We start from the raw sequence: 224609 nt of genomic DNA on the forward strand, positions 1-224609 counted from the left end.
CACTGATTATTGGATCAGAACTTGGCACATACCGTCCAGGTAAGTGCTGTATGGGACACATTTACTTGCTGTGGTGGTTAATGTTCATTATCAACTTGCTCGATGGGCTCTAGAATCACCATGGAAACAAATCTCTGGCCATACCAGCCAGGGATTATCTAGATTAAGCTAACTGAGGTAAGAAGACTCATTTTAACTGTGGGTGGCTCTGTTCCATGGATTGGGATCCTGAACTGAGTTAAAAGGAACAAGTGAGCCGAGCAGAAGCCGTGTCTGTTTCTTGACTCCAGACACAATGTGATGAGCCACCTCGTGCTTTTGCCGGCTACAATTTTCCTGCATCCTGCATCCTCACCTCCCCAGGACTAGCTGGGAATGGGCAGGTGTGCGAGGCTTTCCTGGTGTTTGGTGGTTCTTGGCAACTTCTCTAGGGCCTTGTGATGGACATGCTTCAGCAAGGGAGCAGGCTCCTAGACCAGGGAGCAATCCTGTCTTCTTGTTCCTGTTATAGCAGGTGAGTTACCATGGCAACAGGTAGGAAAGGCTGGCAGAATGGAAGACCCTAGAGAGAATTCGGTGATATCATTTCTGCTTATAACGTACTAAGCTGAACTGGGAAGTTGAATCTCTCCTGGCCATAGGAAGGCTGGTGTCACATACTCAGTGATTATGACATATATATGTGTGTGTGTGTGTGTGTGTGTGTGTGTGTGTGTGTGTGTGTGTGTGTGTGTGTGTGTGTGTGATCATGGCTACCAAAAACGAGAGTGGTCCTAGCCCAGCCTGCAACCCAGCTATCCATGTGCCCCCATCACTCCCACAGTTGTCCCCTGCTTTCATGTGGTTCATGCGACTCTGGTGTGCACAGAAGTGGCAGGCTTAGATACAGCATGTCAGCTCATTGTCTGCATTTTCAGCAAGCCATGGGAGAAACCAGACACATCCTGTGCTCCGGAGGCCACTCTGTCCTTGCCTTCAGTCATTGCTGGTTTGTGCACAGCATTGGCCAATTTGAAAGCATCCTCAGAAACTGACTCTTTTTTTTTTTTCATTCTGTTCACCATCCTCCCCAGGAAGTGGGAGATCCAGGGCTCAGATATCAGCTTGCTTGGGGCAGGCAGACAGACAGACAGACAGACAGACAGACAGACATGGGGCTCAGGATAGCCAAGCAGCCACCATATGCTTTACCACCTTAGAAATGTTCTGCCTTTCTTGGCAGAGCTGTTTGTTTAGATCACGTGTAAAACAGCAGAGCTGCAGTAAAATGAGGGCAGGCAGTCTTGGGGAGTATTCCCCACTTGTGTTCCATAAAGTACCGATAGCAGAAATTCCTGGTTTAGAAGCCACTCAGTAGAATACAAGACCAGAAGGGATGCCGAGTCTGTCTGCCCACCCATCTTCCCAATCTTCCTTCCTGTCTCCCTCCTGCCATTCCTTTCCCTGAGCTTGGCTCCCCCTATCACTGTGATTGGAGATGGTAACAAAGGCAGAAAGGGTACCAGACAGGCAGGCAAGCATCAGTGGGGACTGAGCCTAACACTTGAGTGACCACAGTAGCCAGGACAGGGGCAGAAGGAGAGCCTAAACCTTGCAGCCATCTCAGGGACACCTCAAGACATTCCAACCACCGAGCCTGTCCTTCAGCCATGCGGCCAGCCCATAAACTAAGGGCACACACTGGGGAAGACATAGCTTCATCCAGATCCCTCTTGTCAGCAGCAATGGTTTGTTGTTTTGTTTGCTTGTTTTTCAATGCTGAAAATCTAGGACTTGAACTCGGGGCCTTGCAATGCTGAGTGGGCGCTCCCGCTGTGCTACAGCTGCAGTTTCAGCTCTCATACAGATCAGAAGAAAACCCATAGGGAACAAAGATTTCCCCAAGGTCAATGTGACATTCTTGCAGATAGTACCAACTGCCATGTTTGCTTCTTTTCACAAAATGAAAGTACTGTATCTTTAAATGATACAAGTGTATGCTCTTATTATAGCAAACTCAAAAAGAGGCCCAGCTGTTCCTACCATCCCAAAATAGCACAATTGCTTCTAAGTGGATGTCCTTCCTATATTTTAACTCTTTTAGTCCATTTTTAGATATATTTCTCTGGTTGACATTTTACATGTATCAAGCAATATAACTTTTTAGGGATTTTTTTCCCATTATAATTTATTATAAATACTTTATGTATATAAATGGTGATCAATACTGTGTGACCTTGACCAATACTCCCACATTGATGATGATGGGGGTGGTGGTGAAGCAATAATGCTGGTAGTGATGGTGATGGTGTCATGGTGATGGTAATGATAATGGACATAATGATAGGATGCTGTTGATAGTGATAATGACAGTGGTGGTGATGATGGTGATGATGATGTTAGTGGTGATGATGATGATGGTGATGATGCTGTTGGTGATGATGATGATGGTGATGATGCTGTTGGTGATGATGATGGTGGTGATGATGGTGCTGGTAATGATGATGGTGATGACGCTGGGGATGATGATGGTGATGATGATGATGGTGATGATGCTGGTGGTGATGATGCTGGTGGTGATGATGGTGGTGGTGATGATGATGGTGATAATGGTGGTGATGATGGTGCTGGTAATGATGATGGTGATGACGCTGGTGATGATGATGATGGTGATGATGCTGTTGGTGATGATGCTGGTGGTGATGATGCTGGTGATAATGGTGGTGATGATGGTGCTGATAATGACAATGGTGATGATGGTGGTGATAATGATGGTGATGATGATGGTGGTGATGGTGATGATGGTGGTGATGATGATGGTGGTGATGATGATGATGGTGGTGATGATGATGGTGGTGATAATGGTGATAATGTCATGGTGATGGTAATGATAATGGACCTAGTGATAAGGATGGTGTTGATAGTGGATGGTGATGGTGCTGATGATGATGGTGATGATGATAGTGATACTGATGATAATGGTGGTGATAATTGATAAAAGATCATGTTAGAGGCAGATGGAACCTCAGTGTCTCAGGTTCCGCCTTTCTCAGGAACAGCTAGAATGCTCAGAGCAACGTCCATGTGCAAGGCTCTCAATCTCACCAGGGGTATGGAAAAGCATTTTCCACAGGGTGTTACAGTTAGCTCTTTTTAATGAGATTGCCAGTACCAGACAGCAGTATAAATTCAGATATTCCAAAGCTGGTGATGATACCACAGTGTTACAGTCCATTGGTTAAGCTGCTGTGCTAATGGCAGGAGACACAGGCAGATGCCCATGCCGTGTCAGTTCACAGCTGGAATGCAGGTCTGGCCACTGCTTTGTTGGTGGTCAGTGGTTCACCTCCTCTTCAGCAGTGACCAAGGCATCTATGGCTGCCTAGGCAGCTAATCCCAGAAGATCCAGCCACAAATTCTTCAGCGAGGAGAGGGGCCTATCCTTCCCTAAAATAAAAGATGAGTCCTAGGTAGTCATGGTGGAAGAATGGAGTGAGAGAGCATTTATTTCATGAATCAGGGACTTTACAGTCCTTGGGCAGTAAGAGGGGGTTTCAGGGGTGAATGTGTTTGATTCCGTGGGGCTAAGGGTACTAGGGGTATTTCATGTACATGAAATGGTACTGTCTTATCATGAGAAGGGGGAAAACAGTACTTAATAGTCCTATGAGTGGAGTAAGAACTCCAGGTATGGTTAAAGATCATTTGGTGAAAGCTAAGGTCTCATTAGCATAGGGTGGGGTATTTAAAGGCATCCCCAGGTGTTTGCTGAACAATTTTACAGGGAGAACAATGTTCCCCCTCCCATGGACTATGGGACATTCCACAGGTAGAAGATGTGAGGATTTGGGCTTCCCAGATCAGGAAGAGAAGAGAGAACCCTAATGACAAAAGATGTCTGTCGGTTTTTTTGCACCAAGTTGAGGGGCTATCCTGTAATGCCAGACTTCAACCTTAACCGAAGGGTCCCACAATGATGACATCATGTTGAAGCGACTTTTATAAAACTGTGTTTCTCTTAGCTTATTTCTTAACCCAGATATCACACAAATAATTGAGACTCTTTTATATTTGTTTGAAAATAAGCTTCACTGAGGCAGGCGGATCGCTGTGAGTTCGAGGTCAGCCTGGTCTACAAAGTGAGTCTGGGACAGCCAAGGCTACACAGAGAAACCCTGTCTCAAAAAACAAACAAACAAACAAACAAACAAACAAAAAGGCTTCACAACACAATCTTGAGCGTTTTGTATCTATTCCTGACCCTCTATGCTATTTTGTCTTACTCCCAACAGACATCTCAGCAATACTTGCACTTTGTAGCTTTCCTTGGCTCCAGGTCCTTCCTCCTGATCTTTCCTGCACCTCTCCCTGTGGCTGAATCTCCTATTTTCTCTCCTAACTCATCTCCCCACGGCTGACAGGGAATACACCCTATTATTTCCCCTTCTCATTGACTGGCTGTAAGCTGCTTTATTGACATATCAGAAGGACAATTGGGAGCAGAGTTCACACAACATTTAGACAGGAAATTCTCAGAACAAAGCTTTAAACCAGATATGGGGGGCACAAAAATCAGCATTTGAATTACACAATATGCGAACATCTCCCCGTTAGTCTAATAAAAGGCTCTTTCTCTTACAATAACAAGCCATATGTAATATAACAATTATGAAAATTACTAGGTAAGATTTATATTTGTATCTTTGGGCCCCCTTGGATAAAGTATTCTTCTATTAGGCTGGAGAGTTGGCTCAGAGGTTAAGAACACTGACTGCTCTTCCAGAGGTCCTGACTACAATTCCCAGCAATCACATGGTGGCTTATAACCATCTATAATGAGATCTGGTGCCCTCTTCTGATGGGTATGTACAAGTACAGACAGAAGACTGTATAATAAATAAATAAATAAAATTTTGAAAGTATTCCACTATCTATCAATTTATATCATCCTGAACAATTTAACTGTGAGATTATAACTGTCTAGTTTTCAACCCCATCAGAGACTTAAAAAAGAATAAATATTATTTAAATATATAGGAAGTGCAAGCAAGCAGCTTCTAAAAGTATAAAAATGACAAAGATATTTAGCTGCCTGGGCAATTCCTCAATTTTTTTCTATAGCATTGCAGCATTATCTTCAGCCTTCTGGCCCAGAATATTTGACAGACTTTTCTGTGAAGCAGGAATTATAAAGGGCTTGCCTACCCTGTCCTTGCAAAGCTTGACAGTTGACTCTCCTGCATCCAATTTATCCTGTTTGGACAGTACTCTGTCCATAATTGACACAAGGACATTTTTTCACCCAGTGGCTAGCTTGCCACATATGAAGGCTTTGATGCTCTTTTCAGTAGGACAAGGGTGCTGCTGGGAGCAGACCTGCCTCATCGTCAGAAAAGCCTTAAGTTATTAAAATCTTTAAATGCTATGTCCTGTAGATCTCTGAGGCTCTTGAAGACCATCTTCCTATCTGCCTTATCTGAACTGTTTGTTTCTAGATATTTTTTTTTTCTGTCAATCTAGGAAACATATTTTTGTAATTAACTAAACTTGTATCTAACATGACCATGAATTTGATTGTCTCACTGCTAATATAGACTTCTTATGCTTTTGGTTGTGAGCCTAGCCTTTAACAGCTGAGCCATCTCTCCAGCCCTAATATACTTTTCTTAATTATCCTAAACAGCTGGTAGTAGCAGCTTTCAAAGGGACTAGAATTTAACACTGCAGTTTTAAGAACTACATAGGTTAAAAAAAAAAGAACCACATAGGTACATTATCTTAGCATGTTGTGGCCAAACATGATCTTAAATCTGTCTCAATTTGGTCTAAAAAGCCGGATATTGGTAGTGCACACCTTTAATCCCTGCACTCAGGAGGCAGAGGCAGGCGGATCACTGTGAGTTTGAGGCCAGCCTGGTCTACAGAGTGAGTTCCAAGATAGCCAAGGCTACACAGAGAAAACCCTTTCTGGAAGAAAACAACAACAAAAAACTGGTCTAAAAGTAGATTCAATAATCTGCCCTTTTACTTATTCCCATAATCAACAACATTTAAAACAATAACAAGCATCTATCACCCATGGAATGACTAAAAGCCACCTACCACCACCTCGTGGGAATAGGGAGTAGTTTTCTTAAATTGCTTCCTGATGATTTGGGACATAGTTTTTCTTTTTGGGGCAGGGGCAAGAAAATTGGAATACTGTCCAGCCTTAAGAAATCTAGCTATAATTTTTGATGTCCAGTCTCTGCATGCTGATAAAGTTCAAAGCTTAACTGAAGTCCTGACTGGAACAGTCTGTGATGCTGGACGATCGAACTAGCTATTTTGAAATTGTCCCAGATGCAAATATTTGCGGAAACAGTTATTGAGGCCATTTGTGAGGTAAAAATCACCTGTACTACCTGTCATTTTTAGTGTCTGGTCCCCCTGCTCTACTTTATATATATATATATATATATAATTCCTTGAAGGTATATGTATGTATGTATGTATGTTTATATACACACATATACATATACCTTCAAAGGAATTATATATTTATATATTTTATATTAATATATGTATGGGCTGTGCACTGAGCACAGTTCAGATAAAGATGATCTTCTGTAAAACAAAATTTTACCTATGCCATTTAAAAGAATGGCATGATAAGTCCCACAGATTTTGTAGCCAAAGATTTACTGGCCATGTATAGCTGAAGTCCTGGCTGGAGGCATTTTCATGTCACGGTCTCAGAGCTATTTCCATGTAACGGGATCAGCAATATGTTACCTGCTTGCTCTTCAGTCATTGAACATACAATCATTATCATGGTGAAATGAAAGCAAGGGCGTATCTGTCTAATTATCCTCTTCTCCGCTCTTGGGCATCTGTTGTATTATGCCAAGCCACTACCTGCCTCCCACAAGAATGCCTCACATTTAAATAAACAAGCTGGTTGCCATGAGCAGTAAAAAAAGGCATATGTTTTTTTAAATAAACTTTATATAAACTCATTTTTAATTTTGGAGTTTAAGCATACCCGAGGCATCTCATGCCTGGGTTTTTATATTTGTTGGTGCTATTTTTATCTCGCCCCATTCTCCACATGGGATGAATGTTGTTGTTGTTGTCCTTTATAGCCTTTGTGTTTGGGGACTTAACTTAGGCTGGCATGTACTATGCCACATAGTCCCCTGTGTCTCTTTGTATCAGGCCTGACTGCCACTTGTCCCCCATGAAAATGTCTCATGTTTAAAGGGATAAACTGGCTGCCAGAGCAGTGTGACACCTCAGCACAGTCAGTATTCACAAGCTTATTGATGTGAAAGGCATGCAGCCTGCATGTTCGTTTCCCTAACTTTGTATCCTGACATTGAACGTACCTCTCAGGCCAAAATGCCCTTTGACATCAGTTCTCCCGTGGGAGCCCCACACTCTAAGGAGATTGGATGGTCTTTTTAGAGCAGTGTGACATCATTGTAACCCAAAACCTTCAGACAAAAATCTAGCAGAGAAACAAAACAAAAACCAAAAACAAAACCCTAAGCTTTGGGTCAGTTGTGTCGATTTAGGCTTCCACAAGTGAAGCATTGTTCGTCGTTTTTGCAATTTAGTTGTTGTTAAGGCGTATCGGCGGACCCTTCCCAGAAATAGCTGACTAGAATTGTGTAGCCGAGAGCTTTGAGCTCCATCTGCTATCAGCTTTCCATGCTCTATCAAAAAGAATTCTGCTTGGTTTTCTTGATTTCTCTCTTCTTGTGTGTGTGTGTGCGCGCGCAAGATCTTCAGGGGGGGCTTCCTCTGTCATATCTGATTTTTATCAGTTTTGATGGAACCTAAATTTCCCTTTTCCTGTGTGAACATACACAAAACGTCTACCCCAGCATAACACATGTCCTGTTCTCCATTCTGAGGTTAGGATGTCCTTGAAACAGACAGGCTGATCTAACTCAGCAGGTTTTTCTATAATCCAATGTCTCTCAGCAGCCATTGTTTTTTCTTCATTAGCATTCAAGAAGTTTAAAGTCAATAAAGTATTATGTAATCTATCTCTGGAGATTTTAGATACATTTCTGCATGTATATGGAATATGGAAGGTGCAAAAGTCAGCTAAAGAGAATTTTTCTGCTCTATGTTTGAGAGGTGAAAGGCATCCATCAACTTACAAATCTGTTTGAACTATAATATAAATCTCTATCCATGCTATATGAAAGGATGGCCTATCAGCTAGTACGAGGTCTTCCCTGGTCAAATCTAATCTTTGTAAGTTTTGTTGGTAACCATATTTTTTCATTCCTTGTAGATACATAAGCATAGCCATGTCCCTATCACAAAGCTATTGCAGATTTTCATTCTGATGTCACCATATCTTCACAGTATATTTGTTGACCTAGTTCCTCAGGTTTTTTTTTTTTTCTATAACCCAGTGTCTCTCAGCTGCTGTTGTCCCCTTTTTACTGTCTTTAAGACAACATAGAGCTAACAAAGCATTATTTAGTCTGTCCCTGGGGATCTTTACTCTTCCCTTTTGTTTAATAAGCATCTCCTTTAAAGTACAATCAGCTTTTTCTACAACTGCTTGTCCTGTAGGGTTGTGTGATATACCAGTAAAGCGCTTTATTTTATAATATGCAAAGAATTGTTTCACCTTACTGGAAACATGCCGGGGCATTATCAGTCTTCATATGTGCAGGTATTCCCATAATTGCCATTATTTCAAATAAATGTGTAATTACACAATCAGCCTTTTCAGAACTTAAAGCCATTGTGCATTGGAACCCTGCGTATGTATCAATGCTATGACGTATCTACCTTTGATTTTCAAATTCTGCATAATGAAACACATCCATCTGCCGCATTTCATTTCTTTTGTTACCCCTAGGGTCACTTACAGCAGGTAATGGAGCTTTGTTATACAGAGAACAGGTAGGACTTTTTTTTTTTTTTTAATATAATTATTTCTTTGGCTTGTTGCCAAACAATAGAGAATTTTTTTCTTTCAACTTTTACTGCTAACATGGTGTTTTTCATGAAAATTTGAGAGTTCTAACACATTTCCTGTTATTAGTTACTCAATTTTCTCATTTCCTTGTGCCAATGGACCTGGCAAACCTGTATGAGACTGGTATGAGCAATATACAATAGATAGTTTCTACTTCTGATGGCATGTTGTAATTGCATAAATAACCAAGTTAATTCTGAGTTATCAAAAATACATTCAGCAGTTTCTATATGCAAAACAACCCTCTCTGCATATTAAGAGTCAGAAATTATACTAAAAGATTCAGGAAAATCTAATAATTCCATAAAAATTTCATACAGTTCTGACTTTTGAGGTATATGGGATTTGGATTGCATTGCTCATTTTGTCTGACTTATAACCTGCCATTCCCATCTTGTTTGCATCAGTATAGAATGTAGGTACATCAGGAATTGGTGTTCCTTTTACAATAATTGGAAGAATCCAATTAGTTTTTAAAAATAAACTTTAAATGTTTTCTTTTAGTATCTTTACTATTAATTTCTCCCAGGTGATTACTATAAGCTCTATGTCAGTCTTCATTGATCACCACATGACAATCTCAGCATTAGTAAGAGGTATTACAGTTTCAGCCGGGTCTGTTCCTGACAGTTGACGTAGTCCTATTCTGCCTTTTATAATTAATTCAGAAACCTTTTCTATGCATGCCTTACAGTTTATTTTGTTTATGTGCTAAGAAAATCCATTCTAGGGGCTGGAGAGATGGCTCAGTGGTTAAGAGTACTGCCTACTCTTCCAAAGGACCCGGGTTCAATTCCCAGCACCCACATGGCAGCTCACAACTGTCTGTAACTCCAAGATCTGACACTCCCACAGGAATAGACATAAAATAAAATTAAATGAAAATAAATAAAAAAATAAGGTTAAAAAAAAAGAAAAAAAGAAAAAGAAAATCTATTCTATAATGCTATCTTCTCCTTACACAATGAGTCCAGGAGGAGAATTAGTTGAAGGCAAAATAATACAAAAATACGATCAAGTTTAGGATCAATTCGATCCTCGTATGCATCTTACAGTCTTTGTTTTACCATGGTTAACTCTTTTTCTGCTTCAGCTATTAGGTATCTGGGACTGTTTAAATCTGAATCTCCTTGTAATGTTTGAAACAAATTACTTAACTCATTAGTACTTAATCCAACTGTAGGCCTCAGCCTACAATGTCTCCCATTAGTTTTTGAAAATCATTAACACAACCGGTCTCTACAGATATGTACCTTTCATGGTCAAAAATTTTGTTAATCTATTTTACAACCCAAATAACTAATAGAATCTCCTCTCCATGTTTGTTTTCTGGAGCAATCTGTAGCCCCAGCATGGCAGAATTTTTTGTGGTTCCTTAAACATTTTCTCTAGAGTATCTTCATCAAAATCAGCCAACAAAATATGTCCCATGTAGTGATAAATGATAGATTGAGGAAACTGCCTATGAATTATTTTGAACTGTTGTTGCACAATATATTGGCATAAAGTTGAACTATATAAAATTCCCTGGAAGTGCTTTCCAGTGGTATGTCTTTATTGGACCACTATTGGATGCCTTAGTGATCTTAACAAAATGGGTCCTTCCTACTGTGTTCAGACTTGCTCACAGCTGGATCTCTCTCCAGCACCATGTTTCTCTGTGTTCACCGGTCTTAGGGGTTCTAATTCTGTGAAGAGACACCATGACTGTGGCAACTCTTACAAAGGAAAATATTTACTTGGGGCTGGCTTACATTTCAGATGTTTAGTCCATTACCATCATGGAACCATGACAGACATGGTGCTGGAGAAGGAGCTGAGAGTTCAAATCCAAATCTGTAGGCAACAGGAAGGGGTACTGGCTTGAGTTTCTGGGACCTTAAAGCCACCTCTACAATGACACACTCCCTCCAACAAGGCCACACCTACTCCAAGAAGGACACGCCTTCTAATATTGCCACTCCCTATGGACCTGTGGGGACCATTTTTATTCAAACCACCATAACACCTCTTAGCTTCCCACTGTCCCACCACAGCATGCTCTCTGTCACCACCAGTCTTCACATGTCCGATGTTCTTCCTCCTGTCACCCCTAGCCAGGCATCACTTTCAGAACTTAGCTGCAAAGTTGCTTTCTGAGGGAACTGTGACTTCAGTGCCAGGTCCCTCCTATGTCCCTCCTCTGCCAATGTAGTCCCCTTATCCCACTAACTTGTTTCCAGCCCCACCTGTAAGATCAGCATCTCATTCACCCTGCCTGTGCCATCACCTAGCACGGTTGGTACCAGTATCCTCAGGTTTAGTGAGCCTCAGGGAACACACAAATGGGCATTTGTGCTTGTGTTGCACCCTGCTCCTGAGACTTCTTCCTGATTCTGGTGTCTTCCGGTGCCAACGAGTCTGTAGTCAACAGCTTATCCTTTGGGCTTAGCTCAAAATCATAAACTTTTGTTTCTTAGGGGGCAAAGACCCAGGGGTGGAGTCATCCAGTTAAATGATGGCTCCTAGCAGAATTTTTAAAAAATGAATTCCAAAATTACAGTAGCAACATGGTAAGCTTTTTCTTTTTTAGCAAACGACTTCTTTTTCCCTTTAAAGTGTCTTCCTGGAGGAAGACACCCAAAGCTATTTTTTACCTAAAGGCTGTAAACCTCCTTGTTCTCAAAGGAGAGAGCCAGTGAGTGCAAGGAAGCTGTCTGCAGCCTCACCAGTGGGGGAGGCGAGAGGGGGCCCAGTGGGGCCCGAGCCCTTTCCTATTTCTAGGTCATTCAGAAAAAGTAAGCTTAAATTATGTTCCAAACTAAGACATGGTTTTGTGAGAGGAGCTAAGTATTATGGGAAATGTGAATGAACTGTGCTGTCTTTTCTATCAAAGGGTCAAATAAAAGGAGTTCCATCTTTACAGAAATTAGTACAAAGACGCCATCTGGCAGAAGTCCTCCCCTCTCTCCCGGAGTTAACATTTTTCTGGGATCAAAGTGTGTACTCCCTTACTCTTACTTTGTCTCTTATGCTGTTTCTTTGTCCCTCTGGGGCACCGTCCCCGCCCCCCTTCCTTTTTCCCCTGTGTTTCTTCAATAAATCTTATACCATAAAAAAAAAAAAAAAAGAAGTGTGCTCAAAGCTGCACCCAGCTAGAAAAAGCTACTCTGTGCTTTATCAATGGCACCGGTGAAACTGGACCAATCGCCTAAGAATGTGAGCTGAAGTCAGAACACAAGAGACGCAGCCTCTGTGGGACACCCTGCTGAGAGTGTTCACCTAGCTGCTTGACTGAGTGCAGCTAGGCACCCTTTCGCAGAAGTCATTGTCTTGAGACTCTGGACGCATTTCTAACAATGGTGAGCATCTTTTTTTTTTTTGTCCAAGATAGGGTCTCAGTACGTAGCTCTTGCTGTCCTAGAACTCACTATGTAGACCAGACTGGCCTTGAATTCAGAGATCTGCCTACCTCTGCCTCACCTCAGGGTGTGTGTCACCATGCCTGGCTGCAGGGGAACAGCTTTATAGTTCTAAGGAAACAGGAAGCAAAACTAAGGCACTGCAGGAGGTCAGGAAGAGGTCGGAGTGAGGTGGGCTTGGGAGTTGGGGTCTGCAAGCTTTCAAGCTTTCACACAGTCACAGATTCTAGTGTCTGTCTGATTTGCCGGCTAGGGACCACCAGAGGAAAGCAAGATTTCAGGATGCAACGGAGGATCTTTCCAGTAAGTGATGCGACCACCTCCCCAATAGAGGCTCCTCTGGTTGCTGAGCCCCTGGATGCAATGGAGAGGTGGATGGTGAGTCGGCGGCTCTGCCTCAGCAGCGTCCCCTATCGTCTGTGGTGGGTTAAGCTCGTACCTCTGAAGCCTCTGAGCTTGGGCAGGGCCTTAGGTCATTTGGCCATGTACTTGGAATTTGTATCAGAATTTTACCATTCTCTTTGCATTAGATCTTGGGTCTTCTCAGTCTCTGTGATCATAGGTTCCAGCCCATAAAATCTGTATCTCTTTATATCCCAGTTTTCTGAGGAACCCTCGCAGGTACAGAACCTTTCTTCAGACAAAATCCTACAGGTACCCTGTACATACATGTGTGGTCATTGCTACTCTAGCCGAAGCAGGCAGAAGGCCAAAGTGACCAGGAAACACTCCCCTGTCCTTGTCCTGATGGCACCTGCTCTTCCTCTGACTCCAGCTGTCCTTCTACAGTGTAGAGTCTACTCTTAAATCTTCCTCTGGAGGGACCAGATGCCTGGGGAGCAGGGTCTTCACACCCCATCCTGCCCACCTCAGGATGACTCTTTGGAGTCCTATCAAAGGCACTTGGAAGCTGATTTTGCTAAAACAGTGCTCCTCACCTGGGCCCAAGGGTGAATGCAGAGTGAAAGCTTGGCCTCTGTGCCTGCATTTTCCCCGCTGTCTCGTTTACTCTGGGTTACCTGCTTACCTCTTCATTTCGGCATGCCGATCACTTAAGTGGGGCCTAGGCAGAAACCAGTGATCCCAAACTTATCTCATCCTCCCTTTCCAGGCTGAAGTCACAGAGAGATCAGAACACCTGTCATATCTTCCTGTCTGCTTTCCACAGACTCTGCAGAGGGTACCAGAGTGAGGGCACAGGGTACCAAAGTGAGGGTGCAGGGTACTAGAGTGAGGACGCAGGGTACCAGAGTGAGGGCAGAGGGTACCAGAGTGAGGGCACAGGGTACCAGAGGGAGGGTTCAGGGTACCAGAGTGAGGGCAGAGGGTACCAGAGATTGAGAAGGGGCTGGTCTTGTTCTTTCACCATAACTGTCTTTCAAGAACTAACCAGGGTGTTGGAAGGACTCTTTAGTCCTTTGCAAGGACAGCAACCCCAGTGTCCTAAGGAACTCCCAGGAGGCCCAATCTCTCAAAGCTGCCTCCCCCGACATACAACATGGCCACCCCAAGAACCAATACATATATGGCTCATGCATATATGAACTCTTGGTGGGCAGACTACATCCAAACCACAGGAGCCTTAAATTTGAGGGAGTTGCACATGTAACCCCTGGGTCCAATGTACTCACAAGGGTCTCTAACAATGGGAAGATGACAAAGAGGAGGTCAGAGGAAGTGACCACAGAAGAAGTAAGGACCATGGGCTACTTGAGAAAGACAAACTTCTGAACATGGTCTCTGTCTGTCAAGGCATATGGGCTGCATCTAACAGGTGGACAGGTGAGGGACACAGCTTCTCCAAACCTCCATCCCACCCTTGGGTTAGACATCTGCACAACTGTAAGATTACAACGTGCTGTGTTCGCACTGCCCAGGCCTGTTTATTATTTATCTGCTATGTTAGGAACAGAACAGTAATGCACAGTGTGAAAGAGGGAATCAGGCTGGCCCTCTGGTTTTTCATTGCAGCACTAGAGCTAGAAGCTTAGCAAAATGTTCTGAGTTTTGGGGTTTTTTGTTTTGTTTTGTTTTTGTTTTTTTGTTTTTTGTTTTTTTCAACTTTACTGAGCTAAAATTTGCATTCTATCAAGCTCACCTGGTGAAAGTATGCACACAGTGGATTTGGCATATTCTAGAATATGCCACTGACACTGCTAACTTTAGATCATTTTTCTCATCTCGCCAAAGAAACCTCATTTGCTAGGGCTGCCATGACAAAATACCACAGGCGTGTGATTAAACAACAGCTGCCTATTTTTTCACAGTTCCGTAGGCTGGAAGTACAAATAAAGGTACTAGCAATGTTGTATGTGTCATAGGCTCATGTGCTTGAACACTTGGTCCAGAACTGGAAGATTGTGGAATCTTTAGGAGGTCTGGCTTGCAGAAGGAAGTGGGTCACTTGGGGTGGGCCTTGAGGTTCCATAGCTTCATCCTACTTCCTGTCCACTAGCTTGCAACAATGCAGAGACTGAGAGTGTCATCACCAGGCAGCGCCTGGAGCACAGAGCCACCACCTGCCTACCTGATGTCTTCACTGCTTATTTGGGAAAAAAATGCCTTGATTTATGACTTTCCTTTGTTTTACAACTCTAAATATTTATTTTTATTTTATGTGCATTGGTGTGTTCTGTCTGCATGTATGTCTGTGTGAGGGTGTTTGGGAGTGATCACATGGGTGCTGGGAATTGAAACCAGGTCCAGTGGAACCGAGGAACCACTGAGCCATCTCTCTCCAGCTCTGTTTTGCCACTCTTAAAGACTTAAAACTGAGCCAGGCATGGTGGTGCAGGCCTTTGATCCCAGCACTTAGGAGGCAGAGGCAGGTGGATCACGGTGAGTTTGAGGCCAGCCTGGTCTACAAAGCGAGTCTAGGACAGGTAAGACTACACAGAGAAACCCTGTCTCGAAAAACAAAAACAAAAAACAAAAACTTAAAATTGTTACTAGTTGGAGGAAGGTATTTAGGGTTACTAAATCTGTGTTCCTGAGCCATGGCCACTCATATTTGGTTCCAGAATAAACTCTTCCTTAGTCCTTTTGAGATGGCAGCTTTATTTTTGAGCTCTTTCTTTCTTTCTTTTTTTTTTTTTTTTTTTTTTTTGAGACAGGGTTTCTCAGTGTAGCCTTGGCTGTCCTGGACTCACTTTGTAGACCAGGCTGGCCTTGAACTCACAGCGATCCGCCTGCCTCTGCCTCCGGAGTGCTGGGATTAAAGGCATGGGCCACCACGCCTGGCTAGAAGAAGTATTTCTTATTCTCAGATTGCTCTCCTTTGGTGTGTCTTTTTGACTTGGGCTGGCAAGCTGGCTCAGGGGGTAAGATACTCAGTTTGCAGCCTCTAGCCCTTTGGGATCAGCTAATCTATGCACAAAGGCAGGGCCCTGTGGCCCAGCGACACCCTCCCCCCCCACAACCCTCCCTACTTCCCCCCCCCACCCCACCCCCAGCTCCCACACTGTTGCATTGGACACTAAGTTCCCAAAACATACTCTTTGGAAGGCAGGTTGAAACATGGTGACAGGCTCCTCCAGAGCTTCTGGCCAGTCTGTCCCAGGAATGTAGCTGGCTTTATCTTCTTAAATGTGGAAACCTTCAGGGAAGCTCCTGGAAGGATTGCAACAGCCACGAGTTTCAGTCTTTGCTCAAGGTCCACAGCTCCTGCAGGAGGTTCCGCCCCACCCCACAGGTCCAGCTTCCCTCAAGTGTCCCCTGTCTCAGTATCAGGTCCAGCTTCCCTCAAGTGTCCCCTGTCTCGGTATCTTCCCAAGCAGGGCTGCAAGACCCTGCCTGCTGTAGAAACCGCCCCGCCCCCACCCCCAAGCTGTGCAACGTGATCTTAAGGAGAATCACCTGTGGAGCTGAGGCACTGCCAGAGGAAGTCAAACTACAAAGCTTAGGCTAAACTGGGCTTGTGAAGGCAAAAATGGATCAAAGGTAATTTTTTTTTCTTGCAATACTGAGCATAGCACCCTTTGTCAGTCTTTGCTGCCAATGTCGGCCAAGCGCTTCCACAATAAACAGATAGGCATTCTGGGAAAGGGAAAAGGATCGTCCCCACATCAGGATTGTCCCCACAGTACTCAGTGAATTCATAACCTTAGCAGTTCAGGTCTTAAGGAGGTCTCTTCAGTCGTGTTCCCCGTCCCCACCTCCCCCACCAGAGTTCCATAAGCTGCACGAAGGGGTGCTGATCTTTGTTTAAACCAGCCCTAGCATGCCTGCAAAGGTGACATAATGTAACTCAAAACTCTGAATTTCTCACTCCATAGGTGGGAATCCTAAAGACTGCTAAGGCTGCTAAAGGCTGCTAAGGATTTGTTGAGGCATCAAGGTCAGTTGGAAGCCGACTTGGAAAGGGACTTTCCCACGTTCCTTGTCACCCACCTGTCCTTCCCTTCTCCCTACCAGCCAGTTATTTGAAAACTATGTCTATTTCGCAGAGCGGAATGAAAGCTTTAGTCCTTGGAAGTGGAATTTTGTGTTTTCTACTCTTCCCAATACAAAACGTTACAAAAAGTTAACATTTTTTTGAAACATGTGACCTCAAAAAGATTTCTTTTTGGAGGCCACCAGTCCTTGGACTTGAAAAAATGGTTTCTCCTCAGTGTCAGCGATTCCTAGGACACTTGAAGTGTGGCATGCAGAGGAAAGACAGCGTCTTTACAGCAGCCCCACCCACTGATACTTCCCTCCACGTCACAGGATGGCAACAACTTATTAGATCCCAGAAACAGCAGGGTAGTAGGCTCATGCCGGAAGAGCACCAATGCCTGGCAAAGTATGCACCAAGTGGGGCTAACCTTGTCTCTCCGGAGCTCACTTGGGATGCCTTCAGGGGCCCTGAGGCTTGAATATTTTCAGAACTCTTAGGATGAGGCAAGGCTCTTCTGTAACAAAGAGCCCAATCTGGGTCCAGGGAAGAAAGGAACAAATGAGAGTAGGAGGGCTATAACCTCAGGCAGCGCTAACAGTACTGCAGATTAAGCTGTCTTTCAGGTTGTGGTGCTCTGTGAATGCAATGGAAAGCCGGGACAGTAAGGCTCCAAGTGCCACCTGGCACCTTCTCCCTGTTCAGCCTTGCCTCACAAATCATGCTCTTAAGCCCCAAGCCTCTCTACCTTGCTCTGCCCTCTCCAGTGGGGATTCCGTGGAGTCTCCGTGCCACCCTGCCGCCTTGCTCCAGGTCTACAATCCTACAGGCCTTTAGCGGGGAAGCTCCGCCATGCTTCTCTCTACTAGCCCCTTCCTCAAAGCCTGTCCTTGTTCCCCCCCTGGGCCACCCCGACCACATCCACTGCTCTGTCCAGAGGCCTGGCCCGCAGCGCTAAATCTCGCCTCTGGATACCTTGCAGTTTAGCCCTGCCCCTCTGGGGCCTGGGCCACGCCCACTACCCCGCCTTCTAGACCCAAGACCTCGAGTTTTTCCCGCTGAAATCGGCCCGGGTGTTTCTCTTGGAGACAGGGTCTCACCACTGAGCCTTGACTGTTCTGGAACTCACTAAGTTAACCTGTTCCTCAAGGCCACCCTACCCACAAAGCTTCGCCCCGCCCCCTCCGGACCTGGGCCACACCCCGCCCCGCCCCCTCATGCTCCGCCCTCCTAGAGGCGCGGGCCGCCGAGCCCCGCGCCTTTTGTGTGCAGCTTCGCCGCCGCGCGCGCCCATTCCCTAAGCGGCCGCCGACCGAGGGGCGTCGGCGCGCGCGGTCCCCTCGGCGGGCGGAGGGCCCCTCCGCCCCGCGTGCACCCCGCACCCCATCCTCCGGCCGCCGCCCCGCGTCTCGGGCGGACACGCGCGCTCGCCCCCGCCCTCGAGACCCCGCCGCTCGCCCCCTCCCCCGGCCCGTCGGCGGGCGGGAGGCACGCGCACGCGCCGGCCCGGGCACGCGCGCCCGCCAAGATGGCAGGGGCCGGGGCCCAGCTGTCAGTCGCCGCCGCCGCCGCAGCGGTCGCGCTGCCCCGCAGCTAGCGGCCCGGACGCCCGCAGGAGAAGATGAGCCCCCGCCGCTGCCTGCAACCCAGCCAGACGCGGAGCCGCCGCGCCCGGGGCCGGCTGCCCCGCTAGCGCCCCGTCGCGCCGCGCCTTCATCCCCGGCCCCGTGCCCGCCTGGCAGCCACGATGAGGTGAGTCGCGGCCTCGATCGCGGCGAGGCCGAGAGCGCCCGGCGTGGGTTGAGGGATGCCCGAGCATCCAGGCGGTACCGGAGACCCCGGGCGGCGGCCCAAGCACCGGTAGAGGCGCAGGCCGCGGGGTCTGCGGGAGGCCGCGCCCGCCTTGCGGTGCCTTCCCGCTGCGCGCGCCGCAGCCGCAGCCGCGGTCCTCCTCACTTTGCCCTCTGTAGCTCTCCTCCATCAGGGCGCTCTCCTCTTCGCCTTTCTTTTCTGACCTGTCTCCTTTGCTTTTGCGAACCCGTAGAGTGTGTAACCCAAAAAGGTACTGCTGTTGGTTTGTCAGGGAGCCTTGTCAACACCCAGAAACTCGCGTGTCCTCTTCATTCGCTGCACCCACCCTTCCTCTACAGACTACCGGTAGCCTGAGTTCTAAGGTGGTGGTGGGGGCGCGAGTGGTGGCATATATATTTTTCCCCCCATGTGTGGTGTTATCTTCCAAACACATCTTCCTTAAATCCAATTGTAGATTCGTTTCACCTGTTTTGTGAACTGTATAATTCAAATAATGCACTATGTAATTATTGTGTCTGGCTTCTTTCATCAAAGGTATTTCTGAAGTTCATCCATCAGGCTTGCATGGTCGCCCTGCATAGTATAGATAGTCCACAATTTATGCTTTCTCCTATGTTAGTAAGTTCTGAGTTGTACTTCCTGAAGCATTCATTTCTATTGAGTATATATTATAGTTTTTTAAACATAAAAATATGCATATCTTCCGTTGTAGTGGATAAAGCTAAATTCCCAAATGTCATCAATTTATACCAGCAAGCATCAATAGCTCTTGTTTAAAATCCCTGACAACCTTTGGTATTGTCTGTCTGAAAATTTAGCCATGTGAGTATGAAGTGAAGTCAAGTCCATCAGAGTTCTAATTTGCAGTTTTTGGTTGGCTAATGAGGCTGATTGGTTTTTTTGTGTTTGTTTGGCATCCCTCTCTTTCTTTCTTTCTTTCTTTCTTTCTTTCTTTCTTTCTTTCTTTCTCTCTCTTTCTTCCTTCCTGCCTTCCTTTCTTTCTTTCTCTAGACAGGGTTTCTCTGTGTAGCCTTGGCTGTCCTGGACTTGCTTTGTAGACCAGGCTGGCCTCAGACTCACTGTGCTCCACCTGCCTCTGCCTCCCAAGGGCTGGGATTAAAGGCGGGCGCCACCACTGCCTGGTTTATTTGGCATCTTTTATAAAGTGTCTGTTAAATGCTGTCCAGTTTTCTTTGAGGGGTTAGTTGTCTTTCTCCTAGTTGGTAGGGTTTCTATTCCTAAGTGAAGAAGATAGCTAGCTTTTTACATCTTGTAGAAATCTTAAATGTTTTGTTTTTCACGTTAAATGATATTGTCCACCTGGAATTGGTTTTTGTGTAACATGCAAAAGGAATTACATTGCATTTTTACCTAGACTCATTTATTCCTCACTGTTTATCAAGATCACCTTTTCCCTCAAGTGCACTGCCACCTTTGTCATCTTCCAGTCTTCCTTTTGGAGTCATGCCTGTCTGAGGAACATCTTTTATTGTCTGTCTGTTGCAGTGTTGAGTATCAGAGCCAGGGTCTTGCATTGCATCTACTGAGCTTTTGATTGTTTGGTGTTTGCCTCCTTTAGGCATATGCATTCATATGTGCACACATGTTTGTGTGTGGGGGGCACACGAGGGCCTGGGCTTGGCATGGGGAGCTCTCCAGCTTCTTCCTGAGGCAAGGTGCCTCAATTGAACCCACAGCTGGAGTTGCAGGGAGGCTGCCACACCCACCCTACTTTTATATGGGTTGTATGGATGGGCCCTCCTTCATGCTCCCATGGCAAGGGATTACCCTTGGGACCATCTCCTCAGTCTTTTTTTTTTTTTTTTTTTTTGAGACAGGGTCTTGTTATGTAGCTCAGACTGGCCTGGAACTCACTATCTTCCTGTCTGCTGGGAGTGTATACCTCCAGGCCTGCTCCTTTTGATATTTATTCATAGGTTCTGCTGGCAACAGATTGTTAGATTTTGTTTGAAAATGTTTATCCTTCATTTTTCTTTTATAAAGAATTTTATTGAGATGAAACTCATATCACAAAACACCCATGAAAGCGTGCAGTTTATTGGTTTTTAGAATATCCACAGAGCTGTACAACCATTTCCACTAGAACCTTTGCCTTCATTTTAAGGAATCTTTTCATTGGTTAGTTTCAGAACTCAGGACCTCCACTGCTTAAGCCTTTTAAAGCGGTCTTGTAGTCTGATTTGATTGTTCCAGTAGAGAAATCACTAGTGTTGTTCCTTTGAGAGTAGGTCTTGCTTTGTCTGCTTCTTGTTTTTTGTTTTTTTGTGTTTTTTGTTTTTGTTTGTTTGTTTGTTTTGAGACAGGAGCTCATACCAGAGTCCAGGCTGCGTTCAACTTCATGGCTATGCTCAGTCTCTTGAGTGCTGGGGTTACAAGCCTGAGCCCCCACACCTGGCTTGTTGAGCGTTCTCTTTGCCTTTGGTTGTCAGTAATTTCTCGACCGCCCCCCCGGCCCCATTTTCTTCTTTTTGATGATGTCTAGCCCATACTGGCCTTGCACTTGAGATCTTCCTACCTCAGCCTCCTAAGTGCTGGGATGACAAGTGTGCAACACTGCTCAGTCTCAGTCTCTTGTGCGTTCTTATCTTTACAGTTGGTTCCTTATGGCTTCTGCTGCTGCTGCTGCTGCTGCTGCTGTTTCTCCTCCTCTTCCTCCTTTTTTTCTTTTTATTCCAGATAGGTGTTTCCCTATAGCCTTAGCTATCCTGGAACTTACTATGTAGACCAGGCTGTCCTTAAACTGCCGTGCTTCGTGAGTGCTGGTCTTATGGCTTCTTGAATCTGTGGATTTGTGTCTTTCATTCGCTTTTCACACACCTGCTGTTAGGGCTGCCTTTACCCATTTTTCTCTTACGTTTGCTTCTAGGACTGCAGTTATTTATGTGGACCATTTTATAGATATCTATTTCTCTTTCATTCTTTATCCTTTTTATTTGTCCCTCCGTTCTTCATTCTGGATATGTCTTCATTTTTATATGTCTTTTCTGCTTGATAGGAGAGGCTGTTGTTGAAACTACCCACTGTGTTTTTAAGTTCAGTCACTGCCGTCTTTCAATCACAGTCTGGCTGTCTTTTATAACTTCTAGTTATCTGCTCAGCTTTTCAGCCTTGTCTTTTATCTCTCTGAATGCACAGTTATCTTTGTCTGTGTTTGATACACAATGTCTGTGTTGAATCATTTCCAGGCCCCTTTTCTGCTGATCTTCATGTTGTTATTGCTCCTTGTGTGTCTACTTTTCTTCCTCCTCCTCCTCCTCCTCTTCCTCCTCCTCCACCACCACTTTTTTTTCTTTTAGAATGTGTGCTGGCTACAGAACTTTTTTTTTTAAGATTTATTTATTATTATGTATACAGTGTTCTGCCTGCAGAACGCCCGCATGCCAGTAGAGGGCACCAGATCTCAGTATAGATGGTTGTCTGCCACTATGTAGTTGCTGGGAATTGACCTCAGGACCTTTGGAAGAGCAGCCAGTGCTCTCAACCGCTGTGCTCTCAACCATCTCTCCATCCCCACAGAACTGTTTTTAAAAGTAATTTGAGGCAGAAGGTGATGTTTTTCTTTCCTAGAAGCAATTCACACTTGTTCTACTGTGGAGTCTCCTTGGTTCAGTTTCAGGGAATAAATATGTTTCTAAGCTGAGTTTCATCCCACAGGAGGGCCAGCCTGCTCTGTTCATCCATCTTCCCTAGAGTTTACTTATCACCAACACCTTAACATTCTTCCCAGGATCCCCCGATGCTTTTAAGGAGGAGTTCTATATTAGTTTGCTTCTCCATTGCTGTGATAGAACATTCTGATCAAAAGCAACGTATGGCTTCTTTGGCTTACAGATTAAAGTCCATTGTCAGGGAAGCCAAGGCAGGAACTTAAGCAGAGACCACTACTTACTGGCTTGCTTCCCATGCCTTCCTCAGGTGCCTTTTTTTTCTAAGATTTATTTATTTACTTTTATGTATATGAGTGTTCTATCTGCATGTCAGAAGGGGGCCTCAGATCCCAGTATAGATGGTTGTGAACCACCATGTGGTTGCTGGGAATTGAACTCAAGACCTCTGGAAGAGCAAACAGTGCTCTTAACCACTGAGCCATCTCTCCAGCCCTAGGTGCTTTCTAATACAGCCAGGACCACCTATCCAGAGGTGGCGCTGCCCACAGGGGGCTGGGCCCTTGCACATCAACCATTAATCAAGAAACCGCCCCCAGAGTCTTGCCTACAGGCCAGTTGAATGGAGGCGGTTCCTCATCAGAGGCTCCATCTGTCCAGGCGACCAGCTTATTAGTCTCTGACAAGCCCACTTAAGTGGCTCTAAGCAAGCATTTGTTGTCGTTTGTCTGGTGTTTGTGGTCTATTAACTAACAGATTTTTCTGGTTTACTTCGTCTACAGTTATCAGAAACAAAAGTTCTTTGTTTCTGTATTTCCCAGGGACACTTTGAGTCGAAATTCAATTCTGGGAATTTATGCTGTTGAGTAATGGCAACTGTGGAGAATTGTAACAGTTGTTTGCTTGTCCCAACTGCATCCAGTTATCTGTTAGTTTGTTAAATGCTCTTATATCATTTTTTAAAAAAAGCAACCAACCAAACAAACAACAAAAGAAAACACCCTGGGACTCTTTTAATATATAATCAATTTTTTATTTTTATTTTTTTATTTTTTTTTAAATATTTTAATTTTAATTTATGTGAGTTGGTGTGAGTGTGTCAGATCTTGGAGTTACTCACAGTTGTGAGCTGCCATGTGGGTGCTGGGAATTGAACCCCGGTCCTTTGGAAGAGCAGGCAGTGCTCTTAACCACTGAGCCATCTCTCCAGCCCCTATAATTAATTTTTTAAAATGACATTTCAGCTCAGAAGTGTAAGTCAGGGATGTAGGGTGATGGTGGTGCTTTCTGTTTCAAGCTTCTTTCTTCTGTGTAGTCAGTCTCCTTAGTGGTTGATAAAAAACCATCCTTTCATGGAGCCTTCTGGAGGAGAATCTGCAATGTTTGACCAGAAATAGTACAATTCTCAGCCCCAATCTTTGGATCCAGTAAGAAGGCAGACTGTAGAAATGTAAGTCTTTAAATTGACTTCCAAGAGGAGTTATTCACTCCTTAATTCTGTCTTCTATTCGCAATTCATTTTTAATATGCCTTTAAGTTTGTTTAACCGGATTCATTGTTGAGCATATTGGTAGCTGGGTATCTACAACATTTATATTTACTTGGACCTGAAGCTTCGGCTTTTGCAAATAGCAACTGAGACCAGAGGTCCTTATGTCTGTGGGCAACTGTTGATTTGATTTGGTTACTTTTAAGTATAGGACACCAAATCATCCCTCCTCCTCCTCCACCTCACAGTGATCAGCATTGAGGAGCCAGGCGGCGTTCACCTGGGGTCCCCAGGAGCCTGAGGCGGGGGGCGGGGGGGCGCCGGGGCGGGGTGGGGCGGTCATTTGAACAGAAAAATCTGAAGCTAGATTGGACAAGCGTAGTGAGACCCATTTCTCAAAAATAAAACAATCTTGGGCTGGAGAGATGGCTCAGTGGTTAAGAGCGCCACCTGCTCTTCCAGAGGTCCTGAGTTCAATTCCCAGCAACCACATGGTGGCTCACAACCATCTATAATGAGATCTGATGCCCTCTTCTGCAGATAAAGCACTCATATACAATAAATTAAAAAAGAAATCTAAAAAAAAGAAAAAGAAAGAAAGAAAAAAAGAAATAGGCTTTTGTGACCTCAGAGGTGTGGGGATTTATTTCCCCGACTGTGCAAGGGTAGATACTACCTGGGTGTCCTCCGCTTTTATTCAGTTCCTGTTTGGTTGGACTTAGCTTTTTGAGTCTTGCTATGTGACCAAGGCTGACATGGAGCCCTGTGTGTATCCTGCGGTCTTCAAGCTTGCAATCCTCCTGCCTCTACCTCCTTAGAATTCAGTTCTGATACTGTCCGTGCCAACTCCTACAGGCCAAGGACTAGGTCCTGAAGACTGCCCCGCAAACAGTCCCCATCCAGGAACTTACAGGGTTCTTTTTGTGCCCCCTACCCCCCCCCCCCCCCCCCAATCCTGATTACATACTTTAGTCATTTATCTACTGGGAACACTGTGTTCTGTGAACATTTTCCCAATCTACCTTTTATCTTTAAAATTTTAATATGTAGAAGTTTATTTATTTTTTAATTTATTTTTTGTCATCGAGTCATTTTCCATGTGGTTTCCTAACACGTTTACGCTTAGGATAGTTTTGTCTATAGAGATTTGCTTTGAACTTGGGTGGGGTTTTTGTTTTCTTCTGAATTCCTGGTCAGGCACTTGACTGAGTTGGTAATTTATGTGGCAGGGATATCAGCAATGACTGCAGTTTTCTGGGGACATGTGAGTAAATGTCTATACCCAAGAGGATAGCACTGACAGACCAAGAAGTGATTCCATCCGATTCCTGCTGGTTTATCAGGGGTCATGGTCAGGAGCGTGTGTGACTTGGGCAACTGCAGCATTTAATAGCCCACGCCAGCATGAGTGACTGACTCTGAAACCTGCATCCCTGCTGTTCTCTACCCAAGAGCCTGCTCATTGTCAGCAATTGTTTACTGCTTGTATAATATAACTTGGGTAGTGCCTTGTTCTGTCTTTCCCAGCCTCCTTAGTCACTTTGCCGAGTCTCAGGAACATCCTTCCAGGAGGATGTTTCAATTCAGAGGAAATGGCTATACTGTTTTCTAGATGGATGACAATGCCAGCAAGCCATTGCCAAAATTCGAAGGGATAGGACTGCAGCTGTAGTGTCTGAAGAAATGAGGCTCCTGTGGTCCTCAGAAAGCTTACTTGCCTCTGCCAGGGCCAGCTTTGTATGCGTAAGGCATGGCTAGTCCAGCATATGAGCAGGTCTGTGTGTGTGTCGGGGAAAATCTCACGTGACCTAGGGTGCTGTGCCCGTTGTGTCATGTAGATTGCTAATTATAGTAGAGCATAGTCTAAGGTGCACAGACACAGGCAGGCTTTATTCATTCATCATCACCAGCCTTCTCTTGTTAACATGGCCAGGCCAAGGACCCTTCTGAACCTACTGTTAGAGACTGAGGGTAGAGCACGCCTTTAATCCCAGCACTCAGGAGGCAGAGGCAGGCGGATCGCTGTGAGTTCAAGGCCAGCCTGGTCTATAAAGTGAGTCCAGGACAGCCAAGGCTACACAGAGAAACTCTGTCTCAAAAAACAAAACAAAACAGATGAGAGAGAGAGAGAGAGAGAGAGAGAGAGAGAGAGAGAGAGAGAGAAGAAAAGCATTTTTTTCCAGATGATTTGCCATCTTTAGTTTGAGCAGTAGCATTCTTTTATTAAACTAATGTCACTTCTGGGGACGTAGTTCAGCTTATGAGGCTCTGAGTTCCACCTTTAGCACTAAGAAATCAATCAAAAATCAAATCAATCAGTTAGTAGATCAATCAGAGATTCACAAAATTATTGTCACTGAGTTGTGCTGGCTTTGTTTGATTTAATCTGTATTTTTATCTTGTCCATATACTTTTATAGTCATAAGACATAAATTAACCAACACTGCTTCCTTTGGGATTTTCTTCTCTAAGGAGAATTTGTTCATGCAAGTTTGAGAAACCCTACGTTAATCGCTTCTCGGCCTTTCGGTTAAGATAAAGTGGAGAAGCCCTACAATAGTCCCTCAGCTTGATGAAGAGGCTCTGGAATTGTGAGTGGGTCTGAGTGCTGGGCTAAGATAGAAGCTTAGAACAGAGCACCCCTAGAAAATAAGCTTGCCCCCCCCACCTCTGAAACAGTTATAAGTAGAGGGCTCTCCCTCACAGTGTAAGGAAATCACCTCCAGAAGTCTTTTTCTAGTGGAAAGTTTTTCTTAACTTAAAAAAAAAATGTTTTCTTCTTTAAATGTAGTATGTGTTGAACGTGGAGAATCTGAGAACAGAGGTATAAAGAAGAAAACAAAGTCCGCACTGCAGCGGTGTGTGGTGGCCCGCACTTCCGGTCAGCGCTCAGGCTGCAGGAGGGCTGAGTTTAAGTCCAGTCTAGGCTACGTTTAAAACTTCACTTAAAAAATGTTAGCGGAGGATCTTTTTTCCTTTTAGGCATGACATTTGAATAAGACATTAAATAACTCTGAGATGAATATCTCTGTGCACCTCTGAGTATTTCCTCAAGATAATTAGCAGCTGGATTGCTGGAGTGCGAGGGGGTGGAGGGGGGAAGGTGGGGGCGGTCCTCCCACGCGCGCACACACACACACACGCGCACACACACACACGCGCGCACACACACACGCACGCACGTGTCTGCAATGCTCCCCCACCCCACAAGGCTCAGGGAACATCACAGAAATAATGTAAGAGCCAGCTGTTGGGGAGGTGTGCTTTGGAATTGTCTTCTGGGTACCGCAGGGCTGTTGGGCTCCCAAACTCAACACTTCTGGTGTCCTGCATAAGACCTGTAAAAATCTGGGCCCAACAACATTTCATCGTGGGACAGCAATGGTGGCTGGGGGAAGGAAGGGGGGGTCTTTCTTCATTGGTGTAGCTACAGATATGTTACCCAGGTAAATAGCCTCTCACCCATGCTCCTGCAGGCAGCCCTGTTTCATCTCTGCTTTACGTAGGCACAAAACACATAAAAGTCCGAGGGGACCCTGCTGTGGTTTCGGTGTTACGGTGGGAGAAGGAGGGGAAAATGAAGCTGAGTAATAGGGAGTTAGGAGGACTAAAATTCATTATATAAATGTATGAGTTAGTCAAATAATTTAAATGTTAAATCATAAAAAGGGCTGGGGTGGAGGAGTAAGGGGGAAAAGAAGGAGCCTAGGTTTAGAATGGTGTAGTTCCACCTGTCCGCCAGTGGGGGGAGCCCTGTTCCCAGTTCCTCTGTAGGTGTTAGCTGAGAAGGTAGAGTGCCCTTGTCTTTAGGGCTGTTCCAGTGAACTTAAGATTTTTGTTTAGCTGGAGAGATGGCTCAGAGGTTAAGAGCACTGTCTGCTCTCCCAGAGGTCCTGAGTTCAGTTCCCAGTAACCATATGGTGGCTCACAACCATCTACACTGAGATCTGCTGCCCTCTTCTGGCCTGCAGGAGTACATGCACATAGAACACGCACCTACATATAAATAAATCTTTTTAAAGATTTTTGTTTGTATTTATAAATTTGCATTTATAAATTTACATTTAATTTATCCACATATACTTTAAGCAGCCCTAGTGGTAGAGTTAGGCAGCCTTGGATTTTCCCTATTAGTTAACAGATATTGAACACAATTTAAGGTCTATGACCCTCCATTTGCAAATGACATATAAATATGGTAGCCCTACTTCCGAGACCTTTTTTTTTTTTTTTGACAGCAAATGAGAACGTATTAAAAGTTAATGGGGCTGGAGAGATGGGTCAGAGGTTAAGGGCACTGACTGCCCCTCTAGAGGTTCTGAGTTCAATTCCCAGCAACCACATGGTGCCTCACAACCATCTACAATGTGATCTGATATCCTTGTCTGGCCTGCAGGTGTACATGCAGGCAGAGCGCTATATACATAATAATAAATAAATATTAAAAAAGTTAATGGCTGTGATATTTATTCTGTTCCACCACAATTTCTTCTGTGAAGACAATAAGCCCTGAAAATGTAGAATGATTCTGAAGATATTCTGCCCCTTTATCAGGTCACAATATAATGTCCTCCATGTGTGGCAGTTGGGGAAGGGTAGAAACAGAAGTTGCTATTGGCTCCTCAATATCTATTAATTTACTTATTTATTTACCTCCTGTGCTGGGGATCAAGGCCAGGGTTTGTACGTGTTAGCTAAGCAGCCTGTCACTAAGCTGCATCTGCCGGTCTTGGTTTGTTGTAGCTGTGTAGCGTGGCCTGAAATTCACGCTCCTATCTTCCTGAGTGCTGGGATTATGGGTGTGTGCCACATGCCTGACAGATACTTCAGCTCTAAAAATGAGTCAGGGTCATGTTCTGTAAAAGTCACAAAAGGTAAAACAGGAGAGGGGTTGGGGATTTAGCTCAGTGGTAGAGTGCTTGCCTAGCAAGCGCAAGGCCCTAGGTTCGGTCCTCAGCCCTGGGGGGGGAGGGGGGAGACAAAATAACAAAAAGGTAAAACAGGAGCAGCTGTTTACAGGTAGAGGAGATAGTGGTAGCAGAAGTGCAGATCAAGAGAAATGCATATTGCAGCTGAGCACATTTAGCTTGAAAATTCACAAAACCCGTGGCAGCCAGACAAGTGGCAGAGCCGGTGTGTGCCTCTTATTCTTACTGTGAGATGTGCTTTTGTAGAGCTCTAAACACGTCCTTCACGTCTTCCAGAGACCATAGACAGCTGAGCTTATATTTGGGCGGCCTCTTCATACCTTGTTCTGTCTTTTGCCCTGTGATAGGTCTGCCCCCGAGCCAGGTCCATAAAGGGTCTGTCCCCACCGCCTTCTCCTGTTAGCATTCTGTGCCTTGCCTGCCACACTGCAGCTTCTGTTGGGGCGGCGGGTTCATTGCTCTAATCAGCCTCTCTCTGAAAGAATCTTAAGCAAGAAAAAACTCGATGAACTAAATCACACAGTTGATCAAAGTCTTGCCATTGTTACCTTGCTAATTTCTTAGTCTTCAAATCTGGAGTTGGGGGATTTAACTCAGTAGCATTCCTAACTTTGGTTCCCAGCAGCAGTAGCACCACCATCTCTTCAGATTTAAAAAAAAAAAAAATTTAAAGCTTATATGTACCTTACATCCGAAGTAGTACTTGTCCCATAGCCTGAATGAAGGACTCCTTGTTAGTTGCCTTTGGACTGTCGTGTGTTTTCTCTTATGTAAATGTTTTTAGTATGTAAGTTTGTCCTGAACACCATGGGCTTTACAAAGGCAGAAATCTTTTGAAGTCTGTTGGATACGTAGAGCCTACCACTATGCCTGGTACATGGTAGATGCTTTGTAAGCACTGGCACAGACACATACAGCTAAAGTGATGGCTTATCATGGCATCCTTCCAGTTTGGCTGGGAGACTCCTAATTATGATATTGCAGACAGGCACATCCATTGGTAGATGCTGGCACAGAGACGCAGGCTGTTTTTATTGTGCTCGGAGGATTAACGGATTGCTGGGTCGCAGTGTCTTTGTTGTCATACTGCTGCCATGAGGTTTTTGTTTGATGACATGGTGGATTTTCTCTATTATTTCCTTTGCAAGGACTGTAACAGTCAGTATCCCAGCTGCTCTTCAACTTTATTGTGTGTGGAAACCATTAGAAGCAAAGGAGGTGTGTGTGTGTGTGTGTGTATTTATCATTCCGCATGGAGATCCCAGGTCCCCGTCTCCAGGAAGAGGGAGGGAGGGAGGGATGCTCATGTCTTGGGATTTCAATCTTGTAGGAACAGTAACCAGATAGTTCCCATATACTCCTCCCTGCGCAGTCCCCTCTGTTACCATCTAGAGCATTAGTGTGAGGTTGCTATTGAAACATTGTTAGCTGAAGTCTGTTTATTCACATTTCCTTTGCTTTGTGTGCCTTTCTGTTCCATAGGCTCCTCTTGATAGTAAAGGTTTCTCTGGCTTTCATTTTTCTTTTTTTAAAGGTTTATTTTAAGAAACTTAGTTATGAGTTTATATGTGTCCGTTTTTTGTGCACACGTGTGTGAGTGCCTGTAGAGCCCAGAGGCGTAGGTTAACTGGAGTTACAGAAGAGTCTGAGCCATCTGACATGGATGCTCAGCTCCTCTGGAAGAGCACACTGTACTCTTAGCTACTGAGACGTCTCTTCAGCCCCTGACTTTTCCTGTCTTTCACCCACCTCGACTACTTTGGAGGACCACTGTGGGCTATATTAAACAATTCCCATCACTGGGTTTTGTCTGATATTTTCCTGGTGCTTAGCCTGGGAGGTGCAGAGGTGAAGTGCTGTCATCTGTTATACTGAGGGCAGATACTAGGCTATGTTGCTGACCTTGGTCACCTGCTGATGTCATATTCCTCACTTCTTCTCTGCTAGGTTCCTCTTTTCCCTCTGTGTTACTTTTCTTACAGTGGCCAAATACCTCACAGAAACAATGTAAGGAAAGAAAACTGTTGTTCAGAGTAGGGAAAACAAAACAAAGCAAGAAGATTGAGTGCAAAGGAGTGTCAGGCAGGGGCACCTGCCAGGGACAGGAAAGCTCTTCAGCTTTAGAGGGTGGCTGTCCCTGTGCACATGTGCAGAAGCTCATGGGATGGGAACATGTACAGAGGGGCTTTACCCCAAGCTGAGCAGGAAGCAGACAGAAAGGAAGAGGGTCCTAGGGACAAGGTACTGCCCCCAGGGACATGCCTGCAGTGACCTCCTTCCTGTTTGGCCTGACACACAGGCCCATGCAGCACATTTTACAGTCACACCACAACACACCCTTCATACTTACTGACTCATTCCACAGAAGCCATTGTGCACAACCTCTGTGGAAGCCGGGTATGCTACACTGAGCAGTGGTTTTGAAATGTTAGTGGTTATGTATTTATGTTAAGGGATATTAGAAAAACACCAGGTTATTTTGTCTGTAGTGTTTTGAGTGTGTTTTCTAAAAGGCTGGACCTGAGATCAAGGCTTATGTGGGACAAAAGTGGAGGGAGGTATTACTGTAGCTACGCAGAGTCCAAAAGGCCCTGATATCTGAGAAGAAAGGGAAGAACAAGCACGTTTTAGCTACTGCCCCATTGATCAGAGGTAACCCCAGCACACTAAGCACCTGAGCCTGGTGACAGTCATACCAAAGAGGCTGCCATGGTATCTTACCGGGGCCACAGCAGAGAGCCAGCAGTGTGGGCTTGTAAGCGCTTATTATTATTCTTACTAAATAAAAGGTAAATATATTTCATTTTCCAGTCCTTTCAGTTGTTGCTTCTCAATTTCCAATTGTAGCCAGTAAATTCTTTACACTCCTTGATCGAAGTCAGCTATTTTTTTGCATGTGTGTGTGTGTGTGCAAGTGTGTGTGATTTTATTCAGACATTCAAATCTCTGATCCATTTGGAATTTCACACCCGGCTTGAGAGATGGATTCAACTTTACCCTTTTCCACCTGGTTATTTAGCTACCCAAGTACTACTCCTTAGAAAGCCCATTTGCTCCCAGTGTGTGGAGTCCTGTTTGTTTGTTTGTTTGTTTGTTTTATCACACATAATCAATTGTACCTCTTTCTGGACTTTCCATTCTGTTTGCTGGTCTCTTTACAGGTGTTTATTTATTCCTGTGCTTATACTTGGATTTCAATTGAAGAAGCTTTGGGTTGGTTTGAACACTTTGTAGGGTTAGTACTGTCATTGCTCTGTTAAGAATCCAGGAACTGTTCAGCCCATGAGGCCAGATGTCTCATCTGGTCCTCGGTATACGCCGGAATCCCAAAGAAATGGGCTACAATGCTAGTGAAAAGGAATAGACTTGTCAGGCAGAGTGAAAGCAAGCTGGCAAAGAGATGGAGGAGCATCCTTCTTCTTTGTCTTTTATGTAGAAGGTGTGGCCCAGATTAAAGGTGTATCTACCCACGTCAAAAGATCTGGATTCAAAGTGTATCTTCCTACTTCAAAAAAAAAAAAAAAAAAAAAAAAAAATCAGGATTAAAAGTGTGCTGTCCCACTTCAAATGATTTAATTAAGAAAAAAATTCCTCACAAGTGTACCAAGCTACTTGGGTTTTAGTTAATTTCAGATGTGGTCAAGTTGACAATTAAGAACAGCCATCACAAGTCAACTCCTTGTCAACTTGACACACAGTCATATCTCCTTATGTCATACTTAATTTCCAAATGAAAACAATATCCAAATCCTAATTACACCTGTAGTGATTTGAGTAGGAATGGCTCATATATTTGAATGCTTGACCATTAGGAAGTGGCACCACTTGAGAGTGATAAGATGTGGCTTTGTTGGAGTAGCTGTGTCCTTCTTGGAGGAAGTGTGTCACTGGGGATGGGGTCTGAGGCAGAAGCAGGAGGATCTCCGAATTTGAGGCCAGTCTGGTCTATAAAGTGAGTTCCAGGACGGTCAGGGCTACACAGAGAAACCCTGTATAAAACAACAACAAAAAGCCCACCAAGCCAGGCCCGGTGGCTCCGACTTGCTACTGTCTTCAGACCCAGATGTGATACTCTTAGCTCCCATCTCTGCCAGAGCGCCACCATGCTCCTTGCATGAGGCTAATGGTCCAAACCTCTGAAGCTGTAAGCAGGCCTCAATTAAATGCTTTCACGTTATACGCATTGCTGTGGTCGTGGTGTCTCGTCCTAACAACAGAACACTAGCTGAGACTAACGTGACTTAACCATTCCAAGGACAATTGCAAATGCATTATCAATTTTATTCTTTCAGTATCTCAAACTTAAAATGATAGTTGCCGATATTCTCTTTAAAAATCAAGAAAAGAAAAGCACAAATACCTGGACAAATCAATCCTTAACAAAATATGACAGAAACACTCCTTGTTTCTGTAATTGGTTGTGTGGCCTAAGCTGGTGTTTATAACCACCTTCCTCTACTCCCGCTCTGTGTTTTCTCCTCCTTCCACAAACACTTCAAACAGGTGTTGGCACTTTCCCTAGAGGACAGGCCTTCATTCCCGAAGGGTCACTGCCCTTTGCCATCACACCGGGATTAGGCTGTTGTAGCTTTCTATTGACTTTAGTCACAGGACATGACAGCACCAAGAAATGCCTTAGAGTAGTGGTTCTCAACCTATACGTTGCAACCCTCTTGGGGGCGGGTATCAAATAACTATTTCACAGGGGTCGCCTAAGACCATTGGAAAACACAGGTGTTTACATTCTGATTCATAACAGTAGCAAAATTACAGTTACAAAGAAGCAATGAAAATAGTTTTACAGTTGGGGGGGCGGGGTCGCCACAGTGTGAAGAAGTGAAGAATGGAAAACTGAGAACCACTCACTGCCACAGTGGATCGCCTGCACTCTGGGCATACTGTTCGTTACCTCCTTTGTGGAGAGACAGTCTCGTTTCCCCTCGGTGATCTGGATTGATCACCCCTCCGAAAATGTTATTCCTTCCTTAGCCTGTTCGGGTAAAGGGCATCAGAAGCCCAAAGTGGCCAGTGGGAAATCTGAGCTTCCAATTTAATAGGATGTTTGTTGTGGCTCCTGGAAGGAGCACTCCCCACTCTGGAACTAAAACTTCTAGGCCAGCAGAACTTAAGGTTGCAGGAACAGGAAGCAAAAAAAAAAAAAAAAAAAAAAAATGTCATAGTGAGTCACTAGGGGTGATGGTGAGTAGAGCTATTCCCTTTTCCACCCTCGATTCCTGGACCCATGAGTCTTGGCTGTGGGAGAAATCATAGCATATATTGGATGCTGAATTCTGCCCCAGCCTTCCAGGCTGCTGCCACATAATTGATGATGTAACTGTGTCTTCAAAAGGCCATTCCATCTTTCTAACAGACCAGCTGATTCAGGATGGTGAGGCACATGGGAAGACTAGTGGATTCCATGATCATGGCCTGCTGTCTCACTTCTGTGGCTGTGAAGCAAGTTCCTTGGTCAGAAGAAATATAGTGTAGAATACCATAACGGTGGATAAGACATGTTGTAAGTCCACGGATAATAGTTTTGGCAGAAGCATGATGTGCAGGAAAGGCAAACAACTAGAATAAGCACTTGCTCCAGGAAGGACAAAGAGTTCTTCTTTCCACAGATGTGGCCCAGTGTAGTAAGCCTGCCACCGGGTCACTGTTCACCCTGGGGAACTCAGTGTTGATCTCTGCTGTTTGCAGATCTGGCACTCAGCAGCAGCTGTAGCCAGGTCAGCCCTGGTGAGTGGAAGTCATATGGCCCATACATAACCTCCATCTCTGCCATCACAGCCACTTGGTTTTATGGGCTTATTGAGCAGGACCAGAAGGGCTTGGAAAAGAGGTTGATTGTCCACAGAACAGGTCATCCTATCTGCTTGATTAATCCTCCTTTGCTGAAGTCACATTTTGATGAGCATTTATGTGAGACACAGGTATCTTCACACCCTTTACCCATTTGAAGAAATTTATCTACATATTTTTTCTCCAGATGTCTTTCTCATCAATTTCCCAATTGCTCATCTGCCCACTGTGAAGATTTCCCTCTGTTGTCCTGAAAGAGGCTGCAGCTGTACGCTTCTGCGGGGGGGGGGGGGCAGGGTGTTCCTGTATATCACACTCAAACAAACTTTTGACTCTGCACTCAGTGGGCCTGTGTCAATAAACTCAGCCTGATCCAGTTTTATGTTCCTTTTACCATTATCCCCCACCCTTAACAACACCTTTCCACATGTGTTTCCCAGACTTCTGCTTGAATGAGTTAGCAAACTCAAGCTCTTTATTAGTGTAGCGCACCTCCTCATGGACTACACTTTCTACCCCCCTCACCACCCCTGTCCTCAGAAGCCTGTTTAGCCTTCAGTTTGGTTATTGGTCTAGAGACAGCTATTTTGGAGCCCTGAGGGACTTCAGTGTTGTCTTGCCTGGCATCCCCTCCAGAGAAAGTCACTGCTGGTTTAGCAGACAATGAAGGATTAATTTTCTTAGGGGAAATAGGCAATGTTCCAGGGGGTGTAAGTACATCTTCTGCTGAGGGTGGAGAGACTGCTTCCTCAGGTGAGATAAACCCTTGAGAGTCCGAGGGGTCTAAGTCCTCACTTCAATAGGGTCCTCCCACTGGTTCCCACCCCCCACTTACAGGATCCAGTTCTTTACTAATTAGTGCCCTTACTTTAACCATCAGCATCCTCCAAGACCAGGACTTGAATTTTTGCTGTAATGCAAACAACTTTATAATGAAGGCTTTGGGTTGATTTTCTGCGACTTGAGCTCTGTGGCTCCTGGAGAGAAGATGATCTCCTAGGCTGTGCGTGCGCATGTGCGCATATGGAATTTATTCAGAATGGCATACAGGCTGTAGTCCAGCTAGTCCAACAATGGCTGTCTACAAACAGAAGTTTCAAGAATCCAGTAGTTGTTCAGTCCACAAGACTGATGTCTCAACTGGTCTCCAGTATACATAGAATCCCAAAGAAGTAGGCTCCAATGCTGGTGAAGGACTGGACTTGCCAGGCAGAGCAAAAGCAAGCAAACAAAGAGAGTAAGCTTCCCTCTTCCTTCTCCTTTATATAGGCTTCTAGCAGAAGGTGTGGCCCAGATTAAAGGTGTGTGTTCCCTCAAAAAAAATCTGGATTAAAAGTGAGTTTCCCCACTTCCAATGATTTAATTAAGAAAAAAGCCAAAAACCAAAACCAAAACAAAACAAAAACAAGAACAAAAACAAAACAAAACAAAACAAAAAAAACCCTAAGCTGGCACACGCCTTTAATTCCAGTACTTGGAAGGCAAAAGCAGGCAGATCTCTGTGAATTCAGGCTAGCCTGGTCTATAAAGTGAGTCCCGGACAGCTAGGGCTGTTACACAGGAAAACCCTGTCCCCAAACAACAACAACAACAACAGCAACAGCAACAACAACCAAGAAGAGGAGGAGGAGGAAAAGGAGGAGGAGGGGAGGGGGGAACATAGGGTGGGAGTGGGGGTGGGGGATCTCTTACAGGTGTGCCCAGCCACTTGGGTTTTAGTTCATTTCAGTTGTAGTCAAGTTGACAACCAAGAATGGCCGTCACAAAAACCAAACCAAGCAAGCAAGGAAGCATATTTACCAAACTACACAAGGGCGACTAAAGTAGTTAAGAACACTCGCTCCCTTGCAGATGACATGGGTTTGGTTCCCAGCACCCACATGGCAGCTCACAACTACTTGTAACTCTATTTCCTGGGGATCCATAGCTCTCTCTTAACTTTACTGGGCACCGAGCAGTTGTGTGCTGCACATACATACATGCAGGCAGAACACTCAAAATAAAATGAGTAAATATAGTTTTAAAAGTAACTTAAAAAGATCATACAAGGGTAGATTCATAAACTACCTTCACAAAGTTCAGCAGCTTTCTGTTCAAGTTACAACAGAGATACTTGAAAAGGCCCTCCCTGCTTCCAACCCCGAAGATCCCCCACCTTAGGTATTTAGTTAATCTGGGATTATGCACTCATTTGTTTGAAGTCTCCAGATACTTACATGCGCAACCAGAATTGACAACTACCGAGCTAGTCTGCTTATTTATCCAGCACTCCAGTCTTAGCCCTTATCATTGGAGCAGCTTGAATGTGGTAAGCGCTCAATAAATATGTGTTGAATGCTTCATCAGTCCCTCGACTTTCAGATATACAAGACTTCAGAGGCCGTTTGTTGACTGGCAAGTAGAGCAGTGAAGCCCAGGTTTCTTACCTTCAAGCTCTGTCTTTGGCTACCTCCTTTGTAAGCTTGCCTCCTTAGTTCTTCTGTTCAATGTTGCGCCTTCTACCCCAGTTCCTACTCCACACTGAAAAAGGAGGCATGAGCCATAGATGCTTACACAGATAACTGGCTGGACTGTTGTGACATCAGCCTCTGCTCTGTGTCAGCCCACCTCTAAGTCAAGGGAGAGCGGAGCAGGGGAGAAAGAGGCTAAGAACATGGGACTGAGATTCACTGTGTTTCTCTGCTGCTCTCAGGCTTTGAGCCTCTGAGTTCTGCTACTCAACTGTCATTCTCTTTCTGGTCTCCCCCCGCCCCCGGCCCCGGGGTTTCTCTGTGTAGCCGTGACTGTCCTGTACTCGCTTTTATAGGCCAGACTGGCCTTGAACTCACAGAGATCCGCCTGCCTCTGCCTCCCTGAGTGCTGGGATTACAGGTGTGCACCACCAGGCCTGGCTTCTTCTTCTGCTTTTAAAAGATTTATTTGGCACACATGTGTGTGCATGCGTGTGCTGGTCCCTGTGGAGGCCATAGGCACCAGATCCCTCTAGAGCTGGAGTTACAGGTGCTTGTGAGCAGCCCAGGGTGGGTACTGAAAACTGAACTGAGTCCTTGAGTCCTCTGCAAGAAGAGTAAAAACTACTGAGTCATCTCTCTAACTCTCTTCTTCCTTCCTTTCCCCATCTTTAATGGAGCTCTCCACCCCCCATTTCAGCAGTGAAGCAATCAGGTTTTTAGAATACTTGACATTTGGATTGTTTATTTTAATTAGGATTCTCATGGCTTTCTGTTAAGGTAATTCCAGGTCCATCTTCCCATAGCGAAGTTACTTTATCTACCTTTTTCTTTTCTTTTTTTTTTCTTTCCTCTTTCCTTTTTTTTTTTGGAGACAGGGTCTCCCTGTGTTAGCCTTGGCTGTCCTGGACTCGCTTTTTAGACTAGGCTAGCCTTGAATTCATAGCAATCCACCTGCCTCTGCCTCCTGAGTGCTGGGATTAAAGGCGTGCACCACCACCCCGGCAACCTTTGACTTGTATATAAGCTTCCCAGAAAAACTCCAAAAATGGTGGAGACCAAATAGGAAAAGCTATAATGAATTATAAAGGATTATGGAAGGAAATTCCCTCTAATTGTGTGTGTGTGTGTGTGTGTGTGTGTGTGTGTGTGTGTGTGTGTGTGTGTCCATGTCTCCTCTGACTCACTGTTTAGACTAGTCCAGTAATAACAAGGAAAGATTTATTTATTTATTTATTTATTTATTTATTTATTTATTTATTAAGTTTGAAGGCATAGGGGGAGGTACAAGGCAGAAAGGATTTGCCAGCCCAAGATTTAGAAAGATAGAAACCTTGGAATATTAGGGAGACTTTTGGCACCATTTGAGCCTTGGAAGCAGTTATCACTGAAAACTTGTTACCTGAGCTCAGAGCAAGAAAGGCAGACTAGGAAGATGAACACTGGCATCCTAGTGTGCCCAGGAGGAAAAATGCTTATAAATGCCCAATCCCCTAAGGACCCTACGTAAGGGTAAAAGTAAACCAGAAATAGGTTGTCCCAGAAATCAAGAGGAGAAAGACACCAGGAACAGGCATCTGGTCACTGGATCTGTGCATTCTAGAGAATAAATGTGCTACATCTTTGCTTGTTGACTGTGACAGTCTCCTTACAGAGGTAAGTGCAAGTGTTGTTTGTCCCTGGGAAGCACCTGTGAGCAAATGTGTCTGGTACCTCCCCTCAGGTGTGTGTTCATTGGAGGGGGTACTTTCCTTAATCCTATACCATGTACTCTTCAGGATGGGAAGAGAAGTGAGACTGAGAGTCATTTAGAGTCAGGAAAGCCCTAGGAAGTCAGTACTATGACTATGTGTTGTTTGCTTGTTTATTATTTATTTATTTGGGCTGTGTGTACATTCAGGGGTGTACTTTGCCTGGCCTGCATGTGGAAGTCAGAAGGCAACTTTCAGGAGTCAGCGCCATTTTCTACCTGTTGAAGCAGTGTCTCATTGTTTCTGTCGCTCTGCGTACTCCAGACTAGCCGACCTGCAATCTTCTGGGCACCACCGCTCTGGCTATTAACATGGGTTCCACGGAGTAGACTGAGGCGATCAGCCTTGTAGCTAGTGCTTTCACCCACTGAGCCAGCTTCCTGGACCAAACCTTTAAGTATGTGTGTGTACATGCCGAGGTATGGGTGTGGTGGTGAAAGGGCAGTTTTATGGAGTTAGGGCTCAGCTTCCGCCTTTATGGGGTTCCAATAATCAACCTCAGATTGTCACCCAGCTGAGCCATCTCACTAGCCTGCCTTGTGCTTTCTATGTTTGAGATAGTGTGTCTGGTGACTGTTTTCTGCAATGTAAACACACGACTAAAAGTGTTGTTAAATATTTTATGTAAATATAACTTCCAGAATGTTGGCTACGTGTAGTTTCCTTAGTTAAGCCTGTGATCAACATGTGATGAACACAGTTCTGAACATGTATAGACTTACTTCTTGCCGTTCCTTTAACAGTATGGCTTAACAGCTTTTCACACAGTATTTACATGGTATGAGGTATTGAAGGAGCCTAGAGGTGATTTTAAACACACAGGAGGATATGCAAATACAGCGCTGTTTTATTTTGTTATTGTTATTATTTTAATGTTGTTTATTTTTAATTTTAAAACTTTTATTCATGTATCTGTGTCTGTCCATGTCTACTGGTGTCAGTAGGGGCTGGAAGAAGGCATTGGATTCCCTGAAGCTGGATTTACAGGCAGTTGTGAGCTGCCAGACATGGGTGCTAGGACTTGAGTTAGCATTCCCTGGAAAAGCAACCACTGAGCCATCTCTCTAGCTCCTACAGTGCTCTTTTATAAAAGAGATTTGAGGAGGATGGCCACTCTGTTCTGATTCTGCCTGTTACAGTTTTTTTGATAGGCCTATCTGTCTCCCAGTTGTCTTCTCCATATCCCTGGGCAAATTTCATTGGGTCTAGCTACTTTTTTATTGTTTCGTTGTTCACTTTACATCCTGATTGTAGCCCCTCCCTCATTGCCTCTCGGTCCCACCCTCCCTCCCTCCCCTAGTCCTCAGAAAGGGGGATCCCTCCTCCCCTAACATCTGACCTCAGCCTATCAAGTCTCATCTGGACTTCTTCCTCTGTGGCCTGGCAAGGCTGCCCTGCAAGGGGGAAGTGATCAACGTGTGGGGACCAGAGTCCGGGTCAGAGGTAGCTCCTACTTGCCATATTACGGGGCGCACCAGGAGACTGTGCTTCCTACCTACTACATCTGAGCAGAGGGTCTAGGTCCTCTCCATGCATGGTCCTTGGTTGGTGCATTAATCTCTGCAGCATCCCCTTCCTCCACCTAGATTTGTTGGCTCCACTGGTCTCCTTGTGGAGTTCCTGACCCCTCCAGGTCCTTCTGTTCCCCAGCTCTTCCATAAGACTCCCTGCACTCCACCCTGAAGTTTGGCTGTGAGTGTCAGCATTTGCATTGGTCCCCTGTGGGGTGGAGTCTTCCAGAAGACCCTATGGTAGGCTCCCGTCCTGGTCTTTCTCTTCAACTGCTTCCAGTGTCTGTTTGTCCTCTTGAAGGGTCTAGCTACTTTATATGGCTTACCTCAAATTAGATTTTTCTGAAGGCCTGCCTTCCACTGAGCTCAGATTTGTTTAAGTCTTACCAGTTTAGGTTCTCAGCAAGTAGGGTGATGCACACCTCTGTAATACCTGAGGCAGAAAGGTAGTGAGCTCAAGGCCAGCCTGGGTTATGCACAGTTTGAGGCAAGCTTGGGTTTCAATAGACCAGTCTCAAAAAAATGAAAGCAAGCAAAGGAAGACAAGCAATTTAGATTCTCCAACTTTGTCTTGAACATAGGAAGAATCTGGGCCTGCCACACACAAAGTTTTATGAGCAAAATAGAATCATGACCCATGCTAGAGCTAGTTTGCCATAGATAAAAATCAGATGTGGGGCTGGAGAGACAGCTCAGAGGTAAAGAGCACTGATTGCTCTTCCAGAGGTCCCGAGTTCAATTCCCAGGAACCACATGGTGGCTCACAACCATCTATAATGTGATCTGATGCCCTCTTCTGGCCTGCTGGAGTAAATGTGTCCACTGGCACCACTATCTCCTGGCAGCTGAGATTGCCAATTGAGTAGCTCAGGGCTTTGTTGATAAACATTTCCTTTCCTGGACAGAAGGTACTTGCTGTCTTTGATCTGTGTCACTAAGAGGAGCTGTAAGCAACAGACTGACAGAGTCCCAATAGGACCAGCACTAAAAAGGACCAATTGGTCCCTTCGCAAGAGCAGGCAGTGATGTCTCTAAGTGTCGTCTGTGGGCGATGAGGCAGTGACTGCCATTCTCACAGATGGGTGATGACTCATCAGACACTTGCTTTCAGTAGGCTTATTCCTGGGTCTGTGAGTAGAAGACATAACCTTCTTTCTATACCTGCAGCTCAGTCCCTAAGAGTTAAAACCAGGTGCCTCAAGCCTGTCTCAAGCTAGCCTCACAGGCCCAACATTAGTGAACAGTTGTCTACAAGGGTGCCAGTGGGGGAGATACTTTTAACAAATACCAGGAAAAATATACCAGACAGCAGAATATCCGTGTAACCTTGGACTCTAAACCATATGCAGAGTGTAACTCAAAATAGATTAAAACCTAAATACAACATCTAAAAGTTTAAACTCTAAAGAGCTGGGGATATACTGAGTGACAGAAGCTGGCTCCACAGTGTAGTGAGCTCTATCTCTGCAGGTATAAAGCCCTTTTCACATGAGTCACACATTTCTCTCCCCTCTTAGGAACTGTGTTCTCATTATTTGGATAATGTCATTTGCAGCACTTTTGACATTGATGAATTTCAAGTGCAATATCAGGATCGAGCTTCATACACACTGAGCAAGTGTCTTCGTTTTATTTTTATTTTGTTGTTGTAGCCTTCTTCCACCACTTAAAGTTATGATGGTTTCAGTGTATGCAGTCATGCAAACATGACCACCATTGTGTCCTGCTGTTCTGTCGTCGGCCTGTGCTCACTAGCTGCCACTCCCTATTGTTAGCATAACCCAACCCTAAAACTTCTCATCTGCCTTCTGTCTATGCGTTCATCCACTCTGCAAGTGGATGTATAGGGGTTTTCTGAGTGGCCCTTTATATTTGTCACTGCGTTTCTAAGGTTCAGTTACGTTACCTCAGTTTCAGTGCTTCCTCCCTTTCCAGCCTACCAATGAGCATACATACTTTGCTGGTTTGTCTTTCGATTTTACAGCATAGAAACACTGGCTGCTCTTGCAGGGGACCTGGGTTTGATTTCCGGCACCCACATGATGTCTTGGCAACCACCTGTAACTCTAGTTCCAGGAGATCTATTTTGAATTTTGCTCTGTCTATGTTATTTATCATTATGTGTCTGTTAGTTTATCATACTTTTTTATCTCCATAAATATTATTTTGTGGCAAAACAACACAAGTTATTTTATTATAGGTTTTTTGTTTTTGTTTTTTTAATTTTTTATTATGTTCTTTAAATGTATACATTTATATTATTACACATGAGTAAAATGAACTTCATACAGCAGGAAGAACCATGTGACAATCAGGAGTTATATAAATGTTACATTCATAGTGATTTGGCTACTTGTATTTGGCAAATGTGAAGTAAACATCTTCCCTATCTTGTTGGGTCTAAATTTCTGAATGGAGATTAATACCTATCATATCTCATCTCTATTAACTTAAAACATCTGTCTTGATCTAAAAACATCTTAACCCCTAACCTACTAAGCTTAATTGAAAGACTAAACTATCTGGTCTTTAAACCCATCAGAGACTTGAGAAAGGATAAAACTTAAATACCTGAGTGAACCTGGAGTGCAGCTTAGCAGCTTCCAAAATAAAAAAATGACCAAGACAGTTTACTGCCTGAACAGTCACCCAAAACTCTCTATAACAATGGAGCATCATCTTCAGCCTTCTGCCCCAATATATCTGACAGACATATTTGTGAGGCAGGAACTATTGAGGACTTGCTTAGCCTGTCTTGGCAGAGTTTGGCTGTCGACTCTATACTTTTAACATTTATTTTATTTTTATTTATTTGTTATTACTATTATTATTTTTTTTTTTCGAGACAGGGTTTCTCTGTGTAGCCTTGACTGTCCTGGACACACTTTATAGACCAGGCTGGCCTTCCAAGTGCCGGGATTAAAGGCATGCTCCACCACCACCCAGCTTAACATTTAATTTTTAAAAATAGCATTTATTATAGTGTGTGTGTGTGCATACATGCTCATGCACCATAGTATACATATGGAGGTCAGAAAACAACGTTTGGGAATCTCTTCTCTCCACCATGTGAAGCCAGAGGATGGAACTCATGTTGTCAGGCTTGGAGGAGCCTTCAAATCAGCCCAGTTCTCCCCTTTATTGAAAACAGGTCCTCTTCTCACACAGTATATCCTGATTGCAGTTTCCCCTCCTGCTACTCCTCCCAGTTCCTCCCTACCGTCCCTCCCATCCAGATCCTCTCCCTTTCTCCATCTGTCAGAAAAGAACAGGCTTCTAAGAGATAGCAATAAAACATAACAAAATAAAATATAAGGTAAGATGAAAAAAATCACACTGAAGTTGAACAAGGAACCAACAGAAGGGAAAGAGCCCAAGAGAAGACCCAAGAATCAGAGACCCACTCGCTCGCATACTCAGGAGTCCCATAAAAACAGTAAACTAGCGGCTATAATGTATACACAGAGGACCTGGTGCAGACCCACGAAGGCCCGGTGCTTGCTGCTGCAGCTCTGAGTTCAGGTGAGCTTTGTTCAGTTGGTTTAGAAGACCTTGTTCTCCTGGTGCTGTCCATCCCCTCTGGCTCTTAAACACTTTCCACCTCCTCGCCTGCAGCATTCTCTGGGCTCTGAGGAGAGGGATTTGTTAGAGAAATCCCATCTAGAGCTGTGTGTTCGAAGGTCTCTCTTTGGGTAATGTCTGGCTGTGGGTCTCTGTATTTGTTCTTATTGGCTATGAGAGGAAGCTTCTCTGATAATGGCTGAATAAGGCACCGATCTATGAGCACAGTAGAATATCATTAGGAATCATTTTATCACTTTTTTTTTGTTTGCTTGTTTGATTGATTGAATGATTTTGTTTTTTAACACTGGTAGTATTTGGTTTTGCCTTAGATCTCTGGGCTATCTAGTCTTTGGTTCTTGGCCACTCAAGCAGTGTTGAGTATGGGTTCCATCTTGGAGTGGGCCTTAAGTCAAATCAGACATTGGTTGGTTACTCCTCCGAGCTTTGTGCCATCGTTATCCTAGCATACTTTACAGGCAGGACAGCATTGTAGATCAGAGGGTCTGTGGCTGGGTTGGTGTTGGCATTTCTCCTTTGGTAGCCTGCAGAGTAGTGCTTCCTGTGCCAAAGGAACAAGAACAGAGGGTGAGGGTTCTTTGTGGGCACCAGCTAGACCTCTCTGTGTTCAGGGAGTTGTGTGGGTGTTGTCTTTTAACAATGGGGCCCTACTGTCAGTCTGTGGAGAGCAAACTATTGTCTTGGTAACAGTCTGGGTTGAGGATTTCCACTGGATCCTTGAACTAACAACGGAATTAGATGTAACCCAGTCCTGGTAGTGGAAGCTTCATTTGGTAACAATAGATGGCCAGTTAGAACTCCATTTCCCTTATTTGGAGACTTTTAAAAAGAATTTATTGTATTTTATTCAGATGACATTCTGATTGTTATCCCTTCACTTGTATCGTCCCATTCCCACCCTCCCTCTTCTGCCCTATTCCCCTCCCCTAGACCTCTGACAGAAGGAGACTCTTCTCCCACCATATGACCACAGCCTATCAGGTCTCATCCAGATAGCCTGCTTCCCCTTCCTCTGTGTGCTGCTGCCGGGCCTCCTCACCAAAGGGAAGTGATCTTACAGGGCCACCAGAGTTCATGTCAAAGGCAGTCCCTGCCCTCCCCACAATCGTAGAGAATGAGCTGTCCATTGGCTGGTTTACTGCATGCATTGTCCTAGGTTGGTGCAACAGTCTGTGCAGGTCCCCCTAGGTCCAGATCTGCCGGCCTTGATGGTCTCCTTGTGGGGCTCCTGAACTCTCTGGGTCCTTCCATCGCCCCACTCTTCCATACCACTCTCACCTGCGGTCCAGCAGCAAGTCTCAGCATCTGTCCCCGCTGGGTGGAGTCTCTCAGAGGACATCTATATTGGGCTAATATCCACTTATAAGTGAGCATATACTGTATGTGTCTTTCTGGGTCTAGGTTACCTCAAGATGATCTTTTCTAGTTCCATCCATTTGCCTGCAAATGTCAAGATTTCCTTGTTTTAAATAGCTGGGTAGTATTCCATTGTGTAAATGTACCACAGCTTCTTTACCCATTTTTTTGGTTGAAGGACATCTAGGTTGTTTCCAGATTCTGGCTATTATGAATAAAGCTGCTATGAATATAATTGAGCAAATGTCCTTGTTGCATGGTGAAGCATCTTTTGGGTATATGCCCAGGAGTGGAATAGCTGGGTCTTGAAGTAACACTATTCCCAGTTTTCTGAGAAAGCGCCAGATTGATTTCCAAAGTGGTTGTATAAGTTTGCACTCCCACCAGCAACGGAGAAGTGTTCCTCTTTCTTCACATCTGCTCCAGCATGTGCTGTCACTTGAGTTTTTGAGCTTAGCCATTCTGACAGGTATAAGGTGGAATCTCAGTCATTTTGATTTGCATTTCCCTCATTTGGAGACTTCATTAGGATCAAGTTCGCATTTTCCAGGAAGTTTCTATTGCACTAGGTTTCCATACACCCCTCAGATGCCCTTCAATTCTAGCTGTCTCTTCCTTCATTCCTCCCCTCAGTCCTATCATCCCTCTCCCTCCCCACCTGATCCTCTTGTTCCTGCCCTCCCCTCCAGCCCGTTCTCCCATAAAACCTTTCCTATTTCCCCTTTCCAGGGAAATCCATGTTTCCTCCTAGTCCCTTTCTCTATACCTAACCTCCCTAGGTCTACAGATTGTAGCTTGATTATCATTTATTTAATGGCTAGTGTCCACATATAAATGAATATATACCATATTTATCTTCCTGGATCTAGGTTACCTCACTCAAGACGATTGTCTTTTTAGCAAAATTTTTTAACAGCTGAATAATAGTCCATTGCGCAAATGTGCCACGTTTTCTTTACCCATTCTTCTGTTGAGGGACATCCAGTTTTTGGCTATTATGACTAGAGCAGCAATAAACATGATTGAGCAAGTATCCTTGTGGTGGGATGAAGCATCCTTCAGGTATATGCCCAAGAGTGGTATAGCTGGATCTTGAGGTAGGTCAAGTCTCATCCTTCTGAGGAACTGCCACCTGATTTCCGTAGTGGATGTGCAAGTCTGCACTCCCTCCAGCAATGGAGGAATGTACTCTTTATTCTACATCCAGCATGTGCTGTCACTTGTGTTACTGATCTTAGTCATTCTGACAGGTATAAGATGGAATCTCAAAGTAATTTTGATTCGCATTTCCCTGATGGCTAAGAATGTTGAGCATTTCTTTAAGTGTTTCTCAGCTCTTTGAGTTTCCTGTATTGAGAATTTTCTGTTTAGGTTTGTACCCTGTGTTTTAATTGGGTTATTTGATTTTCTGATATCTAGTTTCTTGAATTCTTTATATATTTTGAGTATTAGTCTTCTATTGGATATGGAGCTGGTGAAAATCTTTTCCCATTATGTAGACTACTGCTTTGTCCTAATGACAGTGTCCTCTGCCTTTTTTCAGTTTCATGAGGTCCCATCTATTCATTGTTGATCTTACTGCCTGTGCTAACAATGTTCTGTTCAAAAGTCTTTTCCTGTGCCAATGAGTTCAAGGCTATTCCCCACTTTAATTGCGTTCAGTGTATCTGGTTTTATGTTGAGGTCTTCGATCCATTTGGAGTTGAGTTTTGTGCAGGGTGATAAATATGCATCTATTTTAATCAGCTCAAAATTTAAAAATATTTTTTAGATAGTGTTTCACCTCTCACAAGCTCTTGTTCCTGGCTTGCCTGGAACTGGCTCTGTAGACCAGGTTGGCCCCAAACTCACAGAGATCTGCCTGCTTCTACCTCATGAGTGATGGATGAAAGGCGTGTATCTACCAGCCCAGGATGACATTTTAGTTAAGGACTCTATAGGGCCTCATTCCCTGAGGATATCTGAACTACTCAGCACATCCTCACTGTTGGATGTTTGGGTTGTTTCCCATCTGTCAAGGTGTTTCATCTCCTTGTTAAATTTCAAGACATCGCTGTCTATTCTAGCTATAGGCTCTCTGTCAGATACACGATTTGCAGGACTGTCTAGCTGGCAGCTTGGTTTTTCTTCATGGTGTTTCAAAGAGTGTACATGTGTGCATTTGTATATACACATGTATCAGTTTTAGAGACAAGTTTTGTTGTGTAGCCTAGGCTGTCCTCAACCTTGAAGACTTGTCCAAGCCCTTTGCCCATTTTTTATTTTTGGTCTTGTTATTGTTAAGATGCAGGATTTTCTGATATATCCTGGGTAGTAAATATTGACCAGATAGGCAATCTGCAAATATTTCCTCTTCTTCTGTACATAGTCTTTTTGGTTTATTTCCATTGTGTACAGAAGTATTTTTAAATGTATTTATTTTTATGTGTGTGTGTGGGTTCACTATGAATTCACTGAGGCCAGAGGTTGACATTATCTGTCTTCCCATCACTCTTAATCTTATTTTTTGAGATGTGGTCTCTCATTGACCTGGAACTCGTGAATTTACCTAGAACAGCTGGCCAGCAAGCCCCAGGGTCCTCCTGTCTGCACTTCCCAGCACAGGGATTGCAGGTCATGCTCCCACACTTAGCTTTTTATGTCGATGCTGGGGATTTGAACTCAGCCTCATAATTGCCCAACCAACACTTTACCCATAGCTCACCAATCCCTGTGTGCAGAAATTTTAAAGTTTCAGGTATTCTTGTTTGCCTATTTCTACATTTGATTTTATAACAGAAATTATGCATATTCACTGTCCTGAAACTTTATGCTTTCTTTTGTTTTATAGTTTTAAGTCTTGATTTGATTTATTTTGAGTTTACTCATGTGTGGGTTTGAGGTTCAATTTTATTTTTTTTTGTAAGTGATGATCCAGTTTCCTTAGCACTATGTGTTGAAGACTGACCTTCCCCATGTAATTTTTTTTTTTCTGAGACAGTGTTTCTTTTGTAGTCTTGGCTGTCCTTGACTTGTTTTGTGGACCAGGCTGGCCTCAAACTCTCAGAGATCCACCTTTCTCTGCCTCCCGAGAGCTGGGGTTAAAGGGGTACACAACCATGCCTAGATCCCTGTGTAATCTTAAAGGCTTGATGAAGATCATTTGGCCATAGACACAAGGGTTTGCTCCAGGATTTTCTATACTGCTTTACTGTCTTATCTGTGTCTTTATGTTAGTGACGTACCACATTGGTGATTGTGTTGTGCGTTTTAAAATAAGAAGTGTGAGGCCTCCAACTTTGTTCTTTTTCAAGGCTCTTTTGGGTGTTCAGAGTTCCTTGAGATTTTATATGAATTTTAGGATTGTTTATTTTATGTTTCAGGTATGGTCTTCTCACTACAAAGCTCATATTAGATATATATATATAATCCAGACTACCCTTGAACACACTATTTCCTGCCTTATCTTCTCAAATTCTTGGATTATATGTGTTTGCCACCATGCCCAGAAAATTTCCTATTTCTAATTTTTTAAAGTGGCATTGGGACTTTGTTTTGTCTTAAGGCCGTGTTTCCCATTGGTGGCCCGGTTGGTGACAAACTCATTTGCTCATGTGATCCTCTTGCCTCATCTTCCCACATTGCTGGGATTATAGGTGAATGGCACCTGACAGAACTGGGATTTTGATAGGGAGAACATAAAACCTATAAGAAATATAGATGTATTTTAAGTGTAGGGAGAGTGGAGATCTGAGACTAAAGAAACATAAAAGGCCGTGATGATTCACAAGAGGAAAGACCGTAGGTCCTGGTCACCAGGAGAGTACCACAAGCTGCCGAATCTTTAGAGACAAGGGTCTCAGGCCTGGGCCAAAAGATGTTCACTGGCCAGTATTAAGCGCTAAGAGTTCTAGACGTCCTAGGCCTATAAGAAATTAACACTGTCTTAGGATCCCTCAGGCTTCCTGGAAAGCCAGTGCCAGCCACAAGCAAGGGTCGAGGAGCCCTGATTCCCTCGGCCCAGAAGACTTGTACCGCTCCAGGTCCCGATGCCTACAGGGTGCCTATTGTTGCTCCCACCTGCTTGCTGCCACTTCTCGCCGTTGCTGAGTGTTGAGAGAAAGATGGTGTCAAAGACCAGCACATGAAGAGCTCCTTGCCTGCCGCGGTGGACAAAAGGACTGGCTGCTTGTTTGACAATTGTGTCACTCTTCTCCACTTAGTTTTGTCAGTGTTTGTGGCATGCTTTTGAGAGGTCTGGCATGAGGTGTGCTCATATTTATTACTGTTGTGTCTCTTGGTGAGCTGATCCCCTTGTCACCGTGCAGTTTCCTTCCTCTGTGTCCTGGGATAGATTTGAGGTTCAAGAGCGTCTATTTGTATGGGCCATCTTTCTCTATCATTTCAGCCCAGTATGAATTTAGATCTAGAATGGCTCTTGCTGGATCACACTTTATCTACCAAGCATAACTTTTAATTGGAGAATTTAATCCTGTAAGAGTATTTATGTATCAGATTATAAGATCTAAAGTAGTTGCTATTACGTGATTATTTTCTTTTTGTCTCCCCTTCTCTTCCTGTGTTCTTGTTTTTTTTTTTTTTCCTGAGTGATGTGTTTTAATTTAATTCTCATTCTTTTTGTGCACATTATGTAGTTTTTTGGGTATGTGTTACCATTGCAACTGCATAATTGAACCCCTTTGTGCCCCAGTTTATTTCCCTCATTTCATATTACCTATGATACAAATTACTACTTTTTAATTGCATACTCACTAAAATAAACTTGTAGCTACTTTTTATTCATTTAAAAAATTGACACAAAAATTTAAAATGACATATTCACCTATTTTACAGTACTACAGAATCCCTCACCTGAGAAGCTTATGTATTCCTGAGGTTTGCGTTTCAGCTTACTGTCTGTTCAACTTGAAAGGCTGCCTTTAGTGTTTCTGCTGAACAGCTCTAGTGTCACCCTTGTTTATCTGGGACAGTCTTAGTTTCTTCACTTTTGAAAGACACATAGCGTTTTGCCTTATATCTTTCTCTTTATCACTTTCAATATGTCATCTTACCCTTCCAGCCTTCTTTTGACAATCTTACAGGAGCTGTTAGCTGCTGAGTGCTCTCTTGCTGCTTTCCTGAGTCCTTTGTTGCTTTTGACACTTTCACTATTGTGTAGCTTAGTGTAGGTTCCCTGGACTTAGTCCAGGATCCCATTTGTTGACCTTGTTGTATTTGTCTGTTTGTTTCCTCACATCTGTTAGCTTTATTTCTTCCACTGAGTTTTCTGCCCTTCTCTTGCTTCTTGTACTTCTGAGATCCCCATAGTGTGTTCGTTGTTCCATTTGATAATCCCCTGTAAGTCTCTCAAGGCCCTCTTTACTTCTTTACCTCCTCTCTTTGGAGACACGATCTCACTTTGTAACCCAGGTTGGCCTTGAACTTGTGCTCCTCCTGCCTCAGCCTCCCCAGTGCTGGGCTTATAGGCATGTGTCACTGTGCTCAACTTCTTTTCCCCTACTCCTGACTCAGTATTTTATTTTATTCTTTTTCAAGACAGGGTTTCTCTGTGTGGTTTGGCTGCCCTGGAACTTGCTCTGTAGACCAGGCTGGCCTCTGCCTCCCATAACATGAGTGTGGGATTAAAGATATCCACCACTCCACTTGGCTCCTGACTCAGTATTTCAGATGCCTTGGCATCGAGTTTGTTGGTTCCTTCTTCTCCCTGGTTAAGTCTGCTTTGGATCTGTATGGTGAAGCTTTGATTATTCCTGCATTCTCTCTGATGATACCCTGACTGTGCCTATTGCAGTTCTGACTGCTTTGATCTGTCACTGTGCTCTCTTTCAGTTCATGGAGTATCCTTATTATTCGGCATTTGGTATCCTTTGACACTTCATATACTCTCTTCCTATAGGGCTATTTCTGGAAATTTAACACGTTCCTTTGACTGAGCCATGTTCCCCCAGTTTTTGTAGTTGCCATATGCTTTATATTATCCTTTGTTGAGGCTTGAAAAAAAAAAAAAGCCTCCTTCCCCAGTCTTTACAGAATGGCTTTGCACAGAAAGGGACCTTACTAGTCTTCCTGGCTCGATTCTGGATGTTTCTCAAGGATTTTCTGGAGGTGGGTCTTTGGGCCTTGCACATCCTCCACAGGCTAAGGTTTACCTGTTTGAACTTAAGATCGCAGGCTCTACTCTAAAGTCAGCCCAGCTGCCTCTGGCTGTGGCAAGCCTTGGTGTGCCTCTGTGGTGCCACACGCTCAGAGTCTGTAGCAGCCACCCTTTTCTCAGTGGCCCCTAACCTTGGCCAGTGCCTGTCACAAGTTAGACCTCCCTCCCCTTAAAAGTGAGAGCACCAAATGTTAGTTCTGCTTCCCTCATTACTCCCCAGGGAGAAACTGAGAGTTGGGACTAGTTTCCTCAAAGTCCTGGGCTGATCTAGAGAAGGGCCATGGCTGTCAGGTGAGCTTCTGCCTCATGGAGGCTCAAGTGAGCCACGGAAACCTGAATCCGGATTCTAGGTTTCTCTCATAGCAGCTGGTCCATACTTTGTCTCCACAGGGATGGAGTCCAGGGCCTTCTGCTCACCACGACACTGATCATAAACTCTCTAATGCTCTCTGGTGAAGGAAGCGTGAGAAAGTGGTAAACTCTGAGCTCAAAAGCCCATCTCCATATTGGACCTGAGCTCTATTCCTCAATTCATATAAGTGATGATAACAATAGCTCATGTTTGAAGGCTTTGCATCATGGCGTTCTAATCATTACATCTCATTTGATCTCTGCCACAGTCGAAGAGATATGTGTTGTTAATGTACCTTCTTGTAGGGAAAGAGCCTCAGGCAAGAAGAGTGAAGACACTGGGGCAGTGTTTACTGGATGGATCCCAAGCTGATGGTCACTGCTAGTTAGATGTTCAGAGTTTTATAGAATTTTGCATATTCTACATATTTGGTATCACATTCATTCTTAAAATTTTTAAACATGTTGAAGTATTTTGCCTACATGTATGTCTATGCATTATGTGTATATGGTGCCCACAGAGGCCAGAAGAGGGCATCAGATCCCTACACAGGTTCTGGGATTAAACTCACACCCTCATGATTGTATGGCAAGCACTGTACTTACTGAGCTGTCTCCCCAGTCCTCTCCAAACTTATCTCTTGTGCAGACCAGTCCTAAAAGCATGTCATCATGTGCAGTCACAGCAGCAACCACTCTTCTGGCACAAACTTTCTTCATTAGCTTTCCAACCTTGTGACAAAAAGATCTGGAACATTCAACTTAGAAGAAAGGTGTGCTGGGGCTCAGTGTCAGAGGTTTCCTCCATGGCCATGTGGTTGCCTGCTGTGGTTCTGATGCACACACTTCAGTATGGCGGAAGCACGCGGTAGAGGAAGCTGCTCACCTAGTAGCCAGAAAACAAGAAACAGATAGAGGCTGGTGTCCTAATGTCCTGATGGCTGGCTTTCTTCCTCAAGGCTCCTTTTTCATTGCTGTGACAAAGTAGCTGAGTAGAAGCAACTTTAGGCAGGAAGGGTTTATTCTGGCTTATAGTTTGACGGCAGTGTCCCACCACGGAGGGGACAGCATGGTAGCAAATGAGGGGGTAGTCGGTCACGTTGCCTCTGTAGTCAGGAAGTAGAGAGTGAACAGTAAGTGGGACCAAGCTGTAGACCCTCAAGGCTTATACCACAGTGACCCCTTCCTCCAGCATTCTCCTAAAGGAAGCTTCCTAAAGGTTCCACAATCTTCCAAAAGTATACCACCAGCTTGGGACCAAATGGTCAAATACATGAGCCCGTAGTGTATGAGAGTGGGTGCATTCACACTCAGATCACAACTCCTAACGGTACCGCTGCTGCCTAAAAGCACAATGGGCTGGCAACCAAGCCTTCAGTAGAAGCCTTTGGGGGTCTGATCTTAACTTGGGAAGGTCTGAAGTCTAGCTTCCTCTTTGGCTTGTCTCACCTATTGAAGATCGAGCTTGTAGGTGATAGTGGTAAAGTGTTTCTTAATTGATCACATATTTGGTTTGCGTGTTTTTCATTTTCCTGGTTCTCCATCTATTCCTGGAAATGTTGTCCTGACAAATTTTAGTACATCAGGACAATACTGAAACAGCTCCCTTGTTCAGAAGGATAATCTCTTATTTGAAGACTGCGGACTTGATCCAATTTCATCTTCCTGTGAAACATCTTATGTCCACTAGTGTCTGCTTAACTCACCGGCTAAGTGATGCTCCATGTCTGACCCTGGAATAGAAAAGTGGAATGTGCCAAGTTCCTCCTCACAGAGCTTATGCTTTCTTGGCTTGTGGTACCAGCTGTAATCTTCATTTAAAAAAAAAAAAAAATATATATATATATATATATATGGAAGTGTTTTTGGCCTTTGTTCCATTATAGTCTAAGACCACATAAAATAGTTGAGTGGTAAGAAAGATTACCTCAGGGATGGAGAGATGGCTCAGTGGTTAAGAGCGCTGCCTGCTCTTCTAAAGGGCTTGAGTTCAATTCCCAGCAACCACATGGTGGCTCACAACCATCTGTAATGTGATTCTAGCCTACAGGTGAACATGCAGGAAGAACACTCAATACATAACAATAATGAATGTTAAAAAAAGAGAAAGATTACCTCTAATAATGCATAATTGAAACCATGCTGCTTTGTCCACTGCTGCAGCTGAGGCCAATGCTACCTTTTCTTTTCTCTTTAACATTTGTTTATTTGGGAGACTGCGAAGAAAGTACTTGTGTGTCATAGCACATATGTGGCAGTCAGAGGACAATTCACAGGAGGCAGCTCTTTCCTCCCACCCTGTGGTTCCCAGGGACTGAACTCAGGTTTTCTGGCTTGGCAGGAAGCACTTTATCCATTAGTCCATCTTGCCAGCCCCATCACCTTTTTGTTTGTTTTTGTTTTTTTAGAACATATTGATTATACACAGTGAGCATTATCACACTTCTGCATAGTGTGTTTTGAGCTGATTAATTTGTTACCCTTCCTTATCCCTCTCACTGCAGCTGCATAACCCAGTAAGTTACATTAGGATTGCTCATGGGAGCACAGGCACCTCTCAATGGCTATAGCATTGGAGAAAATGTCTTTTCTTCCTCTAGCAAAGTTAATTGCCTGTAGATACTCAGGAGGGATGGAGCCCGGAGGTGGGGGTGATGTCCAATTTATGGCTGATCATTAGGTTGTCACTTGTTCTCATCACACTGACCAGTTGTGAGCCTCTGTAGTTACCACTGCCCAACTGCAAAGAGAGCTGTCCAGCCAAACCTGACAACAGCTGTAATGCTCAGGCCTTTGGTCCATGGGATGCATGCCCGGGATGAGACATTCAAGTCTAGTGTCACTCTTCTACATGCAGGCTTAGTTTTTCCAGCACCACTTGTTAAAATCTTTGTCAAAATTTAGGTTGTGGTAGTTGTGTGGACTTACATTTAGGTCTTCTGTTCTATTCCACAGTGGTGTGTGTGTGTGTGTGTGTGTGTGTGTGTGTGTGTGTGTGTGTGTGTGTGTGTGTATACATGCACATGGAGTCTAGAGGTCGGTACTAGATATCTTCTTCCTTAGGGTTTCCATCAGCCTTACTTTTTGAGACACTATCACAGAACCTGGAGTTCACCAGTTCACCTAGACCGGTGGCCGGCAAGCCTCCAAGCTCTTCTTGTTTCCACCTCCTCAGTGCTGGGATTACAGGCATGCACAAATACCCCACCCCCCATCCCCACTCCGTCCTCATGCCTGTCCCAGCATCCCTGGATTTTTATGTTGATGCTGAAAAACCCCCAAAAAATAAAAAAATAAAAAAATGAGGTCTTTATTACTTGTGCCATAAGCACTTTACAGAGCCTTGTCTTCAGTTCCTCCTTCAAGCATTTGTTAAGTGAATTTTTAAAAAAATCTCACAGTGGCTATTTGACGGAAGAGTCTATTGTGGATGGGAATACAGAAACGCCTCACTTTTGAGCAGTAGTGAATTTTAAGATGTAATTATGTTTGCTTTTAGTAGAACATTTCCTTTTGGTGGCTTAATTTAGATTTCCTCAAAATAAAGCTATGGAGTCCCTTTAGTTTACACTTTTATTTTAAAGTTAAATATCACTGGAAGTCCAGTTGAACTGTGAAATGTGGAGGAGGATTTAGGGTTGCCACAGTTTCAGAAGGTTAATTCATTATCATGACAGGAAGCGTGGCTCTGAGAGCTCACATCTGATCTGTACATTGTGGGTAGAGAGAGTGTAAGACTGGGCCCGGCTGGCTTAGGCTTTCAATAAGTTCACCGCCAGTGACACGCCTTTTCTAACAAGGCCACACCTTTTAATCGTTCCTTAACGGTCCACCAACTGGGAATCAAATATTCAAAGTATGAGCCTATGGGGAGCCATTCTCATCAACTACCATAGGTTGTATGCATATTTCTTGGGATAAGCTGTAATATCTGGTGGGTTCTGGAGCTGCCTCCTCAGTTCCCCTCAACCAGCCCTATCAGACCTTATGCACTAGAGGCCTAGGGCCTGTACTAGACCAAGCTGCTTAACATAAGACAATTTGTGAGAGCTTTTTGTTTTGTTTTAATAAGTATTTCTTTTCGAGTGGTGTTTGAGTTTTGGCTGGTTTGATCAGGAAGAGGACTTGGCAGTCTTCTGATACATATGCAGTAACATGTGATTAGTGTGTGCCATGTGTTTCCTCGTCTTTACAGCATTCCACAAAGTATGTGCTGTCTTCCCCACTATAGCATGTGGAGGTTGAGGCTCACTTAGCCTTTAAGAATAAGCCTTGAGGTTTCTCAGTTGAGAGCACACGCTAGGATTCAGAGCCCCTCCTTCCTGTAACCACTGTAGAGGAAGGTGAAGCATTCCGAATTGGGGGACTAAGGAGAACTGGAAGTGGGGGTGCATGAAATACGGAGCCAAGTCAATGCTGAGACCATCATGCAGAGCATCCAGGTCAGCAGGTGTGAGAGGCAGGCTGGAGTTTAGGACAGTGAGGCTATGGAAGAAGCTGACCGCCTAGCTTGTAGAGCTGAGACTTTTCACTGGAAGATGCTGCAGAGCGGTGCAGAGGGATGGCTGGAGGGAGGGTAGGAGCAGGGTATTAATTAGAGCCAGGGGAGCCTAGAAAGAAGCAGGCATCTGAGGATACGCCCAAGTGCTTCTTACCATGCAGTCTTCTACTCATTGGAAACACCCCTGTCGGGCCATGGGACGCGATTGGTATTTTTAGACACGATGCTGGTTTCCATTTGTGTCTCCTGTTCTGTCTCAACACAGCACAGTAGTGAATGTTCGTATCCGTAAATGTCAGGACAGCTTTCTTGTTTTACTTGATTGGCACGTCAGACTCTGTTCATATGCTCAGTTCTCATTTTGTTTCACGTACATCATGGCTGTGTGCCCACAACCTAAAAATGTGAAAGGGAAAACAGTTGCCAAGTAAAACTGGTAGGACAACAGGATTTGAAAGGCTTCTCTTAGTCTCCTGTGGGATTGAGCAACATAGATCAGAAGTTTGCTTTCTCGGAAAATTGGTTATTTCACAGAAGAAAATATGCTGCTTCCAAAACTCAGGTGTTCGTGTTATCCTATGGTCACTTGTTTAGAATATTCTCATTTAGCTTTTAAAAATTATCAGGGACATAGAAAAAGTTGGGCTAATGTCTGCATGATACATAGCATTTCAAGTTTCTTTCTCTAGAGATGCCTTAAGCAGCCATTGGGGAAGCTGCAGCTCTGCCACAGCTGCAGGGGCTGGCTGCAGGAACTATTGCAGGACTATGCCTGTGGAAGGAAGAGGGCACTAGATTGACCAGTGCAGCCAGGGTCTATAGTATGGTGAGAGAGCCAGTGCTAACAGGACCTGCCAGAGGCTGGCTGTCTTCCAGGGATGTGTTTGGATAGCAGGCGACACCTCGCAGAAGGGCTCTAGGCTCCTTCGCCCTTTGTAAGAGCCTTTCTGTATTTATACAAGGCATTTGTCTTGTTTAGGGTTGCATGGAAGTGCTAATTTAAAGAATAAGTAGATGAAAAATTAATACGTGGTTATTTCTTCCTAGTACAAAGGAAAACTAAGTCCCAAAGTAGGAGTATGTGCTTTCTACGCCTTGAGCCTTTGACGGATGCCTCGGAGTGACCATTTGGGTCATTTAACGTTTCATGGTCACAGAAGTACTCTCATTCCAGAGAAGACTGGGCTGTTAGAAGCCTTGGCCACTCACTAGGTACTATTCCTCACACTTTGGAGTTAACATGAAGTAACCATGTGATGAAGGGTCTGCCTAGTCTGAGAGGCAGGCTCCTCTTCCCATTGGTCCCAACATCTTGTCAGCTCAAGTGTCTACCTGCGTTGCCCCTGAGCATATCTAAACAGTTTAAGCCTTTAGAGGTCTCTTGCCCTAAGTCTGGTAATCGTAACATTCAGGTCAACTACTTAGGAACATAAACAGGTCATGTATCCCAGCCCTGCAACATTATCACTTCCCTTGTTTCTGTGACCAAACAAAGACCTGCCAGGAGGCCACTTAAAGGAGAAGGAATTTATTTTGCTTCATGCTTGAAGGTATGTGGCAGAGAAGCAATGGGAGCAGGCAGCTCCATGGTAGTAGGGACCTGTGGTCGGGGCTCTAGCTTAGTAGAGCAGGAACCAGTGATGGGACGGGAAGCAGAGCCAGGCTGTAAATGTCAAGTTCCACCCTCATCAGCCCACTCTCTCCAGCTAGGCCCTGCCTCCAAAGGCTCTGCATCTCCCCAGAGCAGTGCCACCATCTGGGGGATCAAGCCTTCAAACCTGAGCAGACGAGTGCAGTTCACACCCAAACCACAACACACCTTTCTTAGAGCCATTAGCTGCTCCCCATCTACTGAACGAATCCTCTCTGGAAGGAGCTTGAACCAGACGGTTCATTGGTATTAAGACAGCAGTAGAGCATGTTAGTTAGACAAGCCAGTGTCCGAGCCATTGCTCCCAGAGATGCGGGAGAGCCATGTAGGATGCCATAATGTCACACAGTCCACAGCGAGAAGATAGCCACTAACTGTCCTCAGTACCTCAGAGGAAGCAGGTGCTTCTGCAGCCACAGGGCAGCTGATTGTGTACCTGGCCCAACCAGGACCAACCAAGAAAGGAGGAACCAAAAATGTCTGGCTGATTTTGGTGTTTGTGAAGTTTTAATAGAAGAATCAATACCTCATGACTCAGGATTTTTTACTCAGTCTTGGGGGTACAGGGTTAAAATAAGGTGGCATCAAAATCAGATTTGTGGAAATGCTCTGACAGATTTTTTCAGGGCAGAATGGGATAAGGAAGCCCGGTTACTGATGTGAGAGATACAGAAATGCTGAAGGCCAGAATTCAGGCAGTAGGTGTGAGAAGGGTTAGTCTCCAGAGCACAGTTAGCAACTGACTTAATTTGTAAAAATGTTGAATGACTCAAGTTTTTTTTTCCTCCCTTATTTTATAAAGATTTGCAATCTAAATGCTGAAGAATTTCCTTCATGGCAGGTTTCAGGAGGCAACCTTGGTACATTTGCCAAATCTCGCCAGCCTGAGCTTTACAGACGGGTAAACATTCTTCTTCCTTTTTGGCTGACATCTCACTTTTCTTCTGTTCTGAAAGGGTTACAGCAATTTTTGTACTTGAAGGGATTGACATCATGTACCCAGCAAATGAGCACTCAAACGAAGGAGTCCACTAATCCACGGGTCATGTTAGCCATGGCACTGTGGTGAGTGTGAGCCTGACTGTGGCACTGAGCAGCACGTGCACCTGTGCTAGTTTAGCTGCAGGGTAGCATACTGGATTTGGAAAAATTGTTCTGTGCTCTGGCTGTCCTTGAAAGGTAGCCTGGCTGTCACCTATATGATGCTCATTTATGACATGGGTTGTGTCTTTGTAGCAGCAACAGCCTTGGGAAGATGAGGTCATTAGATCACAGCAGCGCAAGGTCTCAATCCTCATTGCAGAAGCCCCACCCCACTCTATACAATTCATGGAGGTGGGTTGTGATACGTGATTTACCCAAGATCCTGGCCGCACCCTGGGTTCGACTTATTTCTCTAGACTAATCCAGCTCCCAGCCTGGAGTCTAAGCATTCACTGCATTAATCAGACTTGCTGGAATGATCACATGGTTTTCTAGCTGCCTCCCCTGTTAGCTGCCGCTTGTCAGCAGCTGGCGGAGCTGGAGGCTGCAGGGCCCCTGTCTGCAGAGAGCCTTTTACTTTAGAATATTGGGGGTGTGGAAACCTTGCCTCTTTTTTTTTCCTGCACTTTGCACCATCTGACTGACTAAATGGTTGTCCCCGGTACCAAAAAGGCTGTCATACAATCCAAGGAAATTGCCTCTGACTAGGTCATGTTTGCATTTGAAGAATTCAGGTATGTTATGGGTTTTCTCTTCGTCCGATGCTAGGTTTTTTGTTCTCGCTAGGTTTTTGCTGTGTAATGACTGCTTAGGCTCTGGCAGGTTCTGCACACAAAAAAGGCTTCTTGTCTGCATTTGGTGGGGTTTGTTGAGGTGGTGAGGGTCGGCAATGTTTACTGCATGGAAGTGCAGCATGGATAATTGGTTTGATCTTGTGAAAATTTGTGGAGGACCCCACCTCATGCATCCTGTGAGCTGCTCTTCTGGTGTAGAGTTATGAATACAGAACAGCAACTGTGTGTCCAGAATGAGTCTTTTGCTATCTTTTGTTTTCTTCCTTTGTCAAACTCGTGCAGCCTACTGCTGCTTTACCCAAAAAAAAAAAAAGAAGGAACTGTAGCGGCGAGGATGAAAAATTCTGCAAACGGATCTACATGGCTGGGTTGGATTTGGCTCTGGTTTCCTGTTATTAAAGCCGTGGCCAGGCTGCTTTCTGAGACGTGCCTTGACAGCGTTTGTTAGCAGGGTGCTTCTTTCCAGGGCTCTTCTGCTGTTGTCATCATTAATGTTCCAGATTAGATCCTTTGTGACTTCTTTCTTCTGTTCCTCTATCACTTCCCGGGGGGAAGCTCTCCCTGAGTCTGATGGTAGGAGAGGATGTGCCAACAGACATAGCTTCTAGGAAATGAGACTAAAGGAGGCAGAACAGGGCAGCCACATCATTCTGTGCCCGTTTTTATGGACAAGCATGTACGTCTGTGTCTGTGTCTGACTTCTGACAGCTCCTCCTTTTTCCAGTGGAATTTCTATGTGTCTTAGAACTGGGCATAAATGAATACCGTGTTGATTGGCAGAGGGTGACTGTCAGGACCTCAGCTTTACCTTCACAGGCCTTTTTTTTTTTTTTTTTTTTTTTTTTTTGTTCTTTCAAAATGTTACTGCAATCGACACCAAACCTGTAAGAGAAAAATCAGCCAACCAAGAGAGTAGATGGAGGATCATTAGATTTCCACATAGAAAAGTAAGCTGCGAAGAGTGTCTCCACCCTCTGCTCTGAGGGTCCAGGAAGTTATCCTTTGTTTCAGAGCATGTGTCTGCATCATTCTGAATGGAGTGGACTTGCAGAAAGGAAAGCCTTTCCATGCGGCCACGTGCCCTGATGACGTGAGTCCTGTGCCCTTACAGGGTGACCACACTCAGTGCTTTAGAATAGCTCCCTTAGAGACTTAGAGACCCATTTATTTAGTGTCTGGTGTGATGTAGTAGATGCAACTTTTGGAATGAATCAGGAATTCCGAGCTCTTGTCTTGGACTCAAGATTAGCTTTGCTTATCTTTGTTTTGGTGTAGTAAGAGGAGTCAACGTGACATGGGTGTGTGTAGCTAAGACTGAGGACCTGAGTTTGAACCCTGGGACCCACATGGCGGAAGGAGAGAACCGAATCCTGCAAGTTGTTCTCTGGCCTCCATATAATGCACACATACAAAGAAATGTAATAACGTTTTTCAGAGTTATGGAAGTTCTATAATTATGGAAAGCCCTTGTAATGGCTTGAATAAGCATGGCCCCTATAGACTCATATACTGGAATGCTTGGTCCCCTGTTTGGGAAGGAGTAGGAAGTGTAGCCTTGTTGGAAGAGGTGTGCCACTGGAGGTGAGCTTGGAGGCTTCAAAAGCCCACGCCATTCTCTTAGCTTGTGTCTCAAGATGTAATCTCTCAGCTACTGCTCATGTCTGCCCGATGCCAGGCTCCCCACCATGATGGTCATGAATTCACCCTCTGAAACTGTAAGCCCCCAATAAACTTTTTCTTCTTTCGTTGCCTTGTGTCTTATCACAACAATAGAAAAGTACTAAGACAGCTGCACTGTTGAGAAGCTCAGATTTTTTTTGTTGTTGTTGTTAGCATTTTCTCAAGATAGAGTCAGCCTTCAGTGCCTCTTTGAGCTGAGTTTAGAGTCCCATCAGGATTTGTGGTTAAGAAGGAAGTATATGGAGCAACGAAACTGTTCTCACTGTGGTAGGCTCTGACCCCAAAGCCAAGAAAGACCTGGTGGAAAGGAGTTAAGCTACCCAGATTAAGTGAGAAAATGGAGATGACATTATGAAAAGCAGACTAGAAATGGGCGTTAGGTATTCCCTGCCTCAGGATTCTGCCCACGTTGGTTGCAGTTAATCTTGCTGGGTACAGCTGCATGGTACTAGACAGTGATGAGCTTCAGTCAGGAGCTTGTGCACCTGTAACCAGGTGATAGTAGAGGGGCATCCTTTGGACTAGAGGGGACTGTAGTAGTTTAGTTTAGTTCAGGCTGGCTCTCAGCATTTTAGAGTCCCAGAGAGCTTACTGGAAATCCTGTGGCGTTCTAAATAAAAAATTTTTATAGAACTTGAGAATCAAAATTTTCTAATGAGTTTCCGGGTGATTTTGGTACTACAGGTTTAGGGAGCAGACTTTCAGATCCATTGAGTTAGGAAGAACAGACAGATTTGACTGTCCCAGAGAGGAGAACTTCAGGACAAAGGCAGGGAGGGGGACTGGCACAAAGAGCCCCAGGAGCAGAGAGGCAGCTGCAGTTCAGCCCTCCCTTGGTGTCTACAGGCTGTCAGTTTCAGAACTTCCCTCAGGACACCTTACATGAAACGGAGAAGTATGTGCACGTCACTTCTGTACATTCTCCTGAATGCCGTAAATCACCTTTAAGCTACTTATGGTGCCAACTACATGTAAATGTTGTGTAAGTAGTTACTATACTATATTGTCCAAAGAAGAATGCCAAGGAACCAGCCTGTTCGTGGTCTATACAGATGCAAACTCTCCCATCTTTTCCCCCTTTCTTTTATTCTCTGACTCCTCCCCCTCTCTCTACCCCCGTCCTTTCTTCCATCCTTCCTTCCATCCTTCCTTCCTTCTCTCTTTTTGTTTGTTTTCAAGTCAGGGTCTCATGGTGAACCCAGGTTGGCCTCCAACTTGCTATATAGCCAAGATGACCTTGAACTCTGATGTTTCTACTTTATTTCCCAAGTGCTTGGATTGTAGCCTTGTGCCATTGCACCCAGCTTCCCATATCTTTGGTGTGAGTTTGGTTGAATCCTCAGATAACCTGCTTTACACGCAGGTAGACCAGCCATGTGTGCTTATGAGGTTAAATTATGGCCAGGTGAGTTTGACATGCAGAGCTTCTGTAGAGATCCTGATGAACAGTGATTTGTAAGCCTGCTGCTGCTGCTGCTGCTGTTGCCTCTGTGGGCCTAGCAAGTGTCTAGATCTTTCTTAGTGTCAATTTTCTCAGCTGGAAACAGGATGACCTTATTTGTTGTTTTATTTTAGTTTTGTTTTTTGTTTTTCAAGACAGGATTTCTCTGCGTAGCCCTGGCTGGCCTGGACTTGCTTTGTAAACCAGGTTGGCCTTGAACTCACAGAGATCCTCCTGCCTCTGCCTGCTGCTTACTGGGATTACAGGTGTGTGCCACTGTTTCCTGGCTGACATACACCTGAGATGGAATAATATAAACTACAAATTATACCAGTCCTTTATACAGAAGATAAAGGAAGAAGAGGACCCTGGGTTGGCTCCATCAGATTGTCTACCTGTGCTTTTAGGTTTTATGGGTGAACATATTTCTCCATACACACCCCCAACACTGAGGGCACAAGGGCCACATTGATCTAAAAAAAGGAATCTAATTTTGATACAAAATGTTGGGCTTATTGGATTGTGCATTTCTTGAGAGCTTTGGTGAATCCTATCTGTCCTAAACTTTTTTTCTTTGGCACTTAACATTGCTTGACATACAGCAGGGCTATACTAAGCAATCAATACTATATATTTAACCAGGATTCTGAGAGGAGTAAAGAGCAAGCAAGCCATGTAGTTAACTTGATGCCCTCCTGAGATCTACACTGGACTATGTGCTTGACCAGAAGAACATGCAGAACAGCTGATTGCTGACCTGACAAAGCTATGAAGTATCTCAGCAAGCACCCTATGCACATAGGGAATTTATGGTTACCTGTGCCCTAGGCCTAGACTTACAAGATCCTAAGAGCTGGAGAGGACAGACATTTCCTGGTGTTTATAGAATTTTGCCCTCCATAGAAATATAATACCAGGCAAACTTCTGTAGTGGTAAACATGGGTCATTTGTGTTTGGCTGTTTTATTTTTGCTTTTCTATGATACTGGAATGTTTTTGCTGTAAAAGGGGAAAACAAAACATAATAGAGACCTAGGGAGCTAGCTTAGCAAAGTGTTTATTGAACACATGTAAGGACCTGAGTTTGAATCCCCAGAACCCAAGGAGACACAGGTGTGGTAGCACACACCTGTAATTCCAATGTTCCTACAGACAGTGGGACATGGATACAGGAGAATTTCCATAAACTTCACAGACCTCTCTTTTTCAGAATTCCTAGTACTTGATAATTTTGATTTATTTCCAGAAGGAATCCTGTACACCAATTCCAGGATATAAAATCCTGTTTGAATGTATCAGTAACATGGAAGTTACTGTTTTGAGTCTGTTTTGGTTTTGTTTTAAAACAAAACATAGAAAGATTGAGGTTCAAACTCCAGCTGACTTTTTTTTTCTTTGTTAATTCTGATTTATATCTAGTCTTGGGAAATGTTATAATTTTTTCCTACCCACTTGCTAGAATGTTGACATGAATTAAAATGAGTAGTATCAGATAAGATAGGAAGTTGGAAAGCCGGAAGCACCCGTGCAAGTGTCAAGGGCCGGAGCTGACCCCTCCCACGTTCAGGGCTGTTGGCAGGTGGTAAGTGGACCAGCACTTCAGTTGGCTGGCTTCACAGTGTTGGGGAATTATATCTTAGGTGATGTTAAGGTGGAAATAGGCTAAGTAGGGAAATGGAGGGAAAAGAAAGTCAACAGATGCTGTCAGTTACCTCTTACGTGGTAACGTCAATCCACATAGGATCTTATCGTTGGATGGAAGAGTATGGTTCAGATCTTGCCTCCAAAGTCTGGACCCATCATTCCATTTGCTTGCTAGACATCAATGCAGGAAGCCTAATAAGTACTTACATTTAGCTATGCTCACAACTCTTCTACTTTTTCCCAAACTTGTTCTTTCTAGAACAAGTCATCCACAGTCCAGCCAGTGCCCTTTTTCTTACTCTTCCATCTCATCCTGTCAGCTCTCTCTCAGAATATACCCAGCCAGCCACTCACTGCCATTGCTGTTCTAACTGCCCCCTGTCTTTACTGACTGTCCATTGCAGTCTTGTCTTTTCCAGGCTTCCTGTTTTGTTCCTGTAGTCTCACCCATTTTCCTTTTAGAAGTTTAAACTCAAGTCATGTGACTTTTGTACTCTTTTTGTACTCTTTTGTCACTGAGTGGGAGAGCCCAGACTTTCATGATGCCTTGCACATCTTGGCCAACTTGGCTCGGTAGTGCCCAGATTTCACCTCAGCAGCACTCTTGGCCTCTGCCACTCTAGCCACACTAACCATACCAGTCTTGTGGTGTTTAGGTCGGCACGCTCCTCTCTAGGATGCTGCCTGCACTCCATCTTCTCTCTCTTGCCCTTCACTCAAGTGAGGCCTCCACTGTGGGCCTTCCCCCTCTTTCCTCTTTGCCTTATTGTCACATAACACCATATATATAGTCTAGATGTTGATTTCATATGTCAGCCATTTGCCCACTGCTGTTTCCCTAGTACTTTGTATGTAATAGGTTCTAGTAAATGTGTTAAATGAATGAAGAAAACAAGAATACAATTTGAGAAAGGTTAGTAATTTGCATGAAGTTGCCCAGAAGTTGGAGTGAGGTCTGGTCAGTTTCATATTTTGTATGTCTGCAATAATGTCTTGTGAATCAACCTAGCCTTAGCAGTCAGCACAGTCTTTCAAAGACAGTTTCTGGGATCTCAGGATCAGTCATGGTACCTGTCACATACTCTATGGCTGTAGGAAGGACAGAGGAAGAGCAAAGAATCCCCTAGGATAGAGTGACTGACTCTTCCTGCTTCTCAGTGCTATGTCCACCTCTGCACAGGTATTGGAGCAGAGTGACCATGCCCTGATCGGTTTCTGTAGACATGGGTGTATGGAAACATGAATACTTCAAGTCAAGGGGTTATCTCAACACATATCATCACCATTCATGTAGGAGGTATTAGATATCTGCTGGCAGAATTTGAATTAAACCATCCCTAACTGTGAGGCTCACTCTTTGATTTCCTAGAGCCTTTTCAGGTTCACAACCATGTGGGTCTTTATAGATGACAGTAGGAACACCTGGTTGGAGGAAATCAGCACAGAGTAGGGAGTTAAGAGTGAGCAAAGGAGCTGAGAACAGAGAAACACAGATGATCTTCATGGATGCCACAGTTTTGTTAGTGTCTGACAAACCACAAGCAAAACAAACAAGTCAGCTTCCAAGACAGCAAAGCAGAACACACCAGTCAGCCTCCACATTACAAAGTGAGTGATGAGCTTCCTCAAGCAGAGCCAGTGCTGTGGGTCTGAAGCCCAGAGACTGACTTCAGTGCTTACAGGAACAACAGATGGTGAGACCCCAGGAAGTCATTCTCACCTTGCTACCTGTCTGGGGCTTTGGGGGTTATGTGTAGGAGGGCTCCTGTGTGTGAGGAAGCATTGCTTTGCTTGCATTCTGTGTTTGGGAATCAGTGAGTGCTTAACTGACCCAGATGCTACTTTTTAGTTTGGTTTGGTTTTTTTCCAAGACTAGGTTTCTTTGTGTAGCCTTGGCCGCCCTGGACTTACTTTGTAGATCAGACTGGCCTCACACTCACAGAGATCCACCTCCCTCTGCCTCTCCAAGTGCTGGGATTCCAGGTGTGCACCACCATGCCCAGCAGATGCTACTTCTTAAAACAACTCTGGTACTGGACCTCTCTGTGTAAGGTGCAGTAGTGGGGGACAGAACAAAACAGAACAGAAAGGTGATGTTGTTTGAGGCCCAGCATGTTCTAGAATACCGTGGCCCTTGGCAGTGACTTAGGAGAGTTTAGATATAGCTCCCATTGTGTGCAAACTCCAGGAGTAGCATTTTGGAGGAGAGAAGATAGGAGGTTCTTTCTGCTCTTAGAGTGACCACTTTGCCTGGCATTTCCTGAAAAGTTACTAAAGCATAGTTGAAAATGGCAAATATGAATATGTCTCCGGAGAACGGCAGCCCCTGAGGGGCAGGGAGCTCATGGAGCGAGCCCCTGGACCAGGAGCTGTGGGGTTGGCTGATGGGAATCCTGAGGAAGAATTCTGTGCTGTTGGTTGAGTGTAGGAGCGGACTGAGGAGCATGCAGTGTGTATGTGTGTGCACCCTCCCAGACTTTGGTCAAGAAAGCCTGAGGACAGACTTCTCATATTTTGTTGTGTGACTCTGTGGTGACTGATCTGTGCCCCGCAGAGGGCATCCTTTACCCCAGGGAAGTGATGTAAGTTCTCTGTGCTTTAATTTCCTTTACTTTGAATGGGGCTGTTACCTACTTTGAGAGTTATTGCGCCTAAATGAGACTTCTCATAGGGAGCCTCTGCCAAGGTGCCTGGGATTTAGAATTTACTCACTACACCAGTAAGTCTTCATTTACTGAAAGAATCAGGGCATTTTCTCAGACCCTTGCCCTGGATTTGAAATTCACTGGAGAGAGGGAAAAGGCCAACACATGGTACAGAACAGCACTTCTGATCTCTTCCAACCCACCAAGAGTTGAGATTTAGAATGCTAAAATTCAGTCCTTGGAAGATGATCCTGTTTGCAAATGAAGTCTTTATGGTCAAGTGAAACAAATATGGTGTAACTAATCACCCGAGAGCTGGGAACTTTGTTTGGCTGGCATGTAGACTCCCTACTCTGAGATTAAGTCCATTACTGTTGACAAATGAACTGTGGTATTTTCTGGCTAAGGTAACATGGCCAGAGACCAACACCAAGTGTTACCCTCCCCTGAGCCTCTGTATCATCTCTCATTATCTCCTGAACTTGATAATAAACAAATGCCCGTTGACCTGTTAGGGCTACCCCAGGTAGGTGACAAGGGGAGTCTGTTCCATTGAAGGGAGGTTAACCAAAGTGAGAATTCAGTGATGAGAACCGTTCCAGCAAATCGGGTTGTTGTGGCTTTGGTAGGATGTGTGGGTCTTCTCTTCACAGGCGCTTCAGGGAACTTTAAGGAGAGACTTTAACTTGAGAATCCTTGTACAGGTTCCCAATTGGGGTGGTGTGATTAAACACAGTCCACTCAAGCTCCTGAGAGACAGGAGAATTGCTGCAAGTTTGAGGCCAACAATAGATACTAAATAAGATTCCATCTCACAGACAGACCAGCATGGTACTTAGAATTCCTTTCCCTGGAGAGAGGACACATTCCTAGGCAAATACACCTAGGAGCAGTATATCTCCCCATGAGATAAGGACTCCGCCCCTAATTTCCCCTGTGTCTTCAAATGTGGGCACATTGGCGGCAGTTAATTCAGTTCTTGTTATCTGTACTGGGATCTTATGCCCTCTTCTGGCATGCAGATAGAACACTCATACATAAAATAAATAAATCTTTTAAAAAAAAAAATTCAGTTCTTGTTGACTGTTCTGAGCTTCTGGGCTAGGGCATCCTGGTGTGAGCAACGTGTGGCTCAGCTCATCCTTGCTCATAACTGGAAAGTTAAAGGCAGCTTCCTTCAAAGACAGCTGAGAATGGGGCGAATGGGTCCTGTTGCTTTGTGGACAGTCCTTCCCAAGTTACAGTGCAGAACTTTGTTCATTGCTGGCACAGCTTCTGGTTTTCTGCACATAAATCCCTTTGTGGTCTGTCTGCCCTTTCTCTTGAAGCTAAGCTGCAGAAATTTAGCTTCTGTGCTCCAGAAAACTGCTTGAACAGCGGCTTGCTGGTGTGCACTTGGAGTCCCAGCCCTGGGGAGGCGGAGACAGGATAGCAAGCTTGAGGCCAGCCTGGACGCTCGGCTGCCTAGGCAAGACCCATCTTAGAGGCTCGGCCAGGAGACCTGCTTTAGCTGTGGGTCTGGGCATGCTTCCTTGCTTCTTGTCTAAACCCTTGATGACGCCCTTTAGAGCACAGGCTGCTCTTCCTCACATGCTTTTCCAGCCTCTGTAGCCCCATGTGTTTCTCTTTCCTTCTGACGTTCCATACAACACTTAAGGGACCTAATCTGCAATCTACTATTTCATTTTTCTTAACTAGGCAGAGGGCGACCAGAAGACACAACACCAATGTGCTTGTGTTGCAGCACACTTGGACAGAGCTGGGGAGTGTTGGCTTCCCAGTACTTGAGTTCTAATTTTTCTTCTTTAATTTCCTGCCACGTGCCAGTCATTGTTATAGACCAGATTGAAAAAGGTAAGGAGAGGGGACATGTGCTGCCATTTGAGTATCTCATTTTTTAAAAGACTTGTTTATTTATTGTATATGAGTGAGTGCTTTATCTGCAGAAGAGGGGCATCAGATCACATCATAGGTGGTTGTGAGCCACCATGTGGTTGCTGGGAATTGAGCTCAGGACCTCTGGAAGAACAGGTGGCGCTCTTAACTGCTGAACCATCTCTCTAGCCCCAAATATCTCATTTTTTAAACAGGAAAGGCTTCGAGGAGTCTGATAAAGCTACTGAACTTAATAAGCAAGATCTGCATGTAGTTAAGCAGAATTTACCCGAGTACCAAGAGCAGGAAATGTGTAGTGATAGGTTTTCAAAGCTTCAGGAATCAACAAAATATTTGTTGACCTTAAACTCACTGTATAGCCAAGGCTAGCCTTGAAATCTTGACCCTCCTACCTCCACTCATGAGTGTTGAAACTAGAAGTTCAGACTCTCATCTGAAAGTTCTTATGTATTTAAATATAGTTCCTGATTCTTCTGTATTCAAACAGGTAACATAATGCAGGGGTGCCCTTCATCTGATTGTTCACAGTAGTCCATGAGTAGAAATCAGGGATTCTATTGTTGGTACAATGTGGTCACTTTATCTCCCAGGTACCTAAAGCTTAGACAGCTTAGATGACTTAGACTCTCACTGAGTTACTGTCAATGCCAGAATTTGAATTTGTCTTTTAATAGAAGCAACAACAACAAAAACCTGCTTAATTTTTAACTATTTCCATTAGCTGTCTCGTATTCTAATTTACACAACAGTGAAAAATCTGTCAGATATGACAACTGTCTTCATTTTGCATAACATTTTGTTGAATTAATGGACCCCACACAGTTACTGAACCTTGTCAGTGGTCAGTGTAACCTGTTCTCTCCTTTGTATTCATAAACATATTCACTCCTGTCCTCAAAAGAATCGACTGAGGAAGTTGCTGTTACAGTCACATCCATTTTATGAAAGAACTGAGGCACATACTGGTTAAAGGGCTTGTCTGGCATCAGACAGCTGGTGTTTGAACACAAGGCCATCTTGATTCCGGGGGCTGCCTTCGGCTGCTGTGACTCAGGTCTTTCTGGAGGCTTTTGGGGAAACAGTTCTGGTGGTCGGGTTGAGAGGAATTGTAAGTACCAGCTCATGGGGAAAGCACAGTATGCAGTGGCAGGACAGCTCTGAGAAGCCCTCAGAGGACAGACATTGTGCTTCCTAGGCTTTCTACATATGTCTTCTGAAGAAATCTCTTTGTTTAACAATTTGGAACTTATACCCAAGAGTACTGCTGTGGGAAAAGGAGACCCTTAGCATGGAGCATAAAAGAGCATTTAGGAGAGAGAGAGAAAGAGAGAGAGAGAGAGAGAGAGAGAGAGAGAGAGAGAGAGAGAGAAAGAGAGAGAGAGAGAGAGAGAGAGAGAGAGAGAGAGAGAGAGAGAAAGAGAGAGAGAGAATATGCTTAGATCAAAATGCCTAAGTGGAAGGAGTCCAAAGCATGTAAGATCAGATATCCCATCAGAATGTGGGTTCAGAGTTGCATTGTATAGAATTTGGAGCAAATCACTTATGCTTTTCCTGGGGTGCATACATCATTTAGACTACATTAAAAGTGCTTTATAAACAGAAAAGCTCAAGATCTTTTTCAAAATTGCTATTTTCCAAACTCACATCACTTCCAGCTCTGAGAGGAACAGTTAGAGTTGGGATACAGTTCAGTGGAAAAGGACTTGCCTAACCTTGAGGCCCCGGGTTTGATCCTGGCACCGAAGGCGTGCCGGGGAGGGGGCAGTTGAATGGAAAGATAGCGAATTCTGCTCTCTACCTCACCAGGTTCTCTAACTGGCATGTTAGAGCTGATTTTTTTTTTTTAAAGTAAGACTTTCTTTTAGTTTTTGTTTTTGCTTTTAAGACAGGGCCTCTCTATTAAGTAACTTTGGCTACTTAAGTGCTGTGGCTGTCCTAGAACTTGACATATACGTAGACCAGGCTGGGCTTCTTACAGAAATGTGCCTGCTCTACCTCCCAAGTACTGGAATCAAAGGTGTGTGCAACCACACCCAAGTTTGAATTTCTTTCTAGATAGTGTTCTGCTTTGTGTGGGGGTGAGGGATGGGAAGAGGAGATTAATGGAGTTCAATCAGAGACCATGGTTTCCTACTTCATTTTATTACACTTCCCCTTTGGATTTCTTTCTTTTTTATTTTTTAAAAAAGATTTACTTATTTATTTTTATGTATGAGTGCTCTATCTGCATGTATACCTGCATGCCAGAAGAGGGCATCAGATACCAGTATAGATGGTTGTGAGCCACCATGTGGTTGCTGAAAGTTGAACTCAGGACTTCTGGAAGAGCAGACAGTGCTGAGCCATCTTTCCAGCCCTCCCCCACTTGGATTTGTAAGTGAGTTTACTTTTTGTTTTTCTGACACATTTCTGGCAGAAAGTGTTTCTTTGGATAACTCCAAAATGTTAAATTTCATTCAGTAATGTACTGAGCTTTTTTTTTTTTTTTAATTTTATTCTACTCACTCCCTCAGATGTGACCATCTGGTTTTTTTTTTTGTTTGTTTGTTTTTTTTGTTTTTTTTTTTTTTGTTTTTTTTGCTATTTTTTTTTTAAAGGAATTTCTAGCTTATCGTCCTGTTGACGTAATCACTCTAAATGTTTCCATGATAAAATCTGGCTGTGTGAAGAACTACCCGGAAGGAAAAACCTGCTGCTCCTTTGCACCCAGAACGGTTTCTACTGACAGAGATATGTGAGCGTTTTAGTTGGGTCATTAAACCCTTTAGCCTTCTACACATGGACAGTGATGTGAATTTAGGGTCACTCCAATATATTAACGATTGCACAAACAACATTTTTTGTTTGTTTGTTTTGTTTTTGAGACAGGGTTTCTCTGTGTAGCCTTGCCTGTCCTCTACTCGCTGTGTAGACCAGGGTGGCCTGGAGCTCACAGAGATCTGCCTGTCTCTGAAACCCCGAGTACTGGGATTACAGGCGTGTGCTATGGTGCCTGGCCCAAACAACACTTTTTAGAATGGTACTGAAATAGGTATTTGTCTAGCAGCTGGTTTGGAGAGAAGGAAATGGGTTGTAAGAACCTGGTGTCCTTGGTCCTTAGTGATCCAAACTTATCCTGTGAGCCTCTAACCCTAATAGAGACGATCCATGACTCAGACCTGGCCAGGCAGAGGTTTATTCTTCTAATGTGGTAATTGGTTTATGGCCAGGTCTATCATGCACCATTCCCCCGTGGGACTCAAACTAGCACCATTAGAAGTGTGCCAGGCCCATTCACAAAAGACTACGAGCCCTGGAGCTGTCTTTCCTGCCTTGTGAAGCCCTCAAAGAGAGAAGAGGGAGTCAGTGATGGCCCTGGAAAGTGCAATGTCAGGGCAGCTTTGACTGCACCTTTCTAGGTTGTTACCCCCTAACTTAAGCCAGATTTATCCATGATTTTTTTTTTCTCCTGGCATTATATGAATGTCTTTTTCCCTCCCTTGTTAGAGTCAGTCATTTAAAATGTAGAGAATCTGTAGTAATGTGAAACTGGGAGAGAAATGAAAAGCAGAGTTGGAGTATTCTGACCTCTAGAGGGAGTAACAATGGCAACAACCTTCGAAGTTGTCATTCTGTCTAAGTGTTTAACAGAGGACTAGGGTACTCTGTGGTGTGAGTGTGGGCTAAATTGTGTTCCCTCAGACTCACAAGTTGGAGCCCTAGTCCCGATTGGACTGACTGTATTTGGGCTTTTAAGAACACAAGGATAATTGCTGTTGTAGCGATGGAGCCCTAGTCCAACATGACTGGAATCCCTGTGAAATGAGGAGAGCAACACAACAGTCATGAGCAGAGCAGATCCACAGAGAAGGTGGCTGCCTGCCTGCCAGGGAGAGGGGCGTTCAGAGAAAGTTGCCGTGTGGTGAGGTGAGGCTGCCCCCACAGCAGTATAAACGGCTACAGCACAGGGATTGTCACTCAGGACAAGAAAGACCTTTCTAGCACAAACCCTCACTCTGCTGGAGGCCTGCCTTCCCTTCCTGCTCCTCCAGGAAAAGGTAAGCGTCCTTCTCTCAACTGTAAGACTACTCCGCCCTCACCTTTGTTTCTGTGCTTACCACACCGTCTCAGCCCTCACTTCTAAATGATGAGCCGCTGCTAAGAGCTTGTCTTGTGATCCTGGGCTGGGATGATGTACAGCTTGTGTGTCAGGTCCCCAGGGGTGTTGTCCCAGGAAACACTGACTGGGTGAAGAGCCTCAGAACAGCAGGAGCAGTGCTCTACAGATTATGTTTTGAGGACAGCATTGACTTTTCACTTCCTTGAAGTAGAGGTGTCAGCATCTCCTGAGAGGCTTCCAGTGGGTGGGGGAAGTACTGTGTGCACTTTCCCAGGCACAATGTGTCGTAGATGAGTGTATTTCCTTCATTCAGTTAGATGCTAGTGTTACAGAAGAGTGTGCCTTCTGTACTCAGCCAAGATCTGTGTTTTTAAAATACCATTTAATGAACACCATTTTCAGTAAGTTAGAAATTGATGGCAGTTGAGGAAACAAACCTATGAAGGGCCAGAACCCGACCATGGTTGGCAGGCTGGTAGCAGAACAGGACTACACTTTTCTGCTGGCTCTGCTGTGGTGGTGGCTTCTTCCTTTGGCCTCCATCCTGGGTGGAATGCTGTAGACATGGCAGCAAGAAGAAACATCAGTAGCCAGTTCTGCCACTTAAAACAAAACAAAAAACTATACTTTGACCACACAGGGTAGTTTTCAGGTAAAAGGAAACCCCTAAAATCTCAGAAGTTACCATAATTACTAAGCATGGACAAAGCAAATGCAACAAGTTTGAGGCCACTGGATTTCCTGCGCCTGTCTGGGCAGAACTCTCATAACAGATCTGCTGGGCTGTAGATTCTCTGACCTGCAGCCAAAGAGCAGAAGCCAAGGGCTGAGCTGGCAGGTGAGATGGACCTCCACCTCCTCTCGGTTTTAGTAACATTGAGTCTCAGCTGCCAGAGTTCTTAGTCACAAGATTGCTGCCGTAGCCTCCCGAGCAAGATTGGCCCTGCTTCCACTGCGTTTACTCCTTGGGTACATTAATATCACCCCTCCACACCTCTCCTTCTGGCATGATCTCATTGTCTAACCCAGCTGGCCTAGAGCTCCAGATCTCTTGCCTCAGCCTCCTGAGTGCCAAAATGGCAAGTACCACCAACACTGTGGCCACAGACTAAGGGAGGAAGGGTTTGTTTCAGTTTATAGTGCCCACTGAGGAAGTCATGGCAGCAGGTGCTTAGGGCCGCTGGTCACATTGTATCCAGTCAGGAAGCAGAGTGTGAGAATGCTACTGCTCACTGGTTTCTCCTACTTATTCAAAGTCTAGGAACACCACCCAGGGAATGTGTCTTTCCACCATAATTAACCTCATTAAGGTAATCCCTCTGGCTTGGCCAGGACTTGTCTTCGAGATGATTCTAAATCTATCAAGTTAATGATATGAGCTAAGATAAGGTCAAGGCCTGAATAATTTTCTTTTTAATTAACTAGTTTATTTCTTTTTTATTATTTATTTATTTATTCGGGGGGGGGGTGCAAGCCATGACACACGTGGAAGTTAGAGGGCAATGTAGTAAAGTCAGTTCTCTTCTCTCACTACATGGATCCCAAAGACCAAGCTTAGATCATCAAGTTTGTTGGCAAGTGTCTTTATTGGTGGAGTCATCTCGCCATCGCTAAGCTGGTTTTGTTATTTGCTCAGTGATAAACTGCTTGCAATATTAGAACTCACACAGTGTAACACTAAGTCTTCAGAGACCCTTAAACTCTCAGTAGAGGCCATAGGTTGAGTGGGAAGCTGTCTGTAAAGGTCTAAGGTACATCCTAGGTATCCCCCTAAATTTTCATTCTCTCTCTTCTTTCCCTCCCTCCCATGTACGTGTGTGTTGGCTCTGTTTTTTAACAATTAAACTTTATTATACAACCCAACTAGCTTACACAAGAAGGAAAAAAGGTTAAAGGGACAAAAGAGTGAACCTTCCGGTATCCGTTCCACGGGACGGGTCCTTAGGTGTCTCTCTGGCCCGCGTGCTGGTCCAGCCTGTTCGCTGCTCCACACTCGCTCAAGCCCAGGCTGAACCTGTTGTTCTCTCCTCCTCACCTGCCTGAGTCACATGGGAAGGGCAGTCTCCTTCTCCCATTGAGGGTCAATTAGAAAAATAATAGCCCAGTTGGGGTTCCCAGGTCTGCTTTCTGAATTCTAGGCCCAGGATGGCTCCACTCAGTCTGTCACAAGGTATTCATGGGGTGCCCCAAGGGTAAAGCCCGCCAAGACTGCTTCCACCTGTGACAAAGCTTAATCTTTCCTGTGTGTGTGTGTGTGTGTGTGTGTGTGTGTGTGTGTGTGTGTTGCTCCAAAGAAGATATTTTGACTTCATAAGGATTAGAAGTTCAGTGGCAGGTCTGCTATTGTTTCCTTATGCATTTCCTCTGCATCCTTTTGAATGTACTTTTCCTCTCCCAGTACAGGTGGACTGGAGTCCTCAGGGAATGGGGCCGATTTCTGCAGAGAAAGGTATTGGGAAGGAAACAGAGGCATTAGCCAGGCCACCAAATAAGCATGAGACTCAAAAGGAAAGAGAACATTAGAATGGACATCAGAGCTTTCCAGAGTTTAGCCATGAGGCTGGCAGCTTTCCTAATATGGTAGAGGTTTCATTATTTTCTTAAAAATAAAACTTTGGATAAAATTAATAGCTCACATATATAATATAGATAAAAGAACTGGGTTTACTGAAATGATGGGTAAACCACAGGCAGGAAAATAACTGTGCAGTATGCCTGCATACACTGCCTCGTGAGGCCACACTTCTGCTCTGCTGCCTGTTCTCTCTGCTGTGTGTCTTGGTGTTCTCTGTGCCTTTCTGCCCTGTATCTTGGCTTTGGGATAACCTTGGCAAGCAGCTAAGTGTACAGTACATTACTAGTGCTCTGCTGCCTTACCGAGAATTCATTCTCTTGCTTTCTCTCTATCGTGCTCTTCGGTCATCATCTCCTCTTTTGAGCTCCTCCTCCTCCTGCTTCATCTCTGCTGTGTGGTTCCTCCTCCAATCTGCCTCTTCCTGTGGGCTCACAGCAGCCTCCAGTGGTCCGCCTTTACCCTGCCTTGATCAGTGTTAGGGCTGGCTCTGTTGTCACGGTTTTCTCTGTGTTTTTCCTTAAGCTTTGGAACCAAGAAATGGCTCCTTCTGCTCCTCAGAAAACCATCGTCTCGGCAGAACGTAAGATCTTCTGCAGGCCTCCTTGTCCTTTCACTTTTTTGTTCAACACTTCATTGCTTTGCTGCATGTGTTTTCAGTTTGTTTGGACCACAGATAACCTCAAGAGCTTTCAATGCATATAATACTGTAGGCGTAAGAGAATAGATGACATAGTGAGCATAATAATACATCAAATGTAGCGGCACCGTAAACCCATGGTGCTGTGGTAGCAGTCCATTGATATCTAGTATGCCACAGTATATAAAAATAGTTACATTGTGGCTGATATATATGACTGTTGTTAACAGAAAAGGCCTCACTTCTGTTTCCTTTAAAGTGTTCCCTTTAAACTCCATGCCTAGGAGGAACAACAGCTTTTCTATTAAAAGTGGAAAGCTCTGGAGCCTATGGGATGGCCCACCAGATTAAGGCACTTGCCACTGAGTTAGGTCCCTGGAACTTACATAGTGAATGGAGAAAACTGATTCCCAAAGGTTATCCTCTGACCTCTGTACTATGTACTGTGACCTCATGTACTATGGCATATGGACCTCGTGGTGCATCCTTAGAACACACAAGCCCCAGATGGGAAATACGTGTGGAATGGCAATAATTAATAGCATCATTAACAAAAATATCAAGTTAATTGTAATAGTGTGTATTTAAACTGTTGTGTTCAAAATATTATGATTTCAACATATAACCAGCAAGAAAATCACTGGTAAGTTACATTATTTTGCTTCTGTGCAAGTTTGGTATGGGTTTACACCAGTGTCACTTCTCAATTCAGTGTTGCCACATTTTCAGGACTCAGCAGTCACCTGTGACTGGAGGCTGATGCCTGATAAGCCTTAACCTAGTACATTGTTGCACACAGCAAAGGGACTTAAAAGTACCGGACAAACATGTCTGGTTACTGTAGGAAACCTTGCTGTGTGTTAACTTGGTCAGATGCTGGCAGTCTCAGGATATGTTGCTGTGGTGGGAACAGTGTGGAGCAATATCTCCCTCCTCTGGCTGGGGTGAGAAGGCTGCAGCAGCCGACAGCAAGTTCACATGCTCACTTGCTATTCCTTCCTTTTTGTTTTGTTTTGGTTTTGTTTTGTTTTGTTTTGTTTTCGATACAAGGTTTCTCTGTGTAGCCTTGGCTGTCCTAGACTTGCTTTATAGACTAGGCTGGCCTGGAATTCGTAGTGATCCGCCTACCTCTGCCTCCCAAGTGCTGGGATTAAAGGTGTGTGCCACCTGCCTGGCCTATTTTTAATGTTAATTAAAATATACTTACATCAGTTCTTCCTTATCTTTTCTCCCTTCAACTGCTCCCACCCACTCCAAATTCATGGTTCTTTTCCTTCATTATTGTTACATACATGAATGCTCAAAAACGTGCTCCTTCTGATAGGAAGGACTTCTTTGGGAGGTCAGGAGTCACTTTGAAAAATTAATGGTGGCTATAAACCAGTCCCATGGGGGAAAAAAATCACACTCTGAAAGCTAACAAAACATTGATTAACTCTGGATTTTATGGTCCCAAAGCCCCCCCCCCCCTGTTCTCTAACAGTGTAAAACAGTGTGTAGAGTGTGTACCGTAGGCATCAGCTAAGTTTGAGTGTTTATAGGAAATACTAGTGTGAGTGATTATCCTGTCATGTTTCTGATTATAGAGGGCCAGCACCCAGCAATAATGTTTTAATTGGCAGTCAGCATCCCACCTGACAACTATAAAGTGAGCTACGATAGCCCTTCCTGGTTACACTTGCCTTGCTGTATAATTAAGGGCAGGGCATTAAACAGGCCTAGGGCAGCAAGGTGCAGAGCTTGCCAAGATTTCCACAGGGTTCGGGCCTACAAGTGCTCTGGTTTTGGTATCCAGGCTTTTCACACTGTGGTTCCAGGCAGTTTTCTCTGCCAGCACCTCAGAGCTCTTGTTGCTCAGTTAACTAGTAGGTTACTGAAGCATATACCACATCAGACCATGCCCCACAGAAGCTTCTCCATGGATGCTGTGGGGACAGAGTAGGGAAGGAGGGAGTCGCCTAGGCATGGCAGGAAGGAGTTCACAGCCGTGTGCTGTGGAAAACTATAGGCTCCAAGTCAGTGGTTGTCAAGAAATGGGTAGAAGGAACAAATCCTCAGAATGCACTCTTTGAAAAACAGAACAAGGCTGGGCGGTGGTGGCGCACGCCTTTAATCCCAGCACTCGGGTGGCAAAGGCAGATAGATTGCTATGAGTTTGAGACCAGCCTGGTCTACAAAGCAGGCCCAGAACAACCAAGGCTACACAGAGAAACTCTGTCTCAAAAAAACCAAATAAATAAATAAATAAATAAATAAATAAACAGAACAACAACAACAACAAAAAAAAAACACTTTTAAGTTTGTAGCAATATTGAGGGGGGAATGGATATTTTCGTTTGGCAGATAAGAAAGCTTGTTGCTCTTGCAGAGAACTGGGGTTCATTCCCAGCATCAGGTGACAGACACATACACATAATTAACAATAAAATAATTTAAAACTTTTGAAGTAATAGGAACTATTTATTTAATAATTACATTTGTGTATAGGCAAAATGAGTGATATCTGATAAAAGAAATAAAGAGTGAGGAATTAGAAAGTTTTGTTAAGTTACACAAGAGAAGTGTCTGACTTCCACTTGTGGACTGTGTATCTGCAGCTTAAACCAGTGTTCAATACTCTTCTAACTGTCTTGTTGGTTCACTGAGATGGGTTAGTGGGTGGAGGTGCTCTCATGTAGGCCCAAGACCTAAATGTGCTCCCTGAGTCTCACAAAGTGGCAAGATAGAATCCACTTCTGAGAGCTATCTTCCAACTTCTGCATGCACGATGTAGCATGTATGTGACTGCATGCGCGCGCGCGCGCACACACACACATTTTAAAACTGCATCTGTTTCTAATATGTACAGAGTTTTGTTGTTGCTTCCTAAGTGAAGTAATATATCAACTATTTACATGACATTTGCATTAAGTTATTTATAAGTATTCTAGAGATGATTTAAAGTATATGGGAGTTTGTGTATTCTTTATATGCCAACAGTTTATCAGTTTATACAAGGAACTTGAACATCTGTGGATTTTGTTATTACTGGGTATTTAGAATACATCCATTACAGATCCTGAGGAAGGGTCAGTTATATATATATATATATAAAATAAAGATAGATTTTTAAGTAATCCAACAGCATCTAAAATTACTTTTTAGATCAATGGCCCAAATACACATAATGAAAGAGGTTAATTTTTTAAAATTTTAATAAAAAGGAAAAGTGAGGTTAAGTAATTAGAGCTCGTAGCTAGGTGAAGACCAAGACCTTGAAGACACCGAGGACCTGGGAAATGCTTGGAGAAGCTGGGTCTAGGTGCTGTCTAAAGGCAACCTCAAGTCTAGTAGCATTAATATCTTACAGGAGTGCAGTTGAGTGGCCATCCAGCGGAGCAAGGCTCAGCCAGCTTTCTATGTCTACTAGTATAGAAAGATTTGACTGGCATCTGTCAAAATCAAATATGTAAACCATGGGCTCCAGACCTGAATGATAGGAATAAACAATTTTTAAACAATATACTCAATAGAACCGTGGCTACTTGTTAGCTAAAATATATTATTTATATACTGAGGTAAAAGTCAGTGATGTTAAATCCTCTGAATAGGGCAATAACTGTCAGGTGGCTGCATGTTTCTGAGATACTGGAAGTCTTGTGGAATGCGATTCCACCCCTCACTGCAGGGTCACTGCAATGTCAGCCAGTGGTCGGCGTGATGAACACAGTGCGAGGGACTTCTGAGCACGTAGCTTTGTGATGGGGAAAGTGTAGCTCTGAGACCTTTGTACTGACAGCAGCTGTGTGCTGTCCAGTGTTCTCCGCGTGTGCTTCCATCACTGCTGAGCCCTCTGAGAACTGCTTCTTAAAAAGCCTACACATGAGCAAGTTGTTATTGGGACAGATGGTGGAGAGCATAATAACTGAACACTGTCTTGTTTGAGAGTCTTTCCTAATCACGGCCAGGTAGGAATAAGACAGGTGACTGAGGCGGGAAGGTCAACTTCAGAGAAGCCATGCTAAGAGTGCTCAGCCTCCTGCCTGACCCCTCATCCTCAAGATGAGGAGAGCAAGGTTTCCAAACAGAGCAGACCAGATTAAGCTGGCCCCGTCTCTAGATGCCACATCATTCCCTGCAGCTGCAGCTCCCCTTAGCCAGCTCAGCACGTCAGCACACCCCAGAGCAGAATCTCTGAAGCTACATTAAATTAACAACTTTGTTTGAAAAAGCAAACTTGAATGATTTTTTTCTATGTTTTTTATTTAATTAATTTATTCAGAATAAAACTCAATTGTTATCCCATCACTTGTATCCTCTCGTTCCTCCCTTCCGCTTTCATCCTATTCCCCTCCCCTAGGTCTATGACCGAGGGGACCTCTTCCCACACTATATGGTTATAGGCTATCAAGGCTCATCTTAGTAGCCTGCTTATTCTTTCTTTGAGAGCCACCAGAGAGAGGTGGTCAAATATGGGGCACCAGAGTTCATGTCAGAGTCAGTCCCCACTCTCCACATAACTGTGGAGAATGTCCTGTCCATTGGCTAGATCTGAGTAGGGGTTCAATATTTACTGCACATATTGTCCTTGCTTGGTGCAATAGTTTGAGCAGAACCCCTGGGCCCAGATCTGCCCGTCGTAATGTTCTTCTTGTAGGTTTCTAGGACCCTCTGGATCCTTCTATTTCCTCATTCTCCCATACTTCTCTCACCTAGAGTCCCAATAGGATGTCCTCTCATCTATCCCAGTTTCCTGGTAAATGAGGTCTTTCATGGGACATGCCCCTTGGGCTAGTGTCCAATTATAAGTGAGTATATACCACTTGAGTCTTTCTGCTTTCTGGGTTAACTCAGTCATTATGATCATTTCTAGTTCAATCCATTTGTCCACAAATTTCGGGAATTCCTTGTTTTTAATAGCTGAGTAGTATTCCATAGTGTAAATGTACCACAGTTTCTTTATCCATTCTTCAACTGAGGGACATTTAGGCTGTTTCCAGGTTCTGGCTATTATGAATAAGGCTACTATGAACATGGTTGAGCATATGTCCTTGTGTGGTGGAACATTTTCTGGGTATATTCCAAGGAATGGAATAGCTGGGTCTTGAGGAAACCCTATTCCCAGTTTTCTGAGAAAGCTCCAGATAGATTTCCAAAGTGGTTGTACAAGTTTGCATTCCCACCAGCAATGAAGGAGTGTTTCTCTTTCTCCACATCCTCGCTAGCATGTGGTGTCACTTGAATTTTTTATCTTAGCCATTCTGATATCAGAGTGTAAGATGGAATCTCAGAGTCATTTTGGTTTGCATTTCTCTGATGACTAAAGGTGTTGAACATTTCTTTAAGTGTTTCTCAGCCATTCCGATATTCCTCTCTTGAGAATTTTCTGTTTAGTTCTAAGCCCCATTTCTTAATTGGGTTATTGGGTTTGGTGGTGTTCAATTTCTTGCGTTTTTTGTATATTTTGGATATTAGACCTTTGTCAGATGTAGGGTTGGTGAAGATCTGTAGGCTGTCGCTTTGTTCTGTTGACAGTGTCTTCTGCCTTACAGAAGCTTCTCAGCCTCATGAGGTCCCATTTATTGATTGTTGGCTTTAAAGCCTGGGCTGTTGGTGTTCTGTTCAGGAAATTGTCTCCTGTGCCAATATGTTCCAGGCTCTTCCCCACTTTTTCTTCTAAGTGACTTAGTGTCTCTGGTTTTATGTTGAGGTCTTTAATCCACTTGGACTTGAGTTTGTGCATGGTGACAAATATGGGTCTAATTGCATTTTTCCACATGTAGACATCCAGTTAGACCATCACTATTTGTTGAAGATACTATCCTTTTTCCATTGAATAGATTTGGCTTCTTTGTCAAAAATCAAGTGACCATATGTGTGTGTATTCATTTCTGGGTCTTCTATTCCATTCTATTGTTCAACCAGCCTATTGCTGTGCCAGTACCATGCTGTTTTAATTACTGTTGCTCTATAGTATAGCTTGAGATCAGGAATGGAGATTCCTCCAGAGGATCTTTTATTGTATAGGATTGTTTTAGCTATTCTGGGTTTTTTGTTTTTCCATATGAACTTGAGAATTGATCTTTCAATGTCTTTAAAAAATTGTGTAGCTATTTTGATGGGGATTGCATTGAATCTGTAAATTGCTTTTGGTAAGATGGCCATTTTTACTATGTTAATTCTTCCAATCCATGAACAAGGGAAATCCTTCCATCTTCTGATGTCATCTTCAATCTCTTTCTTCAGAGATTTGAAATTGGTTTTTTTTTTTTTTTTTTTTTTTTTTTCAAACAAGTCCTTCACTTGCTTGGTTAGAGTAACTCCTAAATATTTTATATTGCTTGTGGCTAACGTGAAGGGTGTCGTTTTCCTAATTTCTTCCTCTGCATCATTGTCATTTGTATATAGGAAGGCTACTGACTTTTTTGAGTTAATTTTGTATCCAGCCAATTTGCTGAAGTTGTTTATCAGCTGTAGGAGTTCTCTGGTGGAATTTTGGGGGTCACTTATATACACAATCATATCATCTGCAAATAGGGATAATAATTTGACTTCCTCCTTTCCCATTTGGATCCCCTGATCTACTTTTGTTGTCTTATTGCTCTGGCTAGGACTTCAAGAACTATATTGAAGAGATATGGGGACAGAGGGCAGCCTTGTCTTTTCCCCAGTTTTAGAGGAATTTTCTTGAGTATCTCTCCATTTAATTTCATGTTGGCTATTGGCTTGCTGTATATAGCCTTTATTATGTTTAGGTATGTGCCTTGTATCCTTCATCTCTCCAAAACTTTAAACATGAATGGGTGTTGGATTTTGTCAAATGCTTGTTCTGCATCTAAGGAGATGATCATGTGGGGTTTTTTTCTTTCAGTTTGTTTATATGGTGGACTACATTGATGGATTTCCATATATTAAACCATCCCTGCATGCCTGAATGAGGCCTACCTGGTTCTTTTATTTGGGTTGCAAGTATTTTATTGAGTATTTTTTTGTCAATGTTCATAAGAGAAATTGATCTGAAATTCTCTGTTTTTGTTCAGTCTTTGTGGCCTCATAGAATGAATTTGGTAATGTTCCATCCATTTCTATCTTTTGGAGTACCTTGAAGAGTATAGGTATTAGCTCTTCTTTGAAGGTCTGGTAGAATTCTGTGCTGAAACCATCTGGCCCTGGGCTTTTTTTGGTTGGGAGACTATCAATGATTGCTCCTATTTCTATAGGAGAAATGGGACTATTTAATTTGTTTATCTGATCTAGATTCAATTTTGGCAAGTGGAATCGATCAAGAAAATTGTCCATTTCTCTTAGATTTTCAAATTTTGTGGCATATATGCCTTTAAAGTAGGATCTTATTATTCTTTGTATTTCTTCAGTGTCTGTTGTTATATCTCCCTTTTCATTTCTGATTTTGTTGATTTGGGTAGTGGCTCTCTGCCTTTTAGTTAGTTTGGCTAACGATTTGTCTATCTTGTTGATTTTCTCAAAGAACCAGCTCCTAGTTTTGTTGATTCTTTGAATTGTTCTCTTTGTTTCTAATTTATTGATTTTTATCCCTGAGTTTGATTATTTCCAGCCTTCTACTCCTCTAGAGTGTTTCTGCTTCTCCCCCCCGCCCAGGGCTTCCAGATGTGTTGTTAAGCTGCTTATGTGGGATGTTTCAAATTTCTTTATAAAGACACTTAGTGCTATGAATTTTCCTCTTAGCACCGCTTTCAATGTGTCCCACAAATTTGGGTATGTTGTTCCTTCATTTTCATTGAATTTCAAGAAGTCCTTAATTTCTTTCTTTATTTCTTCCCTGACCCAGGTGTCATTAAGTAGAGTTGTTTAGTTTCCATGTGTGTGTAGGCTTTTTGTTGTTGTTGAAGTCCAGCCTTACACGATGGTGATCTGATAGGATGCAAGGTATTATTTCAATCTTCTTGTATCTGTTGAAGCTTGCTTTGTTACCTACTATGTGATCAATTTTGGAGAAGGTTCCATGGGGTGCAGAGAAGAAGGTATACTCCTTTGTGTTTGGGTGAAAAGTTCTGTAAATATCTGTTAGATCCATTTGATTCGTGGTGTTAGTTAATCATGTTATTTCTTGGCTTAGTTTCTGTTTCAATGACTTCAGTGAAAGTGGGGTTTTGAAGTCTCCCACTATTACTGTGTGGGGATTGATGAGTGTTTTAAGCTTTGTTAATAGTTCTTTTACAAATGTGGGTTCCCTTGTATTTGGAGCATAGATATTCAGAATTGTGAGGTCATCTTGGTTGACTTTTACCTTTGATGAATATAAAATGTCCTCATCCCTTTTGATTAGTTTTGGTTGAAAGTCTATTTTATTAGATATTAAAATTGCTACACAAGCTTGCTTCTTGTGACCATTTCCTTGAAATATTTTTTTCCAGCCTTTTACCCTGAGGTAATGTCTGTCCTGGTGGGTGAGATGTGTTTCTTGAGTGCAGAAGAATGTTGTGTCTTGTTTATGCATCCATTCAGTTAGTCTGTGTCTTTTTACTGGAGAATTGAGACCATTGATGTTGAGAGATATTGATGACAAGTGACTGTTAAGACCCTCAATTTTTGATGTTGGTTACAATAGAGAGTTTGTGTGGTTGTGTTTTTGTGATGGTGTAGTTATCTATTTCCTGTGTAGTTTTGGTTGTGGCTTGTCCCTTTGGGGTGGAGTTTCCCTTCTAGTAACTGCTGTAAAGCTGGATTTGTGGAAAGGAACTGTTTGAATTTGTTTTCATCATGGAATATTTTGTTTTCTCTATCAATAGTTATTGATAGTTTTGCTGGGTATAGTAGTCGGCCTGGCATCTGTTGTCTCTTAGGGGTTGCAGGACCTCTGTCCAGGCCCTTCTGGCTTTTATGGTCTCTGCTGAGAAGTCGGGTATAATTCTGATAGGTTTGCCATTGTATGTTCCTTGGCCTTTTTTTCTTGCCGCTTTTAATATTTTTTCTTTGTTCTGTATATTTTGTGTTTTTATTATTATGTGGCGGGAAGATTTTCTTTTCTGGTCTATTCTATTTGGTGTTCTGTAGGCCTCTTCTATGTTTATAGGCATATCCTTTAAATTGGGGGATTTTTCTTCTATGATTTTGTTGAAGATATTTTCTGGGCCTTGGAGTTGGGTGTCTTCTCTTCCTCGATGCCTGTTATTCTCAGGTTTTGTCTTTTCATGGTGTCCTTGATTTCTTCAATATTTTGTGTCAGGAAAATTTCAGATTTAGCATATTCTTTGATGGTTGCTTCAAGTTCTACGATTGTATCTTCTAGTCCCAAGATTCGTTCCTCCATTTCTTTGATTCTGTTAAAGAAGCTCCCTTCTGTGTTGCTTACTTTCTTCTCTAAGGTCTCTCATTCCTGGTTTTCTTCTCTCAGTGTATTTATCACTGTTTCCATTTTCATCTTCAGATCTTGAAATGATTTATTGATTTACTTCACTGGTTGTTTGCATTTTCCTGAATTTTTCCAGTGCCTCTCTATTGGCCTCTTTTATGTCTTTCACCTGTTTGGCTGTATCTTCCTGCATTTGATTATGGATTTTATTCATTTCCTCCATTATCATCTTCATTACTAAGGATTTGAGGTCATTTTCTTGTATTTTGATTGTGTTTGAGTTCTCAGGGTTGCTTTCTTTGGGATAGCTGGGATCTGGAGATGCCGCGTTGTTTTGGTTTTTGTTGTTTGCATTCTTATGACGTCCTTTAGTCATATTGCTATCTCTGATGTTGGGTGGTAGTTTCTGGTCTCCTTCACTGGTCATTGAGAGAGGATAGTTGGTGACTGATTATAGGTCATGTGCTCTTGCCTGTGGGGATCAGGGAGTTCTGCTCCAGGAGACTTTGCTCTATTTTAAAATTACATGTATTTTCTATAAGTCTGGCTAGCAATCAATCAAGACACAGACACTTGTTATTATTTAAAATAGCCTTAGTTAACCTGGGGCAGGGCAGATATCAATATTCTGAACTAATTTCCATAGTAGGGCCTCAGGCATGGGATCTCTGTCTCAATCCCGTGCCATCCAAAGGAAGAGAGGATATAGGCTTATAGAATAAAAGGAAGATTGTTGAATCTACTAGCTTCAGAACTCTTATATTGGTATTGTAGATTGATAAAAATTTAAGACTATTTTGATTGATGAAATTTTAAGACTATTCAACTTTTGCTTCACATTGATAAAAACTTAAATTATATATTTTTTATTCATTTTTACCTTATGTGATATATATGTTGATAAAATATTATATATTGTATGTTAGGAGAAACTTAAAATCATTTTGTTCAATCTTTATTTATTATTCATGTGCCACTCATTCAAAAAGCTAATGTCTTATGAAAACTATTAATAACCTGTTCAAAAAGATAATAGATAAAAGTTGTTATTTAGTTATCTATAAATCTTACTAGATACTAATTTACTTGGTCATAGAACAGGTTTGTTTAGTTTCTTGTATATGTCTTCAAAGGAATAGATTGATAACTGTAAGAATAGATAGAGACTTGGTCTTCAAACTCTTCAGAGAACCACAAAATATGGCATTTAATGATGGAGGGCTTTCCTGACAGAGAGAAACATCCGCTCCTGGCCACATCTCCGCATACATCATTAAAGATAAAGACATCAAGAGACAAGGGTGACAAACTGATCACTGGACTGAGAAACTGCTCTTTTCTCTACTGCTGATGACAGACTGACTGTCCACTATGATCAACAGTGATGCTGGAAAGTTTACTGTCCAGCTTTACAGAGATTCAGTGGGCCAGACTGTCAAAATTCCTGCTTCACAATGCAGTTTGTTGGATGTTTTGGGCGGATAAGGCTGACGACTCATCGCCTCAACGATGGAGAGAATCCAGTGACTGTCCAAGCGGTCAGCTCTCCCTGTCCTATCCACACATGGAAGTTGCCTGCCAACACTTCCTTTCCATTAGATAGAATTTCCTTCTTGGGTCTCTGATGGGATTAAAGACTAGATAACCACAATGTTACTAGAAGCTTTAGTTTAAAAATTAAAAACACGCCGGGCTTGGCACATGCCTTTAATCCCAACACTAGAGAGACAGAGACAGACAGATCGCTGTGAGTTCGAGGCCAGCCTGGTCTACAAAGTGAGTCCAGGACAGCCAAGGCTAAACAGAGAGACCCTGACTCAAAAAACAAAACAACAACAACAAAAGAATTAAAAACACATTTCTAGATTGATAATTACAATTTCTAATAAACTTTAAACAATAAAAAAAAACCTCTCTTTGATAAAATAGTGAAATCCTTCTCCAAGGTTAACAAATATAAAAAGATTGGGTTATGTATTTGATACTTGATGATTCTGTATATATGTATATTTGTATATATGGTTCTTAATTTTTTCTTTTTTTTTTTTAAGAAAAGGGGCATGTGTGGGAAGGAGTGTAAGCTTTGTCCCAGGTGAAAGCAGTCTTGGCGGGCTTTGTCCCTTGGAAACACCACAGATACATTGTGATAGACTGGATGGAGCCATTCTGGGTCTGAAAGCCACTGGGGTGGGGGGGAGGGTGCGGGGGGGGGGGGGGGGGGACTCCAGCTTTGTTATTGTGTTTCTAATCAAACATCGATGCTGGGAGAGGGATCCTGACCCAGACTGGCCATTGCACACCCAAGAGAGATGCAAGTGGAGTAGAGAGGAGATAGCTACGGTTTTTGGAGCAGGATCACACGTGGATCAGATACCGGAAGGTTTATTCTTGTTTCCCTTTAACCCTCTTTCCCTCTTGTACAGGATAGTTGGGTTGTATAATAAAGTTTAATTGTTAAGAAACAGAGCCAACATTGCTCTACACCTTAAGCTCCTGACTGGGTCTGCAGAGGTAGGCTCCAGCCTGATTCCGTTCACGCTACCCGTCGGGTCAGGCCAGCCTCTTCCCAAGTGTGTGGGAGACCCTGCTGGGCCATGGGGACTGACCAGCCAGGTTTTAACTGACCAATTGTGCAGGCACGGACTGCTGTGTCGGGTAGATAGGTTCTCGCCTGGACCTGTTCAGACAGCAAGACTATGGTGGGTCTGTCCCACTGAGTTGTGGTCACAGTTTAGACCCCATCCAGACTCCTCAGGGTTGTCCATTCTCTCCCAAGAGCATGGGAGACCCCGCCGGGCCATGGGTACTAGCTGGGCCAGGCTTTATCTGCCCGATTGTCCAGGCCCGGACCGCTGTGGCCCATAGTCAGGTTCCTGCCGGGACAGACTAGATAGCAGACCAGTCTAGATCGTGCACCTTTGGCGGTTCGGTTCCACTGAGTTGTGGCCGCGGTTCAGACACCCTTCTAGACCCGTCAGGGCTGTCCAGCTTCTCCCAAGAGCGTGGGAGACCCTGCCGGGCCATGGGGACTGGCCGGGCTGGGCTTTATCTGCTCAAGTGTCCGTGCCTAGTACGCTGTATCTTGAATGATTAAAAAAAAAAAAAAAAGTCTCAGTGTTTTAGACAATGAATTCCCTGACACAGCGAGCATATTTCCTCTCAACCAGGCTAGGAAACTGTGCTCTACCAGCTGCCTTCCCTCCCTAGTAACAGTTTTGTTGCCCATACTGGAAGCAGTACCACTGACTTTAGGAAATGAGCATTTAAAGTAGAACAGACTCCTGTTTTTAGAGCAGTGGTCCCTCTCAGGAGAGAAGGGATGCCCCCAGCTGGCCTGAAGTTACTCAAGTGCGGCTACAAACACAGGTGTCAAGCCCCCACCCTCACCCAATGACCTCAACATCTTCTCTTCAGTTCATGGATCCCTTGAGTAGCCCTGACTCTGGTTTAAACAGTGTCTCCTGATTCCCTTCCACAGAGACTGCAGTCTTGCTGTGTTGAGACCCACTTAGAGCTAGTATAAGGGCCTATAATGTGGAGTTTATCCTGGAGTCCTGCCCTTCTTAGCACAGGGCAGGGACACACATTTCACTCTGGAAGGCTTCAGAAATTCAGAAGACTGGTCTTTGCCTGTCTGCCTTTACTGCCATGTGGTGGTATCAAAGTGATGGAATTAGACAAAGAGTGAAATGAGCCGTCGTACCTGTAAATCATCACCCTGCGAAGTCTTGTAGCCTCCTTCCGAAGGTGGCCAAAGGTGTTACAGCTAAGTCAGAAATGCACTGGCAGCTGCTTGCTTCTTTCCTTGACTCTTTCTTCTCCTCCATCCTTCTTTCTCTCTCTCTCTCTCTCTCTCTCTCTCTCTCTCTCTCTCTGTCCTAAGCTGCAGTGAGTCTTGGAGCCTCAGGCAAGCCCCTGCTTTCTCACTGACTGAGGTGCAGCCCCTTCCGCTGTTGTAACAAGCAGAAACACCTCAGCATTGCCAAATACCTCCTAGAGGGAAAACCACCTCTGTCCAACCTAGATGAGAACCATGTTTTATAGATTGTAGGGCCCATTTGATGAAGTTATTTTGAATATTAATAGAATGATATTTTCTAGAACCTAGTCCATAAGTCCTTCTGCGGCCTTCCTCTCTTCTGCTGTGCCCTTTTGCAGCCTTCTTTCTCACTGTTCTCAACTGAGAAAAGGACCCTGCTTATGCTGTCAGTCACCTCAGTCACCTCTCATTGTTCTGAACCCACAATTTATATCTGGTTGATTTGATTTATATCTGATTATATCTTAAGAGGCTGGACTACATTTTTTGCTTGTTTGTTGTTGTTTTGGTTTTGGTTTGGTTTTTCAAGACAGGGTTTCTCTGTGTAGCCCTGGTTGTCCTGGAACTCACTCTGTAGACCATGTTGGCCTTGAACTCAGAGATCTGCCTGCCTCTGCCTCCTTATTGCTGGGATTAAAGACATGTGCTGTCACCGCCCTGCTTAGCAATAGGATTTATTAGAATGACTTGCAAGCCATGGTCCAGCTAATCCAACAATGGCTATCTATGAACGGAAAGTCCAAGATTCCAGTAGTTGCTCCATCCATGAAGCTGGATGTCTCAGCTGGTCTTGAATAGATGCTGAATCCCAAAGATGCAGGCTCCCATGCCAGTGAAGGGGAGAGCAAGCAGGCAAAGAGCAACAGCTTCCTCCTTCTATGTCCTTACATAGAATTCCAGCAGAAGGTGGGGTCCAGATCAGATCTGGATTAAACATCTGGATTAGAAGTATATCTTGCCACTTCAAATTAAGCAGAAATCCCTAACAGGTGTGCCATTTGGGCTTTAGTTAGTTCCAGATGTGGGTAAGTTGGCAAACCAGAACAGCAGTCAGAACAAGGAAGCCTCTCACACACAGCAGCACCTCTCAGTTTGCAAAGCTCCTGTCATACTGCTGCCTTGACTGATCCTCGCTAGAGCTCTTGGTGGTAGAAAGGACGGAGATGAACATCTTACCTGAAGGTGACCACGGGTACAAAAAACCGGGGGGAGGAATGTAAGATACCTTTTCCTGAAGAGCTCTCTGAGACAGTGATCCAGAAAGACCAGCAACCCAGTGAAGAGGACAGTTTATCTCTGAAGGAGGTGCTTGCTGGTTTAAGAATTTGGACAAGGTAAACGTATGAGGCCTGGCTTCCAAATCAGTTTGCAGCCTCAATTTGACACCTTGGACACATCTCTTCCTTCACCTGACTTAAGTCTTATTTATGAGCCTGTAAGGGCAGAGACTGTCATCTTTTCAGTAGAATTGTTGAGCAAACTGTACACAATCAGAATGTAAGTCATTGAATCCAGTCTCTTCCCTAAAACAGAGGTACCCTGCAGTTAATTGCAGTCTTGATCACTACCACGAAATCCAAATAATTTTTTCCCATATAGCTTTACCCCGTGAAAGTAGGAAGTGTCCTATCCACGTCTGGACCCAAGTGCTAGCACAGTGCCTGATGCTAGCCACCTATCCAACTTTACTCCTTCAGGTTACATGTGACTTCGTTTCCAGTGACTTCTCTGCTATAGGTCCAGAGCTAGTGTTCATATTGCACGTCACGTTCACTTTCGACACCCAGGCTGCACAGCCGTACTTTCCTCCATCTTTACTCATTTCCGTTTCCACTATCTCAGCACCCTCTAAGAATATTTCTGGTCGCTAGCACCCTTCTTAAATTGTGACATCAAAACTAAGCACCCCATACATACATAAAATATACTGTGACTTGAATTTCAGTTCTACAGTTGTCTTGTTCTATGCTTTTTGAAAAGTGGCCATTAGTTCTTGTTGTCTGTTCATACTCAGACCTTAGGTAATAAGGAACGTCACTAAGCAAGAACAGTGGCCCACTCTTATGAGCTCAGCACCTGGGAGGCAGAAGCAGGAAGATCATGAGTTTGAGGCTAGCCTAAGCTACCTACAAAGCCCTTGACGTAAACATATAAATAATAAACACATTGAGACTAGAGAGATGGCTCAGCAGCTGTGTTTCCAGAGGACCCAAGCTCATTTCCAGAGTCCACGTGGTTGCTCACAGCCATCTGTAACTCCAGTTCCAGGAGATACAACGCCCTCTTCTAGCCTCCCCAGGCACCAGGCAATCATGTGCCAGACATACATGCAGGCAAAACACCCTTACACATCTTTTAAAATAATAAATATAAATAAACAAATAATAAACAATAACAATAAACAATAGTCTCACTAACTGTGACGTGCGAGCATTTCCCCTGAATCTGAAGGGGTTCTGTCCCACTGTCTCGCTGCCGCTGGGGATAGACGTACTCTGGGCTTTGTTCTTTTGCTGGTGGCTTGGTTTTCCATGGAGAGCTTTTATAATTTCCTCCTTGTCTTTGATGTCCTTAAACATTATAATCTGTGTGTATATGGATGCATGTGTGCACTTATCTCTGCCTAACTGTATTTGTGCTCTGCTCTGAGCTCTTACATCACTCTGGAAGTCTATATTATTCTGTCATGATTTATCCAAATATTTTATCTCTATTTTTCTTTCTTTCCAAGATGCCTTTTAGAGAGACATCAATGTTTCTGCTCTTGCTTTCTCTCTCTCGGCTCGTTTCCTTTCCTTGTCTTTGTCAGTTCTTTGACCCTACCTGGGTGTTTTGTTTCGTTGTTTTTCTACTCACTGCTCAGACTGCTGAGCCTCCTGAACTCTGAAAAGTTGGTTGGTTCCTGTTCCTTGTTGCTACTCCCCACTTACTGCTTTAAGTAACTTTCCTTCTCTCCAAAGGCATTTCTCATCTCCATTGCTTTTGAAAGGTCTGCTACTCATGGTCAAAGTCACTGCTCTGTTTCTTTTTAAGTCTTTCTTTCATGCTTGCATTCCTCAGAGATGTGACTCGCCCTGAGAGTTCATCATTATGTCCTTGGACATAACTGCTTATGTGCAGACGTGTTTAGCAGGAGCTTGGTTAGGGAGGACGTAACTGAGAGGGGCTGCCCTGAGAGGCGGTAGACCCAACCTTCATTTTCTATGTCTGTCCTTTTCTGTGTGGCTAGTGACTTGTGGACTTCTTGAGTCCCTGTTCTTCCAGCAGAAGACTAACTGAGATTCTGGACATGTGCCATATATCAAAAGCTGTATCAGAGCAAATGGTTACTAAAAAGTGACTGGAAGAAAGTAGTCCCTACCTAATGGGCAATGCTCTTGCAGAATTAGGTGGATAAGGATACTGTGCCCCTGCTGTTTCTCGGCATTTTGCTCAGTAAACACTTGTTGATGAGGTAAAGCGGGTAAGTTGAGTCTTGGAAGGCAAGCCCAATTTTGACTGCAGGTAGATGGAAGGTTATTTCAAGAAGGCACAGAGATCTGAGTGTCAGTTCATGGCTGTCCACATGTTTGCCAGTCGCTCAAAGAGGCTTCCTAAGTAAACTGACTTTGGAGTTAGCCCCTGGCTTGTTTTTTTTAACAAACTCCAAATTCTTTGGACTTTGGCAGTACCTCTTTCTGGTCAAGTGGATGTTTCTGTGCTGACACCCAGAGCCAGAGAGGCCTTGGCCTGTCTGCTGTAGGTGTTGGTTACCTCCCTCTTCATCGGTAAGTTCCTTTGTGGGCTCACCATTTACCCTAAGCCTGCTAGGTACCTTATGTACCCTAAGCTCTGTGCTGGTTCTGAGCTTGGCTCGTATCACATTACAAGCTGCTTCTTTAAACAGGACAGATTTCTTCTCATTAAACTGCTTCTTTGGTGCCGACATCCCCTATCCTATATTCCCAACATTTTTTTTTATTGTCTTGACATGATTGATTTGAGGCCTGTTAGGCATAAATTCTTGTTTGTATGTTTTGTATGTGGGAAGGGGGCACATGTGACACAGCATGTATATGGCGATCAGAGGATAACCTGCCAGAGTCGGCTCTCACCTTCCACTGGGATCGCCAGTTTGACGGTCAGCTCTTTTACCTGCTGACCACCTCAAGGCCTCACCCGTGGTTTTTTGTTTTTTTTTTTAAGATTTATTTATTTTATTTATTGCATATGAATGCTTTATCTGCAGAAGAGGGTATCAGATTACAGTACAGATGGCTGTGAGCCACCCTGTGGTTGTTGGAAATTGAACTCAGGACCTCTGGAAGAGCAGGCAGTGCTCCTAACCACTGAGCCATCTCTCCAGCCCCACCCATGGGTTTTTAATAAAGCCATTCCTTTCATTGAACAGATGAGGGAGGAAGCCAGAATCAGGGTAGGAGTGATAACCAGGGAGTCTTGCATAAAGCAAGGGCGGGCCAGAGTCTTTCTCTTCCCTGCTCCTTCTCATAATTCTGCTAAGCGTATTATTAAAGGATTGAGTTAAAAGACCTCCCGAAAGGTTCTCTATCTACCTGCTTACTGAAACCAGAAAAGACTGTAGCACCATGTGAAAGACAGGAAGTGGGGAAGGAAACTGAAAGGCACTTTCTCACAGTGATATTTACACATAGGCCAACATCTTCAGAAAGTGAAAAAAATAACCTTTGCAATTGTAATAACCATAGCTGATTCTGTTTCTGTCCTTGAAGTGATGATAATGACTTACTTTAAAAACAGCTGTAGCCAGGCATGGTGGTGCACGCCTTTAATCCCAGCACTCAGGAGGCAGAGGCAGGCGGATCACTATGAGTTTGAGGCCAGCCTGGTCTACAGAGGGAGTCCAGGATGGCCAGTGCTACACAGAGATACCCTGTCTTGAAAAACAACAAAACAACAACAACAAAACCAGCTGTAAAGTGAACAAAATCTACCAAAGGTACTAAAGCAAATAGGCAACCTAGGACTCTGATTCCTCAGAAGAAATACCATGATAAGCCCCACCGTGGCCGGAGCCAGCTGCCTCTGTTTGCTTGTCTGTTTTAGAGGGAAAGGTGGAGCCTAAGCTAAAGGGATCACAGGAAGCAGATCCTGGACTTAGCTACACAATTAGACTTAGTGAGAGCTTGAGGAGAAGGAAGCAAGTCCTCGCAGAGACAGCTGAGATCTGGGTACGGCTTCTTCGAGCTGCAGCCTCAGGGCTGCCTGTACATTAGAGCGCTCCAAGAAGCCCAGCTCTGGTTGCCCTCTGCAGAGCTGAGCAGGACAGGTGCTGCCAGAGGCCGTGCAGTGCTGCAGGATATGGAGCGGTCACTTCAGCCTGACTGAGGAGACCCGCTGTGGTTTGAATGTGAAATGTCTCTCACAGGCCAGTGTGTTTGAATCTGTGGTCCCCAGCTGACAGTCCGACCTGAGGGGCTTGTGGAAACTTTAGGAGGTGGAGCCTCAGCAGGGGAAGTGGGTCACTGGAGATGGGCCTTGAGGTTTTATCCCTGGTCCTACTTCCTGTCTGTCTTCTGCTTCTTGACTGCTGACACAGTGTGACCAGGCACCTAACACTTCTTCCTGCCACACTTTCCTGCCATAAAAGACTCTCTTCCTTTGCTTGTTCTCTTACCTGACAGGGTCTTACTCTGTAGAACAATCTGACCTTGAGCTCACATAGATCTACCTACCACTGCCTCCCAAGTACTGGTATTAAAGGTATGTGCCACCGTAGCTGGATGGATCCCTTCCTAGACGCTTAGCCGAAACAAACTATTGGGTTATTTTTCTCAGGTATTTTGTCACAGCAAAAAGACAAATAACCAACGTGAAAAACTAGAGCTCAGAAGTGGAGCCATTGCCGTGATAGACCTGACCATATTGCTTGTAGGCCTTAGGAACTGGTTTGTGGGAGGAAGAAAGCCCCAGAGTATTACAAACTGAACTCGATGGTGGAGCCCAGAAGACCAACAACTGAAAGAAGTGCAGGCCTGCACCATCGCTCCGTCCATAAAGTGGCCGCAAGTATAAGGACCTAAGTTAGTCAGATCTCTGGCACCCATGTAAAAGGCAGACTTGGCAGCATGCATCTGTAACCCCATTGCAGGGGTTGAGAAGGAGGCAAGATAGATCCCTGTAGCTCATTGACCAGCCATCTTAGCCAAGTGAGTTCCAGGTTCACTGAGGACTTTGTCTCATAACTAAGATGGCCTGCCTCACTAAGGTTTCAGAGCGGAACAAGGACTCTGCTAGAGCAATGCCTAGAGAAGTGTTTCCCTGGCCTCAGTCTTGAAAGACAGGACAACTTTGACCCAGGAAGATCAGGCTACATCTTCAGCTGGAGGTACAAGGTAGGATGGTGAAAGAACATGGAAGGCTCACACAAGGCGGCCCAGCCCACTGAAGCCAGGCCGTGTGTGGCAGGATCAGATTCTTTACAGGAAGGCCCTAAGAGGGCCTGTGTCAAAAGCTAAAGTGGAAAGTGATTGGAGAAGACACCCAGTATCAACTTCTGATCTACATGCACGTACACATACATGCATGCACACACACATGAACACAAGCACGCGTGCACACACACACACACACACACACACACACACACACACACACACACAAACCCTGAAAAACTTGCTGGGCTTGATGGTTCGTGTTATGAACCTGCTCTTAGACTTGAGGAGCAGGGGCAGGAAGAGCAGGGTCTCGAGCTCATTCTTAGCTTCACACAGAATTTGAGGCCAGCTTAAAATCAAGAGAAAACAAAACCAGATTTTGCCTTAGCCATGGGCAGGGGAAAAGGTCACTTTGGAAAAGATGTCAGAGTGGTACCTTGCATGCTTCAAAAATGAAGGAGGGAGCCATGAACCAAGGAGGATGGGTACCATGTAGGGGCGGGAAAGGGAGGACCTAATTCTTCAGCGGAGCCTCCAGAAAGAAGTGGAACACTTCCACCATCTTATTTTAACCTACTGAGATCTATGTTGAAAATCTGATCCATGTTGGACTTCTGGCCTACTGTTACCGTACAAGAGTATGAGATAATACATTTGTATTGCTGTAAGCCACTGAGTTTGTGGTGGTTTGTTATAGTAGTAGCAATAAAAAATATAGAGTAGAAAATGTTCTTAATAAAAAGCCCCAAAATGTATAAAATATCAGTAAAAAACTGAAGACAGAGAGAGACCTATCTACCCGTAAGTCATTTAGAGATTTGTAAGTCCTTTTTCTCAGCAGTTGGTGAATGTTTAGAGAAAGTAGTAAGGGCATAGAAGTTCTGCGCCTATACCCACCTTCACCTAACTGACATTGTAGAGAATACATTTCCTTTCTTGTGACCATGGTATGTTCATCAAACTGGCCTACATACTGGCCCGTAGAAGTCTCTGTATAGATAAAACAATTGCATTCATACCAGGAAACACAAAAGCCATACTAAAAGCACATGTTCTGACCACAGTAGAACTAATAGCAACAGAGTGAGAAGACACTATAGATTTTGAAGGAAAACAAATTTAATTAGCACACTTTCAAATATTCCACAGCTAAGAAAGAAAACTTCATAAGGAAAACTAGCAAATACTCTTAACGAGCTAAAAACAAAACCAGAAGTCACAACCTTGGTTTGCAGCTGACATCCTTAACAGGAAATGTAGATCTTTAATGCCTTTGAAAATGCATTTTCCACGTTCAAAGGGTGTTCATCTCTTCAGTTAGAACAAGCCCTTTATGTCCGTCACACACCCATCGTTGCAATACTAACATTTCAGTGCATCTACCTGCCAACAGATCCGTCTATCCCTGTGCCCTCAGTCCTTCTTTCATTCTTCGCAGGAGCTCACTGTGTGGCTCAGGCAGGCCTCACCCCTGTGAACTCCCTGAGTGCTGGCATTGCAGGTGTGCCACTGCACCGGGCTGTGGAACTGTAAAAGCCTTCTAAAGACAAGGCCTGCCCCTCCTTCTAATTCTTGGAAATGGAGGCCATGATCACTTAATAGGTTAAAAAAAAAAAAAAAAGTCAAGTTCCCCATGTTCCTGCAGTGTTCTTTCAGCTCTGAATTTTGACAGCGGTATCCCATAAGAAAGCTGTGTCTCCTAATAGAAACACAAATTCTACCCTAGTGTCCAGGTGTACACACAGGCCCCTGCTCTCCCACCCAGCCAGGACCTTCTGAGTCCAGCAGCCTTCTCCTAGGAGCCTATAGGAAGTCATCTGCATTGACCCTGCACTGTCAGTGGAAACCTGGGTCCAGATCCTGAGGCAGTTCTGACCTAGATCTGACAGTGGAGCCAGTAGTCACTGTGGAACCAGCACCACTGCCTGGTCCCCAGTTGTTGGCCAACTTTGTGGCTCTTACAGGTTGGTAGGTCTCAAGCCAAGGACAAAGGGTTAACAAAAGTGTCTATTACCACATCAATACAGACACTGTCCCCAGCCCCTCTCAGCATCACCAGTAACTGTTACAGAGTCATCCCCGCTGGTACTCTGCCCCCACCCTAGGCTTTCCATCCCAGGGGTTTGGCTGCCCTTTCTCCAGCTGCTCTTTCCTATATAATCTCAGCCATTTGACTACTGGTCCTCTTGGCTCCTGGCTCTTTCCTTTCCCTGTCCTCTCCTCACATGGCCCAATTCAGTTTGCTAGTCATGTTCACTCTGGACTCTTCCAGATGCCTCAATCTCTGCCTGTGCTTCCCCTTATACCTATAATAAAAATGTCAAACCCTTAGGAGCAGTGGTGTCCTCCTTTTATTTCTTTTTCTTTTTTTCTTTCTTTCTTTTTTTTTTTTTTTTTTTCTTTTTTTTTTTCTTTAGTCAAGAGGAAACTCAGGAGCTTGAGGTTGCCAGTCTCAGGCCTAAGCAGCAGATCTCAGCCACCCACATTGCTGGGGCCCTGTGCTGTTAGCTTCTTGTTTCTCTATTTTCTACCTAGGTTTCAGTTTTTCACTTCGGTTTGTTTCCCCTTTGTCTCTGGTTCAGCTTCCTTTTCCTGTTTGGTTTTAAGTAGAGTCTAAAATTGTAGCTGTCTTCTGAGGGTTTGTGGTCCTCTGATTCACATAACCTAGTGGAGTGCAGGACTCGCCTCCTCAGTGTTCCTATGCAGCCTTCATTCAGCCATGGCCCCAGGGTGAGTACTGGGACAGAATGGGATAAAGGGGTGTGAAGGAAGCAAGCAACCCAGGTTCTTACTGTGGAAGGTGCTGTCAAGGTCATCTCTGGTCCTCTTGGGTACCAGTCAGTGATGGAAACATCTCAGACCATAGGGCAAGGAACTTGTCAAAATTCTAGAGCAATTAATGACTTCAGTCAAGAAAGTTTACTCAGAACTGACCACCCACCTTGGAAGGTAGAGGGGATTCTGAACACTGAGGGGAGTATTTTTGACTCAGAGGTACTGGTGATGGGTCTAGGCTTTTTGCAGAATGGCTTGAGGGGGCTTGTGTGCTGTGCCTCTGGAGCAAGATGAGCCCTGAGTTTCTTTTACACTAGGAACTCCATGCACTATGTCCTGAGGAGACACTTGCCCACCTTCGACTGTTAGTCCCATAAACAATGTTGAGCATTGTTGAGTACCAGCTATCAGTAAACCATGTTATATTCTGAGTGTTCTTCCAAAAAGTGAGATGATTTGGACATGAGTGTTCCTTTCCCTGTAACTACATGAAAGGTTGTAAAAGGACCAAGTTTTATCCTCCAAGATTTGGGACATTTATTTGATTGAATTGTTTATAGCCTTGTGTCCTCACATAAAGTAATAATCCCACTTAATTTGTTTGAAAATGCTACTTTGCCAACTGTCTTTTTCCTTTCTTGGATGGATGAGGATGGTATGACAGCTTCTACCTGTGGCTGAGGATGCCAAGGTTTCTAAAGCCTATAGGACTTACCCAGGGCCCACCTGCCTCAGGGGCCAGGGGGGGGGGGGTGGGGGGTGGGGAAACCAGACCTGGAGCTTACTCAGAGTGCCTCATCTAGGCTCTTGAGACACATTTTACAGTGAGCTACTAGAGTGAATGAGACAGTGAGTACAGCCTGTGTGTGGGGTTCATTCTATGCTGAGCAGCTGCAGCTTAGCTAGGCCTGGGAAACACTGATCTGTTGCTTGAGTTTTGGTGACTTTATTCCTGCTCCTTTGCAGCCAGTTTTCTGTCATTTTAGTTTTTCTGTAGCTTCAAGAGATTTGTGCTTGGAGCGGTGAAGAAGAATGTTTTCCATTCAGAGGTACGATACTTTCAGTTGTAAATTATATTGCAAACGCTGAGGAAGCTTACTCTTGGTTGCTGGTGGTAGAAAACAGCACCCGAGGGAAATGAGGAGGAGGCACCGAGAGGCCTCTTAACCCTTAGACACTGGAGAAGTTGCAACTGGCAAGCATCCTGGGGACAGTGACTACTGCTCCAAGGCAGCAGAGCTTTTGGCCTTGACCTTTCCACTTGAACCAGAATAGCTGCTCTGTGCTCTTCATGCACCCCTTGACTTGTGCTGAGGAGAAGCACTTTGTATCGTATCATTTGCATGACAGATTTTGAAGTCCTGGTCTATCTCTGGAGACCGAGTTGGGCAAGACTTGTCTGCAGTGAGTTAGTAGCTAGGTTTTCTGTCTCCTTCCTCATCAATTTTGTGTGCACTTGTCTGAGCAAGCAGGCTCATGACCTGACACTGGTGACTGTCCATCTGAGATATGATAGCATCTAGAGTCCCCACTTACTCTGGCAACCAAGGTAGAGCTACAGAGGATTTCTTGTCACTAAGGCCACTTTTGGACCAGGAAATCTTTTCTGAGCACCTAATCAGAGACAAGGAGCTGAATTTTCTTGCACCCTTGTCGGCACACAGGATTCTGTCTCACAGAAGTCCTGATGAGAACAAATATATGGGGAGAGCTCCTCCCACCCCCAGCAACTGAGTCTCTGAAATAGATTGATGATGGAGTGATATGAAAATGGCATTTAAAAAAAAGCCAGGCATGGTGGTGCACGCCTGTAATCCCAGCACTTAGGAGGCAGAGACAGGCGGATTGATGTGAGTTTGAGGCCAGCCTGATCTACAAAGCGAGTCCAGGACAACCAAAGCTACTCAGAGAAGCCCTGTGCCAACGCCCCCCCTCCCCCAATCACAATATCCAGAGAAATACAAAGATTATATGTTCTTTCCATGGAGACAGTACATCTAGAAAAGGGAATGGCCCTCATCTGAGTGAGTAACTGGATGGGTGTATCTTCCATTGTCTTCCTCTCATGGCACTGTGGCATGTCCCTGTAGGGGTTACAGGGAGGGCTGTCATGACAATTGGATTCCTTCTAAGGTAGTCACTGTCAATGGACAAACAAGAGAATTAGGGAAGCTCATCTTAAACATCTGCTGGTCCCTGAAGGTAGACGTTGTCCACACACCAGGGTTGCAGACTAGGGGACAGCATTCCTAGGCTCCTTCACAAACATTATTCACAAATACGTTTCTATTTCATTGAGAAATAAACCAACAGAAGGATAAAGAACTGGATCGTAAGCACAGCTAGTGACAGTGGATCTAAGCCTGGAATGTGGGCCTCCTGGATGCTGTGCTGACCTCCAGCCTCAGACCTGTGGAGGAATAAGAGCTGTGAAAGAGTTATGCTGTATCAGACACTGCAACACAGTCGATGTATTGGAAAATGTGATGGCACATTTCCACAATCCCAGCACTTGGAAGGCTGAGGCAAGGAGGTTTCTATGAGTTTGAGACCAACCTGGTCCACAGAGTAAGCAATTTACTGAAATCTTGTCTCAAAAAACAAAACAAGCAGAACCCTAAGAACAGAAAAATGTAGGCAGGCAAGATGAGCGTCTGTGTTTGAAAAGTTGGCACTGTCGGAAGAAAGTGGCCATTAGAGGACTCTGAAGCACAGGAAGAGTTTCTTTCAAAGGGGCTATAGCAGGTGTCAGTCAGCCTGGGCTGCTGTAGTGGCTAGAGAGACAGTTTTACTAGGAGCAAGGGAAGGGCAGGCAACAGTTAAGAAATCACCAAAGAGAGCTAGAATGCCTGGAGCAATGGAGAGAGAATGGTGGGCCATCACCTTAGCATCCTTTCTAGAAACATTTTCCTTAAAACTTGAGTGGTTACATGAGACAGACATAAAATGTGGCAGAGAGACACAGCAAGTGCTCTGAGGTGAGAGCAATTTGGTACACTGGAGAGTCAGAAAAAGATTAGGGAGGACCAAGTCATGTGGCTGTGGGGGAATGGAAGGAAATGAGGGCCAAGTACATGGTACATGAAGCCTGTCAGTGCACATGTAAAGTCTTATTTATTTATTTATTTATTTATTATTTATTTTGGTTTTTCGAGACAGGGTTTCTCTGTGTAGCCTTGGCTGTCCTGGACTCACTTTGTAGACCAGGCTGGCCTCGAACTCAAAGCAATCCGCCTGCCTCTGCCTCCCGTGTGCTGGGATTAAAGGCATGCGCCGCCACCACCCAGCTGTAAAGTTTGATTTTACTTATCAAGTTATGGGCAGCTTTGGAGGAAAAGACAGCTAACAAGGCTGAGCATGTCCTCACTGGCCACTGTAGGTCATCGTTGGCACTGTGAAAAGAGCCAAGGCAGAAAGTCTTTTTGGGAAGCTGACGCAGCCATCAGATCAGCGGCAGTGGACTGGTGGTGGAGCTGGGGTAAGGTGAAGAGAGGTAGCCAGATGCAATAAAGACCTGAAGGACTTCCCAGTAACCCTGTGGCTGTGAAGGAAGCAGTAAAGGTCTGGTATGACAGGTGGGAGGTGGTTCCTGGGGGACAAGGCTTGGCACAGGCAGGCCGGAAGAAACTGTGGGCTTTGAACTTTGTGCAGCGTACGTCCCCAAAAATGTTTCTTGCATAAGGCTGCCAAGTGAGAATTAACCAATATCCCAGTACAGCCACAGGGAACACAGTGTGAATGACTAGTTGATTATCTGCCCCTTCCAGTGTGAGCCAGTTTGTTTTCAGTTCCATCCCTAGTTTCATAACCTTGAAGGAAATCCCAGGTGCTCTTTGAGACCTTGGGTGACTCAGAATGTGCAAGACTTCATACACCTTCCTACAGAGGATTTCTGCACGTCCTTGAGAGCAGTGGAGATATGTCAGGAGAAAAGATAATCCCAGACATGACAAAGGCATAACTCATTCAGGTTCTGTTTATTATTTTTATGTCCTCTCTACTCAACCTAGAATACCAGTTCCAAGACAGCAGGGAGTTTGGTCCTTTTGGTTCCCTAGTGTTTCCCCAAAGCCTAAGAACATCTCTCGGAACCCACACATTGCATCTCTAGATTGAATTCTCTTTTTGATCCTCTGTGCTTTGAGATGCTTGGCTGCCATAGCTGCTGCTCAGTGGAGCATCCTCTAGTGTCAGGCATTGCAGTTACTCTAAGTGGCGAAGAAATAGTGGCCCCTGTGCAACTGATAGTGGCTGCCATCAGAGCAGTCTCCACTGCTCTCAAGGACGTGCAGAAATCCTCTGTAGGAAGACGTATGAAGTCTTGCACATTCTGAGTCGCCCACAGTCTCAAAGAGCACCTGGGATTTCCTTCAAGGTTACCTGTCCCAGAAGCTTATGACCAACCAAGCCTCAAAGATTACATAATAACTCTTCTGGGAGTGATTTCCCCAGGACCTGAAGCCGCATCGGCCAGGAGAGCTTCTGGAATGTTTGCCTTCCTTTGTCCACAGTTGTCCGTGGGCCCAAAGCTCCTGGTCACTCAAAGCAGGACATCAGGTTCCCCAGGCACCAAATAGAAAACATGGGAGAACTGGTCAAGCCCAGTGGCTATTCTGGTAATTGGGTCACTGGGGAGAGAGAAATCCAACATCTGCCTTTGTGTGAAGTGCTGGGTGACAAGCATTCTACCAGTTGGTCTGTGTATATCACACACAGTTCCCGTGTGAGGTGTTGTCTTCCCTTCCCTCAAGCAAGACAGCACTGTTCAGGTGCTGGTTCCAGACCACATCGGTGTCCCATGCTATGGCTGGGATAAGAACCAGGTCTCTTATGCCACGTCTCTCCTCTCAGCTGTAGCTCCTCAAAGGGATTTTTACCCCACAGTGTACTCAGAGTTTGAGCCAAGGCCTCCTAGTCAGTGTTTACAACCGCGGTCATTCCACACTGTCACTAGCTCTGCCCTCCTGTAGCAAGTTTTGCACCTCTCTGGCAAGATCTGTCCACCATCCTAGAGCTGCTTGGTGGGCAAGACAGCTCGATTTGGTCTGTCCCTGTGCCTAATAAACAGTGCAAGTACTTGGATGTTGGTTGAACTGAGCCAAAGGGCTGTGCTAAGGATTGGAGGTGTTAGTTGAAACAAGCTGTTCTCATTGCCAGGCTACTAATTCCCCCTTAAAGCTGGCCACCACCCAGTCCTTCTTCTAAACTGATCTCCGCAGCTGTCCTGAGGTTGTACTGAAACCCATTCTGCTTAATCAAAGTCACAGCCTAGCTACATAGTTTACCTAAAGCTTATCAGACTTCCCGAATACTTCTGAGGCATGTGATGTCCACATGGCCTGTTAGGTGGCAAAAGTTGGTGCTCTGAGATGGTATAGGAAGAGCTGTGAGTCTGAGAATCAGTTGGTTGGGGCTTTTTTTTTTTTTTTAAAGAATCAATCCTCAGGTCCTCAGAGATAAGTGGAGACCACTGTCCACACACATTTAGGATGGCAGCCTTGTAGGATAAAAAGCAAGCATCTGGATTGCCTGTGACCTCCCAGTCTGAGCCTCCAGCTAGTCTAGATGGAAGAAAAATGTCTGGTTAAGAATCAAACCAACCCCCCTGCCTTAGGGACCTTAGGTTCTACCCAGAGACAATCTGCACCAGGCTAGTGGCTCATGGGTTCACAGAGATGAGGTACAAGGCAGGGTCCAGAGACCCAGCACAGAAATTCCCAGTGAGGCCTGAGGATAGTCCGCCATCCTTTCAGTGACCCTCCATGACACTCTCTGGTGTACCTGGGATGCTCCACAAAGACAGGACCCAGAAGTCCTGCCCCAGTATGTGTCTCCTTGGGGAGCTGAGAGAATTAAGAGGCAACGGCAGCTACACACAGCATGTGGAAGGCAGCTGCATACCAAGTCCACCTGAAAGTGTAGCATGTGGTGGCTTACCACTTCACTGAACTGAAGCTTTCCTTATTCAAGGTGCTCTCAGTTGGATGCTCACATTTGATTCACTTCTTTCTTGCTTCCTCAGCCTCACTTTCATCTCTAACAACTTGAAAGACAGCTCCGCCTAATCATTACCCTGATCCCTGGGTTATACGCTCTCATGTGCCTCCATATGTGGGGCAGAATGCTGAGTTAGCTTGGGCTCGGCCTTCCTTTCTCACTTTCTCTAACATTCATTCATATCCATGTTCTCTGGCACACATGTGTATGCCTTTACATTGGAAAGGAAAAGAGCCTTGCAGAGAGGCGCCAGGCTAGTACTGTCTTACCCCGTGGCGACTTTGAGGATGAGAAAGGGCATATCTTGGGGGAAGCAGCTGGAGTAGAATGGTGGGAGTGGAGCAGGGTAGGTGGAGCGTGTGAGAGTGATGGGGACAGGTTGGGAGGCTGGAAGAAGCATCCAGACGGGCTCCTGTCCAGTTACATTTCCCCCATGAACTTTGTACAACTCTGTGACGTGGGAACAAATGGAATGATGGCCTCACCTCAGTGGTTTTGAGTGTCTACCAGACTATTGCAGGCTTTGGCACGCAGTCGTCCACCATACTAGCATGTGATAGCTTCTCAGAGAGGTCAGAATTCAGCAAAGACCTCTGTTTGCTTTACCTTCAGCCTCTTACCTGAAGTCCAGTAAATGAACAGGAGCCCTGATTATCCTGGAGCCACCAAACAGGCTCCTTGTCTTGTCCTCAGCTTGATGGCCGTAGCTGCTTTTAGGGATCGCTTTTGGAAGCAAACAAGTTGTTGGGCTTTATGTACTGCCTCAGAGTCGGGTCCAATTTCTTGACTTGGGTCATGAGTCACCACACACCCCACCACTCACTAATTCCAGGCTGCCGAGTTGAAGGCAGTGGTTTGTCAGGTGAACATGGAGAGGGAGTGGGAGTCTGGTGGTTTAGATATGTCTTGACCTCCAGAAACTTACTGTCTCAGGGCACATGAGCTCTAAACAGCTTTTATGAAATAGTACCTGTCAGGGGCCATGAGTATCAGAAGCACACGGAAGCTCGCAGTGGGGCCAGAGGCAGGAACGCAGCTCCAGAGGCCCTGAACGGCGTGCGTCTGTTAGTCCCTGTCGTGCTGGGTTGTAAGGGAGAACTCTTCTTGATCATACTCCTCAGGACAGGCGCACGCTCAAGGCAGCATGACTTCCTCAGCAGTTGCCATGTGGGTAGCAGTGGACAGTCTTCTCAAGGTAGTGGCCCTTCACCTAAGCTTTGAGTCAGACCTGGACATAGGAAGGAGCACACATCTTCAGCAATAGCCTTCCTGACTGCCTGCGTACAGCGGTCATTGTAAAGGCCCAAATGTCGTAGGGATGCTCTTTCTACCAAGCACTGCGTCACCACCAGACACAGCCTCGCCTTCCTCATCAAGTGTGCTAGGCAGAGCAGTATCCGTTCCAGGACATCCATCAAGAAGGGAAATTCTCCACCCTGTCATCCTGGACGTCCCAAGGTGGGAACTGAACTGTGGCCCTACATCTTTTAGATCAGCTCTTTAGGGGAGCCTGTCCAGAGGCATCGTCCAACAGAGGGACCTGAAATAGACAGCTGTTGGAGTTACCTTTAGCTCGGGATGAGATAGTGGATCTCAGAGAAGGATCATCTCACGCCGACTTAAAGCTTTTACACCCCACCCATGGTGGCACACGCCATTAATCCCAGCACTCAGCTGGCAGAGGCAGGTGGATCTCTGGGAGTTCAAGGCCAGCCTGGTCTACATAGTGAGTTCCAGACCAGCCAGAGCTATACATCAAGACCCCATCTCAGAAGAAAGAAGAAAGCTTGTGTCTGAATTCTTTACAGATTAGTGGGAATTAGTTGTCAGTTCAGCTGCAAAGAGTGTCCTGGGCAGAACAGAATGAGCTGGGCTAGGGAGGCCACAGAAACAGTGCCTGTTAGGAGCCCAGAGTATTTCCACCAGACTAGATGGGGGAGGAGCTCAGCTGGGGACCAGTTGGGAGGATGGGATGTGAAGTGTTCTGAGGGCCTGCCAGGAGCTCAGGCCGTGCCTTTCATGCTGAAGTGATGTACGTCTTAGTGCCTCAGTAATGAGGGGCTTGAGGAAGCCAGAGAAATAAGGAAGAGGACAGAGAGCAATAGCTGAGGGAAGCTGAGCCACAGATAAGCACTTTGTCTGAGGTCATAATAGCTGTAAGTGGCCAGGCTGCCAGTGAGGCGTAAGAGTCAGGACAATCTACCTTTGAAGTTCTTTCTCTGACCTCATGAGAGGTATAGTGGGACTGCAGAGACTGGGACCCAGAGATAGAAAAGCAGCCAGGAAGCTAGTATGATGGTGTAGATGAGAAATAGTGAGGGCATATAGGACACCAGCAAGCAAGGAGGGACAGAGAGCAGCAGACTGAGATATGATTAGGAAATCCAACAGCTGGCCTGTTGGCCACAAAAGGCAAGGCGTGAAGATGTAAGTATCTGAAATGACTCCCGGTTGTCAGGCATGGCATTGTTGCTGACACTTCTTATAGTAGGAAATACTGTGATGGTTTTCTGTTTGTGCATGTTGAGCTTTGAGCTACCAGTAGTCTGAAATACAGGGTCATGATGAGAGCTTCATTAACTGAGGATCTCTTGAGATACTGGTGATCACCACAAACCCAGGCCATGGTGAGAATCATAAGGAGACTCTTCCTAGGACTATTGGCACCAGAATCTGCAATTATGTCACAGACTCAGGCCCCACCTGAAACTCAAACTAAGCCAGAACCACATAAGGGAACCCGGGGGCTTTGTAATAAGAACCTTTCCAGTTCTTACAATGCACACAGTTTTGAAAGCTGTGGGCATGGAGTGAGAAGAAATCAGAAATAGCTCACATTTGGGAAACATCAAGATTTAAGGGAAGCTTTAAAATCGAGTTAAGACAGGGCCCCATTTGAGGGCACAGACAAAGTATACTTCACACACACTCACCTTTACAAATGACTCCTAGGTTCCCAGATGCTTGAAGCATTCCCTCGGCCCCAGCTAAAGAACCTGATAGGAGAGAAATGTAGTTAACTCAAAATTACGAAGGAGGCTGAATAGGGAACCTCCAGAACCATCACAGAGAACCAGGAGTGTTAGGAGAGGGAGTCTCCAGGAACAGTCAAGTAATTGGGAGACCGAGGTGTCCGAGGTGTCCATGTATCCTCAGGGACAGAAGCCAGCCTCACTAGCAGCTTGGAGAATGGAGGACTGGGGTCGGGGATTAAGCATTAGCCTTCTGGAAGAAAGGAGCTGAAGGGGGAGCCATTGGGAGTGAGGGCCAGCCCACTAGTTTTATTAGGTGTGCCTCTGAGTGAAAGATTACTGCCACTAGGGTGACCACTTCATGCTGGTGTGTTTGGACTGGTCCAGTGTCCATAGGGATTGTCCTACCTACCACCTGGGAAGCCCCTGAGTCACATGGGCTTGTTGACAAGAAGAAGCAAACCTCCAAATCAGAATGGGCAAGCTGCTTTGTCTGACAGAACCTGTCGAGCCAGCATATGGGGCTTGAGTAGGACCAACAATCAGTTCTGGGCAGTTGAACAGTTAGAACTCAACAGCAATGACAGCTGCATAGCAGTCAAGATTTTGCTCCTCTTCCCATCCCAGAGGCATAGTAAGCCCCCATGAGCAGTGCAAGTGGCGAGGAGAGTGTGTGTTTTCCTTCATTTGGGTTTACTAGAGGCAGAAAAGTACCATTCAAATGGGAAAGAAAAACATGGCTTTTGGTTAACCACAAGTTGAATTTGAACCCAAATGTTAAAAACAACTGGAGAGAGAGAGAGAGAGAGAGAGAGAGAGAGAGAGAGAGAGAGAGAGAGAGAGAAGAGAGAGAGAGACTAGGAACCTGTGGCTATCATTGTAATAACCAAAATTTATTTCTTTTATCTTCCTAAAACCTCTGAATAATGTGTGATACCCAACTCTGGGGCCTGTAGCTCTCTGCATTCTGTCCGGGCTGCCTGTCTCCTCTGCTTAGATTCCTATATCCACTTTGTCTAGAAGTGAACAGCCATCATCTTTAGTCCCAAACCATTTTCTTCCTAATTTCCCCTGGTTTCCCCCTAGCTCTCCCGGCCAGGTAAGGTGTGTAGTTCTTGTCTGATTCCTATCTGTGAGCTCCCTGAAGCAGCCACCGCCCTAAGGATCTGTTCTTGACTCACCGGCGTCTGTGCTAAGGTTAACATGTGCCCAGTTTGATCGCCCACACACTAGAAGAGACGGTGACAAATAAGGGACTCAGCTGAAGAGTTACTGGAATGGCAACGGGGTTGGTGAGGAGCTTTTCCATGAGGTAACGGGTAGAAAGGCCAACATGTTCCTTCAGTGGTCTGATGGCTGCCATGAGTTACTCAGAAAACACTCTGTGACTGGAAAACAAGGAGTAGAATGTACCGAGACCAAGAAGGGGCTATCCAAATCAGCCATCCATATACCAACAGGCCTCTCCAGAGAGGAGGCCGTCAGCACCCAGTTACTCAGAGGCTTACTGTATGTTGTCAGGGCTGCTTTATTAGATGCGATGGAGAGAAGTGGATTAAATCGTCTGGGGCTCTTTTCCACTCTGAGACTCTCCAGAGCACTTATTAGACACTTGCTACGTGCACTCTATTTTACAGTAACAATCCCAGGGCCTGGAGAGATGGTTTAAAGGTTAAGAGCACTGTCTGCTCTCCCAGAGGTCCTGAGTTCAATTCTGAGCAACCACATGGTGGCTCACAACCATCTGTAATGTGATCTAATGCCCTCTCTGCCATGCAGGTGTACAAGCAAATAAAGTGCTTATATACATAAAATACATCTTAAAAGAAAAGAAAAAGTAGCTGACAATCCACAGAGGAGCCCTAAGCTCAGTCCTCTACACTCAGTGTGCATTTCTTTTCCAAGCCACAGAAGACTGACTAGTCCTTTAAAAGCACTGTTCCTGTGCTGGGGACAAGGCTCTTTTTCCAAACACTTGGGTTCCCTGCCCCTTTTATGATCAAATGAACAGTCTGACTTTTGTTTGTGTTTTTGCTTGCTTGCTTGCTCTGGTTGTTATGATTAACCAACAACTTTGCTTCTTCGTTGTTACTCTGCATAGTGTAGACTGTTTCTGGTCCACTGGTCTTGTGTGGTCTCCTTTATAAACACTATTCTGTCGAATTGTCAGCCACGTGTGAATATCTGAAATTTGATCCCTGGGTACCTAGGTAAACTCAGGAGACGCCTCCCCAACGTCTCAGCTACTCTTTCCTCATCAGCAGAATGGGGGTAATTGGTGTGAGGCAGAAGTGCTTAGGTGCACTGTATTAGTAACACAGGCTTTCTAATAATTAACCAATAATAACTCCTCCTCCCTGCAAAGCAAGCTAGGTGTCCCCCAAGCTGTGGGGTTTGGCAGATCCTCCTCCACTCTGCATGGTCTTTTTTTGGTCAAACTCATCACTGCTGTGGACAGGTGGAAGTTCTGGCAGCAAGTTCATGTTGCCTTTGACCCCCATTTCAGAAGGACAGGGCCCATATCCATCCACCATAGCCAAATGTGACACTGCGGATTTTCTTTTCTTTCTGCAGTGAACAGAGTATCTGCCAAGCGCGGGCTTCCGTGATGGTCTACGATGACACCAGTAAGAAATGGGTACCAATTAAGCCTGGCCAGCAGGGATTCAGCCGTATCAACATCTACCACAACACTGCCAGCAACACCTTCAGGGTCGTTGGGGTCAAGCTACAGGATCAGCAGGTAAGTGCTGGAGTCAGCATCACACCCTTGAGCTGCAAGCATACCTACCTACACGTGCTTGGGGAAAAGAGGGTCCAGACACTTCACCATCTGGAGTGAGGTCTGGGTTCAGCTCCGACTCTGCAGCCTTGTAGCCAAAGTATGAGACCTAAAGCAAACGATCTTTTCTGAGAGTCACTCCCCAAGTCACATGCAAACAAACAGTAAGCTATACACCTTTCTGCTCCACTGTGTCACATCAGAATACAGTGACAGATAAAACACAAGATAGTCTGTCAGATCAGAATAAAATAACAATTGTGTGAGGCGGCTTAGTTCACATGGGCTTGGGAGATGGCTCCATAGATAAAAGCACACAGCTGGAATTTAGGTCCCCAGAATTGCATTCAGAAAATCTGGGCAGGCCCTCATGTGAACACCCATAGCCGTAGCCAGGGTGACCAATTTCCAGATGCCTAGGGGAAGGAAGCTCTTCGACAAGGCAAAAGACACTTTTTGCACAGCCCAGCACTGTTAGGGGTACCCTATGACAGCAAGCCCCTCTGGGCAGGCTTACCACTAGCTTCGGGAACTCTCTTATTCTATTTTTGGTTGTGAGCCTAGCCTTTAACAGCTGAGCCATCTTTACATCCCGGAGCTACCTTACTCTGCACCAGCTTTTGCTACCAGACTCTGAGTGGAGACACCTGCTAGTCTTGAGCTGGCTTGCTTTATTTGTTAGTTTGTTTTTTGAGGTCTCTTCTTTAAGTGCCCAGTGCCCAGTCCTGGCCTTTTCGGTATTTACGATTGACCCTAAAGCCTTGGAAATGTTAGGCAGTTCCTCTTCCATTGAGTTATATGTCCAGCTGCCTCCTGATTGTGGAAATTACAGATCTCGTTATAGATGATTGTGAGCCACCATGTGGTTGCTGGGAATTGAACTCAGGACCTTTGGAAGTGCAGTCAGCGCTCTTAACCTCTGAGCCATCTCTCCAGCCCCCTGAATGTCTTGTTTTGACCATGGCCAAAAGGGAGAAATGTATTCCAGGCAAAAGGAATAGTTAGACAGGCTAAAAGCAGCAGCCAAGTACTTGAGCCTACTGTGCTTGTTATGGGCACTCCTGGACTGAGAGGTGCCTGAGTGGGCCAGTGCTGCGGCAGTGAGAGAACACAGCGAGGTTGCCCGAGATAGCAGAATGCCGAGCCAACTCTGTAAGCCAGTGAGCACTGCTCAAGAGACCCTGGGCACGTGCTGGGCACAGCTGCCTCTTTGTCATCGCCTGTCCCTCTTTGTGTCTGTCTGGATGTCCCCACTCCAGAACTAAGCCTCCCAGATGCCAACAGCCCAAGACTCCCCCTCCCCTTTCCCATGGCAGGCTACTTGTCCCCCAAAGCCTATGCCCCTTCACCCCCACCACCCTAACCGGTGACAGCTGGGTATCCAGAGCTGGCACTGCATCCTGGACCAGGACAGGCTCCGGTGCGTGCCCCTATTCCCAGCTTCACTCTCTTCCCCTCGCCAGGCCCTGCGGCCCCAGGGTCTTCTGCTCCCGTCTTGCCACTGACAGGGTTGCCTTCTGGTAACTTGAATTCTTAAGTACAGATTGATCAAATCTTGATTCATCAAAAGGCTGAACGAGTGGAAACGTTCCTAGGCTGGGAGACCTCTAGTAGGTATGACCTTTGCTCTGGGACCAGACAGCAACTGGGTCAGAGTGCTGAAGAGTGCAACTGTTGTGCCTGTCTGTGCTGTGGTGCCTGGCAGCCACTTTGTGTCCACCTAGCAGGCCCTGGGAACCCTGAGGTGCTTGGCCTCCTCCACCCACTTTCACTGTGGCTGCAGCTGCTGTCTCTGTGGCCTTCAGGAGATGGAAATACAGGCTCTACCTGGTACCACAATTGGCCATGTGCTACATACCTGGCATCTGGCATCCCTTCCTAAGTTTTCCAACCTTGTAGGGACTTGCTGGACTTGTGGCTGTGGTACAGCCACCCACTTTGAGGTGAAGACTATGGATGAAATGTCAAAGTGTGGCCTGCATCAGCAAGCAGTGGGGAGGGCTGCTCTGAGGAGCCCTTACAGACGCTGATGACCTTGTGGACTAGGTCTACATGTGAGAGTAAAGACTGTGCTGCTGAGAGCCGTATTCCCCATTAATTATATGTTCTTTGAGAAGGAGGCACTGGGTCCTCGGCCATCACCAGTTAGAAGCCACTTAGGGTGAGGCCATCACCTCAACCAGAATTCAAGATGGTTCACCTGCCCTGGCCTTTGCCTTTCCTTGGTATACTCTGCAGTGGGCAGATGGGCAGCTCAGTGGTTGGAGCTACTGTGGCCCATCCCTCCCATCTCTCTCCTCCCTCCCTGTGTCCCTGAGGAGGAATACGTCTGAGAGCCCCTCCTCACTGTGTTTATCACTTCCCAGCACCCCCTCTGCACACATGGCAACTTACAGCTGCCCGTAACTCCAGCCCCAGGGCATCCAATGCCTTTTTCTGGTTTCCTCAGATACCAGGTGCTCATAGACAGACATGCAGGCAAAACACCCATACTCATAAAGCAATAATAATAAAGTAATAATATTTTTTAATAAAAAAATTTTTAAACAATTTTTTGGCAGTTTTGTGATCAGGCTGGCTAAGAGAACATCAGGTTTCCTGCTGATGTTGAAGCCTGCGGCAGCAAGTTAGCAATATAAAGAAAAACTTGGAGTTCTGATTTAGGTTATTGTCTGCTGGACAGGTTTCTGCATTGGCCTAAGCAGTCTTAGTAAGTTTCAAAGTCTCTCTCCCTGTTAGGCAGAGGAGACAAATACACTTCAGGACCCCCACTCTAAGGTGGTCTGCCTAGCCCTGAGTTCTCGCTGCCTACAGAGGCATTGCTTTCCCTCTAGGCATCTCCTTTGAGATGAAGTCCATTACCTGGTACTGTTCCTGAATCATTGTAGGTATCCCTAAGTGTTTTAGACTAGAAATCTTACTCAGTCCCATCATGCTAAGGTAAGCGAAGGCTTCATGCATGCGAGGCAGGTGCACTACCACCGAGCCACAGCTGCAGTCCTTTGCTGATGACTTCTCTTGTGGCAAGTTCTCCATGCCCATCACAGTATTTGGTCGCTCTTGAACCTCCATTGCTGTGAGCTGAATAGATTTATTTTCTTTATAAAGTTAGTCTGTTTTCAACACTATACTGACAGCTAACAGCAAGCACACAGTTGGAAGATGCTGTGTTAAACTGTGAGCCCAGGAGGTGAGCTGGGTTTTGGGTACGATTCTGAGAAGGTTATTCTGTCATTAGATGGAGATTTGGGTCTCAGAGTCTTCGCTAACCTGTATTGTTTTTTAGATCCTAGCCAGTAGCTCAGGGGCCAGGAACATTCCTATCATTAAGGTTCTCTCTTGGTAAAAGACCTTTAGATTATTTTTACTTAGAAGCCTCAAAACCATGTTAGACAGTATTTTTTTTTAAGCCCTTGAAACACCAAAGACACAGAAAAGGCACCCCCATGTCCTCGTACACGCCCCCAAATAAAATAGTATACAGGGTGATAATGGACTCCTATGTGGAAAGTGCAACATTTAAAAATAAGTTTATCCTTCGAAAGCACCTAAATTAGTCCTGCCAATTCCTGGAGAATTACTACTCAAATCAACCTGACTAGAAAAGGTTGAAAGCCAAAGATTAGAAAACTGTAAACTTTATAAACACTACCCTACTAAGCTGGTTTATATGTCAGATATGACAGGCAACAAAGTATTCCAAAGGAGAAAAGAGATTTTTAAGAAGATGCTCCACCAAAAGAGAGGTCACAGCAGCCCTAAACTTGAATGCGTCTAATAATGTATGCTCTAAATATATAAAGCAGAGATGGACCAACCTAAGGTTTCAGGAAGCAGACTAATTGCAAAGCCTACTTACAGATTCTAACCTTGCCTTCAGCAGTGCACTGAACAAGATGTGATGAAAACGCAGCTTGACCTGGTTTATGTTGCGGAAGCTGCACCCAGCAGCTGTGAGGATTACAAATGTCTTAATTAGGATTTCTGCTGTTGTGAAAAGATACCATGACCACATCAACTCTTAACAGGGAAAACATTTAATTGGGGCCGGCTTATAGTTTCAGAGGTTTAGTCCGTTATCATTGATGGGAAGCAAGGTGGCACATGGGCTACAGGGCGCTGGGGGAGGAGCTTCTGGATCAGCGGGAAGAGACAGTGACACTGGGCCTGCCTTGAGCTTCTGAAACCTCGAGCCCACCTCCAGGACACTCTTCCTCCAGCAAGGCCCCTTGTAGCCAGAAGCAGTCCAGAAGGCTCCAGAGGTCAGAGCCAGACCGTGGGAAATTTGGGAACTATGTCAGCTCATTTTGCTTTGGGCCGCTGCATGGAGTCCTCTCTGAAGATTCAACCTATGACTCCAGCTCTCCCGTTTGTGTAAACTGTACAGTTTACTGTGGAACTTTGTACAAGTCACTTGTTTTCCCGGGACCCTGATTTCCTGGCTACAAAGAGAATTCCTAAGCACTGCGAGTTCTTTTGGGTGATTCTGCTAGCCACATTCTTTCTGTACCTCCTGATTCTTGCACAGCTTAGTCCTCCCTGAGAGCCAGGCTTCTCACCTCATAGACTCGGAAGTCTCACTTCCTCCCAGCATCTCCCCGGGCAGTCTTGATTTGTTCTCAAGCAGCCTCTCTTCCAGGCCTCCTCTTCACAGCTTTCTCTTTTGGCTTGCTGTTTTCTTAATGTCTCCCAGAACTGTAGAGGGAACAGAACACAGGGGACAGAATGAAGCATGGTCTCAGCTCTCTGGTTCTATTCATGACTCCAGCCTCTAACCTTGAGACCCATTTTAACCACACTTCACAAAAGCTCTTTTTCAGTGGCCTAAGCCTAGTCAGGTCTTCCGCTAGAGGGTCACACAGGAGAGTGAGGGCTGCAGCCCGCGGTGTCGTCAGGTCACCACGGACTTTGCAGAGTGCCACTCAGTAAATAGCCAGAAATCATTCTTTCAGTGTCTGGAAGAGCAGAGATGCAGAGACCAGCAGGCCTGTTGTTGTGTCTCTGCCAGCCACAGGCCCCTCAATGTCTGTCTTTTGTCTTGTCCTTCCCTGCCTGTCTTCACATTGCTCTTGTCAGTCCAATGTCTATTGACTGGTTAGTAGCAAAGAGAGTAATGAGGGCTGCATGTCTACATACTGCACTATTTTCTGCAAGTCACCCTTGAAACTGGTACTCATTCTTATGAATTCTGAACAGACTGCTGAGGGCTGTGGGAAACTGGAACCAAATTGCAGAAGACTGTTAACCACAGTAAGGCAGCATTAGTACTTCTATCTTACTGTTGGAGAAACTGAACCTCAGAAAATTGCATTCGTCCCCTCAGTGGCAGAGCCAAGAGACAGGCTCTGAACCAGAATCCATCCAGGGAACCTGACCCCAGCTCAGACCTAGTGGAGTGAAATAACGTTGTTAGTTATAAATTCTGCACCTGGTCATTGTGATCTGAAATGGCCTGATCACCCCTTCCCTTTGGTGAGCCTCACCCCACCCCCACCCCGTGGCTGAGAGGATACAGTGTCTTTGCCCCATGGCTGCTCCCTCCAGCTCACTTACATTTTATTTATTTACATGTATTTCTCTTTTCTCCTCCAGGTTGTGATCAATTATTCAATCGTGAAAGGGCTGAAGTACAATCAGGCAACACCCACCTTCCATCAGTGGCGAGATGCCCGTCAGGTCTATGGTTTAAATTTTGCAAGTAAGGAAGAAGCAACCGCGTTCTCCAACGCAATGCTCTTTGCCCTGAACATCATGAACTCCCAAGAAGGAGGTAAGCAGGGCTGTGTTCTGACTGGGTGCTAGGCTCTCTTGTTCACGAATGCCTCAGCTCGGATGCCTGGCATCCTGACATGATGTAGAGTCTCAGAAGCCTGTTACTTGACCTGAGGGTCTGAGTAACGACTAAGACTGGGGGAGAGGGAATAATGTGCCGGTTAGAAAGTGCAGGTCTGTACTAAAGTGCTCCTGAGGCCCTTCACCTTTAAGGCATGTTTTATGTTGTCCACCCTCCTTCCATGTCCCATGCTGAGAAATTGGCTAGGCAGAGTAGTTAAGAAATGAGCACAGTCCTGCCCTCGAGGCCCTTTAGAATTTGAGTCCACAGAGTCATAACTAGTTAACTTTACTGTTCGGCAGTGAGTACGTGCTAAGTACTTGGGGACTACACAGAAGGAAACAAGCCCATCTGGGCTACAAGGCCATGACAGCAGCGGTGGCATGTGAGCTGAAGATGTAAGCAACAAGGACTGCACAGCGCAAGGCGTGTTGGGGAGGAGCTGCTGTTGCAGAGAGAGAGCAGGAAAGCTGGCATGTGTCAAAAAAACAACAACAAAGAACAGAACGCACTGTTTGGGGCCTTGGGTCCAGGTGCATAGCCGCTGGGTGAAACTGGAAGGTTAGCAGCTGGGGACTCTGGAAGGCTTGGTCGGGACTAGCAAAATCACCTGAGCAGAGCACCAAGCTGCTTGTAGCTTTCTTGTGCCTTTGAAAAAGCAGCTTTGAAGGAGGACTGACCTCAGAAATGGCAGGCATCCTCACTGCGGTGGAGCATGGCGGCTACAGACTAGGCTTGGAGTCACACAGCCTCATTTGAGCTCTGGCTTGCTGCATTCCAGCCAAGGAAGCCTTGAGCCGCTTACTGAAGGGTCCTGGGCCTCAGTGTCCTTCCTACACATGCAGGTGTGGAGAGTTGCTTTTACCTTTAAATGAGCTAGACAGTTGTCATCTCTTGATGTAGCCTGAAGTCCAGTGCTTCTGCAGCTGTGCTGCCAGGGGTTGGGGGAGGTGCAAGTCCAGGTTTGGTGAGCTTTGCTTATGCTGCAGCCCCTGGCAGGCTTCTCATACTGAGCATCACAACTCAAGTGGGACAGTGAGCCTGGCTCATGCCATCATGCGGGTCCCTCGCAGGAGAATGAGGGTAGCTTTGGCATCAGTTATCTGCCTTCTTGCTGGCAGCGTGTCCTGAAAGTATCCAGGCTATCTCCGCCTGCACTGGTGGTTTGCTCAGCCGCAAGCAAAGAGAGGTGTTGACCACTGTTCCTCCACACTCTGTCCTGCTCAGTTTTCCTTTCCACCTCAGATTTACCCTCCAGCAGCAGCAGGGAGGCCCTCTTTACTTCAGTCAGTAGGAAGGGTTCTGCCCCAGCTCCACAGCTGCACTGCAGAGTCCAGGGTTTGCCTATGTTTTCTTTATCCGTCACTGGTGTTCTAGATTCTGAAATGACAGGGTTGGTGTAGATACAGAGAAAGAGTGGAAACAAAGGTATTTGGTAAAGGCATGTGGCTTAGTAGGCACAGCTGGTAAGCACGTTGCAACATGCAGGTCAGGCCTGCACACGAAGAATTGCTTCACCACCTGTCTGATTCAAATGCATGCATCTAGAAAACAAATCTTTAATTTTCTGAGCCAGAACTTAGTACCTTTTTCTTAAAACAGAGCTATGTTTTAAAACAGTACTAGAATATACTAAATTTTTTAGGAATAGAACTATGGCCTATATCAAAGGGAAACTACACAATGGACACTTTATTATAGATCATTGCCTCCCTTTACAGAACATGTAAGGTGCTAACCAGAATTTCTGATTGATGTAGAGCAGTTATATAATCTCTGAATTGCAGTTCAAGGTAATACAGGAGGCGGTTCAGAGTGCTGGCTGTAGAGAAGGGCTTCGACTCTGAGAGGCTTGAGAACTGCTTGGCCTAGAAGCTATGTAAAATCAGACTCCCTTCTTGTTCTGTTTCTTTGGTTTCATTTCATTGTCACTAGGCAGTGCCCCCATGCCACAGTGGGGAAACTGAGTCTCAAAGGGAGGAAGCATGGAGAGCATTTGGTCTCAGCCACTGACTTGACTCTGAGGAAAGAACATTGCAGCAGGTATCAGAGGAGGGGAGCACCGCAGGAAGAAACGGGCTGCCTTGCGTGTTTCCGTCTCGCAGCCTGGGCCCTGACCACGTGGCCGCGTCTGCAGATGGTCTGAACTGCACGCAGCAGAAGCGGCCATGCGAGCTGATGGCCGTGCAAGATGCCTTGCGCCAGGGACACCGGCCTCAAGGGCTAGTCCTCCACCTGAGCCCACTCTGTCCGTACATCTGACGTTCTCAGACCATTTTAGCTCTCTCAAGACTCACCACAGACATCTTGTAATAATGCTGCTTCAGGGGAAGGGGGAAGCAAAGCCACGTAAAGATCTGAGGAGGTTCTGGGTCTAAGTTCATGGTTCAGAGAGGGGGTGTGGGCGAGAGAGCTAGGCTGCCAACTGTGTTATTACAAGAGAAGTGTGCGTAAACCGAAGCCGAATAGGGTCCCAGGCCACCAAGCCATTCCCTGTGCTCACCTGCCTCAAGTTTACATTTGTAGGTGACAGAACAGACACCCAAGCCACGGAGAGGCTTACACAGAGTAAGGCTAGGTCCACACCCAAGAGTTCACCCACTATCCCAGGCAGTCAGGGTCTGAAATGCCCATCCCCCCTGGAGTCTGGGACTGAGGCGTGGCGTTGGGAAAGCCAGCAGGTGCAGGGCATCGTTTCCCTTCTGGTTTTTGCTAACGACCACGCAGACCTTCCCAGTGCCTATCGTGCAAGGTCCACAAACACTTGTGAAAAGCAGACTGCCACGTTCAGAGCTTAGAACACTTCCTTTTGGCACACTAGGAATACCTTTACCCCGTGAGCCTGAGTCACAGTGCCTCAACAACTGCACGCACAGGGGAGTCTCCCTGCTATTGCTGGCAGCGCCATCTGGTCTTGGGCAAGACTCGAGCCTCAGTTTCCCATCTTCAATGTGATACTTACCAGAAACGAGATCATGCTAGTGACACGAGTTTTGGAAACAAATAAGGGCATAACAGCCTTCACCGGAAGTTGGGGGTTAGCCACTTCATGTGTCCGAGCTCACTGAAGAAGTAGACAGCTCCTTTAAAAGCATGAACTTGCTGCCAGAAGCTGCAGCCTGGGAAACCCCCAGATGTTAGATCTGGTCTGGAAAGGCGCAGGAGGATGAACAATCAAAGGCAAGGCTGCAGGTTCATGGCTGGATTGGGCTGGTTTCAAACTGGTTGTCTGAGGGGTGCCAGGGTCCCACCTTGAAATAACCAAAGTAGCTCTTCTACCGATGTGGTGTAGTGGGATTCTGAAAAAAGAAATCTCGTGGCTTAGTGGAAACCCACATTGGGCCAGTTGAAGTGACACCAAGTAGAGTCTCAGAACATAATGGTATGTCCTTTTCATACTTAGCCTGATGTGACATCACAACTGTTAAGATCTGACTGTCCTGGGGCTGATGACTATTTCCCCCGATTTTCCGATCACATCACCCCCGCCCCCATGCATCGTCCTCATTCAATGCCCTTTGACCCACTGGCTGCAGCATGCCTGGAGCGAGGGGAAAGAGCCACCCAAAGGAATGTCTAGCCAGATGTTTTGTGACTAGATGCCACTCAGACCTGTAATTAGGCATGGTCTAGTTCCTCGCTGCGAAGCTGGGAGAAGTCTTAAACCTCAGATTCTTTAAGTCAGCCTCAGTTTTGCTTCCCACAAGCCTTACTTTGCTAGCAATTACACTTTTCCCTCAAAGAGAACTCATGAACGGTTTTTGCAGCTCCCTGGTTGTGGGGCTGTTGGTTGTATGCTTGGCTTCCGCCCGGTGTGCCTTTTGAGCTTGGTAGAGCCAAGGCCACACCTCCTACCCAGGCCTCCTGCTCCATCCTATCTGCCCTGCCCCCTAGACTACCTCTGTGCTCATCCACCCACCTCACTAGAGAGCAGCAGGGTCTTTGCAACATTCTCCATGCCAGCAGTACACATCCTCCATACTTTGCTCCTGCCGTGCTTTACCCACCCGTGACCCCTTCTCCCTCCTCACATGCCGTCATATTCAGAATGCCGTCGTTCCTTACTCTCCCCAGTGTCTAATGGTGCTGTGTTTTTGGCCCCCATCCTGACAGACACTTGGCACAGCACAGTTTCACCACATGGATTCACTCAGGTTTGGAAATTTTAAAGTGATCCTCTTTATCCCTAGAAATCCAGAATCCAGTATGATCTGGTGTAGAAGCCCTCAGTGTACCCTGACCAGGCCTGGGCAGCAGCAAGCCAGGACCAGGGGGTCTGACAGGCCTAGAGTTCATTTACTTGACCCGGCCCGTGGGGTCTTCAATGAGTACCTGTGGAGGGGGCCGACAAGTGGGGGGGACAGGAGACACAAAGAAATGAGGGCAAGTCTGGATTCTGATCAAGCCCCCTTTATAAGGCAGGGGGCAGGGAAGCATATTGCTTTGGCAACCCAGCTGCAGGCTATCTCAAGATGTGAGGAATTCCAAACAGGTCACAATGTTCTGCCACACTGAATATTTTGCTATCTTTATGTAACTGCTAAACTACAACAGGGTGGGGCTCCTTCTAAATCTTATCTTTAGTCTAACTGTCAACCACTACAGGGTCAGCTGGTTTCTGATAAATGACGTACTGCTGGAGAAATAGGAACCTAGGCTCTGACAAGATGGCTGAACATTGGCCATAGGGCCTACCATCCCCCAACATTTACTAACTCCCAGTTCTTAGCTTCAGGTTCCGTAGACCATGTTTGGGGAGGAAAGATGTGTGCTGGGCTGAGTCCAAGAACTCTGCTGTCTCATGGTTTCCTACCTGCTTCCTCAGCCGCATATAATTACTGCCCCTCCCCTGAAGTAAGGACAGACCTTCACTTCTCCTCCCCGATGAGGGCCAAGCATCCATCTGGCCTGGCTGCCAGTGCTTAAGTTGCTGGTCTTCACAGCCCTCTGAAATGCACGCTGCCTTTGATTTGCTTCATGCGTTGGCCCAGTGCTCTCTCCTGCTGGTGGCCTGTCTTTTGTATTGCTGTCTGTGACTATCCCAGATGATCAGAGAACCATGGGTCCTTTCCCTAGCTGTGAACACTGCTGCTGTCTCATTGGCTAGCACTCTTAGTTGGCTGAGTTAAGCTATGAGCTCTGGAGCAAGTGCCCTGCCTTCCATATCTATACGTATCTGCATCCTAAAGAGACTGAGATGCAAGTGCTTATGGTGTGTGTGGGAGGGAGGGAGCGAGCAGGTTCACCACGTGTTTTTGTGTCAAATTGTGTACCTTGTGAACATACTCCACACCCCTTGCCTCTGTGCCCTCTTCTGAAGACCACAATGAAGCTCCTGAACCACCAGCGCCATTTGCACCTGTGAAACTGGGCTCAAGGTGAGGGGTGCTATCTGTGATTGAGGGACATGGTCAATAGAATTGTCTCACACAGAAATCGCACCCGTCACCTTGGCCTGCTGAGCACCACCCCAAACCAAGAAGCACACCACCCCAAAACAAGAAGCGGCCCTGGTGAAGGGCCTGAGACTGTGGTCATGAGATGTGTGAGCTGCAAAAGGAGCTTTGGATCTGGACCTGGACCGTGCACGGGTCTCTGTGGCCACCGTGACATACAGAGTAACAATCTGTGGGAGATAAGAAAGTAGTTTGGTCCAACATGACTAAATAGCTGGTGTTGGTTCAGACTTCCAGAGTCTGACCCCGAGTAATTTAGTTCAGGCATATTTAAGCACAGCACAATTTGGTATAAATTTCCCTGGTGATAACTAACTCAATCCTATATATACAATAAAGCTTTAAGATGTAGCTACATCAGAACTTTGTAAAGTACGTGTGACATCTTCCATAAAGATCGGTTCTGTAGCTTGGCAAGCTCACGATAAGGGCTGGGGGAGGAGCTGGTGTGGTCTTGGCCACATAGATAGCAAACAGGTCACCATGCTATTAGCACGTCTGCTCCAGCCTTCCGGGTAGATAGCATGTTACGAATCCCTCCCTTTGAAGGGACAAGCCTGTGTGTTTAGCATTCCTGGCCACCCCGGTGCTATCTGTGGTCACAAAAACCTCATACCTCCCAGAGGACAGATCTGTTCTCCAGCCCTCTAGCAAGGCACTTACCCTTTCCAGAATTGTTTCTCCATCTGTGAAATGGGTTGTCATCCCTACCTCACAGGGCTGTTGTGAGGGCAACATGAAGCATTGTACAAGTTCTTTGTCACCTGAAAATCACTACAGCAGCATGAGATCCTCACAAAGCAGTAGTTCTCATCAGCACCCACTCACGTGACAGTGTTGATAGTGTACCAGGGGACACAGCATAGGGGGACAGGTCTCTGCAGGGAGTGGGTAGGTAACTTAGGAGTTTACATAAAGGTCTGAGAAAAAGCTCTGCCTGGACTTTAGGGTGCCCTTCATGGGGACCCTTGATCTCTAGACATCTCGAAGTCCTGCTGTGGCCTTCTCCTCCTTTAAAGTGCTGCTGGCTCATCTATAGTTTATACCCCAGAAGAGATAGGCTGCCTCCTCCTGCAGCACCAAGGTCACTTCCTTAACACTGATAGCAACATGCTAATGGGGCTTCAGGCGTCTTGAAACACCACATACCCAACAGAGCGTGAGAAGGGGATCCGGTCTTTCTGAGACGCCAAGCAGCCAGGCGCGTTGAGCTCCCTGTAGTCAGCACAGGCAGTTGACGAGGGGCCCAGACTGGAAGCAGGGGACCCTGTTGTGCCCTAGCTGCCTGCATCTGCTGCACACTCTGTTAAACTTAGCAATCTGTTTCTCCATGCCCCCATCCCCCATGCCAAGTCTTTCTTTCCTTATCTTTAAAGTGAATGCCAGGGCTCATGAGATGGCTTAGTTGATGAAGGCACTTGCTGCCAAGCCTGACATCCATAGTTCAGTCCCCAGGACCCACAAGATGGAAGAACCAACTTCTGAAAGGTGTGCTCTGACTTCCATATAAAATGAATGGATGGATGGATAATTGTGCAGTAGACACCGTTCCCTTGTGAGACTCGCTCTTGCCTAAGGCCTGTAAGGAATGAAGCACTGTTCATACACAGCGTGTTGCTCCTGCAGCCCCTGGCCCCTGGCCCCTTTGGAGCTCACGTTGCTGGTAGGATGCCTCTGCGATTGTAATAAGCTCCTCATAGAAAGGAAAGCCTCCCTTTCCACACTGCCATCTTCCAGTCTCCTATCCTGTGTCTTCATAGTATCTCCTGGGTTCTTAGAGAGATGTTAGGAGCTATTGCCTCTACTTTAAGAGTGATATACACCTTTAATCCCAACACTCAGAAGGCAGAAGGCAGGTGGATCACTGTGACTTTGAGGCCAGCCTGGTCTACAAAGCAAGTCCAGGACAGCCAAGGCTACACAAAACCAAACCCCCCCCCCCAAAAAAAAGAAGAAGAATTAGGCAAAGGATCATAGCATTCCATAATTTGCTGAGTGCCACACTAGTGCTCGGTCCAGGTCTCTCCCCATCGTACTGCCTCCCAAAGAGACTGTTTGTCTGGCTAGCACACTGTCTAATGGTAACTCACCTTCATCAGGGACTAATTATGAACACGTCACTTGATGGGCAAAGACAGCAGTAGGGGTTTTTTCTCTCTCTCATAGCACGTATAATCTCTTTCCTACAGAATAACACCAAACCTAGTGTGGTAATGCACACCTGCAATCATAGCACTTGGAGAACTGAGCAGGAAGATTGCTTCAAGCTTAACACCAACCTGGATTTCATAATGAATCCTTGTCTCAAACAAAAACCACAACAATAAATTTTTGATTTTTCAAGACAGGGTTTCTCTATGTAGCCTTGCTGTCCTAGACTTGCTTTGTAGACCAGGTTGGCCTCGAAATCACAGATTCACTTGCCTCTGCCTCCTGAGTGCTGGGATTAAAGGCGTGTGCCACCACACCTGGCCCCAATAATAATTTTTAAAGTAGTCTTTTGCCAACTTCAACTCTTGTGTGTGAAGAGCTGACTCAAATACTGTAGTAAATAACCATCCCCAGGGCACAGAAAGGCAGTCCTGACCCTGAGGTGCAACCCTCAGCCTCTAGTGTGGATACGGGATGTGACCATGAGGCCTGTGCTCACCCTGCAGCACTCATCCATGTATCCGTTCAGTCAAAACAACTGGGCTTCTACCTACCACACCCACCCAGCAAGCAGAGCTTTCCAGGCCAGCACAACCTGGTCACATCTTATTCAGAGCTCTCAGGGCCATCCATCTTAACTCTGAATGAAGTCCAAGCCTTTGCAGGGATGCGTGCCCCGGTCCTTGCTGCCTTTCTGAATTTCCTCTCCACATTCCACTTTGCCGTGTTTATCAAGATACACTGGCCTCCTGCCATTCTCCACAAGTGCAAGGGCTTGATTCAAGACCTACACACTATCGTTAAGGTCACAGGTAATTTCCTTACTTCGCTGGGAGCTCTGCCTAAGCGTCACCCAGAGAGCCAGCCTGTTATAAGTTACCACAGCTCTCTCATTCTGTGTTTTTCTTCATGTGTGTGATATCTTGTGGCCTGGCTTGTCTCCCATGTATAAGCTGGGCAGCAGTTTGTGTCTGTGCCTGTTCCCTCACATCTAGCCAGTGTCATTTGAGTTGAAAGAGTATTATCTGAATTACGGAACTTCTATTCTGGGATTTGTAGCGTTCCATAACAAGATGAATTAGCAATGGTCCCACACTCACCAAGCTCACCAAGGATGTGATGGAAGGAAGTCAGGGGCTTGTGGGACCCTACAGCAAAGGCCTGGAACACAGGCAAAGAAAATGGGCAGGTGGGCATGGGCAAGCTTTTCCCTCACTATGATGTTGGCGTACTTTTAACCAACTATTTTAATTTTGGGTTCCTTAAATCTCTTCCACCCTACTTCACCCCAATCCTTCTACCCCAACACCAGGGAAAGGAGGTTAGTGGGGAGAGGGGGTGCAGTTGTCCTTAACTGCTTCCTGCTGTTTAAGGTCGTCGGGTTCCTTGGGGCAAGTCCAGTCTTTGTTTCAGGACTTTTCCACCTTCTTCTCATCCAGCTGCGAAAACAGCACAACCAGAAGCAGCAGAGGGAACCATTACCAGCAGCCTTCTTCGTTCTCAGAGCCCCTAGTCTCTCCTAGGGTCTGGCTTTTATCCCCACTGACAAAGACCACGCCCCCACATAGGTAGTTCACGGCTGACAGGCATCACATGTCCTCTCAGGAGACAATTATCAGCTGTGGACAAACTGGAGCAGCCCCCATATCCCACACCTGGGATTAAAATAAAAACATGTTTACATATAAACCAAACTTCTACAACATTTCCCCATTTTTTTTTTAATGGCTTTTCTTTTACTTGTTGTTTTTTATAACTTGCCAATAACCCAGTATTGCCAGAAATGGCTCCCTTTTGCTCTGGTGGAAGGTACCATATTTCTCAGACATAATGCATTGGCCATTTTGAGCGCTGAGCCTTTTAGTGGTTACTGGGAACGTTAATGGCGTTAATCTCTTAACCCGAGGCTGCTCCTCTGAAAACACTGTTGGTTCAAGATTAACCTTATTACTTAAAGTGACCTCTTACCTTGTATGGGTTTCTGCTCCTTCTGGCTCCCCAGCACACCCAGGGGCTGTAGAAACTTAACACTGAAAGTGCTCAGAGCAAGGTCAGGTGGGCGGCAATTGTGGGACACTCTCTGTTACCAGGTGTTTTCCCGTTACCAACGGCGCTTTTTGCTTTCCAAATAACTCAACGTCTACCTGCAACATGTGGGGTTAAGTGTAAGAGATTTATCTAAGGCCAGATCAAAGCTGCGCTGCCTTCAGTAGCATGCATTAAATCATCAGTATCTAGCGTCCATCTTTCTGCAAGTTTGTTACCTCCTGATTGACCAAAGAAAGACTGCTCATGTTGTTTGCTGTGGGGCCTCGAGCTAACAGGCCTCTCCTTTTGTTTCCAGATGGTAAGAGATTACCCTCCTACATTTTTCTTGGATTGGCAATCCCTAGACCAATGTTTTCCCTTCCCACATAGGCTACAATACCCTGGAAGTTTTGGCATACCATTACCATCACAGCCAGAATCTCCTTGTTCTCTCCCATGAGTACTGTTTTCTCCAGAATTAATGGGCCTGTTAAATGGAATTTCTGTGTAAATGACCACATTTACCACAATTAAAGCACCAGGTGTTTTGATATCTGAGGCCTCTAGCAATGGCTTGTCCTATAATGTTGGTTTGATGCTCCTGAAAGCCAGTATTAGCCGTCTCTCTCATCCTCTCATCTAATGGGATCCTCGTGCTAATATCTAATTGCTCTCTTACATTCACTATTTGCATTTTCATACGCCATGATCAGTGTCAATGCCTGTCTGATATGGCTCTTTCTAGAGATGAATCTAAGCTCTAAGAATTCTGTGAAGGCCTCTCCAGGCCTTGAATTACCTTAGTAATTCAACCAAGGTGGTTGTTTTACCAGGCCCCTCAACCATGTCCCAAGCTCTTAAGGCTGCAACGTGACATTGTTCAATTATTACATCTTCAGACCGGGCTTGTTCTCCTAAGCTGGTATAGCACCCTTCACCAAGCAATTGATTTTTAACAACATTTATCCTTTCATTAGATTTTGTTGTTCTATTTTCACGGCTTCATTTCTCCATTATGATAACCGCTGTAACTGTTGACCATCTTCTAACACAGCTGACCCTAATCCCTTCCAGTCTTGGGGAATAAGTCTATGGTCTATGCTGCATAGCTCAGTTACTTAACGTTTGTTTAATGAAAGATAAATACTTTCCACACTGAACAATCGCCTCTTTAAAATGCGTTAAATCTAGCATCTCTACTGGACGCCATGCCCTCTCATCATGAGCCTCACCACCACCATTAGCAGGATATGCAGCACAAAGGCTGGGAAAGCTGATGGTGTCTGTGTGCCACTACAGAATTCCCCTAGTGGTGCACCTGCCTCCAAAGCCCTTTCTGCCTCTCCAGCTCCCTGGTCTTCTGTACCCCCTTCTGAACACAGGTGCTCTGAATACCTGGTGCATAGAGCAGGGTGGGGCGGCAAGAGCAGAGAACTCCTGTTTTTAGTTACCACCAAATCTGAACTTTTTTTCCTGTTTGTCAATGATGTTATTTGCTTCCCAAGTGCTTCCATCTCTACCCGTAAACTGTCTTGTAGCGCCAACTCAGAAATCTTTTCCAGAACTAGAGAATTTAGTGACATTTCCGGTTTTCTTATCTCATCAGTCTTTCTTCCAATTTTTTAAAAAAATGGAATACAGGAAGAAAACAAAGCAGAACCGGAAAAGCCCCTCTGGGTGTAAGGCAAGAAAAAAAAAAACCTGCAACAGAAGCTGCCATTTTGCTGGCACCCTGAAACAGTGTCTTTATGCCTTCAGAACCCGTAGTTGCCTCTACAGCATTAGATGTCAAATCACTTAGTATGCCCGGGCCCCGTGTATGGGTGCCAATTGCTGGCATGTTTTTAACCATTTTTATTTTGGGTTCCTTAAGTCTTTCTTCCTACTCCACCCCAAACCCTTCTAGCAGCCCAACGCCAGGTAGGAGGGAAAGGAGGTTAGTGGGGAGAGGGGGCACAGTTGTCCTTAACTGCTTCCTGCTTTTTAGGGTCATCGGGTTCCTTGGGGCAAGTCCAGTCTTTGTTTCAGGACGTTTCCACCTTCTTCTCATCCAACTGCGAAAACAGCACAACCAGGAGCATCAGAGGGAACCATTAGCAGCCGCAGCCCTCTTCTTTCTCAGAGCCCCTAGTCTCTCCTAGGGTCTGGCTTTTATCCCCACTGACAAAGACCACGCCCCCACACGAGGCAGTCCACAGCTGACAGACATCACATGTCCTCTCAGGAGGCAGTTATCAGCTGTGGACAAACTGCAGCAGCCCCCACATCCCACACCTGGGATTAAAACAAAACCATGTTTACATATGAACCAAAACTGCCACGACACTGTGATAAAGTGCTTAAGGAGCTTAAAGAGGAAAGAATGCTTGACTCCCTTGGTTTCAGAATTCTTAGTTCTGTCCCAAGGCAGATTGTTGTGGGAGGGCATGGAGGAGAGGACATTCACATCACACAGCCAGGAAGAGGTGTACCAGGGTGTTACAGACAAGATGGACCTACTCTGCAGAGCCACACCACTGACACATCCTTAAACTAGGCCCTACAGCCTAATAACCTATTGCTCTGACCTTGTCCCTTATCTACTGCCTCTCGGTAGCACTGCCATACCTTCAACACATGAAACTGGGGATGGGGGACACGTCATACCTACACCTTCACACAGTGTCTGCTGTGGTCTTAAAAGATTGACGGAAGTTTGCCAGTTAAAAAGTTGTGAAAGGAGGCTGGAGAGATGGCTCACTGGTTAAGAGTACTGGCTGCTCTTTCAGAAGATCCCTCGCACCCACATGGGGGCTTACAATGTGGAACTCCAATTCCAAGGGATCCAGGGCCCTCTTCTGACCTTCCTGGCACTTGGTGCACAGACATAAATGCAGGCAAACACTCATATGCATAAAATGAAACTTTGAAAAAATCCATACATACTCTTTCTGAGCGTGGTAGTGCACACCTGAAAACCTACCACCTGACGAAGGAGCTCAGGACTCAGGAAACCAAAGCAAGAGAGCATGAATTCAAGACCAACCCCAGCTACATGGCAAGACCCTGACATATGTGCATGCTGCTCCAGGGAAGCACAGGGGAGCTAGTATTTAGTATGAAGAGCTACCTGGGGAGCCCACCTGTTACAGAAGGGAAGACTTCCATGGGTTAGGCTGCCTAATCCAAGTAGGGTCACGGTCTTAGGGTTCCTGTTGCCGTGATGAAACACCATGACCAAAAAACAAGTTGGGGAAGAAAGTTTGTTTGGCTTTACCCTTCCGTATCACTGTTCATCACTGAAGTCAGCACAGGAACTCAAACAGGGAATAAACTTGCAGGCAGGAGCTGATGAGGAGGCCATGGAGGGGTGCTGCTTACTGACTTGCTTCCCATGGCTTGCTCAGCCTGTCCTTATAGAAGAGTGGGCTGGGCCCTCCCCAATTAACCACTAATTAAGAAAATGCATTACAACTGGATCTTATGGAAGCGTTTTTCTCAGCTGAGGTTCCCTTCTTTCAGATAACTCTAACTTGTGTCAGTTAAAATGAGACTAGCCAGCACAGTCACTGATGAGAGGAGACAGAAGCTGGGTCAGGAATTTAAGAGGCCTCAGATGCCAGACTGGGTGTTTCCCCTGGGAACCATTGAGGAATCTCTATACGTCTTTCCTATAGTTTCTATAAGTCACCTCCGAGGAATGAAGGGAAGGACTATGCCTTCTGATCTTCAACCTGTGAATGAACACAAGTCTAAGGATGCAAGACTGAAAAGAGGCCAGCAGGAGGCTGTTGGAAGTTCTCTACATGAAAATACAAAAGGCTTAGATCTAGAAAAGCCAGAGCACACGCACTTTCAGTGTTCAAGAGAGATATGGCAGAGACCAAAGGCAGGAGAAACCACAATCCGTGTGGGGAAATCGGCATCTCTTGTAAATAGTGTAACCTTTAGCATCCCACCTACAGTGTGGGCACACTGTATGCTGTACCAGGCCCTGCCCTGGAGTGCTGGGGTGTGACGTTGGTTGACCAGTAGTCCACACTATTGATAGCAAGCCCTGACTTAGGCCATTCAGAGAAGCCCACAGTGGAGCAAGAGGCAGCCAGAAGGAAGCAGCTGCCGCAGCCACCTGCCTAGTAGTAAAGGGCAGTGATGAAGTATAAAAAGCTGCTGTTTGGTTACTTCTCCCACAAATCATAAACATGTGTTCACCCCAGATAGAGGGTACTGACTAGCTCCGCCTAGCATAGTAGACCAGTGAGTTTATTGGGGGATTCAAGAACAACTACATCTCCAGAAACTGCCAGCCAGCCAGCCGAATTTCCACCTCTTTATATGCCGTTGGCACCCGTCCTAGTTTCATTTTTGCTGTGATAAAACACCCTGGCCAGAAGCAACCTAGGGGACAAGGGGACTTGTTTGGCGTACAGAGTTCCAGGCTGTCCCTTCAGGGACATCAAAGCAGGAACTCCAACACCTAATCACAGCCACAGTCAGGAGGGAAGAGGGAATAAATGCATTCTTGCTTGCTGTCAGCTAGCTGTCTCCTCTTCTGGACCTCTGCAATACTTTTTCCTGAGTGATTCTAGGTTGAGTCAAGTTGACAGTTAAAACTACCCCCAAAACCCCTAAGGAGCAGGAGCAGCTAGAGGGTAGGAGGGAGTGATGTCTGGGAGTAATCCCTCCAGTTACTATTCCTATGGACCTGGCCGTTGCTGCTTTGCCTGTCTCGTTGCCATAGCTGCCAGCAGGGTGTTCTGTAGCCATCACTGCAGTTCGGCTCTGGAAGGTAGTGCTCATGTCACGCCCTGAAGAAACAACTACCACAACCACAGAGCCAGGCCTTGTGAAGCAGGGCACAGCAGGAGCAGGAACAAACAGCCTGCCACACAGAAGACACTGTCACTGTACCCACAGACATGGCTGAGTGTTCAGTGTTACTGCCTGGGGACAGCAAGGGTGGCAGTGCAGTATAAGAGATGAATGCTTGCTGGCGGGTTGAGGAGTCAGTCCTATATACACCTTGGAGCTGGTAAGGCAGAGAAAACTCAGGGATGAAAGGAGCGAGTTAAGAGAAAAGGCAAATGTAATGGTGACAAAAGACCAAGAGGCCTAAGGAAGAGCCAGAGGCAAAACAGCACAGGAGTAAGGAATTCATCTGACTGCTCGCCTGTCCCCCTCCCTGCACTCATACCCTGCTTCCATCAAGATAAGAGGAGAGCTGGCATGGGAGGGCCCTTCAGACACCTGGTAACCCTGAGGCTGCTACAAGGGGTCCGCACAGTCCCTCAGGGCCCCTGGAGATGCTGGAATCAGGTAGCCAGGAGGGTTCTGATAGGTTAGCTGGGAAGCTTCATTAAAGATTAACAAAGTGAAGCCCACTTGCCCGCAGGACAGCATATCGGTTACCACTGCACCAGCCAGGCAGCTGAGGAAGAGGAGGTAAGTGGCCAGGATGCGAAAGGCACCTCGCAGACTGTGCCGAGGAGTCCTGCCCGTAATGGTCAGCAGGGAGTGGACCTTTCACTGCTTCTGCTTCTGCCACTGTGACTGCACCGTCCTTTGCAGAGTGACCTGTAGGTGATGGAGCTCCTCCCTTTCCTTCTTGCTCCTCCTGGGACTCTTCTCTCCCAACTGCCGGGGCTGGGGTGGGAGGGCTGAGTGCTGCATCTTGGGGAGAGCATCTCTCCCTGCATCCAGGTCATTGCAGAAGTGTGAGGATAAAATGGCATCAGGAGGCCTGGATTCATAGAGGCCTGATCACCCCAGGCAAGATGTCCTCCCTTCCCAAGTTGAGACCCAGTTTCCCTAACTATAAAAGGAAAATTAATACAACTTATTGGAGAATTGGGTAAATGAATCCCCAAAAGTGACAAACCATAAGATATAGTAGGCAGCTACTGTATTTCTGTTTAATGTTCATTTAAAGGTTGCATTCTTTAATGAGTTTTTAGGAAAGAGGGAGGAAAGGTTAGAAAAATTGCTTGCCTAAGCAGATCACCTAAGCAGGCTCAGCCTGTGGGTGAGGTACTCTGGCCTGAGGCCGGAGGCTGGGTTCTGGCTATGTGTTGGCTCTGATATGGGCATAGTCTTGAACAAAGTGCTGCCCTATCCCTGGGCCTCAGGGCCCCTCTATGTAAGAAGAGGGTAGGGGGGCCAAAGATGGGGCAATCACTGGCACCCGGTCTCTAGCTGTCATCTGTCAAAATTTAGAAGAGATCCTCTCCTCTGCCATGTTGTTTCTGAAGCCCATGGTATAGGCTGGTCACTTCTTTTCTCTGTGTGGCCTGGGCTTCTCACTTTTTGGAAGCAGTCTCCCTGTCTGCAAGAGAGACTGTTTCATGCAGCAGGGTGTCACGGTCTGCTCTTGAGCCAGGGCTCAGGGTTGAGGGACTGTTGCTGAAGTACCAGGGGTGGCAGATCCACTGACAGATGTGACTGAGCATAACAGCCTAGTGGCCATCGGCTATCGTGAGCCTAAATTGCTGTTGTGCCAGAGACTAGGCAGAAAAGACTGGAAAATTCATACCTTTAAGCAAGAAGTTACACCAGCATAAAATGTAGAGGTGGCCAGGCATGGTGGCACACACCTTTAATTCCAGAATTCAGGAGCCAGAGGCAGGCAGATCTCTGGGAGTATCAGACCAGTCTGGTCTATGTAGCAAGTTCCAGGCCAGCTAGAGCTATACAGTGAGACCCTGTCTCAAAAAACAAAAATGTGGTGGTGGTGGCCAATCATTTGTCTGCTGTTGAGCTTGACCCAGAAGCTTCCATTGCTTTCTAGATGTGGATGTGGAGGTGTTTGTGTGGCCAGGACTGGGCATAGTGTTAGCATGCTAGAAGGGTTAGAGTCCTGGGCTGGGGGGACATTTGTCTTGCGAGCTAGCTGCAGTCCTCCTAACCAACTCCTTTGTGGCTTGTATCAGGTAACTCTCTCAGCCAGACCCAGAGTCACAGACTCCATTCTTACACGGACACTTGTCTACATAGCCACATGAAGAGCACCCATCCAGAAGGAAGGGCCTAGTCTCCAGCCAAAAGAGAAAGAGGAAAACCAGGCAGCTAGAGAGATGGTAGCAAGGGAGGCAGAGAGTGACTCAAGAGGCCTTGGGAGGGTGCCTAGCTCAGACCAGGTGGCTGTCGTTTGCTGGCCAGAAATTACATCAGGTGTCACTGAGCGGGTGTGGGTCCTTTGTCTCTGGCACTCCTGGGATCTCAGGTTCCATCTTTTCAGTGGGCCAGGAGATGCCTTTCCTACAGAGGAGAACTGGAAACTCAGCCTGTGCTCTGTCCCAGAGGAGCTGGGCCTCTGTCCAGAGTCTCGTTGGTGGGGAGGGAGGGAACAGAAGCTTCCTTAGCAGCAGGTGTCAGCCTTGCCTCGTCTGCCCGCCTCAGAATGTAAAGTTGCACAGACACCCAGGAGACAGGAAGGACTTGTAACCACTTACCTGTCCCAAAAGTGGTACCTGCTACTCATACGTAATTTGGAAATTCAAATTGAGGGGAAACCCCAGGATCCGCTGGCCCTCAGGAAACAATCAGCTTTCTCAGGTGGGAGCTGCAGCCTGGATTTCTCTTTAAATGTGATACAAAGCATGCTGATGCGGGCTCCCCACACCAGCCCTCCTGTGAACATGAGGCTCAGCAGTGGGATCCTACTCTTTCAGGTCCAAAGTAGGTATGGCCTAGCTCATTTCATGGTGTCCCAGAACAGAGGGAACAGAGCGGCACCTCACTGTCTCTACCCCAGGTCCAGCTTCCCAGTGTGAGCAGCAGGTACAAACAAGGAGGGGCCTACCCCATGCATGGGTAGTCCCCGCGTTCAGTCGGGGCCTGAGGTTCACCAGCTGTAGGCATTAGTCCTGCACTCAAAAGAACCCATCAGACGTGATGATTCTTAACACACTGGTGGGGCTGAGGAGACAGTGGCAAGTGAGGAAGCAGACACAGCAAGCGCTATTTAAAGAAAAATAGGTAGATATCAACAGTTAAGAATTTGGATTCCCAGTAGGATGTCCTCACATCTATCCCAATCTCCTGGTAAGTGAAGACATTCATGGGACATGCCTTTTGGGCTAGTGTCCAATTATAAGTGAGTGTATACCATGTGAGTCTTTCTGCTTCTGGGTTAACTCAGTATGATCGTTTCTAATTTCCTCCATTTGTCCACAAATTTCTGGATTTCCTGTTTTTTGGGGTTTTTTTTGTTTTGTTTTGTTTTGTTTTGTTTTGTTTTTTATAGCTGAGTAGTATTCCATAGTGTAAATGTACCACAATTTCTTTATCCATTCTTCAACTGAGGGACATTTAGGCTGTTTCCAGATTTTGGCTATTATGAATAAAGCTGCTATGAACATGGTTGAGCATATGTCCCTGTTGTGTGGTAGAGCATTTTCTGGGTATATCCCAAGGAGTGGAATAGCTGGGTCTTGAGGAAGCCCTATCCCCAGTTTTCTGAGAAAGCACCAGATGGATTCCATTTATATTTCAGAGGGAGGAGCCTCAGGAAACAAGAAAGAGGGTGAGTGAGAGATGAAGGTATGCAGGTGTCGCACAGGTGTGAGAGCCCATTTTTAAAAGAAGGCCAGCAGCATCTCCTCTGAGGCCAGGAGGAGTGGGGAGTGTGCCATTACAGCTATGTGTTGAGGTCTTTCTTCCCTCTACTGACGGCTGCACTCTGCATCTCTTCCCTGCAGGCCCCTCCACACAGCGTCAGGTGCAGAATGGCCCCTCTCCTGAGGAGATGGACATGCAGAGAAGGTAACCCCATGTCCCACAGACGCCTGCCTGCGACCACCCCAGGAGTGCTGGGAGCATGCTTCAGCCGGCAGAGACACATAGAGCTCAGGCCACCACTCTCAAGGGTACACACTGGCAGCAAGGGCAGCAGAGGACACTACTACATGCCGGGGATCTGTGAGCTAGCTCACTGCAAACTAAGGATACCGGCTCCATGGCCAACAGACCCATACTTCCCTAAGCCCCTTCTGAAGCATACCTAGTAACACTGTAGTGCCGGGTGGCCCTCTCATGGGGCACTAGAAGGAGGCATGTAGTCTTCCATTTCTCCTGGGGCCACATTTATTGAAGCCACAGACTCCAAACAACCTGAAGAGCTCATTACTCACTTGAGTGAGTAGCTCAGATCAGCCAGAAGGTCACACAAGTTTCTCTGAGATGTCCCTTCTCCGTGTGTCCCAGCTTGCCAGTCCTCTCCCATCTACACCCCTCTCTCTAGGAGGCAGTGCATGGATGTGGGAAGGTGGCTCAGCCAGTAAAGTACTTGCAAGGCAATAAACTAGAACGTCAGTACTTTTTTTTTTTTTTTTTTTTTTTTTTTAGGAAAAAGTTAAACATGGCACCACCCACTTGAATACCAGAGTTTTGGAGGCAGAAACAGGCAAACCTGCACTCCACTGACCAGCCACCCTTGCCTGCTTGCTAAGTTCCAGTCCAGTTAGAGGTTCTTTCTCAAAGAAAAAAAGTGGATGGTGCCAAGGAACAGCATTCAGGGTCATTTTACATACATACACACACACACACACACACACACACACACACACACACACACACACACACACAGCCGAGTGGGGGTAGCGGGGGGGAGGGGGGAGCAGGGGAGCGGAGAAAAGAGTAGAAACAGGAGAGGAAGGAGGAGGAGAGAGAGGAAAGCCCAGTGCTGTGACTCTCAGGAGTACCACAGACGCAGCTTTCAAGCCTGGGTGCTCAGGCACAGAAAGGTCAAGGTCTGCTGTGGTTGCTTTTCAGACAAGTGATGGAGCAGCAGCAGCACCGCCAAGAGTCTCTGGAGAGAAGAATTTCGGCCACGGGTGAGCAAGAGTCTCCTTCCTCCGTCCCGCTGCCACCCACATGCTCCGAGCAGCCCTCACTCAATAGAACCCTCACCTCTTCCAACCAACTAGTCTCAAAATAGGATTGTTACTTCAGACAAAATAGGACTGCGCATAGGGCTAGGGAGCCTCCTCACCCTCCCCAGTGGACATGTAGAGTCACTTCCTGTGTCAGGGCACTGAGAGCTAGGGACATGCTTGTCCTAACCTGAAGTGTACAGTGTGCCATGGGCGCTGGGAGCACCCAGAGTTGGGGGCCAAGGCCAGAAAGGAATGCCAGAGCAGAGGTCCTGGGTACCAAGTGGGTCTTAGCACACCACAGGAGAGGGGTGTCGGGCACATCTGCCTCATGCTTTTGTGCTTCCTTTTAGCTTGTTTGCTCAATGCGTTCTCAAGTTCCAGCTTGCTCGTGGGCAAACAGCCTTATCTACTTTGTAAGCACTCTGCACTCTCACCTGCTAAAGCACCTCTTCTCCGCTGCCCATGCCACTGTGCACAGTCTAGGGTTTTTTTTTGTTTTTAAAGATTTATTATGTATACAGTGTTCTGCCTCATATACACCTGCACGCCAGAAGACAGCACCAGATCACATTATAGATGGTTGTGAGCCACCACCATGTGGTTGCTGGGAATTGAACTACAGACCTCTGGAGGATCAGTCAGTGCCCTTAACCTCTGAGGCATCTTTCCAGCCCAAGCAAGTCTAGTTTTAACGTCACATCAGCACCTCCCGTCACCCAGGGACACAGCTCTGAAGCCACCCTGCACTTCCCTCCCACTTCTGCTCCAACAGGAGCTTCTCATTCTTTCTCCTGCCAGGCATCGCATTTTCTTTGCTCACCACTGAGTCCCCTCAGCTCTCCTGACACCTCTCCTGTCTGGTCCCAACTCTGTACAGCATTCACCCAAGAACCTCAGCTTCCACGGGCATCCTTTGGGCCTACTCTTAGTAGAGCTTGCCTTGAAGCACGTGTCTTTGTTCACCTCTGATGTGTAGACTTTCTTCATTAGGCCTTAAGCACCCTGTGCTGTTTTCCTCAGCACGTGACAGTCCAGGCAGCAGGTAGTAGAGGGTCCCTGACTAGTCATAGTGGAGGCCAGCACTCAGCTTAATGGTTCCTTGACCCGAAGTCCCGGTCAGCTCTGGGACCCACAGTTACTCACCTCTTACAGTCTCCAGGGCCTAAATGTCAGCCCCTAAGATGGAGCCAAGTGCTTAGAGTGGAAAACGGCACTGCCAAGATCTCCTGCCCACTGGAAAAGCATGAGTGGAGATAGAGGAAATTTGCTGTGCTCAAGAGGTGTTAAGCTACTGAGTGCCAGTCTAGCCAGCCTTGGTCCTGAAGAGACTAGACTAGGGCATCTTGTAATGGGCTGGGTTCTGCAGGGCCTTCCTGAGAGGGGGAAACTGTTCTCCTCATCTCTCCGATGAGCAAGCTGCCCTCTGGAATACCTTAGGCTGGACACCAGCTGGCTGCTGGAAACTGACCCTTCCTCATTGCATTTCAGGGCCCATCCTCCCACCTGGACATCCCTCATCCGTAGCCAGCGCCACCCTCTCATGTAGTGGGCCTCCACCCCCACCTCCACCTCCAGTTCCCCCTCCACCCACAGGGGCTACTCCCCCACCTCCACCCCCTCTGCCAGCTGGAGGAGCCCAGGGGGCCAACCACGATGAGAGCTCTGCATCAGGACTGGCTGCTGCCTTGGCTGGAGCCAAGCTAAGGAGGGTGCAGCGGGTAAGAGTTCCTGGCAGGGTGAACGGGCCGGTCACCAGTTCATCAATGAGACACTGAGCAAAAGGCTATTCCCCAGGCCCAGCCGGCCCTCTGCCTGTTATTAAACAAGTAAACAGGGACAGCGCCTTGTCAGCTACAAACTGCCTTGGTTAATAAGTGCCAAATCTGCCTCTGCTTTTTGAATCATGCTGATTCAACTTGCCTCCAGCTGATTCGGTTTGCTCCCCACCACTGGTGCATATGCTCTGAAATGAGCTACATATAATCATAACTCTGGTCATAAAAGAGTGCCCCTGATAGGTATCTCTGGCTTGAAATTTGTTTCCCCTCCTCCCTTGTGACCAACTGGCTTTGGCAAGGACTCAGGCTGTGGACCTACCATGCCTATCCCCGGGCCTCCCTGGATTCTGGTTTCCTGGCCTGTGGACTTGGCAGTGTGGACTAGCAGCCTCACTCCTAAGGTCTTTCTACATCCCATACCCACTGGAGCTGCCGCTGCTCCCTCCACCGTACCAGAGTATGACGCGCGTATGCTTCCTCACCCTCAGCCAGAAGATGCATCTGGAGGCTCCAGTCCTAGTGGGACTTCAAAGTCCGATGCCAACCGGGCAAGCAGCGGGGGAGGTGGAGGCGGCCTCATGGAAGAAATGAACAAACTGCTGGCCAAAAGGTGGGTATAATGCCTCCTAGAGGCCATGTGCCTCTTGGGAAGCTGCCATCCTCAACTGAAGGTCATTGCAAAGACATGTTCAGGGGGCACTTGAAAGCCTGTGAGACATACGGCACACTGCCAGAGTTTGGGAGCTCTCTGGAGAAAGTGGAGGAAGAGGCAGGGATGGAATTGAGAGATGACTTGAGCACAGAGAGATGGGAGAAGATGGGTCCCTCTGTGTCAGGGTCGGCTGTTTGCCTATTATCTGGCCACCCCAATAGGTATGGTTCTGGCCTGCCCAGGCCATTGCCCTGTCACTCGTAAGTGTGCTCTAGCACTAGAGATGCTGACTCAGAGTTCCAAGGCTATGGCTGACCTGGAGAACCAGCTGGACCAGAAGCAGGCCTGCTATCCTAGCACTCGACCCGAGAAAAGATAAAGCAGCAGCAGAGGCCTGCTCCCTAGTGCGCTGCTAGTACAGTGGGTAAGAGTTCCTGGCAGCGTGGGCTAGCCAGGCACCCTTCACCCATCAGCAAAGCACCTCCCATCATCAGGGAAACGCTGAGCAAAGGCAGTCCCCCCCAGCTATGTAGGTAGACCTATGCTTCTAAGATGCAGAGGCAGCTGTGTGAGCCCTGCTACTTACTTCCTCACTCTCTTCTGCCTTCCAGGAGAGTGAGAAGGGTATGCCTGGGCCTTCCACACTGTTGTCCTAGCTCATCTCATTAAATCCAAGAGGGAGACTCTGAGCATGAAGAGAGGAGACAGGTCCCGAAGTGCAGGCAGCTGCGCTGGTGCTTGATGGAGGGGCAGAATCTGGCCTCCTCTCCACATGCAGCAGACACTGCGTCAAAGGTTGATAGAGGGCACTGAGGCATCTGGAGAACTGGCCTTCCCAAGCCTCCTAGAGGGCCTAGGCAGACGTAAACTGCCAAGACAGGAGCCAGACATGTAAGCAGCCTTCACAGAACAAGTCAAGGCCTACAGGAGGGAGAGAACGGGCCTGACAGAGGAGGTGCCACCTGTACTCAGCTTTCACAAGTGCCGTTCTCTGGGCTGGGGACAACACATGTGCCAGGCAGTGTTCAAACAGCTACAGAGGCTCAGGAGACCAGAATTTATAGAAGACTATAGGCGGTTGGCTAGAACAAAGGCTGAAAAAGCACCTTACTGCCCAGCTGGATTGCATCTCAGAACACTCAGAGGTGACGGGCTTCAGGTAACAGTAGAAAATATCTTTAGAAAAGAAAATGTTGGCCCCTTCCCTGAACCTAAGACCAGTGAGCTTAACAACTTGGCCTAGGTGGTGCAGCCCAAACTGAGACGGAGTACTCTTTCTCTCTCTAAAAACAGGAAAAGGTTAGAGTTGCCAGGAGCCAAGGAGACGCCAGGTGCTGGGTGGGGATGGAGGGTAGGCTCTACAAAAGCAAACATGCTTTGTACAATCTGCAAGGACCAACCAAGCAACTCTTTGAAATCTACCTCATTTGAGACTGGTAGTCCTGCAGCTTTTGTCTCCTGCTTAGTCCACCTGCAGTGGAGGACAGGGAGTGTAAGCGCTAGCCCTGTCACAGGCATCGGCCTCTAAATCTCACCAGTGGACAGTGGAATGACTTGGTCTCTAGTTGTCTGTCTGTCTGTCTGTCTGTCTGTCCGTCCGTTTTTACAGCGTTGGGTTGGAACTCACACCTCTTACATGCTAGGCACATGTACTGCCACTGAGGCACACTCTCAGCCGAGGCGTCCCTCTATCTTTAAGAAATAAAACATGGGCTTCTGTGCATCAGTGGACTGAAATGGGGTAAAGTGACAGAGTAGACCTCCAGGAAGAGGTGATGATGGCTGACATAAATCAGATGGTAGTGACAATAAGTCAGCGTGGGAAGAATACAACGAATTGGTGAGACTTACTGTTCCACAGTTTGTGAGGACAGTAACTAGACCTCCTGTCCTGAGAGGATGAGATGGCTTGTATGAACCCTGCCACCGCAGCCAGAGACAGCTCCCCAGCATACACCAGGGCCACTTCACTCCTGGCAGGCTGCTCACCTCAGGATATAGGACACTGGTTGGAAATCCACCAGAGCACATTGCTGGCACAGGCCTGCTTTTGCGCCTGGGAGGAAGCCAGACGCAGGAACCATTGAGACCAGGAAGCAACGGTAAAGTTAGAGTCCTGTAAAAGGGATTTTCATGCATAAGTATGGGGCGGCCCCTCTGCTCTCCTGTGCACTTGTAGCTCCTCAGTGTTGCTCTAGACTGGGAAGGGTGTGACTAGTTTACCTGAGGTCCAAGAAAAAGTCTTCTCCTCCCCCCATCCCCCCACCCCGCCACCGACATGATTGCTAGAGTTGAGGTTCCCCCAACCAGCCAGCTGCAGCAGACACCTCCCACAGTGCTGACCTAAAATAGACAGACTGTGGTCCAGGGTGTGCCAGTCTGTCCATAGGTCTTGAATAACTGACTCCTGGGGGACATAAACAGGGTACAGCCACCTTCATTCTCCCTCAGAAGCTATGGCTACCACCAGCTGAGCTGAACAAAGAGACACCGCAAGTGCTTTCTTCCTGCCCAGACCAGTCCTGAGCCCAGGTCACAGGTGAGCACAGAAAGTCTTACCCCCTGACCTTGGCTCATGAGAAGGAGGGTACCTGACCAAGTGGCCTGTGCACGCGCACAGACATCCTAAGCCATACATAAGTCTGTCAGGGAACCAAGTGTGGGCATGAAGGCAGCCCTAGCTCATTGGGAAACCTTAGAAAACTTTTTTTTCCTCCCAACATCTAGGAGAAAAGCAGCCTCCCAGACAGATAAGCCCGCTGACAGAAAGGAAGATGAGAGCCAAACGGTAGGTACCATTCTACCCTGCCAGCCCACACCCTCAGGCCTACCTCCAATATAAGCAAATCTCCCAGTAAGGCCACTGGGAACTGGGTACCTGGTTTGAACACGGCTAAGAGGGAGCAACAGGGATCCTTTTGAGGTGTAGGTCTAGCCAGGCTTGTACCTCCTGATCATCTCTTGACCAGACCCTTGGAGCCATCACTGAGCAGGGAAGGCAGAAGTAGGCAGGAAAGCTGCAGCCACCAGGAGTGCGTGGAAGAGTCCCAGGGAACCACAGACCCACTATACTCAAGCATACCAGAGCCTCATCGAGGATTTGGGTGCATCTGCTGAAGCCTTGTGGAAGTCAGAGTGGTTTTATTCCAAATTATTCATCATTCTAAACGCCCCACCTGAATCCATCAAGCCCAAGTGGGAGCTGAGGTTCCCAGCCATGGCAGGATCCTGGAACGTGCCCTCTTGTCCTTGCCAGGCATATGGAGCCTGGTCTGTCAATTGAGCCCTCAGCCTCAACTGCTATTTGTAGTGACCAGTTTCCCCTGTGTTCATGATAAGCTTTCTTTTTTTTTTAAAGGGTAGGATTCTATGGGACTGCTGGGTAAAAGCCTCAAGTACAAGCAGCTTGAAGGCTGCACCTCACTAGCAGAACCTGAGAGACTTATAGGTGCTGGGACCAGTGTATGCTTCCTGCCTCATCTTCCTCACGGGCTCAGCCAGTGAAGTGGGCCCGGTGCCCCTTGGCTCTAGTCCTCCCCGCCAGTCTGTTGTCATTGAGACTGCGCCTGCGCCAGTTCCCTGGGCCTAGGCATGCGCAGTTCTCCCTGCCCGCCAGCCATCCTCTCTCAGCCTGTGCTTCTGTGTGATCTTTATTCCCTAAAAAACAGCTTTTCTGGCCCCAGACTAGGAAGGTTGCCCCCACTGGCGTAGCTCTTGGCTTCTGCCGTGCCCTTCCTACAGTCAGGGTTGCCTTGCAGACCTCACCCACTTATATCTCTGTGGACTCAAGCCACATGTGCTGCAAATACAATGGCTATGTGGCCAGGAACCACTGGATATTTACATGGGTGTGTTAAGACTTGGTAGCCATATTCCATCCCGTCAGTACTGGCTTTTCTTAGGTGGCAGCTAGTACTTACTCCCTAACCCCAGCTTCAGAGTTCCTGAGACCACAGGACTGTGAGGGAGGACTGAATTTCACTAAGCCCTGGCCTTGTTGAAACTCTCTCTGGCCTCCTTTTTTTAGGGGGGGGGGGGGTAAGACAAGGTATCTCTGTGTAGCCTTGGCTGTCCTGGACTCACTTAGTAGAACAGACTGGCCTCAAACTCACAGAGATCTGCCAGCCTCTGCCTCCCAAGTGCTGGGATTAAAGGTGTGCACCACTATGGCAGGTTCACTTTTTTTTTTTTTTTTTAAAGGCAGATCTTCCTTATAGATCAGGCCTGGGCAGGGTGTTGGGGCCCGAGAAACTGTCTTCCTGAGACCCCGTCCTCCCCATTTTCCACAGTATGGTGAGCCCCTGCTGTGATGTGAGGGGTTTGTTCTTTAACGATAGATATCTACTGATCACATTCCTTGAGAACATTTTGAAAGCAAGCTGGTGCAAAGGTTCCCTGCCGTGTTCCCTCCTAGACTAATGAAAGGGTCCTTCTTTCCCACTTTAGGAAGATCCTAGCACCTCCCCATCCCCAGGGACCCGAGCCACCAGCCAGCCATCTAACTCCTCAGGTAAGAGGGCACCTGGCCCAACAAGTCTTAAGGTCTCAGAGCAAGTAGTCAGCTGATCTGGCCACTGCACTCTGTGGATGAGTGGAGAGGGTCAACTGCTGAACTCCAGGTTCTCACAGCATCTACTCTGTGACAAGAGGCTTTGGCCCTGGTCCTGCTAAGAAGAAGGCACCAACAATACCAGTCACAGTGAGGATGTCATAGAGAGGCTGGAGGCTTTGTGGTGGTGAGGGTTTTTACAATTCAGAGCCTCCATGTTAGTCTTGAAAGCTACCACTTAGCCATACCCCTGGCCACAAAGCTATTTAATGTCATATTTTGTGTCTCCTGTGTGAAGCCAACTAGACTGATACTCCTTAGATCGCCAATTGACCTTACTCTACCAGAAACAGCCCCTGGCCCTATCCTGGTCACTGCAGTCAGCTGTGGCAGAGGGGATGTGATTAGGAGACTGAGCTGAGGCTTAGCTGTGGGAAGAAGACACAGAGGCTGGCTGTTCAGGCTTCAGCTAACAACACACTCAGTGTCAGCTTCGTGCCAAGCATGGGACTCAACGAATGTGGTAAGAGAGGCAGAGTCAGGTTGCCCCAACCGACAGATGGACATTCTTGCCAACTTCTGTCTATCCCAGTGTACATGCCTTCCAGCCTTCTAGAGTTTCCTGCATGGACGATTCTTTGGCCGTAGCTACTGCCCTTACTTGTCCTACTGTGTGGGTTAGGGGATTTTCCATGCTTGGCAGTAGAAGAGATTTCCCACAGCACTTTTCGTCAAGCATTCTATTGGAGTATGGCTGCAGCCCCAGATCTTGCTCCTATAGGCCCAGCATGCCTGCCAGGTGGCTTTGGGGTAACCTTCCTCAGACCGAGGTTGGTCTACAGACAAGGCTCAGCTTAGGGCAGGACAGCCTTGATGTCCCTCTGCTTGACACCTAGCCAGTGTGTTCTGCTCAGTGTAGTGTACTTCCTGTGAACTGGAGCATAGATGGTAATCTGGTATATGACAAGGGTTGAGCATTCCCAGTCCAAAAGCCCAAAATGCTCCAAATTTTGAAACTTTTCAAGCAAATTTCAGATGAACTCTGAATCTGCAACCCCTCTGGTCCCAGGCCTCCATATCAGCGCCCTTAGCCTGTACCACTAGGCTTAAAGAAAGGAAAGCTGCTTCCAGGCCCAGGAAGGGAGCAGGCCAGACTCAGTGTGAGAAGACTAAGTGAACAGAGGTGCAGAGGGATTCCAGGGAGCCTGGCTGCAGGAGCATGTAGGAGTACAAGATTAATGGGGTGTTAGGACAGGAGCAGGGGTGCCTGCTCACTTGTAGCTGGCATATCTACTGCCCTACTAGCTGAACCAAGCTCCAGGGAGAGGACTAAGTTTTGAGGAAACAGTGGGGACCAGTTCCTGCTAACAGGGAGACTGAGTCTCGGGAGCCAGGTTGCACCTCTGCTCCGTCTACGCAGCTTCCCACGGCGGCTGTGTGCCCACTGCTTGGGTAGACTCCTGTCAAGGGTATTTAGGAGTGGGGAGACACTGAACCCTCTCGGCTCTGACCCTTCGTGAAATGAATTGGCAGAGGCTGGCCGGAAGCCCTGGGAACGGAGCAACTCGGTGGAGAAACCCGTGTCCTCGTTGCTGTCCAGGTGAGCTGTTCTGGGAAGGGCTGAGGCACATCTCGTGGGTGGGCTCCGGCACTGGTTCACGTGTCTGTTTCATTCCATTGCCGTAGAACCCCGTCTGTGGCAAAGAGCCCCGAAGCTAAGAGCCCCCTTCAGTTGCAGCCTCACTCTAGGTACCGACCACCCTGCTGCCCATGTGTTGCCCGGGCTCTAGGGCCTCCTCTTTTCTCTTGCTCATGACTAACACCCCCAACCCTGTCTCGCGTTGTGGTATTAACAACTTGCTCTGGGAAGGGTGGTCTGCTCGTTCAGCCCTGGGGTGAGGTGAAGCTAGAGCCCCTCACGGTGGTGCAGGCTAGCTCCTTCCTCCCCTGAGAAGAGATGGCCAAGGTCCTGGAGAGGCATGGCTGTCAGAGGGAGAGAGAAGCAAAGCAGACAGCCGTTAGTCCCTCTCCCCCCCCAGGGCAACCATGGGGCTGGCTGCTGCCCCCAGCACAGCAGCTTCAGATCTTCCTCTGCATGCAGCACAGCTAGCCAGCCTTCTCACAAATCAACTGGCCATGTTTCCCAAACCAAATGCAAGTATGACAGCAGGCTAGACCACTGAGAGTTCACCTGACCCTAAAAGTCATAGAGAGTAACTGAAGCCACATATGCCCTACATTTGAAGACCCCGGAGCCCACACCAAGAAATCTCTCCACTGGCCACCCCACATGGAAGCAAGCAGCTCTTGTCACATAGCAGGGGACGTCAGAAGCCAGGCTTGCAAAGTGGAACAAAGTGAAGAGCAAGAACTCCAACCTGGCCTTGACAGGCATGCCCATGGTCAGCCAGGCTGTGTGCCAGAGCTAGCTGCGGATCCTAGGAGAGGCTCTGCAGAAGACTGAGGACAATGGTAGTCTGAGGTGGGAGCTTTACAGAAGGGCTGCCCAGGCCTCTGGGTGGGAGAGAAGCTGCTGTGTAGAGATGTGGGAGGCAGCCTAACTGAAGAGGTGGAAGGTGCTGATACCTTGAGCATGCCCACCCTGGCAAGGTCAAATAACAGGCCAGTATGGCCAAAGAAGTGGGAAATGGGGCTTGGCTGCACGGTGATTGTCCCTATGCAGGGTCCCTGCAGAGCACTTGAGCACAGGACTCAGCCTAAAGGAGGCCCACTCCATCAGAAGCAGAAGGCTGGCAGGAGACTGCCATAGGTCTGTGTCCTTCCAGCAGAACTTGTCCTGCCTACAAGTGATGCTCAGCGTATGCTCCCACTTGTCAGTGGCCAGGTGTTCCTCCATGGGCAGACACCTGGCTGAGGCCTCTTTCTTAGAACAAGATCTCTTTGCAGCTTCAGGCCAAATCTGGTCTCTAGCTTTAGTGCCTGGCACAGCAACCACCCACTCAAAGCTCACCTTCTCTCCATGATGGCTGCTGTGTGGATGTGGGAGAGCTGAGGCAGGCGGCTCAGGGCCCCAGCGGTCACTACTGAAATGGTGCTGACAGCCCATAGGAAGGGCCTGAAGCTGCGGTGCCTTGCCTTCCAGGACCCAAAATTCCTGGCAGACCAGTTCAGCACCACAGCTAACATCTGCTCATGCAGGACCGATGCATAAACACTTTACTTTTTGGCCTCTTGTCACAAACCCTGGAGCTCAGTAACCCTCACTCTCCTAACACAATCCCTCACACTGAGCTGTCCCCGTAAGTGGACATTTGAATTCCATCACACCCAGTCTCCCTCCCTGGTTCCCGCACGATCCTTCCCTGGAGCCGTAGGCTTCTGTAGCTGTTCTCTCCACACGGGTAGTGAACCAGATACAGGCTGAGTCTGCCTTCAGCACCTCCGCCACAGTGTGCAGGACCCTGGAGTTAGGTCCACACTGTGGCCTGCGAGCATCTGGAAGAGTGCCTGCACAAGAGATGCTGAAGTTCAGACCTGTGGTCTCAGTCCAGAACGTGTTCTAAGCATCGCCAGTAAAGACCGCCACAAAAAAGAACAAAGCCACATCCTAGCTGTTTCCAGAAGGACCAAAGTAGGTGAGCCACATGGCACTAACTAACTACAGTTCCACTGCTACCATTGTTGGTTTCACCAACCAGAGTTCAGCTAGGAACACAAGCTCCATGTGGAAGAAGACGTGCTCAGCCCTGTCCCTCTCCAGGGAGGCAGGGTTCACTGACGCAGACTGCCTCAGTTGCCTCCTCTGCGTAGAGCCCTCCAAGCCGGAAGACTGCTCCTGACTTGGGCCAGGAAGTGTGGTTAAGGGACTATGGAAGCCTCTGAGGGGCAGGGTGTCGCCTCCTTCCCCCAGCAGCCCTTGGTAAAACACAGCAGGAGGCTGGGGAGCATGTGGCGCTTGAACCCTAAGAAGGGCAACTCAGACACCACAGGGCTTCCCCCGCGTGGGTGCCTACAGGCCCAACAGCCATGTTCCCACACCTGCCTGTTCTTCCTCCAGGGTGAAGCCTGCTGGGGGTGTAAGTGATGTGGGCCTGGATGCCTTAGATCTGGACCGGATGAAACAGGTGAGAGCCAGTAGCGGTCAGCAGCCTGGGCGACTATTTCTAGCCAGCGGGTCCCATGCTTGACTGCCACCAAGGCAGGAACCTGGCCAGTGGAGGAAAAGGGAGTGCCCTGGCACCTGCAGCCTGCTTCTGGGGCCCCCTCCCTGTGGGCAGCCATCATGAACTGAGGGGTGGCGAGTGCGGAGCCTGCCCAGGGCCTGGCTGAGGAGCCAGCGTCTGTCCCTTCACTCTGAGGCTCTGCCCGGCAGGAGATCCTGGAGGAGGTGGTTCGGGAGCTCCACAAGGTAAAGGAAGAGATCATTGACGGTGAGTGGGGGCCACTCCCGCCGGGGATGAGCTCACTGTCCTTCCAGCACCCCACGTCCACCCCAGTCTGTGGTTGTGAAAATGAGGCGGCTTACCAAGAGTGCACATCTTTCTGGGGTGTGGCTTCTGTGTCTGAGACCTCCCTTGCCTCGGCTTCCTCCCAGAAGATCACCTGTAAAGGAGAGGGTGGGCCCCAAGACACCCCAAAGTCTCTGTCTTTTCCTGTTCACTTCCATTGCCTATCCAAACCTGCTGCCATGCTGTCTCTGGAGGGCCCCTGAGCTCCTTCACAGTCTGCACAGCCCTGTCTGTCTAGGGACCAATGTGGTGTTCCCTCCCAAAAGAGCCTCTGGCTGCAAAAAGTGAGACTGTGACCCTCAAATCACATCTGTCCCCCAGGCCCTTTGAGGGGCTGGCTGAAGCTAGAGCAGAGTAGCACACCTGCACTCATGTCCCACCTTCTCCCCCCTCCCCCAAGTCACTGGGTCCTAGACTATCAGCAGTGGCCTGAGCTAGAAAGGCCTGTGAAGCCAGAGGGGTGGCCGGCTCCATAGGGAAGATGCACTCAGAGGTGCTGTGAGGACCTAGCAGCCAATAGCTATGGTAGCTACAACCCTTGTCCACAGAGAGCACAATTCCTGTCCGCCCAGTTCCATCAGAGGACAAGTCAAGAGAGTGTTCATGAGTGCAGGGCACAAGGCAGCACAGCTATGGGAGTTAGTTGACTGTCCGTGCTGCCCCACAATCCAGCCTTGGGGACATAGCTGGATCAGAAACTCTGAGCACAGCCAAACTGTCTTCAAGAGAGCTGCCTGGGAAGAGGCAGGGTGTAGTAAGAGCCTGCCTCCATCATGTAGGCCCCATGCCAAGAGCCAAGAAAGCATGTGAGGGCTCTGGCCTGCAAAGACCCTGTTATTTAGTGCTGGCCCTTCTGTGGCTGTTAGTTCCCGCCAGGTCTGTCCACTGTGAGGGTACCGGAGGCCTGTGGAGGAAGTGGGGAGAGTGTGGGGAACTAAGAGAAGGAAGCCCAGATAAGGGGAAGAAACTGGATGAGGAGGCCAGAAGAAGGAAGAGAGGAGTTTGGGAAGGCTTAATGGGTGCTCAAGCAGACAGAGCAGAGCCAGCCCAGAGGAGAGAGGCCAGGCACCAGCCCAGTCCATAGCTCTGCTGTACCACATGCACCAGGCAGGCTGGAGCCAGCCTCCACCTGTGTGCGGAAGGACTCAAAGGCCTCTGAGCAGATGTGGGTGCCCACCTGTCAGACTCTAGGAAGACCCTGGGTCCCTCCCACTGCAGCCCGAGACAGCTCCAAGGCGAGGTATAGCCTTTGGCATCTTCAAGTCTCCGTCATTAGCCCACGAGGGCTGGGTTGTCTCCCCAGAGATTTATGTCAAAGCTGCCATGATGGTGGGCCTTGAAGCCATGTGTGGTCCCTCTGCAGCCTGAGCAGGGCACTTCCCTGCTCCACTGAGTCCCCCTCTCCTGTCCTGCCCTTAGCCATCAGGCAGGAGCTAAGTGGGATCAGCACCACGTAAGATGGCACCAGCCCTGGAGGATCGCGAGGAGCCGTGCTGGCCCCAGCAAACAGCGAGCCTGCAGAAGCTGGGATGTACTTAAGTCTCAACCTGTGACACAATATTAAAATGAGGAAACAAACTTCAACTCCTGGATTTTTTAGTGTATCTGACACACAACACCGGGTCTATTCTTTTTTTTGTATTTTATATTTGCTTATTTAAGTGTACATTTCTTTGGTTTCTAGAGAGAACACCCCCCAAACCACCTGCTTTATTAGATGGCTTCCAAGTTTTCTCCTAGGTGACACTGTTGGCACCTCAGCTGGCAGTGAGCAGCTGGGTGCGGCGTGGCCTGCCTTTCCATGCCACAGAGCTGCCAGAATGCAGCTCAGCCCCGGCAGCCATGGTGTTTGTCTGTCCACGCAGTGCGTGTTATGTCCGCACAATAATAAACCGTTCACTGTCCACACTTGGCTCTGGCTCTCTCTCATGCGCCGGCTCTCAGCTGCTCTGGTGGCATGCCCCTTACAGGGAGTGCCCAGGCCCGAGCATGCAGGACTCACGGACAAAGAGGGACCTCAGAGAGCAGCTGGGCTCTGTCAGAACGTCTACAGGACCCAGGAAGGTGGCCAGGCCACTGGGCACCTTTTGCCATGTGGAACTGAGCCACATGGCCCCAGAATCACAAGGTGGGTGGACTCAGTGCAACACACTCCCTGGACTTAAGAGGACTCCGTGGGCAATCTTTCAAGTTCCAGAAGTGGGCCTAAGACTCAGGGAGGTGAGAGGAAGCTTACTCCTCTCAGATTCCCTGATCCCTACGACGTTACCAAAACAATCCATGGCCACCGAGTGAGGTTCGCAGCACTCGCAGCTGTAGGGAGTCCTAGGCTCTTGGTGTCAAGGGCCTCATCCGCATGACTAGGAGACCAGGACCTCCCGTGACTGCCACAACTGTAGAGCAGAATGCCTACTGGTGCTCAGTGCCAAGGGCTGGGCAAGAGGGCATTTGGGTGAAGTCCATGGTGTATTTCATCTCATGGGTTCCAACCATCCTAAAAGCCAGGAATGCAAGTGTTAGGCCGATGAGGAAATAAGAAACTTAACAGCAAGCACGCCTGTAATCCCAGCACTCGGGAGGCAGAGGCAGGCAGATCTCTGTGAGTTCGAGGCCAGCCTGGTCTACAAAGGGAGTCCAGGACAGCCAAGGCTACACAGAGAAACCTTGTCTCCAAAAAGAAAAAGAAAAGAGAAGAAAAAAAGAAACTTAACAGCAAAGGAGGTCTGGCTAAGGCAACAGTCCACATTGCTGAGGAAAGCGTCACTACAGCCTTCCCAGCCTCTCCCAAAATGTCCTCAGCACACCTCGATCACAGTTTCTTGAGAGATACAATTAGGCCCAGACTAGCCTCTGACATGAGAGGAGGCCTCAACACAGCCTATGGCACTGTCTACAGGAAGTAGGCTGGTGGGCCTTGGTGTAGTAAGGCACAACCATAGGAGTGGGGTGGGTGGCAGCTGGCTCACTGAGACTTCCCTCAGCCCCTGGATTAGCCTGTGTGCAAGGGGAGGGGCCACCTGCCCTGGCTCAAAGTCCTCCAGTCTCAGAAAAAGTTCTTAGACCAGGGGGGCTGGAGAGATTGCTTAGAGGTTAAGAGCACTGACTGCTCTTCCAGAGGTCCTGAGTTCAATTCCCAGCAACCACATTGTGGCTCACAACCATCTATAATGAGATCTGCTGCCCTCTTCTGGCAGGCAGGCACACATGCAGGCAGAACATTGTACGTGTAATAAATAAATCTTTAAAAAAAAAAAGAGTTCTTAGACCAGGCCTTCTAAGTCATCTCTGCAGTGACTATACAGGGTTACCTGTTCCTACAGCTCAGGGGCCACTCCCAGGCATGGGCAAGGGCAAGGGCGGCCACTCCCAAGCATGGGCAAGGGTGGTAGCACACCCTCCTCTGGCCTCCTTTGTGATGGGGTCCTCGGTCAAGCCTACCACCTCAAGCTCAGGCTATAGCGGGAACTCTACAGCTGGGCCTACTCTTTCCTCTCTCTGCCAAGGGACCCTCTCCCAGCACACTGCTGCTACCTGCTCTGGACATGAGGACCCACCATGGTCATCCGCTTAGGATCAGGTCACTAACCAAGGCTGCCTCTCTAGTCACTGCTATGCCATCACAGCATTTGTGCCTTGCCCCCAACTCACACACAAAGACATTGCCCCACTGGCCATCTGACTTGGGAGTTGAACCCCATGTTGCCAACCTGACCCTAGGCAAACTCAGGCTGGTTCACAGGTCAGAGGGCCTAAAGCGAAACTGTTCCGTGGCTTGGAAGGAGAGACCTTCTGCAGCCCATACCTAGAGGTCCCTGCACAGTGGCAGAGGCCTCAGGCCTTAGCCTGAAGGAATGAGATTCAGGCACGAGGCTTGCAAAAAGGAGCTACGCTGAGGTGCAGGACTCCATATACCTGGAGTCAGGCCCCAGGTTAAGAAGGACAACATGTAGACTATAAAGACAAATATTAGATTTAATCTGGGACACGGGCAGAGAGAAGCCAGCTCTGTGGGACGACAGGCGCGGGGTGCCCTGGTCAGTCATAGCAACGACCCAGAAAGATCGGGTAAGCCTGGTTACTCCGACCATAGGCCGTGTCCACTGTTGCTAGGCCCGATATGGCGAGAAGCAGTCCAGACTGCGGGAGCTGATGAAGGCAGGGCTCACAGGCAGTTCTCTGCCAGCTTATACTTGCGCTTAACCCTGGAGTAGGGTCCCAGAGAATCCTCAAATACAAAGTCCCAGAGGACCTTCACCCAGGAGTAGTACTGTGGCAGGTGATCGTAATACTCGGGTGCAATCTTCCTCACCTGTGGAAAGGGGTGGGGGTCAAGACTGTATCTTGGCTGGTACTCTACCACATATGCTTGTGAGGACACACACACACACACATACACTGAGCAACAGGGAGAGCACCGGAGGCCCAGTGTACCACCTCAGAAATCACCAACTTTCTGATCCAGGAGGTCAAGGTGGGTCCAGCTATGGTCCTGCAGAGTTCTGAAGCCCTCAGGCCTTGGGTCATCCCTCACTGCAGCATCCTATGCTCTGCCAGCCTCTGGGCCTCACTCAGCATTCGCTGTTTCCTCACCCCCTAGCCTTTATCCCTGACCTGATATACCATGTCTGCCTCCTCGTCCAGGGAATGCTTCAACCACACAGTCCCTATAGCCAATCCACCACGGTGCTATGGAGATTGCATTCCCACCTCCCCGGGGAAGGCACTGCTACACCTGAAATGGGCCTAGCAGGCAGCCTTCTCTCCTGCCTACAGTAGCAAGTGCTCCCATGAAGACTGCACCCATCAGGGGTGGCCTCAGCTGAGACTCAAGCTTGACTTCTGAGATGTGCTGTCCCTCTTAACCACTGGCCTCATCTCAAAATGTACCTTTGAGTGTGGCAGTTGTGAAAGTGGCAGGGTGCATGAGCACAGCATTGGGACAATCCAAAGTCACCCAGCTCAGCAGTGCACACACCAAACAAGCACACACGCACATAGTCATGCATGCACGCACACACCTTGGTACCCAAGGAAGACATTCACAGACCTACTCAGGACATGAGCCTCCTCCCCCACTGCTGCCCTAACAGCCACTGGCATTCAAGGCCTCCTCTCTCAGTCCCTCTATCTCAGCCTTCAACCCTTCTGCCTCAACCTCCCCTCCCTTCCCTTCCCTACCCTTCTTAGCGTCCCTTCCCTATAGCTACAGCTAAGCCCATGGGTTGCAAGGACAAGACCACACCTGTGCTGCCTGGCCAGCTCCAGGCTGGGAGCAGTATGTCTATACTGTCGCAAGGCTGGGACAAGAAGTGAGCACCAACAGGCGGGAGCTAGGGACTGGGTACCGCGCCCAGTGTCCACTGGCACAGAAAAGGTAGCCGAAGTGGGGGCAAGCACTTGCCTAGAGACATGCCAGAGCCCTCCAGCAGGGTTCCAGCCGCTGTGCGATAACCTGGCTACTATCCTGACCCTGCCTGGAAAACTCTGCCCTATCTGGCTCTACCTCGTCCACCTCTAGCCAGGCCCCTGGCTTCTGTGCTCTAGCCTTTCCTGGTGCCCAGAGCCAAGAGTGACCATTCCCTTACCAACACGCAAAAGAAAAACTGGCAGCCTGGCAATAGCTATAGCCCTTGCCCTCCCTCAGCCAATGCCTGCTCCCACGCCAGGTTGAGCACTTACCAGTGGCAGGTAGCAGCCAGGGATGCTGGGGAAGTCATGGTGTTCCATGTGGTAGCCCACATTGAAAGTGATCCAGTTAAGGGGCCCATAGTAGGAGTAAGTCTCATGGCCCTTCAGGAACATATAATGCTCAGCCACAAAGTGGCCAGAGATAGGGTGCAGGCCCAAGCCTAGGAGGGAGCTGGCTAGAAGGTAGACTATGGGCTTGATGCCCCAAAGGGCAAAGATGGTGATGTTAACAGCCAGCTGCACCAGGGTGTTGAGCACCTCCATGCGCGTCACTGCCTTGGGGTGCACGTACAGTGGCCGCAGTGAGTAGATGAAGGGTTGCAGCACCAGCCAGAGCAGCTTGCGGGCCGGCGTGCAGAAGAACCAGCCCTCAAAGTTGGTGGGAATGTCCACATCCAGCCCGTCGCCGCCCAGGTAGCGATGATGGTCCACGTGGTACTTTTTGAAGGATGAGGCATAGGGTAAGCCAATGGGCAGATTAGCAAAGATGGCAAACCAGCGGTTCCGGGAGGCACAGCTTGTGCCAAAGGCAGTATTGTGCGAGATGTCATGGATGGCCAGCGTCAGTGAGTGGTTGATGCAGCCACCGAAGGCATAGGCCCAAAACAGCAACCACCGCCAAGAGAGCCCTTGCACCAGCCAGCAGGCCAGCACCTGCACCAGCACCATTCCCAGCACGGTCCATTTGATGTGAGGGTCTGGCCGCATCAGGGCCTTGATGGCTGGGTACTTGGCTACAGGGAAGACAAGAATGATGAGTGACTCAGCATTTATTGAACCCTCATCCTCTTCCCTCATTCTTCTACCATCTCCCATCTTCAGCCCCCAGAAGTACCCTGAAAGTATACAGCAGCCCAGCCCATACCCTCAAAGGTCTTGGAGAGGCATGTGTGCCATCGCTCTAGTTGGTGTCTGGGAAGAGTTTGAGCCTGGACTGTGGGATTCAAAGGCTCCACCTTTGGACACCTTTGGAAGGAGGCTCGAAGATTTCCCAGGGTCGGGGAATTTGCCACCAGCCAAAATAAAGTGCAGGTGTCACAAGAGGTTGAATTTGTCTCTACGGGTTGCATAAAGATAGTATATTGAAAGTCAAAGTACTTGCAGAAATACAAACCTCATGGCCCCAGCATTCCAAGAAACATGCTCAAGTCATGTGCAAGTAGGAGTGTGGACATGGCGAGAGAGGGATGATGTGGACTGGTCACTCCCAAGCTTGTCAGGCACTTGGGGGTAGCCAGGCATTGCTTGGGAGGCAGTCCCTAAAACAAATACGTACTTCAGAGAAGCTAACAAAAGGTTAGCTGTCTCTGCAGGGCAGCAAGTATCCGTCCATGTATAGTTTCTGCGTTTTTTGTTTGTTTGTTTGTTTGTTTTTGTATTTTGTTTTCTAGAAAAAGAACAAATGGTATGTGTAGAAGTTAGCCAAGCCAGGAAGGACCAGGAGGGGAAAACAGAGCATTGACACATTTAGATGTTGGCACCTAAAGACTGAGGGGTGGGACAAGTGCCTTCTAGAAACCTCTGGGGCTATTTAGCAGGAGGTGGCGGATCAGACAGCTAGTGCTGCATCCAGGAACAAAGGGTCAACAAAAATTCAGGATGACAGATACACCCAGCTCTGTACTGTCCCCCGGCTCCCTGGACAAGAACAGACATCCCAGAAATGGGGCCACACCGTCCTGCAGATGGGAAACCCTACCAGCTTGGCAGGATCTTATCCTAGGGCACCTCAGTTAAGCAGCATGGATGCTCAGCAGGTCCACCACCATGTGAGCAGACAATGGCTTCAGCTCACCTTGCCCAGGGCTGGCCTGGAGAGAGAGTCTCCTGGGACTTGACTGGGACTGGCAAGGCCATGTAAACAGCAATGGCGGCTGAGTAACAACGTGACTGTCATTAATGCCTCCAGCCTGCACACCTAAAGTGGCAGGACTAGGGGAGCAGTTCAGTTGCCTAGTGCCTGTAAATCCCAGCTCTTGGGGATGGAGGCAGGAGGATCAGAAGTTAGAGATAATTCTTACGTACATAGTAAGTTTGAAGCATGGGCTACGTGAGACCGGATGGATAGGTAAGTGGATATGTATGTTTTACCACAAAATTCGAATGCTTGGTTGGACAGTGGTAGCACATAATTTTAATGTCAGCACTCAGGAGGCAGAGATGGGCAGATCCCTGAGTTTGAGGCCAGCCTAGTCTACAGAGTGAGTTCCAGGGCAGCCAGGGCTACACAGAGAAAACCCTGTCTTGTAAAACAAACAAACAAAAAAGTTATTTAAAAAGAAAAACAGCTGGGCGTGGTGGTGCATGCCTTTAATCCCAGCACTCAGGAGGCAGAGGCAGGTGGATCTCTGTGAGTTCAAGGCCATTCTGATCTACAAAGAGAGTTCTAGGACATCCAGGGCTACACAGAAAAACCCTGTCTCGAAAATCAAAAAGGAGGAGGAGGAAGAGGAGGAGAAGAAGAAGAAAAGAAAAGCAAAACCATCAAAACCTTCTAGCTCCCAAGCACTTCATCTGAGTAATCTGGCAGGGTCCTGAGACAAGGCCTAGAGCATTTCAGGGCCAAGCGAAGGTGCTGCTTGTAAGAGGCTCCTGACATGTGGTGTGATGGCTATGGGCACGTATCGCCTCACCAGGCCATTAAATGTCTCCCCTGCAACTCTGCCCATAGTTGCTTAATGGCTTACTAGTGTGGTAAGCAGAACAGTACCCCACCACACCCCCACAAGATGCCCACATGCCAACCTCACAACCTGTGGCCATGTCAAGTGAACGTTCAAGAAGAGACTACGTGTATTATCAAAGTCATTACAAGGCTCCCCGGGCGTGCAAGAGCAAAGCTGGGAGCCCAGGGCTGAATGAGACCACCTTTCTTGGAACACAGAGGAAGTCCTGTGAAGAATACGGGTGACTCCAAAAGTCAGAAGAGCCCAGGGAATCTGCTCTACCATGGAGCCACAGAAGGGATGCAACTGTACGGAGGTGGGTTTCAGCCCAGTGAGGCAGGGCCAGAACACCAATGTCCAGAGCAAAGGTTGCCGCGAGTGGCAGGCACAGTGACTCTATTCTGGGCCTCAGTCGCTGCTGTCTCCTCCTCCTCCTCCTCCTCCTCCTCCTCTTCCTCCCAGCCTTGGACCAGAATCCAGCCAAGCTCACCCTGGCCTCTGAAGGTCCTGCTGCTCACCAGTCCTGGCAGGGTGAATAAGCCAGAGGGATGTACCCCCCGCCCCCAGTATCGTCCCACTGGACTCAGCAAGAGTGTGGCTCTGAGCACACAGGACAGATGGATATGTGGGCCACATGGATATATGCAGGCCACACTGGAGAAACCGATGTACCTGCTGCTACCTGGGAAAGCAGGGGGCTGTTGGGGGGGGTATGACAGGTGTAGGGCCAGGGTCAGAAGGAGACCACCAGGAAGTGCCCCAGAGTTGCAGGAAAATGGATGTTTCTCATGGGGAATACAGGACCGTGGGGAAGGCGACATGTCGTTATGTCAGGCCAACAAATAAGAACATCTGCAGGAAGGCTACGTCCCCACCAGGAAAATCACATGCAAAGCATCTGGGTCTGCACATGTCACCAGCTTCCCAGTCCCCCCCATGGCAGCCTTTGCGGCAGCCATCCTCTCCCTCTCCTACCCAGGAACCCACTGGCTCTAGCTAAGACCTTCCATACGGCAGCTGCCCTTGCTTCCCCCTTGGAAGGGAGCCAAATTCCAGCACAAGCAGCCAAGTCCAGCCACACCTGTGTCAGGTGAGCCTCAACCAGGTGAACTCCAGGACCGCAGGGCCCAGACTGTAGCTTAGACATAGACTAATACATGTGGGACACACATAAGGACACAGCCTGGCAGCAGTGACTAGGACAGGGGTCAGAGTGTGCAGTGCTTGCTTAGTGAGTGACTCCTCCCTTTCCTCTGCCCAGGTCTTCCACTGGGCCTCCCATCGAGGAGAAATGTACCACATAGCAGGGCAGTATGCCCCACCCCAGCTCATCCTGATTCCCCAAGCTGTCTCTTGCAGCCCACACTGCTGAGCCCTCCCCCCAGTGGGCATACCATCTCTCGATGGGCATGGGCAGTATCCAGCCTCTAGCCTGGATACGCTACTCAGGCCTCTGGAGTTCTCTCCTCTGCTCCACAGCCTAGAGTAGCCCGGACAGCCATCTGGTTCCTGCAGGTGAGGTTGCCTCAGCAGCTGGCCTTGTCCTCACCCACAGGTGCCCAAAGCTCTCGGCCCCTTCCCATTACCCTTTCCCTGACCTTTAACGCCGCTAGCTGAAGCCCACCCATTCCCTAGGAGAGCACCTGAGGCCCAGCCACCACAGCTGTTCCTGCTGTTCTGGTATTTGGGTGGCGGGTGCACAGAGAGACCCTCACGGGAGGGGAGTGGTCAGTCTCCTGCTTCCTCGACATAGAGCTGCTCTCAGTCTGCCCCGCAGGACTCACCTGCAGCATCACAGAGGACTCCCCTACTGAGGCATCTATAGCCATTGCTCCACCTGCCCTCGGTCGCACATTTCTCCCTACCCCCCCCCCCATCCCCATCCCAGCCTTAGGGAGCAGGCTCTCTCAGGCATAACCTCAGCACACCAGCACACTCCTCCTGGGACTCAGGGAGCAGGTGAGTGGTGGTCCAGCGTGGAGGTTGGTCAGCAAAAAAAAAAAAAAAAAGAGGACAGCTATCTAGAACTCTGCAACTGAGCATCCTCAGACTCAAGCTAGTGCCCTCCCCTCCTCTCTCGGGCTGCCTTCTCACACTCCACTTGTGACCCGTCTTCTCTGGCATCCCACAGAGCTAGGAGCACACGAAGGTAGCATTTTTCTTGAAGGTACATGGCCACTGGATCCGAGGAGGCCTGACCTGGCTGCTCCAGACTTGGCACTTAGATGTATTTGTGCACTTGTTCTTAAGGACCCCAGAGCCTAAGGTGGGACCCCCCCCCCCACGTACGAGACACCCCTCACCTGTACCTCTGAGAGAGCCTTGGTTTTTCCAGAAAGTCTCCTGATTTGTCAACTGTGTCATCAAGGATAGAGTCAAGAGCTGGGGAAGAGAGGAGGCAAAGAGGGGCTGCCAGCTGCAGAGGAGATGGAGACCCCGCCCTCTCTTTGGTCTGCAGTAGGGTCCTACCAGAGAGGCCTCCCATCACTTCCACTCTGGAACTTCCCTCCCAGCCTGGAACTAACACCTCCCACCCTTTTCCCAGGGAGGCTAATTAATGTACAAGAGCAGTCTGGCTCCAGAGACCGACCTTGTCTCCCGGGTCAGGGAGCCTCCAGCAGTCCAGCCTTCCCAGCTTCCTCCACCAAACTGCTAAGTGATGGTGATACCACCTAGTGGCCATAGGCAAAAGTCCTCAAAGGAACACAAGACCAGCACAGCAGCCCTTCCCCCTCCACAGCTGAGGATGTGACCTCTGACCAGCCTGTCCTCATCCAGTCACCCAAAGTTTTCCTAGTCAACTTCCTCCCAGCTCCACCTCAGACTGCAAGGGTGTCTCCCACCTGCTTTGATCTTTTCCAGTTCTGAGCCCTAGGCAAGCCTGGCCCTGCTCCCAGCACAAACCAGCATCTGTGGTCCCCAGTGCCTTCCTGAGTCTCACAGCAGCCTGCTCACCCATCACTTGTTAGACGATGGGCTTTTCATCCTAGTGGCGGGAATGGATCTAGGTCTCTGAGGAACCCTGACTGAGCTTAGAATTAGGGACAGGCATGCAAGCTTACAAGGCACATAGTGTACCCGGGCTAAGGTGCTGTAAGAGGGTCAAATGGTGTGCTGAAACCCGCCCACTGATTGTGTCAGAGGAGTTGGGGGTGGGAATGCCTGAGGCCTAAGGAGTGTTTGGGGTGATGGAAGTATTCTCAAACTGGGTCATGTTATAAACTAAGAACACTGGAATGTGGCTCTAAAATGAAGAACTCGCATGACATGCCAATATACCTCCACAAAAGATGTTAAAAAACTAAATAAGGGGGCTGGAGAGTTGGCTCAGTGGTTAAGAGCACTGTCTGCTCTTCCAAAGGTCCTGGGTTCAATTCCCAGCACCCACACAGCAGCTCACAACTGTCTGTAACTCCAAGATTTGACACCTTCACACCAATGCACATAAATTAAAATTAAATAAAAATATTCTTTAAAAAAAAACAAATAAGGGACATGGCATTAAGAAAAACTAAGTGCAGTGTCCCAGGACACGTGAGTCACATCAGTAAGGTATGTTGGGAACATGGAGACGGCAGTCCATCTGAGTAGAACTCCGGAAGCCCAAACTCAGAATCCCGATTCACAGTGCTCCCTCACCAGATCACACATCTGGCACCCAGGCTGATCCTGTGTGGCCTTTGGCTAGGGATGGCAAAGGTATTTAGATGGTCCACTGCCTCTGATTTCTCTCACTCTCCACAGCTACAGGGCAGCAGGCACAACCGAGCTCTCCCCAGCATTGAATGCAAACGTCAGGTGCAGAACTCCACCTGGGGACAAAGGTAGAGGGTGTGGCATGCTCAAGGAGAGCAGGGGAGAAGACAGTGACAGGGGAAGGGTGGTAACATGCAGGTTGGGGCACAGGGGCCAGAAGTGGAAATGTCTTCCTAGCTCTGCCTCAGGGGTGCAGCCAGGAATGTGAGAAGGGGCCATGATGGAAAAGAGTTACAGAAATCGGCAAGCGCCGCAGCTCAGAGCTTTTAGTTCCTTCCAGGGAGCCAGTGGTTTCATACTTACCATATGCCAGTGTGCACAGGTGCGCATCTGTGTGAGTGTGCATTTGTGTACATACTTGTGTGTGTGTGTGTGTGTGTGTGTGTGTGTGTGTGTGTGTGTGTGTGTGTTGCCAGAACATTTCTGTGAGAAGAACATTGACTCTAAGACCCGATGAAGTCAGTTGGTGAAGAGAAGAGAAGAGATAAGGGGAAGGGGAAAAAAAAGTCTAGCTGGGTGTGAGAGCCAGGTCTTGGGTTCCATGCCTAGAACCACAAAAATAAATAGTGAGCCCAGACAGAACAATGCTTACAAAGGCCAGGAAGCTGCCTGAGCCTCCCAGACTGGGGAGAAGGCGAAATGCAGGGGAGTGTTACAGGATCAGTCTCTGGGTGTTCCCTAACAGCCCAGAGCAGAGGCTAGATTTCAGCAATGGGAACATCAGGGCTACTACCTCCTGAGATGTTGGGGGCCTGTACCCCACCCCACCCCCATCCCTGCACGGCACAGCACTGTACACAACCCATCCCTTGCACAGCACCGCCCCTGACCATGGTCTTGTAGCTGGGACACAAAACACCAGGCTCCAGGGGAAACCATAGCGCTGGAGGCAGCCCCAGAGCTGGGCCTGGCAGAGGCGGCCACGGGATCAATCAAAGCTTTGCAGATCCCAGAAGAGGCAGGCCTTCCTGCCAGCCGCGCTATATGTGTATCTGGGACTGAGTGACCAAAGTCTGAGCTTCCTCTGGCAGCTGCCTCTGTGCCCTAGACTCTCAGGCGGCATTTGGGTCTTCTGATCTTCCCAAAGGCCCTCATCACTACTGAGAGACGTTGCAGCCTCTCCTTCTCTCTTTCCTAAGCAAACAATCCAACAACTGACTTATTTCCTGGTTTCCCTCGTGTGTGTGTGTGTGTGTGTGTGTGTGTGTGTGTGTGTGTGTGTGTGTGTGTGTGTGTACACCTGGCTTTCATATGTTGTTTTTTTTTTTTTAAGCAAACAAAATTACAAAGCTATTTATCTTCAAAGAAACAAACCTGGACCCTGCTCGGTGTGTGATGATGGATCAGCTTCCTGCCTCTCCTGGCTTGGGAGGCAAGTTCTTAGACATTGCCATAGGTCTATATTTTCTTAGGACACAATGCCAGGGAGCATGGTCTCACCCAGGCAGGAACAGAAGGTGGACTTTGGTCTTATTACAGAACACTGGGGCCAACTCTTAGCAGCACATTTGACCCCACCCGCCTGGCTGCTCTGACGGCCCTGATGAAGCAGGTGAAGGCTCACTCAGGGCTTCCTGGAGGAGGGGGGCATTGAACCATGCTGAGCAAAGCAGGAAAGACCAGCACTCAGGCCCGTGAAAGAACACAGCCCCAGACAGGTTATCAGGAAGCCAGCAGGGCCATGAATGAAGTTCTCTTGAGATGACAACTCTCTTGCCACATATGGACCAGAGTGTCCCCTCAACTCCCCACAGCTCCAGCCCTGCCACTTCCCCTCTGCCCCCAAACAATATCTTTAGGAAGTCCGAAAGAGATATTAAGGGCTGGGATGTGGCTCCAAAAGCCCCGAGGTTGAGTCCCCAGCACCACGTAAACATTGGGATTCGGGGTGCCTGTAATACCAGTACTAGGAGGGAAGAAGGACCCAGACCTCATGGTCATCTAGCAAGTTCTAAGTCAACTGCAAATAGAATGTGCTGGCTCTGTGGTGCAGTGGGGAGGCAGAGAACAGAGGATTACAAATTTGAAGCCCACTTGTGCAGCTAGGCGGGAGGGACCTTTCATGTATCATGGAACCCCAGAGACCTTACCAGTGCCTATCCTTCAGGAGGCTGGCCTTACCCTCCCAACACTGTACCAGGCAGGGTAACCACAACATTTTGCTGAACCGTGTGTGAGGGTGTGGTGTGTGGGGGGGGTGCACATGCACAGGTAGTCTGTTTGGATCCTATGACCACTTGTGCACGGGAACACACAGCTGCCGTGTGTGTCACTGCCCACGGGTCTCCTCTGCCTAATGCCAGGTGCCCAGAGAACTCAGGAAGAGAAGCCGGGGAGCCAGGGAAGGCATGGGGGACCAGCCTCAGCATCTCAGCCAAGGCACCTGGCCTCCTCCTGTGGCAGAGGATGAGGAACTAAGGTTCCTCTGGCCACACCTGTGCATGCTATGTTCTCAAGAGCATGGAAGATGGTTTTCCCAGACATGTAGGGGAACAGCCACAAAAGCATAAAACCCACAGGACAGTTTCCAGGCCCTGAACCCCCCTAGCGCAGAAACAGCATCCCAGGTGCATTCTAAGTTTGAAAGATGTAATCGGCAGAAGAAAGCTTCTACAGTTTAGGTTAGGAAGACATCAAAAACGAAAACCCTAAGAAGTCCCTTGGTTCAAAACCTGGCCAAAGACAACCTGGAGACCAGCCTGGGTACCACCGGCAACAAAACCGAGAAGCTGATGGTTGAATAAAAGCTAGTTAAATCCACAGGAAACAGCATTGCCAATGCGATGAAAAGCAAAAGTTAACAGACTTTGGCTCCGGAGCCAAAGTGAGGGGAGGAGAAGGGAGCGCTGCCACGAGAGACCTCAGGGAGCAGAGAAGCTTGGAGACATCGGAGGAAGGCGATCTTGTCACGCATCCTCCACCCACGGAGCCGGAGACTCCAGCCCGCTGCGGGAAATCCATATGACAGTGCCACCCGGACAAATGACTTCACAGAAGTCCACTGCAAGACTGCCGCGATCCTCCAGTGGGATCTTCGGGGTTTCCCGCGTCCCCCAAGGAAGAAGGCGGTCTCCTGCTTCCTAATCATAAGTCTCCTGACCTCGTGTATTCGTAGTGGGTGGGCTTGGCGGCAGCGCAAAGGAATCTGCACATAGCACGCGCCTACTAGTTGTAGGCAAAGAACCCCCGCCCCCGCGCGCGCTGGCCCACCTCCCCTCCCATCCCCGCGCTCACTGCTCCTTCATCCCTCTGTGGTCACCGGGTCCGGGCTAGGTTCGCAAGCACTCACCGAGCATCTCCTTGCGCCGCTGGGTGTGCGGCTGGTCGGTGTAGACCCACTCGAAGTCGCTGCGGCCCGCGCTGTTACCCATGGTAGGGACGCTGGGGCTCTAGCGCGCTCTGTTGCAGAGTGTTCACCAGTCGCAGGGTGCCAGTCGCGGGCAGGGACCTAGGGACCCGGGAGGGAGGGGGGAGGGAACAGAGGGCGGGGCTGAGGCTCCAGCGCCTCGTGAGTGGACCTGGGGCGGGTAGCAGTGGTCCCCTGGAACCCAAGTGGCCTGGGTTGGGGGATGTGGCCATGCCCGCATCCTGGCAGCCCTGTGGGGACCTCGCGAGACCTCCGAAGTCCTTGGATCCCCGACCGCGCGGCAACGCCCACTGCAGGCTCTGTGCTCCGGAACACACCCTCCTCTACACCTGGATTGCCTCACAGAGGAGCGCGGTTCTCGCTGTGCTCTAGACTCTTGGGCGTTTGGAACTTCCGATTCTGGCTCCTGGGTCATCATGGAGGAGTAAGTCGGGATGTTGGGGACGTGAGGGAGCTGGAGAGGATGTCTAGAGCTTGGGACAGCCAGGCCCCAGCAAAGTTTTGTCCCTTCCTGCACGGAAGTGAGTCAAACATGAGGGATAGAGGAATAGAAATGATTCAGGATGACCTGGGCCGTGGCACAGGTTGGTTTTGGAGCAGTTTCTGCACTGGGACTTGTAGGGCAAGAGATGTTAAACAGCAAGAGAAAAAGAGGGCCACTGATGCTTTAAGGGAGAGCGCGAGCAGAGCTTGAGAAGCAAGCAGGAGCCTTAGATGTCCTTTAGGTGAGGACTTGAGTCTATGGAGGTGACAGAAGGGCTCTCGTCTCCTTTCCCTCTGCTTCTGCTGCCCCAGAGGCTTACAGGCTGGCCTTTTTATGGCCCTGCCTGGCACAGCGGCCAAGGCCACCACAGGCAGACATGGGACCTCTCTCTCTAGTGCCTTCTCCTTCCTAAAGCCCAGGAGCATGGACCACTCTTGGGGCCTGTCTGGCGCTGGGGAATAGGGTTGCGACATCTGGGGAGGGTGGGCGGGCGGGGTACTAAAGATGTCTCCACAGTTCAAAAGGAAAAACACCCAGCCGGACACTGCAGTCCAGGGGGCCCTGTGCCACAGAGGCAGAGCTCATCGCTCCCACATTAAGAAGGACCCTCAGCTGTCATCCTAGCAGTGGCCAGATGAAGGAAGTGAGGCCAGAAAGCCTTACCTGAGACAGGCAGGAATGCAGACAGACCTGTAAGTGGGTCCAGTCCCCAGCTGACCCCCAGCAGTCCCCAGATGGCCCGGAGAGCTACCAAGGTCAACGCCCTTGCCTAATGTTGGTCCCTATGATCTTCTGTCTTGATGCTTGTACCTGGGTCTCTGCTTTGCCTTCTAGTCCCCACACTTCCTAAGTCCCAGGTAAAGGGTTTAAAAACATCCTTTTCAACTGAGACCCCACTGCCCTGGAGAAAAGTGACCGGCTGGTGTCTTTAATCCATAGAGGAGAAAAACTGAGGAAGCTTGAGGGATCCAGACATGGCCAGACACCATGATGGCACCCACCCACCCTCACAGTGTCTGAGGCAATGCCGGTGTGAGCAGATATGTAAATCCACACTATATAATCATATACTCTGAGTCACAGTGGGTGGTAATAATACCAGGCTCTGCGTTCATGGTGATACCCTTCATGGTGTCATTTTCCAGGGTGTCCCTGTGTTTACTAATAGTAAGTCACTGAGGCTGTGAGTGTGCGCCTGTGCAAAGAGCCAGTGCCATCAACCCCATTGCAAACGCCACACAACCGTAAGGCAGTATACAACTAGTGCGCCCTGTATCTCACTGCATCGTTGTCTCTGGTGCATCATTTAATCACGTTTCATGTCTAATGGCCTCAGGAGAAACACGTTAGCGGCCAGGTACCACAGGGTTTTATAAATACACCATTACAGTTGGCATATGGCTAAACTTCCTAACCACATGTATTACGAAACATGTCTTCACCATCAAGTCAAGTGTAAGTATATCTCTCTATATTAGACATGCCATTTAGTCCCTAAGCAGAGACACTCACAGCCAGAAGTGGGAGGAAGGATGAATGACAGCTATCCCAGCGAGTCTTTAGCATCCATCCCATGTCCCTAGGCTGGGGAGCAGCCCACCTGGGACCTGATCGCCATCTTCCATCTTACAGTGTCAGAAGGTGTCTGAAGACTCGGTACACTGTGTATTGTCCCTTGGTGACAGACACCAAGCCAGAATGATTGCTAACACCACCACCCCCACCCCGCCTGCCAGAACCAACAGCCTGGCTAATGACCAGGACCCAGAGTCAGTGGCCTCCTAGGAAGTCACTCCAACAAAGAAAGAAAGCCCTCCAGAAGGGAGAACAGTTTTCCTGGCAGGAGAGGGAGTAGAATTGTATGGACGGTGGGAACAACGGAGCGTCCAAGAGCCTGCCATGGTGACACAGGGTGCTGTAATTCTAGGACTCTGGAGCAGAGCCAGGAGACAAGTTCAAAAACAGCCAGGCTACATAGTGAGTATATTTAAAAAAAAAAAAAAAAAAAAAAAAAGATTAAGGGGACAGGAGAGATGGCTCAGAGGTTAAGAGCACTGGCTGCTCTTCCAGAGATCCTGAGATCAATTCCCAGCAACCACATGGTGGCTCACAACCGTCTATAATGAGATCTGGTACCCTCTTCTGGCATACATGCAGGCAAAACACTGATACGTAATAAATAAATCTTTTTTTTTTTAAAGACTAAGATAAGAACATCCCCGCCCCTTCTCGATGGTGTTTCATGCATGAAAACAAAAATCAAGGCCTGAAATGCATCTTAGTGATATGGCTTGGTTCCATCTCCACATAAAATAAATATTAAAAGTTAACCAATCAATAAACAATATACATCAGCTATAACTGATTTGAAAACAGCGCTCTGGCAAACCAGTATCCCTGCTCCCTGACTCCTAGTCAGCCGGGTGGGAAGGGTCCCAGTAGCAGGATCTTGCAGCATGAAAGTCACCACGATGGACTGCACCCACCAAAATGAATCAAAATACATCCTTCTTATGGTAACTCTCAGGTTATTTGGTCACAGCTGTGAGAAAAGTATCTAGGCAGTGCCTCCTGATAAGGAGCTGGCTATTTATTAACTTGAGTGCACTTAGCTCTACAGTCTTGGAAAATCATTATTTGCTGGGTGGGTGAGGTAATCAATGGAATTTGAGCTAACAGAATGTTGTGCCTGATGATGATGGGTATGGCGGATACTCCCATGTGTTTCAGGAGTGTGGGCATTTGGCAGGGAAACTACAGCAAGCCCAGCAGAATCTAGGTTTCCATTTGCTGAATCCCACACCTTAATGGTTTTGATTGGCATCTGTATGGGTGTATACATAGGACCCAGAGACAGGGGTCAGATGTCTTCCTCCACTCTCTTTATTGAGACAGGGTCTCTCACTGAACCCAGAGTTTACCAGTTGGGCTGCTCTAGGCTGCTCGCCTAGCCTGGGGAGTTCCTGTTTCCTCATTCCTAGCACTGGGACTGCAGCTGGGCCACCATGCCAAGCTGGCATTCAAAATCTATCACCACCACCACCACCACCACCACCACCACCATCATGATATTACTACTAGTAGTAGTTGTGTGTGTGTGTGTGTGTGTGTGTGTGTGTGTGTGTGTGTGCACGTGCACGTGCATGATGGGGGAGGAGCAGGCCACAGCAGGCATGTGGGGTTAGAGGAAACTTCGTGGTGTGGCGTGGTGGTTTGAATGCAAAGTGTTCCCCGGCAGGCGCCAGTATTTGGTTCCCAGTTATTGGCGGTGTTTGGCAAGGTTTAGGTGTGCCTTGGTGAAGGAAGTACCTCGTGGGGGGGAGGGGCTTTGAGCGTCCATAGCTTCTTCCTGTTCACTCTCTCTGCTTGGAGTTTGTGGTTGAGGATGTGAGCTCTCGGCTTCCTGTTGCCGCCACCATGCCTGCCACCATGCCAGAGGGATTCCTGTACCTCTGGAACCACAAGACCAAAGAAGTCCTTCTCCCCACACGTTGCCTTGGTAGTGGTGTTTCATCAAAGCGGCAAGTAACTAACATGCCACAGTGTTCAGGGTTGCCCTGATGCTGTATATTTTGATAATAATTACCAGCCTCCAAGACCTGGTCCTCGCTCAGCCTCGCACACTCTCGCATAGACCTGTCCTTCTTCTGTAAACCTTGCTCCGCCTAATTTTATGTGATTGGTGGTTAATTTTTTTTTAATGCTAAAGCTTGGGATTTGGCATAGTTTGGGGTTTGCAGGCTGGGGGTTAAGGACCACCAGAGAGAGAGGAGAAGGAAATGGACCTGTGCCATGGGTTAGCGTGGGAAAGGGCCACATGGCCGAGTCATCATGGGTGGAGGAGACAGAGAGCATTCGCAAGTATTCCGGGACCTTGGATGGGAGGTAAAGCTAGTTTAGAAGGTTAACATCTGCCATGCCCCCGGGTAAAGGCTTGTTCTACAGGTGTCTGTGCCTCTATTTGATTGATAGCAGTCTAGAGAATACCACCGTGATAATTATAGCCAAATAACAGACATTTGTTAGGCATACCATTTAAATTAACCACAACAAAACAACTTGTTTCCTTCCATCATGGATTCTAGAGATTGAATTTAGTCAGCGGGTTTTTATGGCAAGTGCTTTAACCACTGAGCCATCCCCCCCAGCCTCTTGTAGTTTGTTTGTTTTGGGGTTTCTTGTTTTTGTTTTCATGTTTTGCTTGTTGATACAGGATCTCTCTGCATACCCAAAGGTGGCCTTAAATTTCTACCCCTGCTATCACCTTCCAAGTACTGAAACTATTGGCACCCAAAAATATCTTTAGATAAAGCATAAGTGTGAAATTTTTAAAAAAAGAACTCTTTGGGGCTTGAGATCAGATTGTTGGACCCTAGAGTCCACTCGGGTAGTAAGGGGTCTGTGGGAAGCTGAAGCTCCTGGCAACCTGCCAGGCAAGATGACTTGCAATTCTGCTCCTGGCTGGTAAACAAGTCCTTATTTGGGTTGTGGGCCGTGCTTTGCTCTGATGTACGCACCCCGCCTTGTCGGGAACCAATTGGAGCTACCAACGTAAGAGCTGCTGATTGGGTGAGGCAGAGGATATAAGAGGGGCGCTGGGGTGCAGGAGAAGAAGCTTGCTGAAAAGGTTCCTGAATAAACTGCCTGGAGAAGAATGCTCGGGTTGTGTCCTTATTTTCCGCTGGTCGGAAGGGTCGCGACGGGTCGTCGCGAGAGACCACTCGAGGACCACAGTGTTGATGCAAAAGCACAAGATTTATTGCTGATGCGCATCAGGGGGCCTGGGCACTCACTCGGGAGCGAGGGAGGCGCACCCCGAGTCACTGCTACAGACTTTTTAAAGGCTAAAACCGCAAAGGTTAGGAGAGGCTACGTGCCCTATGCTAGGATTGGCTCTGGTGGTCGCTAGGGGTGCTTGTCTAAATGTTATTGGCTATTGCCGGCGTCGTTGGTCTTGGGGGCTATTCTTGGCAGGGAGGGGTGTTGGGAGTTTCCAGAATTTCCAGATGGTACTTTTCTGAAAATTGTTTATCTTAGTTGGAATTGTTTATCTCGGTTGGCCACTTTGATCTCAGAAACTGAAGCTGAGCTGGCCTTCAATTCTTTCTGGGTCATTTTCCCAAGCTTGCCTGGGTCACATTCCCAGGCTGGCTGAGAGAGAGAGGGCCTTACACATGCTGCTGAAGAAGTCCCAAATTGGGCAAAATGAATTTTCAAAGCTGCCGGCCCCACCTATTTCAGTTGAAAGGCTTCCTTCCATCTCTCTCCTTTATTAGCCATTTAACTCAGGCCATCTGCAATTTTCTTAGTGAGCCACTCTGAATTCTGGAAGAGCATCTTCCTAACCAGGACTTGTCTTACATGTGGGGAGAAGACAAGAGATATCCCCTAGAGAATAAGAGATAGTAGTCACACATCCCATAATACTATGTTAGTCAAATAAACACTGCATTCATGACAGGGACCTTGTAATATTACAATGGTTGAGAAGCCTCTGTCACCTAGTGACCCAGCTGTCCAGGTGCGCCAAATCACATAGGGCTTGGGTGTTTATGGTGAAGTGAGAAAACCCAGTGATGGCTCTGTGTATATCACCATGCTTAGCTCTACAGTTGTGCACAGGGTAAAGACACCACTTACTATGCATTTCACAGTTCACTGTGTGGGACTAAGCAAGCATCTTAAGTGACTTTTACTATTATTCTACGTTGTCCTCCACTTACTGAGGTTTCCCATAAACAGCAGGCAGTGGCACCCTCTTCTGCGTGTCACAGCGTTCAAGGCTTCTCATCTGCTTCAACACGCCACTTGCAGGCATTGTCCTGTAGTTTTCCGCCTTGCACAAGGGCGTTGTGTAAGGCTCCTAAAGTTACTGAAGGAAAGCACCAGACTCAAATAGCAAGTAAAAACAAAGAGGGTTTATTTGGCAGAAACAGCCTGCATGCAGGGGTCAACCATCCATACAAAATAGCAACCACCCCGGGGGCTGAAGTGTGTGTGGGGTTGGGGTGGGGTGGAGGCGGGCAAGGGCTCACTGGCTCTTTTAAAGGCTTCTAGGGGAATCCTATCCTGTGGCTATGTGACTCTAACTTGGATTGGCCAGTGCCTGTGGAGGTGGCCAGGCTAGTCATGGCCTTTTAGCAATGGCTGATCCTCTCAATTGAAGTGCACCACCTGGAGGAGACTGGCTAGCAGTGACTCCCAGATATGGCCCCGTGGTCAGTGTATAATACAACATTGCAGACAAGGACCGCCAGGGTTATATAGAATTACTTATAACTGAAGGTCTCTGAGATGGCTTTGTTGGAGAAAGCAATGAGAATGGCATCTCTGCTCCTTCCTCCAGTCTGTCTCCAAGAGATCTGCTGAGACCCATGCTGGGGTTCTCAGAAGCTTGGGATCGCCTCTCTCCCAGGCTCCTTTGCATTAGCAGATGGATTTTTTTTTTTTTTACTTATTTTTTACTTGGAGTTGGGAGGGTGGAGGCCAGGCTTATGTACACTAATCAAGAATTATTCCATAGTATACTCCGTTTAACCCTGAGGCTCCAGAACATAAGACAACAGTGGCCATGTCTTTTATAGATCAGTCAGCTCCGGATATAAAAGGGAAGCTACAGCAACTAGACATATGGATTACAGGATGTGGTCAGAGGGACAGAGAAAGTGTATAACAAGAAAAAACCCCAGGGGGAGAGGAAGCTAGACGAGCAAGGGAATAGGAGGAATGAGAAGATCGCAGGGATCATAAGCGAGATAGACATTTGAGTAGGATCTTGGCCTACTAACAGAACCTACTAACTATATAGGACAGGAACAAGAGGGGGGGAGAACAAAGGCGGCCCCGTGTAGATAAGGATTAATGTGCTTACTGCAAAGAATGTGGATACTGGTTAAAAGATTGCCCTAAGCGTCCCAAAGATCGGAAGAAACCTGTCCCGGTCCTGGCCTTGGGTGAAGACGATGACTAGGCAAGTCAGGGCTCTGAAGTGCCCCCCCCCCCCGAGCCCAGGCTAACCCTTACCATGGTGGGGGGGCAACACACCACTTTCCTGGTAGATACAGGTGCTCAACACTCTGTGCTAACCCAGCCATCGGGACCAATGTCTTCAAGGGCATCCTGGGTACAAGGAATAACTGGTGACAAACTACACCAATGGACCAACAAACAGACTGTTAACCTTGGTACAGGTACTGTGACTCACTTCTTTTTAGTAGTTCCAGAGTGTCCTTATCCTCTATTAGAAAGAGATCTGTTAACCAAGTTGGGGGTTCAAATTCATTTCTCAGAGGAAGGGGCAACAGTATTAGGCTTCGGGAGAGCACCTATACAGGTCCTCACCCTCAAATTACAGGATAAAATACCAGCTATTTCAGACTAGCCCCAATGACCCCCTTCCTGAAGACAGCCCCTGGATCCAGCAATTTCCCCAAGCTTGGGCGGAGACCGAGGGCTAGGACTGACCCACACGCAGCCTCCTATTATTGTGACTCTCAAACCCACGGCTGTACCGGTCTCTGTAAAACAATATCCTATGAGCCAAGAGGCTCGAATAGACATCGAGCAGCATATTAATCAATTCCTACAATTAGGGGTCCTAAGACCTTGTCACTCTCCGTGAAATACTCCGCTCTTGCTTGTCAAGAAACCAGGAACACAGGACTATAAACCAGTGCAGGACCTCCGAAAACTAAAAAAAAGAGTGGTAGACATCCATCCCACGGTGCCTAACCCTTATAATCTTCTAAGTACCTTGAGGCCAGATTTTACCTGGTATACGGTCTTAGATTTAAAGGACGTTTTCTTTTGCTTGCGTTTGGCCCCTCAGAGCCAACCATACTTTGCCTTTGAATGGAAAGACCCCGAGCTGGCGCTCTCGGGGCAAGTTACCTGGACACGCCTTCCCCAAGGTTGTAAAAACTCGCCTACTCTTTTTGATGAAACACTCCACCAGGATTTGACTGATTTCCGTGTCATGCATCCAGAAATAACTCTCTTACAATATGTAGATGACCTCTTGCTGGCTGCCCCCACCCAGGAGGCCTGTATTGGAGCTACTCAACAGCTACTCCGGGAACTGGGTAACAAGGGCTATCGGGCCTCAGCTAAAAAGACACAAGGCACAACTCTGCAGACAAGAGCGACTCTCAACCCAGCTACCTTGTTGCCAGCCCCAGACCAGGCACAAGAGACTCCACATGACTGTCACCAGGTGATGGCAGAGACGCATGGTACACAAGAAGACCTACAAGATCGTCCTATCCCAGAGGCTGATCATACTTGGTATACTGATGACAGCAGCTTCCTGGATTCAGGTACAGAAGGGCTGGGGCGGCTGTGGTAGATGGACAGAAAGTCATCTGGACATAGGCCCTTCCTCAAGGGACCTCAGCCCAAAGGGCAGAACTTGTTGCCCTAACCAAGACATTAAAACTTTCCACAGACAAGAGAGCTAATATTTACACTGATAGCCGATATGCATTTGCTACTACTCATGTCCATGAGAATATTTATAAACAAAGAGGACTTCTGACCTTGGAGGGTAAGGAGATTAAAAATAAGCCTAAAAATAAAGCTCTCCTCAAAGCCCTATTTCTGCCAGAACAAGTGGCCATCATACACTGTCCAGGGCACCAAACAAAACAAAACAAAATAAAATCCTGTCACCATGGACAGCCAGCAGGCAGATCAGGTGGCAAAACAAATAGCTAAGTCGGGACTCCTGGTATTGTCTATTGGGGCTAGAGACCACCCCCCCCCCCCGCCCTGAGGCTTATAACTACTCTTCTGAGGACCAAGCCAAGGCCATCCTGGAAGATATCTTTCCACGGTTTGGACTTCCCAAGGTAATCAGGTCAGATAACGGGCCGGCCTTCATCTCCCAGGTAAGTCAGGGACTGGCCAAGATCTTGGGGACTAATTAAAATTTGCATTGTGCTTACAGACCCCAAAGTTCAGGACAGGTAAAAAAAAAAAAAAATAAATCGGACTCTAAAAGAGACCTTGACTAAATTGACCATTGAGACTGGCTTAAAAGATTAGAGATGCCTCCTACCCTTTGCTCTATTCAGAGCCAGAAACACTCCCTCATGCTTTAACCTGACCCCATATAAAATCCTGTATGGGGGACCACCCCCTTTGTCTACTATGCTTAATTCTTATCAACTTTCTGCTTCCAAAACTGATTTACAGGCCCGCCTTTAAGGACTCCAGGCAGTTCAAGCCCAGGTTTGAGCTCCACTGGCCAAATTTTACAAGCCTGGCCACTCTCAGACAGTGGGACATCCCTTCCACGTTGGTGACTCTGTCTACATCCGTCGACACCGATCTCAAGGACTCGAACCTCGCTGAAAGGGGCCTTACACTGTCCTGCTCACCACACCCATCGCTCTCAAGGTCGACGAAATAGCCACCTGGGTTCATGCCTCTCACGCCAAAGCTGCCCCAGCGACTCTTGACTCTACTCCAGAGACACCACGGTGACAGCTCCATCGCTCCCAAGATCCACTCAAGATAAGACTTACCCACATCCTATTGGGACTCTAAACGAGAGAAGCATGGGAGAATAGCAAAGTAGAAGGATCCAGAGGGTCCTAGAAACTTACAAGTAGAACATTATGATAGGCAGATTTGGGCCCAGGGGTCCTGCTCAAACTAAGGCACCAGCCAAGGACAATACAGGCGGTAAACTTTAAGCCCCTACCCAGATCTAGCCAACAGTCAGAACATTCTCCACAGTTGAGTGGAGAGTGGGATATGACTTTCTCACGTACTCTGGTGCCTCACATTTGACCATGTCCCCTGGAGGGGGAGACCTGGTGGCACTCAGAGGAAGGACAGCAGGTTGCCAAGAAGAGACTTGATACCCTATGAGCATATACAGGGGGAGGTAATCCCCCTCAGGAACAGTCATAGGGGAGGGGAATAATGGGAAAATGGGGGGGTGGGGAGGGAAGAATGGGAGGATACAAGGGATGGGATAAACAGTGAGATGTAACAAGAATAAATTAAGAAAAAAATTTTTAAAAAAAGACCCAATTACGGGATTGACTATAAGTATTCTGCTTCCCATCCTTGTACCCTGTTTTGGCTATAACTCAGGCCCTGATCCTAACTCAACAGTGCCAAGCCCTCCGAAATGAGGACATGCCTTAAGATTAAGGCCAGTTAAAAAACCTCAAGGGGGGATTGTAAGGCCCTCTCTCTCAGCCAGCCTGGGAACGTGACCCAGGCAAGCTTAGGAAAATGATCCAAAAAGAATTGAAGGCCAGCTCAGCTTCAGTTTCTGAGATCAAAGTGGCCAACCGAGATAAACAATTCCAACTAAGATAAACAATTTTCAGAAAAGTACCATCTGGAAATTCTGGAAACTCCCAACACCCCTCCCTGCCAAGAATAGCCCCCAAGACCAACGACCCCGGCAATAGCCAATAACATTTAGACAAGCACCCCTAGCAACCACCAGGGCCAATCCTAACATAGGACACGTAGCCCCTCCTATCCTTTGCAGTTTTAGCCTTTTAAAAGTCTGTAGCAGTGACTCGGGGTGTGCCTCCCTCGCTCCCAAGTGAGTGCTGAGGCCCCCTGATACACGTCAGCAATAAACCTTGTGCTTTTGCATCAACACTGTGGTCCTCGAGTGGTCTCTCGCGACGACCCCCTACTACCCGAGTGGACTTTAGGGCCCAACACATGCAGCTATGCACATCTCTTGAGAGCCCGGGGGCCCTGAGACAGTAAAGCCTTCATGTTTTCTTGGGTACACGTAGTCCCTTACTCGTTTCTAAACTTTACATGGTTGTTCAGAACCCAGTGGCTGGACAGAGGCCCAGATAGCCGAACAGAGTTAGTTACAGGTCAGCTCAGAGGAGCTTCCAACTTGACAGGATGCGATAGCCCAAATACTTAAAGTGTCCCTGGACTGAGGTGACCCCAGGCACTGCTGGGACCCTCCTATCGTCCCATCCAGTTTCAACTTGCTGTGAATGACAGACACTCTCCCCACCAAATACGCCTTTTCTCCTGGCTGGCTCACCAAAACTGTTACCGGAGTTAGGGTCAGAGCCTGTGCCCTGGCAGCCTTGACAAAGCAGGGCTCAGCTGTTCACCCTCAATGAAACCAGTTAAAGGAGCTGAACTGATAGTGAAACGCAGAGAAAAGAGATTCATTCAGTGAGGACACACTGGAAAGAGGGACAGATAGATCTAGTGACTGCCTTCGTCCATCTTGGGAGTCATCTGAGATGCAGGAATCTAAGTGGAGCCTCTCATCCATGGTCCCCAGACCCCACCGGCTGAGCTCCAGTCCCACAGGGCTGGATACGAAGCTGTAAATCTTCCCCAGAGACAAGCCAGTTCCATCTGTGTGTGCTCCAGGGCTTCAGATTTGTTCTTTTTGTTTTGTTTTGTTTGGTTCTGTTTTGTTTTCTTCCCGGCATGAGACTCCTGGGGCAACTCCAATTTCTTGTGGGTGCACTGTTTTCTTGGGGAGCACTGTTTTAATAGTTGGATAGCTAAGTGTCTCTTTAGAACACCCACCTTTTCCGCAAAGGCCAATTACAGCCTTCAGGTTTGGCTCTTCCAGCCCAGGAGCTCGCCCTCCTGGTACTCTTGACTGTCCATGGATACCCTCATTTGGTTCTCCTGGTTGTATACCAGGGGAAAATTCTAGCTGGCTATGGTTTCTAAGGCAGCAGTGGGGCACAAAAGCCATCTCTGTTCCTGGAGCGCTTGGAGACAAGCAAGTAAGAAACTTCTGTCCACTTCACTCTTGAGTTTCTGTTTTTAAAATTCACTGTACCCTGAAAACTGTAATGATTAAAAATATGACTTTTGAAGTTGGTAAGAGTGTTGAGAGATTCACTGTTTTGATTGTATGTGCATGGGTGTTTTGCCTGCAAGTATGTCTGTACACCACCTTTGGTCCCGGTGCCCTCAGAGGCCAGAGGAGTCACATCCACGTCACATCTCCTGGAACTGGGGTTACAGATTATTGTAAGGCTCCATATGGATGCTGGCAATTGAATCTGGGTCTGCTGGAAAAGCAGCCAGCATGCTTAACTGCTGAGCCATCGCTCCAGCTGCAAGTGTGTCTGTGTGTCTTGGAATGTGGGTCTTAGGGTGGTTTGGAAACTACGTGAGAGCCATTGCTTCCCCAGCTGGTTTTAAACCACATGGATGCAGACGATTCGGAATTTGAAACAATAAAAAGAACAGGTTTTACTGGACAGGCAGCCTTATCTGAAAAAAAAAAATACTAACTAAGCTGGGTGTGGTGGTGCAGGACTTTAATCCCAGCACTCGCAGCAGAGGCAGGCAGATCACTGTGAGTTGAAAGCCAGCCTGGTCTATATAGTCAGTCCCAGACAGCCAAGGCTACACAGAGAAACTCTGTCTCGAAAAACAAAACAAAACAAAACAAAAATACTAATTGAAATGTAATTAAAAACAAAACAAAAACAAAACTACTAACTAATTGAAATGTAATTTTGAGCTGACTTCCTTTAAATAGTTTAGATCTGGGGCCTTTGAATATCAGTTCTAGAAATGGGTGAGGAAAAATCTGATTACAGGACTTACCAGAGAGATAGGTTCAAGGTGATTAAACTGTTCAAATGGGCTTGTATGAAATGGCTCAGAAAATTTTCAAGACTTCTTTTTGTTAGACAAATGTAAAATGTAAGATGAAAAGAACAGTTTTAGGATTGGTTGACCTGTATGCAGAGATACTTTCCTATGTTTTCTGGGCCTTGGTCCATTTGGAATATATGAGTATTTTGTGAAAGCTCAAATGGGCTAGTTTTGGTATTAAGATAACTGCTAAGCGTTAAGATATTTTGTTGTCACCAGTCGCAGTGGTGCACACCTTTAACCCCAGCACTCTGTGAGGCGGATCTCTGTGAGTTAGAGGCCAGCCTGGTCTACAAAGCAAGCCCAGGACAGCCAAGAATACATATAAAAACACTGTCTCGAAGAACAAACTAACAAACAAAGGCATTTTGTTGCTGTAGAGTTAGTTATCTGGATGTATAAATATGGTGCTGGGGTACTGGGATTCCCTTGTATGTCTCCTTAATGTTGCTGGAAATTTGGACACAGACTCAAAAGGATGCTCAAAGGCTTTTGATGGGGCCTGAGGAAGGACCAGAGGTGCGGTAGTCTAGAAGTCTTGGCAGCTGCAAAGGGTGTTGGAAAGAGAAAAATCATGTCTTTTAAGTTGGCATCTGAGAAAGCAGGCAGGCTCAGGGAGGCAGTCCCTAAGGAGTGGAGAAGGAAGGGTGGGGGCAGGCTGTTTGGAATGTCGGTCAGTATCTAAAGAAGAGGTAGAAGTGAGGAAGGGTACAAGAGTCCAGAACAGCACTCATGGGCTCCCCAGACAGCTCAGTGGGTAAGGACACTTGCTGCCCCCAGAACCTGTGGGGTGAAGGCAAGGCCAACAGAGGATGGAAAGTGCTTAAATAGGGCAGGGCCCCTAAGCAGCTGCTCGGAGAACCTTTATGGCTCTTGGTCCCTTGCCTTGTCTGCCCCTTGTGGCATGTGAGGCTATGGTTAGAAGCTTGTGTTAATCCCACCAATGAGAATAAAACCAATACTACAAATTTTGAGACAAATCTGAAGCAGACTGTATCAAATACTGCCAAGATGATGAACATTGACCTGGTCCATACCTGGGATTACCAGAGAACGGCCACGAATTACATCAGTCAGGTGCTTTTTTGTTTTGTTTTGTTTTTTCGAGACAGGGTTTCTCTGTGTAGCCTTGGCTGTCCTGGACTTGATTTGTAGGCCAGGCTGGCCTCGAACTCACAGAGATCTGCATGCCTCTGCCTCCCAAGTGCTGGGATTACACAGTGCCCAGCCCTAGGTTAGAGGCATTTTTGTTTTGTAGATCTCTGAAGCATAGTAATTAAAACTTAAAACATAACTTTAGCCCTCACATTTGGGTACTTGACAGCTGGCCCAACCAAGTTTCTGCCCAAGTTTCGAAACCAAGTTTCAAAAGTCCCAGACTAATTAATGCCTTGAAATACCTTTGTTCCCAAGACCACTGCTACTATACTAGAACTGGGACTCGTCTGTCTGTCTGTCTGTCTGTCTGTCTGTCTCTCTCTCTCTCTCTCTCTCTCTCTCTCTCTCTCTCTCTCTCTCTCTCTCTCTCTCTCTCTCTCCTCCCAACTATGAATATATAATAATAAAATTCTCCCTAAAACTGACCCTCTATGGTTTTGCCAGACAGGAACCCAAAAGCCACAAGTTCAGGGCGGTTTTGGTGCCATTGAATTTACTCTTCAGGACCCTGTTCTCCCCAAGCTAAGCTCGTTGAGAGCTGAGAAAGTCTCCCTCAAGCTCAAAGACACCCACACATGTTCTCATATTTGAAATAGAGAAGAGAGTCCTGTAAGTTATCCTCTGATCTCTACACGTGCACCCTAATACGTATATGTCCCGGCACCTATGTATGCACCTACACACACACACACACACACACACACACAGACACACACACACACACAGACACACACACAGACCACACACACACACACACACACACACACACACACACAGACACACACACACACACAGACACACACACACGGCGGGGGAGGGCAGAGAGAGAGAGTGTGTGGTTAAACACCATGTCTCCAATTAGGACTAGAGATAAAATTCCATTGAACATGGCAAATAATTTTCCCTTAATCGGTCAATGGGTCTTTGCCAAGCCCTGAAACCTCAACCTGCCTTCCTTTCACGTAGTACTTAGGATCTTGTGAAAAGAAGACTACAACATTTCCCCCAACCCTGGCGCGTTTTCCCTCCTCCCCTCTGTTACCTAGGAAATAACAGATGGAATTGAAAGATGACTGTGAGGGAGAGGTCTATCTTCATCAGCCTTGGTGCTGCATCAGTTTATAACAACTTGACACAAGCTATAGTCATTGAGTGGAGGAAACATCCATTGAGAAAAATGCCTCCATAAGACTGAACTGGAAAAAAAAAAAAAAGCTGGGCATGGCAAGCCAATCTCTGTGAGTTCTAGTCCAACCTGGTCTACAAAGCCAGTCCAGGACAGCCAAGGCTACACAGAGAGACCCTGTCTTCAAAAAGTAAATAAATAAATAAATACTGATATTGCTGTTGATTGCCAGTATGACCTGATAATGTTTATTATTAGGCCTATCATTATTATTATGGCAAAATAACCTGCTGGCAAGCAATCAAGACGCAGACAACTGGTATATTTTAAAATAGCCTTAGTTAACCTGGGGCAGGGCAGATATCAATCCTCTAAACTACTTCCCATAGTGGAGCAGGTATCCCCAATCCCACGCCATCTGGTTCTAATAATTTCTATTAAACTACCTCCCATCCATAATCCCATATACTTGCTAATGTTTTTCATCTGGGCCAAGTGTCAATCCACGCTGGCCATGTGTTTCTCCTCTACCTAACCCATGATACAGCCTTTTTTCCTCTTTTCCTCTCCTCCAGTCTCTCCTCCTCCCAAGATCTTCTCTGTCTCCCCAAGCCTGGGAATCTTAGTCATGACTATCCCATTTGCCCTGCCCAGGTGTAATAGCACTTTATTGGTCAAACAGATTAAGCTCTTAGACAAGGTCACAGAGTCAGTAAGCAGTAATTAGTATCAAAATACATCAGACCAACCTCCAATGATTTCCTTTTTCTGTCTAAATAAAAAGGCCATTCTTCTTATACACAGTAAGAACAATTATGAAAAATTATAAAAACCTATAGATAAGACTTACATACATAATGTCTAATCAAAAGGTATTTGGCAACCTTGAAGAAAATATTATCTATTGTATTTTGGTGAGTCTAACGTTTTGAACCTGAAATCAATATGTATAACACTTATATTTATCAACCTAAAATATTTATCTAGACCTAAAGTATCCTAACTCCTAACCACCTAAATTTAATTTTAAAACTAACTAACTGGTCTTCAACCCCATCAGAGACTTGAGAAAGAATACATTTAATTGGCTGAGAAACACTTAAAGAAATGCTCAACCTCCTTAGTCATCAGGGAAATGCAAATCAAAACAACTCTGAGATTCCATCTTACACACATCAGAATGGCTAAGATCAAAAACTCAAGCGACACCACATGCTAGCGAGGATGTGGGGAGAGAGGAACACTCCTTCACTGCTGGTGGGAATGCAAACTAGTACAGCCACTTTGAAAATCTATCTGGTGCTATATCAGAAAACTGGGAATAGGGCTTCCTCAAGACCCAGCTATTCCACTCCTTGGAATATACCCAGAAGATGCTCCAGCACACAACAAGGACATTTGCTCAACCATGTTCATAGCAGCCTTATTCATAATAGACAGATCATGGAAACAGCCTAAGTGTCCCTCAGTAGAAGAGTGGATAAAGAAACTGTGGTACATATACACTATGGAATACTACTCAGCTATTAAAAACAAGGAATTCCCGAAATTTGTGGATAAATGGATTGAGCTAGAAATGATCATAATGAGTGAGTTAACCCAGAAGCAGAAAGACTTAAATGGTATATACTCACTTATATCTGCATACTAGCCCAAGGAGCATGTCCCACGAAAGCCTTCACTTACCAGGAAACTGGGACAGAGGGGAGGACATCCTATTGGGACTCTAAATGAGAGAAGCATGGGAGAATGGCAAAGTAGAAAGATCCAGAGGGTCCTAGAAACTTACAAGTAGAACATTATGATAGGCAGATTTGGGCCCAGGGGTCCTGCTCAAACTAAGGCACCAGCCAAGGACAATACAGGCGGTAAACTTTAAACCCCTACCCAGATCTAGCCAATGGACAGAACATTCTCCACAGTTGAGTGGAGAGTGGGATATGACTTTCTCACGTACTCTGGTGCCTCACATGTCCCCTGGAGGGGGAGACCTGGTGGCACTCAGAGGAAGGACAGCAGGTTACCGAGAAGAGATTTGATACCCTATGAGCGTATACAGGGGGAGGTAATCCCCCTCAGGAACAGTCATAGGGGAGGGGAATAAGGGGAAAAGGGGAGGGAGGGAAGAATGGGAGGACACAAGGGATGGGATAACCATTGAGATGTAACAAGAATAAATTAATAATAAAAAATTTTTTTAAAAAAAGAATACATTTAGTTACCTGCGTAGATAGGAAGTGCAGGTTAGCAGCTTCCAAAATGAAAAAAAAAAAAATGACAGAGACAGTTTGCTACCTGAGCAGTCACCCAACATTCTCTCTAACGTTACAGAATCTTCTTCAGCCTTCTGGTCCAATATATCTGACAGACATATTTGTGAAGCAGGAACTACTGAGGACTTGCCTACCCTGTCTTGGCAGAGTCTGGCCGTCAACTCTGCCTGCATCCAAGCTTGCCCATTTTAGGCAGAATTTTGTCTGTGGCAGATAAAAGGACGTTTTTGTCCAGTGGCTGGTTTGCCACATTTGAAGCCATCTCCATAAAGAGGTTCTTCGATGCTCATCATCTTCTTTGATGTAGGCTGGGGGTTGTCAGGAATCAACCTATTCTATTCGTCAAATAATCCTTAAAAAAAAAAAAAAACATTTTAAATGCCATATTTTGTAGGTCTCTGAGGTTTTTGAAGACCTTATCTAACTACTTTACCTTATCTATCTGTAGAATTATACATTATCTGTTAAATCCAGGATGTGCATTCCTGCACTTGACATGGCTATGAGTTGATCAACTGACAATTGACTTGTATTGCTTAATTATCCTATGCAGCCTGGTGGTCAGCGAGTCCCAACACATCTTCCCGTGTCTGCTGTTGGCTGCTGTGGGGTAACAGACACAGCTGCAGCCACACACAACTCCAACTCTTTATGTAGGTAACTGGGATTCGAATTCACATCCTTTTGATTCTGCAGCAAACATTTGTATACGCTGAGCCATCTCTCCAGCCCAAAAGAAGGAAGTGTGTGTGTGTGTGTGAGTGTGTGTGTGTGTGTGTGTGCGCGCGCGCGCGCGTGTGATGGTGCCCAAGGAGGCCAGAAGACAGCATTGGATCCTCTGGCACTGGAGTTACAAGTAGCTATAGGGGTAAAGAAGCAAACTCAGGTCATCAGCAAGAGCAGTCAGCTCTCCGGCTCCATAAAATAATCTTATTTTGAGAGAGGCCCTCACTATAGAGCCCTGGCTTCTTTGAAACTCAATACACAGGCCAGGCTGGCCTAAACCTCATTGAGATTACCCATCTCCCAGGTGCTAGGATTAAAGGCATGTGCCACTGCCACTGTCTGGCCCACTAAGACTCTTTAAAGTAAAAGGAAACGCTGGACAGAAGTGCTGGCCTGTGCACCAGACCTGGGAGGGCACTCTGCGAGGCATGGAGCAGCAGAGTCATGTTGAGTCTGCATCCCCAACATTCAGTAGGTAGAGGTAGGAGGATCAGAAATGAAGGGTCATTCTTGGCTACACAGCAAGTTCAAAGCCAGCCTGAGCTACATGAGAAGGGTTGACCCAAAAGAGCTAAAAACAAAAACAAACAAACAAACAAAAACGGCTCTTGTGGGGCGGGAAGACATTCTGCACCTCCGTCTTTTTTCCTTTGAATGAAGGCAGCCTTGGGTATCAGCTGCCAAAGATACTCTCCCATGGAAACCGACCAATAACCCAGACACCAGAGACAAAAGCGGCTCTGGGCAGCTCTAAGGCACAGCTCTCACGGCCTACACATCGCTCAATGTTTGGCTCTGTCACTTTGTGAGCTGTGACACTGTTACAGGAAAGGTGTGGTACATAGGCTTGTTACCAAGGGTTTCCTGTGGCAGTTTTTAGCCTCCCTGGTTCATCCTTTTAGATAAGCAAGCAATGAATCTTTGGGTCCCGTGAGGGAAATGACTATGGCTAAGGCCACTGTGGCCTGATTCTGTTTTTGTGTTTGCTTACACGGTTCTCAGCCCTCTCCTCACTTCTCCCAATAGTTCCATCAGCTTTGCCAACACATTTGAGATCTCCATGGCCTTGACAATGGTCCATATGTATTAACCAAAATAATTGCCATCTTATATATAAATAATCACTGTGCTCTGCCAGGAATGAGAGTTCCGAGGTTACTCTGACCCTTATTTAACTGGGATGTAAACTATGGTCTTTGTGGGTTTTGCCTTTAGACACTGTCCTGAGCTAGAGCATGTAGAGACTTTTCAGAGGCTCTTCACAAGCTGGCTCTTCTGGCCATCAGTGAGAAGAGTTAAAACTCTTAACTGGCATAATGGACATGGGTCATTACATATCAGTTCTGGACCACAGCCCATCTCATGTTCTTTTGTAGCTAGCCAGCTCTCCACATGTTTGCCCAGGCTGCAGATGCCAGCTGCCTGTAAAACGTGCAGGTAAAGGGGAAAGAATTTTAAAAATGTACTCATTTGTAGTTGGGGATGGTGGTACACATCTGCCTTTAATGTCTTCACTTGGCAGAGGCAGTTGGCTCTCTGAGCTCAAAGCTAGCCTGGTATATAGAGTGAGTCTAGGACAGCCAGAGCTCTGGAAAGAAATCTTGTCTCAAAAAAACAAAAACAAAACCCAAAACAAAGCTTACTCCTTTATTTAATATCTGTGAGTGGCGTGTGCACACTTGGCACAGCTTGGGAAAGCTAGCCTGGCAAGCCAAGTTCAAATGTGCTGCACACACCTATAATCCAACCATTTTTCTACTGCAAGATAGGAGGCAGGACAGCCAGCCAGCCTGGAGTGTGCATCACAGCAGAAACAAAAGAAAGCCTTCCTCTAGCTCAGCGGCTCTCAGCCTGTAGGCCCAGAGATCCCTTTGGGGGTTGAACTGACAGACCAAAGTAACTCCATTTTGCTTAAAACCTCCATTTCTGTATTTGGGCAGCCTACTCCTGAACTCCAGATCTAGAAAATCCCATAGAAGATACACTTGGCACAGAAACATAGAATAACCAAGCTGCTGTAAAACAGGAAAGTACTAAAAGTCTGGACACTCCCCCAGATCTCCCAAAAAGTTATTCCTTAGAAGTTAATCGTCTGTGGTTTGGCACTGGACTCAGACTGGACTAGTACCAGTCAATTTAAAAGACAATATTCCCCCACAAATGTCATCCAATCATATACTGTAAAACCCATTTCTTCATCTAAAACATATAAAAACCATACACTTTCTAAGTTCCAGGCTCCCATTCCCAATCCACTGTGTTGGTGAGGGAGGGAGTCCCTACCCAGGCTTGAATAAACAACCCTCATGCACTTGCATTGGAAGTGGCTCCTGAACGGTCTTTGGGGACCTTGAGATCTGGGCATAACAGAACGACCCTTTCACGGGAGTGGTGTATCAGATATCCTGTATATCAGATATTTACGTTATGATTCATAACACTAGCAAAATTACAGTTATGAAATAACAATGAAGATAAGATTATGGTCGGGGGTCACCACAACATGAGGAACTGTGTTAAAGGGTTGCAGCATTAGGAAGGTTGAGAGCCACTACTTTGCTGGTAAGATGGCTCAGTGCAGAGAGCGTAAGTGCTCACAGGTAAGCTCTGGAGAAGCCAGGAATGTTAACTACGCAGGGGTATCTCCTCAGTGAAGGAAATGTATACCTGTTTTCTACCCAGAAGACAAGGGATGGCTATAGTTAATAACCTCCTGCCCTCTGCCCTCTGTAGGGCCTGGCCTTATCCACATCCCCCAGAATGTTTATCCCAGACCCTCCTCCGCCCTTAGATCTTTAACTTTAGCTTTGGTTTCTCAGTGACTAGAAGCCATCCTTAGGGGAGATGTCACATGTACTTCATAGCCTGCTGACCTCTACACTATTGGTTGGAGACCACAGGAGATCTTAGGCCCTTAAGTTACAGAACCTATCTTCATGGTGCAGGTCACATGTACTTTGAAAAAGAGACTTGAGCCAGGCATGGTGCACACCTTTAATCCCAGCACTCTGGGAGGCAGAAGCAGGCATATCGCTGTGAGGCTGTGAGGCTGTGAGTTCGAGGCCAGCCTGATCTACAAAGTGAGTCCAGGACATCCAAGGCTACACAGAGAAACTCTGTCTCGATAAACCAAGAGACAGGGAGAGAGAGACAGAGAGAGAGAGAGAGAGAGAGACAGAGACAGAGACAGAGACAGAGAGAGTCAGAGAGAGAGAGACAGAGAGACAGAGAGATTTGATGTAGTCATGCCTTAAGTTTTATTATGTACACATGGTTGAAATAATTGTTACCAGGAAACTTTGTTTTTTGTTTTTTTGCTTTTTTTTTTTTTTTTTGGCAAAACTGTACTGCATTTAAGCAAAACAAAACAAAACAAAAAACCAAAACAAACCAACAACAAAACAAAACACCCAAGCATTTTATTTCTTTACCAGTTCATCAGTGTGCTTTCAGTCTGTATAAGAATCCTAAAGGACTAGGTTCTAACACCAGCAAAGGGTGTCTGAGGAACAGGATAGATAAACTTGCCAGCCGGAGTCCACACAAGCAGGCAAAAAGGAAAACTTTCCCCTTCCCACTTCCTTTTATGTGGCTGCCACCAGAGGGTGGGTTGTGGCTGCCACCAGAGGGTGGGTGTGGCCTAGATTTAAGGGTGGGATTCTCACCTAAAATTATCCAATCAAGAAAAATAAAAAAAAACCCTCACATGTGTGCCTAACTGCTTGGGTTTTAGTTAATTCCAGATGTCCTCAAAGTAACAACCAAGATTAGCCATCATTGGTGGAAAGGCTCTCCAGGGTCCTGTCACACTTCATTCCAAGTCAGTTGGCAGATAAGAGGATTAAATTTTTAAAATGTGGGTGACTCCCCCCCCCTCCCCCGCAAAGAGCAGCGTCACTACAGAGTCCCACTCCATCAATGATGGTGATCTCATGGATGCTGCACCACGGCGGAGCAATCCTTATCCTCCAGCTCACTCACTGAGACTTGCAGGACACAGGTGGACCAGCTTTGACAGAAGGCCAATGGGCTCTCCCTCACTTCCCAGCGGAACCCTTGTGTTTTGCTTCGGACCTCACCGTCAGGGCTTGCTGCCTGCATTCCTGACAAGTCTGCTCTTACCCTCACCAGACAGAATCGCTCATTAAGCACATTCTAGCGTTTCCCAGTCCTGCAGCTTTAAGCTTTCATTAACCTGCTGGTGCTCCCTCTACCTGGGGCAGACAGTTCTGTGTGCTCCCCCTGGGTCGTGTGGAGAGTCTGCTGGGGTCATTTTGCTGAGTAATTATTTGGTTATGTGTCAGAGAACTCTGGCCGACCCATTTGTTTACAATGACTAAAAGAAATGACAAGGTGATAATTTGATGATTTTTCTTTTCTTTCTTTCTTTTCTTTTCTTTTCTTTTCTTTTTTTTTTTTTTTAAGTAGCCTTGGCTGTCCCAGACTCATTTTATAGACCAGGCTGGCATCAAACTCACAGACATCCACCTACCTCTGCTTCCTGAGTGCTGGGATTACAGGTGTGTGCCACTGCCTCTGGTGAGGGACACTTTTAGATAATGTAATTGTTTTTAATATTCCACTTTATGTTAGCCTATTAGTTTACCTGTGAAAACAGCAACTGGGCAAAGCTTGTTCTGCCCATGAAATTCCTGAAAATCACTGACCTGCAGCCACTTAATTTTTACATATTTTATTCCACTTGCTATTCTTTTTCCCCCCACTAATTAATTTATTCACTTTACATTCTGATTGTAGCCCCCTCCTTTCCTTCTAGTCCCACCCTCATGTTCCCTCCCATGGAGAAAGGGAGACCCTCCATAGGTACCAACCAGCTCTAGCATGTCAGATCACAGCAGGACTAACCATATCCTCTCCCACTGAAGCCAGACAAGGTAGCCCAACTATGGGAAAGGTTTCCAAAGGCGGGCAACAGAGTCAGAGAGGGTCCTTGCTCTGATTCTTAGGGCACCCATATGATGACCAAGCTGCCCATCTGCTACATATGCATGTGTAAGGGTCCTAGGTCCAGCCCATGCATGCTCTTTGGTTGGCAGTTCAGTCTCTCTGTGAGCCCCCCCTGGACCCAGGTTATTTTATTCTGTAGGACCTCTTGTGATGTCCTTGACCTCTCCGGCTCCCTCAATCCTTCCTCCTACTCTTCCACAAGACTCCCTGAGCCCTGCCTATTATGTGGCTGTGGGTCTCTGCATCTTTCCATCAGCTGCTGGGTGAAGCCCCTCAGAAGACAGTTATGCTAGGCTCCTGTCTGCAAGCATAGCAGAGTTTCATTAATAGTGTGGTGGTTGGTTCTCTCCTATGGGGTGGGTGTCAAGTTGAGACAGTCAGTGGCTTGCCACTCCCTCATTCTCTGCTCCATCTTTATCCCTAGACTTCTTGTAGGTAAAACAAATTTTGAGTAGAAGGTTCTGTGGTTGGGTTGATGTCCTCATCCCTCCACTGGGAGCCCTATCTGGCTATAGGGGGGTGGCCATTTCTGGCTCCATATCTCCAGCTGCTAGGAGTCTCAAGTAGAGTCATGCCCATAGACATCCATGAGCCTCCCCCATTCTAGAGATAACCCCACTAATTTCCATTCTCTCAGCTGTCTCCCCTCCCTGCTCTCTCCACATCTGAATGACATCCCCACTCCCCTCCCCACCCCTTCTCCCGCCCTCTACCTCCCTCCTTCCATTCACTTCCAATGTCTATTTATTTTCCCTTCTAAGTGAGATTCAAGCATTCTCCATTGCGCTGTCTTTGTTACTTAGTTTCTTTGGGTCTGTGGGTTGTGGCATGGTTATCCTGCACACTATGGCTAATATCCACTTATAAATGAGTACATGCCATGTGTGTGTTCCTGGGCCTGGACTACCATACTCGAGATGATCTTTCCTAGTTCCAACCATTTTCTTGCAGATTTCATGGTGTCCTTGTTCCTAATAGCTGAGCAACAGAACACTGCATAAATTGTACCACCTTTCTTTTTATCTTGTCTGTAGTGTGACTGGGCACTGTGTTTCCACTCACATGCCTTGCCGAGTTACAAAACAAGCCACAAAGGGAATTTGTAACGTAACCTGCTTTGTGGTCTCAAGGGTTTAGCTGTTGAGCTGGATTCCTTAGTAGACCAAATCATTTGTACTTAGATGTTCTGAGATACACATGTTTAGAGAGGACAAAAATTAAGATGGATGGCGTAAGTTTCATCTTACAATATTTTTCAAACCCTGTAGTTTTAATTCTGCATGTACTAGTCTTCTAAGTAAGAACACAAGTTAAAGCCACATTTTCTTTATCTATTCTTCAGTTGTTGAACATCTAGGTTGTTTCCAGTTTCTGGCTACCACAAATACAGCTGCTATGGACATAGTGGAGCAAGTGTTCTTGTGTGATATGGTAAAGCAATTTTGGGGGTATATGCCCAGGAGTGGTATAGCTGGGTCTTGAAATAGTACTATTTCCAGTTTACTGAGAAACCACCAGATTGATTTCCAAAGTGGTTGTACAATCAACTTGCTATTCTTAACATGCCCAATTTAAAATGGTGTGTGGGGGGGGATTTATATGTATGTGTGCATTTTAAACATATAAGCTTTTTCTTTTATAGTTTTCTTTTTGTTGAGAATAGGTGGCTTTTTATATAACATATTCTGACCAGGCTTTCCCTCTCCAAACTCCTCCCAGATCCTCCCCACATTCTCACACCCCCAATGCATTCCCTTTCTTTCTCTATCATTAGAAAACAAACAAACATCTAAAAAAAAGATAAACAAATAATAAAATAAAAGCAGAAGACAAAAAAGAAAGAAAGAAAGAAAAAGAAAAAAGAGCCAAAGACACTGGGTGTGGTGGGTCATGTCTTTAATCCCAGCACTCAGGAGACAGAGGTAGACAGATTTCTGTGAGTTCCAGGACAGCCTTGTCAAAGCGAGTTCCAGAGCTACATACACACACACACACACACACACACACACACACACACACACACACACAAACAGTAAGTAAATAAATATCCTTAGAAAAGAAACACATATGGACACAGAGATATGTACAGAAATCCTATAAAAACACAAAACAGGTAAACATAATAATAAATAAGCAAAAAATCTGTAAGGTAAACAAATGCCCAAAGATTTTGACATTATGAGCCAAAACATTTCAAAAACATTATTGTTTTCTGTCAAGACGCCTCCAGTGGAGTCTGTGTGACAAATGCTCCTATAGAACCGGAGGCTGCGATCCCTTCTCAAGGGACATCCTCCTGGAAACAGGGCTGATGCTTCTGCCAGGAGTAACTGATTAGAGCGCTCATTCTTCTGGAACATCCTGACTGCTTTTCTGACTGTTTTCTCTTTCTGCCTTTGTTTTTACTTTCTTATCAAGAACTTTTCAGATGTAACTGTGTTGCTAGGCGACCCTTAACTTGAAACTGCAGCCAAGGGTCATTCAGTCAAGTTTACAACTAAGTTCCCGTTCCACTTGTTAATAAAAACATGGCTAAGAATTAGTCACCAGTGAATAGTTTATATTATGACTTACAAATAAAGTGTTTGAGTAAGCTCCAGATGGTGGCGAGAGAGCCAAAAAAAAAAAGGAAGAAAGAAAGAAAAAGAAAGCAAACTGTCCCAACTCACAGATGCACAGATGTTTGGTGCAATGAGAGAACACTGACCTTTGATAAAGAGGGCACTTGCACCGATACCAAACTAATGACTTATGAATGACTGTTCAAGATTGATGACAACATTATTACACTGCATCCTATATTTTGAATTGTATGGGGGAAAAAATGTAACCACGAAGATACACTCCCGTTTCAAAATGTATAAAAACCTAGCTCGCTTGTCTACAAAATACACTCAGACTCAGACTTCCCCTGAGTTGGTCTGTTTGTCACTCATCTGTCTTCTGCCCACCGATGCATCGAGAACTCCCGACCCCAAGGACCTATACCCAGCTGAGATGGTCTGCGGCAGCTGGTGCCCAAAATGGAGCTCAAAGTAAGGTAAGCTTTCTTTCCTCTTTTTAAATATTTTTTTCAGGCCAAGATAAAGACCTCGCCAAAAAGTACTACAGACTCCTCAGCAAAAGGACAGGCTGAGCAGGTAAGAATCATGGGGCAATCACTGTCCAGAAACAGGGGAATGTTCCTGACAGTATTAGGTCATATGTTAGAAGACAGAGGTATTAAAACTTCAAAAAAGAGTTTGACAGATTTTTATGATTTTTTGTTAAATGTGAGTCCCTGGTTCCTGGAGAAAGGAAGCCTGTCTTTAGAAAACTGGAAAAAAAAAAAAGTAAGAAAAGAAATGAAGATATTCTATAAAACTCACAGTCCAAGTTAGATACCGGCACAAACATTTTCCTTATGGGTAAATATTAGAGATCTGTTATCAGACAAGCCTGAAATAAAATTCTTCACCAAAGAAGCACCCTCTGAGGAGGAGGCTGCTCCATTAGAGTCAGAAAAAAAAAAAAAAGGATAAGTCCAGTAATACTTTATGTAAACCAAAAGTAGATATTCTTGAACCTAAACCAGGGGATGATTGGTTAGATGAGGAAGATGAGGAAAAGGAAGATGAACCAGATGAGGAGAGGGATCATTTTCACAACCAAGATCCCCCTCTTCAAGATGCCTTTGTAGCAGCCACAGAGCCTCTACCTTTTAGACCAAAACATAAACCAAGACAAAAAATAAAAATACCCACTAATGTGGGATTCGTGGGGGACTGTTAGAAAAACAAGACAAAAAGGTGACTTGGATGTCTGCCTCCCATTAACCTCTTCTAAAGAAGAGGCCCCTCAGTGGGAACCTCTTCCTTTAAAGACACCTAAAGAACTTCAGTATTCTGTTAAAAATATGGGACCTAGTGCCCCTTATACTTTACAGATTGTAAAAATGATAGAAAACATGTGATTAGCACCATATGATTGGTTTCAGACAACAAAATCTACACTAAGTCCAGGTCAGTTTGTGGTTTGGAAAACAAAATATGAGGATAAGGCCAGAGAGACTCTACAAAGCTCCACCCTTAAAAGAAAGACAGACAAACCTACTATGACAATGCTCATGGGTAGAGATGACTATGCCCCCCCCCACATATACAAATAAGTTTAAAAAATAATTTTTTTTTAAATTACAAAAACAACAATTGTGGCCTAAAAATAGGTACCCCCTGCTAAAGACAAAATAACTGTACTTACAGGGATAAGGCAAAAACAGGGGAAAACTATATAAGGATTTTGTAGCCAGACTAAAAAAGACACTAGATAAGATACTTCCTCCCTCTGAGAGATCAGACACGTTATTAAAACAACTTACATGAAAAATGCTAATACTCTCTGCCAGGAACTTATGAAACCAACTAGAAAAACAGGAACTGTACAATATTATATTAAAGCACGTATAGGTGCCCCAGCCAGCGTTAGGTCCAGGGTATAGCCTACACTGTAGCTTTGTAAAAGAAACATTTTCGTGCCTTCAAAACTTAAAAAGAGGAAACAAAAAACTTCATGCTTCTCTTGTGGTCAGCAGGGTCACATTAGTCGTGACTACACCAAGAAAAAACAGACCTCCTATAAGAAAAACAAGCCTGCGGGGTTGTTTCCTCGGTGTAAGAAAGGAAAGCATTGGAAACATGAATGTAAATCAAAGTTTTACAAAGATCGGACCCTCCTTACAGATGGAGGGACAGAAAATGGAATGAGGGGCAAGCCCTCAGCCCAAAAGTAAAAAAAAGATATAAAGAGGAGGAACAAAGTAACTTAAATCCTCTCACCCCTGAATTTAACATCTTAGATCTGCCAAGAACACCACCAAAAAACACGGGGTTAGATCTTACAATAAAGAAAGGTTATCTGTTTTCTCTTTATGAGAAAGTACAGTTGGTAGAGAAAAATTATAATTAGGCCTTTTTTTAAAAAACTGTACAATTAACCAAATCGAAATCTCTAATAACTATAAAGGTAGAAAAAATATATACAAAAATATTAAATTATATACAGATAAATTTTCATGAACAAATGAAGAGCCTGTTTAGATTAATCAGTGGTCCCTAACACACACACACACACACACACACACACACACACAAGATACAGGCATTAGAACAACTTGTTGAAGAGCAATTAGATGCAGGGCATATAGAACAATCAAATAGTCCATGGAATACTCCCGTGTTTGTTATTTTTTAAAAAATCAGGAAAATAGAGGTTTTTTACAAGATTTAAGAGCTGTAAACAAGACTATGCATGATATGGGAGCCCTTCAACCTGGCCTCCCTTCCCCTGCAGCTATTTCTGAAGGTTATTATATTATTGATACAGATCTGAAAGATTGTTTTTCCACTATTAAATTACATCCTAAAGATTCTCATAAATTTACATTTAACATACCTTCAGTTAACTTTCAGAGACCTTATCAAAGATATCAGTGAAAAGTTTTGCCTCAGGAAATGAAAAGCAGTCCCACTCTTTGTCAGAAATTTGTGGACCAAGCATTAAAATCTGTTAGAAGTAAATATAAAAAGGCTTTTATTTTACATTATATAGATATTTTTTTGTTTTTGTTTTGTTTTTCAAAACATGGTTTCTCTGCATAGCCTTGGTTGTCCTGAACTTGCTTTGTAGACCAGGCTGGCCTCAAACTCACAGAGATCTGCCTGCCTCTGCCTCCCAAGTGCTGGGATTAAAAGCGTGTGCCACCACACCCGGCTAGATGATATTCTTATAACAGAAAAGACAAAAGAATTAACTGAATCCATTCTTAAAGATATGATTGAGTCTTTAGCTCAATATGGATTGGTTATTGCTCCTGACAAAATACAATATAATAGGCCAATCAGTTACTTGAAAAAAACTAGCTATGACAACTTTATTATGTCACAAAAGTTACAACTTAAGGCTGATAAGTTAAAAATGCTTAATGATTTTCAAAAATTATTGAAAAATATAAATTGTATTAGACCCTATTTAAAAATTACTACTGGACAATTGCATCATTTGTTTAGAACTCTAAAAGAAAATCCAGATCCAAGATCTCCCAGGCAGTTAACGTAAAAAGCCTTGCAGCAACTAAAACTAATAAAACAAGGGATGCAGGATGCCAGAATACAACAAATTAATTATACTAAGCCTTGGTCTCTCATTATATTAAAAACTAGCTAGATGCTCACTGCCTGCCTCTGGCAGGATGGAATTTTAGAGTGGATATATTTGCTTCATACACAAATAAAAATAGGTTCTTCCTATCCCTGTATGTGCAGCCAATTAATTATAAAAGAAAAATTAAGATCTTGAGAATTTTTTTAAATGCAAAAAATAATTATTCCTTATAATAAAGAAGTTAGAGGCTGGGCAGTGGTGGTGCACGCCTTTAATCCTAGCACTCGGGAGGCAGAACATGTGACAATTGGAGAATTGCTCTATCACATTATATGGGTCAAATAAAAGTTCATATACCTCAGCATCCTATATTAAATTTTATAGAAAAAACAGGCATTATTTTTCCTTCAAAAATAACAAAGGATCCTATAACAAGAGCCCTTTTGGTTTTTACTGACAGACCCTCAAATGAAACTTCACCACTATATTTTAAAGGTCTGACTTCCATACAAAAACATTAGGCACCTCTCCAATCTATTACTATCTTTTAACCGGCACCTAGAAAGGGCAATGCCTTAATCACCTCAGAGAGAGGGTATGCTTATATGTTTCCACAGAATACAGAATCACCCATCTAAATCCCAAACTGGCTTGTCCAACCTTTCAATCAAAGGCCTTTGTCCAAAAGAGAAAAAAAAGAAAAAGAAAAAGAGGAAAAAAGAACTTCAAACGACAATATTACAGATAAAGAATAAAATCTTTTCATATACGTTGCTTGAATGTATTCTCACTCATTGTGTAGAGACTTCTTCAGACATACCTCATTCTGTCATGTTGCTGTTCAAAAGACCAGAATATGTTATGCTACTTTGGACCCTAGAGTCCACTCGGGTAGTAGGGGGTCGTCGCGAGAGACCACTCGAGGACCACAGTGTTGATGCAAAAGCACAAGGTTTATTGCTGATGCGCATCAGGGGGCCTCAGCACTCACTCCGGAGCGAGGGAGGCACACCCCGAGTCACTGTTACAGACTTTTTAAAGGCTAAAACCGCAAAGGTTAGGAGGGGCTACGTGCCCTTTGTTAGGATTGGCTCTGGTGGTCGCTAGGGGTGCTTGTCTAAATGTTATTGGCTATTGCCGGCTTCGTTGGCCTTGGGGGCTATTCTTGGCAGGGAGGGGTGTTGGGGAGTTTCCAAAATTTCCAGATGGTCTTTTCTGAAAATTGTTTATCTTAGTTGAAATTGTTTATCTCGGTTGGCCACTTTGATCTCAGAAACTGAAGCTGAGCTGGCCTTCAATTCTTTTTGGGTCATTTTCCCAAGCTTGCCTGGGTCACGTTCCCACGCTGGCTGAGAGAGAGGCCAGTGGATCTTAAAGAAGATCCGTGGTTTGATAATATGGCTCTACAAACTTTAAAAAGGGTCAATGAACTCATTAGGCCTAAAAGATTTGTTGCTGTTCTTATTCTAGGAATTAGCGCTTTAATAGCTATTCTTACCAACTTTTACAATGTCAACTGTTACATTGGTTTCAGAAGTACAAACTAGGCATTTTGTCAATAACTTAAACAAAAATGTTTCCCAGGCCCTTGCTAAATAACATATTATAGATTAAAAAATTAAAAACAAAGATTAGTGCTCTAAAAGATGTGGTTTTGACACTTGGGGAAAAAAGCAAAAAAATCAAGGTTCAGCTATCTACCAGATGCCATACAAGTATTAAATGTGTGTGTGTGTGTGTGTGTGTGTGTGTGTGTGTGTGTGTTATACCTCTTCCTTATAATAAAACTATAAATTAAAATCTTACTACAATCATTTATTATGAATTTGAAAGAATAATGATCTTACTGAGGATATACAAACTCTCCAAACATAGATTGCTGATATCATCCATGCTCACGTGGATTCTCTTAAAAAAAAAAAAAAACCCTAGCTAAATCATTACAAGCAAGACTTGCCAACTTAAATCCTGACAATTGGCTACATTGGTTAATTTCTATTAGAGTTCTGGCTGGTGTGATGGTTTTTTCTTTTATTTTGTCTATCTTGTTGTGTTCTTAAGCTTGTTTTCATGTCTAGTACCATGGCCGAACGAAAAATTTACAAGCTACAATTAAAAAATAAAAAAGGAAGAGCTGTCGCGGCCTCTCCAGTGGAGTCTGTGTGACAGACGTTACCACGAACCCCGAGGCTGTGACCTCTACCCAAGGGAGATCCTCCTGGAAACGGGACTGATGCTTCTGCCAGGAGTAACTGATTACAGCGCTCCTTCTTCTGGAACATTCTGACTGTTTTCTCTTTCTGCCTTTGTTTTTACTTTCTTATCAAGAACTTTTCAGATGTAACTGTGTTGCTAGGCGACCCTTAACTTGAAACTGCAGCCAAGGGTCATTCAGTCAAGTTTACAACTAAGTTCCCGTTCCACTTGTTAATAAAAACATGGCTAAGAATTAGTCACCAGTGAATAGTTTATATTATGACTTACAAATAAAGTGTTTGAGTAAGCTCCAGATGGTGGCGGAAAAGCTAAAAATAAAAAAGAAAACAAACTGTCGCAACTCACAGATGTTTGGTGCAATGAGAGAACACTGACCTTTGATAAAGAGGGCACATGCACTGATACCAAACTAATGACTTATGAATGACTGTTCAAGATTGATGACAACATTATTACACTGCATCCTATATTTTGAATTGTATGGGGTGGGGGGAATGTAACCACAAAGATACACTCCTGTTTCAAAATGTATACAAACCTGGCTTGCTTGTCTACAAAACACACTCAGACTCAGACTTCCCCGGAGCTGGTCTGTTTGTTACTCACCTATCTTCTCTGCCCGCCGATGCATCGAGAACTCCCGACCCCAAGGCCTATACCCAACTGAGATGGTCCGGAACAGTTTCTTTGAGTTGATCATGTCCTGATGGACATGGGTTCTGCCCTTGAGTGTGGCTTATATACCAATGAGAAAATAAGTTTTCCTTTGTGAGTAGTTGTCGATTCTAAATTAGGGATGGGGGCTTGTGTCCACTTCTCTATCAGTTCTGGGACCCCAACTGGTTTAAACCTGTTCAGGTCCTGTGAATGCTGCCTCAGTCTCTGCAAGCTCATATAGTTAGGTCTCATGGAGTGGTCCTTAAATCTAATCAGACAGTGGTTGGTTACCCTGACAATGTTTGAGCCACTATCACACGAGTATATTACACTGGCTAGTCACAACTGTAAATCAAAGGGCTTATTGCTGGAGTGGTATTTACCTTCCTCCTTGGGTAGTATGCAGAGTGCCTTCCAGTGCCATAGACAGTAGTCAGTAGGGCTGAAGGCTCTAGGGAGTCACCAGCTTGACTTCTTTGTGTTCGTTGAGTTACGTAGATGTTGTCTCGAGCAATAGGCCCTTACCATCAATTTGTGGAGAGTAAACAATAGCCTTGGCAATAGCCTGGGTTGTTTAGGAGTTTCTATGGGGGCCCCTTTAGCAAACAATTCAATTAGCTGTAACCCATCCCTGGCACTGGAGATTTCATTTGGTGGGGAGAGCTGTCCAGTTGGGGTTTTTCTCTTCCCCATTACTTGGCCATTCCATTTAGGCTTCTGTCATACGTGTATGTATTTGAAGAAGCTTCTATTACTGGGCACAGTGGTGCATGCCCGTGATCCCAGCGCTCCGAGAGGCAGAGACAGGCAGATCTCTGTGGTTTTTGAGGCCAGCCTGGTCTACAAAGTGAGTCCAGGACAGCCAAGGCTACACAGAGAAACCCTGTGTCAAAAAACAAACAAACAAAAACCCAACCAACCACCACCAACAACAACAAATGAAGATTCTATTGTGGTACTTTCCCAGATGACCCCGCAAATGGCTTTTACTTTTAGCTTTCTCTCCCTGTAGTTCCTCCTTTGCCCATTCCTTCCCTCCTACTCTCAGTTTAATCCTCCTGTTCCAGTCCCAACCTCGTCGACCCATAGCTATATATTCTATTTCCCCTTCCTCAGAACGTCTTTCCCTTTACCCAAGTCTCTTACTCTATATCTAACCCCTGTGCTTCTACAGATTTTGTAGTCTGTTTGTTCATCAAAGGTTAACAGCTAAGATCCACACATAAGTGAACGCATGCCACAGGTGTCTCTTTGAGTCTAGGTTACCCCACTTGGGATGATTTTTTTTTGTCTAGCTCCATCCATTTCCCTGAGAATCTCATGATTTAAAAAAAAAAAAAACAGATGAATAATATTCCACTGTGTCAACATGCCACATTTGCATTGCCCATTTATCTGTTGATGGACATAGAAGCTGTTTTCACTTTCTGGTGTTTATGAATAAAGCAGCAATGAGTATGGATGAGCAAGTGTCTCTGTAGTAGGATGACACGTCCTTCTGGTATGTCCAAGAGTGGTATGTGACTCCTGTCTTTAGTCACTATTCTAGTACGGTGAGGAAGTACCACAACCCAGGCAACCCCTACAAAAGAAAGCATTTAATTAAAGGTTGAGGGTTTTCTTGCTGTTTCAGAAGATTCGTCCATTGCAGAGACCATAGTGGCAGGAAGGCATGCTGGCTGAAGAAGTAACTGAAAGCTGCATCCAAACCCACAAGCATAGGGGCAGGGACTAGGACTGGCACGGGCTTTTCAAACCTCAAAGCACATCCTCAGTGACACACTTCCCCCAACAAGGCCACACATCTGAATTCTTCTCAAATACAGTACTCTCTGGTGACTAAGCATTCAAATATATGAGCCTATGAAGGCCATTCTTATTCCAGCCACCGGACTTCCCTGAGTAGCTGCCACATGGATTCCCATAATGCTGTAGAAGTTCACACTCTCACCTGCAATGGATTCTCCCTACATTATCACCAATATAAGCTGTCATTTGTTTTACTGATCTTGGCCATTCTGACTGGTGTAAGATGAAATATCAAAATAGTTTTGTTTTGCACTTCCCTTGATAACCAAGTATGTTGAACATTTCTTTATGTACTTCTCAGTCATTTGTGTTTCTTGTTTTGAGTACCCCATTTTAAAAAAGATATTTATTTATTTATTTATTATGTATATAAGTACGCTGTCTTCATGTACACCAGAAGAGGGCATCGGATCATAATACAGATGGTTGTGAGCCACCATGTGGGTGCTGGGAATTGAACTCAGAACCTCTGGAAGAGCAGCCAGTGCACTTAACTACCGAGCCATCTCTCCAGCCCCAAGTACCCCATTTTTTAATTGAGCTGTTTGAGTTCTTTAAATATTTTAGATATCAGCTCTCTATATGTATCGATGTATCTTCTCCCATCCTGTAGGATGCCACTTTGCCTTAGACAATGTCCTCTGCCTTATAGAATTTTTTCAGTTTCATGACGTCTCCTTTGGTAATCTCAGAGCCTGAGCTAATGTTCTGTTCGGAAAGACTTTTCTTTTCAGAAAGTCTTCCCCACTTTATCTTCTATCTGATTCAGGGTATCTGGCTTGGTGTTGAGGTCTTTTGATCCATTTGGAGTTTTGTACAGGGTGATACGTATGGATCTACTTGGAGTCTTCTACATGTAGCTGTCCAGTTTGAACACCACCATTTGTTGAAGATGGTGTGTGTGTGTGTGTGTGTGTGTGTGAATTTCTGGTTTCTTTAACAAAAATCAGGTGTCCATGGGAGTATAAATTTATGTCTGAATCTTCAGTTCAATTCCCTTGATCAACCTGTTTTTGTGCCAATACTATGCTGGTTTTTTTTTTTTTTTTAATCACTATAGCTCTGTTGTACAATTTGAGAGCAGGATACCATCAGTAGTTTTTATTATTATTATTATTGTTGTTGTTGTTGTTGTTGCTGTTGTTGTTGTTATTATTATATTGTTATTATTAAGGATTATTTTGGCAATTTTGGGGTTCTTTTTTGTGTGTGTGTGTTTCCACATGAAGCTGAAAATTGCCCTTTCAGTTTCTGTTGAAGTTGTGTTGGACATCTCTGACCCTGGAGGGTAATACTGAAAATTCTGTCATGGGAAATGGCCTTCTGGGAGGCCTGTTAATCTAAAGCAGCCACTTAAGTTTCTTCTTCGATTAACTGACCCGCATCAGTGGTCACCTTTCTCCTCTTGATTCTTTTAGAGCTGAGAACGGCTGTCCTGTTGAAGATGTGTTTCCAAGCTGGTAAGTTCTTGCTCCCTGAAGTAGGCTAGATTATGCTGTCCAGTGAGGAATGGCTGTGCATGTGCTTGTCCTAGCGCATCCTGCTTCTGCATCGCAGCTGCAGGCCTCCCTCTGGCGGCTGTGTCGCCATCACCTTGTCAGCACTGTGGCGACAACCGCCATGGTCCAGAAACTGTTCTCTGATATCCCCACCCCACCCCCCGCCCCCACCAGGTCAGTCCTCCCCTGCAGTGGGTCAGGACCTTGCTGAAGGCAGAGCAGAGCATGGTGACTCATCTGCAGGCCCCGTTCAGGAGATCTCGTGGACACTGCTGTATGTTACAGTATTTTGTATCCGTTCGGCCTACAAAGCAAATAACTGACACAGGGAGACTGAAACATATTTTAAAGCTGCCAGCACTTCGCCGGGCAGAGTCTGAACTGATTCTAATCTACCCATAAACTAAACAAACTACTCTAAACCTTACAACATACATATATTCCAAACACTTGCCACTATGACCCCTGGGCCAGTCCTTGTCCAGTCCACACCATCCTCCTCCCACCATCCAAAAACCTGTCCCTTCTCCAACCTTCCAACTTTCTCTTCCTCGCCAGGAAGTCCCACCTTCCACTTCCTGTCCTTCTGCCCAGCTGATTGGCTAAATAGCACTTTGTTGATGGTTTATACATTCGCTCAGCATTTCTCCACAGCTGTAGGAACGCAAGGGTGTGCTTTAGAGACTTACAGAATACTGTGCTTTCTTTTAGGATCCCCTAAGTACCATGAAAGATACTGTGGCTTGTGACTTTCTTGCTAGCTGAAGAAGCCAAGGGTTTGAGGCGTTGGGTGGTGGATGGGTGAGTCCTGCTCCTGCGGTGCATCCATAGCAGGCGCAGCAAGCAGGGTCTGTTCTCTGAGCTGCCTTTCCGGCAGGTAGTTTGAGGACCTTACCTGCAAATTACTTTCTGGTGACTACATTGAACTGACGTCTGCAAAGGAACTTAAAAAGAGTTGGCATGCAGTGAGGCCACCTCATTGCCCCCCAAAGAAATCTTCGGCTGCTGCAGCCAGCTGCTCTTGTGGCTGTGGTGTGGAATAGCTTGTATCTCATTTTGTGCTTGAATGTTGTGGGCAAGTTCTGCTTGTGGTGGGCTGGGGCGGGTAGAGGAATTTCCCACACACCTGTGTGACTGCTGCTCTGACCATCTTCTCATGTGACTTGGTGAAGCAGGCTGGCAGCACGCCTCTCACAGTTGCATCTACGCATGCTGATCACCTCTCTGAGCTCTCTCTGGCAGCACTGCCACCCACGGGTGCTAAGAGGGGATCAATTGTGCAAAGCTTAAACATGCAAATTTATTTTTCTCTTTTAGCCAACTTGTTTTTAAAAACGCCTCGTCTGTGACATGAGTTCAGCATATCCAGAACATCAGGAACGGCTGAGAGGTCTGAAGTCGTGGAGCTGCCCCTCAAGCCCTGCTGGTAGTTCTTGAGTCTATCGCCTCCTTCTCAGGAACACAGGAAACAGCATGAAGGCTGTGCAATCTCTGCAGTTCTGCGTGTCCTCGTCATGGGGAGCCTAGCTTGCTGGCTGGGGCATCTTGCCACCTTAAGCTTGTTTTCACACAGTACATCTTCTGACACTTTATGGTGGCTTGTGTGTGCGTGGGTACATGTGGAAGGTTTCATGTTGCACTTATTTATTTACAGACATGAGGTAAGTTTTATGCAATTTTTTTTCTTCTGGAGCTTCCTAAAAGTTGATTAACATCTGCACTGAAATATAACCTACCATCAAAGGCAAAAAGGATCAGTTTTAAATTCCTAAAAATTAATGCTGTCACGATTACCCTAGAAATTGTTGCTATGACCAAATGGATTTTTATACTCAGCCATGAGCTTGGGTGACCTGGACAGCCAATGTTCACCAGGAAAGGGCTCCAGGTGGCAAAACCACCTCCCTCCTCAGCTGTGGGGAGAGGGCCCCCAACAGGGGATGTGGTGGGTCATCAAAGGAATGAGTAGAGTCTGTGTTTGGCTTCTTTTTGTAGTTAAGTACCTGAAACCCAGAGGCTGTGGCACAGGATTGAAGTGTGGTTTTAGTTTCATGAATAGATGATCACAAAAAAAGCATTTTTAAAAAATGCTGAAATGCACTGTGGTATGAAGTGCGTTGCATATCCATAGCACTGAACTATTAGCTCCATTCCTGGGCTGAGATTTTTTTTCCATGGTTGTATTGTTCTGATTTCATGTACACCAGAGTAACTGATTTTTTTGTTTTGTTTTGTTTTCTTGTGAAGTTAACATCAAATAAAATTTTTAAAAAAGAAAAAAAAAGTTGTGTTGGAATTTTGATGGGTTGCATTGACTATGTAGGTTGCTTTCGGTAGGATGGTCATTTTTACTATATTACTTCTACCTATCCAAGAGCACGGGAGACCTTTCTGTCTTCTGAGATCTTCTTCAATGTCTTAATTTTTTTTAAATTATACTAGTGTCTTGCTTGCTTTGTTAGAGTTATCCCAAGATATTTGGGGGGGGGTGCTATTGTGAAAGGTTTTGGTTTCCTTGATTTATTTCTCAGTCCACTTAGCATCTGTATACAGGAAGTCTACTGATTTTGTGCATTAATCTTGTACTCTGCTACTTTGCTGAAAGTGTTTATCAGCTGTAGTAGTTTTCTGTTAAGGCTTTTAGGTCCATTTATGTATAAAATCATATCTGCAAATACAGAATCTTTGATTTCTTCTTTTTCTATTTGTGTTCCCCTGAACTCCTTCAGTTGTCTTAGCTCTGGCTAAAGATTCAAGTGCTGTATCGAATAGGCATGAGGAGAGTGGAAAATCTTGTCTTGTTCCTAATTTTAGTGGAAATGCTTTGAGTTCCTCTCTGTTTGGCTTGATGTTTGGCTGTGGCTTGCTGTAAACCACCTGATTATGACAAGGTGTGTCCTTTGTATCCCTAATCTCTCCAGGACTTTCATCATCAAGGGTGTTGGATTTTATCAAAGGCCTTTTCTATAGCTAATGAGATGATATGCGCGTTTTGTCTTTTGGGTAATTTAGTTTATGTAGTGACCACATTTATCCATTTACATTTGCTGGACTATCTCTGCATCACTGTTGTGAAACCTACTTGATCACGGTGGATAATTCTTTTTGTGTGTTCTTGGATTCAGTTTGCAAGTATTTTATTGACTTTTTTTGCATCAATGTTCATAGGGGAAATTGGTATGTAATTTGCCTTCTTTGTTGAGTCTTTGTGTGGTTTAGACACTTGGATAATTGTAAACTCATAAAAAGACTTAAGCAATGCTCCTTCTGCTTCCATTTTGGGGAGTATTGGTATTAGCTCTTCTTTGGAAGTATGGTAGAATTCTGCACTAAAACATGGCCCTGTGCTCTTTTTGATTGGGAGACTTTTAATTACTGCTTATATTTCACTAGGGGTTTTAATTCTGTCTAAATTGCTTAGACAGGTTTCATTTAACTATAAATTTATCCATTTATTTTAGGTTTTTCAATTTGGTAGAGTGTAGAATTTTAAAGTATGTCCTTATGATTATCTGTCTTTCCTTGGTGTCTGTTATTATAGCCTCATTTGCATTTTATTAACTTTGATCTTCTCTATATTCTAGTTGCTTTAAGTGCTTGTCAATCTTTTGTTTATATTGTTTGTTTTCTTAAACAAACTCTTCATGCCATTGATTCTTTGTAATTCTTTATTTCTATATTATTGATTTCAGCCATGTGTTTGAATATTTCTTGCAATCAACACCTTTTGAATGTTATTTGTTCCTTTTGTTTTAGAGTTTTCAGGAGTGCCTTCAAGTTATAATAAAGGATTACTTTATTTTTTTTTCCTTTTTATGTAGGTATTAGTACTATGAACTTGCCTCTTAGAACCACCTTCATTGTGGCTCATAGGTTTGGGTATATTGTATTATCATTTGTATTCAAGTCTTTAAATTTTTTTTTTTTTTTGTTCTTTTTGTTTTGTTTTGTTTTTGGGGACAAGGTTTCTCTGTGTAACCTTGGCTGTCCTGGACTTGCTTTGTAGACCAGGCTTGCCTTGAAATCACAGAAACCCACCTGCCTCTGCCTCCCTGAATGCTGGGATTACAGGCTTGCACGACCACACCCAGCTAAAAGTTTTTAACTTCTTTATTAATTTACTTCTTGACCCATTCTTCATTCAATAGTGAGTTGTACATCTTCCATGAATTTGTTAAACATTCATTGTTCCTGTTGTTACTGATATCTAGCTTTAATCCATGGTGGTCAGAAAGGATGTAAGATAATATTTCAGTTTTCTTTTATCCCTTGAGACTTGCTTTGTGTCCAAGTATGTAGTCAGTTTTGGAGAAAATTCTATGGACTGCTGAGAAGAAAGTATACTCTTTTTTTGTTTGGGTGAAATGTTCTGTAATTATCTGCTAGATCCATTTAATTGATGATGTCATTTAGCTCCAGCATCTCTCTGTCTAGTAAAGACAACTTTTAAGCTGCAGTTATAAACTGGAGAGATGGTTCAAGTGGTAAGGGCACTGGCTACTCTTCCAGAGGACCCAGGTTCAATTCCCAGCACCCACATGGCAGCTCACACCTGTATATAACTCCAGTCCCAGGGGATCAGAGGAGGTTAGTCAACATTTGTCCCCAAGTTCATCACTAGGTTATAAAGACGAGCTTTAGGTCTAAATAAAGGACAGATTGGACAGCATCCGGCGGAACATATGTGTAATGAGCAGTCCTGGAGAAAGTGAATACAAAATAAAATAAATCTTGTAGCCCAGTAGTGGTGACACATGTCTCTAATCCCAGCACTCAGGAGGCACAGACAGGCAGATCTTTGAGGGTGTGAATGCCGTGGCATATGTGTGGAGGTCAGAGGACAACTTGCAGAAGCCAGTTCTCTCCTTCCGTTATGCGGCTCCTGGGAATGGGACTCAGGTCATCAGTCTTGGCGGCAAGCACCCTCACCTACTACACCGTCCCATTGGCCCCTTCCAAGCATTCAAGCAGTCAGGAGTCACTGAATATTTGTCTCCCATTTTACTTGGTTCAGTTGTTTTGAGACAGGGTTTCTCTACATAGCCCTGGCTGTCTTGGAACTCACTATATAGACCAGGCTGGCCTTGAACTCCCAAAAGATCCACTTGCTTCTGCCTCTCAAGTGATGGAATGAAAGGTGTGCACCACCACATGTAACTTACTTTTTTTGTTTTTGTTTTTTGAATTGGATTTTAACATGCTATTTTGGTTTTGTTTGTTTGTTTCATGTCGCCTGGACTGGCCTCCCAGTGTGCAGGTGAGGATGACCTCGAACTTTTGCTTTCCTTCCTCCATCTCTGGAGTGCTAGAATTCCAGGGGTAGCTACTACACCAGTTCCATAGTATCAGGGGTGGGAGGCATGGGTTTCATGTATGCTGGGCTGGACTCCACCAATTGAACTACATCTCCAGCCCCTGAAAAAAAAATTGGGGTGGGGGAGGGTTCAAGCCAGAGTTTTTCCCTGTACCCCTAGCTGTCCTGGAACTCACTGTGTAGAAAAAGCTGTTCTCAAACTCATAGAGATCAGCCTGCTTCTGTCTCCAAAGTGCTGGGATTAAAGGTGTGTGCTACCACTGCCTGACCCTTAAAATACATTTTTTATTGTTTCCCTTTGCATATATGGGTGTCATGGAAGATAAGGGCATCAGAGCCCCTGGATCTGGAGTTACAGATGGCTGTGAGTTGTCATGTGGGTGCTAATAATTGAACCTTAGTCCTCTGTAATAACATTCAGTAAGTGCTCTTAACTGCTGAGCCATCTTTCCAGGCCCCTTTGAAATCTTTTAAATGAGCATGGTATAGTTCTAGTTAAATAGGACTTGCATGAGATGGTCATCTGTCATGAAATGTTTTAGTTGGGTATAGGTCCTTGGGGTTGGAAGTTTTTGAAGCATTGGTAGGCAAGAGATAGGTGAGTGACAAACGGAGACAAACTCAGGATTGAGTCTGTGTCTGCGACAGTAATCTACATCAGGTAATAAGTGTTATCTACTTATGGTTAATGGTGCTGTCTTTTAAAAAAAAAAACACTTGTAATAATGCAAAAGAATTGCAAAGCTTATAAATATTGTTTCCAAAGTCAACATCTCAATACGCGTTTTTAAAAGAAAGAAAGTCCCAAATGTTTGATTTTACCAATAAAGACTCAGGAGCCATATGCTGGGGTGAAAGTCTGCTAGCTCAGAGAGGCAGAAAAAGTGCCCAGGTGAACTTCCTATTCAGCCAATGTCATCCTGTCTTAAATATCCTTCTCCTCAATGTCCCTCCTTTCTGTTTACTTATGTTCACTCCCTGTCAGGCTAGTTGCTTGCTCTGCCCCTTGACCTATGTTTAACTTTATTTAGCTCTTGGATTAAAAGTGTGTGCTAGGGTTGAGCCACACCACAAGTACTTGTTTACAGTAAACAGAAAGCTCTAGGATCAAAGGCTGAGCCATACTACAATTAGAAACAGATTTTTTTCCAGTTCACAATTTCTTGTTCTCAACGTGATCAAATGTCCAGCAACATTTCCCCTTTTTGTCTAAATAAAAGACTCTTCCTATAACATGAATAAACTACATACAATTTGATAAGACTTACGCTCGCAGTGTCTAGTCCGTATGTATTTGGTAACCTTGGAGAAAATACTCTACTATCTAAACTGTCTTGGTGAGTCTAAAGTTCTATCCCTAGATTACGTTCTATCATAATTTGCAGTTAACAACCGAAAAACATTTAAGATTTAAGGAATCAGTCATCTCTTACGGTATGTATTCATCCTATGTGAAACAGAGTCTAAATTCATGGGCAACTCAGAACATGATTTTCCCCCAATACTTGAAAGATTTGCCAACCTCAATGTTGGATCCTGGTCCTCAGTTACAATGGCAATCCAAGTGGAAAGAGGAGGCCACAGGACAATGAAATCAGGGCAGAGGTATTGATATTTTCCAGGATCAGTTGCTAGGTGGAGGTCAACATGCTGATTTACAAAGGCACCTTTAATTTGATGATCATACTTTGGTACTATGTCTTCTAGAAGCTTTATTTTCTTTTAAAAGACTTATTTATTTTATTTATTGCATATGAGTGCTTTATCTGCAGAAGAGGGTATCAGATTACATTATAGATGGTTGTGAGCCACCATGTGGTTGCTGGGAATTGAACTTAGGACCTCTGGAAGAGCAGGTGGCGCTCTTAACCACTGAGCCATCTCTCCAGTCCCCTTCTAGAAGCTTTAAATGCTTGGGATAAGGTTGACGAATCAGGAAAGAGGTCTGAGTCATTTATTAAAATTATACAAGGCCCCAAAGAAGCCTTCACTGGTTTTTGAAAGGACTGACTTTAGCTGAAAATAGAATAGTATCATATTCAGAGTCAAAAAAAAAAAAATACTGATTAAATCTTTGGCTTTTGAAAATGCTAATTCAGAATACAAAAGACTGATTAGACCTTTAAAGGCCAGATCAGCACCAATAGAGGAATGGATTAAAGACTGATATTGGGTCTCATGTTTATGATGCTAATCTGATAGGAGAAGTAATTACTAAAGTCCTAGGAAAAATCAAGATGACCGATGTCTTAATTGTGGTAAGCATGGCCATTTTAAAAGGGATTGTAGGCAGGGCATTCCTAGAAATAATAGTTTTTCTAGAGATAATCCAGGGAGAAGGCCCCAGCCTTCTGGAGTATGCAGAAGGTGTGGTAAAGGTGTGCATCAGACTAATGAATGCAGATCAACAAGGAAGAGGCAAGGTAACCCTTTGCTGCTGGGAAACACCCTAGGGTGCCTTTCTCAGACCCTGACATCAAATTTGGTTCAGTCATTCCTGGTGAGCATAAGAGAAACTCATCCACAGAGCAATTAAAAGATTTAATGCAGCTGGGCAGTGGTGGTGCACGCCTTTAATCTCAGCACTTGGGAGGTAGAGGTAGGTGGATCTCTGTGAGTTCGAGGCCAGCCTGGTCTACAAAGACAGTCCAGGACAGCCAGGGCTCTGTTACACAGAGAAACCCTGTCTAAAAAAAAAAAAAAAAGATTTAATGTATTTTGTCATTGGATGTAATCAAGGACCGAACAGCTTCAATAGATAAAACAATACACTCAAGAAAAACCACAAAACAAATACTTTGGCAAATTGCTAAAACTAATTGGCAGACCTAAGCTAAAAATAAAAATAAGTGGCATTAGAATTAAAATGTTAGTAGACACAGGAGCAGATTTACAAATAATTTCACCAAAATCTTGGCAACCATATTGGCCTCTTCAGGAGGTAAATATTTAGTTTCTAGGGATTGGAACTTTATCTCATGTAAAACACAGTGCAAGATGGGTCAAGTGTATGAGGCCAGAGGGACAAATAGGAAAAGTAAAGCTATATGTGGCTAATATAGTCATGAATTTATGAGGATATGATCTGTTACAGCAATGGAAAACATAGATTAACATTCCTTCAATCTCAGAAACAAACTATAAAATAAATAATGCTTCCAAGAAAAATATTAAAAGGTATTATCAAGATCATATATTGTCCAGGTTGGCCATAAGCAGAACATGACAGGTGATAGTCTTTTAAAGGTACTAACTGTCCTACTCCTAAAATCTTTAATTAGCCATGAAAAAATAAAAATAAAAAAATTTTTTTCAAATGATAATTTACCAAAGGCACACTTGCCTTACTGACATGAAATGAAAAATGGTTTCTTTTTTTTAAAAAAATATTTATTTTTTAATTTTATGTGCATGGGTGTTTTGACTGCATGTATGTGTCAGATCTTGGAGTTAGAGACAGTTTTAAGCTGCCATGTGGGTGCTAAGAATTGAACCACGTCCTCTGTAAGAGCAGTCAGTGCTCTTAACCACTGAGCCATCTCCCAAGCCCTGAAAAGTGGGTTTTCTTAAACACATGTCTTAATTCCATTTTAGAATGTTAGGCTGCAGATTGCTACATAGGCCATACCATCTTGGACATCAGATTGAGTTTTCTTATTAAATAAAAAAGATATTTTTGTTGTTTGGCATTAAAAACACAGTTAAGAAATTTAAATGTTTTAAGTAAATGCAAAGTCTTACTATAATTCAAACATGGTTTTTAAATCTCTAAGAGTTGGGGTAATCTGGAGCTAAGATAAAATATTTCAGCAGGGCAGTTGTAGCCCATGCCTTTAATCCCAGGAGAGACAAGCAGATCTCTTTAGTTAGGCTTTTTGTTTGGTTTGGTTTGGTTTGGTTTTTTGTTGTTGTTTGTTTTGGTTTTTGGTTTTTCGAGACAGGGTTCCTCTGTGTAGCCTTGGCTGTCCTGGGCTTCATTTGTAGACCAGGCTGGCCTTGAACTCACAGAGATCTACCTCCCTTTGCCTTCCGAGTACTGGGATTAAAGGTGTGTGCCACCATGCTGGGCTAAATTAGTTATTTTTTAAATTCTAGAGTTACAGTGTACAGGTGGTGGCAGTGGTTTACATTTTAATTCCAGCACTTATGAGGCACCTTTGATCCCAAAATTTGGGAGGTAGAGGCAGGCATATAAGAATTACAGTGATAAACCGGGCGGTGGTGGCACACGCCTTTAATCCCAGCACTTGGGAGGCAGAGGTAGGCAGATCTCCATGAGTTCGAGGCCAGCCTGGTCTACAAAGTGAGTCCAGGACAGCCAAGGCTACACAGAGAAACCCTGTCTTGGGGGGGGGGGGAAGAAAGAATTACAGTGATTTAAATTTAAAAGCCTCTTGCAAAAGGCCAGCTGAAATTCAAAGTGAATGTCTTTTGTAAGCTAAAATTAAATACACTTAAAGGTTTATTTAGCTTCAAATGTTCAGAAGAATTATTTCAATTGAAAGGTTATTTTTTTTCTATTGACAAAACCCATTTTGCCCTAGGAAAGATATAACCTGCCAAAAGAAGAGCCCTCTGGAGTTAGGGTGGAGCAAGGTTTTGTTGTCACTCTCAGGGGAACAAAGGCATCCAGCTAAGGAATATGGAGAACACTGGACAAGTGAAACATCTGAAGAAGAAGGACAAGGCTCCAACGAAGACAAGTGGCCCAGATGATCCTGCTTCACAGACTGCCTCTGTAGCTGTTTCCTCAAAATTCTGCATCCAGGGGCTGGAGAGGTGGCTCAGTGGTTGAGAGCGCCGGCTGCTCTTCCAAAGGTCCTGAGTTCAAGTCCCAGCAACCACATGGTGGCTCCCACCATCTGTAATGTGATCTGATGCTTTCTTCTGGTGTACATGCAGGTAGACTATTATATACATATTAATAAATAAATAAATTTTTTGAAAAATCTGCATCCAGAACAACTTCAAAATGGCTAGCCTCACAGAAGACGGTCCAGCCTCACTGACTGTTCCTAGTCAGGACTTCATTTAAGTCTGTATTTCCACCATATATAGAGACTGGACAGCAACTGTTACAGCTAGCTTTCTTAAGACTTGACGGTTTTTGTAATTTCTGGGGCCCCCCAAAGGAAACTACATCCCAAATCAGTAGGAAGCAATTTTAAGAGAATGACACCCCATTCCCAAGAGGTGGTGTAGGTCACTTTTGATTGTTCGAGGGGTGATGTTTTGAATGACTATTAATATTTAATATTAATTTATAAGTTAGTATAATCAGAAGTTACTCTTTAACCAGCTATATACCCAAATAACCACACAGAGACTAGGATATATTCTGGTTACAGCATATTATATACCAATTCTTTTAAGGTATCATGCCTATTGCAGTAAAGTTGACTGCTGATCTTTGCAAGGACAAGGTAGGCAAGTCCTTCATGTTACCTGCTTCACAGAAAAGGGTCAGATGTTCTGAGCCAGAGGCTGAAGATGATGCTCCGACGTTATAGAGATATCTTGGGTGACTATTCAGGCAGAATCTGTCATTTCTATAGTTTTGGAAGCCACTTTCTATGCACTTTCTTTTTATTCAGATAACATTCATCCTTCTCAGGTCTCTGATGAGGTTGAAGACTAGATATTTATAGTCTCGGTTAGGCTTAATTGTTTAGGATTTAAGGAGACGTTTTAGGTCTAAAAAGATGTTTTTTTTTGATTGGTAATGCAAGTTTCTATATAAAGTGATTTAGGTACAGAATTTTGGACTCAACAAGATAGGATGGATAGTAGAATACGTTCTTCAAGTTTGCTAGATACATATGTACTAGGCATTGTGAATGTATTTTTATTAGATAGTACATACTTTATTTAGACATCTTTTATTTAGACAAAATGGGGAAATGTTGCAAGATATTTGACCCAACTGTGAACCCCAAGATTGTGAACTGTTTCTCGTTTGCCATGGTTCAGTCATAATACACACCTTTAATCCAAGAACTTTGCTTATTGAAAACAGATGATCATGGTGTAGAAAAGCCCGTCCTAGCACACACCTCTAATCCAAGATCTTTCTTTCTTTTCTTCTTCTTTTTTTTTTTTTTTTTTTTTTTTTTTTTTTCAAGACAGGGTTGCTCTGTGTAGCCTTGGCTGTCCTAGACTCACTTTGTAGACCAGGCTGGCCTCAAACTCATAGTGATCCACCTGCCTCTGCCTCCCTGAGTGCTGGGATTAGAGGCGTGCACCACCACCACCCAGCTCCAAGAGCTTTCTGTACACAGGATTTAATAAAGTTAACCCTAGGTCAAGAAGCAGAGTAGGAAACCAGCTGACAGGGATTAAAGAGTAGGAGGGACTTTGAGTTGAAGGGTATTTAAGACAGCATGGATAAAAAAAGGGGGGGGGGTTGAGCTAAGAAGCCTTTGGCCTTGGCCTTCTTGGCATTTTCCTCCTGAGCTTTTTCTTCTGAGACGTGAGCTGAGTAGGAAGGTCAGCTGAGTGCTTTCTCTGCCTCTCTGAGATAGCAGGTTTTTACCCCAGCATCTGGCTCCTGAGTCTTCACTGGTAAAATTGAACATTTGGGATTTTATTTCTTTTAAAACAACAAGGGTTTGTTAAAGTGACTTGTCCATGCTGGCGGTGTGGCCACTGTCACTGACTGGTATGCCCATCTGCAGGACATGTCTCTCCAGGCCATTGCCCTGCACTGAGAACCTTGACAGCTTTGCTCTCCCACAGTCCTAGCACTTCAGGGCTACCTGCTCGAACAGCATAGATTCTCTGCCGAGCACATCCACTGGCATGCATGCTGAGGGCTCAGCCAATGCCTTCCTCGAACAGCACAGACTCTCTGCCGAGCACATCCACTGGCATGCATGCTGAGGGCTCGGCCAATGCCTTCCAGGTGTTCTTTGGTTCGTGTGACAGCATATTCCTCAGTGACAAACTCAACTTAATCTTCCAGCTGCTGCTGCTGCTGCTGCTGCTTAGAAATCATCCCACCTTGTCCTTTACTCTGCCCAACAAAAGGCTCTATAGAAGGCTCGAATCGCACCAAGCCGGTGCTCCTTTTATGTCCTTCTAGGATTGTGTATGCATGTGGGGCCAGAAGTGGTTATAATTTCTGGACCACCTGGGGTGGACAGAACTTACTCAGGGGCTCTAATAAAAGAAACTGCTCTCATCACCTTGCGGTCAGCTGCCTTCATCTCCTCACTCTATGCATCCTCCCAAGATAGAGGCCCATGCACACCTCACTGCTGTTCATCATTTTCATTTGCTTTATATTCCGGGGATGTAGTCTTCCTATGTAAACCATTGTTTCAGCCACGCCCAACAAATGCTGAGGCCCCCAGCCCATGGAGCAGGGCTCCACAACCCAGAGACCCCCACCATCAGCTATTGAATCAAGTGACCAAGGGTATATCTCGAAACAGCCCATGACCAATTCAAGGCTAGAAGTAGCTGGAGGTCAGACAGCATCTACTTAGAAAGGGTGCTCCAGTCTCACCTCAGACTCTGGCACCCTGGGGCCTGGGACTCTGCCACTGGGCGCTAACCCTCTCTCTGCCCACCATGCCTGCCCCCACACCCTCCTGAAGCCCGAGTGCTTACTGCCTCTCTGACTTTGATATCAGGAATGCCTGGGTGTTCCCTGAGCTTACTGCTGTGCAGCCAGGATGCTAATGCAATCCTCCCCTCTGCCAAGCAGACTCCAGTGCAACCTGACTCACATACTGCTGCCTGTGCTCAGCCAAGAATTCACTGAGCTCACTGCTCCAAGCCAACAAGAAACTGAGGCCTGTCATGGAGTTGGCTAGACTTACTTAACCAGGCCTCCTCACCACCACTTCCAGCTAGGCTGCCCTTCCTGTCTCCACCCTCTCCCCAGATTGACATCCTTTCATCCCTGCCTAGTACTATAAAGCCGGTCAAAGGGCCACGGCTCAGGAGGCTGGCTCTAGACCCTGGGAGTGAAACTACTACTATTCTTTTGCTAAAGGGACATGTTGTCAAACTGCCTTCTAAACATCTGTTTATAGCCATGGGTTAGCGCCATTCTTTGCCTTGGCCAGAAAAGCTTTCCTCTGCGGTGGGCAGCAGGCAATGCAGAGAGTAATGACTTGTTAAAGTGCTGAGAATAAGAGTTGGGGATGTCGGGCGGTGGTGGCGCACACCTGTAATCTCAGCACTTGGGAGGCAGGGGCAGGCAGATCTCTGTGTGTTCGAGGCCAGCTTAGTCTACAGAGCTAGTTCCAGGACAGCCAAGCTACATGAAGAAACCTTGTCTTGAAACCTCCCCCAACCAAAAAAAATTTAAAAAGTGCCACCATAACATCTACCTGTAGGGCATTTTCTTAATTAGTGACTGATACAGGAGGGCCCAGCCCATGGGGGGTGGTGCCATGCCTAGGCTGGTGGTCCTGGGTCCTATACCCAGACCAAGCAAGCCAGGAGCAAGCAAGGCAGTAAGCAGCACCCCTCCATGGCCGCTGCATCAGCTCCTGCCTCCAGGTCCCTGCTCTGACTTCTTCTGACGATGAACCATAAGCCAGATAAACATGTTCCTCCCCGACTGGCTTTTGATCCCAGTGTTTCATTGCAACGATGATGCTCAGCCCTAAGTGGAACGTCTGTACCAAACCCTCACCCCATCCCTGCCCAAAGGTCAGGGGGCATCGTGGAAGAGGGGACAGAAAGGACGTAAGAACCAGAGGATGGAGAGGAATGCTATGAAGTGCTGTCTTCTGGACAAGACACAGCCATTACACTCAGGAACTCATGGTAGCTATGGTGACCTGCACAAGATCATGACAACATGACCAGTCAACACGCCACCAGGCAGCGTCACCTGAACTCTGGGTTACACAGGAAGGTGAGGGAGGGGATGTTGGGGGATGTCTGAGGGAGCTGGCTCGAGAGTGGATACAATGTGTGCACATGTATGAATTATCAAAGAATAAATAAAAATATTTTAAAATTGTGACTCCAACTACGTCTTAATCCATGAATGACATCAGCGCTCTCATGACTCCACTCCCTTCCCAAAGTCCCCTTAATGGAAACCAGGACTTCAAGCAAATGAGATTTGGGGGACATTTATGGTTCAAATCGTAACAAGCCTCCTTCCCCTTGGACACATACAAATGTCATTACTCTGTACATGAGCTATGCTAAACTATGTCTTCCAAGTTGCCCCCAAATACGGCTATCACCTTGACATGAACCCACTGTGCTGGGGTGGAATGGGCAGACATGAGCAGACTTTTTAACACACTTTTGAGCCCAGCAGGAGATTGCTCTAGGCCTGAGTTCAGAGTGCTTTTCTAGAGTAAATCCAGTACTGTGGCAACTTGTACCTATGTCCACTTGTGTTTCTACTCTGTACGCCATTCCCAGGGGCTCCATCAGTTTAAGGCAATTTACCCAATCAAGACTCCAGAACGTTCATTGATAGTGGGGCTAGTGAGAGTATGACCAGTGTAAGCCTAGGATTAACATCCACATACTGAGACAGGACAGGTGGCATAGCCTGTCCCACCCTGTCCTCCTTTGGAACAGTCAGGGTTCAACTCTGTAGGGTAAATTCCTGGCCTGCCACCTTCTAAGATGGTTCCTGAGACACAAGTCTCTTATGAGGTATGTCTCAGGGGATGCACCTTCTGTGCTGAACCAACCCACAAAGGATGCACATGGTGGGGGGATTAGAACAAGGTGCGCCCCTGTCCCCAACTTCAGGAGTCTGCCTTCCACCGAACATGACTCTATTTTTAGGGGTCAATCTGCGTGTATGGCCACACAGCTTGGAGATCCCCAAAGGCCTTAGCCATGCCCCACAGGGAAAGAGTCATCAGTTGGGTCCTGCCCTGATGCTCACCGCCACATTCTCCACTCTCAGCTTTACTCTCACACTAAGGTCCTTTCCTGAAGTCACTCACTAGGTCGTGCCCCATACCTAACCTCAAGGCAGCTAGTCACCAGCCAGGAGAGTTTAGATTGACGGCAACATCTTCAGTGTAGGGGAGATGGGGGAGGCACGGTGCTCAGGGGTGGCAGGAATAGGCGGACTAGGAGCCATCGCTCAGAGAAAACCTGTGCAGATAAAATGTCCTGAAATCCAGGACTGTCCCTACTGCCTGTGCATACAGCCCAAGTGTGTCCACGTCTATTGATACCGCCGGGGAGCTTATAGGTGTGAGTTTCCCTGCTTCGTCTTCCTGCATACTTGCGTGTGCGCCAGGGCTTACAAAACCTAGCAGCGTGTTCTCAGGCCAACAGCTTAGGGGGTGGGGTTGTGGGGCAGGAATTTTATTTCATTGCTTATTATCTGAGTTTTGCAACGACGAATCACTGGAAACATAGAAAAGGATCTCGTGTGTTTGTTTTCCCCTCAATTAGTAGGGTCTTTCCAATCAGTACCCCCAGAGCTACCGACAGCCTGCTCAGGACTTGGATGACAGGCATGTAAATAGGACTTTTTATTATTTGCATATATGTAGAAGAGGCATAAGCATGCCAGAGTTCACGTCCATCAGATGACAACTTGTGAGGTTCAGTTGTCTACCACATGAGAGCCCTGGGGACTTGGCAGCAAGCGTCTCACCCCCTGAGTCATCTCCAAGGCCCGGGACTATTTCTAAATGTAGTTTTCAGCTCAAGGATCCTTCTCTCCAGGAAAACAGTCTCTCTGCCTTCACTTTGTGAGCCATGCCCCCTAACAGCCTTGGGGAGCTGGGAGGCTTCTCTCTGGAGTCTGGAACAGGACTAAGGAGCACCTTCTTCCTGGGAGACTGAGCCTAGGGGCAGCCTCCTAGTGCATGCCTACTGCCGATCTCAGGCACAGGAAAGCGGGTCTGGGTGACAGAACCTGCCCTAAATGGACAAGGGAAATGGCTGGGTAGGAGAATCATAGCCACTGGCCTAGGTAACCTCAGACCGTTGCCAGCAGCAAGGCAAGCCAAACTGCTGTGACCAGCGCCATTATGGCACTCTTGGTCCCCCGAGTTCCAAAAACAAGCTTGAGATGCCAGTAGTGGTGCCACAGCCTGTGGCTCTGCCAGGCTAGGTTGGGGCCACAGAGGAGGAAGAAAACCGATGCTCATGAGAAACAGGTAATGTCTGGTCTGAATCAGAACAGGGGGAAAGGCCTTCCCACAAGGAAAGCTGGGTGGAAGGTGGTATCCATGATGGAAGAGACTTATGGGAAGCAAAGGCCAAAAGGAAGGAATGTGGGTGAAGGTGTAGTCTTCAGATGTACATACATGTATATATATGTATACACACACACACATACACACAATATGTACATTTTGTGCTATTTGTGTCTACATGATTTATGGCTGGCTATCTGGTATTGCATAACCAAATTAGGGTGCTCATCCGTGGGGAGACCATTTCTCCCTCTTTCAGCGTCCCATGGTCGCCTGTAGTTCTTTGTCTAAAGGTAGGTCCCTATGAGAGTTCCTCCTTTCACACAAACATGTCTACTAGTGTTGCCATCGTTCTTAATGAATGCAGCCATATTGCTGCAGCTTACCTGCCTCCAGGGGGTGTTTTAGTTAGATGGTATCAAACATGGCTTGGTTTGAGCATGTGTCAGCCACACCTAGGTTTGCAGAAGGTACTGGAGGAAATGGCAGGGCAGATCTGACGCCATCCACCTACTCCGTGGCCTGTACTGACGGGAATGAAATAATAGCTTAGGCCACCCCACCCCAGCCCCCACGCCACCCCACCCCCACCCAGCTGGCAGGATGGCAAGTGCATAAGATTCTTCCTCTGGGAACCGAGTGGAGGGCAAGGAAGGACGCTGCCGGGTGGCCTGCATGCCTGGGCAGGAAAAGGTACAGCAGGAGGCAAACCATAGTGCCTTTGAATTGCACCTGAACCCACAGGCACATAGAAACAAGCAGACACATACATAAAAACAAAACATGTAGGGAGAAAAAAGAAAGGCTAAAAGAGAAGGAATAAATCAGTTCATCCATAGGTTGATAATGGGGCTGGAGGAATGGTTTTGACTCCCAGCACGTACATGGTAGCTTACAACAGCCTATAATTCCATTTCGGGGGGGGGGGCGGGAATCGGCATCCTCTTTCTGCCCTCCGTAGGCATTGTATGCACTTCATGCAGACATGCAGGTAAAACAGCCATACACCTAAAATAAAATACATATTTAAGAACAGGTAAGCAAAGAGTTGAATTAGTCAGAGAAGGGACTGAAATACAAATTATACTAAAGTAAATGGCAGTTGAGGTGACTTTCCACGACTTTCCAGGCTTCCTGCATGATGGCAGCAATGATCCAAGTAGGTTCCCAGTTGTGAACAGCCATTGCTCCCAGCGGGTGTGGCTCTCCAAACACACTCGCTTCTGACCCTGCCCTCCAAAGCCCTGCTCAGCATGGTTCCCCCTGTATTGAACTCTGTGTGAGAGGCACTCATTTTCAGAGGTGAGGACTGGCCTCAAACGGTACCCACCCTAGGCAAGGACAGCTGAGGTGAGGACGCACAGGTGCGCGGCCGAGAGGTCTCCCAGGCCAGGCAGCCCGGAAGCCTCGTCCCCAGTGTGCACAGACCGGCGACTTTGAACTGCGCGCACTGCCAGGCTTCGGCCGCTTGTCGCCCCCTGCTGGTCGGTGCCTCGCCAGCCCGCGGACCCGGAAGGCAGCGCTGCGGGACCAGCGGGACCGCCCCGCGCAGGGATTGGCCGACCGGGTCACGGGTAGAGGGAGGCAGAGCCTGCAATGGCCAACGGTGCTCCGTTCCCAGTCTCCGCCTAGCTGCCCCTGCTAACAGCCCTCCCCTTCGCGCCCGCTGTTGTCGCTCGGGATTCTTCGGTCCCACGTGACACCGCTGACTTTTCTGCGCTGTCGCCCCCTCTCCCCCCTTTCAGGTAGAGGCTCTGGTAGGCAGTAGGAACTGTGTGTTAGACACAGACTTGGCTCCATCGCCAGCCGTGGGTTGATGTCATCGCCCACGCAGTTTCCCTGGTGTCTTGATTAGCTTTCCTAGTGTTGTGAACGAACACTTTGACCAAAAGCACCCTGGCGGGCCGGGGTGTCAGGTCAGTTACTGAGGGAAGCCGAGAACGGAGCTCAAGCTGGAAACTGGAGTCAGGAATTGAAAGCGGAGACCATGGAGGAGTGCTGCCTAATGGCTTGCTCAGCTTGATTTCTGATAAAGCTAGGGCCCATTCGCACGGTCCTCCTACATCAATTAGCAATTAAGAAAATGCCCCCCCCCCAGACGTGTCAACAGGTCATTCTGGTGGAGGCAATGTGAGAGTCCCTCTTCCTAGGTATTTCTAGGCTTGTGTCCAGTTGACAGAAACTAACCCTTAACACCCGGGGAGTCCGTGGAGGGTCTCACAGGCTGGTGGCTGGCCTGCCTGGCCTGCCTGGCCTGCCTGGCAACAGTACTGGGGGGCCGAGGACCTAGAGCAGTGCTGAAAGAAAATGAGGGCAAAGCCAGAAGGGTCAGGGCCCCGGGGTGGGTTGGGAGAGAACGGGAGTGTAGGAGTACACGTGGGACAGCCACAGGTGTTTGCTGTCACCTCCACCAAGGGGATGAGGCAGATGGCCCCTATCAGAGCCCAACCTCCTCGTTGGAAACGTTTGGTGCTCTGACTCCAAGCTCCCTTCTCCAGACACTGCCCCACCTCAAGGCAATTCCTGGGAACTCCCCACCCCACCTCACTTCCCATACTCCTTGGCTAGCTCAGTACTGCCCTGAAGCTCTGAGGCTAGACCTGGAGCCCGTCTCAGCCCCAGGTCTGGCATACTTAAGGCCTTGCAGAACACCTCCTCCCTGGGCTTGCAGTGCAGGCTGACTGATCTGTTGACACTGTGCTGGGGACCTCCATGGCCCAGCTGGCAAGGTGAAGGTCAGATCTGTGAAAACAGGCCTTTCAATCTTTCTCAGGTACTACCTTCAGTAAAGCTGTCCTTCCAGACCACCCACAGGAGGCTGGACCCTCTGCGTGTACAGGCCTTCCTACTCCCAGCCTCAGGGTTCAGGGGTGTCACAGTCTCAGAGCTGAGCTCAGAGGACACCCAGGCAAATTATTTCATGTTTGAGAATCCATTTTATTTCCCTACTTATTTTTTTTTTTCTGAGACAGGGTTTCTCGGTGTAGCCTTGGCTGTCCTGGACCCGCTTTGTAGACCAGGCTGGCCTCGAACTCAAAGAAATCTGCTTGCCTCTGTCTCCCCAAGTGTTGGGATTACAGGCATGGGCCATCTCTCCCAGCTCTTTCCTTTTTTTTCTTTTCTTTCTTTTTTTTTTTTTTTTTTGTAAATGAAGTTACTGACAGGCCCACATTTTTTTGTTTTTTTATTTTTTGGTCCTAGGGCCATAATTTGTAGTTTAGCATTCTATAAATGAGTACACCCCGGGTGCACACTGTTCTGTTTTTGAGATAAGGTCTAGCTACGCAACCCAAACTGGTTTTTAACTTGGGACCGTTTTCTACCTTAGCCTCCTGAGTGCTGGTATCACAGGCTGGTACCACCAAGCTGGGCTCAGGTTTTTGGTTTTTTGTATCTGTATGTATAGTTGCATGCATGTGTGTACACACATTTACATGTGTGGGTGTATGTGTGCACATGTATGTGGGTGGACTTGGCTGTATGCTTGTGAAGCTCAGACATATGTTGAAAATCTTTCTTAATCACTCTGCACCTTATTTGTTTGGAGACAGTATCTCTTCCTGAACCCTGTAGCCTCCTGGATCTGCCTGTCTCCTCCCCCACCCTCCGGCACTGGAGTTACAGACGTGTTCCACCCTGCCTGGCTTTGCTGTGAGTCCTCGGGATCTGAACTCGGCCCCTGCCCCTCCCACACTGCCCTCAAGCACTTTACTCAGCAACCCTCCTGGCCCTTTCTTGTCTGTCCTTGTTTAAGGCTCATGCTAACAGTTAGCGACCCTTCACCTCGAGGAGTGATCGACAGCTGCCTGTCTTGAGAGGTGAGGGCTCGGTCAGCTGCCTCCATACCACACTCACCCCCTTGCCCTGTCCTCACAGGGGAATCAAAACTCCTACTCTTTTCATCTGGAACCTGTATTGTCCCTTCCAAGCTCTCGTGAGGAAGACAGGGCCGTGAGAGGTGGCAGGAACACTTGGCACAGGGCCAGGGCAGCACACCACATGCACCCATCAGTGCTATCAGCTGAAGGGCTTAACATATGCTTAGAGATTTTTTTTTTACAAATAAGTGTTTATTTAAACATATTGTGTATTGAGGCATGCATTTATGCATACATGCGCATGCAGGAGCGGGAGGAGGCCAGAAGAGGGTGTTGGATCCCCTGGAACTGGAGTTGCAGGCAGTTGTGAGGCACCAGCCTTGTTGGTGCTGACCCTGAGCCACCTCTTCAGCCCCATTAGCGTATTTTTAAGTTTAGCTGAGGGAAGTTTCACTTGCAGTAGACTGAGGAGTGTGAGGAACCGCAGGAATACCGCTGTCATGACTGTCATCAACCCACAGAACTACTCTGATTATGTCCACCATTTCTTTTCTTCTCCCACCTGTTTGTTGCTGTTGGGTTTTATTTTACAGAGTCTCTAGCCCAAATTGGCCTTGAACTCAATACACATGGGTGACCAGGAACTGCTCCTCCTGCCTCTACCTTCTAAGGGATTATGGGTATTCACCACCAGGCCTGCTGCCCTCTTTTTGGGTGAGGACACACTACATACAAGAACCAAGAGCTTCCTGTTGACAGGTGATAGTTACACATATGATACATGCTTACCGTACAAAATGGGAAGTCAAGCTTACCACCTCCCCTTCCTCAGGGCCTCAATAGAGGACCACAAGGAAACTCACAGATGTATTTTCCTACACATATTTAAAAAAATATCTATTAGGGCTAGAGGGATGGCTTGGTGATTAAGTACACTTGCTGAGCCGGGCTGTGGTGGCGCACACCTTTAATCCCGGCACTCGGGAGGCAGAGGCAGGCGGATTGCTGTGAGTTCGAGGCCAGCCTGGTCTACAAAGTGAGTCCAGGACAGCCAAGGCTACACAGAGAAAGCCTGTCTCGAAAAACCAAAAAAACAAAAACAAAAACAAACAAAAGAACGCTTGCTGATTTTGTAGGAGAGTTGGGTTTGGTTCTAGCACCCACATGGTGGCTCATAACTAGCTATAGCTCCAAGGGGTCCTATGCTCTCTTCTGCTTTCTAAGTACACTGCATGCACATGCACACACACAAATAGATTTTAAAAATTAGATACAGTGTGCTGGAGAACTGACTCACTGGCTAGGAGCACTTGTTGTCCTTACAAAAGGGCGTTGGTTCGATTCTCAGGACCCACATGGAGGTTTAGCACTTCCTTGGACACCAAGCACATATGTGATAAACAGACATACACACAAAATAATAATAAAAAAAATCTAAGACAGTTGTGCACGGCTGTAATCCCAGCACTCGGGAGGCAGAGGCAGGTGAGTTCCAGGCCAGCCTGGCCTGGCCTACAAAGTGAGTCCAGGACATCCAGAAACCCTGTCTTGGGAAAGAGAAAAAGAAAAAGGAAAAAAAAATATTATCAGTTGCCAAGGCTTTAGGTAAGCGGTGGCCATGGGTCCCTATAAAGGGTGCTCTGTAAGTGGAGAGGGTGTGCACTGGGATGTTGGGAAAATGTCCTTTGGTTTCCTTCCAGGCAGGGAGCTGTTAATCATTTCTACTGTGATCTGCCCAGGGTACTGAGAAGACACTGGGAACATTATGACTACACCTCTGGGATAGGTGAGCTCACTGCTAAGGACCCCATGGCCAGGTTCAGCCACCCTCCTGTGCCTCCCTTTGGTACCCCAGCCAGGGCCCAATTCTTCCTCTTGCTTTCACTTTAGGCCCTAGGCAGCATCACTCACCCATTCCCTCATGCCCTTCGCTCCCACCAACCTTTCCCACCCAACCAGGCAAGAGGCTCTGCTCAGCACACTCTTGAGGAAGCTGGCTCTGCTGTGCTCTCCCAGCAGCTGGGCAGAAGGTAAAAGATGCCTGCCACCCACTTCCTGGCTTTGTGTCTGTCGCACCAGGCTGGGTGCCCCAAGGGTTGATCACTGATGTTAACAGGGGCTGTCCCGGTGGATCACTAGATTCCCTCAGCAGCCTTTGCACAGTGATACCTCCCACATGTAGGCAACCTCTTCCCCTTGTCTTCCTTGATCAGGCAGCTTGCTTTTGTGGTCCACACCCTCCATTATCATGGCATCCAGAGGCTCGTTCCATGGAGGGGCCTGAGATGCTCTTTGGAGCAAGTGTGTCCACCCACTTTGTAGTTGCCCCAGACAGCCAGCTGCACCCTCCCACATCCCTGACTGTAGGCTCCCATGGAGCAATGTGTGTACCTGCAGCCTGGGCACCACAGTGGTGGGTCAGGCCCACAGCACCTAGACTGGTGCTCTCAGGGACCTATTGCTCTATGGGGCCTCACCTGGACTGGTGTTCCAACAGGCCTGGGACTATTTTTTCTGTGCTAGAGGCTCCAGCATGTGGGAAACCAGGACATCACCTCTGATCACGGACTGCTGTGGCTGCTGTGAGGGCTGGGGGCGGGGTGGTTGGGAGCGCAGAATCTCAGAGAGGCCAAATGACCTATTCAAGAGCACAGGAGCAGTTATCTGATAGCAGGTCCAGGAGCACCCAAGCCTCCAGATAACCCACGGTGGTTTCTGTTCCCAGGTAGTGGTAGAGGTAGCAGGCAGAGCAAGTAGAATTGATGTATTCTTCAAAAACCAGACTTGAGGTAGGAGTGAAAACCCAAGCTGTAACAGGGACAATCTGCCAATAGCTTCCCAGGGAAGCACAATTAATCCCACTCCTCAACCAAATCTCCCCCTCATCCCATACCTGCTGGTGCATGGCCAATCCTCAAATTTGGGAGGTGGAGGCAGGAGGATGAAGATCATCTTGCTGATGGCTGAGCAAGACATACACTATTTTTGTTTGGCTTTCTCCTCCCCCCCCCCCCCCCCCCCCAGAAAACCCCTAGCCTGGTTCCCAGCACCTATGGTTAGCAGCTGACACCAGCTTTTAACTTTAGCCCCAGGGGATTTGCTGCCCTTCCCTGGCCCCCTCTGGCACCTGCATGCATGTGCACATGCTCTGGCTTTTGTCTGCATTGCTCAGGAGGGAAAAGGATGGCCTAGTACAGAGACAGACTCTGGATGGCTTAAATGTGGGCTTGTGCTCTGTCCAGTAAAAGATACTTACCCCCTCACTAAAACTGCTGAGCTTGGGCCTGCTTTTCTCTAATAATCTGTCCCTCAGCAGCTGCCTCTGAGCTTTACCAGGCTCTGGCAGGGCAGATAAGAGGTGGCTCTGTCCTTTCTGGGCTCAGAGGATCCTCAGAGAAACAGCTGGTGAGCCTTGCCCCTGTCCTAGTCCAAGCATACCTGGGGGCTCTTGGATCCTACTGTTACAGGTAAAGCCCACAGAGACTAGGAGAACACATAGAGGTGAGAGTATTCTGGGGTGTTTTCACAGACACCACAAATAAGTTCAAACTCAAGGGCAGTGGCGTGAGCACCAGACACTAGTAGGCTTTGGCCTCTTGTAGGCCAGACCTCTTCCTACACCCGGTGCTTCCTAGAAATGCCTGGGAGCCAAGGGGCCTTATAAACTACCCAGCTTTGTTCTCACACTCCCCTTGACAAGCAGAACTGCTTGCTTGCTGGGATTGACTTTTAGGTCATTTGCCCAAGCCATGGATGTCAGTTGTCAGTATGGGCTTGCCTGGATTAGGAATTCCTAGAAAGCTGGTGGAATCTGTTTTAAGGTGTGTCTGTGTCTCCAGGGCAGCCCTACCCTCCCAGGCAGGCTCAGCACTCATAGCAGAGACAGGCCTTCCTTTTGCTGCCATGGTGTCAGGACTCAGGCCTGCTGGCCGCGCAATCCAGACTTAACTCAGCAGTCCTGAGTTCCTAGGTCTTCAGCTACAAACTGAGTTTTACCAGGGACTTCCTGGTTCTGAGACTTTTGGACTGGGGCTGAGTTATGCCACCAGCATTCCAGGCTCTTGTCACCCAAATTACAGGGTCAAGGTCCTCTGTGTTCACCTGCCACCAGAGGCCTACGTAGGTCCCCATCCCTCCTTTCCAGCTCCCAGCCTAAGTGGTACAGAAAAGGCAGATGGGGAAGGAAACCAAGGACTTGAGAGCCAAGAGAATCAGGATCTTGGGAAAGTCAAGATGATTCAACGTGCCTTTTCCTTAGCGTGGTTGGAATACCGCAGCTGAAGGGCTCTGACACCCTAAGTCTCCTGCCCAAACTGGGTATTGTGCTGCATTTCTGGTCACAGCACATGGAAAAGTCCAGAAGACCTACAAGCCCAGGCTGTGGGGCTGTTCTCTGCCTGTGGTGTCAGTTTCCTTTCCACCATCTGGTCTTTATCCCAGTGAACTCCCCACCTTTATCACAAACTTAGGGTTGGTCAGTTTAAAGAGCTGACAACGAGAATTGCCTGGTCATAGCCTGTCATATCTGCCCCACTAACCTGTCAGGGGCAGGCCTCACTACCAGCTTCCTGGAGAGCTTAGCCCACTCCAAAACAACTCTGCCTGCTTTCACTGTCAGCAGAGAACTGACCTTCTAGCCCCAGAGGGGACAGAGCTGAGCCTTTGCCCACAATGAGAGGCTGTAAGTCAGGACAGAGTGTGACATCAGTAAGCCAGGCCCTGCCCTGTTGAGGACTTCCTGGATAGAATCCTGCTGTTTGTAGAATTTTGCAAAACCAAGTAGCAACTTGGTTGAACACAGAAGACTTGCTATCTTAAAGCCACAGTAAGAGCTGGGCGTGGTGGTGCATGCCTTTAATCCCAGCACTCTGGAGGCAGAGGCAGGCAGATCTCTGTTGAGTTCAAGGCCAGCCTGGTCTACAAAGCGACTCCAGGACAGCCAAGGCTACACAGAGAAACCCTGTCTGGGGGCGGGGAAGTCACCACAGTACTCCAAGTTCAGTATAAAGCAGGAAGTGGCAGTAGGGCCTGCTTGTATGCAAGCTGCTTCTTGAGGCAGGGTTGAGGAGACGGAGCCTCCTACAGTAGCTGTGCACCTGGCTAGCATCCATTTGGTGCTGGCAGCTGGGTACAGCCGCCATGTATCTCAGGCTGTCACCTGTCAATAACAGGGCAGCTCTGTGCAGCAGACCTGAAGAAACTACCCAGCAAACACAATGAGGAAATGGGAGGAGTGGGGAAGCAGGGCCTGGAGGCTGAGGCTGCCCAGTGCTGGTAGGGAAGGTGCTTTCTGAGTGTTCCAGTGAGAGAAGGGGCTATCTGGATTCTAGGGAAGTGAGGGAGCAGGTGCCTGGCAGCTAGGAGGGAGCTGGGGGAGGGTAGGGATGCAGGGCATCACGCCCTAGTTAGGAATGGCTCAGGAAACGGTGAGCGGGTAGTCCAGAACACATGCCTGGAAGGCTGCTGATGGCCAGCTGCAGCCCCAAGAATTGAGTGCACAGGGAACCTAAGGACTGAGGAGACCCTGAAAGTGTCATTCTGCCAGTGTCTGCACCCCAAAAGATATGTTTGAAAGAAGGCGACCTATACAGCCTTAAAAGGAGAGGGAGGCATTTAATGAGACTCCTCCACACAGGACAAAGGCCCGTCCCTAGGTTTCAGGCTAGTGCAGCGGGTGGGGGAGGAGAACGCAGGCAGGGCAGGCGATGGCCAGGGGAGCTCCTGCTCAGGGGGATGTGCAGAGCTCCACATCCTCCGGCTCAGAGAACAAGGAGCTTTTCTACAGAAGTCTGAGGATCCACGGGAAAAAAAATCAATTAAAAACCGTGAAGTAAGAAAATGACGTATGCTGGAATATTCTTGGGGGCGGGGAAGGCTCAGGGCACTATTAATAACACATGAAGCCCATAGCTGAGAAATAGGACACATGTAAAATCTATACATTAATGCCCTGCTAGGGAGGAGGGAAGTGGGGCAGGGTGGGGAAAGGGTGAGAGACACAGGAGGGCAGGAGAGAAGACAGCACCTGGGAGAGGCGAGGAGCAGGGGCTCGGTGCACAGGCCAAGTGGGGAACAGGTGAAGTCAGAGAGTGGCGAGGCCCGGCTTGCTCTCCCTCCGGTCACCTGGCTTTCAGCCTCCAGGCCCTCTGCTCTGGATCAGGGATGCCACAGCTGTAATGCTCTCTTCACGCAGCTACCTCTGCGGGGGTCTGACAGCCAAGTTTCATCGTTCACTCTTTATTCTCTT

General features: G+C 46.4%; 2 protein-coding genes and 1 pseudogene across 7 annotated transcripts; 2 read left to right on the top strand and 1 right to left on the bottom strand.

The window, feature by feature from the left end:
- Window positions 1-18269: 18269 nt before the first annotated feature.
- Window positions 18270-148679, top strand: Evl (Enah/Vasp-like). 5 transcript variants are annotated; one of them, XM_051151289.1, is made up of 14 exons: window positions 18270-18493; window positions 109947-110115; window positions 115747-115924; window positions 134298-134361; window positions 135370-135431; window positions 136962-137191; window positions 137740-137861; window positions 140631-140691; window positions 142350-142413; window positions 143986-144052; window positions 144139-144201; window positions 146471-146537; window positions 146786-146843; window positions 148341-148679. In XM_051151289.1, the coding sequence occupies exons 1-14, from the start codon at window positions 18489-18491 to the stop codon at window positions 148376-148378; spliced, it is 1248 nt and encodes a 415-aa protein (XP_051007246.1). In that variant the 5' UTR covers window positions 18270-18488; the 3' UTR covers window positions 148379-148679. The 5 variants fall into 5 exon arrangements, with proteins under 5 accessions (XP_051007246.1, XP_051007229.1, XP_051007264.1 ...); XM_051151272.1 differs by lacking the exon at window positions 18270-18493 and adding an exon at window positions 59290-59426; XM_051151298.1 differs by lacking the exon at window positions 18270-18493 and adding an exon at window positions 72690-72829.
- Window positions 111464-112319, top strand: LOC127195410 (phospholipid scramblase 3-like; annotated as a pseudogene).
- Window positions 148680-151082: 2403 nt separating the features above from the next.
- Degs2 (delta 4-desaturase, sphingolipid 2) lies at window positions 151083-162475 on the bottom strand. Of its 2 annotated transcripts, none has more exons than XM_051151319.1 (3): window positions 162321-162475; window positions 152601-153343; window positions 151083-151230 (listed from the first exon to the last, which is right to left on the bottom strand). In XM_051151319.1, the coding sequence occupies exons 1-3, from the start codon at window positions 162400-162402 to the stop codon at window positions 151084-151086; spliced, it is 972 nt and encodes a 323-aa protein (XP_051007276.1). In that variant the 5' UTR covers window positions 162403-162475; the 3' UTR covers window position 151083. The 2 variants fall into 2 exon arrangements, with proteins under 2 accessions (XP_051007276.1, XP_051007284.1); XM_051151327.1 differs by having other exon boundaries at window positions 162266-162405.
- Between the last annotated feature and the right edge of the window lie 62134 nt (window positions 162476-224609).

Source organism: Acomys russatus, chromosome 1 (assembly GCF_903995435.1).
Source record: "Acomys russatus chromosome 1, mAcoRus1.1, whole genome shotgun sequence".
NCBI classification, from domain to species: Eukaryota; Metazoa; Chordata; class Mammalia; order Rodentia; family Muridae; genus Acomys; species Acomys russatus.

Coding starts and splice junctions, on each gene's coding strand:
- Evl (XM_051151272.1), top strand. CDS start 59,404: ATGTTTGCATTTGAAGAATTCAG. Junction 110,116..115,746: donor TCAAGCTACAGGATCAGCAG/GTAAGTGCTGGA, acceptor TTTCTCCTCCAG/GTTGTGATCAATTATTCAAT. Junction 134,362..135,369: donor GAGATGGACATGCAGAGAAG/GTAACCCCATGT, acceptor GTTGCTTTTCAG/ACAAGTGATGGAGCAGCAGC.
- Degs2 (XM_051151319.1), bottom strand. CDS start 162,402: ATGGGTAACAGCGCGGGCCGCAGCGACTTCGAGTGGGTCTACACCGAC. Junction 153,344..162,320: donor GCGGCGCAAGGAGATGCTCG/GTGAGTGCTTGC, acceptor TCTTCCCTGTAG/CCAAGTACCCAGCCATCAAG. Junction 151,231..152,600: donor CTGGCTGCTACCTGCCACTG/GTAAGTGCTCAA, acceptor CCCTTTCCACAG/GTGAGGAAGATTGCACCCGA.